The sequence below is a fragment of the Oncorhynchus masou genome, chromosome 21 (genome assembly GCF_036934945.1).
Source record: "Oncorhynchus masou masou isolate Uvic2021 chromosome 21, UVic_Omas_1.1, whole genome shotgun sequence".
NCBI classification, from domain to species: domain Eukaryota; kingdom Metazoa; phylum Chordata; class Actinopteri; order Salmoniformes; family Salmonidae; genus Oncorhynchus; species Oncorhynchus masou.
The window spans coordinates 37,167,925-37,456,282 of record NC_088232.1 but is presented as its reverse complement, the minus strand read 5'-3'; the positions used below and the strand labels follow the sequence as shown (position 1 = coordinate 37,456,282).

The following is a 288,358-nucleotide window of genomic DNA, read 5'->3' as shown; positions in this document are numbered from 1 at the left end:
CCTTGCTTTTTTTTTAAACAGTTACCGGTATTGCGGTCACAGTAGGAGCAGGTGAGACATTTGTCATGCTATTTAAAAATCGACTGACATAATTAAAACGGTAATATATATTATAAGATTACCCTGTGTCAGTTTCATTTCAAACTAAAAACTGATAAGACAATATGAAATTCCATGGAAATACCAATATTGTGGATAGCCTAGTTTAAGTAGGCTAAGCTACCAGCAAAATGCCAATTCAACTCATGGTTAATGTTACACAAGTGCACAATAAAAAGCATAGCTAACTACACATGTTAAATCATTTGCCGTTTTCACAGCTAATTTTGAGAGATTCCATTTTTTGTTAACATTTTACCCAATAACTTCAATTTGCTACTTAACCAACTGTAGTAGTCAACAATTGAAATATTTATTTGAACTTTTAAGGGTTAGCGGTGGCCTTTGCTCCAGCTACCCTAAGCGCTGTAGGGTTTACCGTAACTGGCATCGCCGCAAAATCTTTAGCAGCCGGCATGATGTCATCCGCAGCCACTGCAAGTGGCGGTGGTGTGTTGGCTGGAAGCATCGTTGCCGTTCTGCAGTCGGCAGGTAATTACAGTCACATTTTCACGTGTTTTAAATATCATATTTAAAAATCAGTTTACATAATTGTGTTGTGTCCAATACAGTGGCAACTTTACAGAGAACCATATTGTCAATTAATTGCTATTAGTCACAGAATCAATAGGAATATGATCTTGTGATAATCCCCAACTATAGCTTGATCATCTCTCTTTAAGATGTATTTCTTCCACCCTGGTTTTGCATATTAGAACATTGAAGAGCTGTTATTTTCAGACAAGACAAGGCTATGATAGCCTGATGCCTGAGATACATTATGTTGTGAATGCCACAGTGACCAAAGTATGTTGTGTTGTTTCCCTCTAGGTGCAGCAGGGTTAGCTGGGTCTACAACCGCAGTGGTGGCTGGTGTTGGAGGAGCAGTTGGAGGAGCAGTGGGATGGCTCACCGCTACAGCAGCTGGACTCATCACATGATCCAAATATTGATGATTGATAGCTGTCTTGGGACAGCTCTCGTCTAAGACAATTTTAATCACAAAGATCACCTCTTTAAATATATATTTTTTTTTTATCCTTTATTTAGGGATACATATAAACACTTGTTAAGACGGTGAAGGAAGGCTTAGTGTTTAAAAATATATATTATTGAAGTTCATATCCTCAATATTGTGTGCAATGAAGGAAAATTATGACTGACTTGTTCTGTTAGGACATCTTGGTCAGCTGCACTTTCAAGCCCAGGGCTTTTTTATACCGTACTTTTTACTTTTTCATATTTCAGTTTAATACCTTCTTTATCTCAATCAAAGGTCAAGTGTTGCCAGATATAATGTAAACATTTGTCTGGTGTCTTTGTCTCTACATACAGTATGTGTCAGCTCGGGATGGAAATTAGTTTAGTCTTCGTAACAGGATGTTTTCCAATTGAGTTGATTAGGCGGATTTCTTCAAATCTGTACCTCATTGGTCTGTTGTACAGTGCAGTGGTGTAAATTACTTAAGTAAAAATACTTTAAATAGTACTTAAGAAGTTTTTTGGAGTATCTGTAATTTACTATTTATATTTTTGCCAACTTGTACTTTTACTTCACTGCGTTCCTTGTTACGGATACAGGTATCCTGGGGGTATTAGTAGGCAGCTTTCTTCAAATCTGTACCTCACTGGTATGTTGTGCAGTGGTGTAAAGTACTTAAGTAAAAAATACTTTCAATACTACTTAAGAAGTTTTGGGGGGTATCTGTACTTTACTTTACTATTTGCCAACTTGTACTTTTACTTCACTACATTCCTAAAGAAAATCATTTAAACACAAATGCTTAGTCAGTAAATTATGTCTGAGTGTGGGAGTGTGCCTCTGGCTATCAGTCAATAAAAAAACTAAAAAATAAATTGTGCCGTCTGGTTTGCTTAATATAAGGAATTTGAAATGGTTTGTACTTTTACCTTTGAAACTTCAGTAACATTTTAGCAATTCCATTTACTTTTGATACTTAAGTATGTTTAAAACCAAATACTTTTTAGACTTTTAATCAAGTAGTATTTTACTTGTTGACTTTCACTTGAGTCATTTTCTATTAAGGTATCTTTACTTTTGCTCAAGTATGACAATTTAGGACTTTTTCCTCCACTGGTACAGTGTCTTTTTGCATTGGTTTGTCCTTCTTCTTTAAGTTTTAATGGCAGATCAAACCAATTGCTGTATTGCAGTCACCTACTGTACAATTCATTTTACTTTGTGATACAGTAGTACAAAATTAGGGAAAAGGAAATTTACCCTGCCAACTATTAGCCCTCACTAAAAAAACCAACACCCCTTTCCACCATTTAACCCTATCTAATCCTACTCCAGGCCAACTGTCGGGGGGACAGAACACTTACACTCAACACCCCCTGCTATTCTTCTGCAGTAAAACCTCGCAATCCCAAGTACGTCTCTGCAGCTTCCACCACAACCTATATTTTCTGTGACTTACGTTCCATTTCTGCAGTATAGTTTATGACCATGGCTATGAATACTAAGAAACTCACCTTACTGAAGCAAATATTATTCTCATCACTCTCTATTGGTCTCTGCCTACTCACAGAAATCTTCTCAGGATCCCTCATCCTGTACCCATCTTCCTCTACCACTCTCTTAACTGCTTCAGTATGACACTTTCTGTACTACTCTGACCCTGCTAACCTCCACCTGCCTTTCTCTCACCAGACACCTCAGATCTCCAGCCCCATGGGCACCCCCATAGATAACGCAACTTTCTCCACCGATACTACACATTCCTTCATCTCATGCCCTCCTGCACACTTCTCATATCTAGCAATCTCCCTCCTACACACTGCTGCAACATGACCATAAACTTCACACCGAATACACTGTAGTATATTTGTAACAAAAGCTCTCACGAGATAACTGATACATCTTAACTTGACCTTGTCGGACAAAGACTCTGCATCAAAACTCAGCAGGACAGACAATGTCTTCTCCTTTTCACCGTCCTACCTACCTGGCCGGCTGGACCTACCTACCTGTACATAGGGTAGCAGTCTTTTAAGGTGCAGGGTAGAATACCGGGTGGTAGCCGGCAAGTAACTGACTGAGTTCAGGGCAGGGTACTGGGCGGAAGCCGGCTAGTGGTGACGATTTAAAGCAGTTTATTCATTTTTTAAGCAGTTTTTCAGTCTGTCGGTCCCAGCTTTGATGCACATGTACTGTTGATGCATTTTAGATGGTAGTGGAATGAACCACTATTTCGTCCCTTCACTATATCGGCATTGAACACGTCACCCTGCCTATGAGAGGGGGTGACCTTGACAATTTATTGTTAAAAAACGAGAGGCCGTCTGGATTTTTAATTTAAAGACCCTTTCTCCCTTCGGTCTCAACGTAGACATTGCTCTGAAGCCATTCTTGGGATTATTGTTATTTTGCTATTCATTGTAAATGTTTGTTGGCCTATGTAGCCAAATTGTATCTATGATCGAATGTTATCCATTCATGCTTTTTTATATGTTCTATTTATGTCTGTAAATCAACCAATGAAATCAAGCTTGCTTCAAATCAAGCCACCATGATTACAGACACCTGTGTGTCTCCTTTGAAAGGTTATAAATTAGTGGCCTGCAGTGTTTGTCATTATACCCTGATGAATACAGCTTGTCTGTCAAAACATTGGTTATAAAATTATTGCATCTGACCTCCTAGAGTGTGAGGCTCTCCTTTTCAAGTGTTCTACTCCGCGAGCCATCAACTTGCGTAAACAGGTGTTGTTTATTTTGTCTCCAGTAGGGTGAACAGACCATAGTTTGGGTGGCTGAGGTCCTTGATGATCTTCTTGGCCTTCACAATGATTTGGGCTGACCACACCACCCTCTGGATAACCCTGCACTAGTGGACGGTGTAATTGACGTACCAGGCTGTGATACAGCCCGACATGATGCTCTCAATGGTGTATCTGTAGAAGTTTGTGAGGGTCTTAGTGGCCAAGCCAAATTTCTTCAGCCTCCTGAGGTTGAAGAGGCGCTATTGCGCCTTCTTCACCACATTGTCCAGTAGCTACAGTGCATTTGGGAAGTATTCAGACCCCTTCCCTTTTTCCAAAATGTTTTACTTTACAGCCTTATTCTAAAATCGATTAAATACATGCTTTTCCTCAATCTACACACAATACCCGATAATAACAAAGCGAAAACAGGTTTAGAGAATGTTGCTAATTTATTACAAATTAAATTAAAAATACCTTATTTACATATGTATTCAGACACTTTGCTATGATACTAGAAATTGAGCTCAGGTGCATCCTGTTTCCATTGATCTTCCTTGAGATATGATTGGAGTCCACCTGTGGTAAATTCAATTGATTACAAATTATTTGTCTATATATAAGGTCCCACAGTTGACGGTATATGTCAGAGCAAAAACCAAGCCGAGGTCAAAGGAATTGTCCATCGACCTCAGAGACAGGATTGTGTCGAGGCACACATAAACCCTTTTTGTTTGCTGCCTAACCAATGACTGTGCTGTGTACAACGGCACTTAAGGAGGGGAGTCAATTTGTAAAAAAATAAAACAATGCTATATCTGTGCGCTGACTAGGCTTACTGATGTCTATTCAGTTTGAGAGGGAGAGCGTGAAGATGAGGAGGACCAGAGGTATTTAAATGTTTTATTTTATTCCACATTAGCTGCTGCCAAGGCAGCAGTTAATCCTCCTGGGGTCCAAAGTTTGCTACTGATTTAATTGATTTTAATTCAAATTAAATGGACATGATTATATAAAACCACGCTTTAGTCCGCAATGCTTTATGCTAGAAACAAGCTGATATGACTAAGACGTGACTCCGATGCATTTGCAATACCTTTGGTTTGTCTCTATGACGTTCAGAGGCTGTGCAACAAACTTCTATAGCCGAAGAGCTGCAATTTTTACTGCAATTTTTTAGGTGTCCCAAGTGGGCTTCCGAGTGGCGCAGCGGTCTAAGGCACTGTATCTCAGTGCTAGAGGTGTCACTTCTGGTACGATTCCAGGCTGCATCACAACTGGCTGTGATTGGGTGCACAATTGTCCGGGTTGGGCTGGTGTAGGCCGTCATTGTAAATAAGAATTTGTTCTTATCTGACTTGCCAAGTTAAATGAAGGTACAATTTTTTTTTTTATTAACGAAAGAGTCACTGACAACAACCAAAACTAAACAGGTGGGGTATTAGGAGGGGTTCTGAAAGACACTCATAGGGGTGTCCACTGAAAGTTACATAGCAACAACTGGGACGTAAAAGACACCCACCATGAACAGCCAATACATTTGTCCACTAAGAGGCAAACAAAAGAGAAATCCACACCAAACTTAAAGACAGGAAGCAAACCCCAAAAAATATGCAAAACAAAAACAGGGAAAATTAGACAAAGGAATATTTTTCTAGAAATCAAATAGGGAGAGACAATAAAAGGTGTTCACAATCCACATCTCTCAAAACAACTGGAGCACTGGGCCATCACAGGTGAAACACCTGACTAATGAGATGCCAGCAACGGTGTAACACATACTGACTAACGAGGTGACACCAAGCTGTGCGCCATACATGCTAACGTGCTAAAAGTCCAACCTCAAATCATAAATGGTAAAACCAAAACCTGTAACACAAAGCATAGCCTGCGTTGTTGAGTTTTGGCTGCATGAGGCTAAATATTTGACTATGCAGCTTCAGATAAGAAATGACTGAGAATGTGTTTTTGGTGTAACATATTATAGGCCTACTATATTACAGTAGGCATAGGACTATATGCTATTACATTCGGATCTGCTATGTAAAATACTAATGAATCATTGTGTGATCTTGCAGGACATTGATTCAGACTTTTCTTGCAAGACCTTGATTAAGCTTTTACTTTACTAAACCAGCATCATTGTGAGAAATGATAATATTCTATTTGTAATAATAATAATAATAAGTGATGAATAGGACTATTATATCTAGAATTCATTGAGGATCAGCTATTTCAGTTGTAACTGGTTCTGTTGTGCTACATTTTTTCAGTTGATATACAATTTTAGCACTGTTCCAAACTTAGACAATCAAATCTAATTTGATTAAACAGGTGTAGACCTTACAGTGAAATGCTTACTTACGAGCCCCTAACCAATAGCACAGTTTCAAAAAATATGGATTAGAATAAAAGAGCAGGAGTAAAAAATAAAATAACAATATATACAGGGGGTACCGGTACAGAGTCAATGTTCGGGGGCCCCCGGTTAGTTGAGGGAGTATGCATAGATGACAACAGAGAGTGACAGTGGTGTGGAGAGAGGGAGGGGGGGGGCTTCCTCTGACACCGGCTGGTATAGAGGTCCTGGATGGCAGGAAGATGGGCCCCAGTGATGTACTGGGCCGTAAGTACTACCCTCTTTGGTGCCTTGCGGTCAGAGGCTGAGAAGTTGCCATACCAGGCAGTGATGCAAATAGTCAGGATGCTCTCGATGATGCAGCTGTAGAACCTTTTGAGGATCTCAGGACCCATGCCTATTCCCTGAGGGGGAATAGGTTTTGTTGTGCCTGCTTCACTACGGTCATGTTGTGCTTGGACCATGTTAGTTTGTTGGTGATGTGGACACCAAGGAACTTGATGCTCTCAACCTGCTCCACTGCAGCCCCGTAGATGAGAATGGGGCCGTGCCTGGTCCTCTTTTTCCTGTAGTCCACAATCACCTCCTTTGTCTTGATCACGTTGAGGGAGAGGTTGTTGTCCTGTTACCACAAGGCCAGGTCTCTGACCTCCTCCCTATAGGCTGTCTCGTTGTTGTTGATGATCAGGCCTACCACTATTGTGTCATTGGCAAATTTAATGATGGTGTTGGAGTCGTGCCTGGCCGTGCAGTCATGAGTGAACAGAGAGTACAGGAGGGGGCTGAGCACGCACCCCTGAGGGGCCCCTGTGTTGAGGATCGGCATGGCAGATGTGTTGTTACCTACCCTTACCACCTGGGGGCGGCCCGTCAGGAAGTCTAGGATCCAGTTGCAGAAGGTGTTTAGTCCCAGGGTCCTTAGCTTGTTGATGAGCTTTGAGGGCACTATGGTGTTGAACGCTGAGCTGTAGTCAATGAATAGCATTTTCACATCTGTGTTCCTTTGCCCAGGTGGGAAAGGGCAGTGTGGAATGCAATAGAGACTGCATCATCTGTGGATCTGTTGGGGTGGTAAGCAAATTGGAGTGGGTCTAGGATTTCTGGGATGATGATGTTGATGTGAGCCATGACCAGCTTTTCAAAGCACTTCATGGCTACAGACGTGAGTGCTATGGGTCGGTAGTCATTCAGGCAGGTTACCTTAGTGTTCTTGGGCACAGGCACTATGGTGGTCAGCTTAAAACATGTTGGTATTACAGACTCGGACAGGGAGAGGTTGAAAATGACAGTGAAGACACTTGCTAGTTGGTCAGCTCATGTTCGCAGTACACGTCCTGGTAATCCGTCTGGCCCTGCGGCCTTACGAATGTTGACCGGTCTTCCGGTACAGCTGGTGCTCTCATGCATGTTTCAGTGTTATTTGCCTCGAAATGAGCATCTGGTTGGGGTATGTACGTCATTGATGCACTTATTGATGAATAGATGTGATGTAGATGTGTTATATAGATGTGGTGTACTCCTCAATGCCATTGGAGGAATCCCGGGAACATATTCCAGTCTGTGCTAGCAAAACTGTCCTGTAGCTTAGCATCTGCTTCATTTGACCACTTTTTTTTAATGATCTAGTCACTGGTGCTTCCTGCTTTAATTTGATATCCTCTTTTTTAACAATAGCCTGTATAGGAATCAAAACCTCTCCGGTGCTGCAGCATGCACTCATTCATGCTCTGTTGTGGTTTAAAAAAATATATATTTGTCTCCAGTCATGTAAAATGACATAGAATTGCATGAAATGTGTTTAATAAAAGGCAATTTTTTCTCGGACTGAATATAAGATGATTGATTCAGTCTGTGAATCCACAACCTTCTGGCTACTTTGCCATATAATGCTTACAAAACAAATAACTGTTTCTAAAACTGCACATTTATGGCTCTGGTCTTTCCTAGGAGTGAGGGTAAATGGTAGGCATGTTCTCTGCTATTCACTTTGTTTTTAGTTATTATTTTGGGTATAGGGAAGGGTCACTTCTTTTTTTCAAGTGTTCAGGGTAGGTCGGGTAAAAAACATTATTGAAGGGAGGGCCATCCATTTTCATTTCAGAGAGATCCGATTTTCTACAGGTATCACTCATTGTAAATAATGTACAGTCACTTAGCCAGCTTATCTAGTGGCAATCAAATGTGTTACCTAACTAGTTAGCTATTGCCACACACATCTGATTAATCTGTTCACTCGTCATTCCAATGACAAGGTTAACTCATCTATCAAGTAGAGATCACATGGGGAAATAAAAACAAGAGACTAAAAATGGTCAGATTCTCGGTTAGCCAAACCAAACTAGCTCCCTAGCCATTTAATTTGCCCCCCTCTGACTCCAGAAATATATAATAATACAAATGTCCAATTAATTCATGTCCAACTTAACCTCTGATCGCGTTTGGCTAAGAACCCTCTCCTTAGGAGTGAAGACATGCACTTCTATTCAAGAGCCATGGTGGAGTTTTTTCTTTAACCTTTATTAACTATTCAAGTCAGTTAAGAACAAATTCTTATTTACAATGACGGCCTACACCGGCAATGCTGGGCCAATTGTGCATCGCCCTATGGGACTCCCAATCATGGCCAGTTGTGATACAACCTGGAATTGAACCAGGGTGTGTGTAGTGACACCTCTATCACTGAGATGCAGTGCCTTAGAGCGCTGCACCACTTGTGAGCCCAAAGATTCAGGGTTTGATGGACAACTTTGAGAACCAAAGGACTTTAGAGTTTTGATGACAAGCTCATTTGAATACATTTAGTTGGTCAATTGGTCGTGAAAGGTTCTTGCAGACTTAAAGGAGAATCAATAGTAAAAATATATAAATCACAACATTTAGAGTGACAAGGTTGTCATCTGACAGCGATGATATAATAATATAAATCTAAGTAACTGAATTGATTTTGTAAAATGTAACAGAGTGAAAAGCAAGTTACTTCCTTCAGAAATGACTTGAGTAAGAGCACAAGTAAAGCCCACAGAGAGTAACTAGAAAAGTACTAGTTCCTCCCAAAATGTACTTAAAGCTGCAATATGCAACAATGTCTAAAATTGCACAGACAGAGCCTTGCTTCTAGCTCTTAGGAAACTTTGCAGCATTTTTTTATTTATTTATTATTTATTACATTATTAGCCCAGAAAATGTTTAGTGTTATTAGATACAGCCGGGTAGAACTATTGGATATCAGAGCGGCGGTAACTCACCACCACTACCAGCATTACGACCAGGAATGAGACTTTCCCGAAGCGGATCCTTTGTTCGTACCCACCAGGGCAATTGAACTGATTCCAGAGGCCGACCCAAAACAAAGCCGGCGATGGAGAGGTACTCGGAGTGGACTTGGACTTAGGAGGCACACACACCACCCACCGCTTCCGAGTATATTACTCGCTAATGTCCAGTACCTGGATAATAAAGTTGGTGAGCTCAGGGTGAGGGTTTCTTTCCAGAGCAGCATCAGGGATTGAAACATACTCTGTTTCACGGAAACATGGCTCTCCTGGGATATATTGTCTGAGTCGGTCCAGTCAGTTGGGTTCTCAGTTCATCGAGCAGACAGGAATAAGTATCTCTCCGGGAAGAAGAAGGGCAGGGGTGTATGCTTCATTATTAATGACTCAGGATGTAATTGTGATGACATACAGGAACTCAAGTCCTTTTTGTTCACCTGACCTAGAATACCTCACAATCAAATGCCGACCGTATTATCTCCCAAGAGAATTTTCTTCAGTTATAGTCACGGCCGTGCATATCCTCCTTCAAGTGGATACCATGGCGACCCTCAAAGAACTTCACTGGACTTTATGCAAACTGGAAACTACTGTCAAGATGTGGCCCTTTCTGGGTATAGATCGTGGCTTCCCCCTCTCTCACACTCTCCTACACCCAGGATCTGTTATCTCAGGTTGTAAATTCCTGTCGGAGACTCCCCCTGGCCATGCAGAAAGAGAGACCACAGAGTGAACAAAGGATTTCACGTGGCAGAACTCCTAAATCCCCAAAATGGGAAAATGAAACTATATGTCTACTTATGAGAATGTGGGAAATGTCCGTGGACACTTAATTAAGGGACTGGTATGAAGAGTGTGTTTCATTTGGTGACCTCACGAAGGGCAGGAAACATACATAACTATATATCTGAATGTGTACATCTCAATTATGGTGTTTGCATCTAATTCTTGTATAAAATGAATGAGTAAAGATGAAACTATTTTTGAAATGATGTAATCTGATGTTAAACCTTTAATGTGAGAGAATTGTATTCCCTTTAAAGTTTAACTAAGTCATTGTTCTGCCCCCGTGAGCACAAACATGATCAGGCGTCATAGAGCCTTTTCTACTGTTACGAAAAAAAGCTCCTTCTAAGAAAATCCTCTTTAGACTGAGCAAACCCACAGCGTGAGCTGTGATTGCGAATAGTTTAGACCACGCATACCTTGGTGTAAGCTGAGGTGGCACAGGTTTGAGTACCAAAACTAGAAATGGTTAATGGTTCAACTCTGAGACTATCGATCCCTACAGAATAAGAGCAAATTTTAGATACTAATTACTCGTCTGCAGCTAGAAATTATGTAAACCTGGGACGAGAATAATCGACAACTGCCAAAACATCTAGTCTATGAGAACATTTCTGAATGGTACTCTGAAGAATCCATTCTAACCACAAAATACTTCAGGGAAACAGAAAGAGAGAGACTCGGATGAACTCTTCAGCAGACAGACCTGATTCCAACAAAAAGATCACAACAACACATGGGCGTAAATGTATATTGATTGCAATTATTCCCGAATGAGTGCGCGTTCATGTGCAAAGGATTCAAATTCCAATTTGTCTTTCCCGCTTCATTCTCAGTCCACACCCACTTCCCTTCATCCACCAGGCCGTCATATCAGCTTAGCCCACTAGGGATTCTTCCCTATCCTTTGTTAGTAACCAATATCGACTGTTGGTTTGTTTATGCACATCTGTGATTACTTAGTTAGTTAGTAAATAAATGAGCCAATTGGTGTATGGATGAGTTATATTAAAGGATGGGTTCGTGTGTAGATAACCAACAATTTACGACGTTTGAAATGAGACTGACGTGAGATAAAGAATAATTCATTAATAGAAGACAAATTGATCAGATAATAAAGTATCTGAAGAGTTATATTCGGAAAATTCTAACTTTGTAATCTGAAGATATTCCATGGTGCCCCAACTTCCTAGTTAATCACATTTACATGATTAGGTTAATCAAGAATTTATTTGATAAAATAACAGTCTTCACTCTTAATGATGCCAAAGACACGACACCACATATCCCGAGTCCGCCTTTATTGAAGCTGGGGATTTTAACAAAGCAAATTTGAGAAAAAGGCTGCCGAAGTTCTATTAACACATTGACTGTAGTACTTGCGTTGCTAAAACACTCGAACACTGCCACTTCAACTTCCGGGAAACTTACAGGACCCTCCCCCGCCCTCCTTTTGACTAATCTGACCACAACTACATTTTGCTCCTCCCTTCCTATAGGCAGAAACTCAAACAGGAAGTACTCATGCTAAGGATTATTCAATCCTGGTCTGACCAATAGGAATACACGCTTCAAGATTGTTTTGATCACACGGACTAGGATATGTTCCGATTAGCTTCCAAAAATAACATTGACATATACGCTGATACGGTGACTGAGTTTATCAGGAAGTGTATAGGAGATGTTGTACCCACTGTGAATATTAAAACCTACCCTAACCAGAAACAGTGGATAGATGGCAGCATTCATGCAAAACAGAAAGTTCGAACCACTGCTTTTAACCATGGCAAGTGACTGGGAATATGGCAGAATACATAGTGTAGTTATTCCCTTCGCAAGGCAATAAAACAGGCAAAACATCAATGTAGAGACTAAGTGGAGTCGCAATTCAACGGTTCAGACAGGAGACATACAGTGGGGAGAACAAGTATTTGATACACTGCCGATTTTGCAGGTTTCACTACTTACAAAGCATGTAGAGGTCTGTAATTTTTTATCATAGGTACGCTTCAACTGTGAGAGACAGAATCTAAAACAAAAGGATGGCCCATCCATCCTCCCCTCAATACGGTGCAGTCGTCCTGTCCTCTTTGCAGAAAAGCATCCCCAAAGAATGATGTTTCCACCTCCATGCTTCACGGTTGGGATGGTGTTCTTGGGGTTGTACTCATTCTTCTTCTTCCTCCAAACATGGTGAGTGGAGTTTAGACCAAAAAGCTCTATTTTTGTCTCATCAGACCACATGACCTTCTCCCATTCCTCCTCTGGATCATCCAGATGGTCATTGGCAAACTTCAGATGGGCCTGGACATGCGCTGGCCTGAGCAGGGGGACCTTGCGTGCGCAGCAGGATTTTAATCCATGACGGCGTAGTGTGTTACTAATGGTTTTCTTTGAGACTGTGGTCCCAGCTCTCTTCAGGGCATTGACTAGTTCCTGCCGTGTAGTTCTGGGCTGATCCTTCACCTTCCTCATGATCATTGATGCACCACGAGGTGAGATCTTGCATGGAGCCCCAGACCTAGGGTGATTGACCGTCATCTTGAACTGCTTCCATTTTCTAATAATTGCGCCAACAGTTGTTGCCTTCTCACCAAGCTGCTTGCCTATTGTCCTGTAGCCCATCCCAGCCTTGTGCAGGTCTACAATTTTATCCCTGATGTCCTTACACAGCTCTCTGGTCTTGGCCATTGTGGAGAGGTTGGAGTCTGTTTGATTGAGTGTGTGGACAGGTGTCTTTTATACAGGTAACGAGTTCAAACAGGTGCAGTTAATACAGGTAATGAGTGGAGAACAAGGGGGCTTCTTAAAGAAAAACTAACAGGTCTGTGAGAGCCGGAATTCTTACTTGTTGGTAGGTGATCAATACTTACTGTATGTCATGCAATAAAATGCAAATTAATTACTTAAAAATCATACAATGTGATTTTCTGGATTTTTGTTTTAGATTCCGTCTCTCACAGTTGAGGTGTACCTATGATAAAAATTACAGACCTCTACATGCTTTGTAAGTAGGAAAACCTGCCAAATCAGTAGTGTATCAAATACTTGTTCTCCCCACTGTATTTGGCAGGGTCTACAGACAATCACGGACTACAAAAGGAAAACCAGCTACCTCGCGGACACCAACGTCTTGCTTCAGGACAAGCTAAACACTTTCTTCGCCCACTTTGAGGATAACAGTGCCACCCACACGGCCCACTACCAATGATGGTGAGCTCTCCTTCTCCGTGGCCAACATGAGTAAGAAGTTTAAGCGTGTCAATCCTTGCAAGGCTGTCGGACCAGACGACATCCCTAGCCGCATCCTCAGAGCATGAGCAGGCCAGCTGGCTGGTGTGTTTACAAACATATTCAATCTCTCCCTATCCAAGTCTGCTGTCCCCACATGCTTCAAGATAGCCACCATTGTTCCTGTACCAAAGAAAGCAAAGGTAACTAAACCAAATGACTATCGCCCCGTAGCACTCACTTCTGTCATCATGTAGTGCTTTGAGAGACTAGTCAAGGACCATATCACCTCCACCCTACCTGTCACCCTAGACCCACTTCAATTTGCTTACTGCCCCAATAGATCCACAGACAATGCAATCGCCATCACACTGCCTTATCCCATCTGGACAATAGGAATACCCATGTAAGAATGCTGTTCATTGACTATAGCTCAGCATTCAACACCATTGTACCCTCCAAGCTCATCATTAAGCTGGAGGCCCTGGGTCTGAACCCCACCCTTTGCAATTGGGTCCTGGACTTCCTGACGGGCCGCCCCATGTGGTGAAGGTAAGAAACAACACCTCCACTTCATTGATCCTCAACACTGGGGCCCCACAAGGGTGTGTGCTCAGCGCCCTCCTGTACTCCCTGTTCACCCATGACTGTGTGGCCAAGTACACCTCCAACATCAAGTTTTCAGACGACACAACTGTTGTAGGCTTGATTACCAACAATGACAAGACAGCCTACATGGAGGTGGGGGCTCTGGGAGTGTGGTGCCAGGAAAATAACCTCTCACTCAACATCAACAAAACAAATGAGATGATCATAGACTTCAGAGAACAGCAGAAGGAGCACACCTCTATCCACATTGACGGTACCACAGTGGAGAAGGAAAGCTTCACGTTCCTCGGCGTACATATCACTTACAAACTGAAATGGTCCACCCATATAAACAGTGTTCTGAAGAAGCCACAACAGCACCTCTTCAACCTCAGAAGGCTGAAGAAATGTGGCTTGGCACCTAAAACCCTCAACTTTTACAGACACACAATTGAGAGCATCCTGTCGGACTGTATAATCGGGATGTATCACCGCCTGGTACGGCAACTGCACCGGCCACCACCACAGGGCTCTCCAGAGGGTGGTGTGGTCTGCACAACAAATCACCAGGACACCTACAACATCCGATGTCACAGGGAGGCCAAAAAGATCAAGGACAACAACCACATGAGCCACTGCCTGTTCACCCCACTATCATCCAGAAGGCGAGGTCAGTACAGGTGCATCAAAGATGGGACCAAGAGATTGAAAAATAGCTTCTATCTCAAGACCATCAGACTGTTATATAGCCATCACTAGCACATTAGAGGCTGCTGCTTATATACAAAGACTTGAAATCACTGGCCACTTTAATAAATGGAACACTAGTCACTTTAATAATGTTTACATATCTTGCATTACTCATCTCATATGTATATACTCTATTCTATGATATTCTACTATATCTTATTCTATGCCGCTCTGACATTGCTCATCCATATATTCTTAATTCAACATTCCTTTACTTAGATTTGTGTGTATTGGGTATATGTTGTGAAATTGTTAGACATTACTGCACTGTCGGAGCTAGAAACATTTCGCTACACCCGCAATAACATCTGCTAAACATGTGTATGTGACCAATATAATTTGATTTTGCACATTTAAATACATTTAACATGTTACTTGTAGTGCCTCTGCATTTTAGTAATGTAATAGGCAAACAATAGCTAGGTTTCCTACCAATTCATGACAGATTTTCATGCAAATATTCTAAAATCTGCATAAAGAAAATATGCGCATTCCCCACCACTGGTGTTTCCATCAAACTGGCTTGATGCGGATACAAATAAGTGCCGATAACAATGCACACAAAAGTTACTTTTTTCGCTGACATTTTTATGCACCAAATAAAAATATAAAGTTCAATGTGTTTCCATGTATTTTAACTCTACCGATAGTTTTGTCGCAAAAATCAATCTACACACAATACCCCATAATGACAAAGTAAAAACTAGTTTTGAGAAATGTTTGCAAATGTATATAAAAATAATAATAATTAAATATGACATTTACATAAATATTCAGACTCTTTACCCAGTACTTTGTTAAAGCACCATTAGCATCGATTACAGCCTCGAGTCTTAGGTATGGCGCTACAAGCTTGGCACACCTGTGTTTGGGGAGTTTCTCCCATTCTTCTCTGCAGAACCTCTCAAGCTCTGTCAGGTTGGATGGAAGGCGTCACTGCACAGCTATTTTCAGGTCTCTCCCGTTTGATCGGGTTGAAGTCCGGGCTCTGGCTGGGCTACTCAAGGACTTTCAGAGACTTGTCCTGAAGCAACTCTTGCGTTGTCTTGGCTGTGTGCTTAGAGCTGTTGTCCTGTTGGAAGGTGAACATTCACCCCTGTCTGAGGTCCTGAGCACTCTGGAGCAGGTTTTCATCAAGGATCTCTCTGTACTTTGCTCCATTCATTTTTCCCTCGATCCTGACTAGTCTCCCAGTCCTTGCCGCTGCTACCACCATTCTTCACCGTAGGGATGTTGCCAGGTTTCCTCCAGATGTGAAGCTTGGCATTCAGGCCAAAGAGTTCGATCTTGGTTTCATCAGACCAGAGAATCTTGTTCCTCATGGTCTGAGACAAACTCCAAGCGGGCTATGTGCCATTTACTGAGGAGTGGCTTCCGTCTGGCCACTACCATAAAGATCTGATTGGTGGAGTGCTGCTTAGAGGGTTGTCCTTCTGGAAGGTCCTCCCATTTCCACAGAGGAACTTTAGCGCTCTGTCAGAGTGACCATTGGGTTCTTGGTCACCTCCCTGACCAAGGCCCTTCTCCCCTGTTTGCTCAGTTTGGCTGGGTGGCCAGCTCTAGGAAGAGTCTTGGAAGTTCCAAACTTCTTCTATTTAAGAATGATGGAGGCCACTGTGTTCTTAGGGACCTTCAATGCTGTAGAAATGTTTTGGTACCCTTCCCCAGATCTGTTCCTCAACACAATCCTGTCTCAAAGCTCTACAGACAATTCCTTCGACCTCATGGCTTTGTTTTTTTACTGTCAACTGTGGGACCTTAAACAGACAGGTGTGTGCTTTTTCAATTCATGTCAAATCAATTGAATTTACCACAGGTGGATGATCAATGGGAACAGCAGGCATCCAAGCTCAATTTTGAGTCTCTTAGCAAAGGGTCTGAATAGTTATGTAAATAAGGAATGTTTTTTATATTTTTATATAATTGTACGAAACCTGTTTTCACTTAATCATTATAGGGTATGTTGTGTAGATTGAGGGTTTATTTTTTTATGTAATCAATTTTAGAATAAGGCTGTAAAGTAACAAAATGTGGAAAAAGGGAAGGGGTCTGAATACTTTACGAATGCACTGTACGTTTGCTCCCATTTGTGGCTTGAAGCAATGAGTGACGTATTTAAAGGGTGAATGTGTTCCCCAACCCCTCCCTCGTTCAGTACAAACCATTCCGCAACATAGCAAACATTCAAGCGAACTGAACGCACTTCAGGATCAAATCCATTTTTTTGTACGGTATGACTTTACTCGCATAAAAACTGTTGATGGAAACATGGTTATTATGCCAAATACTTACTAATATTACGCAGAGTTATTGATCAATAAAGCTCACCTATTTTGATGTTGTCCATTGACGTTCTTGAAACTGAAGGATCTCCGGTCAAACACACAAACCCAGCAATGTGATGTCAGACGTTACACCTCCCTGTATATATGGTCTATTGCTGCGTTCATAACCATGGTCTATTGCTGCGTTCATAACCCCACACGACTGGGAAAAATCCACTTGAAAGGCCGCTCCAACAGTTCATTAATAGTGGGAAACTCGTCTATCATCCCGAGCTCTGACTTCTCCCACATGGTGACCTCTGATGTCACCGGTCACCAATTAAGGAAATGACCGCAATAACAGTTTTATTGTTGCAGTTAAATGCAACAAAACATTATTTATAAAAAGAAATCTAAAGTGGTTTTTGAACACAATTTGTTTACAAGCATGATAGCTGTACTTTTCATTTCTCAACGAGTTCATAGCACATGAATGCATCCAACTAGTAATTACAACCTCACAAGTGTTAAATTTACACCTCCCACTTGGTTATGAATGCAGCATATGGCTCTTTCCCAAGCAGCCTGTTTCCTGACGCATCCCAACAGGGCTGGGTTTCCCAAAAGCATCGTAGCACAAAGATCATCTTAATTCCATTCAAACTAAATGGACGTAAGGTGATCTTAGAGCTACGGTACTTTTGGGGAACCTGGAGATCATTTATGATGTTGAAAAATACAACACAATATTAAATTATGTTTGTTTATGATGGATAATTCATGATATTAAAAGATACAACACAACAGATATCAACCACTCTAAAAGTAACCTATAACAGACTGAGAACAGCCTCATTACTTGTTCGGTTTCATTTTTTTTTTCACTTTCGATTTTAGTGAAGTCCTCCCCGAGAGACAAGAGGTTTTACAATCTCTCCCAAAATGTCTCTAGGTGTGTGTTGTTCTTCCCAGTGGGCATACAACGTGGGGGCTGAGGAGTATATCTGTCTGTAATAAATCCCTTTTTGGGGGAAAAACTCATGGGTGAGGGAGCCAGGCCCAGCCAATTGTAATGGTTCTCGTGTCTTATATCCAATGAGTGTATGGAAAACAAACCCTATGCACATATTTATATACACCGAACAAAAATATAAATACAACATGCAACAATTCAAAAGATTTTACTGAGTTACAGTTCATATAAGGAAGTCAGTCAACTGAAATAAATAAATTAGGCCCAAATCTAAGGATTTCACATGAATGGGCAGGGCTTGCTGCATTGTAGACCTACTCCTGGTGTGGTATTCTGAATGATTTAATTTCTTTCTGAACAGACAGAAGTAATTCTAACTTTAGTAAATGTATTTAAATTTACCAGGGGTGTTGTGTCACATCCAACACCCTTCCCTCTGCTATGATTCCATAAGGAAATGAAGAGATGAGAGTTGCAGGCTGATTGTCACGAACCTCGCCGAGGATGGTGCCTCTTCCTGTTCGGGCAGGGCTCGGCGGTCGTCGTCGCCGGCCTATTAGCTGTCATCGATTTCCTTTCCGTTAGTTTTTGGTTATTGGTTAATTGGGTACACCTGTTTTGTATTAGGGTTTGTTTGTAGGTTATTTAAGGGCACTAGGCCCGCTGGGTATTTGTGCGGGTTTGTTTCTTGTTACTCTGTGTTGGATGGTGTCATTTTGTTCTTGTCGTTATTCGCCGGACTATTTCTGTCCTGTTGTTTGGACTGGCAACTTATATACGCCCTGTGTGTTGGCGTGACCGTTTTTGTTGCGCTGGTGAATAAATTTGACAAACGACTGAACCCTGCTCTCTGCGCCTGATTCCACCCACCACTCCTAGTTATCGTAACACTGTCTATCAGAGCAGAGAGAGGGAGAAAGTGAATCTCTTTCTAGTCCTTTTGAGAGATACAGGCACGCTTCTCTCACACCACAGCAATGTCCACATGTTGGTATATATAAAGTAGGCTACAATTTTGCACAAACCATAAACTGGGCCAACACATAATTTCTTAGAAATTAAGAATTTTAGGGGGCAGCCAGGAGAATTAGGAGTCAATTTGAATTAACTCTGCTTTTATTCAAATTTGTACATAGCAAACTGTGAAAAAAAGTGTCATGCTATGAAGTTCCAACAGGATCTGGCTCAAATTAAACACTTGCCATACCAGGTGGTGATGCACCCAGTCTAGATGCTCTCAATAGTGTAGCTATAGAACTTTTTGAGGATCTGAGGGCCCATGACAAATCTTTTTAGCCTCCTGAGGGTTAAGAGTTGTTGTCATGCCCTCTTCATGAATGTGTTGGTGTGTTTGGATCATGATAGGTCCTTAGTGATGTGGACAATGAGGAACTTGAAGCTATCGACCTGCTCCACTACAGAACCATCGATGTGAATGGGGGCGTTTGGCTCTCCGTTTCCTGTAGTTTCAATTTTTCAATTTTTAATTTCACCTTTATTTAACCAGGTAGGCCAGTTGAGAACAAGTTCTCATTTACAACTGCGACCTGGCCAAGATAAAGCAAAGCAGTGCGGCACAAACAACACAGAATTACACATGGAATAAACAAACGTACAGTCAATAACACAATAGAAAAAGTCTATATACAGTGTGTGCAAATGATGTAAGATTAGGGAGGTAAGGCAAGAAATAAACCATGGTGGCAAAATAATTACAATTTAGCAATTAAACACTGGAGTGATAGATGTGCAGAAGATGAACGTACAAGTAGAGATACTGGAGTGCAAAAGAGAAAAAATAATAATAATATGGGGATGAGGTAGTTGGGTGGGCTATTTACAGATGGGCTATGCACAGGTGCAATGATCTGTAGTCTACGATAAACTCCTTTGTCTTGCCCACATTGAGGGGGTGGTTGTTGTCCTGCCACCACACTGTAAGGTCTCTCACTTCCTCCCTATAGGCTGTCTCATCGCTGACAGTGATCAGGCCTACCAGCGTCATGTCTGCAAACTTAATGGTGTTGGAGTTGTGTGCAGCTGAACAGTGAGTACAGGAGGGGACTGAGCATGCAACCCCGACTGGCCCCCATGTTGAGGGTCACCGTGGGTGATGTGTTGTTGCCTACCCTCACCACCTGGGGGTAGCCCTACAGGCAGTCCAGGATCCAGGTGCATAGGGAGGTGTTCAGTCAAAGGCTCCTTAGCTTAGTGATGCTTGGATGGCACTATGGTGTTGAACCCTGAGCTGTAGTCAATGAACAGCATTCTCACGTAGGTGTTCCTTTTGTCCAGTTGGGAAAGGACAGCGATTATGTCATCTGTGGCGGCAGTATGTGAATTGGAGTGGGTCCAGGGTCTTTGGGATGATGGTGTTGATGTGAGCCATGACCACCCTTTCAAAACATTTAATGGCTACAGATGAGTGCTACGGGGCAGTAGTCATTTAAACAGATTACCTTGGCATTCTTGGGCACAGGGACTATGGTGGTTTACTCAAAACATGTAGGTATTAGACTGGGACAGTTAGACTGGGACAGGGAGAGGTTGAAATTGTCAGTGAAGACACTTGCCAGCTGGTCAGTGCATGCTCCGAGTACGCATCCTGGTAATCCGTCTGTGGCCTTTTGAATGTTAACCTGTTTAAAGGTCTTACATTGGCTACGGAGAGCATGATCATAGTCATCTGGAACAGCCGCATTGTAAAGGAATTCACAAATTGGTGAAAGGATCTCAGGGACTTTAAGTCACCCTTGTAATGAAAATTAAACATTTCCAAATGACCAGGTTGGGCATCTCATTTAGAACGTGAGATTACATAATATAGTGGTCAGATTCATGGCCAGCTGGTCACACGGTCAGAAAATTGCAATATTCTGGTCGTTAGAAAGACCAACATTTTAAAGGGAATGTATCAGTTTGTGACCAGAATAAGACATCACAAAAATACATCATATTGACATCTTTTCAACCAGATTTTGCCCACTGGGTTCCTGCTTACTTAAAAGGGTAGTCCACACAATTCACAAAATGCAGGCCTGCCTGCAGACATAGTACATTCCACACTTTGGGTTCCACACTGTCAAAGATCATGCATGTTCTACTAAAAAGACTGGAAGTGAATGATATATTACATGTAAATGCCCAAATCAGTGATCTCAAAGAAACGTCAAATCAAGACAATGAACTGATTTATTTAACGAGGCAAGTCAGTGAAGAACAAATACTTATTTATAATGAAAGCCTACCCCAGCCAACGCTGGGCCAATTGTGCTCCGCCCTATGGGACTCCCAATCATGGCCAGATGTGATACAGCCTGGATTCAAACCAGGGACTGTATAGTGGCACCTTTTGCACTGAGATGCAGTGCCTTAGACCACTGCACCACTTAGGAATGGGCCCCCATCCACAGTTGGCCTACCATTATTTTTTAGTTTATAAATCTGCAATCACAAATGTAACTTCATACAGAAATTGAATTGACCAATAACTACAACCTCCTTGACAAATGTAAAATATATTTACTTCAGCAAGGCATTGCAATACTCACTGATCTTTCACATTCACTAATCAACACATCCTCTTTATCAGTCAGAAATCAATGGAAACATTCAGTAGCTTCAACACTATGCTATAGTCAACTTCTCTATCCTAAAGCTCAGCACATACAGTATGGGAGAAAGACACATTTGAAGTATAATCCATTTTATTATCAATGCAATCATAGCGAGGATGAGACCCCAGCGTCAATACGGCTGAATATTGAGGTCACCCCCTGAACTTAGAGGACACCCATCCCACTGCTCCACCGGCTGCCGCGCCGACACTTCCCACAACAGCTGTGGCCACACCGGTGAGTCCTGCAGCTCCTGAACAACGAGATAAGTCCAATTTAAGTCCAAACCACTAGTTAAAATCATGACCACAAGACAGTCCTGATAAATTCAGTTTCCAACTATTTACATTACATTGAAAAATAAAACTTATTGTCTATACCTGCTGACTGTAGAGCAGCAACAAGACTCCCTGCTGCTACCCCACCTCCATTGGCCACGGCTGCAGAAGACATCATGCCTGCTGCGGTTGATCCAGCTGCAACCCCAGCAGCACCGAATCCCATCGCTCCCAAAGCTACAGGGGCAATGAGCACTGCCGCCGTACCTGTCAGGTCCAAACAAAGCTTTTAAACTTGCAGACAAAAACACAGGAGTTCTGGGTCACATAAGGAGACATGGCACTATTGTCATGTGCAAGTGGGCAAAATTACAGTGCAGAATGCAGACGGGTCTTTCCACAGGGTTGTTTAAATTTTAACAAACATTTGTTTTGACAATGGAGTACTTATATAGTCCACACAACCACTGCGCTTTCATAGTTCACACTACTGTTAGTTAAACCATGGGAAGTTCTAGAACCTGCTAGAAGATTCATAGACAGTCCTCTTAGGAGTAAGACTTGATTCTGCTGCACCAGACAGATCAGGTCTCCACCAGACCAGAGAAAGGGGCCTAAATCTAGCCTGCCAGAGTAAGTTTCTTTCTATCTAGAGAAAATTTCATGTTTGTTGATTTGTATATGCTGCTATGTGAATATCCTTTGTTCCTGAGAGAGAGATGAGATATATATAAACTCAGCAAAAAAAGAAACGTCCTCTCACTGTCACCTGCGTTTATTTTCAGCAAACTTAACATGTGTGAATATTTGTATGAACATGAGTCAACAACTGAGACAAACCGCGGAAGTTTCACAGAAGTGACTAACAGAAACGGAATGTGTCCCTGAACAAAAGGTGGGTCAAAATCAAACAGTCAGTATCTGGTGTGGCCACCAGCTGCATTAAGTGCTGCAGGGCATCTCCTCCTCATGGACTGCACCATACTTGCTGTGAGATGTTACCCCACTCTTCCACCAAAGTACCTGCAACATATCTGAAGGAGAATGGCCCTAGCCCCCCCCTCCGATCCAACAGGTCCCAGACGTCCTCAATGGGATTGAGATTTGGGCTCTTCGATGGCCATGGCAGAAAACTGACATTCCTGTCTTGCAGCAAGCTAGCTAAATAGGACAAATTAGATAGCAAGTGCCAGCTAGCTAAATTGCCATAAAGGTTTCATGTTTTCCAACATGTCCCCAAATTAATGTAATTGGTTCAGAGTTTGTTTTGATATTCTAACCTGCGTGTCGTGATCACGTTTGGTGTGGGGGGACAAAATAAATTTATGGCACACGCGCAGCCGGTTTGGGTTCCGTGTAACGCTCATTCCTTCGACCATTAACGTGAATCCAACCATCCCCCCGGTGAGACAAAACCGTGACGTCAGTGAAGAGCAGTTTTTGCCAGTCCTGTCTGGTCTAGCGACGTTGTTGCCGGTGAGGACCTGCCTTACAATAGGCCTACAAGCCCTCAGTCCAGCATCTCTTAGCCTATTGCGGATAGTTTGAGCACTGATGGAGTGATTGTGCGTTCCTGGTGTAACTCAGGTAGTTGTTGTTGCCATCCTGTACCGATCCTGTGCAGTTGCACGTGGTCTGCCACTGCGAGGATGATCAGATGTCAGTCCTGTCTCCCTGTAGAGCGGTCTTAGGCTTCTCACAGTACAGACATTGCAATTTATTGCCCTGGCCACATCTGCAGTCCTCATGCCTCCTTGCAGCATGCATAAGGCACGTTCACGCAGATAAGAAGGGACCCTGGGCATTTTTCTTTTGGTGTTTTTCAGAGTCAGTAGAAAGACCTCTTTAGTGTCCTAAGTTTTCATAACTGTGACCTTAATTGCCTACCGTCTGTAAGCTGTTAGTGTCTTAACGACCGTTCCACAGGTGCATGTTCATTCATTGTTTATGGTTCTTTGAACAAGCATGGAAAACAGTGTTTAAACCCTTTACAATTAAGATCTGTGAAGTTATTTGGATTTTTACAAATTATCTATGAAAGACAGGGTCCTGAAAAAGGGACGTTTATTTTTTTGCTGAGTTTATATCTACGCACAAATATAAATTAATACTGTCATATCTATACATGTTTCTTTCATTTTAGAACAAGTCTATTCCTAAATAACTGAAGAGTGCGTGTGTGTGTGTGTTACAACTCTGGATATGAACATATCTGCCTGGTTCTTGTCGGACCGCCTAGTGGGGTCAGACCAAAGTAGCATTAAGTCACTAATGGGTGAGGGCATGTACAGCCAATCGCACAGATGGCTCCAGCTAGCCGTTTTTACAGTCGTATCTGCAACTGTTCATTCTTAGAAGAATTGATTGAAGGATACTTTACCAGTTCCAACTGCCATGGCAATCACAGATACTAAATAGAGGAACAAACATACATGGGTCATCATCATTATGGTTAACTAATGCAATATTTTTCTTAGAAAAATCCGTTTCATTGACAAAACTTACATCAAACAATGAAATATACTCACCAGACACCATTTTCTTGGATTCAAATAGCTAAAAGTGTGATAAAGATTCAGTTAATGTTGTTGTTAGTGACAAAATATCTGCCAGCATTCTCACTTTTATCAGAAGGACACTGCTGGTACAACGCTAAAACATGGCATACAGCATTATAACAGAATAAATCAAATATGGACATTTTACCTTCCCGCTTTAGGCGTTGTTCAGTGGTAGGCTATAATAGATGACAAAAAAGCAGACAAATCAAAATAAGACCACTTCTTGTAAGATCACATTCGGTTTCAAAATGTTTATTATGATCAAGTCCAGAGTACAGTCAATAACTCTGTAACTAATCTACTGGACAAATACATTGATGGAAAGCTTTGGAGTTTAATAACAGCATTGGCATCCAATATGTTGCATTACCGCCCCCAACTGGACTACAATATCAACCCATTACACTGATACAAAAAGGGAAAAGGATTACCAAAGATGTACTACAACTAAACCAAGATAAACCACAGCCTGTCATTTAAAAAATGGGAACAAATGAGCCAGTAGGCAGAACAAGAAAGGGGGTGGGCAGAGCCAAGCACGAGCTAGCGAGATCCTATCTGCTTATTTCCGTTAGGGAAAGACTGCTCTGAAACGCACGTGCAATAACTCAATACGCCTTTGCACTCCTAAACAACGCAATTTAACTACTTTTACAAAAGGGTAAATGTTACAAAACGTTGTCCACTCTGTTCATAACATTCTAGTTTTGAGAACAGAAAAATTGTATTGAGATCAAATATTTAATTGATGAGAAATTGTGCAGAATGTCAGCCAAAATCCATCTCGTTCCACCTTCTCTCATATTTGGTAGTGAGTGGAAAAACCAAGCAGACGATCCACATTTATACCTCCGGTGAAATATCTGTCATTGTTCTGTGGGATTACTCCACCTCTATGATATCATAGCGGTCAACAAACCAACATTTAAAGTGCATGCTGCCACCTACTGTGTTGGAATGTACGATCAATGATCATATACCCAATTCTGAACTACCATGAAAATAAAACTCTAAACCAAATAAATCCTCAACTTCTACCACACCATCCCCCCAAAACTCTTCCCAACCCCATTAAACTTGATCTATATCATGCTGAAACACTCCACCCTTGTTCAGCATATCAACAGTAACATCTGTTACCCCAATATCTCTTTTGACATCTCCTCAACAACCTTCAAACTGGCATTTATGATTTGCACAACCAGAGTCGTATTTATAGTCTTACCAATAAAATCATTAAAAAAAAAAATTATTATCAAAGTGGCCTTTGACACCACACATTCATGAGCATAAGATTTCTGAACAGGCCTCAAAACCCTGCCAGGACAATCTGAAGCACCAGCCCTGAAAGTAGGTCCACTTACTACAGGTGCATCCATGTCAGATCCATCAGTCTGAAAGTAGGTCCACTTACTACAGGTGGATCCATTTAAGCGCCAATGGGCCACACTGTAGTTCTAACAATCTGTTCTACGGCCTCTGCAAATGATACATCTTGACTGATCCTTTATCTCTGAGCCTCTCTGTACCTGACATCCACCAAATGTTACAGTGTTCTCTCCCACAATTACTGCACTTAACCTTCACATTGCTTCCACATTCACCGTAATCATGTGCCCCTCCACACTTGGCACATATTTTCTTTCCTTTACATTGAACAGCTACATGTCCCATTCTTTGGCATTTAAAACACAGCAGTGCATGAGACAAACTCTCTAATTTTGAAATTAACAAACCCTATCTGTACTCTTCCCAATAAGACTTTCTCAAACCTCAGCATCTCTGATAACCTTTTACTTCTTTGACCCTCTTTCCTACTGATCAACATTTTGGCTCAATCACTCTGCCTTCCTTCACATTATCTTTAACATCATCTGTGAACATAGATATCGGGACCCCAGTGATGACTCCCCTCAATCTAGCATAGGCACCAGGGACATGGCTTTTAATCTTCTTCCCATGAACCTTTTCCATTTTCAGAAGCTACCCTTGCGGAGCCTGGCTAACACACAATATGAATATCTACCATTTCCAATGAACCAAGTTAACTCCCCTTCACCTACCTCTTTCTCTATGGCATTATTTAGTCAGGGTGTAAATGAGGCCCATTACTCTACCTCAAACAACAACTGAAAATAAAGTGACCTTGGTGGACTCCCAAATGCCGCTTCTAGGATGGCCCAATTCTGATTTTTTTTTTCCCACTTGGTCTTTTGACCAATCAGATCTGAAAAATATCTGATACAAAAAAACCTGATGTAATTGATCAAAATACCAATTAGTAGAAAAAAAATAATTAGGTTGCCTGTGTAAACACAGCCGTCTTGGCTTATTTGGTGTTTGGCAACCAACTTCGCAGGTTCAAATGTTCTCCTTGATTAGTTAAAATCATGTGCACCTGAGGTCAGACTGCTAGAGTGAAACACTACCAAATGACAATAAGCAGTTAGTGTGTGCAATTGGTAATCAGTGTAGGTGTGGTGATACTGGTGGTTTGTTGGGATTGATGTTTAAATTATTTTTTTTTTAAACATAGCAGGTTAGAAGTAACATAGCAGGTTAGGAGAACTAAATCACATTGTATTTGTCACACGCACTGAATACTGTGTAGACCTTACTGTGAAACGCTTACTTACACCTGTTAGTCGAGGTAATATGTACATGTAGGTAGAGGTGACGCGACTATGCATGGATAATAAACAGAGTATCAGCAGTGTAAAAATGTGGGTGAGGGGGACAATGTAAATAGTCCGGGTAGCCATTTCATTAGCTGTTCAGGAGACTTGGCGCTCCAGTACCGCTTGCCGTGCGGTAGCACAGAGAACAGTCTATGACTAGGGTGGCTGGAGTCTTTGACCATTTTTTGGGTCTTCCTTCAACACCGCCTGGTATACAGGTCCTGGATGGCAAGAAGTCTACAAATACAACAGGTTAGGATAATTAATGTGGCAAGTTAAAAGAATGAGGTTTGGGTTAGGAAAAGGGTTACTGTTAGGCTTAGCTAAGATGCTACATTACACTTTAGTCATTTAGCAGATGCCCTTACCTGTGCATAGTTTCATACTTTATTCATACTGGTCCCGTGGGAATCAAATCCACAACTCTTGCATTACTTCATGCTCTCGCGCGGGGGATTCTTTCGCTAAACAGTTTCCCATGCATTGTCAATAAGGTTTCTAAACTAACCCGGATGTAATAGAATTCTGGCCACTGGTTGGTTTTGTGGCGCTACTCTGATTTCCCCATAAAAAAAAACACTATAAACAGGTAGAGGTGCATATTATTCTGGCCACATGTTGCTTGCGGTCCAAACACTTAAAAGACACACCCATCTTATGCCCTTGGGATAATGGTTAGCAGATGTTAATGCGAGTGTAGCGAAATGCTTGTGCTTCTAGTTCTGACCATGCAGTAATATCTAACCTAAAATTTTCACAACTAAAAACTACAATTATGAATGAGCGATGGCCGAACGGCATAGGCAAGATGCAGTAGATGGTAGAGTACAGTATATACATATGAAATTAGTAATGTAGGGTATGTAAACATTATATAAAGTGGCATTGTTTAACTTCTCTAGGATAGGGGGCAGCATTTGGAATTTTTGATGAAAAGCATGCCCAAATTTAACTGCCTGCTACTCATCCCCAGAAGATGAGATATGCATATTATTAGTAGATTTGGATAGAAAACACTGAGGTTTCTAAAACGGTTTGAATCATATCTGCGAGTATAACAGAACTTATGTAGCAGGCGAAACCCAGAGGACAAACCATTCAGATGTATTTTTCTGAGGTCACTCTTTTCAATGGGTTCTCATTGGGAATCCAGATTTCTAAGGGACTTGCTTGCAGTTCCTACCGCTTCCACTGGATGTCACCCGTCTTTAGAAATTGGTTGAGGTTTTCCTTTGTGTAATGAAGAAGTAGCCCTGTTCAAAACAAGGGTCACTTCATGTGTACTGTTTGAAAGAGGCGCATGACCAGAAAGCTAGCGTCAGTTTGCTTTCTTCCTGTATTGAACACAGATCATCCAGTCTTCAATTTTATCGATTATTTACTTTAAAAAAATACCTACAGTTGTATTACAAAAGTAGTTTGAAATGTTTTGGCAAAGTATACAGGTAACTTTTGAGATATTTTGTAGTCGAGTTGCGCAAGTTGGAACCGGTGTTTTTCTGGATCAAACGCTCCAAATAAATGGACATTTTGGATATATATGGACAGAATTAATCGAACAAAAGGACCATTTGTGATGTTTATGGGACATATTGGAGTGCCAACAGAAGAAGCTCGTCAAAGGTAAGGCATGATTTATATTTTTATTTCTGCGTTGTGTGTCGCACCTGCAGGGTTGAAATATGTACTCTCGTTTACGGAGGTGCTATCCTCCGATAATAGCATCGTTTTTTCATTATTAAAGTGGCTAGAGATGAGTCAGTATGTTGGCAGCAGCCACTCAATGTTAGTGACGGCTGTTTAATAGTCTGATGGCCTTGAGATAGAAGCTGGCATTCAGTCTCTCGGTCCCCGCTTTGATGCACCTGTACCGACCTCGCCTTCTGAATTATAGCGGGGTGAACAGACAGTGGCTCAGGTGGTTGTTGTCCTTGATGATCTTTTTGGCCTTCCTGTGACATCGGATGTTGTAGGTGTCCTGGTGATTTGTTGTGCAGACCACACCACCCTTTGGAGAGCCCTGTGGTGGTGGCCGGTGCAGTTGCCGTACCAGGCGGTGATGTGAGTGTTTTTGGTGACAAGCTGAATTTCTTCAGCCTCCTGAGGTTGAAGAGGCGCTGCTGCGTCTACTTCACCATGCTGTCTGTATGGGTGGACCATTTCAGTTTGTCCGTGATGTGTACGCCGAGGAACTTAAAACTTTCCACCTTCTCCACCACTGTCCCGTCGATGTGGATAGGGGGCTGCACCCTCTGCTGTTTCCTGAAGTCCACGATCATCTCCTTTGTTTTAGTGACATTGAGTTAGAGGTTATTTTCCTGACACCACACTCCGAGGGCCCTCACCTCCTCCCTGTAGGCCGTCTCGTCGTTGTTGGTAATCAAGCCTACCACTGAAGTGTTGTCTGCCAACTTGATGATTGAGTTGGAGGCATGCATGGCCATGGGTGAACAGGGAGTACAGGAGAGGGCTGAGAACGCACCCTTGTGGGGCCCCAGTGTTGAGGATCAGCGGAGATGTTGCTACCTACCCTCACCACCTGGGGGGCAGCCTGTCAGGAAGTCCAGGACCCAGTTGCATAGGGCGGGGTCAAGACCCAGGGTCTAAAGCTTAATGACAAGTTTGGAGGGTACTATGGTGTTAAATGCTGAGCCGTAGTCGATGAACAGCATTCTTACATAGGTATTCCTCTTGTCCAGATGGGTTAGGGCAGTGTGATTGAGTCGTCTGTGGACCTATTGGGGCGGTAAGCAAATTGGAGTGGGTCTAGGGTGTCAGGTAGGGTGGAGGTGATTTGGTCCTTGACTAGTCTCTCAAAGCACTACATGATGACAGAAGTGAGTGCTATGGGGCGATAGTCATTTAGCTCAGTTACCTTCGCTTTCTTGGGAACAGGAACGATGGTGGCCCTCGTGAAGCATGCGGGAACAGCAGACTGGGATAAGGATTGATTGAATATGTCCATAAACACACCAGCCAGCTGGTCTGCGCATGCTCTGAGAACGCGGCTGGGGATGCCGTCTAGGCCGGCAGACTTGCGAGGGTTAACACGTTTAAATGTTTTGCTCACGTTGGCTGCAGTGAAGGAGAGCCCGCAGATTTTGGTAGCGGGCCATGTCAGTAGCACTGTGTTGTCCTCAAAGCGAGCAAAGTTAGTTTGTCTGGGAGCAAGACATCGTGGTTCGCGACGGGGCTGGTTTTCCTTTTGTAGTCCGTGATTGACTATAGACCCTGCCACATACCTCTTGTGTCTGAGCCGTTGAATTGAGACTCCACTTTGTCTCTATACTGACGCTTAGGTTGTTTGATTGCCTTGGGGAGGGAATAGCTACACTGTTTGTATTCGGTCATGTTTCCGGTGTTTCCGGTCCCCTTAAAAGCAGTGGTTCGCGATTTCAGTTTTGCGAGAATGCAGCCATCAATCCAGTTTCTGGTTGGGGAACGTTTTAATATACGCTGTGGGTACAACATCACTGATGCACTTACTAATAAACTCGCTCACCGAATCAGAGTATACATCAATGTTATTGTCCGAAGCAATCTTGAAGTGTGGAATCAGATTGGTCGGACCAGCGTTGAACAGACCTGAGCACCGGCGCTTCCTGTTTTAGTTTCTGTCTATAGGCTGGGAGTAACAAAATGGAGTCGTTGTCAGATTTTCTGAAAGGAGGGCGGGGGAGGGCTTTATATGCGTAGCGGAAGTTAGCATATCGAATGCGGGTCACGCATTCGATATGCTGATAAAATTTAGGTAGTCTTGTTTTCAGATTAGCCTTGTTAAAATCCCCAGCTACAATAAATGCAGCCTCAGAATATGTAGTTTCCAGTTTACATAGTCAAATCAAGTTCTTTCAGGGCCGTCTGTGTCTGTTTGGGGGGGGATGGATATACACTACTGTGATTATGATCGAAGAGAATTCTCTTGGTAGATAATAATTTCCTGGGGTAACAATGTAAGAAATAACAGCTTCCTAGGTACGAGAAGCGAGGCGGCCATCTCTGTCGGTGCCGGAATGGTTAGCCAAGCAAAGGAAGTTTGCAACGTAAGCCCCTCAGCTCTCGTTTTTAGTCTGCTTTGCGAGTGTACAATTAAGTTTACTCCGGGCCTGAAACTCTCCATAATTCAATTTGCGACGATAGTACATCAGCTAAAAAAAAAGTAAGCGAAAACTTAACAACATCAATGGAGAATTCAACATACAAGTGTAAGTAAAAACGAATGCAAATAGGTAAAACGTTGCTACTACGTAAAAAGTAAAATGTTTCCGTTTGGTTCTCTTTTGGAAATTGTAGAAATATAACATTTTCCTTCAGAAGTCCCAGCTAGGCAGGCTAATGTTAGTTAGCTAATTCATTTGCTAGCTATCATACAGTAGGCGTATATTAATAATTACATATTTAATATAAGTAGACATGGACTCAATTGACTGTAGCGCATATAAAGCGTGCATATAAAGCACCCACAAGCTACCGGTAGCTGAAAACACCACTCATCTCGTAATGAATTTCTGGCCAAGGGTGGTCCATTTAAAAATCATTATATTGGGGGGGTGATAAGGGACATATAAGCCTAGGCAACCGTACCACCTGACATGATACCAATGCCTTACTGACGTTTGCGTGACGCCTGCATTGCTTGTTAATGAAAATCGTAATGTCCATGGTTTATATTAATTAAATCTTAACCATTATTGTTAGAAGTGTACAATTCTTCCCGATGATGCCCAATCTATAGATAGTCTTTCCCTCAACACCTCATGGGATGGTATGATATTTTCTCGCTCTATACAGATCTAAATGTTGTTCGCCAATCATAGGCTGTTGTTACCAGTTCCACATCAGACAACCAACAAGAGTTGTGTCCACGGCTTTCAGAGGAGTTTATAGATGCTTTTCGAGATGACGCTTCAGTCGAATAGAGCAGGTCATAGACTTTCTCGGAGGGTGAGTGCTATTTGGGATCCTTGGGATGTCCATACGTCTATAAAGTATACATTTAAATTGGTTAAGTTTAGTGTAAGGACGTCTCAAGGAATCTGGATAGCAGTGGCCTTTCAGAGACTGGCATAGTATTTGAGAGATTGGCGGCAACACGGACTTTGTTTTTTTTTCAAGTGTCAGAAGCAATTTGAGTGTCTGCCCCAGATTGTTTCCTTATTAGAGACAATGGAAAATAATTACCACGATGTCTTTGATTCTATTGAAGAGCAAGTAGGATATATTTAAGTTGTAATCATTTGGAAATATTTAGGTCTACTGTGTTAAGGCAAATGTGGTTTATTTGAAAATAATGATTCTTTGTTGATAACATATTGTCAAAAGAACGTAGGCAATATTATTTACTGTGTCGATAGCGGAGTAGGCTAGTGTACAATAACGTAATTTGATGTGCTTGTATTATTTATTTAATGGATTAATTAAACTGTAAATGAAATAACTACTTTTTCACTGAAAAAAAGGGAAACGAGGTACAATATGCAACTTCGATCAAAGACCTAAAATCCTGCCTGACAATATCACAACGGTATCTTATAGTGTGGATACAGTAGTAGCCTAATCTACAACAATGTAACTATGTGCTGATATTATTTATCTAATTGATCAATTGAATTGTTAATGTGGATTGGACGCTATCTTTCAATGATTACGTTATTATACAAGGTAGATACAGGAGTAGTCCATAGTCTACAATAATAATGTAATTGAATGTGTATCATTTATTTCATTGATTAATACAATTGTAAATCGGGAGGGGTAGGCTACTTCATTCAGTGTATACTGAATATATTGCCATCTCTAGGAGTATGTTAATGATGGCTTTTCAGCTGTTGAACTGTGGCAATGTCAAACTAATTTCTAAATATCTTTCTTTAGTCTAGATGTGATGAGCCAGAGAAACCAATCAGCTTCACTGCAGGTGCTCAACCCACCACCCTCAATGTTCTCCCTCCACAAGTAACCACATCCTCTTCTCCAGTTGAACTACTCTGTCACCAAAAAATGACTGTACATTTACGTGCCCATCTCAGTGGAACATGATCCATCCAAGGCCTCAGCTGGATGCCTAAAATGTGAGAAATGTAAGCAAGATGCTATAGTGTGTGTGTGTGTGTGTGTGTATGGATGGAGTTCCAAGTAAAGACTTGAGAAGATGACAAAGGAGATACTGTATGCGCTCACTCTCGTCACTATGAAAATAAAGTGTGGGATGCCTTGTGTCTGTCTCCTTTATGTCCATTTGAGGATATTTATCACCCCTGATAAATATTTTCTTAAACTCTTCTTGAACTGCACTGTTGCTTAAGGGCTTGTAAGTAAGCATTTCACGTTAAGGTCTACACTTGGTTGATTTGATTTGAAATAGCTAATTCACTCTAATTCAATCGCCTGCTATATGGAGGGGAGCCGCAGCAGTTAACTGATGTAAACAATGCAATTGTATACAATAACATTGCATATACTGTAGTATACACTTTGATTTGACTTAGTGGTTTTCCTTTTGCTGTTTCTGTATAACGGACTTTGAGATCACTGACACTCCACCTGATGTGGTGGAAGTTGTTTAACCAGATCACCTTCGAAGACCACCTTCTGGCACAGACTGAGAAGGATGTGGAGGTTTTTGACCAGGTAAAAATGGTTGCCCGCTGTTCATTTATTTTCTGGTCTTCCAATAGATATTACAAATACATTGCTTATATATGAAATAATTGCATTTATTTCTATTATCAATCAAGTTGAGACTGAACATGGACAGGGCGCATGAGAAGGAGAGCCACCGACTCCTGTGGCGGGACGGGCGCTTGCGCGCACAAATCAAAAGAAATCAGCCAAGACCTAAGAATTTTTTTTGTAGACATCCACAATTCTGGTTCATCCTTGGGAGCAATTTCCAAACGCCTACAGGTACCACGTTCATCTGTACAAACAATTGTACGCAAGTATAAACACCGCGACCACACAGCCGTCATACCGCTCAGGAAGGAGGCGCGTTCTGTCTCCTAGAGATGAACGTACTTTGGTGCGAAAAGTGCAAATCAATCCCAGCACAGCAGCAAAGGACCTTGTGAAGATGCTGGAGGAAACAGGTACAAAGGTATCTATATCCACAGTAAAACGGGTCCTATATTGACATAACTTGAAAGGCGGCTCAGCAAGGAGAAAGCAACTGCTCTAAAACCACCATAAAAAAGCCAGACTACAGTTTGCAACTGCACATGGGGACAAAGATCGTACTTTTGGAAAAATGTCCTCTGGTCTGATGAAACAAAAATCGAACTGTTTGGCCATAATGACCATTGTTATGTTTGGAGGAAAAAGTTAGATGCTTGCAAGCCGAAGAACACCATCCCAACCGCGAAGCACGGGGGTGACAGCATCATGTTGTGGGGTTGCTTTGCTGCAGGAGGGACTGGTGCACCTCACAAAATAATGGCATCATGAGGGAGGAAAATTATGTGGATATATTGAAGCAACATCAAGACATCAGTCAGGAAGTTAAAGCTGGGTCGCAATTGGGTCTTCAAAAAGGACAATGACTCCAAGCATACTTCCAAAGTTGGTGCGAAATGGCTTAAGGACAACAAAGTCAAGGTATTGGAGTGGCCATCAAAGCCCTGACCTCAATCCCATAGAAAATGTGTGGGCAGAACTGAAAAAGCGTGTGAAAGCAAGGAGACCTACAAACCTGACTCCGTTACACCAGCTCTGTCAGGAGGAATGGGCCAAAATTCACCCAACTTATTGTGGGAAGCTTGTGGAAGGCCAAAACATTTGACCCAAGTTAAACAATTTAAAGGCAATGCTACAAAATACTAATTGAGTGTATGTAAACTTCTGACCCACTGGGTCATTATTGCATGTCTAATCTAACATTTTAATTAAAAATAATTCAATAACTGTATTTTTACATACCTGATAATCATTTAACCTGTGTTTGCTTGCTTACGTCTGTCTCCTACTCCGTTCCCTTTGCTACCTAACACCAAGACATGGATCTACCTAATTTATTTATTTTACCTTTATTTAACTGGGCAAGTCAGTTAAGAACAAATTCTTATTTTCAATGAAGGCCTAGGAACAGTGGGTTAACTGCCTTGTTCAGGGGCAGAACGACAGATTTTTACCTTGTCAGCTCAGGGATTCGATCGAGTAACCTAACGCTCTAACCAGTAGGATACCTGCCATCCCACTAATGTCATCCATTACCAACCACCCTCCAACTTTTCATTACATCAGCTACTGTTATTGTCAAGTTGTCATTATCTGCTAAGAAAGAGCAAGACAACTATCATACTGGGCACATGGTGTTTTTAGCTAATCTGTATAGCTCACATTAACACTGCAAACACTCAGAACAAAAAGGGCATCAGCACATGGACAGTTTCCCTCTTCGAGTCCACTACCTGTTGAAAAACAAGTCACAAGCAGAACCTCCCATCCACACAACACCCTTCTCTATTCCGCACACCAGAATTCTGTATTTCAATCTGATTGCCATGAGTGTACAACAAATATGAAAGTAAATTGACACACATGTACCAAAGGAATATCAATGGTTATGCATTTAAGTCTAAAATATTTAAGTCTAAAATATTGCTAGATTGGTTTTCACAGCTGTTTCATAAGGTGTTCGTTAATGTAAGTTGTAACGTATCCCTTGATGGTATTTGTTAGTTCAAGAGGGTAGAGCTGCTGCTTTCAAGGAGCGGGACTCTAATCTGGAAGCTTATAAAATATCCCGCTATGCCTTCCGATGAACCATCAAACAGGCAAAGCGCCAATACAGGACTAAGAACAAATTGTACTACACCGGCTCTGACGCTCGTCGGTAGTGGCAGGGCTTGCAAACTATTAGAATACAAAGGGAAGCACAGCTGAGAGCTGGCCAGTGACACGAGCCTACAAGACGAGCTAAGCTACTTCTATGCTCGCGTCGAGGAAAGTAACACTGAAAAAAGCATGAGAGCATCAGTTTTTCCGGACAATTGTGTGATCACGCTCTCCGCAGCCGATGTGAGTAAGACCTGTATTCAGGTCAACATTCACAAGGCCGCAGAGCCAAACGGAACACCAGAAAGTGTACTCCCGAGCATGCGCTGACCAACTGGCAAGTGTCTTCACTGACATTTTCAACCTCTCCCTGTCTGAGTCTGTAATACCAGCATGTTTCAAGCAAACCACCATAGTGTTCTTAGGGACAGGAACTAAGGTAACCTGCCTAAATGACTACCGACCCGTAGCACTCACGTCTGTAGCCATGAAATGCTTTGAAAGGCTGGTCATGGCTCACAACACCATTATCTCAGAAACCCTAGACCCAGCCCAATATGCATACCGCCCCAACAGATCCACAGATAATGCAATCTCTATTGCACTCCACACTGCCCTTTCCCACCTGGACAAAAGGAACACCTATGTGAGAATGCCATTCAATTGACTACAGCTCAGCGTTCAAAACCATAGTGATGAGCTTCGTGGGCACTAAGCTAAGGACCCTGTAACTAAACACCTCCCTCTGCAACTGGATCCTGGACTTCCTGACGGGCCACCCCAAGGTGGTAAGGGTAGTAACAACACAGCCGCTATGCTGATCCTCAATACAGGGGCCCCACCTGTACTCCATGTTCACTCATGACGGCACGGACAGGAACAACTCCAACACCATCATTAAATTTGACGATGACAACAGTGGTAGGCCTGATCACTGACAACAATGAGACAGCCTATAGGGAGGTCAGAGACCTTACCGTGTGGTGCAAGGACAACGACCTCTCCCTCAACTTGATCAAGACAAAGGAGATGATTGTGGACTACAGGAAAAGGAGGGCCGAGCACACCCCATTCTCATCGACGGGGCTGTCGTGGAGCAGGTTGAGAGCTTCAAGTACCTTGGCGTCCACATCACCAACAAACTAACATGGTTTACGCACACCAAGACAGTGGTGAAGAGGGAACAAAACATATTCTCCTTCAGGAGACTGAAAAGATTTGGCATGGGTCCTCAGATCCTCAAAAAGATCTACAGCTGTACCATCTAGAGCATCCTGACAGGTTGCATCATTGCCTGGTATGGCAACTGCTCGGCCTCTGAACGCAAGGCACTACAGAGAGTGGTGCGTATGGCCCAGTACATCACCGGGGCCAAGCTTCCTGCCATCCAGGACCTCCTATACTAGGCAGTGTCAGAGAAAGTCCCTAAAAATTGTCAAGGACTCCAGCCCAGTCATAGACTGTTCTCTCTGCTACCACATGGCAAGCGGTACAGGAGCGCCAAGTCTAGGTCCAAGAGGCTCCTAAATAGCTTCTACCCGCAAGCCATAAAACACCTAATCAAATGCCCCTAACCCCAATCTGGAAAGCTGCTGCTACTCTTATCTATGCATAGTCACTTTAATAACTCTAGCTACATGTACATATTACCTCAATTGCCTCGACACCAGTGCCCCCCACACATTGACTCTGTATTGGTAGCCCATGTATATAGCCCCGCTATTGTCATTTCCTGCTGCTCTTTAATTATTTGTTCTATTTTTTGGGGTATTTTCTTAACTACATTGTTGGTTAAGGGCTTGTAAGTAAGCATTTCATAGCAAGGTCTACACCTGTTGTATTCAGCACATGTGACAAATAAAATTTGATTTGAAGAAACTAAAAACATTAATTGTACTTTGTGTTGAGCATTCAGAAACAGTTTTGCATTTATTTTGGCATTGTCTACATGTAAAAACATTATGGAAAGATATTCATATTTTATACTTGTTAATAGTTGATGACTTTTGTTTATGGGAGAATGTGCTGTTCAGTTTCCATAACTATAAAAAGTATAAAGAAAAACTATTTTACCTCAAATCTAATTGTGCTAATGGAAAAATGTCATTCATAAATGTAAATTCAGTAAACATTATAAAAACTCTGTTTTCTATAAGGAATTTGCGCAGTACATTAAGACCATTCTACATTCTTCTCATATGAAAGCTGTTAAAACAATGTGTGCCTCAAGGTCTTTGTATAATCTGTCATTTGTTATACCCCCTAGCATATGTTATCATTGTCTGTTTGTATACTTCTTGTATGTAATACTGTTTTTTCTGCAATAACTAAAATTATAGAATGGAAGGCGAGTTGGTGCCACGGTGCTCAATTGACCTTTTGCACAACGACGCAAAGCCCACTTCAGCTCAGCTTCCTACCCGATACATAGCTTCCTGTCCCAATCGCGTTGTCAGCCTGATTGTAGCCATACTAACCTCGAAGTCACTCGTTTTATCATTACCTCGGTATAGCAACATAATCATTTCTATAACCTTATTTTAATCACTCGTTAAATTCTGTTTTGTAGTTATTTTTGTAATTTGATTGTGTTCTGTCTTTTTGTCTCTTCAGCTAGCAAATGTTAGCTACCAGTACCTAGTTAACGTCAGTGCTAACGACGTTAACGTTAGTTGGTGCGGCATCTTTATTGAAAGTTAGGAAATTAAGATTTCATTATACCTTCTAGTGGGCTTCAACATCTGAAGGGAGCAGTACCTTTGCTATTCCAGTGGAATAACAACCATGTCCAAGAGATCCGTGTGTCACTGATGGGAAGCATCAACTGAATCTGGGTTGTGGCTTGACTTCTCACAAAACTACCAGTGTGAGACTCTTGTGAAGGCGTGGGCCAAGGAGTTACTACTGCAATGCATCTTTCCTTTTTTTTTTGCTTTGACCGTCCACTTTGTCTAACACCCTGTAGTCTATTTATTGGTAATAAACACCTCTGTTATACTCCAAACAAAATGTTAGAGTTTTTTATTTACAGTGACAAGAGAACAGAAACATTTAACTGAATTATTTTGAATGATTAATTAATTGCACAGACAGATGTTGGTTTGTTTCCCTTTCATTCATTGAAAGATAAAGGAGCCTGTCCCTTGTTATTTAGTCTTTCCTGCCTTAGAACTTTTTCATGTACACAAGTAGTACCAGTCACCCTTCTCTCTAATTAGTGAGAACACCACTGGGTCTCCATGTATTCTCTCACCTGAATAGTCTATGTGAAGATGGTCTTCTTCACTGAACACAAATATGCAGCCTTAAAAGTTGTTCTCCAGTCTGTAGCTATTCGGGGGCAGTGAGGCGAATGGTGGGGTCTCCTTATGGTGAACTATGTGTCACCCTACACAAACGGTGTGGTTTCTCATTTTCCCTCATGGACCTGTCGCAGCAAGCCCTTATGCTGACCTCTCCTGTCACTCTGTCCCTGTTCAAAACTGGAATAAAAATAATGAGCAATCATAATGTTAGCTAGCTACTGTAAAAGGCATGTCTTAAACTACGTCACAGCTTTGAATAAACGTCCTTGTCTGGTCTGATAGGCAACTTATCTTCATAGTTGGAAAGGTAACTGGAGACAAAGTTTGAGTCCTTTTTCCAACTTGAAGTTCAGTGCTTTGCTACTTGTCTTGGCCAGACGATGTACATGCATGCGCCTTGAGTAGAACACTGCCATGGTTGGTAAAGGAGGGCGTTGGCTAATTGCTAGCCACCTTACTAGTTAGGGCGTTAATAGCTAGCTAAGAGACAAGACAGAACACAATCGCATTGCAAAAATCACTAACTGAACGGATAAACTGAATTTTCAACAAGAATTATAAAAAAGCTATAGGAATATGATTAATATACTGAGATAATGATAAAACGAGTGACTTCGAGGCTAGTATGACTAGTCAGGCTGACAGGACGCTATGTATTAGGTAGGAAGTCGACGTTGTATAAAATATCTATGGAACTAATGGGAGCTGGAAGGGTGGGAAATAACCTCAAATAAAGCCTGTTTTTTCATGATTACTTCAAAACTACGGCAAGCTGCTCGGGAATATGGTCATATTACGAAACTGGGCTCCACGTCGGGAGGCAATGAACTAGTTATCAGTTCATTAGTTGTTTCTTTGAAGCTAGCTTAGCTAACATTAACTAAACATCGAACTTTTGTATATCGCTATATTCCGTACACTTTACCTTATTTTAGCGCTTTAATACTTCCAGATCAAATGTAATATGAATACCATTATAAAGCACAATTTCTCCCCTTTCCAAGCAAAAACAATGACGAGACCTTCATGCTGCCCGTCTCGACATGATTGAAGATAGCAATGGAGCTCCGCAATGTCTTTTTTAAGATGTCGGGTGGGGACGCGGAAAGCTACTGCGTGAAAGTGAGAGATGTCATTTGTTATTTTACCTTTAACTAGGCAAGTCAGTTAAGAACAAATTCTTATTTTCAATGACGGCCTAGGGACAGTGGGTTAACATGTGGGGAAAACAGCCTTTTTTCACCCGATTTGTCCATTTTATAACCTCTAAAATGTTTGGTTTTTTAAACACTATAAAGAGTTAATGTCTCATGACATACCTATTTAAAGGTTTATATCGAATTCCAATAGTGTTAAGGTGGCGCAAAATTACTTCACAAGTTAATTGCGGCTGTCACGGCTTTTCAGTCATGATGGTGCGAAAAATCAACTGATTGAATTAACTATTGACGAGTAATTATCTTCACACTCACCATTGATCATTTATTGTTTTTAATCTGCGAAAGAGGCGCTGCTCCTGGTGGAAAAAGGCTGTACGGCACAGAATGAATTGCACCGTGACACATCACACGTTAAAATACAGCGTCAGAGGGGTCAGTTTCTTCAACTTTTCTCTAATACTATTGGTCGATTACCATGTCAATCAACGCTAAACAGAAAGTTTGTTCACACCTCGGATTTTGATGCCAACACAGACGTTAGTCTCATTAGTTTTCATTGCAGCCTCGTTAAAATTAATGTATTTAACCTTTATTTAAGTCAGTTATGAACAAACTCTTATTTACAATGATGGCCTACCCCGGACGACACTGGGACAATTGTGCGCGACCCAATGGAACTCCCAATCACTCCCAATGGGGCCTCTTGCTATCTAGTTAGCATAACAACATAACTTTTGTCACCGACTGTTACAGTATAACTTTAGACTGTAGACCGTCCCCTTTAGACCGTCCCCTAAACTCCCCTCGCTCATACCCGGGCGCGAACCAGGGACCCTCTGCACACATCAACAACAGTCACCCTCGAAGCATCGCTCCACAAAAGCCACGGCCCTTGCAGAGCAAGGGGAACTACTACTGCAAGGTCTCAGAGCAAGTGACGTCACCGATTGAAACGCTATTAAGCGCGAACACCGTTTACTAGCTAGCCATTTCACATCCGTTACATAGACATTTGTACGTTTTCGGGTGTGTTCTTAAATTCAATCTGGAGTGCAGGAGTGCTCGTTGTAAGATTATCCGTTTGTAAATTCAGAGCGCACACTGGATGCTTGGGCACTTCCAGACACAAATGAAACCACTCTGACCATTTTACTCACCATTAGCAAAGCTGGTCAGGCAGTTTTCATGTTATCTAGAGCGTTGGTGACTATAACTGCTGCTGGCAACATTTTTAATTACGTATTTTTGCTGACAAATGCCATATTCAATGGGTGTTAGCGCTCGTAAATTCATTATTCTGCGCTCTTGTACACTCAGAGGAGAGTGCCCTGAAATCGGAGTAGATAGCCAGAGTGAATTTACGAAAGTACCCGAATGTCCATTGAGAACGCACAACGACAATACCATTTAGCTAAGAGTGACGGGAATAATCAAGTCAATAAATGTTGGTTAGCCTATAGTTAATATACTGGCAAGTTTGATGTTTAAGTAGCCAACTAACATACGGGTACATAATGTTACTGCTGTAATGATATGTGGTTCGTAAGGACAGCATAGCAAAAAAATTGTCAGGCTACATAACGTGTAAGGTCATTTATTTGAAAAGTCATTACATTGTTCAACATTTTCTTAACCTTTGTCATAATTAGCAATGCATTTGTATCTGCTCTCGTTGTACACCGGCTGCATATTTTCCGCCATTTTCTTCAAATCTGAAAGCAATGTGAAGCCACGCCCATCTTCTGAAGAATTGCAGTATGGTCCCTAAAGTACGGAAATAGTGTCTTCTGCGTGTATATTTCATATTTTTGCAAATTTAGTACGACATCCGGGAACTTTTGGCATACTAACTATATCCATACTATGACCAATAAGCATACTAAATTGCGGTTAGTATGAGTATTCAAACACAGCTATTATCCTTATCTATACCATAGCTGCTGCTATGGATATGCCTTTTACTTGAGAGCTCTGTCTTTTCCAGGTCTCCCTTGACAAAACGAGGTTATTTTTTGACTTGGTAAAATAATCTAACAGTTGTGTGCACTCTCGCTAGATAGAATTGTGTGGTTTGGTGGCAGATTTTTTAAAGAAAATAGAAATATACAGTATATCATACACAGCTAACCCAAATTGAATTTCATTCATTCATAAATGTGGACACTAATTATTGTTAATATTACAATTCTCTAGGCCCTTCATTCCAAAACCTGATGCCCAGGAAAGACCAGGAAAAAGTGTTGGCTTAAGGTACATTTACATTTACATTACATTTAAGTCATTTAGCAGACGCTCTTATCCAGAGCGACTTACAAATTGGTGAATTCACCTTCTGACATCCAGTGGAACAGCCACTTTACAATAGTGCATCTAAATCATTAAGGGGGGGTGGTGAGAAGGATTACTTATCCTATCCTAGGTATTCCTTGAAGAGGTGGGGTTTCAGGTGTCTCCGGAAGGTGGTGATTGACTCCGCTGTCCTGGCGTCGTGAGGGAGTTTGTTCCACCATTGGGGGGCCAGAGCAGCGAACAGTTTTGACTGGGCTGAGCGGGAACTGTACTTCCTCAATGGTAGGGAGGCGAGCAGGCCAGAGGTGGATGAACGCAGTGCCCTTGCTTGGGTGTAGGGCCTGATCAGAGCCTGGAGGTACTGCGGTGCCGTTCCCCTCACAGCTCCGTAGGCAAGCACCATGGTCTTGTAGCGGATGCGAGCTTCAACTGGAAGCCAGTGGAGAGAGCGGAGGAGCGGGGTGACGTGAGAGAACTTGGGAAGGTTGAACACCAGACGGGCTGCGGCGTTCTGGATGAGTTGTAGGGGTTTAATGGCACAGGCAGGGAGCCCAGCCAACAGCGAGTTGCAGTAATCCAGACGGGAGATGACAAGTGCCTGGATTAGGACCTGCGCCGCTTCCTGTGTGAGGCAGGGTCGTACTCAGCGGATGTTGTAGAGCATGAACCTACAGGAACGGGCCACCGCCATGATGTTGGTTGAGAACGACAGGGTGTTGTCCAGGATCACGCCAAGGTTCTTAGCGCTCTGGGAGGAGGACACAATGGAGTTGTCAACCGTGATGGCGAGATCATGGAACGGGCAGTCCTTCCCCGGGAGGAAGAGCAGATCCGTCTTGCCGAGGTTCAGCTTGAGGTGGTGATCCGTCATCCACACTGATATGTCTGCCAGACATGCAGAGATGCGATTCGCCACCTGGTCATCAGAAGGGGGAAAGGAGAAGATTAATTGTGTGTCGTCTGCATAGCAATGATAGGAGAGACCATGTGAGGTTATGACAGAGCCAAGTGACTTGGTGTATAGCGAGAATAGGAGAGGGCCTAGAACAGAGCCCTGGGGGACACCAGTGGTGAGAGCGCGTGGCGAGGAGACAGATTCTCGCCACGCCACCTGGTAGGAGCGACCTGTCAGGTAGGACGCAATCCAAGCGTGGGCCGCGCCGGAGATGCCCAACTCGGAGAGGGTGGAGAGGAGGATCTGATGGTTCACAGTATCGAAGGCAGCCGATAGGTCTAGAAGGATGAGAGCAGAGGAGAGAGAGTTAGCTTTAGCAGTGCGGAGCGCCTCCGTGATGCAGAGAAGAGCAGTCTCAGTTGAATGACTAGTCTTGAAACCTGACTGATTTGGATCAAGAAGGTCATTCTGAGAGAGATAGCGGGAGAGCTGGCCAAGGACGGCACGTTCAAGAGTTTTGGAGAGAAAAGAAAGAAGGGATACTGGTCTGTAGTTGTTGACATCGGAGGGATCGAGTGTAGGTTTTTTCAGAAGGGGTGCAACTCTCGCTCTCTTGAAGACGGAAGGGACGTAGCCAGCGGTCAGGGATGAGTTGATGAGCGAGGTAAGGGAGAAGGTCCCCGGAAATGGTCTGGAGAAGAGAGGAGGGGATAGGGTCGAGCGGGCAGGTTGTTGGGCGGCCGGCCGTCACAAGAAGCGAGATTTCATCTGGAGAGAGAGGGGAGAAAGAGGTCAGAGCACAGGGTAGGGCAGTGTGAGCAGAACCAGCGGTGTCGTTTGACTTATCAAACGAGGATCGGATGTCGTCGACCTTCTTTTCAAAATGGTTGACGAAGTCATCTGCAGAGAGGGAGGAGGGGGGGGGGGAGGAGGATTCAGGAGGGAGGAGAAGGTGGCAAAGAGCTTCCTAGGGTTAGAGGCAGATGCTTGGAATTTAGAGTGGTAGAAAGTGGCTTTAGCAGCAGAGACAGAGGAGGAAAATGTAGAGAGGAGGGAGTGAAAGGATGCCAGGTCCGCAGGGAGGCGAGTTTTCCTCCATTTCCGCTCGGCTGCCCGGAGCTCTGTTCTGTGAGCTCGCAATGAGTCATCGAGCCACGGAGCGGGAGGGGAGGACCGAGCCGGCCTGGAGGATAGGGGACATAGAGAGTCAAAGGATGCAGAAAGGGAAGAGAGGAGGGTTGAGGAGGCAGAATCAGGAGAAAGGTTGGAGAAGGTATGAGCAGAGGGAAGAGATGATAGGATGGAAGAGGAAAGAGTAGCGGGGAGAGAGAGCGAAGGTTGGGACGGCGCGATACCATCCGAGTAGGGGCAGTGTGGGAAGTGTTGGATGAGAGCGAGAGGGAAAAGGATACAAGGTAGTGGTCGGAGACTTGGAGGGGAGTTGCAGTGAGGTTAGTGGAAGACCAGCATCTAGTAAAGATGAGGTCGAGCGTATTGCCTGCCTTGTGAGTAGGGGGAAGGTGAGAGGGTGAGGTCAAAAGAGGAGAGGAGTGGAAAGAAGGAGGCAGAGAGGAATGAGTCAAAGGTAGACGTGGGGAGGTTAAAGTCGCCCAGGACTGTGAGAGGTGAGCCGTCCTCAGGAAAGGAGCTTATCAAGGCATCAAGCTCATTGATGAACTCTCCGAGGGAACCTGGAGGGCGATAAATGATAAGGATGTTAAGCTTGAAAGGGCTGGTAACTGTGACAGCATGGAATTCAAAGGAGGCGATAGATAGATGGGTAAGGGGAGAGAGAGAGAATGACCACTTGGGAGAGATGAGGATCCCGGTGCCACCACCCCGCTGACCAGAAGCTCTCGGGGTGTGCGAGAACACGTGGGCGGACGAAGAGAGAGCAGTGGGAGTAGCAGTGTTATCTGTGGTGATCCATGTTTCCGTCAGTGCCAAGAAGTCGAGGGACTGGAGGGAGGCATAGGCTGAGATGAACTCTGCCTTGTTGGCCGCAGATCGGCAGTTCCAGAGGCTACCGGAGACCTGGAACTCCACGTGGGTCGTGCGCGCTGGGACCACCAGATTAGGTGGCCGCGGCCACGCGGTGTGGAGCGTTTGTATGGTCTGTGCAGAGAGGAGAGAACAGGGATAGATAGACACATAGTTAACAGGGTACAGAAGAGGCTACGCTAATGCAAAGGAGATTGGAATGACAAGTGGACTACACGTCTCGAATGTTCAGAAAGTTAAGCTTACGTAGCAAGAATCTTATTGACTAAAATGATTGAAATGATACAGTACTGCTGGAGTAGGCTAGCTGGTAGTGGCTGCGATGTTGACACTACACTAATCAAGTCGTTCCGTCGAGTGTAATAGTTTCTACAGTGCTGCTATTCGGGGGCTAGCTGGCTAGCTAGCAGGTTAATTACGTTACTTTACTTTAAAAGAACGACAATAGCTGGCTAGCTAACCTAGAAAATCGCTCTAGGCTACACAATTGTCTTAGATACAAAGACGGCTATGTAGCTAGCTAGCTACGATCAAACAAAACAAACCGTTGTACTGTAATAGTTACTACAGTGCTGCTATTCGGGGGCTAGCTGGCTAGCTACGTTAAAAGAACGACAATAGCTGGCCAGCTAACCTAGAAAATCGCTCTAGGCTACACAATTGTCTTAGATACAAAGACGGCTATGTAGCTAGCTAGCTACGATCAAACAAAACAAACCGTTGCACTGTAGTAACTATTACAGTACTGCTATTCGGGGGCTAGCTGGCTAGCTACGTTAGAAGAACGACAATAGCTGGCCAGCTAACCTAGAAAATCGCTCTAGACTACACAATTGTCTTAGATACAAAGACGGCTATGTAGCTGGCTAGCTACGATCAAACAAATCAAACCGTTGTACTGTAATGAAGTGAAATGAAATTGTGATACTACCTGTGGAGCGACGCGGAATGTTGACCGGGTAGTTGGAGTTCAATTCGGTAGAGGTTGGCTAGCTGTTGGCTAGCTAGCTAGCAGCATTTCCTACGTTAAGGACGACAAATAGCTGGCTAGCTAACCTCGGTAAATTAAGATAATCACTCTAAGTCTACACACTCTAAACTGCACAATTATCTTGGATACGAAGACAGCGAAGACAACTATGTAGCTAGCTGACACTACGCTAATCGAGTCGTTCAGTTGAGTGTAATAGTTTCTACAGTGCTAGTGGACAGTGGATGTTAGCTAGCTGCTTAGCTAGCTGCTGGGCAGATACGTTAGGACGACGAAATACGATAATTATGCAATTGTCGTTGATACAAAGACGGCTATGTAGCTGGCTAAGAAGAAATTGCTAAGATTAGACAAATCAAACCGTTGTACTATAACGAAATGTAATGAAAAGTTATACTACCTGCGGACCGAAGTGTAGATGCGACCGCTCGCTCCAACCGGAACCGGAAGTTGGTACATGTAAGATAACTCAATGTCATATTTAGAGTTACTGACATGAATAGCAGCATATACAAGCAATCTATCAAATGTATTTTATAAAGCCCCTTTTACATCAGCAGTTGCCACAAAGTTCTTATAATGATACCCAGCCTAAAACGCCAAAGCGCAAGCAATACAGACGTAGAAGCACAGTGGCTAGGAAAAACTCCCTCGAAAGGCAGGAACCTATAAAGAAACCTAGAGAGGAACCAGGCTCTGATGGGTGGCCAGACCTCCTCTGGTTGTGCTGGTGGAGATTATAAAAGAGTACAGCCATTTAGACCAGATCGTTCTTCAAGACGTTTAATGTTCATAGATGACCAGCAGTGTCAAATAATAATCACAGTGGTTAAAGAGGGTGCAATAGTTCAGCACCTCAGGAGTAAATGCCAGTTGGCTCTTCATAGCTGAGCATTTAGAGGTTGAGACAGTAGGTCCCGTAGAGAGACAGGATCAAACGGCATGTCTGGGACAAGGTAGTTCCTTCGGTGAGTCCAGAGCAGGTAAAAGGGTTCCATAGCTGCAGACAGAAACAGCAGAGACTGGATCAGCAGCATGACCAGGTGGACTGGAGACAGAGAAAGCCAGAAGTCATCAGGCCAGGTAGTCCTGAGGCATGGTTCTAGAGCTCATGCTTTGCATCCTTTATTTAACTTGAGTGTAGACCTAGCCCTAGAGGTTTGTAGCTTCACATGATTTAGCCTACTTGTCAATCCAGATCTGAATATTTGATATCCTTTTTATTATACACTGTTGATAGTAATTTTTCCCGAAGCTAATCACTGAATGTCCTACTTCAAGGATGTGGTCAGGTTGACACTTTAAGTCATTATAACACCGAGTGGCGCAGCGGTCTAAGGTACCGCATCTCGGTGCTTGAGGCGTCACTACAGACACCCTGGTTCAATTCTAGGCTGTATCACAACTGGCCGGGATTGGGAGTCCCATAGGGCGGCGCGCAATTGACCCAGCGTTGTCCTGGTTTGGCCGGTGTAGGCCGTCATTGTAAATAAGAATTTGTTCTGAACTGACTTGCTTAGTTTAAATAAAGGTACAAAAATTAATAAAAATGAAGTCTGCTGCGTGGTTGCCAGATACACACAAACTTAATACATTTTTTGTATTGTTTTTATTATGGACCCCCATTAGCTTAATCTTCCTCGGGTCCAGCTCAATTAAGGCAGTTATACAATTTGAAAAATATTACAATACATTCACAACACATTGTGTGCCCTCAAGCCTCTACACTACTACCACATATCTACAACACAAAATCCATGTGTACGTGTGTGTACAGTGCATATGTTATTGTGTGTATGCCTGTGTTTCCCTTCACAGTCCCCGCTGTTCCTTAAGGTGTTTTTTTAACTGTTTTTTTAAATCTAATTTTACTGCTTGCATGAGTTACTTGGTGTGGAATAGAGTTCCATGTAGTCAAGGCTTTATGTACTACTGTGTGCCTCCCATAGTCTGTTCGGTTTAGGTTAGTGTGAAGTCAAGGCTTTGTCATTAAAGTAATATTGTGCCTATCTTTCAAATCTGCCAACCAGGCTCGGTGGGTGACCAGTAACAATGATTCAACCAAGCTGTTCCAGGCCTGGAGTGGCACGCTGGAACTTCCAGAGGCTTGTAACCCTGAAGCAGTGTGATGTGATCCAGGTAATTATCACACACACGTATACTCACTCAATCACTCATTCTGTTTTGTTGTATAATTATTTTAACTTAAGAAAATTGTTACTCTCTCTTTTAGATCTGACATCCCTATTAGCTCAACCACAGTCCTCACAGCTGAAGTCGTCTGCCCCTGCACCTGCTACACCAGCCACGACAGGTGATACAGGTAATCATCACATGCATGTATACACCCATGATTGAATCTCGGCCTTACACTCATTCAGTTAGTTGTATGATTATTGTCAGTTAAGAAAATTGTGCCTCTCTCTTTTAGATCTGCCACCCCCAGCAGTTCAGCTGCAGTCACAGCAGTCCTCTGCTGTGGTATTTAATCTACCGGCTGCACCAGTTCCTACTACACTGGCCATGAAGGGAGATACTATTGAGGAGACCCAGATGGATACAGGTAATTCAGAATTATGTTGCATATGCTCACTCACACCAACAGATGTGCACACAAACATGTTGTTGAGCTGTATACTTACTCTCACTTTGTGCATCTCTCTTTCAGATCTGCCATGCACTCCACCAGTGCCTGACAGACTCATTTCTGAGAAAGCAGAGATGGGTGGCTGACAAGGAAAAATAAAACACAACACACACTATCTCTCTGTCATACACACTCACACACATTATCCCCAGTGTAAATTCGTTGTATTTACTTGTTTATTTTATGTTTGCTCAATTTGATTTTAGGATTTGAGATATCTATTCCTACATATCCATTCTCAATATCTACATAATTACTCTAAATATCTATCAAATTAAAGTGTTATTGATATTGGTAAAATACTTGCTTAATTTGTATAGTTTGAGGAAATTCTGTGTGCTTTTAAAAACATGCCTCCCTCTCACACACACACACATTAGACCCAGTGTAAATACATTGTTTATTTTCTGTATCCTCCATTATGTTTGAGGATTGTCAAATCAAAGTTTATTTGTCACTTGCACTGAATACAACAGGTGTAGACCTTACAGTGAAATGCTTATTTACAGGCTCTAAACAATAGTGCAAAAAAGGTATTAGGTGAACAAGGTAGGTAAAGAAATAAAACAACATTAAAAAAAGGCTATATAAATTAGCGAGGCTATAGAAGTAGCGAGGCTATAGAAGTAGCGAGGCTATATACAGTAGCGAGGCTATAGAAGTAGCGAGGCTATATACAGTAGCGTGGCTACATACAGTAGCGAGGCTATATACAGTAGCGAGGCTATAGAAGTAGCGAGGCTACATACAGTAGCGAGGCTATAGAAGTAGCGAGGCTATATACAGTAGCGAGGCTATAGAAGTAGCGTGGCTACATACAGACACCGGTTAGTTAGGCTGATTGAGGTAGTATGTACATTGAGGTAGTATGTAGATATGGTTGAAGTGACTCTGCATATATGATGAACAGAGAGGTGCAGTAGCGTAAAAGAGGGGTTGGTGGGTGGGACACAATGCAGATAGCCTGGTTAGCCACTGTGCGGGAGCACTGGTTGGTCGGCCCAATTGAGGTAGTATGTACATGAATGTATAGTTAAAGTGACTATGCATATATGATAAACAGAGAGTAGCAGCAGCATAAAAAGAGGGTTTGGGGGGGGCACACAATGCAAATAGTCCGAGTAGCCATTTGGTTACCTGTTCAGGAGTCTTATGGCTTGGGGGTAAAAACTGTTGAGAAGCCTTTATGTCCAAGACTTGGCACTCCGGTACCGCTTGCCATGTGGTAGTAGAGAGAACAGTTTATGACTGGGGTGGCTGGTGTCTTCGATCATTTTTAGGGCTTTCCTCTGACACGGCCTGGTGTAGAGGTCCTGGATGACAGGCAGCTTAGCCCCAGTGATGTACTGGGCCGTACGCACTACCCTCTGTAGTGCCTTGCGGTCAGAGGCCGAGCAATTGCCGTACCAGGCAGTGATGCAAGCAGACAGGATGCTCTCGATGTTGCAGCTGTAGAACCTTTTGAGGATCTCAGGACCCATGCCAAATCTTTTTAGTTTCCTGGGGGGGAATAGGTTTTGTCGTGCCCTCTTCACAACTGTCTTGGTGTATTTGGACCATTCTAATTTGTTGTTGATGTGGACACCAAGGAACTTGACGCTCTCAACCTGCTCCACTACAGCCCCGTCGATGAGAATGGGGGCGTGCTCGGTCCTCCTTTTCCTGTAGCCCACAATAATCTCCTTAGTCTTGGTTATGTTGAGGGATAGGTTGTTATTCTGGCACCACCCGGCCAGGTCTCTGACTTCCTCCCTATAGGCTGTCTCGTCGTTGTCGGTGATCAGGCCTACCACTGTTGTGTTGTCTGCAAACTTAATGATGGTGTTGGAGTAATGCCTGGCCATTGTTAGAGTTGCGTAAATTCGAATCTGGTATCAGGATAAATATAACAATGAGTCACCAATTGTATACTATGTATTTTTTATTAGCTAAGTAATAAATGGCAAATGCAACTTTCGTATATATGGGCTCACTGTAATACCACGCAGGGCAGAACAGAGAACTGACAAGATGTATGTAAACAGTGTTCTTATACTGTGAAAGGCCAACAGACGGGTTGGGACAATGTCTATCACAGTATAAGAACACTGTTCACATACATCTTGTCAGTTCTCTGTTCTGCCCTGCGTGGTATTACAGTGAGCCCATATATACGAAAGTTGCATTTGCCATTTATTACTTAGCTAATAAAAAATACATAGTATACAATCGGTGACTCATTGTTATAGAGAGACTGGGCGTGGTTTAAACTTGCTCAGCTTATCGCAGGCGCTCAGGCGGGTCCCCGCCTCTTGGCGCTTCTTGGAGTCCTCCCTCCGTCGATGTATAGATTCCTACTGTTCTGGTATCACCCCCTAGTTATAACAGTTGCTCAGTTCCTGCTATTGTGTTGTTCAGTATTTTTCCATCTCAGTTAAACCTTGTGATGACCACCCCTTCCTATCACAACTTTGTAAGATACAGCAAGTCACACCATGTGCTCAATATTGTTACATACAAACACAAGGACAAAGCATCTGCTGGGCTGTTATCGACAGTTTTGCAACATGCAGGTCACGCCATGTTACTCAGTTCTTGTCACACACAAACAGGCAAGTAGCAAGCAGTTGTTTAATCTCATAATGATGCTCCAATGCACAAATGCAGACACCTCACACAACCAACATCAGATAATATTTAATCATATATATACTAATGGCTATAATGTAAAATACAGGATCCCACACCATGCAGTCGTGGGTGAACAGGGAGTACAGGAGGGGACTGAGCACGCAACCCTGGGGAGCTCCAGAATTGAGAATCAGCGTGGCAGATGTGTTGCTACCTACCCTCACCACCTGGGGGCGGCCCGTCAGGAAGTCCAGGATCCAGTTGCAGAGGGAAGTGTTTAGTCCCAGGATCCTTAGCTTAGTGATGAGCTTTGAGGGCACTATGGTGTTGAACGCTGAGCTGTAGTCAATGATTAGCATTCTCAAATAGGTGTTCCTTTTGTCCAGGTATGAAAGGGCAGTGTGGAGTGCAATAGAGATTGCATCATTTGTGGATCTGTTGGGGAGGTATGCAAATTGGAGTGGGTCTAGGGTTTCTGGGATAATGGTGCTGATGTGAGCCATGACCAGCATTTCAAAGCATTTCATGGCTACAGACGTGAGTGCAATGGGTCTGTAGTAATTTAGGCAGGTTACCTTAGTGTTCTTGGGCACAGGGACTATGGTGGTCTGCTTGAAACATGCTGGTATTACAGACTCAGACAGGGAGAGGTTGAAAATGTCAGTGAAGACACTTGCCAGTTGGTCAGCGCATGTTCGGAGTACACGTCCTAGTAATACGTCTGGCTCTGCGGCCTTGTGAATGTTGACCTGTTTAAAGGTCTTACTCACATCAGCTGCCGAGAGCGTGATCACACAGTCGTCTGGAACAGCTGATGCTCTCATGCATGTTTCAGTGTTACTTGCCTCGAAGCGAGCACAGAAGTTATTTAGCTTGTCTAGTAGGCTCGTGTCACTGGGAAGCTTGTCTGGTAGGCTCGTTTCACTGGGCAGCTCTCGTCTGTGCTTCCCTTTGTAGTCTGTAATAGTTTGCAAGCCCTGCCACATCTGACGAGCTTCGGAGCCGGTGTAGTACTATTCGATCTTGGTCCTTTATTGACGCTTTTCCTGTTTCATGGTTCGTCAGAGGGCATACTGGGATTTCTTATAAACTACTGTGTTAGAGTCCCGCTCCTTGAAAGCGGCCGCTCTACCCTTTAGCTCAGTGCGAATATTGCCTGTAATTCATGGCTTCTGGTTGGGGTATGTACATAGCACTGTGGGGACAATGTCCTCGATGCACTTATTGATAAAGCCAGTTACTCATGTGGTGTACTCCTCAATGCCATCAGAAGAGGCCCGGAACATATAGAGTGACCAATAGTTACTGTATTATGATTGTTTAGTGTTTTATTTACTCAACAAGTAGTGCCCGAAAGAGGGATCAAACCATGTCTCAAAAGCAGCAGAAAAGGTCAAATAAGGTCACCAAAATGTCCTTTATGGCTATACATGACTGGCCCTACCAGTAGTAGTTCATGGCTACAGACTATAGTTTTTCTTGGTGTGACTAAATGAAGCTGTACTGATAGCCACAACCGTACAAATCACCAGGATCATAACATAGGATATGGGATGATTGAATGGAATAAATGTTATTAAACAAATATAAAAGCCATATAATTTACACATTATGCTATCATCTCCTCACAGAAGCCATGTTTTTACAGAATGGCTCAGTGTCCATGTTTATAAAGTGAGAGGAGGTTGTCCATTTTTGCACTATAGGTTAACATTGCATAGGCTGCGTTTAGACAGGGTATCCAGGATTCTTACGACGTCCCTACACCATTTAAATTGACATTTAGAATGGTTAAGGTTAGGGTTTAGGCTAGGGACGTCCAAAGGAGCTAGGATTGCACTAAATGTTTATACAGGCTGCCCAGTTCTGATCTTTTTTATCACTAATTGGTCTTCAGCTCTGAAAAATATCTAATATCTTGGTCAATTATTGGAAATAGATCAGAATTGGGTTGTCTTTGTAAACGCAGCCATACAGCACATATAGTAACTTGCATGCGGAGCAAACAAAAGTACACCAAAGGTACTAAATAAAAGTTTCCTAGATTAAAAACAAAATAATAGAATAAACAATGACGTCAATAACATGCAATACATATTCCGTAAACATGTTTTCAACCTAAGATAAATGTGATATGCTGAAATGATACAGGTACAGTCTACTGTAGGTATATAAACACCCCTCCCCCTCAATGTTACAAATACTGTATTGCCAAATATCTGTATAGACTGAGATAATGCATTTATACATTTTGGGGTTCTGGAATTTAATCATGATGTTGCTACAATTCACAGATTTGTAAGCTCCGCAACTATTGTATAGTCTATATTTGGGTGGATTTTTGGATGTAAATGATGGTTTTCGGAACGTTAATGCTATGGTAAAGTTCCAATGGAGCTGTTTCCATCTAAATATTAAATCATTTCTGGGTAACAATTAAGTACCTTACGGTGATTGTATTCAATTAAAATGAAACAAAAATAGCTTATTAGCAAAGAGACATTTATTTTTAAACATTTCTAACACTAAAATGTTATTAAAATTTTCACAATTTCACAGCATTATTACATCATTGCAGGACTGGCGATAGACCTTGCAATTGTGTGCAGATTCTATTTGAGGAATTGCTGTAAAATTATATTTTTCCTGGTCTGACAGAGTTAATTAGATACAATTCCAGTTCTTTTACCTTGGTAGGTCAAGATCTGGATATGTATGTACAGCACTTTTTGGGCATACGATATTTGACGTTTTGTTTTACATCTACTGGCACTGTCTCTTGTGATGACACATGACACGGGTGAAAATGGCATGCCCTCCCTCTATGCTTCTCCCATTGTCATGTGATTCTCTCCCCAGATAACTGAGGGCACTGAAAAGGACTGTCTCATTCAAATACACAATGCTGTTTTATTGTCCCTTGGGTTAGGGAAGAGAGTGAAATCCAGACTACTTGGTGGCAGTGCAAAAGTCTTTAGTGTTCTCCTTAGCAGGCTTCTGCTGGGGCAGTTTCTGAGCCACACCATATGGCACATGAGCTGCCACAGTCCCCAGCTGCGAAGCTCCCTCCACATGGAACATCTGATCGTCAAAGAAGATGTGAGGCCGGATCTTCTCCAGCATTGGCCCCTTAGGGGCCCCAGCAAGGAAGAGGGCCTCGTCTGTCTCCAGGCCCCAGGATCGCAGTGTCTTCAGGGCCCGGGTACCTGAGCTGGCTGCGCTGCGTGCTGTCACCAGGTAGGTACGGATGGGGCAGTCCAGACGCTGATCCTTGGCATAGAACTTCTTTTGCAGCTTCCCCAGAGACTCCAGGAACCCTTTCAGTGGTCCCTGAGAGGAAGAGAGAAGGAGAGAGAGGGAGTTGCTGCACGATGAGTCCTGTGTGGCTCAGTCGGTAGAGCATGGCGCTTGCAACGCCAAGCGTCGTGGGTTCGATTCCCGCTGGGGCCACCCATATGTAAAAGTAGTGGCCCCAGCCGACTTGTATGTCGCTTTGGACAAAAGCGTCTGCTAAATGGGATATATTATTATATTATGAGCCCAAACACTGAACATGTGTCACTTAAAATCAACAGAGACACCAAACCTCTTCTGCCCGCACTAGATTCCTTAATCCATATGAAGTACAGAGGGATATTGCTTTGTCAATTTACAAACTATTGTGTTATAGAATGATACGTGGACATACATGATCAAGAAGCGTGTTTTCGTGTGTCTTCTCATGCTCAAAGAACTTGTCCAGTCCGTGGGCCTTAAAGATGCGCTCTGACTCGTCAGAGAAGAGCACTGCGTCCCCATCGAAGGCGACCCGCAGCTGAGTCTCTGACACTTCTGTTCTCTTCTCTGGTGGATTAAACATGGTGGCTGCAGCGATCCCTGAGAGGGAGAGATAGAGAGGCAGAGATAAAGGGAGAGAGACAGAGATAAAGGGAGAGAGTGAGAGAGACAGACAGTGGGAGATTACTCAGTATCACTTGATCAAGGTAAGCTTCTTTTGCTGTATTAAACAACTAGATAACTGTCTTACGTGTCCATCGATAAGACTGACAGTACATTCTTAGAGAAAAAGGTTATTCGGCTGTCCCCATAGGAGAACCCTATTTGGTTCCAGATATAACCCTTTTGGGTTTCATGTAGAACTCTCTGAGGTTCTACATGGAACCCAAAATGGTTCTATCTGGAACCAAAAAGGGTTCTTCAAAAGGTTATCCTATGGGAACAGCTGAAGAACCCTTTTAGGTTCTAGATAGTACTTTTTGTCTAAGAGTGTAACTAACAAGAATATGCTCTCTGTCCACTTACCCTCCTCCAGGGCCTCTCGGACCTTCATGGGGTCAGCAGACAGGTACAGGTTAGTGTGGTAAGCCTTCAGGTACCCAATGGGACTGTTCCCACCCGTCATACAGAAACGCTCAATGAAGAGCTCTGCAGAGGAAAGAGAGAAGGGCATAGAGTCAATGTTATGGTTTCTCGCTGTAATTCAGAAATTCGTCATGCTGTGGCCAGATGGATTATACTCCCAGAAAAAGGGAGTGTGGCGATTGTATTGTTCGTTCATAAAAGATTCAGTGTTGCACTGAATCAATGAGCTGCAGCCCAATACCAACAGTGCCAGCAGAGTCTGAGGAGAGCCAATGGTGCTGTATTTGAGCAGCTGTATATCTGATTACACCCCGGAGATGAGATAACAGTTGCCAAAGGCTAGGGAGATACAAAGAGAGAAAAATCCCTAGAGAGGAGTAGGGAGAGAAAAAAGTGGATTGAGGTTTGAGATGGAAGGAAAGAGCCTGAGATAGGGGCTCAGGCAGAGCAGATGTTTCCACTTGGCCAGGGTATTTTAGTGAGGGTACGGGGTGAGAGGACTGAGCCCACCATTACCCACACCCCTCCACCCCCAGGGCCCAGAACCTCGGGTGAATACACCTCAGGGTGTATTCATTACGGAAACAAACAGAGAAAAACAAGAGGTTATTTTCGACAAATTCAGGTAGATCCCTCCCCATTGTTCCGCTTGCTTCCGTTTAAGAAACATTTTGCAACAGAATTGGAGTAATGAATACGCCACGCGCCAGTGGACAGCAAGTGAAAAATGTGTTTTAGTTTCTCCCTTCTTAAACTCTGCTGTGATATTGTGCTCCATCTGGTCCAAATCTAGTATAATCTATGAAGACCATGAATGGGGCTTTTATTTTCTTAGTAGAAAATTACCATCTAGTTTTTCACATGCAAGTACCAATTTTTGGTAGTGAGTCCATCAGTCCATCATGACAAAAAAACAACAACAACGGATTAGGATAATTAGACTTTGTTTTACCTGAGCATAACCCAAAAACTAATCTGGCTAAACTATATTTTCATATTTCCAAGTCCTACTATTGAAGATCAGGGAGTATTAAATTAATTGGAAAGACTGGAAATCTGACAGACTCCTCTTTTTAATATAAAGATATAGCCTAATCATATTATTATCTGTAGTGGAAAGCAATGGGTTAGAAGAAGCCTACTTAGCGCAGCATCCATTTATGGCCAACTATGTCAACTCTAACATAGATTTATCCTGCAATAGATGTCATTCAATTGGTAATATTCATTATTGTCTTATTCTAATGCCTTTTAAAACTTCTTAGTAATCCCTTTGCGCAATTTGACAACACCCAGTGAAATAACAGCGCGCCAATTTCAAAAACAGAAATACTCATAATAATAATTCATGAATCATACAAGTGTTATACATTGGTTTAAAGATGAACTTCTTGTTAATCGAGCCACAGTGTCAGATTTCAAAAAGGCTTTACGGCGAAAGCAAACCATGCTATTATCTGAGGACAGCACCCCATCAAACAAACACATGAAAATCACATTTCAACCCACCAGGCGCGACACAAAAGTCAGAAATAACGATAGAATTCGTGCCTTACCTTTGAAGATCTTCTTCTGTTGGCACTCCAATATGTTCATTAAACATCACAAATGGTCATTTTGTTTGATAAATTCTGTCGTTATATCTCCAAAATGTCCATTTATTTGGCGCGATAGATCCAGATAAACACCGGTTCCAACTCGCGCAACATGACTACAAAGTAAACTTGATCCAAACCTTTCAAACAACTTTCCTAATCCAACTTTAGATATGTTTAAACGTAAATAATCAATCAAATTTAAGACGGGATGAACTGTGTTCAATACCGGACGAAAACAAAGTGGAGCGAGCTTTCAGGTTGCACGCCCCCAACCACAACAGTACACTAGACTCAACCCTCGTTCTGAACAGCCCTACTTCTTCATTTCTCAAAGGAAAAACATCAACCAATTTCTAAAGACTGTTGACATCTAGTGGAAGCGATAGGAACTGCAAGCAAGTGCCTTAGCAATCTAGATCCACATAGAAAACCCATTGAAAAAGAGAGTGACCTCAAAAAGAAATTCTGGATGGTTTGTCCTCAGGATTTCGCCTGCCAAATAAGTTCTGTTATACTCACAGACATAATTTTAACCGTTTTAGAAACTTTAGAGTGTTTCTACCAATTATATGCATATCCTAGCTTCTGGGCCTGAGTAGCAGGCAGTTTAGTTTGTGCACACTTTTCATCCGGATGTGAAAATAGTACCCCCTAGCCTTAAGAAGTTTTAAGCTGGTTGATGTTTATTGGGATTGAGTCTCATCCTTGAGGCAGAACTGTGCAATTTCTGATAGATGGGCCAGCTGCAAAGTCAAAATTTGCTATATTGTAAAAATGTATGAAAACATAAATTCGCTTTTTATTCTTAATTCAAGGATAGGGTTAGGCATTAGGGTTAGCAGTGTGGTTAAGGTTAGGTTTAAAATCAGATTTTATGACCGTGTAGATGTGCCAGATACTAATCTGCGCCTCCTAAAGGGAAAGTAATCTAAAAGTCACTGAAAGTAATCAGATTTGGGTAATCCAATCCATATACATTCTGGTAATCCAAAAGTTACATTACAGGTAGCTAGTAACTGTAACAGATTACATTTAGAAAGTAACCTTGAAGTGTCACCAGCCACATCATCATGATGATGCATTTGGACAAAAGGACCCAAACAGCTAAAGTTATTTTGTGAAGTTTTAAGCAGACGTGTGTTCTGAGGGACACTGGCTCTTACAGTCTGTGTGGAAATGGGAATGATCAGCTGTGTGGAGCACCCAGAGCACCATCATCTGTTCAAGAGTAACATATGTTTGAAATGTTTGTATTTTATAGTTGTGTTTTTGGTGCAATGCATACTTTTCCTGCTCTTTTAACAGATTAAGCATGGCTCTGATAACATTGGATTGGCCAAATGTTTTGGAATCTAACTGAATTATGTGATGTCACAAATACGTCCAGAAATACCCCAGAGACTCTGAATGTGCTTGTTTCTAATTCAAGATCATTGATAAGCAAAGTGGATGCATTTGAACTGCTACTTCAATCAGTAAATGCAGACAAGGGATGTGTCACTGAAACATGAGTCCACGAAAATATCCCAGATGATTCTCTTTTTCATAGAAGAAATGACAGGTCCAGAGAAGGGAGGGGGCGTAGCTATGTATGTGAATCACAGATTGCAGGAAAAGATAAGAACTGATCTAGAGAAAGAGGAGTTTGAGTGTGTGTGGCTTCAGCTTCGTCCAAAACGACTCCCCAGCTCAGTTTCAACTCTGGTAGTGGGAATACTCTAACATCCACCATGGGCAAATGAGAAAACACTTCAGCAGAACACATGTCCTATCCTGAAATGGGTGAGTATTTCGCACTGAAGAAAACCGTACTGCAAGAACGTGCCGGTTCTCATAACGCTGCTGCCATTTCAATGGCATTTGAGAACATGTTTGAAACTTGAACACTCGAACAACTGACTCGAGAAATAAGATCATCAACTGCGTCTGCAGCAGACGTAATACCCTCTGTCATGGCATTGAAACGCCTGCTCAACAAAACTGCCCACACAGACCGTGGGGTTAAAACTTACAAAAGTACTCTACTAGAGGCTGTGAACAAGTGATTCGGTGGCATTCACTCTGAGCCTCTTTACTGTGTCACCACCATGCTCGATGCTAGGTACAAGGACCGTTACTTCAATGCAGACAAGAAACAGGGTTTAGGTGAAATCTTACAGACACAGCTGGACAAGATGGAAACGGACACAGTGACAGTGCGGACTGAGGAAGAGAGGCCACCGACAGACAGAGCTGAAACTTCACTGCTTGACATGTATGATGAAATCCTGGTTGAGACTGGACAAATTAACAACAAAACAGCACAGCAAGTGAAATAAATAGGTTTTTATTATGTTTTACTGGTAATGGGGACATACGCAAATGCCAACAAAATAACTTTTTGGTCAGCATGTGTGTGTGTTTGATTAAACTCTTTAACTGTACTAGAATGCTTAAAAAAAGAAAAGGCCAAAAATGTCATACCGGTGCATCCCTAATTATTAGTCATGAAAATTCTGCACTTCTTCAGTTTTATCTGTGAGCAGGAATAAATCAACTGAAACTTCAGCATCAGTGCACCAGAACAGCCCTCATCTCCTGGTACCCTTAAGCCCAACTACTATCGGGGCATAACAATAAATTTGAATGAAAGATGTACTCATTCACAGCACAATGGCCAGGTTGTGTACATGTGTGCACGTATTTATGGGTGTGTGTGTCTCTGTGTGTGATGAGGCACTCACGATGGTGGTTGATGGTGTTTATGAGTCGGAGACCGGCATGTGCGTGGCTGTTGGTCATGAGCACAACGTCAAAGAGCTCCTCACTCTCAGGGTACAGCTCCCTCAGCCGAGTATTCACTGCCTCCAGAGCCTGAGGTCATGTCAAACAGAAGCTCTCACCATACATCATTCACATTGACGAACATGGTCGGCAATGTCAAAGCTCTGGGTGTATTTCTGTCTGTCTGTGTGTCTTTATTTCCCTGACCTTAACGAAAGGAAAAGCAGGGCCGGGGGCGAAGGGCTCCATCTCATGCTCTATCTGGTACTTGAGGTAGTCCTCCATGCCTTTCTGTTCGTAGATTTGCTGCTCCTTATCCATGTTGAAGAGGACACGCGATGACACCGCAATGGTGATGGCATTCTGAGGCTTTGGCTGTTGGATGAGGGGACACAATGCTTAATACCTGAACACACAATACAACACACACATTAGCACACAGAAATACAGTGCCTTGCGAAAGTATTCGGCCCCCTTGAACTTTGCGACCTTTTGCCACATTTCAGGCTTCAAACATAAAGATATAAAACTGTATTTTTTTGTGAAGAATCAACAACAAGTGGGACACAATCATGAAGTGGAACGACATTTATTGGATATTTCAAACTTTTTTAACAAATCAAAAACTGAAAAATTGGGCGTGCAAAATTAAGCTGTTTTGCAAGGAGGAATGGGGAAAAATGTCAGTCTCTCGATGTGCAAAACTGATAGAGACATATCCCAAGTGACTTACAGCTGTAATCGCAGCAAAAGGTGGCGCTACAAAGTATTAACTTAAGGGGGCTGAATAATTTTGCACACCCAATTTTTTAGTTTTTGATTTGTTAAAAAAGTTTGAAATATCCAATAAATGTCGTTCCACTTCATGATTGTGTCCCACTTGTTGTTGATTCTTCACAAAAAAATACAGTTTTATATCTTTATGTTTGAAGCCTGAAATGTGGAAAAAGGTCGCAAAGTTCAAGGGGGCCGGATACTTTCGCAAGGCACTGTACATAAATACAAGTAGGAAGGGCGATTCAACGCCAGGAAAGCGCAAAAATATTTTGGGTATCTCAGATTGTTCTGGCAATTCTCACATATAAACTTCATTGGGAGGAAGTATGTTTTGTATGCTTTTTTTGTATATATGTCATACCCTTGTTAGAACCAAAGTATTGAGTTTATTCTTGTTAGAACCAAGTACTGAGTTTTTGTTATATTTAATTGGCATTATATTTAAAAGGGGATTGAATTGCTCCCGAATTGTAATGTGGTTAATGCATTTATTTTGAAGAAATATTTCTTTAATGTATAAGTGAATAGGTTGGTTTACTTTTAAGTTTGACCAATAAGGTTGGTTGTTAAGCTGTGGCCAATGGGAAAATTGACCTGGTTATTGGGATGCCTGGGAAGAAAAGAGAGGCAGAGAGACATTGAGAAAAGGATGGACATTACATTATGACCGTTGGTGAAGAAAAATGAAACAGAAGATGATAAAAATAGAACAAAACCCATACCTAGTTTTGATGGGAAATACCGATTTTATTTTATAAGAGAGTTGTTATAATTTTGTTAAGAAAGACTTAATAAAGACTGAAGCTACCGTCTCATCGTGGAGGTATTTGACAGCCTTGAGCTTAGCCTAGCATCGTGTGAAACCGAGAGAGAATTGCTTGGGAAAGATTAACGAGTTCATGTTCCCATGGGATATCGGTTACTGCTAAAGAGTACTGTCTGCATTGATAGCGGTGCTTGCTGTGGATCTTGTGAGGGAATCTGCCAGGAACTGCCATACCACACTGAGGGAATATCTATGAGTCATGAGTAACCACAACGGGGGGTGCTTCGGGACTTTGTGTGTCGTCATTTTTTTTATAGCTCCAACGCGCGCCAACGGGGTTAAGCAAGCTTGAAATAATTTGAACATGGGTTGTGCATGACTCATTGAGGTTTATTGTTATTTAATTTGTTGATGTGGTGCTTTGAAAATGTAATAATACAGATTTTGAACCTTATGTATGTTTCCTTGGTGGAGTCATTTCCTGTTTCAATTTAATTTAATGCATGGGAGAGTATATCCGTATACAATAACAAAAACCTTAATCATTCCATCTGAAGTTAATACCCTATTTGTCATCACCCTAGATAGTTTACAATAGGGATTCTTATTGGAGATATCCTTCTCACCTAACATCCCATGCTGTTGAGATACTCTACGTAAGTTAATATCATGAGAGTCAAGTTTGAGCCTGGCGAGAAGGTTACATATCTAATCATGATGAAAGTGGCAATTTTAGGGAACATTTTTAGACCAACACGTGCCTCCTGTAAGACCATATGATCCGTGAACCGTACATGATACAGACAACATATTGGCGTCATTATACTCCTTTATAGTGTGCTCTAACATATGTCTAGATTCTGAAATACAATTTTTCTCAAATGTATAAATATCTCAAAAGTAACCTAGATTTTGTAAATTTTTGGGACATTGTTTTAAACCAGGTATTCCCAAACTGGGGTACGTACACCCTCAGGGGTACACACAATGCCGCCGGGGGTATACCAAAACAAAAATGTGATTCACATTTAGAAATGAAACATGACCATTTGAAAAATAAACCACGGGAGTTTTTTGAGCGAGAATAAAGATGACTTTCATGTAGTAAGACATGTATAAAAGCAACAGATACCATTAATAAGAAGGGGCTAGAAGCGTCTTACATGTATATGGTGAACTACCGAGTGGCTCGGACAGGCAAGCCCAATACTATTGTGGAGGAATTAATACAGAAAATATCCGAGCTCTGAAGCAAGCTTCCAGAAAGATGGAACGGAAATGGCACCACACCAAACTGGAAGTCTTCCAACCAGCTTGGAAAGCTTGCTCGATCATCCTATTTTTCCAACTTAATTGAGGAAAATAAGAACAATCCAAAATGTCTTTTTGATACTGTCGCAAAGCTAACTAGAAAGCATTCCCCAAGAGAGGATGGCTTTCACTTCAGCAGTGATAAATTCATGAACTTCTTTGAGGAAAAGATCATGATCATGAGATAGCAAGTTACGGACTCCTCTTTAAATCTGTGTATTCCTCCAAAGCTCAGTTGTCCTGAGTCTGCACAACTCTGCCAGGACCTAGGATCAGTACTATATCTCTTGACACAATGATGAAAACAATCATGGCCTCTAAACCTTCAAGCTGTGTACTGGACCCTACACCAACTAAACTACTGAAAGAGCTGCTTTCTGTGCTTGGCCCTCCTATGTTGAACATAATAAACGTTTCTCTATCCACTGGATATGTACCAAACACACTAAAAGTGGCAGTAATAAAGCCTCTTGAAAAAGCCAAACCTTGACCCAGAAAATATAAAAAACTATCGGCCTACAACTCACTGCCTTCCTGAAGACAAACAATGTATACGAAATGTTTCAGTCTGGTTTTAGACCCCATCATAGCACTGAAACTGCATTTGTGAAGGTGGTAAATTACCTTTCAATGGCATCAGACCGAGGCTCTGCATCTGTCCACGTGCTCCTAGACATTAGTGCTGCTTTTGATACCATCGATCACCAAATTCTTTTGGAGAGATTGGAAACCCAAATTGGTCTACATGTTCAAGTTCTGGCCTGGTTTAGATCTGGCTTGTCCTCTGACAAATCAATTGTAAATTTCTGTGTTCCTCAAGGTTCTGTTTTAGGACCACTATTGTTTTCACCATATATTTTACCTCTTGGTGGTGTCATTCGGAAACATAATGTTAACTTTCACTGCTATGCGGATGACACACAGCTGTGTATTTTAATGATACATGGTGAAGCCCCAAAATTGCCCTCGCTGGAAGCCTGTGTTTCAGACATAAGGAAGTGGATGGCTGCAAGTTTTCTACTTTTAAACTCGGACAAGAGATGCTTGTTCTAGGTCCCAAGAAACAAAGAGATCTTCTGTTGAATCTGACAATTAATCTTGATGGTTGCACAGTCATCTCAAATAAAATTGTGAAGGACCTCGGCGTTACTCTGGACCCTGATCTCTGTTTTGACAAACATATCAAGACTGTTTCAATGACAGCTTTTTTCCATCTACGTAACATTACAAAAATCAGAAACCTTCTGTCCAAAAATGATGCAGAAAAATTAATTCATGCTTTTGTCACTTCTAGGTTAGACTACTGCAATACTCTACTTTCCGGCTACCCGGATAAAGCACTAAATAAACTTCAGTTAGTGCTAAACACGGCTGCTAGAATCTTGACTAGAACCAAAACAAATTATCATACACTGCTCAAAAAAATAAAGGGAACACTTACCAACACAATGTAACTCCAAGTCAATCACACTTCTGTGAAATCAAACTGTCCACTTAGGAAGCAACACTGATTGTTAATACATTTCACATGCTGTTGTGTAAATGGAATAGACAACAGGTGGAAAGTATAGGCAATTAGCAAGACACCCCCAATAAAGGAGTGGTTCTGCAGGTGATAACCACAGAGAACTTCTCAGTTCCTATGCTTCCATTCTGATGTTTTGGTCGCTTTTGAATGCTGACAGTGCTTTCACTCTAGTGGTAGCATGAGACGGAGTCTACAACCTACACAAGTGGCTCAGGTAGTGCAGCTCATCCAGGATGGAACATCAATGCGAGCTGTGGCAAGAAGGTTTGCTGTGTCTGTCAGCGTAGTGTCCAGAGCATGGAGGCGCTACCAGGAGACAGGACAGTACATCAGGAGACGTGGAGGAGGCCATAGGAGGGCAACAACCCAGCAGCAGGACCGCTACCTCCGCCTTTGTGCAAGGAGGAGCAGGAGGAGCACTGCCAGAGCCCTGCAAAATGACCTCCAGCAGGCCACAAATGTGCATGTGTCTGCTCATTTGAAAGAAACAGACTCCATGAGGGTGGTATGAGGGCCCGACGTCCACAGGTGGGGACTTACAGCCCAACACCGTGCAGGACGTTTGGCATTTGCCAAAGAACACCAAGATTGGCAAATTCGCCACTGGCGCCCTGTGCTCTTCACAGATGAAAGCAGGTTCACTCTGAGCACATGTGACAGACGTGACAGTCTGGAGACGCCGTGTAGAACGTTCTGCTGCCTGCAACATCCTCCAGCATGACCGGTTTGCCGGTGGGTCAGTCATGGTGTGGGGTGGCATTTCTTTGGGGGACCGCACAGCCCTCCATGTGCTCGCCAGAGGTAGCCTGACTGCCATTAGGTACCGAGATGAGATCCTCAGACCCCTTGTGAGACCATATGCTGGTGCGGTTGGCCCTGGGTTCCTCCTAATGCAAGACCATGCTAGACCTCATGTGGCTGGAGTGTCAGCAGTTCCTGCAAGAGGAAGGCATTGATGCTATGGACTGGCCCACCCGTTCCTCAGACCTGAATCCAATTGAGCACATCTGGGACATCATGTCTCGCTCCATCCACCAACGCCACGTTGCACCACAGACTGTCCAGGAGTTGGCGGATGCATTAGTCCAGGTCAGGGAGGAGATCCCTCAGGAGACCATCCGCCACCTCATCAGGAGCATGCCCAGGTGTTGTAGGGAGGTCATACAGGCACGTGGAGGCCACACACACTACTGAGCCTCATTTTGACTTGTTTTAAGGACATTACATCAAAGTTGGAACAGCCTGTAGTGTGGTTTTCCACTTTAATTTTGAGTGTGACTCCAAATCCAGACCTCCATGGGATTTCCGTTGATAATTTTTGTGTGATTTTGTTGTCAGCACATTCAACTATGTAAAAAAAAGTGTTTAATAAGAATATTTCATTCATTCAGATCTAGGATGTGTTATTTTAGTGTTCCCTTTATTTTTTGAGCAGTGTATTACTCCAGTGCTAGCCTCTCTACAGTGGCTTCCTGTTAAGGCAAGGGCTGATTTCAATGTTTTACTGCTAACCTACAAAGCATTACATGGGCTTACTCCTACTTATCTTTCCGATTTGGTCCTGCCATACATACCGACACGTACGCTACGGTCACAAGAGGCAGGCCTCCTAACTGTCCCTAGAATTTCTAAGCAAACGGTTGGAGGCAGGCCTTTCTTCTATAGAGCTCAATTTCTATGGAATGGTCTGCCTACCAATGTGAGAGACTCAGACTCGGTCTCAACCTCAGACTCGGTCTCAAGTCTTTATTGAAGACTCATCTCTTCAGTAGGTCATATGATTGAGTGTAGTCTGGTCCAGGAGTGTGAAGGTGAACGGAAAGGCACTGGAAAGGCACTGGAGCAACGAACCACCCTTGCTGTTGCTGCCTGGACGGTTCCCCTCTCTCCACTGGGATTCTCTGCCTCTAACCCTATTACAGGACCTGAGTCACTGGCTTACTGGTGCTCTTCCATGTTGTCCCTAGGAGGGGTGCGTCACTTGAGTGGGTTGAGTCACTGACGTGATCTTCCTCTCTGGGTTGGCACCCTCCCTTGGGTTGTGCCGTGGCGGAGATCTTTGTGGGCTATACTCAGCCTTGTCTCAAGATGGTAAGTTGGTGGTTGAAGATATCCCTCTAGTGGTGTGGGGGCTGTGCTTTGGCAAAGTGGGTGGGGTTACATCCTGCCTGTTTGGCCCTGTCCAGATGTGTCGTCGGATGGGGCCACAGTGTCTCCCGACCCCTCCTGTCTCAGCCTCCAGTATTTATGCTGCAGTAGTTCATGTGTCGGGGGGCTCGGGTCAGTCTGTTATCTCTGGAGTATTTCTCCTGTCTTATCCAGTGTCCTGTGTGAATTTAAGTACGCTCTCTCTAATTCTCTCTCTCTTTGTTTCTTTGTTTCTCTCTCCCTGAGGACCTGAGCCCTTGGACCATGCCTCAGGACAACCTGGCCTGATGACTCCTTGCTGTCCCCAGTCCACCTGGCCGTACTGCTGCTCCAGTTTCAACTGTTCTGCCTGTGGCTATGAAACACTTACCTGTTCACCGGACATGCTACCTATCTCAGACCTGCTGTTTTCAACTCTCTAGAGACAGCAGGAGCAGTAGAGATACTCTCAATGATCGGCTATGAAAAGCCAACTGACATTTACTCCTGAGGTGTTGACCTGTTGCACTCTCGACAACTACTGTGATTATAATTATTTGACCCTACTGGTCATCTATGAACATTTGAACATCTTGGCCATGTTCTGTTGGCAGGGTAGCCTAGTGGTTAGAGCATTGGACTAGTAACCGGAAGGTTGCGAGTTCAAACCCCCAAGCTGACAAGGTACAAATCTGTCGTTCTGCCCCTGAACAGGCAGTTAACCCACTGTTCCCAGGCCGTCATTGAAAATAAGAATTTGTTCTGAAATGACTTGCCTGGTTAAATAAAGGTTAAAAAAATATATATATAAAAAATCTCCACCCGGCACAGCCAGAAGAGGACTGGCCACCCCTCATAGCCTGGTTCCTCTCTAGGTTTCTTCCTAGGTTCTGGCCTTTCTAGGGAGTTTTTCCTAGCCACCGTGCTTCTACACCTGCATTGCTTGCTGTTTGGGGTTTTAGGCTGGGTTTCTGTACAGCACTTTGCGATATCAGCTGATGTAAGAAGCTTTATAAATAATTTTGATTTGATTTGTTTTGTTCCTGCTGCCGTGAAAATGGCTGGGACAATGCTGAGGGTAAAGGCCTTAAAAACTATACAGACAATGCCTCCATCAAACAACACTGTTTCACAATGCATCAGTGACATGTCAGGAGATGTTTTGAAACAATTACTGCTTCGCATACAAGCCAGTGAATTATATGTGTTACAGCTGGATGAGTCAACAGACGTGGCGGGCCTGGCACAGCTCCTGGTATATGTCCGTTACGTTTATGGGGGGGGGGTAATTAAGGAAGACATCCTCTTCTGCAAACCACTGGAAACCAGGACAACATGAGAGGATATTTTTTAGAACTGGACAGCTTTGTGACATGTGTAGGTATCTGTGTTGGTATCTGTACTGATGGCTCAAAAGCCATGACAGGGAGACATAGTGGAGTGGTAACACGCGTGCAAGCAGTTGCTCCCGGCGCCACTTGGGTCACTGCAACATTCACTGAGAGGCACTTGCTGCAAAGGGAATGCCTGACAGCTTGAAAGACGTTTTGGACACTACAGTGAAAATGGTTAACTTTGTTATAAAGCATGGCCCCTGAACTCTCGTGCGTTTTCTGCATTATGCAATGATATGGGCAGCGACCATGTAACGCTTTTACAAGGGGCAAGGTATTGACACATTTTTTAAATTACTGACCATATTTTTCACTTGTCTGACCAATTGCATGATGACGAGTTTCTCACACGACTGACCTATCTGGGTGATGTTTTTTTCTCACCTGAATCTAGGATTACAGGGACTCTCCGCAACTATATTCAATGTGCGGGATAAAATTGTGGCTATGCTTAAGAAGTTGGAACTCTTTTCTGTCTGCATTAACAAGGACAACACACAGGTCTTTCCATCATTATGATTTTTTGTGTGCAAATTAACTCAAGCTTACGGACAATGTCATTATGTGATACAGCGAAGCACCTGAGTGAGCTGGGTGCGCAATTCATCAGGTACTTTCCCGAAACGGACAACACAAACAACTGGATTCGTTATCCCTTTCATGCCCTGCCTCCAGTCCACTTACCGATATCTGAACAAGAGAGCCTCATTGAAATTGCAACAAGCAGTTCTGTGAAAATTGAATTTAGTCAGAAGCCAATGCTAGATTTCTGGATAGGGCTGCGCTCAGTTTCTTGCCTTGGCAAATCGCGCTGTTAAGACACTGATGCCCTTTGCAACCACATACCTATGTGAGAGTGGATTCTCGGCCCTCACTAGCATGAAAACTAAATACAGGCACAGACTGTGTCTGTAAAATTATTTAAGACAGACTCTCTCCAATACAACCCAACATTGCAGAATTATGTGCATCCATCCTTTCAAGCACATCATTAACCTGGGGTGAGTTATTCACCATTTTTTATGAACAAATAAAGTTTTATATGTAAGATGGCTAAATAAAGAGCAAAATGATTGATTATTATTATTATTATTTGTGCCCTGGTCCTATAAGAGCTCTTTGTCACTTTCCACAAGCCGGGTTGTGACAAAAACTTTTTGTTAAGTTTGGGAACCCCTCTTTTAAATAATATACTCTACAAGTACATCACATTTCCAGAGTGGGTGCTCTGCTACTTTGGAATTTATGATACATTTTAGGAGCACCAGTGAATGGGAAAATGGATTCAAAGGGAACTGCTGGTGATTTGATGAATGTAATTGGTTAATGACTTATAATGTCAATTTCTATGAATAAAATGGTTCACATCTTCAAAAGTAAGTAGCAGAGCGCCCACTCTGGAAAAGTATATGGTTCCAAAAAATGTCCAAATCAAAAAGGGTACTTTCAGGAATACTCTATATTTAGAGCACACTATAAGGAGTATAGTGACCAAATGTTGTCTGTATCATGTACGGTTCACGGAACATAAGGTCTTACCGGATACATGTATAGGTCTAAAAGGGGCCTAAAATGGCCACGTTCATTATGATTTTCTCAGAAATGGTTTGTGATTCAAATGTAAAAAGCATATCAAACATCCTTCCTCCCAATCAAGTTTCTATGCCAGAACAATTGGAGATGCCAAAAATAGTTTTGGGCCTTCCTGGTGTGGAATCGCCCAGAAGCTCTGTGGATCAGTCCACTACAGTATCAAAGTGAAATACTGTACACCAGCTGATTAAAAGGCATCTCCTATGAGCAATATGGAACCTGTGAGGATAAACTAAGGGACATCCTTGGAATTAGGGGGAGGAAAAGTACTTGGCAGTCTAATCAAATTTGTTCGCTTTGTCAATTGGCTTGCTCAGTTTCAATTGGATCATATTTTACAGCAAAGGAGATGCTCTTCCTCAGTGATTGAACCAACTATTTTTACAAAGATAGAACCTATTTTATTTGCATATCATGTAAGCGTATCTTATTCACTGGCTAAGGCTAGGGTGGTGGGCTGGAGAGAGCAATTTTATTTTAAACATAATTGCAGAAATCTAGCCTGGGTTCCAGTCTGTTATGGAATTGACATTCAAAACAGTTGGGCCTTTCTGTGAATCTCAACAATTCAATATGCATCTGAATATTGTGCAAGGTCACTGATCAGCTGCTGAATATAAAATTGAATAATTCCATGACAACATCTGAAACTTCAATTTAGAATAACATTTTTAACAACAACATGAAATATTGAGATGTTAGCTAGGCAAGCACTTGTATTTTGATGTTTAAATCAAAGCGTATACGTGTTGTGGTTGAAATTGCAGTTTGTATTAAGTGACTTGACCAAGCAACTTTTGACAGATTGATTTGGCTTGACAATGGAGTAGGCAAAAGTCCAAACAGATCTGGGACCAGGCTAGCAGAAAACTGCCTTGAAGAGCACATTAACAAACTCATTACATGAGTAGGTTCCACTTTAAAATGCTGGTCGGTTGCGCCCCACGGGTTTCAGACTAGTCACAGTGAGAGAGCTGTGTGATACGAGCTGAGGTGACCGTTTGACATGACTACCTTCCCACAGCCAGATTAATAACACATGAAGCAGAGCTGCCACTTGTTAACCCCTTGAGTACCTGTGTAGGGTTCAAACCAGAGTATAATACCACGTTTAAAGCTGCAATATGTAACTTTTTGTGCGACCAGACCAAATGCACATAGAAATGTGTGTTAGATATGTAATTCTCAATGAAAACAAGACTAAGAAGCTGTGGATATGTTCTAGGCAAGCTACTTCTATGCTTCCCAGTTCTTAAGTTTTTTTTTGTGTCTTTTACTTTCGGATTTTTACACCAGCTTCAAACAGCAGAATTATTTTTGGTTATGGAAAAGACATTTCCCAGCGGTTTAGATGATATAGTGATTATCTACGCAATACTTGTTTATTTTTTCAGATACTGTACATGTAAACTGAAAATGGAAGAACTATTAGATTTTTAGCAACCAGGAAATGGCAGAGCGATTTTTGCATAGTGCATCTTTAAATGGTTCTTGACTTTCTCTCTCCATTTAGTTGATTTGAATCAATTGTATGGATGTTTTGGAATGGCATCAGTTTAACATTCATGTGCTTTGTTTTATATATTAACTCAGCAAAAAAAGAAACGTCCCTTTTTCGGGACCCTGTCTTTCAAAGATAATTAGTAAAAATCCAAATAATTTCACAGATCTTCATTGTAAAGGGTTTAAACACTGTTTCCCATGCTGTTCAATGAAACGTAAACAATTAAGGAACATGCACCTGTGGAATGGTCATTAAGACACTAACAGCCTACAGACGGTAGGCAATTAAGGTCACAGTTATGAAAACTTAGGACACTAAAGACACCTTTCTACTGACTCTGAAAAACACCAAAAGAAAGAAGCCCAGGGTCCCTGCTCATCTGTGTGAACTTGCCTTAGGCATGCTGCAAGGGGGCATGAGAACTGCAGATGTGGCCAGGGCAATACATTTCAATGTCCGTTCTGTGAGACACTTAAGACAGTGCTACAGGGCGACAGGACGGACAGCTGATCATCCTCGCAGTGGCAGACCATGTGTAACAACACCTGCACAGGATCGGTACACCCGAACATCACACCTGTGGGACAGGTACAGGATGGCAACAGCAACTGCTCGAGTTACACCAGGAACGCACAATCCCTCCATCAGTGCTCAGACTGTCCGCAATAGGCTGAGAGAGGCTGGACTGAGGGCTTGTAGGCCTGCTGTAAGGCAGGTCCTCACCAGACATCACCGGCAAAATGTTGCCTATGAGCACAAACCCACCATTGCTGGACCAGACAGGACTGGCAAAAAGTGCTCTTCACTGACGAGTCGCGGTTTTGTCTCACCAGGGGTGATGGTCGGATTCACGTTTATCGCCGAAGGAATGAGCGTTACACCGAGGCCTGCACCCTGGAGCGAGATCGGTTTGGAGGTGGAGGGTTCTTCATTGTCTGGGGCGTTGTGTCATGTATGCTACCTTTTTTTCCAAATTTCAATAGCTCTTTAACCATTACTCCTAAAACTTTCAAAACTGGTTGTAGCTAACCCGATGGCATAGACACACATTGCACCCACTTTTTTTGTTGTCAATTTACATTTTGGAATTTCAATAGCTCTTTGGTCATTATGACCTACTGACTTCAAACAAGGTTCAGAATGTACACTCAGTGGGTCTACACATTGCACACCATTTAGTTTGTCAATTTTCCTCTCACTCAATTTTACATTAATTTTTCAAACATTCAAATTTCAATAGCTCTTTGGTCATGTGTCCTATTGACTTCAAACAAGGTTCAGAATGTCCACGGACTATGTATTGCACACACTTTAGTTTGTCCATTTTCATCTCACACATTTTTACATGAATTTTTCAAACTTTGAATTTTACATGAATTTTTCAAAGCATTTTACATGCATTCATAATTGTAATACATACTGTGAAACACTCTCTTTGCTGCTGGCTCTGTCACTTTCAGACATGCGCAGAGCAGACTGAAAGGGGAAGGGTAGCTCTTGACTTGAACCACATGGGTTCTTCTCTGTAAAGAGAGAGTAATCCAAAAGGCACAGACACACCCCTTGACTTTCAATTGGCACCCTTGACCTGTGTATTCTCTCCTGATTGGCTCTGTGGTGCTTAGTCAATGGGAACTCCGTTGCCGGCCCCATTATAAAGTTTTTACACAGTCTGGCAGTCTGACTAAAGTGCCGGAAGTATGAGGAGAGACATCCTCCTTTGTATTTATGGGAACAAATATTTCCCAACACTTTGGATCCTATTCTTGGACAGTTAGAAGACGCAATGCGTCAATGCAATTTTTTTAACTAAATACTGTCCATGACTAACCCCAACCTTGTGGGTCTGTGGGCGTTTGGGCCAATAAAGTGCCAACTCAATTCTACCACTGACTAGTCTCTCATGCCCCTATGAATGGGGACACAGGGCAATAGTGTTTAATCTAAACCAGACTTTTTTTACTGGAGTACACTAACCCCTAAATGGGGGTCTTTTCTATACACACAGTAGCAGTTTACCAGATAAGAAGTCAAGAAGAACAAAAGTAGATTGTTGTAAGGGCCATCCTGTGCTGGCCTCATTGTCAAATCCATTCTGGATTCTGAGTGGTAAAATCATAGCTGAAAAATGCCTTCATCAACTGCATATATCATAAATTGCTATTGCAAATATAAGTATTATGTTCAACAACTGACATTTTCCGATATTATTTTGACAAACACACTTTAACACACATTGGTGCTTACAATTCATTCTCTATTGTCATAGACGTAATTGTCCCTGTCATCTTTGTGATATGACTTTCTTTAAGCACGTACTGGTGAAACTGTCACTTAATATTTTTTTCTTAAAGTCTACAAACGCTCTACATTTATTCACTTTTTGATAGGGTTGGATCCTATCAGCTACTTTTATTATTCTCCTGTAAATGGTTCAGTGCCTATAATTTAGGCTGTGTGTAGAATGGGACATGCAGGAAATTACCTCTATTAGATTATAGTGATAAGAAAATCAGCATACAGTTTTAGCCTATGTATTCATTTGCCTATAACTAAATCAGAATTCCATTATGTTTACATAAAAAAGAGAATACTTCAAAATGAGAAGATCCTGCCATGGAAAAGAGGACTGTGTGGACATAAAGTGGAAAAGAGGGGAAATAACTCCCACCATGCAGCAGGACACTTTCAGCTGCACTGTCTTTGTAATGTAGGTTTGATAGTTGTATTTTCAATAATGAATGGTTAGCAGTTATGTGACAATCAGGTCAAAAACTCTATTTTATTTTTTGGTGTAGATGGCCAAGGAAGTTGCACAGAACTTCCCCAACATCCCCTCCCAAATTGATATAGAACCATCACAAAAACACATGGAGCAACTGTGAAAAGAAATGGCTGAGGATATCCTAAAAATGTCTGGTATGTAATGACTTTTAATTCAAAGTAAATGTAAATTCTTTATGTTTATGTAGTTGTGTGGGACAGACATATGTTCAGTTCATGGTTATGATTTCAGAGTTCAACAAAGCCAACAACTGCTTCATGTGTGACACTGATAAAGAACCTGGATGTGGCCCAAAGACTGACTGGGTTAGTAACTTCATTTAACATGTTTAGAATCTTTTGACAACACTGACGGCATGTAAGACAATTTATGATATAACACAATGGATGGCTAATTCATCATACAGCATTGATATTTGATATTATTTACAACGTGTTATGCTTTGTTTTGATTTAGATGTAATGTTTTGCATGCCAATGGTGGTTCCATGTGCTGTGCCTAGGAATGAAGACAAAAGAGTGATGAACACAAACTGGAAATGCTGTCTGTTGTTGAAAATGTATGCTATACCCCATCCACAATATACCCTATCCACACTAAAGAGGCTCTGAAATGTACATAAACCAGGGATAAAGAGAGAAAATGAACACAAATGTTTTGTACTTATTTGAAGTAAAGTGTCTGTTGACATGTTGGAAAAGATTAAAGGTCTACAATTTCTGTTTAATTTGTCAAAATTACATTTTTATTCATTGATTTAGTGGCCACCATTACTGTGGTTACATGTTCAGTATATGTATTGACAAGCAAACCCACTGCAGCCCACCTCACTAGCTCACTCTCCATCCCTGTTCAGTATATGTATTGACCAGCAAACCCACCTCACTATCTCACTCTCCATCCCTGTTCAGTATATGTATTGACCAGCAAACCCACTGCAGCCTACCTCACTAGCTCACTCTCCATCCCTGTTCAGTATATGTATTGACCAGCAAACCCACTGCAGCCCACCTCACTAGCTCACTCTCCATCCCTGTTCAGTATATGTATTGACCAGCAAACCCACTGCAGCCCACCTCACTAGCTCACTCTCCATCCCTGTTCAGTATATGTATTGACCAGCAAACCCACTGCAGCCTACCTCACTAGCTCACTCTCCATCCCTGTTCAGTATATGTATTGACCAGCAAACCCACTGCAGCCTACCTCACTAGCTCACTCTCCATCCCTGTTCAGTATATGTATTGACCAGTAAACCCACTGCAGCCCACCTCACTAGCTCACTCTTCATCCCTGTTCAGTATATGTATTGACCAGCAAACCCACCTCACTATCTCACTCTCCATCCCTGTTCAGTATATGTATTGACCAGCAAACCCACCTCACTATCTCACTCTCCATCCCTGTTCAGTATATGTATTGACCAGCAAACCCACTGCAGCCTACCTCACTAGCTCACTCTCCATCCCTGTTCAGTATATGTATTGACCAGCAAACCCACTGCAGCCCACCTCACTAGCTCACTCTCCATCCCTGTTCAGTATATGTATTGACCAGCAAACCCACTGCAGCCCACCTCACTAGCTCACTCTCCATCCCTGTTCAGTATATGTATTGACCAGCAAACCCACTGCAGCCCACCTCACTAGCTCACTCTCCATCCCTGTTCAGTATATGTATTGACCAGTAAACCCACCTCACTAGCCCACTCTCCATCCCTGTTCAGTATATGTATTGACCAGCAACCCACTGCAGCCCACCTCACTAGCTCACTCTCCATCCCTGTTCAGTATATGTATTGACCAGCAAACCCACTGCAGCCTACCTCACTAGCTCACTCTCCATCCCTGTTCAGTATATGTATTGACCAGCAAACCCACTGCAGACTACCTCACTAGCTCACTCTCTATCCCTGTTCAGTATATGTATTGACCAGCAAACCCACTGCAGCCCACCTCACTATCTCACTCTCCATCCCTGTTCAGTATATGTATTGACCAGCAAACCCACCTCACTAGCCCACTCTCCATCCCTGTTCAGTATATGTATTGACCAGCAAACCCACTGCAGACTACCTCACTAGCTCACTCTCTATCCCTGTTCAGTATATGTATTGACCAGCAAACCCACTGCAGACTACCTCACTAGCTCACTCTCTATCCCTGTTCAGTATATGTATTGACCAGCAAACCCACTGCAGACTACCTCACTAGCTCACTCTCTATCCCTGTTCAGTATATGTATTGACCAGCAAACCCACTGCAGCCCACCTCACTATCTCACTCTCCATCCCTGTTCAGTATATGTATTGACCAGCAAACCCACCTCACTAGCCCACTCTCCATCCCTGTTCAGTATATGTATTGACCAGCAAACCCACTGCAGACTACCTCACTAGCTCACTCTCTATCCCTGTTCAGTATATGTATTGACCAGCAAACCCACTGCAGCCTACCTCACTAGCTCACTCTCTATCCCTGTTCAGTATATGTATTGACCAGCAAACCCACTGCAGCCTATCTCACTAGCTCACTCTCCATCCCTGTTCAGTATATGTATTGACCAGCAAACCCACTGCAGCCTACCTCACTAGCTCACTCTCCATCCCTGTTCAGTATATGTATTGACCAGCAAACCCACTGCAGCCCACCTCACTAGCTCACTCTCCATCCCTGTTCAGTATATGTATTGACCAGTAAACCCACTGCAGCCCACCTCACTATCTCACTCTCCATCCCTGTTCAGTATATGTATTGACCAGCAAACCCACTGCAGCCTACCTCACTAGCTCACTCTCCATCCCTGTTCAGTATATGTATTGACCAGTAAACCCACTGCAGCCTACCTCACTAGCTCACTCTTCATCCCTGTTCAGTATATGTATTGACCAGCAATCCCACTGCAGCCCACCTCACTAGCTCACTCTCCATCCCTGTTCAGTATATGTATTGACCAGCAAACCCACTGCAGCCCACCTCACTAGCTCACTCTCCATCCCTGTTCAGTATATGTATTGACCAGTAAACCCACTGCAGCCCACCTCACTAGCTCACTCTCCATCCCTGTTCAGTATATGTATTGACCAGTAAACCCACTGCAGCCTACCTCACTAGCTCACTCTTCATCCCTGTTCAGTATATGTATTGACCAGCAAACCCACTGCAGCCCACCTCACTAGCTCACTCTCTATCCCTGTTCAGTATATGTATTGACCAGCAAACCCACTGCAGCCCACCTCACTATCTCACTCTTCATCCCTGTTCAGTATATGTATTGACCAGTAAACCCACTGCAGCCTACCTCACTAGCTCACTCTCCATCCCTGCTTTGGACAATTAATAACATGACTCTCGTACTTTGACTTTTCCTTTATGGTTGATATTAACAATGAAAGGAGATATTACCTGTCTATCTCCTATTGTGTACCACTGTTAAATACTGTGGAAAAATAGAAAACAGGGGAAATAAGTACTTAGAACTACCAATTATTATAGATAAATATTAAAGAAAAGGGTAAACACAACACTGGACTGAACCCCCTAATTGTCAAACTAATAATAATGTACAACAATATAGAAGATACATGACTAGAGGTTTTGCAATATGGGTGTATATCCACTGCATGCTTCTTACTGTATGTGTGTAATTGACATGAACAAGGAGCTATTGAAATTTAAAACTATGAAAAATGTACATTACATTTTTACAGCACACAAACAAGAGTGTGCAATATAGTAGTCCGTAGACATTCTGTAGTTTGTTTGAGTCCAGTAGGTCACATGAACAAGGAGCTATTGATGTTCTAAATTCTGAAAAATGAATGTAAAATCAAGTGAAATGAAAATGGACAAACTAAAGGATGCAAGTCTCAATATGTAGGCCCACTGAGTGGACATTAGGTAGGTCACATGAACAAGGAGCTATTGAAATTAAATGTAAAAAAAAGTTAGTACTTTGTTTTATGCTCCATAACTAATTCAACTAGGAATGCAAAATGCTATGACACTTCCACGTTTATTAGCTTTGGGAAACGAATTCATCTCCAAATCGTGAAAATAAGACCTGTGCAATGTTGTGCGCAATTTTTCCAACATCATGACACTAATTTTGAGTCTATGGCTCAAGTGGTTTGAAAGCGCGAATATACAACTTGAAACCGTCTTTACCTCGGTTGACTTTACTCACATAAAAACTGTGGATGGGAACCTGGTTAGGCTACTACAATCACCTAAAGTGTTGGATGACTTTCGAGATAAAACTAATAATAATTCACTTACTAAGAAGATCCCTCCCTGCACCTTGCGTGTAGTGGGAGCGGTATCGTTTCGACGCATTGTCCTCTCCGAAATTAGGAAGGTGAGATGTATCTGTGGGGTTGCTGGTCCCTGTCTGCGATATTTCAACAGTTGGACTAAATATTATTCAGATCATTTTCGACCAGTTTGAGGTTGTCACAATGCGTTTGTCTCAGACCATTCAGGACGGCATTTTGTCAGGCTACACTTTTATGACGTAATGTTATATTCTACTAGCAATTAAAAATATTGGACATGGATAAATATTTGGTCATTTTAGTCGTTGATTTGACCGGTTAGGCTGCTTAAAACAACTCCCCGCATCACCCCCAGGCATGCGCATATTAAGTCATGAGTCTGTCTTCGATAATTAAGCGCAATGGGTGACTGACTGTAGGCTGCTAGTGTCATTACAGACATGATAACTAACAGATGGACCCTCTTCTAAATGCATTATGAAAGCCTTATCTAGTAGCCCTTGTATTTTATAACAAACGTTTTAAAAACGAAGGAACTGGTTTCTTATTTGGTGTAAATGGCAATGATATTGCCACATGACAGGAGATACAGTACATTCAGTTAACGAATTGATAGATAGGCTAACAGATACATATAAAACATTGAACATGGATGAACCTTTGGCAAACTCCCCCACAATACAGACTGAGATGTGCATGACGCCTCTGAACATGTTACTTCCGGCCTATTGCCATTGCGTTCCAATGTATGCGTTTATCAGTACCCAACTCTGCCATTTTCAAGTCTTATACGGGTACGAGTGTAAATGGCTACAACCCTCAGAGATCACCAAAGCGGAGGCTTGTTCTCCACTTTAAATGTGGCTAATAGTGATTGTTAGGTTCGATACAGGCAGTTTATTTACCCATGGTTGCCCAGCCCTCACACAGGGGCTACTCCCCTTGGGTGCTTAGTTGTATTGTCCTTTTCACTGTTTAATGGGCGGGGAAATGGTGCCACTGGATCATTGGTCCACTCTGGGTTTTATGACGATTTCTTATTGTCTTTCTTCCGAACCCCTGCAGCTCTCTCATCTGATAGAATTACAGTACAGCAGGAATTGCTTAGCAACCATGGGACCCCTCATGTTGGAGGCTGATTGGCTGCCGTGTTCCATGCTCCGTTTTTTGCCTGATAAACGACGTTACAGAGGCAGACGCCCCAGGAAAATAAAGATATCGGTGTCGCTTTTACTTTGAAGATCACGCATGGAAAACCATATCCTCCTTGGTTATATGGTTTTACCCCAACAGAAGCAGTTACTGTAAAATCTGTTACTTGTGACTGTAATAGATATTACACAGACATCCTGTAAAAGGCTTAATCAAGACACAAATTGATAAATGGGTTACCAGATGCACTTACATCTTATTCATGTGTTTCTGTTAAATGAGATGTATCAGAGATGGTTACCTAACATACTCTGGTACATAAATCCTTGAAATGGGTTGCCAAAAACACACATTTCCCCATGGCAAATTACAAATCTAATCTATACAATATGCAAAGTTTGTTACATTTTCTATCCTTTCTGTGTGAGCAGTAGCAGGATAATATGACCTGCTGTGAGCTGTGACCATCACCTCCAGGCTGTCTGGGGAATAGATACAGAGGGCACTTTGTTGATCAACTCAGACATTTACGGGCTGGGGTGGAGTTTACAATCCTGTTGGAAAGCATTTGTGGCATTGAAAAGGATAGGACCACTATAGAAGAATTAGAGCTTTTGATCTAATTTGTGTTGAACAAACGAGAAACTTGACATAATTCCTTCATTGCAAAAAGTATCTGCTTACCATTTAATAAAAATGTTATGCTCTTTGAATTCTAAATATTATAGTTTTTGGTCTTGTCATTTAATAAATTGCTATAAGGACAATGGACATAATACAGATCCTAGCCATTATGTTCAGGAATATTACCATAACATTAAACCAAATGTAATTATGACTAATAGACAGGTTGGGTGTGTAGGAACAAAACCGACATGTGCGCAACTATGGGGCAAAACAGATGGGGCTGGCTTAGATTGTTGACAACATGTAAACAATATGTATCTCCAATGTTTATTGAAACATGAATACATTTGCACAATGAGCACTTGTTGTCTCTCAAATACATCTTTACTGTTATTGGTTAGCTAGCTAGCTAGTGAAATTGAGCCATATTTGCATAAGGTGACAGTCAAAACACCTCAAAACAGACGTGGTATCAAGAACAAGATACTGAAACGAGCCACTTACTATTCCCCACATGGCAGCGTCTTGTCATTGTTGCTAGCTATCTGGCCATCCAGAATAACAACAACACAAGGTGTTCCCGAGCCACATTAGGGATTCTTCAATAAAATCTTTGTTGTCATTCAACGAGAGATGACTCGTTTTCATTAAGAAATACTGCACCAAACATCTAGTCAGATGTAAGACTAAGATCTCCTTGGCAAAAAAAACAACATAAAAATGAATTATAGACTTCTTGAGTTATCGTATACTGAACAAAAATGTAAACGCAACAATTTGAAAGATTTTACTGAGTTACGGTTCATATAAGGAAATCGGTCAATTTAAATAAATTCATTAGGCCCTACTCTACGGATCTCACATGACTGATCAGGGGTGCAGCCATGGGTGGGCCTTGGAGGGTATAGGCCCACCCACCTTGTAGCTTTCAAAAAATTCAATCGAGTATTTCATTTCAGAGAGGGGGAACTTTATTAGCAAAGCTTATTTTTTACAGCCTGTTTGACATAGTTCATGGTGTTTGTGTGCCCTTGTATCAACTTTAATTATTTAAAACAAGACTTAATACAGGACTCTTTTTTGGGGAGACATTCACGTTTTATTAGTATTATCCCCGCTAGAGGGCAGCATTGTACAAGTCAAATTCCTTTCCCCAGTTTGGGATAATTTGTTACGAAATGTCCAGAAACTCAGGATGTGAAAGAACATTAGGGGAATTTTGAAGAAGTACATGTAAAATGACTTTAACCTGCGAATTTATGGTTTAGAATTACATATGATTACATCACATGCAATGCTTTCTGGTGTCTTCTGCAAACGACGGTGCCATATAAATTATTTACAGCCTTTTAGTGTATCATGTAGCAGTAAGAACTGAAAAATACAGAATTTTGGCTCTGTTGTCCTAAATTTGAATCATGACACATTCATTTTGAGACCCTGAAAACATTATAACATTTTTAATAATGTGGCTCCAAGACAAATTCCTTATGATTCATTATGCCCATATAAAATTAGGATTTTCAGAGGGATGATGATCTGTCATAGTTTTTTACTGGTTTTCTGAAGCTAGAGAGTGAGAAACCCTATCCACTGTGTCCGATAGGCTACAGGAGAGTATCTATTTTAGAGTCAAGCCAAGTCTTTGTGATCTCTAAACAAGCTCACAGCCCTCTGGTGGTGTAGGGGTTAACGGGATGAGGAGGCAGTTGAAAGCAAGTCTTCTTAATACCTACAGCAGGAAGCTCCTCCCCCTGTTGTGGCGGGAAATGCTGGTGTGAGAGAGAGAGCGAGAGAGACAGAGACATGTAAACATATGTTTCCCATGCCAATAAAGCCCTTTAAATTGAATTGAAGAGAGATAGAGAGAACTGCAGTGGCTGAACCTAAAAAGGAGCTTATCTACTACTACTCTACCTGCTTCCACCGGGTTGCCCTGGCAACATGCCAGAAGCAAGCACCTAGGAGGAAGGGGAAGAGAAAGAGATAGCTTTTACAGCCCCGGCCCCACACCCTCCCTGTTTTGGCGCGAGACGGATAGAGAGATAATGCTATGTCATAGCAGTAAATGGGCGGGGACTAAGCAGGCATGAGTGTAGGGGAAGAACAAAGAGGGTAGAATAGAGACACACACACATCTCTGAGGGTAGGAGCCAAATTACTATCTTAACGGTAATCAAATCCAAAATAACTGCCCAGGTCTGTCTATTCATCCATTGACCCCGCCCCCTCCATACACACATAAACACACACCTTTTCCATGTTTATATAGCCATGTATTAACAGTGGACTCAGACTCAAAAAGTGTTGAAAATCCACTTTCAGAGAGGCCATTCTATGGAACACAGACTAGTCCAGAGACTCCACCACAGTCAGGAGAGAGAAGGACCTCAAAGCAGAGACCACAGTCCAGCCATTCCCTACACGTTCTGCGTCGAAAGGGGCCCTATACAAAATCAGGAAGCGTGAGCTGCCTCTTTGTTCCCACTTCCCAGAGCTAGAACCACAACCTATGCAGTCTGCAACTCTCTGACAGACAGAAAGGTGAAAGGAGGGCATTGATTATTACATAACCAGGCGATGTGCTGTAATGTTACTGCTGTAGTGGTCAGGCTGATTCTACAGCACCAAACACATTCAGCTGCTGTTAGAAGAAAAGACTGGTGACTGTTGTCCATGGAGGCAGGACAGACAGAGACTGGTGACTATTGTCCATGGAGGCAGGACAGACAGAGACTGGTGACTGTTGTCCATGGAGGCAGGACAGACAGAAACTGATGACTGTTGTCCATGGAGGCAGGACAGACAGAAACTGGTGACTGTTGTCCATGGAGGCAGGACAGACAGAGACTGGTGACTGTTGTCCATGGAGGCAGGACAGACAGAAACTGGTGACTGTTGTCCATGGAGGCAGGACAGACAGAAACTGGTGACTGTTGTCCATGGAGGCAGGACAGACAGAAACTGGTGACTGTTGTCCATGGAGGCAGGACAGACAGAGACTGGTGACTGTTGTCCATGGAGGCAGGACAGACAGAAACTGGTGACTGTTGTCCATGGATGCAGGACAGACAGAAACTAGGAGCACAATGATCTAAATGCTTTATGTTCAAAATCTGGTATTCCACATGGGCTCGCCCACTTGTTCTCTCAATTAAATTGCAATTCAAAGGGTAGTATTGGCATGGGAAACATATGTTTATATTGTTGTCTCTCCAGTCTGTCTATCTACTGTAGCCCCCCCCCCCCCCCTCTTTCTCTATTTCCATCCGTGTGGTAATTAGCCATTGTTTGCATGGTGGTGATGGGGTGGAGAGAGAAACTGATTCGTGAGGGTTTGGCTGTCGCTTCACAAAGAACAGGGAGAGAACCAAACAGAGCCTCTGTGACAACTATGGGGTCTGCAGGGGATTAAACGGGGCGGGGGAGGGGTTAATACCCCTCTGAGTAGCTTGAGGGTATGCAGGGGGAGGGAGATCTTCAATGGGGCGAGATTCAAAAGATGCAGCAAGTGTCCCGACTACAACTGATGCAACTTTATACTGTGAAGCGCTGCGGAGCCGAACAAAGGAACATCTGCTTACTGACAAAGCATTCAGACACAGAAATGGCTCTCAGCTGGGACGCAATGGCTTCAGATTGGTTTCAAAACTAGCAACAGGTTAAGAATTGAGAAAATATGAGAGAAAAGAACATGAGTTAGGTCAGATTTATGGCAAACATTGAGTTAAAATATAAACTATATTTAACTGTTGTCAAAAACGTCATATGCACATCATATTACACATATTTACTTGTTGAAGAGGTTTACACTATTTTGCACATTGTAGTTCCAATTAGTGGTATGGGAGAGTACAGTGTGCAATCATTTCTGTTTCAAAATACAAACCACAGCCCTAGAGATCAGTCTTTCACAGTTCACTTGCACATGCACAAGAACACACTACTCACACTCTTACATTCTGTATGCAACATTGCCAGGGTGAGGGTAATAGACCAGCTGTAAGAGCTGAGGCCCGTTCATCCTCTCCTGTAGCCCTGATCAACCATTCACCAGCTCCATGGTTACATCACATGCTAAACCTACTGCTACATCACTGATAGGACAACCTACAGTAGGCCTACTCCTCCGTCTTCCAACAATGCTACTGTGCTTACATTCATTTACATTTATCCCACCGCCATACCTTGCCCTTTGAATATGGAACTAGGTGGGAAATTTGATCTTTGACCCCGTATTGTCAGACTGGTCTCAGGCTACAGCTCCCTGGTTCACAGTGGTTCTAGGTTCTACTAGGCCTGGGCTAGGTAGTGCTGCGCTCGTTGTCCAGGTCAGGGGACCTTATGACGAGTTCATTATTCTCAGCGATGGGGTCTGTCTGGGGCCAGATGGCCGTGGTGTTTAGACTAACGGGATTAGGATTATCTCCATATTAGACAGGCGAGCTGAGAGGCCAGCTCCCCACGATCACAGGACTGCTGCTTCAAAAATAACAGCCCCAGTCACTACCAAGTCACTACTCTACAATGGGCATCTACACTATTTCCTCTATTAAGATTTGCCAAGAACAGTCAGAGCTTGATATTGTAATTTCACAGCATAAAGGGTGAAATTCCTATTCTTCTGTGAACCCATTACTGTTTATTTTGTATTTAAATAGAACAAGATGATAGAGTTGCAAAGCTCAAATGCAGAACATGCATGTATGTCACAAATTAGCAAGGGCCAGATGTAGAGAGACAGCGTGTTCCGACTGAATCATTCCTGTTATGTAACTTTGGCCTTGGGATGAGACAGAGTGAGAGAGAAACAGAAAGGGGCTGATGATTCTGGCCTATATCACAGAGGACTAGAAACACAGAAATATGGACCTGAGGGAAAGGCTGGAGTCTAGGAAGAATCTGTTGGTGAGAGAAAGATAGAGGGACTGGGAGACATGGAGATGGGAATAGAGATGGAGAAACAAACAGACGGTGAGACGAAGTGATAAATAAAGCTAGAGAGAGTGACAGTGTGTGTGTGTGTGTGTGTGTGTGTGTGTGTGTGTGTGTGTGTGTGTGTGTGTGTGTGTGTGTGTGTGTGTGTGTGTGTGTGTGTGTGTGTGTGTGTGTGTGTGTGTGTGTGTGTGTGTGTGTGTGTGTGTGTGTGTGTGCATGTGAGTGTGTCCATATCCATTTTATACCCTGATGAAGACATCTTGTCTGTCGAAACATTGGTTATTGTGTTATTAAATGATTGCATCTGAGCTCCTAGTGTGCGGCTCTCCTTTTTATTTTCAAGTGTGTCCATGTAAAACAGGCAAAATCTCCTCTTCTCTCTCCCTTGACTGCCATCGCAGTCACTTAAAAATAAAATGAGGGAAAAGGTGTGTTCTAAAAAGTGTTGATGTTAAGTAATACCTAGGCAGTCATTCAAAATAAGAATTTGTTCTCAACTGACTTGCCTAGTTAAATAAAGTTTTTTTTTAAATTACAAAAAAGAAATTAAAATTAAAAACTACAGAAATGGAAGTAGGTCCACCCAGCAATATTCTCTCCATTCTCCAGCTGAACTTCTATTATTTTATCGCTATTTTACTGGAAAGGAACTGCAAAACACAATGTCCCAGAAGACCTCCAATCTTACATTCAAAGTAGACATAAGTTAAAGCACAAGGGAGAGGCAGTCAAATGTGTGATTGCAGCACTGTAAAGAAAATATAATCAAAAGACCAAAGAAAGCCGCATGTTTAACAACATCTGGGTCAGATGGGCTCCGACCTGATAAGGAACCGTTTCAACAAGATCTATTGTGCTTTTAGTCGACTTCCTCTCTGAATCACTATGTAAAGACACTATGTAAACTCCGCATAACCAAGCCAGTGAGAAGAATACAGGGGAATATAATGACTTAACATGGCAGAAAAACATTGCCCAATATCTCTCTGTGTTAAAGTGCAAAGGTATGGAATGTCTCTCGACAGCTGTGGGAGGGTATGTTACGAAACTTTCATCGACAAGAACAGAGATGCAGTTGTTCAGATATTGCTCAATGTTTACTGCTCAATGTTTACTAAGGTGTGTTGCAATCGTCACACAACCTTTTCTGGCTCCGGAAGTACTTTATATTATTTGCATTTATGCTGGTGGATAACCTGGCAGCATTCCTCATAGAGCTGTTCTCTGTGCTGTTCTGTGAGGAGGTTGGGCTAACGTTTATGCACTGGGTTAGCCAGACTGTTTATTGTTCAGCTCAGTGATGAGGGAATCTATCTATTTGAGTAATCAATTGTGTGAAAATGAACCGTAACACACACACACGTGTGCATGCACATATACACACAGAGTAGCACATCATAGAGGACTGTTTGCTACCCTAGAACACTATCCTGCAGCCTAGTGCACACCCACACACTTATCTGTTCTCCTCTGAGCTGGGATACTATTGGCCCATTGACAAAAGAGCAGATACACAGACGCTCTGCTCTCCCATTGTCTCCTCTCTGATATCAGGCCACTGACCCTTGCCCTGGTCATCCTGTTAACCACAATTATCAAATTATCCACACAGTAAATTATCCCCAGCCATTCAATCAACCACTAAGATCGTCAAGTCAGCCCTCCTAGTCATTACCTATTGTATGTGAGCTGATTTGCTGGAAAGACCTCTATTCTTGATTTAAATAGGCATCGATGGCACAAGGTCAAAGTGTTTATGTCGACTAAAGTGGATGTGTTGGTGGTGCTGATTAGCAGTGTAGTGGAAGGAGAGGTGAAGGAGAACCAGCGTGTAGCGACTTACGTGGATTACATATTTGTGGAGATGGAGAGAAAAAAGTCCAGGAGAGGAGTATGACGGTATAATGAGGATACTTGCTTGTGTAGGGAGATTTCAACAGGGGAGATGAATAACAAAGTGTTCTGAGGAGAGGATCTATAAATCAGGAAGATCAGAGTTCCCTGTACCACCAACTGACCGAATCATCACCCTGATCAGACATACACTGTGGTCTGACCACCACTAGAGCTCACTTAGGCTGCGTTTAAACAGGCAGCACAATTCAGATCTGAACTACTTGGCCTTTTGTCCAATCAGATCAGAGGAAGAAGATCTGTGATTGCTCAAAATATCAAGTATTGGGGAATACACACAGATTCAGGATACACAGGCCTCCATGACACATACAGTACATGATATGCCCACAGACACAATGACTTCACACCACCAGACACATGCAAGACAACCGACACGCATGCAGTTAAGAGTCGGGTTGTAATAGGGATAACTGTAGAACACGTGTGAGAATGAAATATTTGATCTTTAACACACACCAGGCCACCTCAAAAACATGTGTGGAAGTTATCACACATGCAGTATTTGAGGTTGCTGTGTGGGGGCGTGGCTTCAGACCAGAAAAGCCAGTTGGACAAGCCAGTAGAGTTTAACCGTCAGGGGCCCCAACACAACAGAGCAGCTCACGGGACAAACAGATCGTCTTACATCACCACTTACTACATGGGAAAGATCCTGACGCTATGGAGGGAGACACTCTAGAGACGTATACTTGACTTTTAACAGTGTTTGCACATGCATTTTCACTCATCATTATTACTATCATTAGGTACTGCAGTAACAGTTGGAAACCGCCCCCAGTGACTCAGTAAAGACTGTGGGATGAGTACTTTGCATATTAGTTGCTTTATGCCTAATCGCAATTGCATAACCACTAAATAAACACAACTGTAAACAGAAAAGTGGGTTCTCCAGAAAAATATATTGCTTTCCCATGAAGTGTAGGGCGGCAGATAAGAGCGTTGGGCCAGTAACCAACGCACTAGGTGTGGTCTGGTAGGATGGCAACAACAAGAAACAATGACAGACAGCCAACACACAGAAGCACAGCTTAAACCAGGCATATTTATTTCAAATAAAAGGTTAACAAAGATTGTTCTCAAACTGTAACTGAAAACAAAACACTGTCCATAACTGAACCTAAAGTTACACTAATGAAACTAGCTGGGCTGCTACCAAGTTTACCAGCTTCACTTGTAGTCCAGTTACTCCTTCCTGTAGAGAACTCAATGTCCAGGAGCTTCAAACAAATGTCTGTAAAGCTCTCTGTGCTGAACTACTGCAGCACCTTAAATGTCCCAGGTGCGTTGCAGCCTAACGAGGCTGAGTGGTCTCAGGTGTGGGTGTAGCACTGCAGCCGACAATGTTGGTTGGACGTGGCTGAAGCTCCAAACAGTGGCTTTCCTCGGTCACATCGCTGGGGGAGCCACAGTGCTTTATTCTTTATGTGTTGTAACAATTATAATCAGGTGAGTTGGCTTAGGATCTTGGACCGGGCTAACTCACAACCGTATGAAATAGAGAATTACAGCAGCTCTACTCAACACATGAAATGTTCTGGAACGTTCTACTTCTTTGAGAAAGTCCATATACACAGTGTACAAAACATTAGGAACACCTTCCTAATATTTAGTTGCACCGCGCTTTGCCCTCAGAACACCCTGAATTAGTTGGGGTATGTACTCGACATGGTGTCGAAAGCATTCCACAGGAATGCCTCACACAGTTTTATCAAGTTGGCTGGATGTCCTTTGGGTGGTGGACCATTATTGATACACACAGGAAACTCTTGAGCATGAAACCTAGCAGTGTTACGGTTCTGGACAGACTCGGTCCGGTGCGCCTGTTCAAAGGCACTTAAATATTCTGAATGGCACATATACACAATCCATGTCTCACGGCTTAAGAATCCTTTAACTCATCTCCTACCCTTCATCTACACTGATTTTAAGTGGATTTAATAAGTGACATCAATAAGGAATCATAGTTTTCACCTGGTCAGTCTATGTCATCGAAAGAGCTTGTGTTGCTAATATTTTGTACACTGTGTAGAACACATTCACAACAGAATGGGGACAGAAAAAGGATGCCCCTAGGGCTCAATGAATGCAGGTTAACTACCAACCGTCAACAGTGGGACAAAGGGCTGTGTGGTGTGAGACGGTTGAGGGTGTGGCTGACTGGTCTATCAGGCTACAGTGCAATAAAAATCCTAATCCTCAAATTTCCAACATTCACTGTGCTCCTGTTCAGACAGGTTACTGACATCATCAATGGCAACTTGGGTTACTTCACTGAGGAAGAAGCTCACATAGGGTAAAATATTGCTTCAGAATTCTTTGTGGGCCATAGTTAAATCAAGAATCAGCACAACACGCTGTTCCAGCTTGCTATGTTAAGGACAGCTAAGTGCTAATTGGCCTTAGACGCTTAGCTAAGTGTTGCCTCATTCTGTTTCTCAAGCATAGTACAACAGAACCAGCTGGGAATTATGGCAGGATGGCACACGACACCTAGCTACACTTTATGGGTGGAAGAACAAAGGACCAGGTGCCAACAGACTCATCACGAAACATACACACACTGGGGGGGGGGGGGGTTGCTGCCTTGCTATGGGTTGCTGCCTTGCTAGTCTCGCTTTATATAGTGGTGTTTGTCCTATATATTATTTTGAATCCCCCATCCCCGCAGGAGGCCTTTTGGTAGGCCATCATTGTAAATCAGAATTTGTTCTCGACTTGCCTAGTTAAATAAAAATGTAACCTGCAGATCAACTGCACTCTGATTCCCTGCCTAGAAGTGTAGAATATTTATGACCAATTGGAAACTAAAGCAGAGACCGAGCTCCTTTCTTACATCTGCTTCTCCACTTGACCATTCACAGCACCTTTTCCTTTTCCAGTCAAGGTTCAAACCGCTCTCTACCATGCATGCATAGGTAGACTAAGAGCAAGGCTTCTCAGTCACTACATGTTTGTAATAGGATGACTGAACCCATCTCAGGATAGATCACACAGAGACCCTCACCACACACCAGGGACTGTTCTAAAGATTGTGCGTAACCTAGTTGAGAGCACATCAAGTGCACTGCATGCAGCAGCCACTGCAGAGGGGAGGATACCCCAAGGTATCACACATTTCAAGGACACACTCCCTCGAAATCCAGATTCTGCATGCTGCAATCTGGAAGTTAAAACAAATACTACCTTCAAAGTCAATACATGCACTTTTTCTATAGGGCATGTCTCTACGGTTTAGGGTCCCATAGTATCATCCTATGGGAAACTTTTGACACGGACTGAGAAAATGTTGTTTGATAGGTTATGAAAACTGAGAATTTAAAAACGGGAATACTCTAGCTGCCAAATCAGAATGTTCTGAGACACTTGATCTGTATTGCAGAAGTGAATGCATGTTTATGCATTGATGAGTCATTACACAGTTAATACATTGGATTATTCTTTCAATAAGAATACACTGCTTCAATTCCATAAAACCATCAAAAAGGACAAATATCACAATTATACACAAATGTTATCAAAATTTTATGAATACAGAAATCAAATCTCAAACAGAGGAACAAGCAGTCAAAATAGTGTCAAAGTGACATGTAATTATAAAGTACAGCAGTGCTACTTTGACATTTATACAAAAAAAAAGCTCCCTGAAGGCTGTTTTAGAGAAGAACAACATTAATGTCTCCTTAACAGAGCAATATGCTATTATTTACAGAACAAGTTGTGCATCAAATAAACCAGCCACGAAGAAAACAAACGATGAGTGACTCACTTTCTGTGTACACAAGGTGTCGCTACTAAACTTCAATCCAAGTGTGCATTGATCATTCATCAAAGAGACTTTTACAACCTAGATACACAAGACAAGGCTATAAAATGAACTGACAAGCTACGAGACACTTATGACATTTGGAATTAAGTTTCATTCTGGTTTAATCACAGCATCCTCTCACCTGTTCCTGTGAAATCCACAAATATCACCATCAATGCACACCAGGAATCACCACCACCACATGTGAACTACTGCCTTGTCATCACTCAATGTGCAAAATGAGAAAACATGGCTAACACAGAAATGTCCTTAACGCCAGCCTCCCCACCATTGGTTCACAGGCTGAGATCCACCTAATCCAAAGCATAATGAGTGAGGCATTTCGTACGCATCTTTTTTTTTGCATGAGGCATTGAGTTTGAAGAAATGTCCTAGCCTTTTGAAAGTGGCAGTTTGCTTAAAGAGAAAAGTCCATGGCTTTTTAGAATGAGGCTATTGATTTATTAAGAGTCCACTGCATAGTTTTTCTAGCCTAAGGACCGTTTGAGGGTGGCTAGCCTCTGGAGGAGCTGCTGCTGGCGCGCTTTGAGGCGTTTCCTCTCCTGGGCCTGGTGCTTCTCTCTGCTGTGCAGCTGGAGAAGGTACTCTGTCGCCTGGGTCAGGATGGCCACCTTGGGAGTCTTGGCCGACTCTACCAGGCCCGGGATCTCATCCCGCAGTGCCAAGAAGCGGGAGCGAAGGTCGTTCCGCCTCTTCCGCTCCAGGAAGTTGTGGTTCCTCCGGCGGTCAGTGTCCTCAGCGTCAGAGCTCTGGGGGCTGTCTGCAGAGGACCCTTGGGGGGAGATGGAGGCTGGGGAGTCTGGCTGCTGGTGGTGGCTGGAGTCTGGACAGAACCGTTTACACTGTGGTTCCTCATCCTCCTCCTCTGGGTCGCTTTCAGGGGAAGGGGCTGCATAGTTGTGCTGCTGCTGGTGGACCGACATGTGGAAACGCTGTGGGCAGGGGTCAGCGCGGACAGTGACGGTCACAGCCTTACGGCTTCCCAACAGTCGGGCTCGGCTCTGCTTGCTTTCCACAGTCACCACATCAATCTCATCATCATCATCTGTTACATCAAAAGAAACAACCACACATCATTACACATGCACAGAGGAGTTCCCTCACTTCCATAAAGAGGAGTCTTAAAGCCTCAGACCTCTGACAGGCTGTTAGTGGAGAGAACACTGGAAAATTATCTATTGAAGGATGTGACAGTACGTGTCCTAAATTGTTTGGGCGAGGTGTTCTGGGGTTAAACTATTAAAGGACAATCTATATTCTCATGAGCAAAGGAGAAGACCTGCTTTGGTTTTGTGTTAATCAAGCTTTGGTCATTCATGTCAAGCCAAAATGCTGTATTTTTTTAAGTTAATGCACCAACGCCGATTTCAGCAGGCAGAAAGTTTATCGTCACGCGGCCTGGCGCCACATAATAAATCTCCAAGAACCCCACCTCCCACACTTTGTCATACAATTCTAAGAGGGAAGCTTGGTGCACAAAGCTTGTATGGAGGTGGGGTTTTTTTTTTACTGGGCCTCCTGCATCTGTGACCTAAGCATTTGCAGCAACCGTTTACAAATCTTGGAAAAGAGACATTCTCTGAAAGTGAGAGAGTTTATAGTTTGTGCTGGAGATAAGGGCTTAAGTAAAGCTGAATACTTTGACTCAGCAAATGTCAACGTCCAGCCTAGTGCGGCCGTTCCCCTTGTGGCCTCAGCTTGACGCATTGAGTAGGCAACATCTAGCAGAGGTGAATCTATTTACTACATGGTCAGTTTCTTACCAGAGGAATCGGAGCGAGACTCAGAGCCCAATGATGCCGGTTTCCTACAGCTGATGGCTGGGATGGTGAGCACAGACGCTGGGTCAACGCATTCTGCCACGGTGCTGGGCAGTGTCGCATCAGGTGGGGTCAGCAGGGTGCACTGCACTTTGTTCACAGTCGCAAAGTTCTGGGGTGCTGGTGGGGAGAGACGAGCCTGGGCTGCAGCTGACAGGCGCTCGTTGACTTTCTCCAAGTGCTGACTGGCTGAGAAACTACTCCACATGCAGTCCTGGATAATAATGGAACTCATGTTCCCAAAAAGCTCCTCGGTGTCAGGTCCCTCGTACTCCTCATCCTGACCCAAGACCTTGGACAGCCAGCCGAACTTGTCTCCCGGGGGAACGTGCATGTTACCACCTAATGTCCTGGTGGGAGACATGGGAGGGGTGGGCAGTAGCTCAAACTTCTTCCATATGTCCTCACTTGGTGCGGTTGACTTGTAGAAGTCCTCCTCTTTGTCAAGGTCATCTAAGAAATAGTGCTGATAGCGGTCGTACTCCATCTCCCAACTGTCACAACGTGATACTCTGGAGTTTATTCCAAGCATAGATGATCACACTCGACTCCGATATTGGAGAAAATCTGCACACAACCTAAAAAAAAGCAAAGTAGTGCATCAATCCTATTCTTTGAAGATTTCTGCTACATTAACACTAATCTTCACATTGTCTTTAAGATACACAATAAATAATCTTGGCGCAACCAATGCTGCACCTTTAAACACGGTTATACAGTCATCAGTACCATCCAGGTCCTTTAAACATTGTAACAGTGCATTCTAATCTTAGCCTGGTGCCTCCTACAAATTAGACTAAATTAATAATTGATTTCTTCCTGTGGGCGGTGATAATCTGGCTTTGTCTGAACACATGCAGTCTATTACGTAATCTAGTTTTTTGCCCCGGTTGAACCTTCTAAAACAATCGAGAAAAACAGACTCCTTACAGGTAATTGCGTAAATTGGCCAATGCCCACTACCGGTAGCCTAGGTTAGCCAATGGGTAGAAACCTCAATGTTTTGTAGGTGTGCTGCTTCGTGCCATAATAATTTCCGAAAGCGCATTGACACAAAACAAAATAGGCTAGTCTACTTCACTGAACTCGGCTATATTCGCTTTGTCTGGATGTTAAAACGGAACGAAGTAGCAGCCACTAAATTACAGATATAAAGTTCCATCTTCTGAGATGTTTGTAGGCCATCGCTTCATGAGGCCAGCTAGATTAGTTGTCTAAAACACTCACCGCAATCACACTGCAATTCCTGACACTGGAGTCTCTCCGTATCAGCTGGTATAAAAAAAATGGGTAAAAACCGTAAGAGATCACGCCGAACGAAATGTACTTAAAGTATAAATTCGGTAGCTATTTCTTTAAGCAGGGTGTGTGGAAAAAGTGGTTCAATTGATTCCGCCCACAGTTTGATAAATAGTAGCCACAATGCGTTTTTTCGCGCCAGTGTGAAGACGATAAAGTAGGGAGTAGATATCTGCACTGGCGCTAGATCCGGGTGAACCCCTAGGCTCATTAGCATAAACGGGTACGCCCAGTTAAAGCTACACGCAAAGCCACCACAATTCATAGGATTTGGAGATGCAAATTCCTATGGATGAGATGATGCCTTCTTGTCGATCAAGGAAAATGTATTTAGGCTATTCAGTACTGTAATAGTCATTAACTTGCTTTTGAAAAACCTACAACTTTTTTTTGCATCCATAATTAAATTTTTTGAGCCATTTATGTGTTCTAAATCATATCGTGGAACAGCTTGAGTCAGTGCCAGATGGGGAGTTCTGAGTGAAGGGCGGCGTGTGTCTTTACACAGCTCCCGGTGTCCTTCTTTTTTTATCATCCCCACGATCAATAACCAATATTGGTTATCCTGGGCTGAGGACGGGTGTGGGCTAACCCTGATACCAAATTTGAGTTGGTCCTGCACTCTACCCCACCCACCCAATTTGCCATGCCAGTACGACTCCCACCGATCTCCACACTGCAGAGCTTTCTGGTATAATATAGACGTTTTTAAAAAACGACACTCACTGGAAGTCCTGACATTTTACATGTTTTATCTGATGATGGTTGAATTAAAAAAAAAACTATTTAAAAAATATCATAATCTATCAAGATACAGTACTTTGTGTCCATACCAGATGAAGGATTTATTCAGTTGATTGCCCAAAAGTGTGAAAAGTGATAAGAAAGGTTTGAATGTGGTGTTGATCACCTTTTTTGCATTCTGCAAGACAAGCAATGGGAGGACATTGTCTTTAGTCAAGTGATGGATCTGCCCAATGTAAATACTTGTGCAGTATATGCAAGGAACATCCATCTATTTGCAAACCATTCACGCAGTGGATATTGGAGAATTCAGATGTGGGGGAGTTGCAAATTTGTGCAGCTGACATCTGTTTGTGATTTGAGACTGTTAAAAAGTGGGTCCTTGAGACTGGAGGATGAACAGGAGCTTAGGAACACAAAAGAACCAACCAGAACACAATCAAAAGCAACAGAAAGAATGTTTAAGTCACTTTTCCCATTTTCACTTTATAGGACTCCTCTGTTTGGATTTCAGATTGAAATGCTCGTTACCACTGTGAAGAGATGAGGGAAAGACACAGGAGGATGTTTCAAGCTTCCCATGAATTGAATTCTAAAAGTGAATGTAACCACTTCTGAAACATTAAGGGTTTTGTTATTTATAAGTTAATGTTTAAACCCTCCTGAAGCATAATCCTCTTTTTAAACCAATTATGAAGTCTTTTAAATATTTTGGTAAAATAGATGCTGCTCTGTGAGCTGCTATGGCTGTGGTAGCAACAGACTAGCCTGGGATCATCTGGCTTCATTGCCACAATTAAAACACAACATTCTGTAGAAAGGACAAACGTTTGAACACCGGGTAAAGCCACTACCAGGGAATTATGAAGTAGACAGACAAGCCCATTTTATTCCAAAACTGTGCTGATGCTGGTCTGATCTGGGGTGCAGTCAGTGAAGGGGAGATAAATGTTGAGTCGGATTCTGGCTTTTCACAGGGTTGGGGTCAAAGGTCACCAACGTCTGCCAAGGAGACAAGACAAGGTCACCATCACAAAACACTGTCCTCTTCCCTCCTCCACCCCTCTCTACCCATCATATTGATCAGAGCAGACCTTGGCGTACCTCATCTTCTCCTTAATGATATATCCCCATGGGTCCTGTCCGTCCAGGACAAGTTAATGACATTGTTTAGTGATGGACATCTGTTGTGAGAGATGAGCCTGAGGTCAAACACATCTACCCTGTGGTGTCACTACGCCAAGCCAGAGGGAACAACGTTCCCAGTGCGATCCTCAGGTCGCTGTCACAGTGTGGCTCCTGTCCACTCCTGCTGTCCAAATTAAGATCCACGGAGACCCAAGCTTCTCCTGTCAGGTCATGTGGTTCACTATGAGTCCGCTTGTATCCCTGAATGTATCACATGTAACACCCTTGCCTTTATGCACTAATAGGCACCCTTGACTTTTCTTACTAGCACTGAGTTTGTTGATAGCTGCTTTAGAGGAAAAGTTGTACTTACTTATGCCTGTGATATGTGGTTCTCCCACCTAGCTATCTTAATATGAATGCACTAACTGTCAGTTGCTTTGGATAAGAGTGTCTGCTAAATCACTAAAATGTAAGATTTAAATGTAGTTATGAAGTCTGCATGTTGAACTGATTGTGTGGACAAGCTAATCTCTTCTGCAGTGGAGCCAGGACCACAGTCTAACACAAACCCTACTCAGGCTCATCACGCTATTCAAAGAGGACCACCCTCCAATCTGTTACTTCTGGAGAAATGCATCCCCACTACTAAGAACAAAAGCCTTACGGACCCATACAATTCCAATAAGGGCCTTTACTCCTCCTCTTCCTTCATAAGGAATGTAAATGTGGAATTTTTCCTCAGCAGGGGTATTGTTGGCGTAACAATGCTTAACACTAACAATAGCCTCAAGGGGGTAGCTCCCCAAGTCAATTCCAGCTTCACTCCAAGTGTCTCCCATTGTCCCGTATGGTCAGAGTAGCATATGTGTGTAAAGAGGAGGAAGACATGGGGAGGGGGTGCTGAACGGGGTGGGGGAGGAAACTCACCTTTGGAGAGAAGTCAAGCAGTGCACATTTAACACCCACACTCAATCACCCATAAAGAGATGGAGGGCACAGTTGCAGAGACATCAGAATGCACTGCTGGAATTCAGTGTCCCTCTGTTCTGTACCCTCCCATTCCCCATGACCCATTTGACACCCTGACCTTCTCCTCCCACTCCAATAGATACCATCGAACACAGATTGAAAGGTACCCTTTCACCAAGTACATAGAGAAAACCCGATAAAAAAACGAGTATTGCTCCCAAGGGAGGTATTGCACCATTTTCTGCCACACCCTTTAAGTAGGGTGTGACCTTGATCAGTATGAGAAAGGAAAAGGGGGATACCTGGTCAGTTGTACAACTGAATGCCTTCAACTGAAATGTGTCTTCTGCATTTAACCCTCTGAATCAGAGAGGTGCGGAGGGCTGCCTTAAATCGGCATCCACGCCTTATGGTGCAACAATTTCTAGCGCAGTATAATAATGGTATGAATACAAAAATCTTGAAGATTTGATTGGAATCATACATTTGGATAGATAAATAAGTTAGTTTTTTTTTTATCTTTCTATCCAAACTGAAAACTACTGCCTGATCCTTCTGTTGTGTTAATAGAACACTAGGTTGATCATTCATAGAGTACTGCACAAGAACACAAACATCAGTTTACATTTCCACCAGAAGAAAATAAGAGCTGAATATAGTGGTCATTCCAAAGGGTCTATAAAACATTTTTTACAAAGTTAGAAAGGCACCTTTGGAAAATGTTGCACATTAGAGAGAGAGATTTGTAATGGAAGTCTCAGTCAGTCAGAAGTCATTGTTTGCAGCTTATACCATGTTATAGACAATTATCGTAACACAAATAACAGAAAAGGTTCATGTAAAGGTAGATGTCTTCAACTTGATGTCTGCATTGGCTGAGTTTGACTGCCATCTGGTGTTGATTATTGGTTAACACAATTTTTTAAATCGCTTTGGTACTCACAAGTCAGCACAACACTCAAAATAGAACATCTAAAAGGCTGTTTTTCAAAAATTAAAGCACATTTTCCATTGACTAAGTAGCACACTAAATCACACAGTAACTTTTTCACCAAACCGAATCAGTGTTTCATCTAGAAATACCTTTCATATAAAGCCTTTCACAATGCAATGTTCACAGTACTTTTCATATGAGTCTCTTATGTTTAAAAACATTTGACCATCACTTAACCGTTTGGTTAACCTATAGATTTTAACTGGTTTATCTACTAAATCAAATATTATTTGTAACATACACATGGCTAGAAGATGTTAATGCGAGTGTAGCGAAATTCTTGTGCTTCTAGTTCCGACAGTGCAGGAATATCTAACAAGTAATTAACAAATTCACAACTACCACCTTATATACACACAAATGTAAAAGGGATGAATAAGAATATGTACATATAAATACAGTTGAAGTCAGAAGTTTACATACACATCAGCCAAATAGATTCAAACTCAGTTTTACAATTCCTGACATTTAATCCTAGTAAAAATCCCCTGTCTAAAAGGTCAGTTAGGATCACCACTTTATTTTAGGAATGTGAAATGTCAGAATAATAGTAGAGAGAATTATTTCTTTCAGCTTTTATTTCTTTCAATCATATTCCCAGTCGGTCAGAAGTTGACATACACTCAATTAGTATTTGGTAGCATTGCTTTGAAATTGTTTATCTTTGGTCAAATGTTTCAGGTAGCCTTCCACAAGCTTCCCACAATAAGTTGGGTGAATTTTGGCCCATTCCTCCTGACAGAGCTGGTGTAACTGAGTCAGGTTTGTAGGCCTCCTTGTTCGCACACACTTTTTCAGTTCTGCCCACACATTTTCTATAGGATTGAGGTCAGGGCTTTGTGATGGCCACTCCAATACCTTGACTTTGTTGTCCTTAAGCCATTTTGTCACAACTTTGGAAGTATGCTTGGGTTCGTTGTCCATTTGGAAGACCCATTTGCAACCAAGCTTTAACTTCCTGACTGATGTCTTGAGATGTTGCTTCAATATATCCATATAATTTTCCTCCTCATGATTCCATCTATTTTGTGAAGTGCACCAGTCCCTTCTGCAGCAAAGCAACCCCACAACCTGATGTTGCTTCATTGTTGGGATGGTGTTCTTCAGCTTGCAAGCCTCCCGCTTTTTCCTCCAACCATAATGATGGTCATTATGGCCAAACAGTTCTATTTTTGTTTCATCAGACCAGAGGATATTTCTCCAAAAAGTACAATCTTTGTCCCCATGTGCAGTTGCAAACCGTAGGCTGTCTTTTTTACTTTTGTACCTGTTTCCTCCAGCATCTTCACAAGGTCCTTTGCTGTTGTTCTGGGATTGATTTGCACTTTTTGAACCAAAGTACGTTCATCTCTAAGAGACAGAACGCATCACCTTCCTGAGCGGAATGACTCTGCGAGGTCCCATGGTGTTTATACTTGCGTACTATTGTTTGTACAGATGAACGTGGTACCTTCAGGCGTTTGGAAATTGCTCCCAAGGTTGAACCAGACTTGTGAAGGTCTAAGAAAAATTCCTGAGGTCTTGGCTGATTTCTTTAGATTTTCCCTTGATGTTAAGCAAAGAGGCATGGAGTTTGAAGGTAGGCCTTGAAATACATCCACAGGTACACCTCCAATTGACTCAAATGATGTCAGTTAGCCTATCAGAAGCTTCTAAAGGCATGACATCATTTTCTGGAATTTTCCAAACAGTTCAAAAGCACAGTCAGCTTAGTGTATGTAAACTTCTGACCCAATGGAATTGTGCTACAGTGTATTATAAGTGAAATAATGTTGTCTGTAAACAATTGTTGGGAAAATGACTTGTGTCATGCACAAAGTAGATGTCCTAACCGACTTGCCAAAACTATAGTTTGATAACAAGAAATTTGTGGAGTGGTTGAAAAACGAGTTTTAATGTCTCCAATCTTAAGTGTATGTAAACCTCCGACTTCAACTGTATATGGATGAGCGATGGCCATGCGGCACAGGCAACATGCAGTAGATCGTATAGAATACAGTATATACATATGAGATGAGTAATGTAGGATATGTAGACATTATTAAAGTGGTGTTATTTAAAGTGACTGGTGATATTAAATCCATTTATTACATTTATTAAAGTGGCAAGAGATTTGAGTGTGTATGTTGGCAGCAGCCACTCTATGTTAGTGATGGCTGTTTAACAGTCTGATGGCCTTGAGATGGAAGCTGGTTTTCAGTCTCTCGGTCCCAGCTTTGATGCACCTGTACTGACCTCGCCTTCTGGATGATAGCAGGGTGAACAGGCAGGGGCTCGGGTGGTTGTTGTCCTTGATCTTTTTGGCCTTCCTATGACATCGGGTACTGTTGGTGTCCTGGAGGGCAGGTAGATTGCCCCCTATATATGGATTTTGAGAACTATAGAAATAAAGTGTGTTTGTAAAGTATAAACATCAAAATGACATGTATGATACATGATAGCCATACATAATGACTACCGGTTATTGCTAATAGATTAACAGGATAGGCAGCAAGGGAAAGGAAGACATCAAAGAGCTTGTGGACAAGGGGCCCGTCCGATAGGTGGGCATGGGCCCCATCAAACAGGTCAAAGAGGTGGACATGGGCCCTGTCAAAGACATCAGAGAGAGGGAGGCAGACAGCAGGGAACTGTTGTGTCTAATGAAGTCCAGGCCATTGTCGTTGGCCATGTGGTAAACAGAGGTCTTACCATGGCAGAGGCTGCCAGATTAGTTCACCCCAATCTGAAACAATCAACTGTCAATTCGATCACGAGAACATTTAGCCAAGAAAACCAGTCAGTCTGCAGGATAAGCGCTATGCTTTACCATTACATTTACAGTAAATTTCATATTGTAAGGCATGTAAATTCACAAAACATGTTACAGTATTCTTACAGTATGATCTAGTGACAGTATACTCTGTTCTACCCTCAGAATTGACAGAAGACCAAGGTGTTTGCCGTGCCGACCGACCAGCAGGAGTGGGCAGTGGTGGTGAGGGCCAGGAATGACATACGGCTGTCCGAAATAAAGCAGGCCATTGAGAATAAGGTGATTAGCTCACTAAAGAACTCTAAAGCCAAAGATGTGTTTGGGATGGACTCTACCTTTCTTAAAAGCTACAAAGAGTCACTCATTGGCCCCATTACTAAGGTCACCAACACATCTATTGGTCTTGGTGTGTTTCCAAGGGTATGGAAGTCGGCCATAATAACGGCCATCTTTAAATCAGGCGACCCTGCTGACGTGAGTAACTACAGGCCCATCAGTATACTACCTGTGGTGTCAAAGGTTGTTGAAAAGTGTGTAGCAGAACAACTGATTGCCCACCTCAACAACAGCCCCTTCACATTACACTCCATGCAGTTTGGCTTCAGAGCGAAACACTCCGCAGAAACGGCCAACTGCTTTCTTCTGGAAAATGTGAAGTCCAAGATGGACAAAGGGGGTGCTGTTGGGATGGTGTTTCTGGACCTAAGGAAGGCTTTTGATACTGTTAACCATGAGATTCTCATCACAAAATTGTCCAAGTTCAACTTTTCCCCTGATGCCTTGAGATGGATGAAATCATACCTTGAAGGCAGAACTCAGTGTGTCAGAGTGAGCAATGAGCTGTCGCCCACTCGTAGCTATGATGTGGGCGTGCCCCAAGGGTCAATACTGGGGCCCCTCCTGTTCAGCCTGTACATTAATGATCTGCCTTCTGTCTGTACTGGGTCTGAAGTTCAAATGTATGCAGATGATACAGTGATATATGTGCATGCAAAGAGCAAACAACAAGCTGCACAAGAACTCACTACTGTAATGGTCCAGGTTACAAAGTGGCTCAGTGACTCGTGTTTGCGTCTCAATGTGAAAAAAACTGTTTGCATGTTCTTCACAAAGAGGGCAACAGATGCTACTGAGCCAGATGTCTATGTGTCAGGGGAGAAGCTCCAGGTGGTATCCGATTTTAAGTACCTTGACATCATACTTGATTCTAACCTCTCTTTTAAAAAGCATGTGAAAAAGGTAATTCAAATAACTAAATTCAACCTAGCTAATTTCCGATTTATACAAAATTGTTTGACTACAGAGGTAGCAAAACTGTACTTCAACTCTATGATACTCCCCCACTTAACATACTGCTTGACTAGTTGGGCCCAAGCTTGCTGTACAACATTAAAACCTATTCAGTCTGTCTACAAACAGGCTCTCAAAGTGCTTGATAGGAAGCCCAATAGCCATCATCATTGTCACATCCTTAGAAAGCATGAGCTCTTGAATTGGGAAAATCTTGTGCAATACACCGACGCATGTCTTGTATTCAAGATCCTTAATGGCCTGGCTCCCCCTCCACTCAATATTTTTGTTAAACAGAAAACCCAGACATATGGCAGCAGATCCACAAGGTCTGCCATGAGAGGTGACTGCATAGTTCCCCTAAGGAAAAGCACCTTTAGTAAATCTGCATTCTCTGTGAGAGCTTCCCATGTCTGGAATACACTGCCATCAGACACACATAACTGCACCACATATCACACTTTCACAAAATGCTTGAAGACATGGCTAAAGGTCAATCAGATTTGTGAACATGGTCCCTAGCTGTGTGTTGCCGCTTTCCATGTTGCCTGTTGTCTGTAGCTTGTGAGGTGTGGAAACACTTTGTTGCTTTTATGAATTTTGTCTTGCTGCTTTTTGTTCTATGTTGCTCTGTCTGTATGCTACGTCTTGCTTGTCCTATGTTGCTCTGTCTGTATGCTATGTCTTGCTTGTCCTATGTTGCTATGTCTTGCTTGTTCTATGTTGCTATTGTCTATATTGTAATTGTTTTTAATAACCTGCCCAGGGACTGCGGTTGAAAATTAGCCGGCTGGCTAAAACCGGCACTTTTACTGAAACGTTGATTAATGTGCACTGTCCCTGTAAAAATAAAAAATAAACTCAAACTCAAACTCAAACTCAAAGATTACACCTTTGCTAATGTGGCATCCATCAGCCTAACAACAATCAACCGCCTTTTGAAGAGACACCAGGTATCTATGAAACACATTTACCTGGTGCCTTTTGAGAGAAACAACGACTGGGTGAAACAACTGCGGGCCGAGTATGTTCAGGTACAGCACTATATACCGTATTACTGTTACTATTTGATGCACATGCTACTTCACAATATCATATTGGAACTATACTGTAAAAAATAAATAACTAACCAAATTATATTTTTTAGAGGGAGATGGTTCTTGATGCTGCTGTGAACCAACACAAGTATATCTTTGTTGAAAAAGCGGGCTTCAACCTGGCCAATACTCGATGCCGTGGGAGGAATCTCATCGGCCAAGGGGCAATCGTCCAAGTGCCTGGACAACGTGGGGAAACATATCCATGTGTGCAGCGATCTCTGAAAAAGGTGTTGTAGGACATAGGCCATTACTTGGATCCTACAACGGTGCACACCTCATTGTGTTTCTCAATGAAATTTTGCAGGCCTGTCAAGGTGAAGGGGTCACCTATGTGATTGTGTGGGCAATGTCAGGTTCCACCATTCAGAGGTGGTTCAGGCATGGTTTCGGGCTCATCCCCAATTCGTGACCCTATACTCTTCTTTCCTCAACCCGAGTGAGTAATTTTTTTTCAGCATGGAGGTGGAAGGTGTACGAACACCATCCCCATGAGTGTGCCACCCTCCTCCTGGCCATGGATTTTTATTTTTTATTGAAACTTTATTTTACTAGGCAAGTAAGAACAAATTGTTATTTACAATGACTGCCTACCCTGGACAAACCCGGACAACGCTGGGCCAATTGTGCACCGCCCTATGGGACTCCCAATCATGGCCAGACATGATACAGCCTGGATTCGAACCAGGGACTGTAGTGACACCTCTTGCATTGAGATGCAGTGTCTTGAACCGCTGCGTCACACAGGATGAGGCATGCGACAACATCATTGCAGACCAATGTAAAACTTCGATTCACCGCGCCAAAAGGTTTTTCCTGTTGTGCATATGAACAATGGGGACATTCACTGTGATGTGGGAAAGAATTTATGTACAAATGCTCAAGACAGGCTTTATTGCGTGCTGAATGTTATGTTTTATTCTCATTCATTTAATTTGTTTCATATAAATGTTTTACATTTGATTACAGACAGTACACCTATGTGGCAATTATATCTGAAAAATATTTTTTTGCATGAATGATTGTAGAGGATGTCTTTATTGATCACACCTTTGGTTATACATTAGATAGATATTATGGAAATTATAGATTGTGTGTTCATTTTGTTGGGTAGTGTAAGTGTATTTCCTAATGTGTAAACTGTAATCTACTGTTATTTACAGTACTGTAGCATATACAGTAGCTTTCAGCACTTCTAAGGGCGATTTGAAACATATCTCGCATTGTTTGCAATTGGATTAACTGGTAGTTAAAACGACTAAATTGAAAAGATATGTTGTGTTTTGGTGATTAAACCAATGTTCTCATTACATTTCACAATAAACATATGTTGAATCAATGGTTATGTGGTGAGAGATTTTTACAATCCAAATGAATGCACAATGACAGGTTTTGAATGAAAAACTGGCTGCGTGTGATAAGTTTGAGTTTTGTACTAAAAGTTGTGAAAATGTACCACATACTTGTGAAAATAGTCCAAAAACGATTTTAAAAATATGAATGTAGGAAGATAAAATGACATGCATGGCATTTCATTCCCTTTGCGTAGACAAGTACACCTATTAAGATGAATTAGATGTTTTCCCCATTATTTTCTGAGACATCGGCATATTGGATTGTGTAAAGTAAAACTGCAATCACTGTAAAACTGCCCACTCTCTCAGCCAGAATGTATTTTAGAAATGCCATCAATGTCCAACAGACATTAAGATATTTCCTTCACTGAAACTGTGGGCGTTAACTGTCTGACACACTAAAACACACACACGGAGGCACACATGCAAGCTCACGCACAAACACACACACACAGACTGCATTAAAGTCTTGTGTGATAACAGCCCCTCCTCTATAACCAAATTTCAGTCCCACTGTCCACTCCCCCTCCGTCCATGTGTGGTGACCTCCGATGCTTCTCTCTCTCTCCCTTCTGTCCTCTCGATCAGCTGATGTCTGAAATGGAAGTGTTGCGTCGGTGGTGTGAGGGGAGACGGGGCCAGACCTCACAATAACAGCATGCCTCCCCTCTCCATACGGAAAGACTTATCACGTGGCACATAGATCATACAGCATGCCTATCACTCACTCACATATTTTCCATACAGCTTGAGTTTCCTAATAAAACATGATCACAGGAGGAGGAAGTAGCATATGTGCATGTGTATAGTTGACATTGGTGCTCGGACTAGGCCAATGTAAAAACTATAATCGGTTTTGAATAGGAGTCTGAGTCTGAGCCAGTCCAAGAAATAAAAACAAGGAGCCTTCTGCAAATAATGTTACCACAAAAACCACAGGAGCTATAGGAACACAAGATGTTCCCCTACAAGGAGCCATCCTTTTCATGAAATCATGATGCACTGGACCGTATGAGGCTTTTCAACCTCCATGGTTACACCATTATATAAATATTACGGTAACATGAGTCCCGGTTTTGCGGCGTAGGGTTCTTAGGGAAAGAGGGTGTATGATTTCAGGTCCCCACACTCACCATGTGCTCCTCAGTCTCCTTGCAGAGAAGAGTTGAACAGGACGGGCACTAAATGTCAGACTCAGGAATAGAAAGCAAACAGATCTACTGACCAGATCCCCTCACTGAGATCATCTATCCTGATGGTGTGTTTAGTATTGACCAATGAGGACTACACTACTTATTACACCTTTGAGGATCCATTTTCTGTGTCACAGGGAATGGCCAACGGACCAATAAAAATAGTGATGCTCAACTTGATGATAAGCCGTGACCACATGTGGTGTTCTTCTTGACCTCATATAATGGTGTTTAGGATTGATTTCAGTGTAAATTCACTATGTACCAGGCCTACTTTTATCACAGGTGTGAACAGCTATTCTCTAGATCCTTCATCAGTGGGTCCTGGGAACACTAAAGTGGAACTAGCTGAATGGTGCTGCCAGTCACTCAGTTCTATTTACAGACACAGTCATGTGGGACAATGGTATTACATCTTTCTGCTGACACATTGACTACTGTGGATACTTGTAATATATGTAAGATATACTAACACGGAAGAGGAACATGTATTGGTGTGAAATCCTCTCAGCGTGTCAATATGTATCAACATAGGCTATAAAACTCATTCCATTAGCCAAGCTCAAACCCTTACTCGGCCTGTGTGTAGAGGCTTTAGCCTAACAGTGATTTTTGACCAGAACTGGTGCCTCCACTTGACAATGCTTTGCTCCAAAATATTGTCTGTTTCATGGTCATTGGCGTAGGCGTGAACCTATTCAAGTGACATACATTTTCAAAATGTAAAAAAAGTATGACTTTCGACCTGTGACTCTCACTCTCCTTCTGGCCAAATACATGGAAAGGGTTGTCAGTAAGCACCTTACCTTGTCCATAGCAGATGAACTGGACACATTACAGTTTACCTATTAGGCACAGAAGGGGACTGAGGATGCTACCCTGACCAGGGGAGCCCCAGGGGTGTGTCCTTTCACCGTTGTTGTTCTCTATCTACACTAATCAGATGATGATCCAAGGAAACAATGTGAGCCTTTTCAAGTATGCGGATGACATGGCTCTGGTGGGACTTTTTTTTAAAGAAGCAACGTCAGATGGGGACAGCTATTTTAAACAGGCCAACAACCTTCAAGCATGGTGCTGATCAAGTGCCTTCCACATCAATGTGGAAAAGACAAAAGGAGCTGATTACCAATGGCAACAACTTGCCAATGTCCCAACCACTCTCTCTGAACAACCAACCAGTGGAGGTGGTTGAGTGTTTCAAATAACTACAAATTGATGACAAGCTGAGTTTTACAGAGAATGTTGGACTTATTTTCAAAAAAGCAAGCCAGCCTGTTTTTAGTCAGGAAAATGAAGATCACAATTTCTCAATAAAAAGGGGTGAAGGGGATCTGTTTCTAATTTGTCTTTGCTTCTGAGTTGCTTTCTCAAATGAACATGACCTTTTTGTCCAGTTGTGAGCTCTCCAATCTGTTTTGTTTGTCACCGTCTCATTATATCAGGCATGTGAACCTATTTTTCAGTTTATCATAATGGCATGCATCACCAATGCAGTCATAGGCCTACAGTATGGCATTCGTGGCCTTATGGGCATGTGCAATGTGCCCTTGTCACACATTGTTCTCATATTGTTGAGCCAGCTATATGTTCTCAATTTAAAAGGATACCAGTAGATAATGTATATGAAGCAAACCATTAGCCTGATTTTCTACATTACTTTTTCTGACAATTGTTTAGTGCATATCCAAACCTTGTATTCCTGAAAATAAGGAGCTGACAATTTGTATGGTAATTGAAATGTCAACAAGTTCAATAATGGGCATAAACACAACATGAAACAATTTCTAAGATTTTACTGAGTTACAGTTCATACAAGGAAATCAGTCAATTTAAATAAATTAGGTCCTATCCTATGGATTTCACATGACTGGGAATAAAGATATGCGTCTATTGGTCACAGATATAGTATCTTTTTTTTTTTAAGTAGGTGCGTGGATCAGAAAACCAGTCAGTATCTGGTGTGACCACCATTTTCCTCATGCAGCGCGACAAATCTTGTTCGCATAGTGTTGATAAGGCTATTGATTGTGACCTGTGGAATGTTGTCCCACTCCGCTTCAATGGCTGTGCAAAGTCGATTGATATTGCCAGGGACATGGTGTCAAACATGTCAATCTACAGCATCCCAAACGTGCTCAATGGATGACATGTCTGGTGAGTATTCAGCCCATGGAAGATTTGGGCATTTTCAGCTTCCAGGAATAGTGTACAGATTAATGGTCGACCGATTATGATTTTTTTCAACGCAGTTACCGATACCGATTATTGGAGGACCAAAAAAGCCGATACCGATTATTTTAACTTAATATAAGACATCAATAAAATCAATTTAGCCTCAAGTAAATAATGAAACACGTTCAATTTGGTTTAAATAATGCAAAAACGAAGTGTTGGAGAAGAAAGTAAAAGTGCAATATGTGCTATGTAAGAAAGCTAATGTTTCAGTTCCTTGCTCAGAACATGAAAGCTGGTGGTTCCTTTTACCATGAGTCTTCAATATTCCCAGGTAAGAAGTTTTAGGTTGTAGTTATTATAGGACTATTTCCCTCTATACCATTTGTATTTCATTAACCTTTGACTATTGGATGTTCTTATAGGCACTTTAGTATTGCCAGTGTAACAGTACAGCTTCCGCCCCCCTCCTCGCTCCTCCAGCAATACAACGACAACAACCACCATCGAAGCAGCATTACCCGTGCAGAGCAAGGGGATCAACTACGAGAAGGATCAGAGCGAGTGACGTTTGAAATGCTATTAGTGTGCGCTAACTAGCTAGCCATTTCACTTCGGTTACACCAACCTCATCTCGGGAGTTGATGGAATTGAAGTCATAAATAGCGCAATGCTTGACGCACAACAAAAGCTGCTGGCAAAACGCACGAAAGTGCTGTTTGAATGAATGTTTACGCGCCTGCTTCTGCCTACCACCGCTCAGTCAGATACTTGTATGCTCAGTCAGATTATATGCAACGCAGGACACACTAGATAATAACTAGTAATATCATCAACCATGTGTAGTTAACTAGTGATTATGATTGATTGTCTTTTATAAGATAAGTTTAATGCTAGCTAGGAACTTACCTTGGCTTACTGCATTCGCATAACAGGCAGTCTCCTTGTGGAGTGCAACGAGAGAGAGGTAGGTCATTATTGCGTTGTAGTAGTTAACTGTAACGTTGCAAGATCATATCCCCCGAGCTGACAAGGTAAAAATCTGTCGTTCTGCCCCTAAACAAACAAGGCAGTTAACCCACCGTTCCTAGGCCGTCATTGAAAATAAGAACGTGTTCTTAACTGACTTGCCTAGTTAAATTAAGGTATAATTTTTTAAATATGTATATATATATATAGGCGCCCAAAGACACCGATTGTTATGAAAACTTCAAATCGGCCCTAATTAAATCGGCCATTCCGATTAATCGATCGACCTCTAGTACAGATCCTTGCATTATCACGAGGTGATGGCAGCAGATGAATGGCACGACAATGGGCCTCAGGATCTCATCGCAGGAATTGTGTCCGTAATTTATGCCTGCCCATAACATAATCCCACGGGACACTCTGTTCACAACGTTGACGTCAGCAAACCACTGATTTTAGTAGACGCTCTTATCCAGCATGACTTACAGTAGTGAGTGCATACATTTTCATACTTTTTTGTAACTTATCCCACATGGGAATCAATCCCACAACCCTGGAGTTGCAAGCAACTAAGATACAGTGTCTGCCATCTGCCCCATACAGATGAAACCGGGATTTATCTGTGAAGAGCACAATTCTCCAGCGTGCCAGTGGCCATCGAAGGTGAGCATTTGTCCACAGAGGGCGGTTACGATGCCAAACTGCAGTCAGGTCAAGGCCCTGTTGAGGATGATGAGCACGCAGATGAATTTCCCTGAGACGGGTTCGGAAAGTTTGTGCAGTAATTTGGTCGTGCTAAACCACAGCTTCATCAGCTGTCAGGATGGCTGAACTCAGACTATCCCACAGGTGAAGAAGCCAGATGTGGAGGTCATGGGCTGGAGTGGTTACACGTGGTCTGTGGTTGTGAGGCCGGTTGGACCTACTGTCAAATTCTCTAAAATGACGTTGGAGGAGTCCTATGGTAGAGAAATAAACAGTAAATTATCTGGCAACAACTCTGATGGACATTCCTGCAGTCAGCATCCCAATTGTATGCTCCCTCAAAACTTGAGACATCTGCGGCATTGTGTTGTGTGATAAAACTGCACATTTTTAGAGTGGCCTTGTATTGTCCCCAGCACAAGGTGTATTTGTGTAATGATCATGCTGTTTAATCATCTTCTTGATATGACACCTGTCAGATGGATGGATTATAATGGCAAAGGGGAAATGCTCACTAAAATGGATGTACATTGTGTGTATGGAACATTTCTGGGATCTTTGACTTCATGAATCATGGGACCAACACTTTACATGTTTCGTTTATATTTGTCTTCAGTATGGATATCATTCAAGGATTCTTTATTTTTACTATTTTCTACATTGTAGAATAATAGTTAAGACATCAAAACTATGAAATAACAGATATGGAATCATGTAGTAACCAAAAAAAGTGTTAAACAAATATATGTTTTATATTTGAGATTCTTCAAAAGCCACCTTTTGCCTTGATGACAGCTTTGCACACTCCTGGCATTTGTTGATGTCTTCACTATTATTCTTCAATGTAGAAAATAGTAAAAATAAAAAATATACCTTGAATGAGTAGGTGTTCTAGAACTTTTGACCAGTAGTGTACATGTAGGCCTATGTATTTTACAGGACGTGAGCTATAATCATCAATGTCATGACACAGGTATAATGAAAGAGCCATGAGCTATAATATATGACAATCATAATGGATAATATAGCAGCACACTACATGGGAATTTCATCCTTAGGTGTTTCATTTACAATGTTATAATGTGTGTTACTTGTGAATTCTATCCTATGGTGTTCAAATTTCACAATTTAATTTAGTGAACACATTCACAAATGGTGGCTTTGATAACAGTTTTGAAGTTTAGGTTGATTGAGGTTCATAGCTAGGTGGCAGCACAAGAAAACATTGGGAAATATCTCTTCACCCACCATCTTCACCAACAATCTCTGCAATTCTTCTCCATGCCATTGACCTTCTGATTTTGTCCCTGTATTCTAGCAAAGAAACATCAAATAGAATTGGAAAACCAGACACAGCGATGATTGGCTTTGCGACATGTTTTTTGGTTTTGCTTGTCTGGAACAAATTACAGGCAGAACTATTATCCCTTTCATACAGACCAAAAACACTCATTTTATATGAATGCTGTACGTACTGAAATGGTTTGCTCAGTTGGGAATTATTATCCAACTAGTCATTGCCAACTGTGTGGAGTTTTGAGTTTGTGACAGCAACTATGTGAGCTTAGAGCATTATAGACAGTATCTTCTAATGACTCGTGTAGTTTGTTACATGTGCTTGTTCATGGGAGTCTCAGCTTTTCATAGATAGCTTTTAATAGTATTTGTAGCTCTAACCATTCAGACTCTACAGGCGTTTTTGTAAAAAGATCCAGCTTAGGACCACGTCGGGATTCACCCTTGTCTCACAAACACTACTCTGGCTCAGCCCCCATTATTCACACAGACTACTGGTTGGTATCTACAGATGCAGAGTACATAGATAAAATGTTGCAACCCAGAAATAGCTCAAACACAAAGTTTAAAATGGGTTAGAAGTCCCAAATGTGCCAGCGCAACTCACTGAGTTAATAACTCTTCAATGTAAGGGACCTGTGTGGTTCTAGTTCTGGTACCAGTTCTGACCAACATTTTCATTTATAAATCAATCTGTAGATACCATAGATCAAAATGGCATGCAATAGCCCCTGTTCCCACAGACACGGTAGTATATGTTTTGCACCTGTGCGATGTAAGATGTGAAATCTGAAACCACTTGAAGCTGGGATGGATCTCTTACCAGTTAATTTGCTCTTCCTCCAACTGTCCATCAACGGGTTTGAACTTGCAACCTTCTGGTTACTAGTCCACCACTCTAACCACTAGGCTACCCTGCCGCCCCAGGGTTGCCTAGCCTAGTGGTTACTGTTTAGTTGTTGTTGCTCTTTAATTTTTTCCCCCATTTTTTTTATATAGATTTTTTACTTCAGTTTATTTTAGTAAATACTTTCTTAACCCTTTTTTCTTCTTAAAACTGCATTGTTGGTTAAGAGCTTGTAAGTAAGCATTTCACAGTAAGGTTTGTATTCGGCACATGTGACAAATAAAATTTGATTTGATTTGATCACAGTTAACACATATTTTAGAGTAGGCTAAGAATATAATGAAATATAACAGAATAAAATACAAATAAGATGTTTCCCACACAACTTGCATCAGGGCAACGTGTGGAACTGTCATACAAAAAAGTTATTTTGAAAACGTGTTTTTTCTATGCTTCCCGTTAACTTTTTGCAAATTTTACTTTCGGTTTTGTACACCAGATTCAAACAACTGAAAATACAATATTTTGGGTTATGGAAAATATATTTCGCAGCGGTTTAGATGTTACAATGATTCTCTACAGTACACCATACTTGTTTTGTCACAAACTGAATTTAGGCGAACTATTAGAATTTTAGCCACCAGGAATCGCACAGTGATTTCTACATAATGCATCTTTAAGCTAGATAACATGCTGGCAAAATGTTCTGATCAATGCTAATAAATGAGCCAAATCGACAAGATGATCATGGGAAGCACTCACCTCAACTTAGCTAACATTTCCACAGCCTAGTATTAGGCTATAACGATTGGATGACTTAAGGGGTTTCTGTAAACAACAATTTCATTATTTAACTTGGCAAATCAGTTAAGAACAAATTCTAACGTACAATGACAGCCTACCCAGGCGGGTCAATTGTGTACCGCCCTATGGGATTCCCAATCACAGTTAGATGTATGAGGCCTGGATTCGAAACAGATATCGCAGTAACTGCGATTACACTGACATGCACTGTCTTAGACCACTGCGGCACTCATTAGCCTACTTTATTACAATCATTTCATCAAAGGAGTGATATTTATTCCTACGGTAATTCTTTATGGATCCATCCAGTTGTGCTTAAGAAAACACTGCATGTGGTGAGCTATGCGAAGAGATGGGTGAAGTGACATGCCTCCAAAGTTTAGAACTGCCAGGAGAACAGTAGTAACAGGTGCTGCGAGCAATCACCAAGAGCTTATGAGCGTAGTGATTGCCAATGCCGCCTCAGCATTACAGCTACATTTCATATTTGGCAGAACTTTACCGCAATCATGACTAGGTCGGTTGGCGGAAATAAAAGTAGAGGCTTTGTCGCTGGCAATACCTTTCATAGCTAAAGAAAAGTCAGCAAAAAGTTGGCGGGATGCCACAGTTGCCTGGAAAAAAGTATTGGGTTAGAAGGTGTAGCCTACTAAATATCTAGTCATGATTTCTGCATTTTCGCAGGCCCTGTAACCAAAATCTAGGTATTGGGTCTGTGTGAATGGCTTTTTTTGCAGGTAAATTCATTAACACTTCCATTGTTTAACACCTCCCTAATTTGAACTGCAAACAGCCCCCATGTTTTAACAACACCTCCCCTATAGAACCCCGCAGTGGTGTCATAATACCCATACACCATTGCAGTCAAACATGAAACGGTTCCAACCGTTTTTTCAACATTAATTTTTCCCATAGAGGATTTTAGGAACACTTCAAATAAGGGCTGTGGGTGGGTCGTGCAGGCTTACCCTGGCGTGAAGTTTGACAACCATGTAAATCTTTCTTGGACAACGTGACTTTTATCAATATATTCGGCTCTATTTACGCTCAGATTTGAAAATGCTAATTAGCATCAAAGTAGACATGATGCAAAACTGCAAATGTCCGCAAGCTCCTGCATGCCATCTCTGGCTGACACATTTGCTTACAGGTATTGAGTCAATTTAAAACTTGCACAAGACAGTTTACAGAATTGTCAATTTAAAGACATTTTGCCGATTTATTTATTACTACATTTAGCTAACATTAGATAGTTAATCCAGAGATTTTTGACCTTTGCCTTGATTCTGCAGTCTCGTCCGGAGCATCATGGCATTTGTTCTCTATGAATGCCACATTAGCAGCTAATTAGCATTTCATTTTTGCGGGTAAAACAGGCGAATATATTAATACAAGTCAGCTTGTCCTAGAATGATTTACAGGGTTATCAAATAGTCACACCAGGGTAATCCTACACAAAACACAGCCTTTATTTTAAGTGTTCCTAAAATACCCTACGCTATAGAGGAATGTAAATAGTGGGAAAATTAGTGGAACCATTTCCCTGTTTGACCGCTAGGTTTTATTTAAAAGGTAGCCTATACCTGCAAATAAGTGGTCAATTAAGTCTATTTGAAAGGGGGGTCAGCTAAATATTTCCTTACATTTTTTTTACAGGTAACATATCACATCTTCTGTTTTGAATGGGGTATGTTTCATGAAGATTATCAAGCAAACATCTACTCCTCGTCTGATTGGTTATAGTCAGCAGTGGCCGCATTACATTTTCATAAAATTGTCAAGAGCTGAACTTTTAGAACCCGCTCTGCTAGCAGCGGTCTTGTCGCCCATGTTCCCACAATCCTCCGCACATTTCACGCGTGCAATCGTTGAAAATAAATGTATCCAACGTCAAGCCAAGGACACCAGCGTACCAAATTGAGTGTGGAACTCAGAGCTCAAACGGCTACTTAAGGTCCTCGCGCGGTTTCAAGATTCAGTGAGGAGAATAGAAACATCAAAGGCTTTTCAAATTGTATCGATTTAAAACGATATGGCAAAAGGAGAGGGCGCGGAGCAATATGCGGCGGCAAGTCTTTTACCAACAAAACCAATAAGTCCAGATGGAATCAAAATTGCCAAGGTAAATACGATAATTTTAGGGCTATTCATTTGTGGCATAATAAATTATCTTCATTTAAATTATTATTTGACGAGCAATCTATTAATTTGCATCACATGGAGGGATATGGGTAGTCTATTGTAGCCGTAGGCATTATTATAATGGAGTTTTCAACGCACACAAATTCGCTAAAATATTTTAACAATGAAACAGTATACAATTGAGGCGGGTTTAATATAGTTACGCTATTAACAGCGAAACTAACGGTTTTCCCAATCGGACAGTTTTCCTAATTGGCAGAAAGGCATGCGATGCCATTATAGGCTATTGAAATTACTTATATGTCAATCCCGTTTCAAGCCCCAAATAGCCTTCATGGGATTGACATTAACAATGAGTGGTTTATAATGGTCTAACTGTGGCTAAACCATATATTACATGATTGGACATCATCACACCAAATATTCTCTAGCTTCATCGATGGGGCTTGATTTTTCACCACGCAAGACCATCTGTCTTGGTGCAGCTGTTCAGATAAATTTTTTTACCGGTTTTAAAGGGACATGCCTTCATTTAACCCGTATTTTAGCTATGAATGGGATTTTGTCTGAAGAATAATGTTTCCAATGTCGGCTGATGTAGACCAATTGTTATATCCCTCCATGTGGTTCAGTTGGTAGAGCATACCGCTTTCAACGCCAGGGTTGTGGATTCGATTCCCACGGAGACCTGTACGATAATGTAAGCACTCACTACTGTAAGTCTCTATGGGTAAAGCGGCTGCTAAATGACCTAAAAGAAGAAACAGATGTATATAATAAGTCTGTTTTACTGATGTTCACTGACATGAAGTCAATACTGGATGTCTCTATGGGGCTCACCGATGTGCTGTCATACAGACAAAATGTCTGGATTTCTTTGTACCAGGTTTATTCCCAGTGTGTAGTGTTTCATTTTGGCCATAGTGCAGGACTTGCTTCTTCAGGTTTAACCTTCTGGTCAGCCAGGTCTGCCTGAGGAGCTCAAAGGCTATTCACCCTTCATTCTGCATGTCAGGGAGGTGCCATGTGTGTCATCTCAAAACCATTTTAGAGGTGTCACTGTTATATGGGATTTTCCATACAATTTGTCCTACACGTGATATCTTTAGGCCACATTCCTGAAGGCAATATGGGACATAATTCCTGTTCTATGGGGGTATATTTCACCAGGAAAATTACCATGAAGAGGTCAGAGGAGCATGTAAAACCAGGTGTCTGCTCTCAATACTGACAGAACACATGGTGTCAGACTGGCTAGATGCTCTTTACAATGATTGGCTGTTGGACTGGGTGTATTTACTCATTGACCAGCAGGATGTGTTTGTGATGGGAAGGATGGGGGTGTGTGCACTCCTGACTGTTTGCTGACTGTTGGTGGCCTCCGTTCAGGCCACTGAAGGAATCTCGGAATGCCTGATCATCCCATAGCCAGAGCCAATCGCTGCCTCCGGCACCAGGCAGAGTTGTACAATGACTGAACTACAGTGACCTCGCAGTCTCACACCACTTTCTAAACTCGTAGTGGCCCAGACTGCATAGTCAGAGGGATTTAGTACTAATCTGACATTCAATGGTGGGGTGAGGAGCGTTGGCCAATCTTGGGCTCACAATGAGACGTTGTTTTACTAGCCGCTGTTGGGCAGGAAGTCTCTGAAATAAACCGGACACTCAAAGGGTCAAGTGGGTGAGTTTACCTCGACTGAGCAATCAATACCCAGTTCAATGATCAAATCCACTTCCTGTACAGTTAGATCCTGCACAGAGAAATTCTACATGATCAAAGAAGTGATGCTCAAATACCCAAGTGATGCCTCCAACATTTTGTCAGTTTTTAATACAAATGCAGAGTTGGATATAGACCTACAAAGATCCTGTATCACAACAGCTGAACTGTGCATCTTTAGGAACCCCTAAAAATCCAATGCTTTCACAATATTCTGATTTTCTTTTTAAGTCTGTGTTTAGTCTATCACAAAACATTGTGTACTATTGTCATGCAATGTGCTTCTTCTCTCCCCATTTTCCAGCGGAGGGACAACAATGGCCGTCTGTCAATGTGCAGTAAGTTGTGTTATGCCATCGGAGGGGCTCCCTACCAGATCACAGGCAGCGCGCTGGGCTTCTTTCTCCAGATCTATCTGCTGGATGTGGCCCAGGTGAGTGAGATGGGATTCAAACGGAACCAATGACATCACAAAGTCACCATCAAGCCAACTCCTTGAAATTTGCAGTTGTCTAAACATGCTCAAAACATATTTTGTTTTACCCTTTAGTGTGTGTACTTTACTGTATTTATACTTGAAAAGCTTCTCAAGATGACTTTAAGGGCAAGGCCAAAGATCTGGTATCATTTTAACAGACTTTGGCATGACTCATCTAGTGAAGCAAATTAATTCTGACTCACACTGCTTTGCTTTGTCACTCAATTAGCAAGTGATAGACTGTACACTGTGCTCACTGTAGTGCTCTCACTGAATACAACTCTTTCAACCAGTGAGCTAATGAGCTCATTGGAATGGACTTAAACACCACATTGTTCAGATGGTAATGTTGCCAATGTGGCCTGGAAATGTATCATTTCTTAACATGACCTTGGCAACTTTTCAAATATTGTCTTAGTCATCTTGTTGCTAAGATGCAATCCAACTGCCTCTGTTTTATTTCTGTTTCAATAGCCACTCTTTGATCTGTGAGGAGAGGTGATGGCTGAGAGGTGATGGCTGAGAGGTGATGCCCCCCCCCACACACACACACCTTATTTATCTCCCTTTATCTTTGTCTCTCCATAGCTGGACCCATTATATGCCTCTATCATCTTGTTTGTGGGCCGGGCCTGGGATGCAGTGACGGACCCAACGGTGGGCTTCCTGGTTAGTCGGAGCAGATGGACCAGGTGTGGCCGGATGATGCCCTGGTAGGTGCCTCTGCCTCGGTCACCTAGCGGACATATTACAGTAGGCAGGAATGAAAGAGGAGAGGAAATTAGATTTTTTTAAATGCAAAACCTCTCGTCACGACTAGAGGGAAAACAGTAGTTGTAATTGAAATATGGGCGGTAATCGTGACAACGACGCTGAGGTGGAACAGTTTGAATAGAGAGATCAGGCTGTCACTGAATCGCAGTGATATGCCTAATTTGCTCTCTATTTTACATCAGTCGCTACCTACTCAATCTTTATCTGCTGTTGGCCACTGTCCGTCTTAGGTTGTTGTAGCTTTTACCTTCTCATCTGGGTGCAAACCAGGACAGACTGGAACAAGGCTGTCTTATTTAGCTCCAGAGGACCTCATTTAGTTCTGGAATGCCCAGGTGCTTTTTGCTTTGTTGTTCTGTGCTGGCACTGGATGTGTCCACCAAAGGCTCTGAGTACTTTGAAGCCTGTGCCCATAGAAATAGATTTTGAATTCTTTGCATGTGCCCCAGATGCCTTAAGCGAGACTAAGCCTAGTGGTGGGTGACATACAGGACCAGTCGAAAGTTTGGACACACCTACTCATTCAAGAGTTTTTCTTTATTTTTACTATTTTCTACATTGTAGAATAATAGTGAAGACATCAAAATTATGAAATAACACATATGGAATCATGTGGTAACCAAAAAGGTGTTCAACAAATCAAAATATATTTGATCTTTTAGATTTTTCACTTGTTGGCTGCTTTTCTTTCACTCTGCGGTCCAACTCATCCCAAACCATCTCAATTGGGTTGAGGTCGGGTGATTGTGGAGGCCAGGTCATCTAATGCAGCACTCTATTACTCTCCTTCTTGGTCAAATAGCCCTTACACAGGCTGGAGGTGTGTTGGGTCATTGTCCTTTTGTAAAACAAATTATAGTCCCACTAAGCTCAAACCAGATGGGATAGCGTATCACTACAGAATGTTGTGGTAGCCATGCTGGTTAAGTGTGCCTTGAATTCTAAATATATCACAGACGTGTCACCAGCAAAGCACCCCCACACCATCACACCTCCTCCTCCATGCTTCACGGTGGGAACCACACATGCAGAGATCATCCATTCACCTACTCTGCTTCTCACAAAGACACGGCGGTTAGAACCAAAAATCTCAAATTTGGACTCATCAGACCAAGGTACAGATTTCCACCAGTCTAATGTCCATTGCTCATGTTTTTTGACCCAAGCAAGTCTCTTATTATTATTGGTGTCCTTTAGTAGTGGTTTCTTTGCAGCAATTTGACCATGAAGGCCTGATCCCCGCAGTCTCCTCTGAAGAGTTGATGTTGAGATGTGTCCGTTACTTGAACTCTGTGAAGCATTTATTTGGGCTGCAATTTCTGAGGCTGGTAACTCTAATGAACTTATTGTCTGCAGCAGAGGTCATTCTGGGTCTTCCTTTCCTGTGGCGGTCCTCATGAGAGCCAGTTTTGTCATAGCACTTGATGGGTTTAGCAATTGCACTTGAAGAAACTTCCAAAGTTCTTGAAATATTCCACATTGACTGACTTTCATCTATTAATGGACTGTCATTTCTCTTTGCTTATTTGAGCTGTTCTTGCCATAATATGGACTTGGTCTTATAGCAAATAGGGCTATCTTCTGTATACCCCCCTACCTTTTCACAACACAACTGATTGGCTCAAACGCGTTGAGATGGAAAGCAATTCCACAAATGAACTTTTAAGAAGGCACACCTGTTAATTTCACATACTCTGATACAAGGGAATATTGACCTTTTGTGGTTGCAATTCATATTTGGCATAATACTGTGACTTGTTAGTAATGGCATCGATAAAGGAGGTTTATTCATGGTGGTAACAACTGGATTTACTTGATATCTTAAGACCCTGGGCATGTGACGTACAATAGTCTGCCTGGTGTGCCTGAGCTGCAAGTGTAGAGGGAGAAAACCGGCATCACCCTCTCTGATTGGTCCAGCCCTCAACACACCACTAGATATAGGCCAATGGGTGTGTGTCTGTGTGTGTGTGTGTGAGATGGCAGTTGGGGAGTGGGCTGGCTGATTCAGAGAGAGTAGAGGGGAGATTATTGGCTGAATGTCAATGAGGTCATTGTTAGGTTTCTGGTCTGTATAAACCACTACAAATCCCCCAGCGAATTCTTATCAGAGCCTGAACACAGACAAGGAGATGCATCACTTAACTAAACCTTGACTAAAGCTATTTCCCCTTCTGAATGCCTCTGCCTTTTTAATTAGCGCTATTAGTGGAATAGGTTTTTCCCAGAATTGAATTACTGAGTCATAAACAGCCTGTGGAATTCTAGACCTCTCTAGAATGTGAATATTGTTGTCATACACAGTGAAAATAGACAGCCTTCCTTTTACTTCCATGTAGCTGCCTGCCAGACAGACGGATAGCTGAGTAAATAAGTTATCAGATTGGATGTCACAAAAATAACATACAATTGTTGTAATAGAGAAAACACAGTTCTCTTAATGGACTCTGATAAGTACTTTAATAGTCTCTCTCCCTGAAGTATTAGGAGCTTGATAAGTCAATGTTGACCTAACTTGAAGAAGCACAGTAATGTTTCTCACAGACAGGTGGTGATCAAGTCTGTTTGCAGAATAAAACCTTGAGCCTTTTCCTCTTGTCTTGCCTACGTAGTTGTGTAGCTAGGGCGTCACCTCAAGGTCATTGGTGTGGGGCTGAGGTAGTGCTCTTGCTGTGAGCTTTGTGTATTCAACCATAGTGACAGTGTACAAAACACAGACAATCTAGGAGATATCTGACCTCTATTTCCAGTCAGATCAGTCTATTGACTCTTATTAACCCCATTCAGTCAGCCCATGTACGCTAAGGAAGCAGACAGAGGGTGCTTATATGGAGCTTCCCCAGTTCAGTGGATGTTGGCTACAGGGGATTGCCACTCACCATTGACTGGCCATGCGTGAGTGGGGTCGACATGTGTCGTGTAACATAAACAAACACGCATTTTCAGTTCAATGAGATGATAGTCCCCCTGGGGACTGTAGGCTCAAACACAGAGGACAGATGGAAAGAAACATGACCTATTACAAAGATATTGTTGTACAGTATTAAATGTTGTAGTAATTAATACACTTGGCAGATGAGCATGTAATGTTACAGTGACTGCTGTTCTCAACTGTGTATTTTGCTGAGACCAGTGAGGGGCTAAGACGAACACCCACTGCCCTGCTGGCATAGAAATGTCTTAGTCAGTAGATACTTGTCTCCAAAATACCATTCCAGCAATGCCCCCAAAGTCCATTTTTTGAGCAGACTTGTCTTCTGGAAACCCAGTAGTGGATCCATAGTTCTCTATGGTTGTTCTGCTACTCTAGCTGGAATGGATTGGTGTGCTTTTCAGGTGTATTGTGTGATTGTGGCTGTAGAGTGGGGTGAGGCAGGGTCAGTATGGTGCCACCATAAGTACAGCCCACCACAGTCTCCCAGGTGGCACAGTGAACAGAGAAACTCCCCACTGAGCCCATTCTTAGCCCATTCTCCACACACAGCCCCAAACAACAGATAATTAAGGGATTATTCACAAATACCTGCTTTCAATGCAAAGAAAGAAAGAAAGAAAGAAAGAAAGAAAGAAAGAAAGAAAGAAAGAAAGGGAGTGTGGATGTAAGAAAATGAGAAAGAGAGGGGGTTCAAGTTAGTTAGTTTACAGAGTTTAAAATCTCAACCCTGTGCAGATGATGTAAGTTAGTGGCCCAAACTCTGCTACCACTACTGCCATCACTACCAAGTGTCACACAGGTGTCACTAATTTACGTCATCTGGCAGGGACTCATGGAAATCATAATTGTGATAAGAAATATTAACTTCTTCAATACTGTAGTAAATTGTGTTTGTATAATATTTCATTAATTTTCCGGTCACAGAGATGAAATAGGACCTACTCAAACACCCACACATTTTAAATGCTCATCCATCATTCCATTGTATTGACACACTCCTGTTTTTCCCTCAGGATCCTCATCTCCACTCCGTTTGCAGTGCTCACCTACTTCCTGATCTGGTATGTCCCTCCGGTGGAGCAGGGGAAGGTCCTGTGGTACCTGGTCTTCTACTGCCTCTTCCAGTCTCTGCAGACGGTTAGTCTCGCCTCTACAGAGTCTCTTGTTTTATTGATGAGAAGGGGCACATGTTACAATACATTGTTACTCAATCCCTATTGATTGTTACTGTAATGTGGTTTCATGGTTATTGTGCCAGCAATGCTGATGTTTTGTTTTCTGTGCGCAGTGCTTCCATGTGCCGTACTCAGCGCTCACCATGTTCATCAGCATGGACCAGAAAGAGAGGGACTCTGCCACTGCCTACCGTATGTCAACCTAGACATCTTTACGGTTATGTAGCATCTCATGTAGTTGTAATGTAAGGCCTTCATTCTTCTCTTTCTCACTCTCCCCATCCCACTCTTGTTCAGGTATGACAGTGGAGGTGCTGGGAACAGTGGTTGGCACAGCAATCCAGGGGCAGATTGTGGGCGGGGCGATCGCCCCCTGTCTCCCAGGTGACCTGGATGTCCTTGACAACGGTAACTCCACACTGCTGGGGTCAGACTTCAACATCACCCACATCTCCCTAGATGAAACAGTGAGTGGGGGACCCTAGGGATGTCATGTTGTATAACATGGCATAACACTGTTATAGAAACGTTAGAAGTGGAATGTGCCCCTACCCCTGCTCCTCCTGTCCCCCTAACAGAAACAAGCCTACCTCATCGCCTCAGCAGTCATCTGTACCATGTACGTTCTCTGTGCTGCAGTCCTGTTCCTGGGAGTCAGAGAGCAGGAAGGTGGGAATTGATTCATTGATTTTATTTAAATGTTTTGTCTCTTATCAGTATCTTGGCAGCCTGTAAATGCCATGGATGAGGGATAAGAAATTATATCAGATAAGTCTTCTTCAGCTGATCTTTGGTACAGTGCACCTAATCGGATTTAATCGGCAGCTTTGTTTTGGTCCTAGAGTGTGGGCGTCTGAAGACAGAACCCATGTCGTTCTTTGAGGGCGTGAGGATGGTGATGGGATATGGGCCATATGTCAAACTGGTCATGGGATTCCTCTTCACCTCGCTGGCTTTCATGGTGAGTCACACTCATAGATGGGCTACAGTTAAGCACACACATAAACAACCAAACAAACAATTCTTTATGACTAGCTATAGGGTGTGTAACCTTGGTGTTTAGTTCTCTTTATGTATATTAGACCTACTTCCTGTTCATTCAGTTTGAGGTGTATTGTATTGCTCTCTTCCTGGCAGCTCCTGGAGGGGAACTTTGCCCTGTTCATCACCTACACCCTGGGCTTTAGAAATGACTTCCAGAACATTCTGCTGGTCATTATGGTGAGTGTAGTCTATTATTCTCTGAGAAAATCACCCCAAAATCAATTTTTCTTCATGCAAGGAGACGTGTTGTCATGGCGATGAGGGCACATTTTTGGGGTTAGAGGTGTTGTTGTTGTGGCCACTGGGAACCTGTCCCCCTCTCACACACTCCATCGGTGAGAGAAAGGAGCACAGAGGGGTCTTTGTTGCCCAGGCGATCTGTCAGCACCACCATGGGAACCCTCGCTTTTCTATTCTGCACCGTCGCCTCTATCTGCCTGAGTAGGATCTAGAGCTGCCCTGCCCTGCCCTGGCTTGACTACTGGAGCAGGAGATGTCACCAGATCTGTTTGTGTTTTAGCCAAATCCTCAAAGGTCCTTAGATGCTGCTGGTTTTGGTCAGCACTGATGAATTGTTTGATATTTCCCATAGTGCTAGTTGCTCAGCCACTCGCTAATCCTTGTGTGATCATTTGACACACCGGTTGACTACACCTCTATAAGAGTTCAGGGGTCATGTACCCCCAGCAGGGTTAAATAAAGGGCCCTTTTACATTGTCCTTCTCCCATGACCTTTTAGCCCATCGGTCAGTCTGACCTATTCTGTTCCCACATTGCGCAGAGAAGTATTTCTATTCATTTTTATGGAAATTGTTTAAAAGTTAAATATCTTAATGCTCTTCTTTGGTGTTTTATTTCTAGCTCTCTGGGACTTTGTCCATTCCATTCTGGCAGTGGTTCCTGATCCGATTTGGGAAGAAGACTGCCGTCTACATTGGCATCACGGTGAGTAGTGTGTGTTGGTGTGGAGTTTCATGCTGTGTTATGGAACTCTCTCATGCCTAATTTCATGTCTATCCTATGCGTCTCTCTCTGCAGTGGGCAGTGCCCTTCATGATCCTGATCGTCTGCATAGAAAGCAGTCTCATTGTGGCCTATGTGGTCTCTGTGGCTGCAGGAGTCAGTGTGGCTGCAGCTTTCCTCCTACCTTGGTAAACAGACTACTGAATGTACCCCAGCACACCCACCTATAGGTTATCTATCTCCAGTGTCTCTTTACTTTTATCCAGTCTGTGGTGCGGCTTGTCTTTTGGTATCCATTCACATATTTCCTTGTTTCTCAGGTCAATGCTTCCAGATGTGGTGGATGATTTCAAAGTGAAGAATCCAGACTCTAGTGGCCACGAGGCCATTTTCTACTCCTTCTATGTCTTCTTCACCAAGTTTGCCTCAGGAATATCCCTCGGCATCTCTACTCTCAGTCTAGAGTGAGTTTGTTTTTCTCTCTTGCAGGTATTGTACAGATAAACTGACGTTGTAAAAACTTAGCATGTTGACAATTTAACGAGCTTAGTTTGAAATTAAACTGTATTTTGCAGTTCCTAAAAGTTTGAAACACTACATCACCAAAAGTATGTGGACAACTTCTCGAACATCTCATTCCAAAATTATGGGCATTTAAAAAAAAAATCTTACATACATACATACATACATACATACATATACAGTTGAAGTCGGATGTTGACATACACCTTAGCCAAATACATTTAAACTCCGTTTTTCACAATTCTTGACGTTTAATCCAAGTAAACATTCCCTGTTTTAGGTCAGTTAGGATTACCACTTTGTTTTAAGAATGTGAAATGTCAGAATAATAGTAGAGAATGATTTATTTCAGCTTTTATTTCTTTCATCACATTCCCAATGTGTCAGAAGGTGACATACTAATTGAGTGTATTTGGTAGCATTTTCTTTAAATTGTTTACCTTGTGTCAAACATTTTAGGTAGCCTTCCACAAGCTTCCAACAATAAGTTGTGTGAATGTTGGCCCATTCCTCCTGACAGAGCTGGTGTAACTGAGGCAGGTTTGTAGGCCTCCTTGCTCGCACACTTTCAGTTGTGCCCACAAATTTTCTATAGGCTTGAGGTCAGAGCTTTGTGATGGCCACTCCAATACCTTGACTTTGTTGTCCTTGAGCCATTTTGCCACAACTTTGGAAGTATGCTTGGGGTCATTGTCCATTTGGAAGACCCATTTGCGACCAAGCTTGAACTTCCTAACTGATGTCTTGAAATGTTGCTTCAATATATCCACCCCTTTTTCCTCCACACATAGCAATGGTCATTATGTCCAAACAGTTCTATTTTTGTTTCATCAGACCAGAGGACATTTCTTCAAAAAGTTTGATCTTTGTCCCCATGTGCAGTTGCAAACTGTAGTCTGGCTTTTTTATGGCGGTTTTGGAGCAGTGGCTTCTTCCTTGCTGAGTGGCCTTTCATGTTATGTCGATACAGGACTAATTTTACTGTGGATACAGATACATTTGTACCTGTTTCTTCCAGCATCTTCACAAGGTCCTTTGCTGTTGTTCTGGGATTGATTTGCACTTTTCGCACCAAAGTATGTTCATCTCTAGGAGACAGAACGCATCCCCTTCCTGAGCGGTATGACGCTGCATAGTCCCATGGTGTTTATACTTGCATACTATTGTTTGTAAGATGAATGTGGTACCTTCAGGCATTTGGAAATTGCTACCAAGGATGAACCAGCCTTTTTTCTGAGGTCTTAGATGACTTCTATTGATTTGTCCCATGATGTTAACCAAAGAGGCACTGAGTTTGAAGGTAGGCCTTGAAATACATCCACAGGAACATCTCCAATTGACTCAAATGATGTCAATTAGCAGAAGGCATTATCAGAAGCTTCTAATGCCATGACATCATTTTCTGGAATTTTCCAAGCTGTTTAAAGGCACAGTCAACTTAGTGTATGTAAACTTCTGACCCACCGGAATTGTGATACAGTGAATTATAAGTGAAATAATTTGTTTGTAAACAATTGTTGAAAAATTACTTGTGTCATGCACAAAGTAGATGTTCTAACTGACTTGCCAAAACTATAGTTTGTTAACAAGAAATTTGTGGAGTGGTTTAAAAATGAGTTTTAATGACTCCAACCTAAGTGTATGTAAACTTCCGCTTTCAACTGTATCTTTCAACTATCCAGTGACGTTTAACATACAATTTGAATCTATCTAATCAAATAGAATCCACAGATTGCGAGTTGAAGATAAATACTTTTACTAAGAGTATTAGAATATTAATAATTGACTGACCTTTAGTCTCTCCAGATCTCCTAACAGTACTATTTCTAGGGTCAATTTTAGATCACTCTTATGCATTTTCAACCATTCCTAAACCTGAGACCAGAAACAAGCTACCTGAGTGCAATACCAAAATATATGGTCTATTGAATCTGTATCCTCACAACAAAATCTGCTGAGTTTCGATGATTTCATGCCCCAAATACTCAACATGTCGGTGACGAGAATTCTATATAATAATTTTAGCTGAAAAGGTATACTTTCCTATTTATGCTATTTTTATTCCTCTGCAAGTTTTGATCCGTTACATTGGGCAGACAGACCTGTCCCCTACCTCCTCCCGCTGCCACCTGCCGACTTCATTTTTGGGGTAATGCTGTAATCATTTGGTTGTACTCTTGGATTGAGCAGACCTTCCCATACAATTCTGATAACTCCATGAAATGCGTAACTCTACCATTGCAATTTAATTTAAGAACAAAATACCCTTTTCAAAAATCTTTCCCATAAATACAGCTATTTTTATCAACCAGCGCTTTTGAGTTCAGCCATAATATTTGTTCTATCTTTTCAGGGGGATGTAATTGAAATTGTAGCCAGCACTGCAATGTTTGTTTGGGGCGGCAGGGTAGCCTAGTGGTTAGAGCATTGGACTAGTAACTGGAAGGTTGCAAGTTCAAACCCCCGAGCTGACAAGGTACAAGTCTGTCGTTCTGCCCCTGAACAGGCAGTTAACCCACTAGGCCATCATTGAAAATAAGAATTTGTTCTTAACTGACTTGCCTAGTTAAATAAAGGTAAAATTCTTTGAAAAAGTATAATTTTCAATTAATAGAAAATGGCAATCTGCACAAAGGCAAAAAGGCCATTTTTAAGCAATGTATGTGCTTTTCTTAGTCGTCTACTTGAGAACCATTTAGGGTTCAAGTAACTTTTGAACAAGTTAAACTTTTAGAGCAGTTTAGTGCTTTTATATTTAATAATCTCAATCCACCCAATTAATTATAGAGATAGGCACACTTTATTTTGTCTGGTTTAGCGTCCCAGATAAAGCAAAATATTTCTTGCTCATATAATTTGAAAAAGGAATCATCAGGAGTAGGCAGCGCCATAAGTGAGAACTGAGATATGACTACGGAGTTAATCAGGGCAATTTTTTAAATAGACCGGTATTTACTTCCCTATGGTTGCAGGATCTTGTCTATTTTTGTCTAGTTTTCTATTGAAATTCATTGTGGATAGCATATATATTTTGTGATATGAATACCAAGTATGTCTACTTCACCGTCAGTCCATTTTATAGGTAAACTGCAGGGTAATAAAACGTTGTATTTTAAAAGATCCAATATGTAATATTGTCTCAATGGAGAGGATTTCTAATCCTCTAATGTTGTTATTGGATTTGATTTTAATAGCTAGCATTTCTTGATAGTACCCATCCGGGATCGTGAATACAGCCTCAAGCTCATTACCATAACGCAACGTTAACTATTTATGAAAATCGCAAATGAAATGAAATAAATATGCTAGCTCTCAAGCTTAGCCTTTTCTTAACAACACTGTCATCTCAGATTTTCAAAATATGCTTTTCAAGCATAGCAAAACAAGCATTTGTGCAAGAGTATTGATAGCTAGCGTAGCATTTAGCGTAGCATTTAGCGGGCAACATTTTCACAAAAACCAGAAAAGCATTCAAATAAAATCATTTACCTTTGAAGAACTTCAGATGTTTTCAATGAGGAGACTCTCAGTTAGATAGCAAATGTTCAGTTTTTCCTGAAAGATTCTTTGTGTAGGAGAAATCGCTCCGTTTTGTACATCACGTTTGGCTACCAAAACAAAACGAAAATTCAGTCACCAAAACGCCAAACTTTTTTCCAAATTAATTCCATAATATCGACTGAAACATGGCAACGTTGTTTAGAATCAATCCTCAAGGTGTTTTTCACATATCTCTTCATTGATATATCGTTCGTGGAAGTCTGCTTTCTCCTCTGAATCACATGGAAAAATACTTGCAGCTGAAGTTTATGCACCAATTTCGACGCAGGACACCGGGCGGACACCTGGTAAATGTGGTCTCTTATGGTCAATCTTCCAATGATATGCCTACAAATACGTCACAATGCTGCAGACACCTTGGGGAAATGGCAGAAATTGTAGTCTCATTCCTGGCGCATTCACAGCCATAAAAGGAGACATTGGAAAACAGAGCTTCAAAAATTTTGCTCATTTCCTGTTTGAAGTTTCATCTTGGTTTCACCTGTAGCATCAGTTCTGTGGCACTCACAGATAATATCTTTGCAGTTTTGGAAACGTCAGTGTTTTCTTTCCAAAGCTGTCAATTATATGCATAGTCGAGCATCTTTTCGTGACAAAACATCTTGTTTAAAACGGGAACGTTTTTTTAATCCAAAAAAGAAATACTGCCCCTTGAGTGCCAAGAGGTTAAATGTTTCATGATGTTCTATTATTGTCCTGTCAGGATAAACAATACCTGGTAAAACCCTTTTAATTCTGAGTGCTATTCATTTCGCTAGCATTTTTGCATCACAACATTGAAGTGTAAGAGGCCTCCAGTTTATTTTACATGGAATCTTTATATTTGCCATCTGGGTCTTGTTTTAATAATAGAGAAATCAGACCTACTTGACAGACTACCATTTCTATCGGAGTAGTTAAAACAATCTAACAATGGAGCTTTTAGTGTATCAAATAATACTTGATTTTCCTCTACCGGTATGCCATCAAGCCCTCTGTTTTTTTTTTCAGACTGAACGGATTTAATAGCCTCAAATTCTGCCTCGGTAATTTGACCTTCGCACTGATCTTTCTGTACATTTGTTAATTTTCCATTTTTTGTTTTATTTGGAAAGAATTCCTTACCATAATCTTCGTTCAGTGGGAGAGGAACAGACGGAAAAGAGAACATCTGCTTAAAATATTTAGCTTCCTCTTTTAAAATATAATTCGGAGAATCAGTAACGAGTTTCTGCAAATAATTTCTGTTAGCGTTCCTGTGTTGATGAATTTTGTGCATTTTTCTCCATATTCCATCCAGTTTGCTTTATTTTGTAATAGATTACATTAGATCGTTCTTTAACTAGTTCCACAAATTCTTTTTGTTTTTCCTCTAACTTATTTTATCTCTGTAGTATTGTTTTATTGCTATCTACCTGTACTATTAGTTAATGTTAGTTTTGTGTCTTCAGCCAGAAACTGCTTTTTTATTATTGATGAATATTGAATTGAATGACCCCTGAAGGTACATTTAAAGGTATCCCAACAATAAGTGGATTTGCTGTTCCTATATTATACTGGAAAAATCAAGTAATATATTATTTTGTCTTAGTTAAAAATAAGATGTCCTCCAGTAAACTTTGATTACATTTCCAATATCCCTGTCAATGTAGAAATTTATAAGAGTTATGTGAAGGCCAATTAGATGATGATCTGATCGCATTCGGTCTTTTTTAACCTTTGATGCAAGAGAGAAAGAGACAAGAAAGTAGTCAAGATGACCAGCTTGATTAAGTCTCCTCCATGTGTATCTCACTAGGTCTGTTTTTTTTAGTCTCCAAATATACACTATTCTAATGTGCCATAATATTTGTGATTTCCTTAAGGGCACGGTGATAGTTTGTAGAGTGATTTCCTTTTACGGTGTGTTAGTCTCCAACCATAATGATTTGATAATTTGTTGTCTGTAAGTTCTTTTGTCTATGACAGAAGATTATTTCACCACCCCATTCCTTTTTCCACGCAACTTCATCTAAAGGATGTAGAATGAGTATCCTGTAAACAGTATATGTTATTGCTTTTCTTTTAGCCACGTAAAGACTGATCTTTTTTTATAATCTGCTAAACTGTTACACTTATAATTGGCTCTACTTATTTGAGCCCTTACCATAACTAGAAACTATTCTCAGTCTAAATTGATCATAATCAGTGCTTCAGAGGTATTATGACAGTCAAAATTAGAGCTTTCAAATGTTTGATATTTAGAATTTCAAAAATAGGATCGCAATATGTTTTATTCCCTTGCCTGTGAGCCAATGCCACAGATGTTAGAAAATTGAGCCAAGATATTATGTGTGTAGTAAATCTGAGTAAGTTGATGGATGTGATTTAGTGAGAGTGTGTACGATGTCTGTATAAGACTAATGTGTGATGTCCAAATAAATAACCCCGCCAATTTGCATGGTTGAATGTCTGTGTGTTACATGTAGTGCATATAGCCTTAATATTCATGATGATAATTGTAATCCATATTGTATCACCATCATAGTTGAATTATAATGACCTTTAACATCATTGAAAAACACCTCCCAGCATTTCCATTGCAATTGACATTTCACACGATCATGAGAGAGACCTTGCATTACTATAGAGACGGCTTCACTACAGTACAAATGTATCCCGTACAATATGTTATTATTACCCAATGTCCCTATTGTGATATCTTCCCCTTGCTTGTTGTAAATATATATATGTGTGTGTGTGTGTGTGTGTGTGTGTGTGTGTGTGTGTGTGTGTGTGTGTGTGTGTGTGTGTGTGTGTGTGTGTGTGTGTGTGTGTGTGTGTGTGTATATATGTGTGTGTGTATGTATGTGTGTGTGTGTGTGTGTGTGTGTGTGTGTATATATATGTATATTAAATTATACAACAGTTCTCGACAAGGGAGAGTAGAGAGCGGGATCAAGTGTGTAAGTGAACATGTAATTGAGTATGTGTGTGTTCATATCCACTTCATAGTGTTTTTATATTTTTTACAGTTCCCATACTTTCTTTTTTTCGTAACCTGAAATCCCTGTAGAATTTAGTACAGCCATGGTGTTATGGAGCTGTCTCGGAATAGCTGTCCATCTATAAAGAGTTTGTCCACAATGAGAAAGGCACGTGTACCCCTCTCCTTCTGTTGCCTCTGTACAGGATACAGTGTCTTGCGACGTTTGTTTCTCCCGGGGAAATTGGTCATTGAGACGGAATTTGGTCCCTTTGAGCTCCCTTCCCCTGCTTTTGTTGGTAGTGTTCAAATTTTGTGATGATCGGTCAGGGACCCTTGGTCTTGTCGCTCCAAGTCTGTTTACACAGTGGAACACCACCTTGTTTAGTCTCAGAGGAAGTTTCAAGGCGGATTGCATGAATTCTCTGATCAGGCCCTCTGGATTATTGGATGCGTCCTCAGGAATCCCAGAACATAATAGATTTTCACGCATGCTACGACTTTGTATGTCTGGTGTTGCATGGATTCCAGCCAGAGCACTAGCCTCTACTTCAACGATAAGTAAATTGTTCGAGTCCTTTTGTGAGTAAGTCGGCTCTTTCCATGATGGAGTATGTTGTTCCTCCATAGCGTAAAGCTGTTGGTACTTCTCGATTTCCCTCAGGATCTCCTTAGTATCCAGGTTGGCTCTTTACTGCAAGCAGTTGTTTTTCAAATGTTTTAACAATGCGTCTTTCACACGACGATGACGACTGGTGTCTGTAGTACAGACATCTAGCACTGTTGTTTGGTTAGCGGTGTTTCCTAGCTGTTAAAAGCTAAACATGTTTGGTATTCTTAATTCATTAATAGTGGTTTTGTTTTAATAAAAAATGACAAACTGGGTGTTTTCCAGCATATGGTGTTCAGCTGCCCCTCTCTCTAGTATGGAGTTGGTCCCCCCTTTGCTGCCATAAGTCTCCAGTCTTCTGGGAAGGTTTTCCACTAGATGTTTTTGCTGAGGGGACTTGCTGCCATTCAGCCACAAGAGCATTAGTGAGGTCAGGCACTGATGTTGGGTGATTAAGCCTGGCTTGCAGTCGGCTTTATAATTAATCTCAAAGGTATTTCATGGGTCAGGGCTCTGTGCAGGCAAGTCAAGTTGTTCCACACCGATCTTGACAAACCATTTCTGTATGGACCTCGCTTTGCACATGGGGGCATTGTCATGCTGAAACATGACAGAGCCTTCCCCAAACTGTTGCCACAGTTGGAAGCACAGAATTGTCTAGAATGTCATTGTATGCGGTAGCGTTAAGATTTCCCTTCACTGGAACTAAGGGGCCTAGCCCCGAACCAGCTCCAGACCATTATTCCTCATCCACCAAACTTTACAGTTAGCACAGCATTCGGGCAGGTAGCGTTCTCCTGGCATCTGCCAAACCCAGATTCGGCTGCGGACTGCCGGATGGTGAAGATGGCACCAACGGATTGGGCTGCTGTGCTTCTAGCTCTTAGGAAACTTTGCAGTATTTTGTTTTTTTCTGTGTTATTTCTTATATTATTAGCCCAGGAAATGTTTTGTGTTATTACAGCCGGGAAGAACTTTTGGATATCAGAGCGGCAGTAACTCACCAGCATTACAACCAGGAATAGAACTTTTCAGAAATCGGATCCTTTTCCGAAATCGGTTCCAAAACACCGCTGGCGCGAAAAAGGTACTCGGAGTGGACTTATCGTACGACTCAGGAGGCACGCACACCACCCACCGCTTCAGAGTATATTACTCGCTAATGTTCAGTCTCTGGATAATAAAGCTAACAAGCTCAGGGCAAAGATTTTCTTCAAAGAGACATCAAGGATGTAACATACTCTGTTATACGGAAACATGGCACTCTCGGGATATACTGTCTGAGTCCGGTCAGCCAGCTGGGTTCTCAGTTCATCATGCAGACAAGAATAAATATCTATCCGGGAAGGATTAGGGCAGGGGTGTATGTTTCACGGTGTAATTGTAACAACATACAGGAACTCAAGTCCATTTGTTCACCCGACGTAGAACACCTCACAATCAAATGCCGACCGTATTATCTCACGAGAGAATTATCTTTGGTTATAGTCACAGCCGTGTATATTCCCCCTCAAGCCAATACCACAACGGCCCTCAAAGAACTTCACTGGACTTTATGCAAACTGGAAAATGCATATCCTGAGGCCGCATTTATTGTACCTGGGGATTTTAACAAAGCAAATTTGAGAAAAACATTACTGAAGTTCTATCAACACATTGACTGTAGTACTCGCGCTGCTAAAACACTTGACCACTGCTACTCCAACTCCTGGGATGCCTACAAGGCCCTCCCCTGCACTCCCTTCGGGAAATCTGATCGCAACCTCCATTTTGCTTCTAAGGACGATTCAACGCTGGTCTGACCAATCGGAATCCACGCTTCAAGATTGTTTTGATCACGTGGACTATGTTCTGGGTAGCCTTCGAGATCAACAGAGGAAAACACTGATACGGTGACTGAGTTTATCAGGAAGTGTATAGGAGATGTTGTTGTGTCCACTGTGACTATTAAAACCTACCCTAACCAGAAACTGTGGATAGATGGCAGCATTTGCACAAAACTGAAAGCAGCAAGGTGACTGGGAATATGGCTGAATACAAACAGTGTAGTTATTCCTCTGTAAGGCAATCAAACAGGCAAAAGATCAGTATAGAGACGAAATTGAGACGCAATTCAACGGCTCAGACACGAGACGTATATGGCAAGGTCTGCAGACGATCACGGACCACAAAGGGGAAACCAGCCACTTCGCGGACACTGACGTGCTTCCCAACAAGCTGAACACCTTCACCCGCTTTGAGGATAACACAGTGCAACTGACGTGGCCCGCCACCAAGGACTGCTCTCCTTCGCCGTTGCCAGCGTGAATAAGACGTTTAAGCATGTTAACCCTTGCAAGGCTGCTGGCCCAAAGGGTGGTGCAGTCTGCCCAACGCAGCACCCGATGTCACAAAGGCCAAAAATATAATCAAGGACAACAACCACCTGAGCCACTGCCTGTTCACCCTGCAGAAGGCGAGGTCAGTACAGGTGCATCAAAGCTGGGACAGAGACTAGAAAAACAGCTTCTATCTCAAGCCATCAGATTGTTAAATCACCATCACTTGCCCCACATAGACTGCTGCCCCACATAGACTGCTGCCCCATATACATAGACTTGAAATCACTGGCCACTTTAATAATGTTTACATATTTTGCATTAATCATCTCATGTGTATATACTGTATTCTATCCTATTCTACTGTATCTTAGTCTATGCCGCTCTGACATTGCTCGTCCAAACATTTATGTATTCTTAATTCCATTCCTTTACTTTAGATTGTGTGTATTGTTAGGTATTACTGCACTGTTGGAGCTACACCCGCAATAACATCTGCTAAACATGTGTATGTGACAAATAAAATTTGATTTGAAGCGTGATTCATCACTCCAGAGAACCTGTTTCCACTGCTCAAGAGTAATGGCGGCGAGCTTTAAACCACTCCAGACAATGCTTGACATTGTGTAAAGTGATCTTAGGCTTGTGTTCGGCCATGGAAACCCATTCATGAAGCTCCCGACGAACAGTTCTTGTGCTGACGTTGCTTCCAGAGGCTGTTTGGAACTCTGTAGTGAGTGTTGCAACTGAGGACAGACCATTTGTACGCCTACCACTTCGCGCCAGAGCCGTTGTTGATCCTAGATGTTTCCACTTCACAATAACAGCACTTACAGTTGATCGGGGCAGGTCTAGCAGGGCAGAAATTTGACGAACTGACTTGTTGGAAAGGTGGCGTGACCTTGCCATGTTGAGTCACTGAGCTCTTCACTGAGGACATTCTACTGCCAATGTTTATCTATGGAGATTGTATGGCTGTGTCCTTGATTTTACACACCAGTCAGTGACGAGTGTGACTGAAATAGCCGAATCCAAAAATTTGAAGGGGTGTACACATACTTTTGTGTGTATTTTTTTTATGAAAGGGCCTATGGTAACTGCGTTTTTTAAAGGTTACCTAGCTTAATTTTCTCAATTCACCGCAGTCCTGTGGTGAACAATAACACAATCCACATTCATAATCAAACCAAACTGCACCTTTTTTATTTTTATTTTCTTCTCTTCCTGGAAATGTTTTTGCAGCTTTGCCGGCTATGTGACCAGAGGCTGCTCGCAACCCGACGCAGTGAATTTAACGCTGAAGGTGCTGGTTTCTCCTGCTCCTGTTGTTCTGATATTCCTGGGGCTGTTTATATTCAAGACCTATCCCATCGACGAGGAGAGGAGGCAAGGCAACCGGAAACTACTGCAGGAGATGCGGTGAGTTAGACCAAACACGCACACGATTAGGGCTATCTAAGCCAGACACTCATTGTAGTAGAATAGGGTTCATGCAGGACCCAAGCTCTTTCCTCCTAAATTAAGGTACCGAGTGCACTGGGGAGCTAAGCGATCCAGTGACCAATCTCTTCACAGGGGGACACTAAACTTAGTTCCATTCTGGCATCTTTCTCTATACTTCAGCTAAATGCAAAGGACACACTTTAATCCTTAGCCACTCTGCGATGAATAAGGACCCTCTAGAACAAGCTAAGTCCTTTGTTTCTAACGCTTGGCTGTGTTCCCATTCTGAAACAGGGAGAGCGATCAGGATTCCGAGACAGAGTCCACAGAGCTTGGGAGCGTTGTATAGGAGCCCCGGGAGAGAAGGGTGACCAACCAAAAGGCCACCGCTGTCCCGCGTGTTTGCATTGGCAGGTTGGAGTGATGAGGCCACTGGGGAGCCTGGACAGAGTTTGTGAGTTTTGGGTTAAGCTGGACTAACGGAGGAGAAACCACAGACCACACTACTGCTACATGAACACAATGGCCCTCGTCGCCACAGGATTCCACAGGTTACAGAGACCCCTAGTGGACATTTTGAGTCATTGCTCTCTGTAGAGTACCTACTGTACTGTACTATGTATGTGATTCGTGGTACTGGTTTATCGGTTTTGTTTGTTTACATGACAAACATTAGTTTGGGATTGTTAATCATGCATTTACCCATCAAATTCAAGATTTTTTTAATGAGATGTTTGTCTACCTGAACCAAGGATATTAGGTCAAAGGATGGGAAAGCTTTCTCTGCACTAAAACAATACTTTCCAATCAGCAGGATGGTCCTCATAGAGGGAAGATTCCAGCATTCATTTTTTGGGGCATATCAGTAACTGCACTGGATTTATATGGTTATTTACAACAACAAAAAATAAATAAACTAATTTCAAGAGGATAGTACTCCTCTTTAGGGATGTGGAGAGCGCATAACTGTTACAATCTTATCCACTGGAATTATATTTGTGTCTCATGGGGAAAAGAAACAAGGAACCTTGTAAAAGAAACTCTAACCTTAATGAACTCATTAACATTGCCAATAATGTGTCTAGATTTCAGACTTACTACAGCTAGACTAGCTGATTTCCACCTTATAATTACTGTCTTAACAGCGCGGCTTGTAGAGTTGTACTTTGTAAACCTTGTTGTCGCAATAAGATTTTCTGTACAAGTTTGAACTAAATTCTATTTGGTCAAAGTTGTTTCTCCCCCACGATACCAAGACTTTCCTTAAAAAGCTGTCTTTCTTGGTGAGTCCAAAGGCTAGTGGGGAGACTAACAACTTATCTCATGCCTAACTTAATGTTTGATGCCTTCAACTGTATGTACATCTTAGAGGCCATCTTGGCCCAAAGCACAGAATCTTCACTAACTATTTAAAACTAGTTATGTTTCGATGAAAGCACACAGTACTAATTTGGTAATAGTCATTGCAGATAATCAAATTCTATATACACTCGTCTGAATATGGATGTTTACATTTTGTGTGTGCACACAGTATATGACTAAACACCCACACACATGTTGTATGATCATTAGAATGATTAGTTGACTGTCAACACATGATAGGCTTAATTAGTTTCTCATATTATTTAAAGTCTTTTCTAAAGATAATGTGTCAGTTGAGACTGTGGCATGATCTTATGCTGTGTGCAATATGACCAACCAAACAGTTTTTTAATGTCTGTACTCTTGTTATGAATATTTTTGATCAGACCAAAGCCAAGTTTTCTATTTATCAGATAAATCAAAATTCAGAACTCAAATGTTTTTTTACTCTTGAATGTCTCAAGTACTGTAATATTGAACAACCTTGACAAATCCTAAGCCGTATCTAGATATCTAAAAACAGTATTTTCTTTGGGTAGTAGTCTACAATGGGTACATAACCTCTTAGATGTAAAATCCCCTATTTAGGTGACCTGCGTGGTTCTGGGACATTTAGTGTCCAACTCTTGCCTGAACCCTACATCACAGCCACTGACAAAGCACATACCTGCCATCCTTACATCGTAGCGCAGCAGGAGACAGTGGTTTCATCACTATTGCACATTCAGAGATCGATTTATAGCCATTCATCTAAAATAATTAATAGATTTTAAACCAGTACACTGTCATAGATGGACAAGATTAAAATGAGATGAAAGGCACTTTCCTAATGAGTTCAGGAAGCCAAGCTAGAGCTCTGTGTGATCACAGCTGTGGGGCAGAGAAAATATGCACAGTTTCTCACACTAAACATACAATATGTATTTTACAGTTAAAAGGAAGGTAAAATCTTAGTTCTTGGTTTTATGCTTTATACAGTATAATTAAATGATATGTCATTTCAAGCTTTATTCATACGGTTTTGTTGAATAGTAAATGTCAGAAAATTACATATTTTCAGCAAAAATGTACTTGAGCTTGTGTCCTCAAAAGGGACTACACCTCAGCATTTTTTTATTTATTTTTTAAATTTCCAGAAAGTTGAGATTTTAACACTTTCTTGGGGTGTGCAGCATTACTAGTTATTGTTTATGGTCCTTGCATGATGAATAATTAATTTTGGGGGTTATGCAGATTACATTTTAGATTACATTTAGAGGTTTTTAAGAGCTTTCTCCAATGTGCTCCTCACTCCAGTATGGTGCTGTTTTGGTGTACATGTTTTGTGTATATATTGTTTGTAAATTGTAAATATGTTTGAAACTGGAGAAACTTTACAGCACTGACAGCTGCTAAAAAATATGTACAATAATAAAATGACATTGGTGTAACTCAGGAATCATTTCTGACAGAGTTTGAAATGTAAAGACTCAGTAATATTTTCAGACATACTGTCACTTGTCCTGACAGAACAATGTTTTTCTTTCTGCAAAAGTTTAAAAGCATCCTCTTGTAGGATGAGGACAAGACATGCCAATATTTCAGACATTCCTTTCTTCTCAGCTAATTGCACTCAATTAACTCTGAAAGGGCTGACCCCGCATCCAATACCTAAAAGATGCATCCTTCCTTCCATCATTCGTTCCAATAATCACTGACCTCACATGACTGGATTGGTTTAATGGAACTCATACTTTCAGGTACAATCATGTTAGATCAGTGATTGGGCATTTATCAAGGAAGGAAGGAAGGACTCGAGCAAGGGTGTATTTCTTACATATTGGAACATCGTCCCAGTTCAGCCTACCTAATGACAAATCACCTCAAGCTGTGTTCGGTATAGAGGACACCCGTGTCTACAGAAAGGTGGAAAACGAAACATCACATTTCTTGCGATGAAAATAAAGTGGTGGCTCTGTATTTTATGGAGAGTATTTTCACTTAGTATTGCAATATCTACATCGGGTATTTATGGCTCTCCATCTGTTTCACGTCCAGTTGGCAGGAGAAAAATCATCAAACTGGGCACATCACAAGGCGTTGGTGACTTGCTTACAGCCCACCTATCATCCACAGCAAACAGAAAATCAAGCCCGAGGATACTCTCTCACAGTATCTCATTCAGAACACCCCAACTCACACCAGCGCCTGTAAGGATCTATTCCTCTCCACCACCCCAGATCCAGCGCCCTACGCTTCTCGATAGGCCTGTACCGAAGTCTCAACGTGATTTTGCTTCGCTCCCGGACGTCTCGGTTACGTGTTCCAGTGGTGACTTCGTGGTCCGGGTCAAACGGGATTTTTATGGTTTTGAGGCCGACACAGATGAGTTGACGCTGGGAAGCACCTGCAAGAGTAACGGTATTCTCAGGCCTTATGGTGACTTGCTCTTCTCTTATCCATTGATGGAGTGTGATGGCAAACGGCAGGTAAGATTGTTGAAGGTGATTAAACTGATAGTCTTGTTGGAGTTAACGTTCTTTGCTTGTATGAAATTATAACATTTGAATCTCATCATTGACAGATGCCACCGGGTTATCTCATCTATACATTTGTGCTCCATTACACGCCTCTGACCCGGTTCCCACGCAGATCGCATCGCTTTAACGTACAAGTCGAGTGTCGGTTTCAAAGGTTCGTCGCCTCATAATTTAATGATGCGTCTATATCCACAATATCACTATAAACCGATAAACCATCTCCTTCTTCACAGGTATCATCATGTTTATCAGCTGGTGGTGCGCCCTACGTGGGAAACACACACCGTGCTTAAAAAGCTAAAGGGGCGCGTTAACTTCCGAATCCAGCTGATGGACGGTGAGGATAATGTTGTGGTTGGTTATGAGTGGTTCAAGATTGAATTGATTTTTATCATCACTTTTAATGCAAACCAGTTGTGACATGTTTTTACATATTCAGCAATATGTCTTTTGTTTCGTGTCTTTTAGATGCATGGGCCATGCCAGCCAAGTCCCATGTGTACATGCTGGGACAGACCCTTAATTTCCAGGTTTCTGCACTTAATCTATCCCATGGAGGAAAGCTTTTCATCAACCACTGCTATGCCACAACATCTAAAGACTCCAAGACATCCCTCAAGTTCACTGTCATTGACAACTTTGGGTATGTACGCATGGAGAACAGAGATTCCTTTGGGTTGTACCTGATAAGGACTTGGTTAGGAGGAATATAAACCTACTCATTAGGCTGACCTGAGTGTAAACTCCTTGTTCTCTGATCCACAGCTGCATGCTGGAGAGCCAGAAGAACCCTGGTGGCTCTCAGTTTGTCTCCCCCAGGACTGATGACACCCTCCGGTTCTTCCTCAGTGCCTTCCAGTTCACCTCTGACCCAGACACACCGGTGAGTATGGGAGACTTGTACCCTATCACTGAATCTCAATCACTCTGGACCTTTCTGTTGCATGTATGCATATTAACAGGCCTGTTTATTGTAAATAAGCAAACTAATTGCGGCCTTTGAGCAATAAAATAATTGACATGAATTTTTCAATTTCCTTTATCAGAGTTCATCTTTTCATCTCCTCTAGGTCTTCCTTCGCTGTAAACTGCATGTGACATCAGAGGAAACCGGCCCCATACACAAGTCTTGCACCTACCAAGAGAACAGGTATGATTAAGATGTTGCACTGTGGGAAATGTAGTCTGCTCTTGAACTTACTTCCTCCTTGCACTCAAGACCTTTACACCCCTAACGCTTGCCTTTTTGTACTGACTTTGCTGATGGCTGCTATGAGAAGTTTGACTTACCATGTCTGCTTGGTACGACGACAACCACATCTCAATCTTAAGATGAATACATTAACTGCAAATCACTCGATCAGAGCGTTTGCTAAATTACAAATATAAGTAGTCTCTTTGATTCCCCTTCTGTAGGTGGAAAGCTGTCATGGGAGAGGATTCCATCTGTGACTGCTGTGACTCCAAATGTGTGACACCGAAACCCAGAAGATCCATGGTGAAGGGTAAGTGACTCAACCTAACCCATAATCACTGGTTTGGGTATACAGCACTGACATCTCCCTTGTGCTCAAATAGGCCATGGTGAGGAGGCCTCCAGTAGTGATGACACTTCTAACCCTGTTGATTTCCATATCCTGTAGGGTTTGCCAGCAGCGGGCCTCTACTGCTCTTAGATCAGCCATCTGCACCAAAGGGTGGTTTCCCACCAGTCAGTCCCTCACTAGTTGAAGACACTGTCTGGTTTGAGACCAAAATGGATGAGTTTGACAACCCAGATCTACTGGAAACCATTGATGTGGCGAAGTATCGTGATAAGGAAGAGGGTTATACTCGTTCTAAGGAGAAGCAACATATAGAGGAGGATGAATCGGTGCCGTTGGAGGATGAGGAGTCAGTGGTTCAGACTGTGTTTAGAAAGGGGGAGATATTTGAGGGCACACATGGGTCAGTTGTGAGGGATTCAGAGTTGATAAGGGGAGAGGGGTCAGGGTTTAGAGCTGAGGGGACAGGATTGCGACTAGAGTTTCCATGGGAGAGGGCAGAGTTGAGAGAGTGGAATCCATGGGAAAGTAAGGGATCAGTGTTGACCGAGGAGGGCTCCATTGAATGGCAATGGATGCATCCACAGGAGGAGTCCTCCCTGGGATCAGAGATGGGGGGAATGTCTGTATCACAGGAAGAGGTGGTTTCACAGTCCATGAAGGAATGGGGATTTGGGATGGGTGAGGCGCAGCCACTTGTGATTCCTGAGGATGAGGGGAAGGAAGGAAGAGTGGAGTCTGGGGAAACTGATGAGGATGACAAGACGTTTCCACTCTTCTCTGAGACTGGTGAGGAGATCATTAGTGATTTTGACGGGCTGGTAGAGTCCGGGATTGACGGTGGGAACGACTTTCCCAGGGTTTGGCATTTCAAATGGTGATGGGGTCAGTGACTGAGACCATACAGTGGTTCATTCTAATCTTAACCATAGACTTCTACTACGGTACACCATTGACAGTTTAAATAAATAGTCAATGCAAACTCTTCATTTCTTAATCACCAGATGGAATGGGAAGTCTTTCTACAAGATTTGTTTTACTTTGACTTAAACATTTGAGGAAGTAAACTTTTCAGCCAAAATTACAAATCCTTTCCTTGTCTTTATCTCAAAGCAGGAAATGCACATAACGGTAGGTGAAGAATACTGATAAGGTAATGACATCAATAGACCCACTGTTTTCCCAGTCAGCCATTACATTAATACATTTGCCCCACAATGTTTGTACATACTACATGATTTTTGTGAGCATGCTAACTAGGGTCATTGTAAAATGTGAACATGGGATAACAAACCAACCACTGCTATCCAAGCAGTATCCACAATATCTCCGCTAAGTATGTCATAAGTGCTATAAAGGAAGTTAATGTTTGTTTCCCTGTCACACTGACTGAGAAGCTTTGGTTGAAAATGTTCCAGATCACACCCACTGCATTGCCTCACCTTGATTGAGCTAATAAACTGACTGGTACAGAAAGCTATGGGTGATCTTTTTTTACATTCCATTAACATGACATTGAGACTGTATTACTCACTTTCAGACTATTACTGTATTCTCAGTATATCATGACTTATCTAGTGTAAATCTATTCATCCACTAAGGCAGATAATTTATGAGTTTAACATGATTTTGATACTTTATATTTGATAACTTTTTTGTGACTTAGCATGATCTCAATGCCACTGTTACTGCTCTACCAGCAGTTCCAGTACAACCACCATTACAATGCTCATAGTCAGTGAAACTTGGCATTTTTCATTGTTTCAACAGCATCCGATGTCTCTGATAAATAAACAAAACAACAAATATTGGCACATGTCGGCATCTCAGAACTTAAGTACCACCCAAATGTACATGGTAAACTATAAAGTAATATGGCAGTAACTTATTGGGAAAGTACTCTGGGCAGCATTGCCAACAGTCTCAAATCAGACTCCATTCATCTATATATATATTCTTACATTTATATCTTCCACTGGCCCACATGTTTTTCTCAGTGCTGATATTAATAGTACAAACAACAGCAGTACAAATGTCACTATAGGAACAAGAATTGTCCATCTTTTGCTGTTGTCTTCAGAAATTCTGCTTTCTTCCACTGACCTCTCGTTTCCCGGGAAGAAAATGTTTGAACATTGCGATTATACTCTACGTATAAACAACTGAACTCTATATTTCGCTCTCTCAACATTTGTGCAGTAGAGAGGCAATGTCAAGGGTTTTTCAAATCCAGGATATTGTCTATTTACCTCTGAAGTGTGATCGCTCTTCTGATCTCCTGTCTCAGGTCCTTGTTCTTCAGAATGAAAGTGAAGGTCTTGTTGACAGGTCCCTGTAGGGTCAGTGTACTGAAGACAGAGTATAGTCCATGTGTGTCCTCTAAAAGATGTATGACTATTTTATTAGTGACATCGCCGCTGTCATCCAGCCACTGCACCAAGGGTCGGGGGTACCCCCGACTAGCTCCGCATTGCTTGGAGATGCTGTGAAATCCAGGTGTGGCTCTGGGTAGTATGCTGAAATAGAGGTCATGGAGACACTTTATATTCTTTCATGCAATTAAACTATCTCAGTAAGCATTTTACATCACAAGAAACCCAAATTGATGTGATAAAGAAGTGCTTTTCTAGGACAAAAGTCATTTTCAGTCCACAAAGCGAAAAATGTTTAATGCGCTATCACACCTGCTAATTTCAGGGGAAAGGTCTTCTTCTGACTGCCAGCACTGTGCTCACAGAGCAGGTATAGTCCCCTTTGTCCCCCAGGTTGGTATGGTCCAGTATGAGAGAGGCATTACCTCTCTTCATCTCTGAGTGGTACAGGCTTGTTCTGTTGGCATAATGTTTGCTCTGTCTGTCCAGTTGGTCCTGACTGTAGTAGAAGCTGTGGATCACCTCCAGCCCTCTCTGCCACGTGATCACACTGCTGGCCAGATCCCAGACCTTTCCCACAGGAAAACTGCAGTCTCGTACCACATGCTGCCCCACGATGGAAAGCTGGGGTTCACTGGGAACCTTGATCTCAAATTCAACTATAGACAGACAGGTACACAGACAGTCTCACTACCCCATCTAAGATATGATTACAGTGACACTTTTGATCAGATACACATTACTCCTTACATTTAAGTAGTTACCATTGACAGTAAAATAAGAGTACCATAGAAATGTGTATACCAGAAGAAGATCCCTTGAAGAACAGGATTGAAACAAAACATAATTGAGTGACCCAGGATTTCCAACTCATGACAGAGTTTACTGTATTCAATCAGTATTTGTCAAATTCAATGAATTAGGTGCATTAGGTGCAGTCCAGGCACTGGTGTCATGCAATGTATTCTGAAAATGAAAGAACCACTGATCTTTCATTCTGACACTGGCTCCATGACTCGGGTACATAGCAGGCAGTAGTTTATTGTATGACTTGTCTATTAAGTTATCATTGTAAATCCAGATCCAGACCCATTCTGATTTGATCGTATAAAGGAATTTAGTTTTTAGCCCCCAACAGAGATCCACATGAATCCATTCCAATCCCTTATTTCTCAAGGAAGACCTTCTGCAGATGCTCATGTCTGAGCATGTTTCCTTTTTATGGCCTCTGATGGGAGAGTTTCGTAACAATAAACCTCTGGACTTGTTGCTCAACAGAGCGCTTTGGCCCACTAAATCAGGGATGGTCAATTGTTTGGCCACACCCCTTTCGTAGGCCCACGGACCAATAAAGAATACATCATAGTATATACACTACCATGAAAATGTTTGGGGTCACTTAGAAATGTCCTTGTTTTTTAAATATATATATTTTTTTAAATGTGTCCATTTAAAATTAACATCATTCATCAGAAATACAGTGTAGACATTTTTTATGTTATAAATGACTATTGTAGCTGGAAACAGCAGATTTTTAATGGAATATCTACATTGGTGTACAGAGGCTCATTATCAGCAACCATCACTCCTGTGTTTCAATGGCATGTTGTGTTAGCTAATCCAAGTTTATAATTTTAAAAGGCTAATTGATCATTAGAAAACCCTTTTGCAATTATGTTAGCACAGCTGAAAACTGTTCTGATTAAAGAAGCGATAAAACGGGCCTTCTTTAGACTAGTTGAGTGTCTGGAGCTTCAGCATTTGTGGGTTCGATTACAGGTTCAAAATGGCCAGAAACAAAGAACTTTCTTCTGAAAGTCGTCAGTCTATTCAATTAAACTCAGCAAAAAAAAAGAAATGTCCCTTTTTCAGGACCCTGTCAAAGACAATTCATAAAAATCCAAATAACTTCACAGATCTTCATTGTAAAGGGTTTAAACTCGGTTTTGCATGCTTGTTCAATGACCCATAAACAATTAATGAACATGCACCTGTGGAACGGTTGTTAAGACACTAACAGCTTGCAGACAGTTGGCAATTAAGGTCACAGTTACGAAATCTTAGGACAGAGGCCTTTTTACTGACTGAAAGACACAAAAAGAAAGATGCCCAGGGTCCCTGCTCATCTGTGTGAACGTGCCTTAGGCATACTGCAAGGAGGCATGAGGACTGCAGATGTGGCCTGGGCAATAAATTACTATGTCTGTATTGTGAGACGCCTAAGACAGCGCTACAGGGAGACAGGACGGACAGCTGATCATCCTCGCAGTGGCAGACCACGTGTAACAACACCTGCACAGGATCGGTACACCCGAACATCACACCTGCGGGACAGGTACAGGATGGCAACAACAACTACCCGAGCTACACCAGGAATGTACAATCCCTCCATCAGTGCTCAGACCGTCATCAATAGGCTGAGAGAGGACTGAGGGCTTGTAGGCCTGTTGTTAGGCAGGTCCTCACCAGACATCACCGGCAACAACGTCGCTCTTCACTGTGCTCTTCAAAAGTGCTCTTCACTGACGAGTCGCGGTTTTGTTTCACCAGGGGTGATGGTCGGATTCACGTTTATTGTCGAAGGAAGGAGCGTTGCACCAAGGCTTGTACTCTGGAGCGAGATCGATTTGGAGGTGGAGGGTCCGTCATGGTCTGGGGCGGTGTGTCACAGCATCATCGTACTGAGCTTGTCATTGCAGGTAATCTCAATGCTGTGCGTTACAGGGAACATCCTCCTCCCTCATGTGGTACCCTTCCTGCAGGCTCATCCTGACATGACCCTCCAGCATGACAATGCCACCAGTCATACTGCTCGTTCTGTGCGTGATTTCCTGCAAGACATGAATGTCAGTGTTCTCCCATGGCCAGCGAGGAGCCCGGATCTCAATCACATTTAGCATGTCTGGGACCTGTTGGATCGGAGGGTGAGGGCTAGGGCCATTCCCCCCAGAAATGCCCGGGAACTTGCTTTGATGGAAGAGTGGGGTAACATCTCACAGGAAGAACTGGGAAATCTGGTGCAGTCCATGAGGAAGAGGTGCACTGCAGTACTTAATGCAGCTGGTGGCCACACCAGATACTGACTGTTACGTCTCAGTTGTTGAATCTTGTTATGTTCATACAAATATTTACACATTTTAGGTTTGCTGAAAATAAACGCAAGTTGACAGTGAGAGGACGTTTTTCTTTCTTCCTGAGTTTAGTACCCATAAAACACCAGACTCAACAGTGAAGAGGTGACCCCGGGATGCTGGCCTTCTAGGCAAAGTTCCTCTATCCAGTGTCTGTGTTCTTTTGCCCATCTTAATATTTTATTTTTATTGGCCAGTCTGAGATATGGCTTTTTCTTTGCAACTCTGCCTAAAAGGCCAGCATCCCGGAGTCGCCTCTTCACTGTTGATGTTGAGACTGGTGTTTGCTAAAGTTAAGATATCGTTGTCACCGGCAAACTTCAGTCAGTCAAGGAAGCTGCAGTCTAGGAGTACATCTCCACCATGGATGGCAAGCTTGGACAGACTGGGAACAGAGATCTGAAACCAGTGGAGCCTGCTGAGGGGAGGACGGCTCATAATGGCTAGAAACCATGTGTTTGATACCATTCCACTAATTCCGCTCCAGGCATGACCACAAGCTTGTCCTCCCCAATTAAGATATCACCAACCTCCTGCAGTAAACATATCTACAGACACAGGAACACAAACAGTTTTACTAACCACTCTGGATAGTGGTAAATTCAGCACACACTTAATGTTTGAGAAAGACTTGGGTTTTAACTGGTTGGTGTGGGTTTTACCTGGTAAACAACGTATTATTTATTACCTAAACAGTAATATGGTAAATCATTGGCACTACTGATGTGTTAACTCATAACAAAATAACATAATACTGTATATCTCAAATTCAACTACAGCGACAGGGACACAGTCTTACTCTTACATCGATGTAGTTATTCACTATTGATAGTAAAACCAGGAGTACCATAGAAGTGAGTCTTACCATAGAAGTGAGTCTTACCATAGAAGTGAGTCTTACCAGAGAAGTGAGTCTTACCATAGAAGTGAGTCTTACCATAGAAGTGAGTCTTACCAGAGAAGTGAGTCTTACCATAGAAGTGAGTCTTACCAGAGAAGTGAGTCTTACCAGAGAAGTGAGTCTTACCAGAGAAGTGAGTCTTACCAGAGAAGTGAGTCTTACCAGAGAAGTGAGTCTTACCATAGAAGTGAGTCTTACCAGAGAAGTGAGTCTTACCAGAGAAGTGAGTCTTACCATAGAAGTGAGTCTTACCATAGAAGTGAGTCTTACCAGAGAAGTGAGTCTTACATCAGTGGTTCCCAAACTGGTTTGCAGGATGATATTTTTTTGTGCATTTTTACAATGTCATTATTATATAGTATTATTTATTTTTTTGTCTCTAGAACCCATACTCAAATCTACATTCAGTAATGTTTTGAGGGTTTTATTAATACCTTTTCTATACTTATTCTATGGTCTGGGTATGTTTTTTCACCACTCAACCATTTATGCTGGGTCACGACTCAACAGACACTTAAATTGGTGGGTCACGAAGCAAAACATTTGTGAACCACTGTCTTAAATAACTGGAGAGAAACAAAACATTCTTCGAGTGATTCATGATGTCCAGGTCATGACAGAGTTGACTTTATTCAACCAACAATGCTACACAATAAAATAAGACCTTCAGTGAATCAGAAGCAGTCCAGGCACTGGTGTTTTACAGTTTATGCTGAGGAATGAATGACCTACTGATACTCCATGCACTTACTGTAACTCTTTGTCACTGACTCCGCCTAGCCCGGGCTTCCCTCTCGATGAGATGAAAGCCTGTGACAGAAGCTAGAGTCCGCCAAATGACACACAACGTCAGTGACACAAGGACGTTGCCAAATAATCTTTGAAGTTATTCTAGTATCTTCTATGACCTGCTTATTCATTTGTCATTGTAAATCAAGATCCACCCCAATTCATATCAAGGCATTTAGTTTTAAGCCCCAACAGAGATCCATCCACTCACATAAATTCAATACCTTATTCCCCATGGATTCTCTCAGACATGCCCTCTAATAAGAGTTTATATAGCAGCTCAGCAACAATAATACAATAAACATCTGGTTTAAAAATAAACCTCGACAAAAGGTAACAGATTATTTATGTCAAGGTTTGACACATTACCCAGGAGACAGACAAAACAAACATTCAAACATAAACAATATATTATGTCAAATCTAAATAATAACAATATTAAAATATGCATTACATATACAGTCAATCTATTCAATAATTAGTCTAAATTATAACTGTCAACAGACTGTCAAAAGATGCGTCTAACATGGACACTGGAAAACCAGACGTGTGTGAATGTGAAGTTTCAACATCCTGACAAGACGGAAAAGGTACAAACCTGGGTACAAACCTGGGTACAAACCTGGGTACAAACCTGGGTACAAACCTGGGCACAAACCTGGGCACAAACAAACAAACCTGGGTACAAACCTGGGTACAAACCTGGGCACAAACCTGGGTACAAACCTGGGTACAAACCTGGGTACAAACCTGGGCACAAACCTGGGTACAAACCTGGGTACAAACCTGGGTACAAACCTGGGTACAAACCTGGGTACAAACCTGGGTACAAACCTGGGTACAAACCTGGGTACAAACCTGGGTACAAACCTGGGTACAAACCTGGGTACAAACCTGGGCACAAACCTGGGCACAAACCTGGGCACAAACCTGGGCACAAACCTGGGTACAAACCTGGGTACAAACCTGGGCACAAACCTGGGTACAAACCTGGGTACAAACCTGGGCAAACAAACCTGGGTACAAACAAACCTGGGTACAAACCTGGGTACAAACCTGGGTACAAACCTGGGTACAAACCTGGGCACAAACCTGGGTACAAACCTGGGTACAAACCTGGGTACAAACCTGGCACAAACCTGGGCACAAACCTGGGCACAAACCTACAAACCTGGGTACAAACCTGGGCACAAACCTGGGTACAAACCTGGGCACAAACCTGGGTACAAACCTGGGTACAAACCTGGGCACAAACCTGGGTACAAACCTGGGTACAAACCTGGGTACAAACCTGGGCACAAACCTGGGCACAAACCTGGGCACAAACCTGGGTACAAACCTGGGTACAAACCTGGGGGAAACCCGAGAGCAGGAAGTGTGTGTGTGTGTGTGTCTCACATAAATGGATCTAACTGACTGATTAAATATTGACAGAACTTTTCTGAAAATGTTTCAGAAACAGGGTAGAAATAATGATATGGCTGAATTCATTCATTGTGAATAAATCAATTTATTCGGTTATATTGAAATAAGTGAAACTATACTTAATAATTTTTCATAATCTTTTATCATTGAAATCACTTTGAATAATATTTAGTACTTCCAAAGCAGATTTCATTCAGTTGAGGAATATCCCTATTTCTGGACAATTTAGCAACATAAATGCAATGTATAATATAGCTCCTATCTGGTTGAAAGGAAGTGTATTTAAATCTGAGGGACAAGTAATTAAAAACAAGACAAAATACCTATTTGTCCAAATACTCCTAGTGAAAGACTGAGATTTGATTTACACAAAGGGTGAGCTTCCAGTACAAATCTATGAACATAACAACAGAGAAACAAAACATGAACATGTAAATTGGGATTCTCAGCATGAATATGATTCTCATTCTCAGAACAAATGACATCATCCTGTTCTGATGACATCATTTTAGTTGCTAGGGAGATAAGAAAATATGATGACATCAGATGTCTTCATAAAATATTGACATATATTGAAACGTAGAACAAAAGAAAAAAACATACATTTTTTTTTCTACCAAAATGCAATGGAAGATGTTTATAGGAAAAAGATATTAGGTAAATAATGTTTAATGCGAAAGCATGAAGGATGAAATGGGAACTTAACACAATTTAATAGTGCATGATCTTATAATGATATGAATATATAAAAATACAACATTCTGGTATATAATCCAGACAAGTGGATTATAAAATTTCTCATTGTTTTGTGTACCAAACGGCAGTAGCTGTAACATTCCATAGTTGACACTAGAGGGCAACATAGACTTGTATCTAGACCAGAATGCTGTCCATGGCTGTCTATTGTTAATCAGACCAGTAAGAAGTCCTTCTGGCAAAGAAAAATACTCTAAAATAGAAAAAATAGTATGAGAGAAATTAAAGACCAACACCATTTTCATATAAACTCAAATGATTGTTTTTGTTGTTGTTGACAGGGCAACATTTAGCTATGTCCTGTTGCCTTGCCTTCAGAAGGCTCTGTAGTTCTCATCCACTCACCCCTTGATCCATCTCTCTCCCACTTGCATATTGTGATTGACATATGGTGTTTGACACATTGGGTCAATTTACAGGTAAAAGTCAGTCTGTCTTTGTGAATGATTAGTCCTTGGCAAGTGGCAGTGTTGCTCATGTGGATGATGATGATGGTGACACTTCAACATTAACTGCTGTCCCGTTTGGAGCCTCTGGAGCACCTTTGACAGGAGAGAAAGATAAGTCAGATCAGATCAACACGAATGGATAATAGCTGTAACAAAGGAGGCAAGTATGGTTGTGTCAGAATCACAGATCCCTTACCCTCAGTGTTGTCTGCTGGCTGTGCTTCCTGTCCCGCAGTTTGCACATGCTCAGTCTCCACACTGGGCTCGGCATCTGTGACCTTAAGCCTGGGTTTCCTTGCCACAGGTGGTGGAACCTTGACTGCCACCACCTCCTGTGTTTCTATGGACTTGGATGGATTGGACATAGATGAAAGCTCTGCCACCAGCTTCTTTGTGAGATTGGCCTGGGCCTCAGGGGTTGAGAGGGTTTCTATGACAACCTTCTTTGTGCTCTTGGCGAAGATGAAACTGGCAGTAGATGAGGGGAACTTGAGACCTGTTGGGGAAGTTGGGGAGTGCAGGCTGAGATGAGAGGGAGGCCCCTCTTTACTTCTGGCCTCTGTCCTCAAGCGAATGGCCTCCTGCATTCTCATGGTGACTGAGGCAGAAGGAGACTTACTTGTAGGAGAGGTGACAGTAGAGGACTTTGAGGGTAAATTAACTATGCTGGGCTGGAACTTGGCTGTGGGTGTGGTTGGGACTGAGGTTAGGGCTGCCTCCGGGACAGTGGCTGAGGTTAGGGCTGCCTCTGGGACAGTGGCTGAGGTTAGGGCTGCCTCCGGGACAGTGGCTGAGGTTAGGGCTGCCTCCGGGACAGTGGCTGTGGGAAGTTGTGAGACAACAGTAGTAGGTGGGGGTGTGACAGTGGGAGGGGGAGCTGTCATGATCAGAGACCTTCGAATAGGCTTCTGTGGAGCCTCCCCGTTGCTGGGTTGTTTGGCCCTCAAAGTGACCTCTGTATGGTTCTGTCCCTGACTCTGGTCCTTTTTCAGACCCTGGTCACCATTATTGACAGACCTCAGCTTGACCATCTGCAGAAGGGAGGGGGTGACCACAGGAGTGGGGGCCTCCTCTGGAGGAGTGGGGGCCTCCTCTGGGGGAGTGGGAGAGCTCTTGCTGAGGGACATCTTCTCTTGGTTCTGGCACTCTGTGATCCCTGGACTGGGCTGAGGTATTCCCTGGGGTACAGATGAAACTTCCTGAGGTGCAGGTCGGGCAGGGTTTGGAGCACCCACTGTCCCCTCTGAAACAGGGGGCACAGGTTCTGTCATAATAACCCCATCCTCACAACCACTGGGTGGTGGGGGAAGGGGGAGGTCAAGCTCATCTCCAAGGGTGGCCAAGTCCATGGGAGGTGGGGGAGGAGGCCAGAAGGATTCCCCAGTGGGGTAGACTAGTGGGGGCTCTGGAGCGGGTGAAGAATCTGAGGGGACCCCAAGTATGGTCACTGGCGGGGTCTGTTTGGAAGGGGGAAGGGGAGGATAGTGTGCTGGGGGAGGAGAAGGAGATGGCGAGACGCGTGCTAGAGCTGGGCTAAGCATAGACAACGTGTCCATTTTAAGTTGAGATTCAGTCCTTTTCTCTGTAGCAGGAGTCTGTATTTCTGTATTTACTTTTCCTAGGCCCCTTCCTGGAGCTGCTGAGGCGTTCACTGACTTTTCATTTACCAACCAACTTGCCTGGACCTTCTCTAGTTTACCTATCATCTGACTTACCTTGACCTTCTCTGGTTCAACCACCAACTGACTTCCTTGTACCCTCTCTTGTTCAAATTTATGTGCCACTTCACTATTCCTTTTCATACCTTCAGAAGGCTCTATTTGAGTTGGTCCTTTATCTCCCACTTCTATAACCACTGGACTCAACCCATCTTTTTCCTGGACCTTTGGACTCTCCTGACCGTTTCCTGACACATATGTTAGTGCTGCTGGATTACTGGTCTGCTCTTTAGACAGAGGCTCAGTGACCCTATCTAGCACACCTCCTGCCTCCTGCTCTGGTGCAGACTCAGAAGCCTCTCTTGATGTGGAACGAGACTGCCTCTGCTGTCGTCGATCCTTTGGGTTCTTTCGCACCACCGTATCCATGTTGTTGGGGGCCGGGGGACCTAGCAGCAGTTCAAAAGTGCGCTTGTTGTGTGCCCATACCTCCGGGGGAGGAGGAGAGGGGGCACATACTTTGGGTGGGGGAGGGATGTTGAACAGCTCTCTGAGTGCCATGACTGAAGGTGAGGAAGTTACAGTGTCGACTGGAGGGGATGGACGAGGCGTCTTGCTGCTGTCAGACCCCTGTGGCTGAATAACAGGTGATGAGGATGGTGCCTTGGGGAAAATGCTTGCTAGTTTGGCCAGGATGCCCCTCTTGTTTCCTGGGGATGAGTTATGGGTCTGTTTGGAGGGGAGGGTGGGCATGCCACCCGGGCTGGGATAGCAGCTGGAGGGGGAAACAGTCTTCTTCAGGATGTTTTCCTGGGGGGTCTGTTTCTGGGGAGAGAAGCCTGTGGAGCCTGGCTGCTCATTCCTCTCCTCTTCCCTGGCTGCTTGCTGTCGGGTGTTAAAGGAGTTGGTGGTCACAGAGCCCGAGGACTCATCCAGAGAGCTGGTGTCTGCTGTGTATCCAGGGCTACTTTTGTTGCTGGAGGGCATGGGAGAAGAGCCGGTCTCCCTAGCACTGACAGCCTTAGCCTCCCCACCAAGGACTGGGCTGCTTTGGGCAGGGGCAGCCACCCTGATGTCAGTCAGGTCTCGTGAGCGCCGCTTCATCTTGTCCTTGTGTAAGGAGTAGGAGCGGCTGGGTGGGGCCGGTGCCCTCTTGGACTTCATCACAGATAGGCTTCGGATGAAGGGCCCCTCCTGTTTGCCATCATCCCCTCTGGCTTTCCCCTTGCCTTTGATGGTTGAGGTCCTGGAGGCCTTACTGACAGAGGAGTGGATACTCTCTCTGTCCAGGGCCATCTCCCTGGATGAGCCCTCCCCATCTCCCCCCTGTCTGGTGGTGCTGTTGGAGGAAACAGTGGAGGAGTCAGACACCAGGGTCTCAGAGGACTCAGAGTGGCTCCATCCAGAGCTGTCAGAGAAGTGTGGTGGGTTGTATCGGGAGGCGGAGGACATGGCAGAGGCGCGGGAGGAGGCTCTGGAGGAGGCAGGGCTGGCCAGCAGCAGTCTGCTCTTACTGACGGTACGGACACTGCTCTGGCTGCGGTTATGGCTAATCTCCACCACGTCGATGGAGGGTGGCAGCACGGCATTGGGGATGATCTTAGACATGTAGGTGGCCTGGGGGGACATGGACATGACGGGGCTGGGGGGATGGTGCGGCAGGCCGGACACCGTGGTCATCCAGGGGACGGCCAGGGAATTGGGCCTCTTCAGGCCACACAGCTGGGGGCCCATGCGCTGGAGGAGAGCCAGGTCATCTGTGTGACCGGCCCGGGAGGGGAACTTCTGAACCTGGTCCTCACTAACGGGCTGCAGGCCTTCTACAGACTGGAGATATATCCTCACACCCTCCTGGGAATCAGCTAGGTGAGGCCCATCAATGGTGTGGATGTCCAGGCTCTCACCGTTATGGAGCCCGTCCTCGTCTATAACCCGACGAGCTGCCCATGATGCTCTATCCAGCCCTTTAGTGAGGAACAACAGGACAAATCAGAATAAACAGCTACACAAGCAAATACAAGCACAGAAGCTTTTATTGAAGGTGAAATTATCCACAGGTATCTTTACAATGGTCTATATTAACATTTCAATGAATTTAGGGCATAAATAATGAGTAGCGTACCCAGTTCCCTCTGGATGTGTTGTGGTATCCCCATAACTGTGGTTCTCCTGTGTCTCCTCCTGGCCTTGGTCTTCTCTGGCTTCTTCTCTGACTTCAGGGGCCTGAAGGTTGATGCTGGTGGAACGAGACAAAAAGCAGGAGAAATATTAGGTCAAAATCAACAGAAACCAACAACAGCCGCTTTCACTCCAGTGTTTACTCTAAAACACATTGAAGATAAAGAAAATAAAACTAGTTGAAAAATGTTTTATAGTGGTTCCAGTATGAATTGTTTTCTGGTTATGGTCATGTCATGTTACCTTGGCGGGTCAGTCCTGACCGTGAGGACCGTGTGGAGACAGCGGAGCGCGTTGAGACCTGGGACATGGTGTCTAGTATAGTGCTGTCTGACAAAGAGCCTCTCCTCTCTCTGTAACTGTCACTCTCAGTCTCGTCAGGCTGCCGGGGCACTGACTGTAGAAGAAAATTCCAAAGTAAATTATTAGTATACACTTAATTAAAGCAGCTGTGAATTGTGTGAATTTCTGATGGGACAATGTTTAGTGATTTGATGTAGCACCGTGGATGAAATGTAGAATGGGAAACTTACAGCGATGCTTTGGTCATCCTGGTAATCCACCCCATTATTTGTTTCTGAAATAAAGGTCAAAATATTTCAAATACAGTACCACACAGTACTTCACTTAAAGAATGAATCTTATCAGGGGTAGGTGTTGGATTAAGTGTGAGTATTTGGAGGGATTTGGAGGGGGCTTTAGTACCTTCTTGCTGCTGAAGTTTGAGTCCCTCCTGGGCCTCAGTGTGCAGGTCCTCCAGGTACTTGGGCCGGCTGCCCTCGATGAACACATTCTCCTGGACGTGTGAAGGGACGTGAGTCCCCTCATCCTCCTGCTTTGGGACTGCTGGGAGGAGAAAGAGATAGAATGTGAGTGGATATATAATACAAAATAAATAAATGTGTCAACAAATGAACAATATATTTGACAAAACTACATTGCACCAAGATAAATGAACCACAAATCCCAGCAGGCTTCATTGACATAACCAGCCAGTATATTCCCCAAACAGTCCTACTCTCATATAATCCAGAGTATCAGTGTCATAGGGTTATCATGAGGACAGTAGCAGGATAGTGCCCCTTGAGGACAGCAGTCCTGAACAGATCTAGGATCAGTGAGGTGATAACCAGTTAAGTAATGCTGAGAGTGCGGTGCAGCCGTGGCCATGTGGTAAGCCTGCAATCTTTAGTTAATCAAAGCTGCTTTATATTTAGCCCTGTTCTGTACATGTTCTGTGGGGCTCGGAAGACCATGCTGGAATTAGTCCTGTGGACCATGTGCTCTGAGCGATCCCTGCTATAAAGCACCATCTCTGGCTGTTCACCCTGGAAATACACCCTCTTCGGCCACTTTTCATTTTATCCTCCTAACAATAGCAAGTTCACACACACTGTAAATTCAGTCAGAACGATTGATGAATTACATGTTTTTCAGACAGTTACAGTATCCCAGTTAAGTAAATACAACCTCTCAGTGACAGAGTCACCAAAATACATTTAGACAACATTTTAACATCATAAGGCGAGATAGTTTAGAATGGCTCTTCGGGGCTTACCAAGCCTCTGTATCACACCAATAGCAAATAGTTTGACACATTTTATGACAACAGGTATTCACTAATGAATTCACTCTAACTCATATCAATTGAATCAGTTAACCCTGCCCGTATCTCCTAGAGAAGGAACATTCACTTGACCATAAAACTTCAACTTCAATAATTCAAGGTATGTATCATAAATGAAAACCCTGTCTGAGAATGTCCAGGACTCAACCCATGCACTTAGCCTATACACTGTAACTCACCTTTCCTCTTGAAAAGCAAAGGCACTGGCAGACAAACATTCTGAGTCAAAAGCACCACCATGGCTACTGAGACACCATGGTAATATAATCCCCCTTAAATTTAGAAAAACAGATCTTATCCTTAGAAAAATGACAGGAATTCAAAACTATCCCAGTGAGTAGAACTAAAAATGCAGGGTAGATCAACATCCAATACAGTCAAAATAATTCAGTGAACCGGGTAGAAAAGATCTTGCTTGATGTTGTTGTTATTATTCCCCAATTCTAGTGGTTACACTTCCATCACTAGACAATGAGAGCTCAGACACTAATCCCAGCAGCCTAATTCTGCCCATCCCTCACGCAAACACCCCCCCTCCTCATACCCCAGGCAACTGATCCCATTGCTCCTTGTTTGTGGACATGCTGACCCTGGATTGGTCAGAACGTGATTATGACACCGACCATGCTGGGATCAGACACACACAAAGGGAAAGAGGAAAAGTGGTTAGACAGTTGAAGCTCTTATCTGCTTGAAGCAGCCACTTATCATATTGACTAGCTACTGTGCCGTTTCTGAAAACTACTCTGGTCTAACTGACAGAGGAGATGAGGAGATCTAGTAATCCTTGAAGAACGAGTTCCTTTTGAAGTCTGAACCACAAGGTGGAGTAAAGGAGCTAGAAACTATGAAGGTTTTAGTTATCAAACAAGATCAATCCTGTTAAGAGAGAATACACAATAGAATAAATGTTACACAATGAAATCATGTACCTAACTACTTCTATCTATCAACATGGTCAATGGGATCTAACTGGACTGAAGTAATAAACTGAATACATCATTCCCTGCGATTTACTGCTGGCAAGAATTATGTGGAGAGGCTAATATCTCTTACTACTTTACATCCCTTTAGCAAATCTGCAACTGACGCTCCTTACTTCCCATGGGGCATATCTGAATATGTGTACTACTGTAATGTACAAACTTCATCTCAACCTGGGAAAATTGTCTATTTACCTCCTTGTGCAGTGAGCAAACATGACAAAGAATGTATAACATCTGAGCAAACAGAAAACATTTCCATGTTATCATCATGCTGTATGACTCAGACCTTCACACAGTGCTCCAGGTATTTCACCAGGATGAATGGAACTTAGGCAACATGAATCATGTGGACCATCAGTGGCCTGTCTGTGCTCTACCAGCATATTTTGCATAGATTGGTTGTTTGGTTATGATTATAGCAACATGACATTGTCATTCATGGATAAGCGAGAAATGAGCCCTTTGTAGACCGGGACAAAACAGGAACAGGAGGAGGAAATTGAAAAATGTAAGTACAGCCACAATCACTAATAGATGTACAATATAAATACACCAGTGAAACACAGATAGGAAATAGTAATACCATAAACACGCAGACAGACACAGCATTTGGAGGGGGTCTGATGATGTCCCACAGCCTTTTGTTCGTTCCTATTGTAATTCAGTTCATATTAAATCATAGTAGTAACCCATCTGTCACTGGAGTCTAATAGAACACCAGTAGGATTTAAGAGAGAGGCTGATCCTGTGAGCCCCCAAACTGATGTTTACTCAGGGATTTCAGTGCCAATACCCAATCTAATATGTATGATACCCAACAGCTTAATGCTCTGACATCAAAGATCAGCTTACAGACTCAATGAAATACAAATAACATGTGAGATTGTGTGATATTATGAATGTACACTACATTTGACACATAATTGAATGTAGAGAACAATGCTGAGCATTTAACTATGTCCCTTTGCATTACAGTTACAGCTCTAGTCGATAATGCAAACTAATGGTAAAGTGCCTTCAAAAATAATTCACACCCCTTGACTTTTTCCACATTTTGTTGTGTTACAGCCTGAATTTAAAATGGATTAAATGTAGATTTTGTGTCACTGGCCTACACATAATCACCCATAATGTAAAAGTAAAATTATGTTTTTAGAAAGATTTTGAAATGAATTACAAATTGAAAGCTGAAATGTCTTGAGTCAATAAGTATTCAACCCCTTTGTTATTACAAGCCTAAATAAGTTCAGGAGTAAAAATGAGCTGAAGTCACATAATAAGTTGCTTGGACTCACTCACTTTGCAATAAGTGTTGCACATGATTTGTGAATGACTACCTCATCTCTGTACCCCACACATACAAATAAATATCTGTAAGGTCCCTCAGTGGAGCAGTGAATTTCAAAGACAAATTCAACCAAATACCAGCTAGGTATTTCAATGCCTCGCAAAGAAGGGCCACTATTGGTAAATGGTTCTACAAAGTATTGACTCAGTGGTGTGTATATTTATATAAATGAGATATTTCTGTATTTCATTATCAATACATTTGCTAACATTTCTAAAAACACGTTTTCACTCAGTATGGGGTACGGTAAGTAGGTGGGTAAGAAAAAAATCATATTTAATCCATTTTGAATTCAGGCAGAAACACAACAAAATGTGGAATAAGTCAAGGGGTATGAATACTTTCTGAAGGGTAGGTATTAGTCTTTCAGGAACTAAGTCAATGACATGATTATTCAACCAGTAACAGAGTCTATTTAATGAGTCAGATTAGGCGAGAGGGAAATCATATGAATGAGTTCTCGCCTGTTACCCAGCATCTAGCAGTCATCAGGTTGGCGCTGATACATTCTGACACAGGTAGACTTCATATGGTGCACACAAACACAGCTGACTCTGTCCTAACAGGCCTCTCTGTGTTTTGAGAAAGCAATGGACAGACAGACAGACATTCTTTGCTGCTGTGAATGTTCGATCTGCTGCTGTCTGCCAGATCCTACAGACTTTTAACCTCCTAAATGTAATGTCCCCATATTTGGGGACCTTATTAGATAGTTTTATTCAATTCAGTCTGCTATGAGAACGGTAGCCCCTATCTGCAAAAGCAGGGTGTCTGCGGAAAGCTGAGTATCTTGGCTATTGATGTATGCCTTAAAACCTTTGGTGTGACTTACTACCATATTTGGCCATACGAATATATAAGAGCAGGCCGAGTCGAGGACCTCATTTCAAGATGGCTACAACCTAAATTCCGTTTATAGAGTTCTGGAGAGTAAAGAAAATAACGATGGAACACGTCGATTCACACCGAAAGCCAGGACTCCACAGATCATGATGATGCCTTATTTGTCTGCCTGTGACCTACTGTTATTGATCACCAGCCACAAGAGTCAAAATGTTTATTTTACACGTTTTCACCAAACAGCAAAAAAAAAAAATATTCCACCTTTATTTAAACCAGGTAGGCCAGTTGAGAACAAGTTCTCATTCACAACTGCGACCTGGCCAAGAAAAAGCAAAGCAGTGCGACACAGACAACAACACAGAGTTACACATGGAATAAACAAACGTACAGTCAATAACACAATAGAAAAAGTCTATATACAGTGTGTGCAAATGGCGTGTGGTGGTAAGGCAAAAAATAGGCCATAGTGGCGAAGTAATTACAATTTAGCAAATTAACACTGGAGTGATAGATGTGCAGATGATGATGTGGAAGTGGAAATGCTAGTGGCAAAAGAGCAAAAAAGTAAATAAAAACAATATGAGGATGAGGTAAGTCGATAGGATGGGCTGTGCACAGCTGCAGCGATCGGTAAGCTGCTCAGATAGCTGATGTTTAAAGTTAGTGAGAAAGATATAAGTCTCCAACTTCAGCGATTTTTGAAATTCATTCCAGTCATTGGCAGCAGAGAACTGGAAGGAAAGGTGGCCAAAGGAGGTGTTGGCTTTGGGGATGACCAGTGACCAATACCTGCTGGAGCGTGTGCTACAGGTGGGTGTTGTTATGGTGACCAGTGAGCTGAGATAAGGCAGAGCTTTAACTAGCAAAGACTTATAAATGACCAGGAGCCAGTGGGTCTGGCGACGAATATGTAGCGAGGACCAGCCGACGAGAGCATACATGTCGCAGTGGTGGGTGGTATATGGGGCTTTGGTGACAAAGCGGATGGCACTGTGATAGACTGCATCCAGTTTTCTGAGTAGAGTGTTGGAGGCTATTTTGTAAATGACATCGCAGAAGTCAAGGATCGGTAGGATAGTCAGTTTTAGGAGGGTATGTTTGGCAGCGTGAGTGAAGGAGGCTTTGTTGCAAAATAGGAAGCCGACTCTAGATTTAATTTGGGTTGGAGATGTTTAATATGAGTCTAGAAGGAGAGTTCACAGTCTAACCAGACACCTAGGTATTTGTAGCTGTCCACATATTCTAAGTCAGAACCGTCCAGAGTAGTGATGCTAGTCAGGCGGGCGGGTGCGGGCAGCGATCAGTTGAAAAGCATGCATTTAGTTTTACTAGTGTTTAAGAGCAGTTTGAGATCTTACAAGGTAAGCTTCAATTTGGTCTGTGTTTGAGCTATAGCTACATGGAGATTATAAAATGAATCCTTAGGTTGGTATGAACAAATCTAGCCTATTACCAATGTTATCTGATGATGCATGACTTAATGGCAACATCGAACGTCCCCCAAGTGACTATATCTTTGCGCATCAAAAATATGACGTTGCCCACGCCGTAAGCATCCATTACATAGGGGATTGGCTACTATGGCACATTGACAGTCTTGTAGCCAATGAGATAAGCTTTCCAGGGATATGCAGTTGACTTGGGTGGGACAAAGCAAGGCCTAGAACCTTTAATGCGAACTATTGCTACCTGACTCGCTACATTGTACGCTACATTGTAAACATATCTCATTGCTTTAGCATAAAAGATTGCTTCTCAAGGGGGGGAAATAATCGTAAAACTAAGAATATTGAACAGGAAGCTAAAAAAAAGGCAGCTATGATTAAGTATACTGACATAGAAGCTTTGAATACAATACTGGTTCGGAACAGGGGAGCGATTTGGGAGAACTAGTATTTTGACACGGCCGATGAAGATTGCTTTCTAGAAGGTTTGGATCCACTTTTAGATCTGTAAGTAAATTATTTTCATGACTTTATATTAGCTAATTTACGATATTAAGTTGTCTGCTTTTTGGGCTTTGGATTTAGTTTACATAGAATTTACTTGTTACGTTGGCCTACGTTATATAATTCCAAAGTAGTTTTACATTTTTAATGTTTTTTTATTTCACCTTTATTTAACCAGGTAAGCTAGTTGAGAACAAGTTCTCATTTACAACTACGACCTGGCCAGTTATTGTCAATGTTTCATATTAGTTCATTGTTTGCTGTTCTAAGTTTCACCCGTGTAACTTTGGAGAGGCCACTAAACTCTCATAGCCATTGTTTATTTGTGGTTCTCACCTCTGCCTTTGTCTCCAAGGTGTTACTGTTTGCATTGTGTGTGTGTGCTTCACACCTATGTGAGTCACTGTACAGATAAAGTTTAGGCTTGGTGTTTTTACATTACAGTAATGTTGTTTTGTAAATTTAGTCAACTGTAATTCTGTGTGTCTTACAACAATATGTCCCTTTATTTTATTCACCACAGAGCGGAGGATGTAGAGGATTTGGATGATGACATTTGGGAGCCACCCGTCTCCAGTAAGCGCCCCCGCCGACCAAGGTCTTCATCCCCCCGCTGCTATGTCAATCACCCCGTCTGATGGTTCTAAAATCCACTTTCATAGACCTCTTGAAAAAGACAATAGGGTCTGTGGCACCATTCGTCCTAACAGAATCAGCTTTTTGTGAAATGGAAGGACACTAGGGAAGTAACCATGCTCACCACACAGCATAAGGCATTCAATAACACCAATGTCTGTCAAGGACAGTGAAAAAGGAAGAATGTCCCCATTCCTGTTTCTGTGAAGGCCTACAATGCCAGCATGGGGGGTGTCAACCTATATGATAGGCTACTACCAGCTCCCCTCCACTTTGTGGACAGTAAAATGCAGTAAAATGCTTTCTTTCTCCACAACACACATGCCAAAAGACAAAGGGAAGCAGTGCAAGCATTGCACAAAACACAGGGGTTGGGGTGAAATGAAACGGTGAAAGTTAAATCTAACCTTCTACACCTGGGATGTAAAACTAACACCATTTGTAAATAGTTTCGCTTATTTCTATTTTTGCACCTTTTATAGTGAAGGACACGTGTGTCACCAAGTTTGTGTACAATACATTTTATTTTTTATGCACAGCACCAGTCAAAAGTTTGGACACACCTACTCATTCAAGGGTTTTTCTTTATTTTCTACATTGTAGAATAAAAGTGAAGACATCAAAACTATAAAATAACATGTAGTAACCAAAAAAAGTGTTAAATCCAAATATATTGTATATTTGAGAATCTTCAAAGTAGCCACCCTTTGCCTTGATAATAGCTTTGCACACTCTTAGCATTCTCCCAACCAGCGTCTTGAAGGAGTTCCCACATACAGTGGGGCAAAAAAGTATTTAGTCAGCCACCAATTGTGCAAGTTATCCCACTTAAAAAGATGAGAGAGGCCTGTAATTTTCATCATAGGTACACTTCAACTATGACAGACAAAATTAGGAGAAAAAAAATCCAGAAAATCACATTGTAGGATTTTTAATGAATTAATTTGCAAATTATGGTGGCCGAAACAGAAACATAACATAGAAACACAAAACATAGACTGCCCACCCCAACTCACGCCCTGACCATACTAAATAAAGACAAAACAAAGGAAATAAAGGTCAGAACGTGACACATTCAGTATTGTTGCAATTGTCATTATTACAAATATATATATACAAATTGGTCGATTAATCGGTATCTGTTTTTTTTGGTCCTCAAATAATCGGTCGACCTCTACTGTGTGAGAGAATTTATGAGTCCAGGTCTAAGCTTGTGGCCCACTGAGTTTTACACAACACTTGGCCTCTGGTGAAACTAGGAACAAACATTCAACAGTGCCCTCTTACGATGAAGAAGACTTCTCTTACGAGGTAGGCAGGTAGATATGAGCCTGTGTAATAGATATACCTGCAGATGTCTGGTCTGCCTCGTTCCAGTCCATTTCATCTTCAGACACTACAGGCCATGACAATCCCTCAGGTTTTAACATGTCAGCACACATGCATTCCATGAATAAACACATTCAACTACACACACACCCCTAATGACTTGAGCTCACACAAATTTCAGAATTAGTAGCCAGACACAGTAAATGTGATAATCACAGTAATTACATCAATTAAAGCCAGAGATCCTGTGTAACAGACCAGAGTACTTCCCTGTCGCTCTCTAATTAAAAACACTTAAAGGTCAGGAGTGTTCCCCACATCCCTGCCAGGCAGCACCACAGCAAAGGGCTTAGCTAGTGATAAGCACCAGATAAAAGCCCATTAAAAAGAATGCAGGAGAACGAAGGAGAATGTGAAAAATTCAGTCAGACTTGCTAGGGCACGCACATTTCAGCAAGGCGCAGCTATACAGGTCACACAATCACTCAGGAGCTCAACATTTACATTACTAGACCAGCAGGGAGAACTTTCCAGACTGTCAGGAGACACTATGCCCTCAAGGACAAGTGTTAAGCTTCCATGCTTTACAGATGTCCTATGGCAAGCTGTTTTAGAAAAACATTCAGGAAAAGAAATACTTCATTATTAGTAATACTAAAACAAACACTGCTTGATCATAATTTAATGTATTACGTTTATTGTAGGTCTATGTGTAGTACAACACAGATACGTAATACACCGTGGTAGATACCCTAGACCTCCGTTTAAGTGTATCTAAGACAAGCAGAATAAACTGATCTGGGACCATTACTCCTCCATGCACAATGCCTGCAGAGGTCAGTATTCTCAGTAACATGCAACGGGTGTAGAAACAGCAGCACAGTGGGAATGCTGGGTGGCGAGGTTCCACTGGGCAGGTCTCTCTCTGTGTGCACATGTACATGCTGCTTATCCCTACCTCATGCCTTGAGGGCATGAAAAGAACTGTGTGTTCTGGGAAGGAAAAACAATTACCCCAGTAACCACCTCGACTTTAAGTGACCATTTTGTCAGAGTGGGATTGACATAAACTAAAGCTGCATTGCTCTATTTCTCTAGCATGCCATGCATGAAGTCGTGCATAAAAAATATGTATATCTTTTTAGATTAAAGTACCACCACAATGTCCACTGAAGACTCACAACTTCCTATAATGCAATCATCATGAAACTAGTTTGTGGACTGGAGTTTTAAATACATTTCCTGCCGTGACAGTAGTGTGTGAGAAGAAAGTGTAACGTATCTGTGTAACATTACAATAAATGCTGTATGATTTCATAAATAATAACAGTTGTTGAACGCCACGAGGCTTGGCCAGGTAATGATTAAACTAAGCATTAGACTCAATGATTGATGAAATCCAACCCCAACACACCATACAGATAGGACTAGAGGGCATGCATGCTGGCACTATATAGACACAATCTGATCTCTTCAAAATCAGGGTGTGCTGACTAATATTCCCAAATATTCAAATGTAAATGTTATTACATGCTTCGCCATACTATATTATTAGGATTTTTATTAGCCACTGCTAACTCAGAAACTATTCTTCTTGGGGTCCACAGTCCATACAAAACATAAAACACAACACAATACAGAACATTAAAAGACAAGAACAGCTCAAGGACAGAACTACATACATTTAAAATAAGAATAAAAGCTTTCATACACTTATGCCTTAACATTCCGTGCATCATGTACTCAATCATCATCAACATTAACGGCTACACTGCAGCCATTCTTTTTTCCCCCACACATTTTTCCTGTACATTCTCTACTGATACAATTGCTTTCTCTAAACCGGCCTGGAAATGATTATATCACAATTCCAGTGTTCAGTAAGTCACACGGTACAATAACAGCAACAATCCTGGTTCTTGGTCCTTGTACCTTCAACAGTCTGAAACCAATTCTATCAACAGACATGAACGTTGAGTCTAATACCGAGTTCAAAACAACTGGGAAGTTGGAAATCTCCTGCTTCGGGCTTCAGTGCTTTCAAGAAAACTGGGAACCTTGAAAAAATAAAAATAAAAAAGAGCTCCGACTGGGGAAATTAATTTTGAGTATTCATCCAACTCAGAATTCTAGATTGAGAACTCAAGCCTCTTTCTAGAGCTCCGACTTTCCGACCTGAAGATCACCGACTGTCACGGCCATTGTTGAAGGAAGTGGACCAAAGCGCAGCGTGGTGAGCGTACATTACTTTTTATTTTGTAAATGTTGTCAACAAAAACAATACAAAACAACCGCGAAGCTTAAGGGCTATGTGCCGCAACCAAAGTTAACTACCCACCAAGACAGGTGGGAAAAGGGCTGCCTAAGTATGGTTCCCAATCAGAGACAACGATAGACAGCTGTCCCTGATTGAGAGCCATACCCGGCCAAAACAAAGAAATACAAAACATAGAAAAATGAACATAGAATGCCCACCCAAATCACACCCTGACCAAACCAAAAGAGACATAAAAAGCTGTCTAAGGTCAGGGCGTGACACCGACGTCATGATTCAATCTCATTTTTTACCTGAGTTCCCAGTTGTCTTGCCAGCACCATAACATACAAGTCTAAGATCCTCAACTTCGCACAAACAGACACTGCCAGAATAATTTATTTACCATCCGTGTCCTTGGTCCTTCCATCTTATGTCAATACTATGCATAATCATGTGATGCATAGATGCTATTGAATGTAAACAACACATGAAAACAAAAACAAAACAATATGTTCTGAATTTTGCAAAACAAATATGTTGCAAATTTCAATATGTTGTGGCTAATGTTAGCTAAGTGGCTAATACTAACGTTAGCTTGAGGTTAGGGGTTAAAATTAGGGTTAAGGAATAAGGGTTAAGGTTAGAAGGTTATAGTTAGCTAATGTGCTAAGCAGTTGCAAAGTAGCTAAAAGTAGTAAGTAGTTGCAAAGTTGCTAACTAGATAAAATGCTAAAGTTGTCCGTGTTGAGATTCAAACACGCACCCTTTGGGATACGCCCGACCAACCACCTTACTTTGTTTTCTTGGCTAAGTAACCTTCTATCTTATGCAACCATACCAAACATAACATCATACAAATTTGAGTGTCCCGGATTTAAATGTACTAGTCTATGAGACCAGGCTGTACAAGCGACAGACTGTGCTTGACCTGTTGCAGAGAAAATAATTGATACCTCCAGCTACAGTAGTAGGCCTGATCACAGACAACGATGAGACAGCCTATAAGGAGGAGGTCAGGGACCTGGCAGTGTGGTGCCAGCACAACAACTGCTCCCTCAACATGAGCAAGACAAAGGAGATGATCGTAGACTACAGAAAAAGGGAGAGCTGAACACTCTCTGGTTCACATCGATGATGCTATAGTGGAGCGGGTCGAGAGTTGAGTTCCTTGGTGTCCACATCACCAAACTATCATGGTCCAAACACACCAAGACAATTGTAAAGAGGGCACAACAATGTCTTTTCCCCCTTGGGAGACTGAAAAGATTTAGCATGGGTCCCCAGAGCCTCAAAAAGTTCTACAGCTGCACCATCGAGAGCATCCTGGTGGTATCACCGCCTGGTATGGCAACTGCTCAGCATCCGACTGTAAGGCACTACAAAGTGTAGTGCGTACATCCCAGTACATCACTGTGGCCAAGCTTCCTGCTATCCAGGATCTATATACTAGGCAGTGTCAGAGGAAGGTCCTAAACATTGTCAAAGACTCCAGTCACCCAAGTCATAGACTGTTCTTTCTGCTACCACACAGCAATCTGTACCAGAGCACCAAGCATAGGTCCAAAAGGCTCAACAGCTTCTATCCCCAAGCCATAAGACTGCTGAACAATTAATAAATTAGCCACCCAGATGATTTACATTGACCCCCCTCACTTTACCCCTACCTACATTTACAAATTACCTCGACTAACCTGTACCCCCGCACATTGACTCGGTACATAGCCTCGTTATTGTTATTTTATTGTTACATTTTACTATAGTTAATTTATGTCAATATTTTCTTATCTCTTAACTATTTCTTTAACTGCATTGTTGGTTAAGGGCTTGTAAGTAAGCATTTCACAGTAAGGTCTACTACACATGTTGTATTTGGCGCATGTGACAAATTTAAATTAGATTTACTTAACCAGGGTAAAAATCTATTTGTCATTAAGAGGCAAAGCTGCACTGACACGCACGCATACGAAAGCACGCGCCCACCACAGGAAGTTCAGTTGAACTCCTGCAGCAGTCTGGGGGCAACATAACAATGTAGAGGAGGGCAGTGTGTTTGATTCTCGCCATAAACTGTGGAAAGAGAAACAGTATCCAGGCTCAAAAAACTGTTCTCCTGCTCTCCCCAGCCTTTATGGGATAACCAAGCTAATGCTTAAGAGGTTTATACACCCACACATTATGAAACTTCATGTCATGGCAAACAGTGTATTAGCGCAGCTATTCAACTTTATTTAACACAAAATGTGGTATTTATTAGGATCCCCATTATCTGGTTCAAAAGCATCAGCTACTCTTCCTGGGGTCCACATGAAACATGACATAATACAGAACATTATTAGTCAGGGACTGAAATACATGAATGCATAACGTCACACGTCGCCTACATACCAGTACATAAACAAATATCGAGGTCTAATACATAGTACAGTGCAAATTACAATGCAAGAAAAATAAAATGACTGTGGCTCTTTTACAGTCCCTTTCGTGCAGTAAGGTGTTATTTTCTCTGTTTTTTAAACTGTTTTTATTTCTAGCTTGAGTTACCTGGGGTGGCATCGTCATGGCTCCATTTAATACTGTGCGTTTCCCAGCCTCTGTGTTGGACCTGGGGACTGTGAATATACCACTGGTTGCATGTCTTTTGAGTGTCCGAACTGTGTGCCAACTGCTTGAACAGACAGTTCGGTATCTTCAACACATCAACACCTCACAGAAAGATCAACAGTGACGCATGCAGTCAATTTCTCCTCAACTTTGTGCCAGGAAAGACTGACTTGCATGTTACTGACACTTTCCCTCCGTGCACATCTAAGTGTCCTTCTATGCCGCACATGACCACACAGCTGGGCAGTAGCCCAGGTGTAACAAAACTAGAGCCTGTAGGACCTGTCTAGTCGACTGAGATGTCATGAAAGCAGAGCAACGCCCTATCATGGACAGACCTCTTTCCAATTTTAGTAACCATTGAGTCTATATGTTTTGACCATGACAGCTTGTTATCTACGGTTATACCCAGCAGTTTAGTCTCCTTAACTTGCTCAATAGCCACATTATTCAATAATAGATCTAAACTAGGTTAAGCATTGAGCGAGTCATTTATTCCAAAATGATTATTTTAGTGGAGATATTTAGCACCAGCCTATTGCTAGTTACCCATTCTAAACATAGAGCTCCAGTCAGTTTAAGGGTCTCAGTTATTTATTTTACTGTTACAGCCAACATGCACACTGTTGAGTCATCAGCATAGACACAGGCTTTATTCAAGTTCAATACAAGGTCATTCGTAAAAACACAAAACAATTATAGCCCAAGCCAGCTGCCCTGCGGTACACCACATGCAACTGTATTTGCATGGGAGAGGCTTCCATGAACAAAAAGCCTGTTCTATTAGATAGTTACCTCTCAATCCATAATAGGCAGAGAATGCAAATCCATAACACCTATATTTTTTCAGAAATAGGTTATGATCAATGACATCAAAAGCTACACTGAAGCCTAACAGCGCCCACAATCTTCTTACTATCAATTTCTTTCCGCCAATCATCTGTCATTTGTGTCAGTGCCGAGCATGTTGAGTATCCTTCCCTATATGCATGCTGAAAGTGTGCTGTTAATTTGTTTTCTGTGAAATAACTTTGTATTTGATCAAATCACCATTTTTTCCAAGAGTTTGCTTTGCATTTGTAACAGCCCGATTGGTCAGCTGTTTGAACCTTTAAAGGGTGCTCTGCTATTCTGTGGTAGTGGAATGACATTTTCCTCTGAGGGCACACACACCATCCTCTAGGCTTAAATTGAAGATGTGGCAAACAGGAGTCACAATTTATTCCGCTACCAACCTCAGTAATTTACCATCCCGGTTGTCAGTACCAGGTGGCTTTTCCCCTATTCCACACCCACTTTGTGTAACTCAAAACTACAATGCTTGTCTTTCATTATTTGGTCCATTATGCATGAATATGAAGGCTCAGCATTTGTTGTTTGCATGTCATACCTACGTCTGCTAATCTAGTCAACAAAAACGTTAGTAAAGACGTTGGCAATATCAAAAGGTTATGTTATGAACAATCCATCTGCCTCGAAGGATGGAGTTTTCATTTTTGCCTAGAATTTTATTTATAGTACTTCAAATCTTTTTTACTATCAATCTTTATATAATGTATCTTTGTTCCATAGTAGAATATAGTTTCTTCTTCTTGTTTAGTTACGTGATTTCTCAATTTACTGTATGTTTCCCAGTCCGCAGTGTTGTCAGACTTATTTGCTATTCCCTTTGCCTCATCCCTCTCAGCCATAGTTTTTCAATTAATAATTTATCCATTGGGATTTGGCAGTTCTAACAGTCAGTTTCTTGATGGGCGCATGCCTATCAGTAACCGGAAGAAGCAACGTCAGACTAACAAATATTTTTCACATCTTCGACATAGGAATCATTGCAAAACCTCTTGTATTATTATTTATACATCATTTTAGGGGCAGTCTTTGGAACTTTGTTCTTTCTGGATATGGCTATTATATTATGATCACTCCATCCGATGGGTTTGAATAGTGTTTTAGAGCTGATTTTGGCAACATTAGTAAAGATGTGATCAATAAACATGGATGATTTAGTTCCTGTTCTGTTTTTAAATACCCTGGTAAGTTGACTGATGATTTGAACCAGATTGTAGGAATTGGTTACAGCTTGAAGCATATTTTTTTAGTGGGCAGCTTGATGACAACCAGTTAATATTTACAGTAGATCACCCAGAAAATATACCTCTCTGTTGAGATCACATACATTATCCAACTTTTCACACATTGTCCAAATATGGACTTTTAGCACTTGGTGGTATATAGCAATTTCCTACGACAATAGGCTCTAGGTGAGGCAGAAGAACCTGTAGCCATATTACCTCCACATTATCTGACATGAGATCCTCTTTCAGGCTAAAAGGAATACGACTCTGGACATACATGGCAACACCTCCTCCATTTGCATTTCTACCTGTCCAATATATTCTCGAATCATGTATACAGTGCCTTGCGAAAGTATTCGGCCCCCTTGAACTTTGCAACCTTTTCCACATTTCAGGCTTCAAACATAAAGATATAAAACTGTATTTTTTTGTGAAGAATCAACAAGTGGGACACAATCATGAAGTGGAACGACATTTATTGGATATTTCAAACTTTTTTAACAAATCAAAAACTGAAAAATTGGGCGTGCAAAATTATTCAGCCCCTTTACTTTCAGTGCAGCAAACTCTCTCCAGAAGTTCAGTGAGGATCTCTGAATGATCCAATGTTGACCTAAATGACTAATGATGATAAATACAATCCACCTGTGTGTAATCAAGTCTCCGTATAAATGTACCTGCACCTGCACTGTGAAGCCTGAAATGTGGCAAAAGGTCGCAAAGTTCAAGGGGGCGAATACTTTCGCAAGGCACTGTAGCTACTATTGCATCAAAGGAATTATCTAAGTGTGTTTCAGAGATGGCTAGAACATTAATATTTTTTTATGTTAATAAATTGTCAATTTCATTAACCTTATTTCTCAGGCTACATTTGGGCTTTTTTTTAAGTGTTGGTTTCTCCTACAGCAAGTTAAAATTGTCACAAAATGAGACATTCCTGTGTTTGCCGTTTCTCTTCGGGAACTAATTTAGGGCAGCGAGGCGGCTGTAACGTTATGAACCCCTTCTATAGTACAGCAGGGGGCCAGAGATGACAGTTCACTTCCCTGTGCAAACAAGGGTGTTCAAGAGAATGTTGTAGTCCTTCAGTTCCTCAGATTTTTGAAAGCGAATGTCTTTAAATCCAACATGAGTGACAATAGTGCCAATATTAGAGTAGTTGGCTAGAACTGTGGGCAGGAGAGAGTTGATGTCTTGGACACGGGCGCCTGGGTGACAGTGGACCTTGGTCGGACCACAGACCGCAGCCAGGCCAAAGTCTCTCACTATCGAGCTGTCCACGACAGTGGTTATGATGGAATCCAATGGGGAAGAAAGAGGGGGAACAAAATGGTTTGCTTTGGGCAGGAGGAGTTGTGCTTTGATGCCAGCCTGACTCACCGCACATGTACCAGTAGCAGCAGATGGCGTCGGAAACTTTGGGGAGATGGAGGAGGGCCCAAGACCTTGATTCCTTTGGTCAGCAACCGGCTGAGCTGTGGATCGTGCCACTGGACGGCTGATGGTGTACTCCCAGGATCAGAGCTGCCTCCCGGGCCAGTACGTCCGCTTCCAGTGGGGCAAAGCTGTTTAATAGCTGGATCTGATCTTCTAGGATATATGGAGGCCGACCAGACTACCTCCCACCCGACTTCCTTTGCCTTGCCAGTGTCCAGTCTCCCTCTGGCCACGGAGTTGAGCTTACCATCTGTCCAGTGGATTGGAACAGGTCAGTACCGCCTGACTCATTGACCCCTTGGCTGAAGGAGGCATTCAAAACTGACATTCTGTGTGCCTGGGCTGCATCAAAGTACTTGCATCAAAGTACGTCTTGTTTTCCCCGCAGCTGAGCTAGCAGCCGGAGAATCTCCTCCCTAAGCTGCTTGATGATGATACATTTGGAACAGACAAAGAATTTAAGTTAATTTATCAGTTTTACCTTATTTTCCTCCTCTTGCGCAGATATCATCTCGCACCTAGCCTATTTGAGCCCAGACGTAGACACATAACACTGGTGTTTTGACTCTAGCACTGCTAGAGTTATCTTGCTCTGGTAGCATGATGGTTAACTGCTAACTATTGTGTTTTTTTTGCAGGAATCCGGGATACAAACAAGCTAACTGCATTGCGGAATCCTTAGCTATCAGAATGTCTAATGGTTAACCTCTCTAGGGTATGTGGGATGCTAGCATCCCACCTGGCCAACATCCGGTAAAATTGCAGAGCGCCAAATTCAAAAAACAGGAATACACATAATAAGCATTCATAAAATATACACATGCTATACATCGGCTTAAAAATGTACTTCTTGTTAATCCAGCCGCTGTGTCAGATTTCAAAAAGGCTTTACGGCGAAAGCATACCATGCGATTATCTGAGGACAGCGCCCCATGTAAAAAAGCATACAAACATTTACCAGCCAAGTAGATGAGTCACTAAAGTCAGAAATAGCAATAAAATGAGTCACTTACCTTTGATGATCTTCATATGGTTTCACTCACAAGACTCCCAGTAACACAGTAAATGTTTGTTTTGTTTGATAAAGTCCCTCTTTATGTCTGTATCTCTGTATTGTTGGCACGTTTTGTTCAGTAATCCAATGGCTCCAATGCGGTCACAGCAGGCAGACGAATACATACTAAAAGTACCAGTAAAGTTCATAAAAACATGTCAAACGATACTTATAATTAACCCTCAGGTTGTTTATTGTCTTTATAATCAATGATATTTCAACCGCACAATACCATTTTCAATACAATGGAAAAATAACAATCAGGTCTGCAAAGTTCCTCTGTCTTCTGACCAAAATGGCTGTTTACTCATCATTTTTCAAAATAAATCCTGAAACCATGTCTAAAGTCTGTTGACATCTAGTGGAAGCCATAGGAACTGCAATCTGATTCCTAACCCATTGGATTTTCTATCGGCATTGAGTTGAAAAACAGCCTCATGAAAACAATTCCACTTCCTGGATGGATTTTTCTCAGGTTCTGCCTGCAATATCAGTTCTGTTATACTCACAGACATTATTTTAACAGTTTGGAAACAGTTTGGAGTGTTTTCTATCCAAAATTATAAGCATATCCTAGCTTCTGGGTCCGAGTAACAGGCAGTTTACTTTGGGCACGCTTTTCATCCGGAGGTGAAAATACTGCCCCCTACCCAAGAGAGGTTAAAGATGTTGTTGGTGTTGTTATGATTAAAAACAATTTAATGAAAACTATTTCATAAAAACAACAGAGTGAGTGTAGACATTGAAAGTCATAAATGAAATACTGTACAGCATTCCTCTGTAAAATTATAATACTGCAGGACATGGCCGTGGTGTGGTGAAATCTGTGCAATCTTTAGAAGGACAAATCGCTGAGAACATTTGACCTTCCCTCTTTTTCTTAAACAAACACACACACTGCACTCACACACACGTACAAAAGAACACCATTGCCTGGGCTCTAAGGAAAAGTGTGTATAGTGCTGAGGAATGCATGGAATCTCTATAAAGTCTACAGATCAAAAGTCTACAGATCAAGAATCCAAGTGACCTTCTACAGGTGCCAGATTTACAGCAGCACCATATAACTCTGGCATCTCCTCAGTCTCCTTATGCCCCTCTCACTCAGCTTAGTGTGAGCCTGCGGAAGTCCCACTGTAGAGAACACCGGATATGAGAGACTACAGCAGCATTAGGCTGGCTAACAGCTTGGCTTGACTAGGTTACTTACAGGATCAACTGGGCCAAAAGCACTGCAGGCAAATAACACACTGTAAGAGTGCTGAGACACACGCAGGTGAAGCATACAGGGCACACAGGTAAATCACACAGCCAGTAACCACCCAATGGGTCAGTAGCCTATGTAATTCTGTGTCCTAGGCCCATGTGAGTCATTGTCCTGGTTATCGCAGGTCATTACGGGAGGATGTGTCAACACAGTTACGGGTCCAGGAGCATACCGTTATCTCTGCTAGCTACTGTGCACTCAAACATGATGTCTGGGTCAAACTCCATGGTCCATTTTTACCAATACATTCCCACCAAGAGCAAAGGTGGGGTAAACACTCTTCTGAGGGGGTTGCACTGGACGAAGGATTTGTTTAACAAAAGACATCCTCAATTTCTTACCGAAAGTTTTGAACAAGAGGCCATATGCCCGTGACAACCTAAAAAAACATCTAAACCAACCATCGTAGATCCCCTCTCATTCCCCATCCATTGAGGATATTGTTTCAAGACACACATCAACTATCTGTCAGACTCAGGTTTATAATATTAGCATTGTTTGGATACACCAACATGCACAATCCCCAGCCAGACACTGATCTCTGATAGAAACCTATTTCATCTCATTCATAGTAGGGTGAGGAGGGAGGGATCTATGTGAAGGGAGGTTGGGTCATAAGAAACAGAACCCCTTGTTCCTACTTACTGTAACTGTTCGGGCTGGGGCTTTAATTAACTGGGTGCATACCAACAGCAGCCCTCTGCCCAGGCCAGGCTGAGGTGGGGTGGGTGATGGGCCCCATCCTCTCTGGTATCACTGTGAATCATCATCAGAATGAGCTGGCATTCATTTTAATATGGTTAACCTGCAGGAATTTATTGTGAGCTTTTCCAGGAGCATTTCAGTATCTGATGCCTGGTACTATGCCTCTGGATGTTTTCTCATAGAATCGTCAGTTGCTTTCTTATTTGAGCCAGTCACGCTGTTGGTAAAAGCAAACTGCCTTTTGGAGTGACTTGCCAGCGCAAACACAGAACACACCACATGTTCATGGCTGAGGGCTCAATGCCTTGGCTTGCAAAATAACATCTGGAATATAATGAATATAGAATAATGAATACTTCCTAGTTTATGATGATATATATAACCTGAAGGGAAGCTTTGTGGCCTACCTCTCATTACGGCTGCATCAGTGGGTAATCCACTCACACAACAGCAATACCCAACCATACTGAATCAATTAAGTGTTTCAAAAGGTGAGTAAAATGTATCAAATTCACTTCTAATTCTCCTTCAGCAGACAGGTAAACATTATATCACATTTCCAGGTGTTACAGTTGTACACCATTGGAGAGCAGTCCATTCAGTTAGTAGCCCCACCTACTGGTAAACCCAAATGGGAACACTACGCGCACTCTGAACTGGATTCAAAGAGATCTTAGGGAAAACTGAGGAAAATCTTCCAGGGGAGGCCTGTGCCCTGCTATGCACAATGTGGTAGGTAGCCTGTGCTGACCTTGGCAGGGGAGAAATACCTTATCTCCCCCGCTCACAGTTTACATTCTCTCACAGAACTCTTAGCAGATATAATAGTAATATTGTTAAAACTCTGCTTTTAACAACCAGCAGAATTGGTTAAAAAAAATAAGGTTATGTATGTCAACATATTAGGCGATAATTAAGAGAAGGCAAAGTGATCATGTCTGGCGAAAATTATATCAAACGTTTTACCATTGCAACATTTGATGTACAGTCACATTCACTGTGGTTGTCTGAACCGTGTCATAGAGTTCACACCTGCCGATGCATCATTGCGATTGGTTATTCCCCATCATTTGCAACGTTAATGAGCATCACCACTATCTTTCCTTTGTGGTACCTCAAACTGTCGTGATTACAAGCTCAGATAAACTTTTATGAGTTGATTTTACTCCTGGCTCAGAGTTTGTCTGGGCAGTGTCTTAACATCCTAATATAACCTACTCTGAGCTGGGAGGTTTTTTTGTCTTAAAACAGGTTTTAACAGAATTCCTATGACCTTTTTTGAGATGCTTTATGGATACGGGCCAAGGTCTATGGAGTAGTGTTGAGTGATTAACCAAAATGTCGGGGGGGGGGGGGGCTTTCGGTTAATTAAACAACTAATTAACTGAAGTCGGGTCAATTATTTGAAAACCATTTAGTTTTTTGTGAGCTTAACGTGACGTTTCTCTAGAGAGAAATCAAATTATTCACAATACATTTTTTTGTCAAGTACTATGTGGGACGCTGGGCTGATTGGAAGTTGTAGTTGTAGGCCAGGGTGGGTACACACAGACCATTTGAGTTATTTTCGCCCCTAAAATATATGAGACCTTATGAGAGAGGAAATTTACACAACAACGAGAGGGATAGAGACAGCTCGTGAGGTAGCTCTACCCAATTGATAGTTGTGGTAGTTGGCAATAAGCAGTCTTGAAAGTATGCCTCATCTACTTTGAAGAACTAGTAAAATAATTGTCAGCCAGCTAGCTACTAGATTAGCTATATAGGATGACTTGTTCAATGGGGAGCACAGAAATAACATTACAGCCAGTCTGGCTGGCTGCTACTGCATGAGCAGGAGATGATGACTAAGGAATGGACAAATAATAAAGACATCTAATAAAAACTAAGTAATATACACAATTGAAATATTTTCTTAAAGTAAACTAAGAAATGTGAATCAATTATGGTTGATATGTGATAAGCACAGTGGTAGAAAAAGTACTCAATTGTCATACTTGAGTTAAAGTAAAGATACCTTAATTGAAAGTTACTCAAGTAAAAGTTACCTAGTAAAATACTACTTGAGTAAAAGTCTAAAAGTATTTGGTTCTAAATATACGTAAGTATCAAAAGTAAATGTAATTGCTAAGATATACTTAAGTATCAAAAGTAAAAGTAGAAGTATAAATCATTTATCAGCTCTTATTAATTGTTTCATTCTGTGTTACACTATTCAACACACTGTCAGTGTCAGGAAAAAGACTGATGATGGCTGAGGAAAGCTCTAAAATAATTTAAGTCATTTTTTCATAATGGATTTCATAAAAATAAAAAACATTTAAATAAACACGATTATTTTTTTCATGATCTAACCGAAGCGACCTCAAAAAGCACTAATCCCTAGGCACTATTTTGGAGCAATTAGCCAAGACTACACTAGAACCGACAGATAAACAAACATAAAACAGCTCTTACTAAACCGAGCAGTGCTATTGTGCTCTTGCAAGAGCGGAAATAAATGACAATTAACAAATGGGCTCCCAAAGAAAACAAAAGTGTTGGACTGTGTGTGTTTGTGCTTCTGTGTTGTGCTGCTTGCATCATTTAGATTGTTGGTGTGATTTTCCAAACATTACATTTAGCAGGAATGAAAGTCAAGCTGGTACTTACAGTGACTCTTAATCATTGAAAACATCTTAACCAAAAACGTGGCAATACCACACGATACAGTACACTGACTAAACAATGAATTACTGATATTGTTCAACATTCTCTCATATATAGTACATATAGCTATGCAAATTTCAATCTCATTGCGGTGCCTCTGATTGAAGAGCATTCTATGTGAATAAGCTATTAATTTCTCTATGTCTAAATGTGTGTATATTTCTTTGTCTTAACTTGTGTAAGTTTCTCTATGTCTAAACGTACATTTCTGTATGTCTTAACATATGTATATTTCTGTATGACCAAACGTAAGTAAGTGAGCCATATTTCATCCCTTCTATGAGTCTACGTCAATGTTTGACAGTTTGGAATCTGGACCTGTCTGCAACCTGAACACTGCTGGAGATTGGTTGGGTATCACAGAACAGGACTGACAAGAGTTCTTCAAGGCAAACAATGTCTGGGGAGGTCAAAGGGTAGCTGGCGAGTCAGAAATTGTCCTCCAGAGAGCAAACATGCTTTGGTGTGCAAGACCAATATATTGAACTGTTTCTGAACACCCAACACCACAATCCAGAGACTAGACTATAGCTACCTAGCCCCACTTGAAATGATATCAATAAACAAACAACCTGGTTCACAAACAGCAAGCTACAGTCTGTGCCATATTCTCTGAGCCACATACAGTCTAGAAAGAGAGATATCAGTAAACATATTTTGATTGCTAAACAATGTTAAAACATAGTCAATCACATAGTGGAGAGTGAGGATCCACATAGGTGGGTTAATGTTTTTCATCATGAATATTGTTCTGGAGGCAGCTCTGCAGTGGTTACTAGCTGGCACAGCCACAACGTCATAAACCCAACCCTAATGCCTAACCCTAAATTAAGACCAAAAATCGAATTTTTGCTTTCATACATTTTTACAATATAGCCAACTTTGGACTTTGCAGCTGGCCCATTTCGCGGAAATCGCTCAGTTCTTCCTCAAGAACAAAACTCATCCCAATAAACGCCAACCTGCTCCACATAGTGGATAACATGTTAGGTTGTTCTTACCATGGCTGTGGCCCTGTGAGGAGATCTTGCCAGTCTTTGGACCAACTGAATGAAAGTCCTGGATCTGTCCGTTAGCATTGACCTCCTTCTTCTTCTTTCCCTTGAACCAGCTGAAGGCCCGGCCCAGGGAGCCCCCACGCTTCTTCCTACGGCCCCCTTTGGTTTGCCTCTCATGGGCAAACACCTCCGCAACGTCCTGGGGGATCAGGTCTCCCACAGACTCACGGCCAGACATCCCACCTCACACTGGACCTACTCCCTAAGAGAGAGAGAAGGAGAAAAGAGAGGGAGTCAATTATAGAAACATACTTATGTAACCAAATCCTAGCAATTCCACTAATTTAAGGAAAACATTTGCATAAATACTTTCCCATTGTCCATTCCAATTGCTACATCAATAGTACACAAGCATTGCACCATTGGTTTAAATCGACTTCAACTCTTTTGATCATGCCCCTCTCTGTGTTAGGGTGTGGGGGAGCAGAGCCCAGACCACACAACCAGCCTACTCAGACCCATCTTGCCTGCTTCTCAACCAAACTTCACTGCCTCTGCAAAGAATTGGCACTGCTCCCTTCATTCCTGAACATGTAGTCATAATGCACAGTGCCCCACCCGAAGCCACACACACACACACAGACACACACACACATCCAGAAACACACACACACATTACTAGAGAACTAACCGCATCGATCTCCAACACTAGCTCACCTTCTTTCCCGCTGTCACTTATTGTCTTTATTTGGCTCCATCTCAACACCCTGACACAATGAGCTCATCACCCTCCCTCTCTTCCATCCCTCTTCCGCCCTGCCAAACTTATTTCCTCTAAGGCAGGTATCTCAATAGAGCAAGATATGACTCCATCTAAGTTACAGTACATGCAAAGCATATCAGCCAAGTGTCAGTTCTTCAGGGATAATCTGTGTGTTTGAGGCATGCAACCAACACATAAAAATCCCCAAATCACTGAGTCTTGGCAAGATGCCCCTCTACTGCCATCCAGCCCTAATGCCAAAATGTCCAGGAGGAGCCTTTGGCCTCTGCAATCCCTCTCTAAGATGGGTCTCAAAATTATCATAAATGGGCTCTTCTCTAACAGAGCTCCATTATCAAAATATCATTTTAAAGTATTGAAAGATTTTGGATGAGATGTAGTGTACTGTAACTAAGGCCCTGGTTTGGCTCTAAAACACTAGCTAAATGATTGCAGCAGATGCAGGCTGCCAGACACCCCTCACACTGGTCATAAATTAACCGTTAATCACTCCAATCACCTAGAGGAATGTCAGCACTCAACCACTGGAATCTCCGAATGCTCTTAAATGGAGGAATATGGGGAACATCATCCCCACCCACCCAGACAGACAGTGACCATCACTGAACTAACACCACAGTACTGCTTGGCTCTGCTATCCCAAGCAGAGCAATTCACAAGGAATGTTAAGAGAGACAAGCTCATATCACATGAATGTCTTAATAGGAAATGGTGTACTTTCCCATGGATGTTCAGTGAAATAATCAAAAGGATGGCTGGAGAAGAGCTCAGAAGTGTAAATTTGTCTAATTTGATTGATCCATGTTTGGTTCAGTCTGGTCGCAAGGAACTGACACATCACACCATGGTTACCTGATAACAAACCAATGACTTCCTGCTTCTCAAAACGAAGTACACACATTTTCACTGGGGTTGGGGCTAGAGGTCGAACGATTATGATTTTTCAACGCCGATACCGATACCGATTATTGGAGGACCAAAAAGGCCGATACTGGTTAATCGGCCGAATTTTTAAAAATGTATTTGTAATAATGACAATTACAACAATACTGAATGAACACTTATTTTAACTTAATATAATACATCAATAAAATCTATTTAGCTTCAAATAAATAATGAAACGTTCAATTTGGTTTAAATAATGCAAAAACAAAGTGTTGGAGAAGAAAGTAAAAGTGCAAAATATGCCATGTAAGAAAGCTAACGATTAAGTTCCTTGCTCAAAACATGAGAACATTTCCATTACATTTCATTATAGTACAACGGTTTTGATTTGTCTAATCTTAGCAATTTCTTCTTAGCTAGCTACATAGCCGTCTTTGTATCAAAGATAATTGCGTAATTATCGTATTTCGTCGTCCTAACGTAGTCTACACTGCTATCTGCCCAGCAGCTAGCTAACGTCTACCGTCTACTAGCACTGTAGAAACTATTACACTCAACTGAGCGACTCGATTAGTGTAGTGTTAGCTAGCTACATAGTTGTCTTTGCTGTCTTTGTATCCAAGATAATTGTGTAGTTTAGAGTGTGTAGACTTAGAGTGATTATCTTAATTTACCGAGGTTAGCTAGCCAGCTATTTGTCGTCCTTAACGTAAGAGTTACTGCTAGCTAGCTAGCCAACAGCTAGCCAACGTCTACCGAATTAACTTCAACAACCCGGTCAACATTCCGCTTCGCTCCACAGGTAGTATCACATTTTCATTTCACTTCATTACAGTACAACGGTTTGATTTGTTTGATCGTAGCTAGCTAGCTACATAGCCGTCTTTGTTCTAAGACAATTGTGTAGTCTAGAGCGATTTTCTAGGTTAGCTAGCCAGCTATTGTCGTTCTTTTAACGTAACGTAACGTAATCAACACTGCTAGCTAGCCAGCTAGCCCCGAATAGCAGCACTGTAGAAACTATTACACTCGACGGAACGACTTGATTAGTGTAGTGTCAACAACGCAGCCACTGCCAGCTAGCCTACTCCAGCAGTACTGTATCATTTCAATCATTTTAGTCAATAAGATTCTTGCTACGTAAGCTTAACTTTCTGAACATTCGAGACGTGTAGTCCACTTGTCATTCCAATCTCCTTTGCATTAGCGTAGCCTCTTCTGTACCCTGTTAACTATGTGTCTATCTATCCCTGTTCTCTCCTCTCTGCACAGACCATACAAACGCTCCACACCGCGTGGCCGCGCCACCTAATCTGGTGGTCCCAGCGCGCACGACCCACGTGGAGTTCCTGGTCTCCGGTAGCCTCTGGAACTGCCGATCTGCGGCCAACAAGGCAGAGTTCATCTCAGCCTATGCCTCCCTCCAGTCCCTCGACTTCTTGGCACTGACGGAAACATGGATCACCACAGATAACACTGCTACTCCTACTGCTCTCTCTTCGTCCGCCCACGTGTTCTCGCACACCCGAGAGCTTCTGGTCAGCGGGGTGGTGGCACCGGGATCCTCATCTCTCCCAAGTGGTCACTCTCTCTCTCTCCCCTTACCCATCTATCTATCGCCTCCTTTGAATTCCATGCTGTCACAGTTACCAGCCCTTTCAAGCTTAACATCCTTATCATTTATCGCCCTCCAGGTTCCCTCGGAGAGTTCATCAATGAGCTTGATGCCTTGATAAGCTCCTTTCCTGAGGACGGCTCACCTCTCACAGTCCTGGGCGACTTTAACCTCCCCACGTCTACCTTTGACTCATTCCTCTCTGCCTCCTTCTTTCCACTCCTCTCCTCTTTTGACCTCACCCTCTCACCTTCCCTCCCTACTCACAAGGCAGGCAATACGCTCGACCTCATCTTTACTAGATGCTGTTTTTCCACTAACCTCATTGCAACTCCCTCCAAGTCTCCGACCACTACCTTGTATCCTTTTCCCTCTCGCTCTCATCCAACACTTCCCACACTGCCCCTACTCGGATGGTATCGCGCCGTACCTTCGCTCTCTCTCCCCCACTACTCTCTCCTCTTCCATCCTATCATCTCTTCCCTCTGCTCATACCTTCTCCAACCTATCTCCTGATTCTGCCTCCTCAACCCTCCTCTCTTCCCTTTCTGCATCCTTTGACTCTCTATGTCCCCTATCCTCCAGGCCGGCTCGGTCCTCCCCTCCCGCTTCGTGGCTCGACGACTCATTGCGAGCTCACAGAACAGTGCTCCGGGCAGCCGAGCGGAAATGGAGGAAAACTCGCCTCCCTGCGGACCTGGCATCCTTTCACTCCCTCCTCTCTACATTTTCCTCCTCTGTCTCTGCTGCTAAAGCCACTTTCTACCACTCTAAATTCCAAGCATCTGCCTCTAACCCTAGGAAGCTCTTTGCCACCTTCTCCTCCCTCCTGAATCCTCCTCCCCCTCCCCCCCTCCCTCTCTGCAGATGACTTCGTCAACCATTTTGAAAAGAAGGTCGACGACATCCGATCCTCGTTTGCTAAGTCAAACGACACCGCTGGTTCTGCTCACACTGCCCTACCCTGTGCTCTGACCTCTTTCTCCCTCTTTCTCCCCTCTCTCTCCCCAGGGCTCTGTTCTAGGCCCTCTCCTATTCTCGCTATACACCAAGTCACTTGGCTCTGTCATAACCTCACATGGTCTCTCCTATCATTGCTATGCAGATGACACACAATTAATCTTCTCCTTTCCCCCTTCTGATGACCAGGTGGCGAATCGCATCTCTGCATGTCTGGCAGACATATCAGTGTGGATGACGGATCACCACCTCAAGCTGAACCTCGGCAAGACGGAGCTGCTCTTCCTCCCGGGGAAGGACTGCCCGTTCCATGATCTCGCCATCACGGTTGACAACTCCATTGTGTCCTCCTCCCAGAGCGCTAAGAACCTTGGCGTGATACTGGACAACACCCTGTCGTTCTCAACTAACATCATGGCGGTGGCCCGTTCCTGTAGGTTCATGCTCTACAACATCCGCAGAGTACGACCCTGCCTCACACAGGAAGCGGCGCAGGTCCTAATCCAGGCACTTGTCATCTCCCGTCTGGATTACTGCAACTCGCTGTTGGCTGGGCTCCCTGCCTGTGCCATTAAACCCCTACAACTCATCCAGAACGCCGCAGCCCGTCTAGTGTTCAACCTTCCCAAGTTCTCTCACGTCACCCCGCTCCTCCGCTCTCTCCACTGGCTTCCAGTTGAAGCTCGCATCCGCTACAAGACCATGGTGCTTGCCTACGGAGCTGTGAGGGGAACGGCACCGCAGTACCTCCAGGCTCTGATCAGGCCCTACACCCAAACAAGGGCACTGCGTTCATCCACCTCTGGCCTGCTCGCCTCCCTACCACTGAGGAAGTACAGTTCCCGCTCAGCCCAGTCAAAACTGTTCGCTGCTCTGGCCCCCCAATGGTGGAACAAACTCCCTCACGACGCCAGGACAGCGGAGTCAATCACCACCTTCCGGAGACACCTGAAACCCCACCTCTTCAAGGAATACCTAGGATAGGATAAAGTAATCCTTCTCACCCCCCCTTAAATGATTTAGATGCACTATTGTAAAGTGGCTGTTCCACTGGATGTCAGAAGGTGAATTCACCAATTTGTAAGTCGCTCTGGATAAGAGCGTCTGCTAAATGACTTAAATGTAAATGTAAATATGAAAGCTGGTGTTTCCTTTTAACATGAGTCTTCAATATTCCCAGGTAAGAAGTTTTAAATTGTAGTTATTATATGAATTATAGAACTTTTCTCTATATACCATTTGTATTTCATTAACCTTTGACTATTGGATGTTCTTATAGGCACTTTAGTATTGCCAGTGTAACAGTACAGCTTCCGTCCCTCTCCTCGCTCCTACCTGGGCTCGAACCAGGAACATAACGACAACAGCCACCCTCGAAGCAGCGTTACCCATGCAGAGCAAGGGGAACAACGTTTGAAACGCTATTAGTGCGCACCCCGCTAACTGGCTAGCCATTTCACATCGGTTACACCAGCCTAATCTCGGGAGTTGATAGGCTTGAAGTCATAAACAGCTGCTGGCAAATGCACAAAAGTGCTGTTTGAATGAATTCTTACGAGCCTGCTGGTGCCTACCATCGCTCAGTCAGACTGCTCTATCAAATCATAGACTTAGTTATAACATGATAACACACAGAAATACGAGCCTTAGGTCATTAATATGGCCGAATTCGGAAACTTTCATCTCGAAAACGAGACGTTTATTCTTTCAGTGAAATACGGAACCGTTACATATTTTATCTAACGGGTGACATCCATAAGTCTAAATATTCCTGTTACATTGCACAACCTTCAATGTTATGTCATAATTACGTAAAATTCTGGCAAATTAGGCGGCCCAAGCTGTTGCATACACTGGGGCAAAAAAAGTATTTAGTCAGCCACCAATTGTGCAAGTTTTCCTACTTAAAAAGATGAGAGAGGCCTGTAATTGTTATCATAGGTACACTTCAACTATGACAGACAAAATGAGGAGAAAAAAATCCAGAAAATGACATTGTAGGATTTTTAATGAATTTACAGTGCCTTGCGAAAGTATTCTTCCCCCTTGAACTTTGCGACCTTTTGCCACATTTCAGGCTACAAACATAAAGATATAAAACTGTATTTTTTTGTGAAGAATCAACAACAAGTGGGACACAATCATGAAGTGGAACGACATTTATTGGATATTTCAAACTTTTTTAACAAATCAAAAACTGAAAAATTGGGCGTGCAAAATTATTCAGCCCCTTTACTTTCAGTGCAGCAAACTCTCTCCAGAAGTTCAGTGAGGATCTCTGAATGATCCAATGTTGACCTAAATGACTAATGATGATAAATACAATCCACCTGTGTGTAATCAAGTCTCCGTATAAATGCACCTGCACTGTGATAGTCTCAGAGGTCCGTTAAAAGCGCAGAGAGCATCATGAAGAACAAGGAACACACCAGGCAGGTCCGAGATACTGTTGTGATACTGTTGTTTAAAGCCGGATTTGGATACAAAAAGATTTCCCAAGCTTTAAACATCCCAAGGAGCACTGTGCAAGCGATAATATTGAAATGGAAGGAGTATCAGACCACTGCAAATCTACCAAGACCTGGCCGTCCCTCTAAACTTTCAGCTCATACAAGGAGAAGACTGATCAGAGATGCAGCCAAGAGGCCCATGATCACTCTGGATGAACTGCAGAGATCTACAGCTGAGGTGGGAGACTCTGTCCATAGGACAACAATCAGTCGTATATTGCACAAATCTGGCCTTTATGGAAGAGTGGCAAGAAGAAAGCCATATCTTAAAGATATCCATAAAAAGTGTTGTTTAAAGTTTGCCACAAGCCACCTGGGAGACACACCAAACATGTGGAAGAAGGTGCTCTGGTCAGATGAAACCAAAATTGAACTTTTTGGCAACAATGCAAAACGTTATGTTTGGCGTAAAAGCAACACAGCTCATCACCCTGAACACACCATACCCACTGTCAAACATGGTGGTGGCAGCATCATGGTTTGGGCCTGCTTTTCTTCAGCAGGGACAGGGAAGATGGTTAAAATTGATGGGCAGATGGATGGAGCCAAATACAGGACCATTCTGGAAGAAAACCTGATGGAGTCTGCAAAAGACCTGAGACTGGGATGGAGATTTGTCTTCCAACAAGACAATGATCCAAAACATAAAGCAAAAACTACAATGGAATGGTTCAAAAATAAACATATCCAGGTGTTAGAATGGCCAAGTCAAAGTCCAGACCTGAATCCAATTGAGAATCTGTGGAAAGAACTGAAAACTGCTGTTCACACATGCTCTCCATCCAACCTCACTGAGCTCAAGCTGTTTTGCAAGGAGGAATGGGGAAAAATGTCAGTCTCTCAATGTGCAAAACTGATAGAGACATACCCCAAGCGACTTACAGCTGTAATCGCAGCAAAAGGTGGCGCTACAAAGTATTAACTTAAGGGGGCTGAATAATTTTGCACGCCCAATTTTTCAGTTTTTGATTTGTTAAAAAAGTTTGAAATATCCAATAAATGTCGTTCCACTTCATGATTGTGTCCCACTTGTTGTTGATTCTTCACAAAAAAATACAGTTTTATATCTTTATGTTTGAAGCCTGAAATGTGGCAAAAGGTCGCAAAGTTCAAGGGGGCCGAATACTTTCGCAAGGCACTGTATTTGCAAATTACATTTTAAATATACTGAACAAAAATATAAACGCAACATGTAAAGTGTTGGTCCCATGTTTCATGAGCTGAAATAAAACAGAAATTTCCCATATGCACAAAAAGCTTATTTCTCTCAAGTTTCGGGCACAACTTTGATTACATCCCTGTTAGTGAGCATTTCTCCTTTGACAAGGCAATCCATCCACCTGATTGGTGTGGCATATCAAGAAGTTGTTTTAACAGCATGATCTTTACACAGGTGCACCTTCCACAGGTGCTGGGGACAATAAATGGCCACTCTAAAATGTGCAGTTTAGTCACACAACGCAATGCCACAGATGTCTCAAGTTGAGGGAGCGTGCATTTGGCATGCTAACTGCAGGAATATCCACCTGAGCAGTTGTCAGAGAACTGAATGTACATTTCTCTACAATAAGCTGCCTCCAATGCAATTTTAGAGAACTTGGCAGTAAATCCAACTGCCCTCGCAACTGCAAACCACGTGTATGGCGTCGTGTGGGCGAGCGATTTGCTGATGTCAACATTGTGAACATTGCCCCATGGTGGCGGTATGGGAGGGCATAAGCTACGGGCAACGAACACAATTGCATTTTATCGATGGCAATTTGATTGCACAGAGATAGCGTGACGCGATCCTGAGGCCCATTGTCGTGCCATTCATCCGCCACGATCACCTCATCTTTCAGCATGATAATGTACAGCCAGATGTCGCAAGGATCTGTGCCAGTCCCCGCCAATATCCAGCAACTTCACACAGCCATTAAAGATCAGTGGGACAACAGTCCACAGGCCACAATCAACAGCCTAATAAACTCTATGCAAAAGAGATGTGTCGCACTGCATGAGGCAAATGGTGGTCACACCAGATACCGACTGATTTTCTGATCCACGCCCCTGCTTAAAAATGTAAAATAAACAGTATCTGTGACAAACAGCAGCATATCTGTATTCCCAGTCATGTGAAATCCATAGATTAGGGCCTAATGAATTTATTTAAATTGACTGATTTCCTTATTCGCTGTAACTCAGTAAAGTACTTGAAATTGTTGCATGTTGCGTTTTTTGTTGCATGTTGCGTCTACTGGCACAAACAGCCAGTCACATGTGTTTGTTTACAAAGAAGCACAATGAGCAAAACGGAAGCTTCGTGAGGTGAGTCACTCCTGCAGTGCAACTTAAGTGAGGTGATCAAGTTACACTTGTATGACATTCACTACTGTTTGCCAGCAATATCTCTTATAACTATTAAATTCACTAAGATTGGGTTTTGCTAACTTGTTCGCGTTGGTAAGAGCAGCAGAGATAATCCCCTCCTGGATTAAGATCCCTGCTGTGCTGTCTATAGTGAACAAAATTATAAAACGCAACATGCAACGATTTCAAAGATTTTACTGAGTTACAGTTCATATATTGAAATCAGTCAATTTAAATAAACTCATTAGGCTGTCATCTATGGATTTCACATGACTGGGCAGGGGTGCAGCCATGGGTGCACCCACTGGGGAGCCAGGCCCTGCCAATCAGAATGATTTTTTCCCCACAGAATAGCTTTTTTACAGACAGAAATACTCCGCCACAAAATACTGCCCCTTTTGTACACTGTCGGTAATACCTTATATTACGGGACGGCACAGGCATGGTATGAAGATATGGAAATCTGGATACCACCCAACCCTAATTTGCACACATTACACAAGATTAAGTTAGGTCCAACAATGGATCATGCATTTCAAAATGAGAAGGTGCTACAAATCAGAGCAACAATCACAACATTCATGACAACATTGTATATAATTCCAGTGCATCTAGCACAATGCTGTAGCTGTGTTTGATTTGCTCGTATTTGATGCATGGCCTTCCATAGATAAATAAATATTTGCCTAAGCATACAACAGAGCACTTTGGTAACTTCCCAACTAAATTGTTCAGAATATGCCTAAGAAACCCTCTTTCTCACACACACACAAATTAAGGATCAGGAAAATAAAATTCTCACAAAGTTTCCCCTACCAAAATTACACAGTTGCTTCATTGGCACGGTAATTGTAGGACTCCAAACCACACATCTCAATGGTGGCTGGGTGTTGAAACACAAACAATACACACATAATAATACCAACAAAAAGAGGTTTAAGGACAAAAGTTCCTTGAGAATTCCTTGAAGGTATAAACATTGGGACTATTTATTTAACTGCAGCCACACACACCATTGGCTTCCGCTGTAGTTTTCCAGCCCAATGCTACTGAAGCAGGCCTGTGCTTTGACATGCCGTTTACATTTCCCTCACAATAGATGTGGTGCCTTTACGTCAACCAAGAGAATCATCTCCTGAACAGTACTAAACAGCAGCAAAATAACTAAAGTGCCTTGCAAAAGTATTCACCCCCCTTGGCGTGTTTCCTATTTTGTTGCATTACAACCTGTAATTTAAATTGATTTTTATTTGGATTTCATGTAATAGACATACACAAAAATAGTCCATATTAGTGAAGTGAAAAAAATAACTTGTTTTAAAAAAATTCTAAAAAATAAAAAAATGAAAAGTGGTGCATGCATATGTATTCACTCCCTTTGCTATGAAGCCCCTAAATAAGATCTGGTGCAACCAATTACCTTCAGAAGTCACATAATTAGATAAATAAAGTCCACCTGTGTGCAATCTAAGAGTCACATGATCTCCGTATATATACCTGTTCTGAAAGGCCCCAGAGTCTGCAATATCACCAAGTAAGGGGTACCGCACCACCAAGCAAGCGGCACTATGAAGACCAAGGAGCTCTCCAAAAAGGTCAGGGACAAAGTTGTGGAGAAGTACAGATCAGGGTTGGGTTAAAAAAATATATCAGAAACTTTGAACATCCCACGGAGCACCATTAAATCCATTATTAAAAAATGGAAAGAATATTTCACCACAACAAACCTGCCAAGAAAGGACTGCCCACCAAAACTCACAGACCAGGGAAGGAGGGCATTAATCAGAGAGGCAACAAAGAGACCAAAGATAACCCTGAAGAGGCTGCAAAGCTCCAGAGCGGAGATTGGAGTATCTTGTCCATAGGACCACTTTAAGCCGTACACTCCACAGAGCTGGGCTTTACGGAAGAGTGTCCAGAAAAAAATAATCAAACATGATTGGCATTCGCCAAAAGGCATGTAGGAGACTCCCCAAACATATGGAAGAAGGTACTCTGGTAAGATGAAACTAAAATGTAGCTTTTTGGCCATCAAGGAAAAAGCTATGTCTGGTGCAAACCCAACACCTCGCGTCACCCCAAGAACACCATCCCCAAAGTGATGCATGATGGTGGCAGCATCATGCTGTGGGTTTTTTTTTCCATAGGCAGGGACTGGGAAACTGGTCAGAATTGAGGGAATGATGGATGGCGCTAAATACAGGGAAATTCTTGAGGGAAACCTGTTTCAGTCTTCCAGAGATTTGAGACTGGTTCACCTTCCAGCAGGACAATGGCCCTAAGCATACTGCAAAAGCAACACTCGAGTGGTTTAAGGGGAAACGTTTAAATGTCTTGGAATGGCCTAGTCAAAGCCCAGACCTCAATCCAATTGAGTATATGTGGTATGACTTAAAGATTGCTGTACACAAGCAGAACCCATCCAACTTGAAGGAGCTGGAGCAGTTTTGCCTTGAAGAATGGTATAAAACCCCAGTGGCTAGATGTGCCAAGCTTATAGAGACATACCCCAAGAGACTTGCAGCTGTAATTGCTGCAAAAGGTGGCTCTACAAAGTATTGACCTTGGGGGGGTGAATAGTTATATACGCTCAAGTTTTCAGTTTGTCTTATTTCTTGTTTGTTTCACAACAAAAAAATATTTTGCATCTTCAAAGTGGCAGGCATGTTGTGTAAATCAAATGATACAACCCCCCCAAAAAAATATATATTTTAATTCCAGGTTGTAAGGTAACAAAATAGGAAAAATGCCAAGGGGGTGAATACTTTCACAAGCCACTATACATACACTACCATTCAAAAGTTTGGGGTCACTTAGAAATGTCCTTATTTTTGAAAGAAAAGCATATTCTGTCCATTAAAATAACATCATATTGATCAGAAATACAGTGTAGATATTGCTAATGTTGTAAATGACTATTGTAGCTGGAAACAGCTGATTCTTTAGACTAGTTGAGTATCTGGAGCATCAGCATTTGTGCGTTCGATTACAGGCTCAAAATGGCCAGAAACAAAGAACTTTCTTCTGAAAGTCGTCAGTCTATTCTTGTTCTAAGAAAGGATGGCTATTCCATGCAAGAAATTGCTAAGAAACTGAAGATCTCAACGCTGTATACTACTCCCTTCACAGAACAGAACAAACTGGCCCTAACCAGAATAGAAAGAGGAGTGGGAAGCCCCAGTGCACAACTGAGCAAGAGGACAAGTACATTAGAGTGTCTAGTTTGAGAAACAGACGCCTCACAAGTCCGCAACAGGCAGCTTCATTAAATAGTACCCGCAAAACACCAGTCTCAACATCAACAGGGGCGGCAGGGTAGCCTAGTGGTTAGAGCGTTGGACGAGTAAACGAAAGGTTGCAAGTTTGAATCCCTGAGCTGGCAAGGTAGAAATCTGTCGTTCTGCCTCTGAACAGGCAGTTAACCCACTGTTTCTAGGCCGTCATTGACAATAAGAATTTGTTCTTAACTGACATGCCTAGTAAAATAAAATAAAAATAAAAAAAACAGTGGAAAGGTGACTCTGGGATGCTGGCCTTCTAGGAAGAGTTGCAAATAAAAAGCCATATCTCAGACTGGCCAATAAAAGATTAATATGACAGAGGAACTCTGCCTAGAAGGCCAGCATCCCGGAGTCGCCTCTTCACTGTTGACATTAAGATGGGTGTTTTGCGGGTATTATTTAATGAAGCTGCCAGAGCATAAATTCCATGGGATATGTAGGTCTCCAGTTTTATATGAGTAAGCCTGGGGAGTTAAGACACTGGCACCTGCTTTGCCTGAAGAAAACATCAGACCCACACAGTACTTTGTACACTCCCCTATGTATTTATTTGGACAGTGACGCTAAAACTTTGAATTTGGTTCTATACTCCAGCATTGGATTTAAGATCAAATACTTTATGAGGAGGCAGTACAGTGCCTCCTTTTGTATAAGGGTTTTTCATGTCTCTTTTACAGTTTAGAAATTCATGCACTTGATCTAGTCCCTTGTTGTGCCCAATATAAATGAATGGTAAATAATGTACTGTGTCATTTTAGAGTTCATTTTACTTTAAATAAGAATAGAATATGTTTCTGAAAACTTCATTAATGTGGATGCTACCATGATTAGTGAGAATGATAGAGGCATAAATATCATACACCCTCCCTGCTGTGGCAGACACATCCAGACCATTGTAATGCAACAGCACAATCTGTATATTAATGTATTGTGCAAGTGAAGATTGGAATAAGTTTACACTACAGGAGTTGTTGCAAAAGTGACTCAGGGTGAGGAAGCAAACCTGGCTGGTACATGCGCCCGTGGGGACAAGTCAAAGACAGGAGGGTGTGGCAGTGAACCAGACACCTTTGTTTAAAGAGTGAGTATAGCTTAGTTTAAACAAGAGCAAATTCACATTTACCTCCACGTCTGGACACTGGGATTTAAAGTGGCAGAGCAGTGTTCAAGGTTCTAGTGAACATTTAGTCCACCTTCAGAGATCAGTGTAGGACATAGATCCCCCTCAAACCCAATGTCCTCTTAGGGTAGTATAATGTGGGCAATTCCATGGAATTACAGGGAATTACACTTTTACTCAGATTTTTTCACTTGAAAATGTATGCCACACTAAAACCATTGATTTCAAAGTTTAACAAACCAAACTCTATGCATAAGGACTACTTTTAATTATTGTTTTACATTTTTTAATTAATTTAGTGGAAGAACTGTGCAGATGCAAACTTTGGTGACAGAATTACTGTAAAATCTCCCTCAGTGTTTTATGCGTCCACATTCTCCAAAAATTCTTAAAATATCTGCTCAGAATTCAAATAAAAAAGATAGGTTTTCAGCTATGACATGGTATCTTGAGTTTACAAATATATATATTTTGGTTATGAGAAGGCACCTACCTTAAGTTTAGTGGATTTACACACGGAATTACTGTAATGGAATTACATCATGGGTCCTGATCTCTACGACACAGAAATGCATAATTATTCACCTCATGTTTCACAACTTTGGACATCACAGCACAGCACAGCTCAGTAGTTCAGTACAGTAGATATACTGTACTAGTGTATTGGACTACTGTGCTCAACTCACTGTACAGTACTGATTCTACTCGATGTACTGTACTTGTGCTATGCAAACTTATGAAACATGTCTATGATAGGTCCAGTCCGGTCTGTCTGTGGACATTAACATCAAGGCCAGGGTGAACTGACCAAATTTTTACACATTTTCAACATCAATGGAGGTCTGGTGTTAGTTGGTGCTCAGTGGGTGAGGATGGTAATTATAGTAAATGGAAAGAGGGGGCTCATGGGTAGGTGTCAGTAAGAGCTGATGTGAGGTGATATTAACTGGAGAGAGAGAGGGAGGAGTTGTCAAGACTTAGGCTGTTTTAACACTCTTGGTTTGACCACCAGACAACAGAAAGACAAAGAAAATAGTTGTGAGCTGAACATAACAGTATGCCATGGAAGGGAGGACAGGAGCAAGTGACCCAACTGTGTTTGTGACCATTGTAGCTAACTCAGTTGCAGTAATTCCGTTACACTTTTGGGGTAATTCTGTTACCAATTTGGTAACGGATTCACACGTTTTTTTACTTCTGTGAACTTGTCAAAGCATTAGGTTATGCCATATTCCTTAGATGGAAATGTTTGAAAAATGTATCTATGCCTTCATTTCCTAAAAATATAGACTCAGCTTTAATTTGACACCCAATATGATATGCTGCTATGAGCTTCACATGTTGGTGCTCATGGGCCGCTTTTGATGGAACTGCCCATGTACGGTTTTGAATAGAGTGAACATTATGTGAAATAATGACGCGTGCTGCTGTAATAACTGATTAAGTGTCAACATTTTACTCATGTGAAAGGTGGCTTTACGGTACTGATTGATCAGAGGTCAACCGATTAATCGGAATGGCCGATTAATTAGGGCCGATTTCAAGTTTTCATAACAATCGGAAATCGGTATTTTTGGGCACTGATTTTGCCGATAAAAAAACTACCTTTATTTAACTAGGCAAGTCAGTTAAGAACACATTCTTATTTTCAATGACAGCCTAGGAACAGTGAGTTAACTGCCTGTTCAGGGGCAGAACAACAGATTTGTACCTTGTCAGCTCGGGGGTTTGAACTTGCAACCTTCCGGTTACTAGCCCAACGCTCTAACCACTTGTCTGCTCGGGGGAGGCAATCTTACAGCCTTACAGTTAACTAGTCCAATGCTAGTCCTAACCACCTGATTACAACATTGCACTCCATGAGGAGACTGCCTGTTATGCGAATGCAGTAGAAGCCAAGGTAAGTTGCTAGCTAGCATTAAACTTATCAAAAACTAATCAGTCAATCAATCACTAGTAAACTACACATGGTTGATGATATTACTAGTTTATCTAGCGTGTCCCGCATTGCATATAATCGATGGAACGCTGGGGGATGATTTAACAAAAGCGTATTTGCAAAAAAAGCACAATCGTTGGATGACTATACCAAACCATAAACACCAATGCCTTTCTTAAAATCAATACACAGAAGTATATATTTTTAAACCTGCTTATTTAGCTAAATGAAATCCAGGTGAGCAAGCAATATTAACCAGGTGAAATTGTGTCACTTCTCTTGCGTTCATTGCACGCAGAGTCAGGGTATATGCAACAGTTTGGGCAGCCTGGCTCATTGCGAACTAATTTGACAGAATTTTACGTAATTATGACTTAACATTGAAGGTTGTGCAATGTAACAAGAATATTTAGACTTAGGGATGCCACCCGTTAGATAAAATACCGAACGTTTCCGTATTTCACTAAAATAATTAACGTTATGTTTTCGAAATGACAGTTTCCGGATTCGACCATATTATTGACCAAAGGCTCGTATTTCTGTGTGTTATGTTATAATTAAGTCTATGATTTGATAGAGCAGTCTGACTGAGCGATGGTAGGCAGCAGCAGGCTCGTAAGCATTCATTCAAACAGCACTTTCGTGTGTTTTGCCAGCAGCTCTTCGCAAGCACAGCGCTGTTTATGACTTCATGCCTATCAGCCCAATGGCAGGTGTAACCGATGTGAAATGGCTAGCTAGTTAGCGGGGTGCGCGCTAATAGCGTTTCAAACATCACTCGCTCTGAGACTTGGAGTAGTTATTCCCCTTGCTCTGCACGGGACACAGCTTTTGTGGAGCGATGGGTAACGCTGCTTCGAGTGTGGCTGTTGTCGATGTGTTCCTGATTCGAGCCCAGGTAGGGGCGATGAGAGGGATGGAAGCTATACTGTTACACTGGCAATACTATAGTGCCTATAAGAACATCCAATAGTCAAAGGTATATGAAATGCAAATGGTATAGAGAGAAATAGTCCTATAAATACTATATTAACTACAACCTAAAACCTCTTACCTTGGAATATTGAAGTCTCATGTTAAAAGGAACCACCAACTTTCATATGTTCTCATGTTCTGAGCAAGGAACTTAAACATTAGCTTTTTTACATGGCACATATTGCAATTTTACTTCTCCAACACTTTGTTTTTGCATTATTTAAACCAAATTGAACATTTCATTATTTATTTGAGGCTAAATTGATTTTAATTTATGTATTATATTAAGTTAAAATAAGTGTTCATTCAGTATTAATAAGCAGTAATAATTAGCAGTAATATTCAGTATTAATTAGCAGTAATAATAATTGTCATTATTATAAATGTAAAAAAAAATAAAAAATTAACCGGTATCAGCTTTTTTTTAGTCCTCCAATAATCGGTATCGGCGTTGAAAAATCATAATCGGTCGACCTCTAGTACTGATATTTCATAAATCAGGGTATGCCTCTATTCTGTGGGCATTATCAAATAAAGAAGAGCATAACCACTCAAGTGAAGGGCATTCTACAGTGAGGCAGGTGATTAGAACACATGCACGTTCTGAACCAGAGGAGCGGTGTACAGTTGAAGTCGGAAGTTTACATACACCTTAGCCAAATACATTTAAACTCAGTTTTTCACAATTCCTGACATTTAAAAAGTCTCTGTCTTAGGTCAGCTAGGATCACCACTTTATTTTAAGAATGTGAAATGTCCGAATAATAGTTGAGAGAATGATTTATTTCAGCTTTAATCTCTTTCATCACATTCCCAATGAGTCAGAAGTTGACATATACTCAATTAGTATTTGGTAACATTGCCTTTAAATTGTTTAACTTGGGTTAAACGTTTCAGTTAGCCTTCCACAAGATTCCCACAATAAGTTGGGCCCATTCCTCCTGACAGATCTGGTGTAACGGAGTCAGGTTTGTAGGCCTCCTTGCTTGCACACGCTTTTTCAGTTCTGCCCACAAATTTTCTATAGGATTGACGTCAGGGCTTTGTGATGGCCACTCCAATACCTTGACTTTGTTGTCCTTAAGCCATTTTGCCACAACTTTGGAAGTATGCTTGGGGTCATTGTCCATTTGGAAGACCCATTTGCAACCCAGCTTTAACTTCCTGACTGATGTCTTGAGATGTTGCTTCAATATATTCACATCATTTTCCATCCTCATGAAGCCATCTATTTTGTGAAGTGCACCAGTCCCTCCTACAGCAAAGCACCCCCACAACATGATGCTGCCACCCCATTGCTCCACGGTTTCATCAGACCAGAGGACATTTCTCCAAAAAGTTCCATGTTTGTCCCCATGTGCAGTTGCAAACCGTTTTTTTATGGCGGTTTTGGAGCAGTGGATTCCTCCTTACTGAGCGGCCTTTTAGGTTATGTCGATATAGGACTCGTTTTACTGTGGATATAGATACTTTTGTACCGGTTTCCTCCAGCATCTTCACAAGGTCCTTTGCTGTTGTTCTGGGATTGATTTGCACTTTTCGCACCAAAGTATGTTCATCTCTAGAAGACAAAACGCGTCTCCTTACTGAGCGTTATGATGGCTGCATGGTCCCATGGTGTTTATTCTTGCGTACTATGATGTCAAGCAAAGAGGCACTGAGTTTGAAGGTAGGCCTTGAAATACATCCACAGGTACACCTCCAATTGACTCAAATGATGTCACTTAGCCTATCAGAAGCTTCTAAAGCCATGACATAATTTTCTGGAATTTTCCAAGCCGGTTAAAAGGCACAGTCAACTCTGGACAATTCCTGGTCTTCCCATGGACTTTTGTAAAATTAGTGGAAAAGAGGAAACATTAAAAAACATCCGACAAGACACAAATGGCCTTCTAACGAGACAGTGAGTTTGAACGCTAGTATTTCAAGAATATATAGATATGCATTTTTCTTGAGGCAAAACCTTACCTAAGTTTCTGTTTGCTATAATAAAGGATATGTGGATCAGGATATTGATAGAAATAAATTCAACACAACAATACATGCCAATACTAAATATACATAAAGAATTGGATAAGACCCAACTGAAATGAGGTCAGCCGACAGTGAATCAGGGTCATTGTTGCTGTAAGGGTGAATATGTGGAGCTGTGGACAGATCTGTTCAAGTCTGAGTGCTGTTGGGCCACTGTAGCCATGCAGCAGCTTGTCTAAGAGTAGAGCCTGCATTCCTGAGAGATTGATAATTACTGAGGAACTCCTCTTTCCAAATATCCTTCACCCCCTCTCTCCCTGTTGTTCTCTCCCCCCCCCCCACCCACCCACCTACCTCCCTCTTTCTGCCTGACAGAGAACTTATACAGTAGCCTAGGAACCAGAGTCATAAAAACACAATGGCAAGGGCCATAAGAGAATACCATTGTAAGATAAAGTTTTACAACTAATTATGCACAGGCTAAAGTTACTGGTACCCCTCATTACTTTCTCATATTGTTCACATGTTTCAATAGTGAGAGACTCTTGAGTTTCTCAGACTGGACTGTTGAATCTGCCCATTTCTTGACCTCATATAAGTGTTGCCGTGGGCCTAACCCTGGACCTCTGTATCTATGGGGATGAAGACCCTGGTCTGAGGGAACAGAACCAGGGGAGGTGAAGTCTTTTGACAGTAGTGACTTAGTGACTGCTGGGATAAACACAGCTGTGGCTTAAAAAACATCCTCTCCTGCCACTGGCATCTCTGAAGTCTCTGTTCTCTCCAGTCAAAACAAGCCCTCTGTGCCCCAACCACAATAACACACACTCACTCACTCAGTCACAGACTGCCATACACTAAGCACTATGTAGGGTGAGAGGACTGGGAAATCTTATAGTAAGGACTAGATGGTATAGGGTTATCAGACATGCAGACAGAGCAGAGCAGACTAATCCAGCAGTGGACAAATGCGCTGTGGTCTCTATGTAAACTGTTTTGGAATTTCAGAGTGCCTAAATAGGCTACTAAAAGAAGGCCTGTCCCGTTTGGCTACTACTACTGAAACGCAGTCCGCCGACCTAGGAATGTTGGCCTGAGAACATGAGACACACGCTCACACACACATTAGCGTGGCTAACGTTTTGACTGATTGGATTTCCCATTAGTGCTGATCAATGGTTCAATGATTACAGATGAGTAAGTAAACCAATCCCACTGATTAAACATAGGGTCTACCACCCTGTCTACACAAAGGAGGCTTCTCACTACACTACAGACCTGAGTCACTGCTGATTTCACCACACTCACGGGACTGTCGCCCATTCCAGACTGAGGCTAGAATGTCTACAGCCCATCATAATACTGAGACGTTATCTGTCCACACTGCTGTGAACTAAGTTCTACTGACTAGCCCTCCTCCCCACTGGTCACTGTGGTCATTTTCCCCTGAGTTCTCCCAAACACTAACCACTGTCTAGACTGAGCTATCCTTCCTCTCTTAAGATCCTCTTGATCTGTCATGCCCTCATCCCTCTATTCCTAGGACCCTGAGTTTTTCTAGGTCAAGTCCCATGCTGGAAGAAAGGTCAGGGCCCTAGTTGTGCAGAGGAATCTCCCCCTGGATCTGTGGTTACATAAGGCACCTGTTATCTCCATGGGTACAAGCACTGGCTTGGCAGGCAGCCGAGTGAGAAGGAAGAAACACCAGTGCAGGACACACCCTTCCTAAACAAAAGTATATTGTCTCCACTCCAGAAGTCATGGTGAAGTCATCAGGGGCAGAGGTTAGAGAGGGGTGTCCTGAAATGATCAGGACAATTTTGTCAAAATAAACTATAGGCCAATGTTTATTAGCAGACTGCACTGGTAATTACTGGTAATTATCAGGTTTTAGTTGTCCACGATCAAATTAACGAGACAAAACAAGCAACTGACATATCATGTGACAACGTCTAAAACGACTGAAATCTGGCCAATTTGTCTCCAAAGGGACTTTATCCATAGAAAGATGTGAATACATTGGAGTACTGTTTCATTTCACAATTGATCTGCAGTCAAAACAACTTTGTTTGCAGCTTTCAGTTCTAAGTCCATGGCCAGGCAATGTACAGTATGTCTACAAACAGAAGAAGCCCCCTCTCGAGAACTGAGACTGTCAGGTTATCTCCAGTCAGGTTAATAAATAATCTTCACTCAAGATAAAGGAAATAGGAAATACATGTATCAGACTGCCATGAGGCCATTGACTGGGAGAGATAGTGTTATGGTAAGGTAGGTTGGCGCTATGTCAGTGTCCATGAGTCCTGCTCAGATAAAGAAAACTAAATGTCTTTCATTGTAAATATCTCTTTCGTAAAACATGTTTAAGATTATATGTATTTTTACCTGTCTGTTTGAAAGTTCCAATGCAATTCAACATTGGGTCTCCAGGCTATCCACCACCCTGACCCTGCATGCCAAGTTGGCTGTACCTGTACCACCGATTGCCAATCATGTAGCCTATGTCAAATTAGGCCTACCTCACATAGTTCTAAAAGCATGATCTTGATTTTCCTGGAAACCCTATGTTGAATTGCATTGCATTCTACAAAGGGGAGAAATAAGCATTTGAATCAGGAACGTTCCCTCTCAAGACCTCTACAAGCCAGAAAGTGTAATAAAATGATATTTTAATGTACTTTACCGTTTGGTCCTTTTGGCGGTAGGAATGTGAGACAATATATCCACAGGAAAGTATAATTACATCAACTTTTCGAAGCGCTTGTAGTGCATTCCGATTTCTATCAACTGAAGCATGCCCACAACATAAAAATACATGCAGGATTTGCTGAGCTCGTGCACGTGTTTCCATGGTTCAGCACATGCTTCAGGTGATAGAAATATGACTGCACTACCAGCCCTTTGAAAAGTTTATGTAATTATACTTCCCTGTTGATATAGCCGATTGTGCGACATTCCTACCATCAAAAGGACTAACCACAAGGCCAAACTGTAAAGTATGTTAAAATAGAATTGTATTCAACATTCTGGCTTTTGTAGAGGTCGTGAGAGGAAACTTTCCTGATTCAAACGATCATTTCTGCCCGATGTAGAATTCAATGCAATTCAACGTTGGTTGTCCAGGCAAGATATTGATACGTCATTGAGATCTTATTTTCCTCATTGTTTAGTAGGAAAGTTCAACTTTAGGATGAAAGTTATGAAATATATGACACTTATCATTATTGCCACGTTCATATGCTGGTCGGAACTAAGAAATATCCGACTTGCTGATTTGTTGAACGCGGCACGCGTATAACTAGGCTACAACCATTAGAACATTTCAGAGTTTCCTAGTTCCAACAAGTATTTGACCGCGGCATATGTCAGAGCTCATAAAAAAGTTATGACTTTATGATGACACGTGAGTTCACGTTCCCCTCATCACACAACTGCCAAATTCAGCATGCTACACTACACATAACACACTGACTATAAAGTATTAGAAACTTGCCATACAGAAAGCCTGCAGACGACGGCAAAAAATAATTAATTCGGAATATGTTTACCTTTGGATTAAATACTTTTAAATCCCGATTTGATAGGTCAAATTCTGCCTCATCTGCTTTACATTTGAAGCGCTTCCACTGCGTTCCTCTCCAAAGTGGTTCACAGTCCGAACTGAAACACCAGGTAAAGCATTTCCGCTAAATGTGCCACAGGAGGAGACTACAGTGGTATTTTCTGCTGACCGAAACACTCCATGAATTGTTTTCCACAAACTGGCTCAATCGGTTTTTCGCACGAACGCTCCAATGGTTTCCCCCAAATTACACAATACGTGCGTCTTGTGCTGTCCTATCTGTGGCTGCAGTGCGCGCACAGGTGAAAAAATGATAGGGATGATCTATGATGTTGATGTCCGCGCGCTGTGACGGCCATCTGGTGGTGGGCAAAATATCCTTCGTAGCTGAACATTACAAATGATTAATGTGCACTTCTTCTTCCTTGATATCATGGCGGTCCGCAAACAAACGTTAAGGGGCATGCCGCCACCTACTGTGCTGGAGTGTGCGAGAAATCATGGTCAGTCTAATTATGTACTACTAAATATATATATATATTATAATAAATTCAACCTGCCATTTCTGCTTTCCACAATACAAGTCGTGTAGATAACCTTACTAATGAAAGCTATGAAGTTAACTTTATTCACAGTCAAAGTATCCTTTGACATAGCACATTCATGAGGTCAAGATTTCTGAACAGGTCTCAAAACCATACCAGGGCTAGCAGCAATACCAGTCCTGACATTAGGTCCACTTAGTACAGGAGCAGCCATGGAAGCTCCATCATTATGTAAAGTCCATGGAGAATAAGAGCACCTCCTCCCAGCTGCCCACTGTCACCACCAATAAATCAATTTTTCCATTTGCTTTCCATCTGGCTGCCCCTACCCCAGTCAACAGCCCTGCACCCCCCACAGCAACATGCCCAAGCCTCCCCATTTCTCTTTCACGTTAATTACGTTATCTCACATCATTATATATGTACAATGACCAGATAATTCAGAACCAATACTCTTCATCTAATGTATGGGAATGATCAAACAGCAGAACATCCTTTTGTCCCATTGGTGCCTGATTCTTTAAGACTGCTCTGCATGGAGTCCACCATGAGATCAAGACTCTATCTTAGTTGTTTATAAATAACAGGCCATAAAAAAACCTAAATATAATCTAGCTCTGCACAGGCTGGCCCAGATATGTGTCAGCAATGGCATCAATAACGTCTTGGCCTCTCTCACTGACACAGTGAGTGACCTCAGTTTACCATGTGGGAGATGAGAAAGTCTACCTCGGGGGAAGGATAGTGTTTCTCCGCTCCCTCATATCTTATTTATGAACACAAACAGAATATATGTTTATGTTTAGACAAGCAGCTCCACAGAAAAGGTGGTCTAAAGAGGAAACTGTTTGTCTGTGTTGTTATCTACACTTCTCTGCATCGTTGTCTAGAAAGTGAGTTGAAATGCTAATCGTTTCAGATGGGTGATTTTGCAACACTGTAATTCTAAAAACGGAACATTTTATTATTATATCCTTGGTCTGAGTTTGGTGGTCTGTGTCTTAACTGGGCAATGTCTGAATACCTTTTACATTTTTTTATTTTCTTTTTACGTTGGAAGTTTAAGGTGAGTGACACTTTTACAACCCTTGTTCAGAATATTTTTCTTATCTCAAATGTACTTACTAAATCAGTGGTTTTCTAACCTCTCATTGGGGACCCCCAGACGTTTCACCATTTTGTTGTAGCCCTGAACTCGTTCACTTGATTCACATATTGAAGGGCTTGATGATTAGTTGAGAAGTTGGATCAGGTGTGCTGTGGAACAGTTCAAATACATGGAATGGCTGTGGGTCCATGAAAAGAGGTTTGAAAACCCTTGTACTAAACGGATTAAACGTGATTGTAGGGGATTATGTTTTCTTTGAAAATACATATGGGTAAAATTGTGACATGCCTGTACAATTCATGAATATAACAATGTCTGAGAATGTCACTGTCATCATATCAAGAACAGATAGTGGTAAGAATAGACAGATGGCACAATCAGGAATATACAGTGATAAGGGATGATTAGATATATCTAGATAGAGGCTCCGAATCAAAACACAAACAAAGAAAATCTCTAACATTGACTGGGTCATCTTACTCTTCAGTCTATTTTTGTGCAATCTTATAAATGAAGGTCAGCCTTGATAATGTTCCTATTCCCATTAATATGTCCTGCGATTTCACAAAATTATCTGTCTTATCCATAGACTGTATCCATTGACTGTAAAAATAATGGACAAAGCCATCGATGATGTCAGCCCAATGTTTCCTATGACTCATTTGAAGATCAGGAAGTGTTGTTTTAGCGTGTTGCCATCTTGTTTCATGGGCAATTTTACTTGCTATTCAGAATCATTGGGATGTCCCTACCCCATTGAAGCTGACATTTAAAATGATTACAGTAAGGGTTAAGGTTAGGTAAGGGTTAAGGTGAGGGTAGGGACATCCCAAGGATCCCGGATAGCATAATATGTTTGAGCTACTCTAGGAAGTGACATTGCAGGTTAGCTTAGTGCTGCCCCATCTCATTGAGTATCTCAACTTGAAGACCGACTGGGGTGCTAGTCAATGAGTATGGCCATCTTCATGGTCAATATTTATGGGTATACAAATAGATTTTCTGTTTTCATTGTTAACAAAACGTTCTTACAAAATACTCCACATACAGGTCATCATCAAACCTGAAATAGTTATATGTCAAATCATATTCAGCCAGCTCTAGAATAAAGTTTGTTGGTAGGTATTCGTTAGTATCTCTGTCTCTCAAATAGTGAACTAGGGCTGCCAGCCCCCGTATGGGGAATGCTAGTATATAGACTCTCGACATCTAATGTGACCAAATTGCATTATTCTGTTAATCGTGTTTTAGGTGAGATCTTGTTTATGAAGTTTATAGAATCTTTCACATATGATGGTAATTCTTGCCCATGAGATTTAATAAAGGAGTCTACGAAGGAAGGACAATGGCTATAGTACTGAGCCTATTCCTGCAACCTCTGGTCTGTCTGGATAATTGCCTTGTTGTGTTTTAGGTTTGTGTAATTTTGGCAAAATGTACAGGCATGGATTTATGGGACATTTGCAGCAAAGGTATTCATATTCATGTTTTGAGATAAGGTTATTTAATAGGGTTTGCTCCAGATTAGAGCATATATCCCTTTGGAACACCTGTGTGGGATCAACACTCAACAATCAAGATGTATGTCCTTGAACTGATTATATTAAAATTGTACACAGAAGTTAAGGGTAATTTTCTGCCTGCAGTGTAATGGGGGATCCTGCTTTTTGAAAACATTACCTCCAGTACCCCAGTCGGCCTTGAACTTTACATCCCCAATCAAATCAAACTTTATTGATGACCTACACAGATTTGCAGAAGTTATCGCAGATGCAGTGAAATTATTGTGTTTCTAGCTATAACAGTATACCTACCAATAACATTTTAAAAATACACACATAATTCAGAAAAATAGAAAATAAGAAATATCAGAATGAGCAATGACAGAGACCGGAATATAAATATATATATATATATATACATATAAATATACAGTGCCTTCAGAAAGTATTCATACCCCTTGATCCCTCCACATTTTGTTGTGTTAAAGCCTGAATTCAAAATGTATTAGATACATTTTATTTTCTCACACATCTACACACAATAACCCCTAATGACAAATTGAAAACATGTTTAGATAAATGTTTGCTAATTTATTGAAAATTAAATACAGAAATATCTAATTTACATAACTATTCACGCCCCTGAGTCAATACATTCTAGAATCACCTTTGGCAGTGATTACAGCTGTGAGTGTTTCTGGGTAATTCTCTAAGAGCTTTGCACATTCCATTTTTTTTCATTCTTCAAGCCCTGTCAAGTTGGTTGTTCATCATTGCTAGACAGACATTATCAAGTCGACTTAAGTCAACACTGTAAATAGGCCACTCAGGAACATTAAATGTAATCTTGGCAAGGTGAACTTGTCTCCCAGTGTCTGTTGGAAAGCAAACTGAACCAAGCTTTAATGTTTTTTATCTGAAAAAACTCCCTAGTTCTTGCTGATGACAAGTATACAAGCATGACAAGCATATTTGTTTACCCATCTACCAATAGGTGCCCTTATTTACGAGACACCGGAAAACATCCTTGGTCTTTGTGGTTGGATCTGTGTTTGAAATTCAAGCCTCGACTGAGGGACCTTACAGATAATTGTATGTGTGAGGTAGTCATAAAAGTAATATTGAACACTATTATTGCCCACAGAGTGAGTCCATGCAACGTATTATGTGACGTGACTTCTTAAGCAAATGTTTACTCCTGACCTTATTTAGGCTTGCCATAACAAAGGGGTTGAATGCTTATTGACTCAAAACATTTCAGATTTTCATTTTTTATTAATTTGTAAAAATATCTAAAAACATAATTCCACTTTGGCATTATGGAGTAATGTGTGTAGGCCAGTGATAAAAAAAAACATCTCAAATGTGGAAAAAATCTAGGGGTGTGAATATATTCTGAAGGCACTGTACATTCAGAAAGTATTCAGACCCCTTTACTTTTTCCAAATTTTGTTACGTTACGCCAATATTCTAAAATTGATTAAATAAATAATTTTCCTCATCAATCTTTTTTATTTTTTATTTAAACTTTATTATAACCAGGTAGGCCAGTTGAGAACAAGTTCTTATTTACAACTGCAACATGGCCAAGAGAAAGCAAAGCAGTGCGACACAAACAACAACACAGAGTTACACATGGAATAAACAACCGTACAGTCAATAATACAATAGAAAAGTCTATCTACAGTACAGTGTGTGCAAATGAAGTAAGATTAGGGAGGTAAGGCAATAAATAGGCCATAGTGGCAAAATAATTAAAATGTAACAATTAAACACTGGAATGATAGATGAACAGAATATGAATGTGTAAGTAGAGATACTGGGGTTCCAAAAGAGCAAAAATAAATAAATAAATAACAATATGGGGATGAGGTAGTTGGGTGGGCTATGTACAGATGAGCTATGGACACGTGCAATGATCTGTAAGCTGCTCTGACAGCTGATGCTTAAAATTAATGAGGGAGATATGAGTCTCGAGCTTCAGTGATTTTTGCAGATTGTTCCAGTCATTGGCAGCAGAGAACTGTAAGGAAAGGTGGCCAAAGCAGGAACTGGCTTTGGGGGTGACCAGTGAAATATACCTGCTGTAGCACGTGCTACGGGTATTGGTGTGCTATTGGTGACGAGTGAGCTGAGAAAAGGCGGAGCTTTACTTAGCAAAGACTTATAGATGACCTGGAGCCAGTGGGTTTGGCGATTAATATGAAGCGAGGGCCAGCCAACAAGAGCATACAGGTCGCAGTAGTGGGTATTATATGGGGCTTTGGTGACAAAACGGATGTCACTGTGATAGACTGCATCCAATTTGCTGAGTAGAGTGTTGGAGGCTATTTTGTGAATGACATCGCCGAAGTCAAGGATCGGTAGGATAGTCAGTTTTACGAGGGTATGTTTGGCAGCATGAGTGAAGGATGCTTTGTTGCGACATAGGAAGCCGATTCTAGATTTAATTTTGGAATCGAGATGCATAATGTGAGTCTGGAAGGAGAGTTTACGGTCTAACCAGACACCTAGGTATTTGTAGTTGTCCACATATTCTAAGTCAGAACCGTCCATTAATTAGGGCCAATTAATTAGGACCGATTTCAAATTTTCATAATCGGTAATCGGCATTTCTGGATGCCGATTATGACCGATTTATATTGCGATTATGGCCGATATATATTGGAATATTGCAATCCACGAGGAGCCTGCGTGGCTGAACACCTGTTACATGAGTGTAGGCAGCAAGGAGCCATGGTAAGTTGCTAGCTAGCATTAAACTTATGTTATAAAAAACAATCAATCTTAACATAATCACTAGTTAACTACACATGGTTAATGATATTACTAGTTTAACAAGCTTGTCAATGCGGTGCCTGAAATTGTGTCACTTCTCTTGTTACTTTTGCATGCCGGTAGTTATGTACATTAAACGGCTCTGGCTATTTACCAAGTTCTGCTCTCCTGCGCTTGACTTCCATGCCACCAGTTACGCACCCCTTGACAGACAGCAGGTATTCTGAATGCATGAAGCACAGCGCTGTTTATGACTTCAAGCCTATCAACCCCCGAGATTAGGCTGGCAATACTATAGTGCCTATAAGAACATCCAATAGTCAAAGGTCTATGAAATACAAATGGTATAGAGAGAAATAGTCCTATAATAACTACAACCTTAAACTTCTTAACTGGGAATATTGAAGACCCACGTTAAAAGGAACCAACAGCTTTCATATGTTCTCATGTTCTGAAGAAGGAACTTAAACATTAGCTTTTTTAAATGGCACATATTACACTTTTACTTTCTTCTCCAACACTGTTTTTGCATTATTTCAACCAAATTGAACATATTTCATTATTTATTTTAGACTAAATATATTTTATTTAGTATTATATTAACTTAAAATAAGTGTTCAGTCAGTATTGTTGTAATTGTCATTATTACAAATATATATATATAAATTGGCAGATTAATCGGTATCGGCTTTTTTTGGTCCTCCAATAATTGGTATTGGCGTTGAAAAATCATAATCGGTCGACCTCTCGTCCAGAGTAGAGATGCTAGACGAGTAGGCAGGCGCGGGCAGAGGAGTTGAAGAGCATGCATTTAGTTTTACTTGCATTTAAGAGCAGTTGGAGGCCACGGAAGGAGTGTTGTATGGCATTGAGGCTCGTCTGAAAGTTTGTTAACACAGTGTCCAAAGAAGGGCCAGTATACAAAATGGTGTAGTCTGCGTAGAGGTGGATCAGAGAATCACCAACAGCAAGAGCGACATCATTGATGTATACAGAGAAAAGAGTTGGCCCGAGAATTGAACCCTGTGGCACCCCCATAGAGACTGCCAGAGGTCTGGACAACAGGCCCTCTGATTTGACACACTGAACTCTGTCTAAGAAGTAGTTGGTGAACCAGGCGAGGCAGTCATTTGAGAAACCAAGGCTGTTGAGTCTGCCGATAAGAATGCAGTGATTGACAGAGTCGAAAGCCTTGGCCAGGTCGATGAATATGGCTGCACAGTATTGTCTTTTATCGATGGTGGTTATGATATCGTTTATTACCTTGAGCGTGTCTGAGGTGCATCCATGACCAGCTCGGAAACCAGATTACATAGCGGAGAAGGTATGTTGAGATTCGAAATGGTCAGTGATCTGTTTGTTAACTTGGCTTTCGAAGACCTTAGAAAGGCAGGGTAGGATAGATATAGGTCTGTAACAGTTTGAGTCTAGGGTGTCTCCCCCTTTGAAGAAGGGATGACCGCTGCAGCTTTCCAATCTTTGGGGATCTCAGACGATACGAAAGACAGGTTATTGCTACACACAATACCCCATAATGACAAAGCGAAAACAGGTTTTAGAATTTTTTACAAATACATTTTTAAAAACAATACTGAAATACCTTATTTACATAAGTATTCAGAGCCTTTGCTATGAGACTCGAAATTGAGCTCAGGCGCATGTTGTTTCCATTGATCATCCTTGAGATGTTTCTGCAACTTGATTGGAGTCTACCTGTGGTAAATTCAATTGATTGGACATGATTTGGAAAGGCACACACGTTTCTACAGTTGAAGTCGGAAGTTTACATACACCTTAGCCAAATACATTTAAACTCAGTTTTTCACAATTCCTGACATTTAATCCTAGTAAAAATGTCTTAGGTCAGTTAGGATCATCACTTTATTTTAAGAATGTGAAATGTCAGAATAATAGTAGAGAGAATTATTTATTTCAGCTTTTATTTCTTTCATCACATTCCAAGTGGGTCAGAAGTTTACATATACTCAATTAGTATTTGGTAGCATTGCCTTTAAATTGTTTAACTTGGGTCAAACATTTTAGTTTGCCTTCCGCAAGCTTCCCACAATAAGTGGGGTGCATTTTGGCCCATTCCTCCTGACAGAGCTGGTGTAACTGAGGCAGGTTTGTAGGCCTCCTTGCTCGCACACAGTTTTTCAGTTCTGCCCACACATTTTCTATAGGATTGAGGTCAGGGCTTTGTGATGGCCACTCCAATACCTTGACTTTGTTGTCAATGGCCAAAGCCATTTTGCCACAACTTTGGAAGTATGCTTGGGGTCATTGTCCATTTGGAAGACCCATCTGCGACCAAGCATTCACTTCCTAATGTCTTGAGATGTTGCTTCAATATATCTACATAATTTTCCTCCTCATGATGCCATCTATTTTGTGAGGTGCATCAGTCCTTCCTGCAGCAAAGCACCCCCACAACATGATGCTGCCACCCCCGTGCTTCACGTTTGGGATGGTGTTCTTCGGCTTGCAAGCCTCCCCCTTTCTCCTCCAAACATAATGATGGTCATTATGTCCAAACAGTTCTATTTTTGTTTTGTCAGACCAGAGGACATTTCTCCAAAAAGTATGATCTTTGTCTCCATGTGCAGTTGCAAACCATAGTCTGGCTTTTTATGGCGGTTTTGGAGCGGTGGCTTCTTCCTTGCTGAGCGGCCTTTCAATTTATGTCGATATAGGACTTGTTGTTCTGGGATTGATTTGCACTTTTCGCACCAAATTACGTTCATCTCTAGGAGACAGAACGCGTCTCCTTCCTGAGCGGTATGACGGCTACATGGTCCCATGGTGTTTATACTTGCATACTATTGTTTGTACAGATGAATGTGGTACCTTCAGGTGTTTGGAAATTGCTCCCAAGGATGAACCAGACTTGTGAAGGTCTACAATGTTTTACAATGAGTTCTTGGCTGATTTCTTTTGATTTTTCCATGATGTCAAGCAAAGAGGCACTGGGTTTGAAGGTAGGCCTTGAAATACATCCACAGGTAGACCTCCAGTTGACTCAAATGATGTCAATTCGTTTCTCAGAAGCTTCTAAAGCCATGACATAATTTTCTGGAATTTTCCAAGCTGTTTAAAGGCACGGTCAACTTAGTTTATGTAAACTTCTGGCCCACTGGATTTGTGATACAGTGAATTATAAGTGAAATAATCTGTTTGTAAACAATTGTTGGAAAAATTACTTGTGTCATGCACAAAGTAGATGTCCTAACCGACTTGCCAAAACTATAGTTTGTTAACAAAAAATTTGTGGAGTGGTTGAAAAATGAGTTTTAATGACTCCAACCTAAGTGTATGTAAACTTCCGACTTCAACTGTATATAGGATGAGCCATGACTAGAATACAGTATAGACATATAAAGTGGGTGAAACAGTATGTAAACATTATTAAGGTGACGAGTGTTCAATGACTCAATTACAATGCGTTCGGAACATATTCAGACCCCTTGAATTTTTTACATTGTGTTATGTTACAGCCTTAATCTAAAATAGATTTTTTGTTATCCTCATCCTGAATACTTTCTGAATGCACTGTAGAGGTCAGCAGTCTCTAAGGTGCAGGGTAGACTACTGGGTGGTAGCCGGCTAGAACAATCACTAAGGTTCAGGGCCGGGTACTGGGCCGAGGCCGGCGAGTGGTGATTGTCCAATGGTTTGGAGATAGAAGCTGTTTCTCAGTTTCTCGGTCACAGCTTTGATGCAACAGATGAACAGGCCGTGGTTGAGGTCCTTGAGAGGGGGAAATCATTGGGAGCAGTCGTTCCCCCCTGAACTTATAAAACTTTCCCATCCTTTCTTCTCCTACTTCAACTTTTCAGACAGGTGATGGAGACACCAATGGCTGTTGAGGATCTACAGAGAAGGAGGGAAGTTGAGTCTAGAGAGAACTTGCACTCTGGAGAGGACTCCATGGAGGAGGCACATTCTGTGGAGAGCAGCCTAATGGCAGCACTAACCCACCATGAGAGAAGCATGTACGGTGCCGGATTTGCGGCTCAAGCACACATCACTGAGGTAGTAAGCCCCGTGGAGAGGTGTGTGGAATATACATTTGTCCAGGTGCAGGGGAACATGGACAGTGTGGGGCTGCTCTTTGAGGAGTGCATCAAGAAGGTGGGCCATCTAGAAAGTCAAAGGGATGAATTGATACTGGAGCTGTTGCAGCTAGAGCAGCCCATGCTGCAAGCTACTGTGGCCTTGAGGGGACAGTTGTTAGAGGCACGTAGAGTTCTCACCAGTGTCCAATTGGAGTTTATTCATCTGCAAATAGAGGTGGGACAAGTGAAGAGTAAGCTGTTTGTCACAGCCAGGGACTGTATCCAGAGCCAGCTAGCGCTGGCTGCACAGCAGTATGAGGTGGCCCAGGCTGCAATCACACAAGTAAGGTAGAGTGGAAACCCCACAGCATTGCATATAAGCTTTTGTGAGAATGCAGTTAATGTACCATTAACATACTGAGTGAGGGGTAACAGTATGAGGGGTGTTGACATTTTCCTGTGATTTGTGCTATTTTTTGTGTGTTCTTTGTCATCCCTTTGTTGTAATGTTTCAGTGTTGACATGTTATATTGTTGATGGGTGCTACCACAGAATTGTTATTGCTGTATTCATGGCTGTCTGTCATCCAGATTAATCACACATTATTGTGTTAGTATGAGGGCCAACTACGCTGTCATTGCTTTTTCTGCCCCTAGGAGGAGCTCCGGGCCCACGTCCAGAATCTTACAGAGGAGGTAGCCCAGCTTCAGGAAGCCCAGCACAGCCAGCTGAACACCCTAAAGGACCGGGCCAGACAACCATCCCGTCCCCGGGCTATGAGCGATGTCACTCACTGCCGACGAGCATCCCTGGACCTGCAGAAGCGCCTCAGTGGCAGCATGAGGAATCTAGAAGGCTGGTATGAGCCACGCCTGCTAGCCCTCCTCCGGAGGAGGCAGGCTGGGAAGGAGACCCTGAGAAGGAGCAGGGATGTGGCCCGAGACCTTAAGGCCAGACTGGGGCCCCTGAAGGAGCAGACCCAGAGGCTGGAGCTGCAGAGAGCTTGTCTAGAGGAGAGGATTGCTCTGATGGAGAGGGAAAGGGTGGAGAGAGTGGCACAGTATAAGGTACAGGGGGATTAGGAATATGTGCTGTTTTGTAGCCCGTAAAGGTGTGGTGTAATTGTTCTTATTTCTTCTCATCAGGAGACTGTGGACTCGCTTGAGGAGACCATGAGGAAGCTGAAGTTAGAGCTTTGCATTCAGAAAAAGGCAAACAGACAATTGGAAGAATTGAAGAAGGGACTTTTGAGTGAGCTGAACTATGACAGGTAGGGTGTGGTATGCTACTTACAGTGCATTCGGAAAGAATTCAGACCCCATCCCCTTTTCCACATTTTGTTACATTACAGCCTAATTCTAAAATTGATACGGTCCCACAGTTGACAGTGCACATCAGAGCAAAAACCAAGCCATTAGGTCAAAGGAGTTATCCGTAGAGCTCCAAGACAGTATTGTGTCAAGGCACAGATCTGGGGAAGGGTACCAAAACATTTCTGCTGCATTGAAGGTCCCCAAGAACACAGTGGCCTTCATCATTCTTAGATGGAAGAAGTTTGGAACCACCAAGACTCTTCCTAGAGCTGGCCGCCAGGCCAACCTGAGCAATCGGTGGAGAAGGGCCTTGGTCAGGGCGGTGACCAAGAACCCGGTGGTCACTCTGACAGAGCTCCAGAGTTCCTCTGTGAAGATGTGAGAACCTTCCAGAAGGACAACCATCACTGTAGTACTCCACCAATCAGGCCTTTATGGTAGTGTGGCCAGATAGAAGCACTCCTCAGTAAAAGGTACATGACAGCCCGCTTGGATTTTGCCAAAAGGCACCGAAAGGACTCTCAGACCATGAGAAACAAGATTCTCTGGTCTGATGAAACCAAGATTTATCCCTTTGGCCTGAATGCAAAGCATCACGTCTAGAGGAAACCTGGCACCATCCCTACGGTGAAGCAAGGTGGTGGCAGCATCATGCTGTGGTGGTTTTTCACCCACAGGATCAAGGAAAAGATGAACGGAGCAAAGTACAGAGAGATCCTTGATTAAAAACTGCTCCAGAGTGCTAGGAACCTCAGACTGGGATGAAGGTTCACCTTCCAACACAACAAATACTCTTAAGCTCACAGCCAATACAACGCAGGAGTGGCTTTTGGACAAGTCTCTGAATGTCCTTGAGTGGCTCAACCGAAGCCTGGACTTCAACCCGATCGAACATCTCTGGAGAGACCGTGAAAATAGCTGTGCAGTGACGCTCCCCATCCAACCTGACAGAGCTTGAGGGGATCTGCAGAGAAGAATGGGAAAAACTCCCCAAATACAGGTGTGCCAAGCATGTAGCGTCATACCCAATAAAACTCAAGGCTGTAATGGCTGCCAAAGGTGCTTCATCAAATGTACAGAGTAAAGGGTCTGAATACTTAAGATAAATTGTGGTCTTTCACCTTTTTTTCATACATTTCTAAAAACCTGTTTTTGTTTTGTCATAATGGGGTATTGTGTGTAGATTGGTGAGTGGACAATTCAATACATTTTAGATTAAGGCTGTAAAGTAACAAAATGTGGGGAAAAATCAAGGGGTCTGAATACTTTCCCGAATGCACTGTATCTGGCCATGAGAAGTAGAGATCATCCATTTTGACCCTAAGGAATCTAACAGTTTTCATTGAATACATTAAATTAATATTTGATGTCTGGACTATGTACAATTGACATTAAACACTGAACAAAAATATATACGCAACATGTAGTGTTGATCCCATGTTTCATAAACTGAAATAAAAAATCCCAGAAATGTTCCATATGCACAAAAAGTGTATTTCTCTAAAATGTTGTGCCCAAATTTGTTTACATCCGTTAGTGAGCCTTTCTCTTCGCCAAGACGTTCCAACCACCTGACAGGTGTGACATATCAAGAACCCGATTAAACAGCATGATCATTACACAGGTGCCCCTTGTGCCGGGACAATAAAAGGTCACTTTAATATTTGCAGTTTTGTCACACAACACAATGCCACAGAAGTTGAGGGAGCGTGCAATTGGTATGCTGACCTCAGGAATGCCCACCAGAGGTGTTGCCAGAGATATGTTAATTTCTCTACCACAAGCTGCCTCCAATGTCATTTTAGAGAATTTGGCAGTACATCCAACCAACCTCACAACTGCAGACCACGTGTAACCACGCCAGCCCAAGACCTCCACATCCAGCTTCTCCACCTGTAGGATTGTCTGAAGGGAGGGTCAGTGGGTGGGCCCATCCATGGCTGCATGCCTGCCTAGTCATGTGAAATCCATAGATTAAGGCTGAATTGGTTTAAATTGACTAATTTCCTATTATTAACTAACGCAGTAAAATCTGAAATTGTTGCATATTGCATTTATATTTTTGTTCAGTATATATAGGTTGCAAGTTCAAATACCCGAGCTGACAAGGTACAAAATCTGTCGTTCTGCCCCTGAACAGGCAGTTAACCCACTGTTCCTAGGCCGTCATTGAAAATAAGAATTTGTTCTTAACTGACTTGCCTAGTAAAATAAAGGTAAAATAAAAATAAAAAAAATAGGCAAACATGTAGAATAAATATTCGAGGGAGTCTCAACATGCTGTTTTTTTTTTTTACAGGGGCTGTATTGAAGTGAGCGAAACAACTGCTGAAAGGGAGTCCTAACTTTTCCATACTTATCAATGGAAGTAGAACAATTGACAAAATATCCAGGAACCCTCAGACCAAACATGTTTTACTGTGTTTGCGAGTATCCTTGATGGTGCATTTAGCCAATGTCACCTATTGGTATACTTAATCTGCTCTTAGTGCATCAACAATGGTGTTATGACAGTTAACCTCAACTATGAGAGCAGCCTGTCTTAACTGTACATTTAAGGTCTACCGTAAATACATTTTTATTATGAATACACTTACAAAACATGGGAATCCGATGCAGCATTCAAACAGACACATAGGGATGATATACATACAGCTTGAAAGCTGACTGTGGAAATCTACAATTCAGATATCATGGGAATAAAATCTATGTACAATTTCTTATAAAATGAAACTGGAAATTAATTTAAATGACTCATGTTTCTAAGAATATGAGCATAATTTAACATGAAAAACAATAATTGGGTGCCTACACAACTGTGGTGCTTGTCCCCCTGGTAAAAATTTGACCAAAGAATGGCATAGCTACCATTATCACCATATCAAACAGTAGGATCCTTTCTTATATAAATATATGCAAAACATTGATGCCATGATAGTGAAACAAGCAATGTTTCCCTCTACAAAACTGCAGAAGAACAACTGACTCTTATGCATTAAAAAAAAATACATTTGAATGTTGTTTTGAGGATGTGATCAAGGGAGGGGTGTTGTGTGATTGACAGATGTCACTCATGCCTGGACCTCAGTGTCTGCTGCTCCCTCTGGGTCCTCGTCATTGTAGATGTTCTCAGCCTTAAAAAATGGAAAGACATTCTTAGTACTCCTCCTTAGAAATAATTGTGATTCTACATATTGCAGTAGAACACTTCTGCCAAGCTTTCAAAACTTACTTATGCCTCATGAAATGAATAAATAGGAACAGAATACATTTAACTATTCTCTATAGCCTCCCACTGTATGACAGAGCCCAGTCTGTCCTGGGGTCTCACCATCTGCCAAACTTGCATGATGTTGTCCTCGGACACAGAGCAGATGACCCAGGGTTCGTTGGGGTTCCATGAGAAGTCAGAGATCTTAGCCGTGTGACCACCATGAATGAACAGCAGTTCAGGTGGACCATCCTCAGCATCCTCTGGCGACTGCTCCTCTCCGATTTTACTAAGGTCCCACACGTTGAGTCGCCTGTCTGTGCCACTGGAGGCCAGAATGGTTTCATTATGAGGAGACCACTGGACCTAAAGGGAGGAAAGGAGGTGAGATGGGTTTGACGAGGCCTAGTAATAGATACAAAATCTGGTTCAAAACATACAGCTTTTGCAAAACAAACTTCATATGGAATAATTGACAGCTTATTGACTTAACATACCTGGAAGATCTCGTCTTTGTGAGACTCAAACGAATGCAGCTTCAGTTTCAGGTTCCTCAGGTCCCAAAGGGCTACAGTCTGAATTGGGAGAACCAATCAATTACAACCACCACCACAACAACAACCAGTTAGATCAACACTACATTATGAAAGATAATCTTGGAAAAATTAAGAGCAGTAAGAGATCTAGACTACCTTGTCTGCTGAGCCCGAGGCCAGGATGAACTCGCTGTAGGGGTTGAAGGACAGACAGTTGACCTCGGCAGTGTGGGCGTCCACAGCATGGCTAGGTTTGGATGTGTTGTTGGATCGCGTGTCCCAACTGCACAGTAAACAATGTTATTTTTCAATAAGCAACACCAAACAATGCGGATGGTGCAACTAATTTTAGTCACACGAGCTTAGTAAATTGTTTTTCTATTCAAATCCATTATCCACTGCGGGAGTTGCGCATCTCAGGGAGCCTTACATCATGAGTTTCTGGTCATCAGCTACAGATCCAAAGAGTGACTCATGCAGTAGATGCCAGGAGACGTCCTCCACTACAGCTGTGTGTCCAGTAAAGATAGTCTTTGCATCTACAACCTTTCCCTCCTTAGGAACGGCACTGATGTCCCACATACAGATAGTCTGCAGACAGATGGGAAACAAGGGAAGGTGAGAGGAAAGACATGGAGGGAAGAAGACTATTCAAGCACATGCTTTGGGTCAAGTGACAAGTCACTGACATGGTCATCAGAAGCACTGAGGAGGCAGCCACTCAGGTTGGGGTTCCAGGAGAGACCGTAGCCCTCTTTCTGGTGTCCCCTCAAACGCAGATCTGGGGTACACTCTCCAGATGGATCTGTAATACAGAGGTAAAAGCATGTTATTTAAAAATAAATTAGAAAGGAAGACTGGGACTTCCTGACCAACCTCTAAATACCCACCTGGTTTGGAGGGATGTTTGGTGTAGTCAAAGACGAGCACGTCGCTGGTTGGGGTTTTGGTGGCAATGATGCAGGGGTTCTGGGGCATGTGGCGCGCTCTGTTCACCTCTCCCTCATGGTTGATCTTGATTTCAATCTCTATCTTACCACTGACTGAGCCAAAGCCTCCAAACTCTGAAGGGAGAGAGGCAGAGAAATTAGCTACAGGGATAAGGACCAACATATATCACCAGTTAAAATATTTTGAATGATCCAAAGACTGAAAACATGCAGAAAGGTTGTAATTGATGCAAAAACATTGTCCCTCACCACCTTTCTCACTGTCATAGTGAGAGGCATCAAACTGGGCATCGTCATTAGGCAGTTGCACGCTGGCGATGACCAGGTGATTCTGTTCATCTGAGGTGTGTGTACCAAGAACCAACCTGTGTACGCTGAAATCCTTCCCTTCAGGTCTAAAAGGATAGAAAGAAATATGTTACAAGACAAATAGGTCCATTTAAATAAACACTTTTGTCATATGTAGATGGTATTAGCTAGAAACTCAATGTGGTACATACAAGGATTATTCTTTGCAACAACACATATGGAGACTGAAAACAATCTTCCTGAAGAAACCTTCCCACTCCCAGTAATGTTGCAAAGGCAGGCTAATCTTTGATCGGCACAAGTATCTGGTATTCTTGGGAATTATAGCTAGATATGCTGGGATACCATAAATAAAATTGGACATGGGGTGTAAAAAATAAAATGCATATAATAGTGTAATGATATATATATACATGTGTGTGTGTGTAATGACATTCAGCATTCGTCATTAGGCACACTTGCAGCCTGAATTGATTGATGCATCCACTGTGATCTGCGAGCGTCACGGTCCAGTCAACTCTGCCATGGCAAAATGTTAGTGCTCAGGTTAGATGAGTATATCAGTAAAACATTTAGTGTTCATGTCGAACCACACCACATTTTGGAGCATATACCACCCATTTTTAAGTAAATCTGTTAATGTTTTACATGTGGTTGACAGGCAGTAATGACACATTGTGGTGTAATAGCCTAGTTTTCTTGCCATCTTTGTTTTAATTGTGATGGGCTCATGTTTTACCCCCACCATTTATTTTGCCAGCACTCTGAACCAGCTTACTTTCACCCCTAATTTAGATATTTTTCTGCTTATAATTTCCGACATTTGTAAGACTATTAGTTTGTCAACTTGTTAATAAGTAGATACATTCAGCTTCTCTTCTGTAATTACTTGTTGACCTTGAAGACTAAATAAAGCAGAAAGCCATTAATCGATAGAATGAATGCATCAACAATAATCTAGTAGTTGACATCAGTAAAGTTCTTTCATTTCTGCTCGCAGAGCGAGGATGTGTAGAGACAATGAGAAAATGCAATAGCCTAAAACAGCAGACATATTTCCCTGGCAAAATGTCCAATTAACATCCGTTTCAAAGGTTAAGGAAATAAAAGCTGTGAAAACAATCCAACATGATTTCAGTTTGTCTTGGATACATATTTTTTGTGGTTAAAACAACCTACTGCGCATTCCATTCTCTCAAGAGTCTGCAATAAATAATTACTCCATTCCTGTTCCCAAGACAGGTAGCCTAGTGGTTAGAGCGTTGGGCCAGTAAACGGCCCCTGAAAAAGGCAGTTAACCCACTGTACCCTGGTAGGCCGTAATTGTAAATAAGAATGTTCTTGACTGACTTGCCGAGTCAAATTTAAAACGTTTAAAATATAATTCCATTGGGTGTATACTTTTACAGCAATAAATAATTCTGGAGGAATTGATATTATATAAGACTACATGTGAGAGTTACAGTCAGTCTCCAGACTTCAGTTACTATTCAATGAAACTAATTTGAACAGCAAAAGGTGCGCAAACCAAGGGCTGCAGCCGCACCTGCCCCACGCCTACTTCCACTGCTCCTGTAGCTTTGTATTCCTATAAAGGTGCCCAGACAGTGAACCCCACCTGTTGACATCGGGCAGCCACTGTGCAGTGAGGCTGGGCCACTCCAGGGCGTGGGTCATCACCAGGTCATAGAGGAAGGGTGTGTTCTTCTTCCATATCTTGTACTCCTCATTTATCACCCTCTCCTCCACAGCATCATCAAATGCTGCTATAAAATAGTATGAAAGTCATGTGAGACAGGAGGTTTAAATGTAAAGTATATTAGAAGCAACCCATTGTAAGGAAATATAGGTGTGATTGAGAAGGGGAACCCTATTGACATTGAGCAAGTGTTCGGTAAAGTTAGCTAGGTAGCTACGTTCCGTTAACACTGACAGGGTTTCGCAGTTGTGTTAGCATTGATCAACCGAACTAGCTAGCTCATTACTCCCGCAAAAAAGGGTTGTGTCTCTGACATAGAACAAAGCTAAAGTTAGTATCTAACTAGCTAACGTTAGTGGGCTACTAGTACTAGCGAGCTCATTTGTATAAAATAATGAATTAAGTATCTTCACAATTGATAAGCCGGGAGAACCTGTCCTTCCACCCTGGCCTACCTTGGTAGCTAGCTAGTTTTCCCAAGTGGTCTGGGCGCTATTCTTGTTGAAGTAAATTGTGACGTAACGTTTCACCGAATTACCTTCTTTATCAGCCATGGCGTTGATAATATTACGAAAGTATGTTTTCAGGATTAGGGTTCTGTTGAGAGCAAACAAGGCAGCTGGACTACCTTGGCGGGAACTCCGTAGTGATCCAATAGCCAATCAGCGTCAACTAAGCCGGAAAACGTCGTATTTGGGTTTTTCTAAGAAAAACTGGATTCTGAAGCTTTTGTCAATTTTTTTTTTTTATGTTGCATTTTAGCTAACCTTAACCCTTTTCAACACCTTAACATAATTATCCTAACCTGCTACGAAAGGCAAATCCGACGTGAATATGACAAATCCCCTCTAGTCATCCAAAATATTGCTATCTGGGATCCTTGGGACGTCACTAACCAACACTACGTTTTAAAATAATTAAGGTACGGTTTATGGTAAGGTTAGGGGTATGTAGGTCCCAAGGATCCCGGGTTGCGCTGACCACAGCATAAATTCAAAATTGGCTATATCGTAAAAATAACAAAAAATGCCTTTTGGTCTTAATTGAAGGTTAATGTTAGGAATAAGGTTAGCAGTGTGGTTAAGATTAGGGTTGAAGTTAGGGGTTGGTTGAAAATAATAAATGGTAGAAATGCGTGGGGTTTATGACTGTTGCTGTGGTAACTAGTGACGACCGCAAAACTGTTTTATTTATTTATTATTATTATTGTATTACTTGTATTATTATGAACAATAAAACAGAAATATACAAACAATAGTACTTATCCTAATATACAGTGGTATTAAATGTCGAGAAATTGCTTCTTCTTTTTTTACACTTACTGAGAATTTCAAAATAATTTTTCAATTCTATCTTAAACAATGTGAAGAAGGGTTTGTTCTCCGCCCACTTCATTATATGGTTAAATAATCTTCCACGAAAAATAAACAAATTAACAATACAAGTTAATTTGGGATCATTTGGATAAAAAATAAAGACTTGTTTTTGTATTTTATGTCTTTATTATTCCAGATTGTATGTATATCTATATATCTATCCGACGATCTCAAAACAAAAGATATATTTGTTACTTCCTGAAACGGTCAATGTTGTTTCAACAGCAAGTACAGTGGTGATTTCAAGACAACTGGAATCTCGGGGAAAAACTAGGTCAAATGATTTTCAGGTCGGAAAGTTGGAGCTCTATAAAGATGCCCCAATTTCCGACTTGAAGTTTAGAGTTGGATGAATGTTCAAAACGATTTATCACAGTCGGAGCTGTTTTTTTCAAAGTTCTGTGGTCTTGAATGCCTTGAAATCTGAGTTTTCTGAGTTCCCAGTTATTTTGAATGCGGCATACCTTTCAGTAGCCTGGCTGACGCGCGACCCACGTGACTACACAGCGATGTGATGTTGCTGCATTCAAGTGCTAGTCTGAACTAGTAAACTCGGAATGTCCGACCTGCTAGTTAGTTGTAGTTATACACATGCGTGTTAAAATATCAAAACAAACTCTGAACCAATTACATTAATTTGGGGACAGGTTGAGAAGCATTAAACATTTATGGCAATTTAGCTAGTTAGCTTGCACTTGCTAGCTAATTTGTCCTATTTAGCTAGCTTGCTGTTGCTAGGTAATTTGTCCTGGGATATAAACATTGAGTTGTTATTTTACCTGAGATGCACAAGGTCCTCTACTTCGCCAATTAATCCACACATAAAACGGTCAACCAAATCGTTTCTAGTCATCTCTCTTCCTTCCAGGCTTTTTCTTCTATTGACTTTATATAGCGATTGGCAACTCATATATTAGGTGCATTAGCCCCACTGACCTCGTTTGTCTTTCAGTCACCCACGTGGGTATAACCAATGAGGAGATGGTTAGTTAGTGAGGAGATGCTAGTTAGTTGTATATTGCCAACAATCGTCCCGCTTTGTGAATGCTACTTCAGTAAACCAGCGAGCACTGTTAGCATCATATAAGGTGGCGTACCAAATTGCTCAGTGCAAAAAAAAAACACTCTATAGCAGAGGAGCTGATACTGCCTGCAGCATTAGACATGGTCTCTGTCATGCTGGATGACGCAAGTGCTGCAAAAATAAACACTATCCCTCTGTCCAATGACACTGTCGCCAGACGTATAAATGACATTGCTAACGATCTTAAAGAACAGCTGGTAGATAAACTCAAAGACAAACGTTTTGCCTTACAGTTCGATGAAGCAACTGACAGCAACAAAGACTGTTTGATTATCGCTTATGTACATTTGACATGACAAACTCCCTGTGTGAGGATCTACTGTTTTGTAAATATGTCACAGACAGAGCCACAGCTGAAGAGCTATTCAAAATGCTGGACTGCTTCCTGACTGAGAATGGGCTAAAGTGGGAGAACTGCATTGGTGTTTGCAGTGATGGTGCACAGACCATGACAGGGATGGGAAAAGGACTTTGGGCACTCATCAAGAAGGCCTCACCTAATGCTGAGTGGGCACACTGTGTTATACACAGAGAAGCACTGGCATCAAGGCACCTTTCCTCTGAATTAAGTGAGGTTATGACTGATATTGTAGGTGTAGTCAATTTTATAAAGACCAGACCACTAAAAACAAGAGTCTTTTCTGCTATCTGTGAGGAGTTGGGAGCTGAACATCAAGCTGTGCTGTTTCACAGTGAAACAAGGTGGCTGTCACGAGGAAAAGTATTGTCCCGAGTTTTTGAGCTCAGAGACCAGATAAGAATGTTTTCGGAGCAGGAGCACAAGTATGACTTTGCAGAAAAATTTAGTGATGAGAACTTCCTGGCAAAACTGGTCTACCTGAGTGACATATTTGGAAAGCTAAATGAACTAAATCTACAGCTTCAAGGGAAAGATAAACACCTCCCTCAGGTCAAAGACAAGATCAGCTCTTTCACTCAAAAGCTTGCAATGTGGGGCAGGCGACTTGATGAAGGAAATACTGATTCATTCGAGAACCTGCATGAATTTGTTGACACTACTGACTATGATGCCACCTCAGTGATTCCATATATTAAGGAGCATATTTCATCACTGATGGGATTCTTTAAAAAGTACTTCCCTGAAAACAGTTCCCAATATGACTGGGTGAGAGATCCTTTCAATGCACCAGCTCCAACTGGTTTCAGCTCTGCAGAGGAGGACCAGTTCATTGATATGACGTCTGACTCCACATTGAGACTAAGGTTCACATCACAGACACTGAGTGAATTCTGGCTGAGTGTAGAGAGGCAGTATCCACTCTTAGGGCAGAGGGCCATGGGCATTCTTCTTCCTTTTGCAACATCTTATCTTTGTGAGACTGGCTTCTCTGCTGTTGCTGCACTGAAGACCAAGTACACGTCCCAGCTAAACATTGAGCAGGAGCTGAGAGTTGCAGTATCATGCTTCAAACTCCGCTTCGAAAAGCTGTGCTCTGCAAAACGTGCTCATTGTAGCCATTAATCCTGACTTCCTAATTTTGATTTTTTTAAATCAGCACAAATCGTTTTATTAATTTTTGTTTTATAGGTCAAAGTGTTTCATATATTGTGCTCCTGAGTTAATGTTGCTGATCAATTTGAATTTATTATTATATTTTATTTTTCAGTATCAAATGGTCAAAAAAATGTTTACAGTTTAAATAAAGTTTGGTTGATTTTTATTTTTTTTCAAGGAAAATTGATGCACTTTAAGTCTTTTCTGTTACAGACTAAAAAACAATGTTAATAAAGTTAGGGGCGGCAGGGTAGCCAAGTGGGTAACCGGAAGGTAGCAAGTTCAAATCCCTGAGCTTACAAGGTACAAATCTGTCGTTCTGCCCCTGAACAGGCAGTTAACCCACTGTTCCTAGGCCATCATTGAAAATAAGAATTTGTTCTTAACTGCCTTGCCTAGTTAAATAAAGCTTGAATTAAATTCTTTGTTGTAGGTTGATCTATATTTCGTTCTTTTTTCTTTGCTTTAATGTTAATAAGGATACAATGTTATGCAGAGGTGAACTTATAACAATTTTATAGTAAAATTATACTATTTATAGTCACGGCGGAGAGTTGGGGGGCGCGAAATGTTTACTTAGGAGTGGCATAACAGAAAATAATTGAGAAGCACTGGTGTAGGGGGACAAAATAAATGTATGCACGATCGCGCAGACGCGCAGCCGGTTTGTGTTCCGTGTCGACATCCACGACATCGGCGCCAAAACATGAGTTATTTATGTACTCATTTGGTTTCTCTCTAGATTTGGACCACACTGATGATGTACAGTAAGTTGATTACATTACCTGAACTACAGCAACTGCTGCTACTGCCCTTAAACAGTGTAAGGTGGCAACTGGCAACACCTTTATTGTGAAATTCACAAAGCCTACCTGATAATGCAGAGCACCTTTCGATCAGTGATCTGTAACTTCACCCTATTCAGCAGCTTTGTCTTGCATGTGTGTCATCACTCTTATGTATGTTCCTCGGCTCCACTCTTGGGGAGACTTGCTGGAGGAGGCCTTTGAGCAGTGTGCCATGGCAACGTTTGGGTACATGACAGAGACTGTTGAGCCCATTGACACAGTAGAAGTGGAGTCAGAAAGTGTGATGGATTTACAGATGGATTAAAAACAGGCATAATACTCATAGGGGGAGTTCACGAAGCAGATTGACCCATAAATTAAACAATGTATTAAATACCATTGCATTCAATACATTCTTATAATTTATCTCTATTTCTTGACCAGGTGATGACATGGAATCTCTTCCACTTCCTTGATGACTGGTTATTCAAATTAAGTGCAGATATATTCTTCATTTCCAGAGTAAGGGCCTTCAACATAATAATGATTAGTCATGTTAGCCAGTGGGACTTCATGGAGCTCACTCTCTCTCCTACCCCCATCAATAGATGTTTAGTTTTCTTGGTGCCTGTCTGTATAATTGCATTGCAAAAACATTTTTCAGGTTCGAAACATAATTACAACTGGAAGGTAACATGTTATTACATTTACCACAAGTGTGCATTTATCTTGTATCCCTCCTCACAGATAATTTAATTACCAATGAGCGATTGTTTGTTTCAAATATCTCCTGCTTCAAATGTAATACGCTTTAAAAAAGACATCATGGCAACTATCAATTTAATTTAGAAGTTACAATAATAAGGTATAACCTAACATAAATTCTGTCTTCTAGGAAGTAAAAGTTTTGCACATTTTAAAATCCGCTCTATTGGGTAAATTGATCTAAAGTTACACACGTCAGGTCAGGATTTAGTTTTCACCGTTCTTTCTCACTGGGTGGTACTAATTTACACTCACTTGTGATAGGTCCTCTTTTGAGCCACTTACATTACTCCTAGGTTAAACTGTGTGAGGGTATATTGTGGGTTGGTTTTAGGTTATTTGACTTTCTTCTACCCCTGAGAAAGACATGGGTTGCATATTATCATTAATCCCTCCCTTAGTTTCTATGCCTGGAGTTCTGTTTCATTCTCAGCTTCCCTCCATGCCTATCATTCAGTTTTCCTCTGCTGTTGTAGGTGGGGAGAAGAGTTCAGCTTGGTCAAGCATCCACAGGTAAGCAAATGGGAGATAATCCTGATATATTTCAACTTCTCTAGCCTGAACTGACCACACAGAGGTCTGCTGTCTGACTATCCTGAACATAAGACATAATTACTGTTATGCCCTGATGAAAATGTGTATCCAAAACAGTTTGTTTTGAGATTTGTGTTCTATTACTAAAACAAGATACATGATGACAAGTCATTTCTGAATACAAATGTTTTTTGTATTTTAGTGTTTTTGAAAGTGTCACTTAACCATCTGTTTGTCTCTCCAGGGGACAGAGGTGAAGGCCATCACTTACTCAGCCATGCAGGTCCATGACATCGACAAGCCTGAGATCTTTGCCATCATCGATATCTGAGATGTTTCTACAGAGGAGCTGTCTGACGGGAACAGGACTATCAGAGCATGCCTGTGTGAATGGACATTGGATTAAGGGCAACAGCATGGGTTTTGATAATGAGCTTGTGAAGTGTGATGTTTTCCCCGTCAGAAAGCAAACCCGGTCCTAATACATGCTGATTATAGCTGCTCATAGTAATCTAGCTGTCTGACTAGAGTTTACTGAGGAATGCCAATAATTAAGATTTTTGTTAGAATTTTTATGTATCCCAAATTAATCTCAGAATTTTCAAGACGAGATAGAATCATCACAATAAATCCAGTTTGCCTACTACTATGGAACTTAAACATGAAAGTATACCCCTTCTTGTTGACTAATACATATTTTTGGTATTATGTACTGTGTTTTTTACATGTTGATATTTATTTACGTATTTCAATTGCCACCTCTCAGTGGTACAGATACTTAAAGGATTCATGCTGGGCACTACTCATTGTAAATAGTCAAATCACAAGGTATCTTTGGATACTTTAGTTAAATAAGTGTATCTGTTTGCAATTAGGCAATTAGTTTTATAATAAAATGATTTTCCACACTACAAGGTGCATGTTTTCAGTCATTTCAGTCTGCTGGTGCTTGGGATCACCACAGTGTGAGGTAAACGACATCCTAAAATACCCTCGAGAGGTTAGTAAAACATGGGTGTTGCCTATTTTGACATTTAACAGGCTTCTTTCTATATGAGTGTGTTATCCAATCAATGGTATTCTGTTGCTAGATATTTAAAGAACTTAACATGTTTATTTATCTGTATCTAAGCATCAGACATACAGTATATTGTGAATGTTTTCAATGCATGCTTGACTTTGAATGTTAACCATACAGACCATTGGAAGACGAGTACTTTACGGACATGACATGTCCCATTGGACCATCATTGAATGCTATTTTATGTCACACAGGTTTTCTGAATTCTGTTGAATCTATGACACAATGTTTCAATGGGGTTTAACATAAATGAAACACAATGCAATGAATCCAATAGAAAGAGTCCACACACAGTAAGTGCAATAACAGCTTCCGTATTTGAACCTTTGTCCATTTTTCCGAGTGGATGAACTGTCAAACGCAAATCTAACGACAGAAAAATAATCGTTTGATTTGGCTGCTCCATTTCAAAATGGTGAAAAACTTGAAACATCTGATGCCACCTGCTAGACTGAAGTTTCTTTCCCTAAGTCCTCCCCTAGGAGAAGAACAAAGGTAGACACTTCCCCATGCAGCTCCATCCCCAGTGATGAACTCTTATCTATGGAGGGAGTGATATTTACATAGTGTTATGGGAGTGTATCAGAACATTTTAGTGAATCAAACACTGGATTGGAAGACTGTCTTTCTACCTGGGGAACAATTCTAAGAATATGTACAGGAAATATTACTTTTGGCAAATAAGATCTGAAATTACTATTCCAAAACCATTGCTATTTATTCTCCTACCAATGTCCTCATTGAGGAGATAGCTGAATTGAGGTGGAGGAACTGGAATAACTAGTTGATGGAGATGTACTGTGAATTATGTGCAAATCTCACACATAAATTGACAAGTATGAATGTATGTTTTGGTATTATGTTCTTTATCTTCCTTTTTTTTGCTGTATTAGAGACATTTATTATTCTTTACCTTCACAATCTTAATTTGCGGTATACATTTCTGTCCACTACAGGGCAGAAGAGTACTATTTCAGAGAGCTTTATGGTAGCACAACACTACATGGTGATTGATTGGCCCCATCAAAATAAAGGTCATGTATCATTGTGAGGCTTTGCTTAAGAATATTCCACTCTTTCAACTCTTAAACAGAGGAAGAGGTGGTGTACTGTGCTGCCCAATTATTTTCTTGTCTCTCCCAGAGCCCAACAGTCTTTCATTCATTCATATTCTGGGAATTAGCCTCTCTGACCATTAGAGATAAGGAGAATGCTGCTAATCAAAGTCCTGCTCTGCTTCACAATAACACATAGACAGTACACTAGGTGCATGGAGAATCAATTAGGCCTACACATAGGTCTAGCCAGTTACATGTGGAGGAAGTAGATTGAAACGATCACACCAAAATGGCATTGCCCTTGCACATCACTGTACTGATGATGTGCTGCTATTTGACTGTACCATTTACATACTGTAGGATCCTCTGACATCCTACTCTGTGGAGAGGAATGGATATACAAAAACAAAGATAAACGAGTCCAAGATAAACTGACTGAATTTTTACAGCGCCCATTCTAATGAAACTCAAAATAGCACAAAGAACTTCTCTTCCCTGTAAATATTTTCCATGACATGTTCTGTCTTGATTGCACTGTTATTACTGTAGTCAGGCTGATATCAATGATGAATCAAAGAACAAAATGAGTGTTTGTTCTTCTTCCCCTTTTTTACATAAGTCAGTCTCGGAATGCTCTGTTCTCTGAGATGAACAATATGACTGTTTAGTGAGCATCGTGACATTTTGTTTTGTTTAGTCCTTAAAGCTTAGAGCTGGTGCGCTGTGATATTGATTGAGCTTCTATTCCCCATTTCAATGTGAATGCTCCCTCTGCCTGAGATTCAAGATCTTTCCATAATCTGGAAGATGTAGATGCCTTTCCCAGTGTGTGTCTCTGTGTGTATGTGTGCATGTGCATGTGAAAGAGAGAGAAACGTAGATACTTTGCTGAATCAAGGGTGCAGTCACTTTACTGTCAAAGAAAAAATAGTTACCTTGTACATTGCTGCATTATACAGTAATGCGAAACATTGATTATAGCATTGATTATACCGACTATTCCATTAGCCTCTTGTGCCATTAATTATGTATAGCTCAATTATTTATATGCCAATGATATCCCAAGCATTGATGTCAATTCCTCAACAGATAATGCACTGCAATCAATATTTACATTGCATTACCTCAAAACGTAACTTATGTGTGCATCTTTTTTTCCCAGGGCCTCATATTTAAACCCTTTAAAATTCCCTAACATAGGCATGCACTCTAAAAGGGCATTAGTCAAATCAATATGGAGACCAGAGGAGCTTGTTCCTGCCTGTAGTAGTGGAAGAGGGAGCAGAGCACAGTGTGGCAGGAAGCTTTTAATCGCCCTCTGGGTCCCGTGTGGGCCGGTGGGTTTTTGTTCATTCAAATCAAGTGACAAGATCTTTTCATAATAATGGATTTTTTTTCTTTTTTTCACCCAGCTTTTAACCAAAATCTAATGACATGGTTAACATTTCTTGATTTCATGTTGAATTCATGTTAGTTGACAACTCAATCCAATCTAAATCGTTGCACTGACGTCTGCGCCCTGTGAGATGTGTAATATAATATTTATATACATATTGTGTCACGTCTACTCCCGCTCCTCCACTCCGGCGCTCAACGTTGCCAGTCTACTAACTACCTATCCTGGCAACCCATCATTATGCACACCTGGCAACCATCATTATGCACACCTGCGCCCCATTATTAGACACACCTGGACTTCATCACTACCCTGATTACTCCCCCTTTATTTAGCCTTCCGTTGTGATCAGTTCTTGGGTGTTATTGGTTTTCTTGCACGTTCAGTACGCGGTCCATGTTTGTATATCTGTTCCATATTAAACACACCTTCTGCACCTGCTTTCTGACTCCCTGCGTATACATTACATGTTGGATACTGGTTCTGTGTATCTTTTAGTGTCGTCTCAATACACTCCACCTTTGTGCTTCCAGCTCCCACACAGCCTATTTAATTAAGTGTATTTAGGCATTTGTCTTGTCTGCTGTTCACTTTAGATGAACATGCCAGAGCCTGGGAATAAAGTTATAATCTCAAACTGGTATCAGACTCTATGAATAGTTAATTCAACATCTACTGTAACAACTGGCAGAGATCATTGCTGTATATAATACTGAAACAGTGGAAACATTCTAGAGTACATTTTCTCACCATTTGGCTTTTCCTTTCAGATCAACAGCACAAATCCCTCTGATCCTCTAGTGCCCAAATCTGTTTGCGTGACATCAATAGTGTCATTTGTTGGTTCTCTGTGACACTATTCAAACAATCTGTCCTCAGGGCTGATCTTAAGGGCTAAAACTGTAACCCTAATGGGAAGGTCCATCCATCTATAGACACCATTATGTCTCACAGGGCTGAGCTGTGGTGAAATATCACTGTTTAGCCAACCTTAGGGAGACCAGACACTGTTCCCTTGGCATTGTTTGGTGAGAGCCACAAAAGCTCACCACCACTGGCACAGTCTGTCCAATTTGAGGTCAAGTTACGGCCTCTTTGTTGATACTCCGAGCAGGCATCCATCAATGTGCCATTTTCGAGAACGAAAATTATACTGCTCAGTGTAAAAGATGTGTAAAGTAAAGGAGATTATATTTCTCCACATCTAGTCTAAAGACTGCTTACTCGTCTGTTTCCATCTCTATTTTACTCTGACCATTGTTGGCCTTTATGTGCTGTTTTGGTTGAGTTTGGCTTTTGAGAAATCCATCCAGCTAAACAGGCATGCCAGGTTATTACCAGAACTACTGTTGAGAACACTACTATTTTCCCATTCACTTAGCAAAGTCAGAAACAAATCATTGGTTTCAGGTTCCTTTGTACGAATTGATTAGTCATCTCCAACATGATCCATCATGTGTAATTCTTCCAGGGACAGACTATATTAGTACTGCCGGGAGGATAATGTGAGAATGCATCCTAATAACTTACCGGAGCTGCTTCAGTGATCTGAATTATCATGGGATACTTTTAGCACTCTTGCTCGCTACAGTAAGTTTGCTATTTACTGGATAAGGACTTTCTTTTGGGGATTCAACCAGGACTATTAAAACCAGTATTTTTATTTAGCCTTTATTTAACTAGGCAAGTCAGTTAAGAACAAATTCTTATGTACAATGACGGCCTACCAAAGGGCCTCCTGCGGGGACGGGGCCTGGGATTAAAACATAAATAATAATAAATACAATATAAATATAGGACAAAACACATCACAAGAGAGGCACAACACTACATAAAGAGAGATCTAAGACAACATAACAAGGCAGTAAAGCATGACAACGCAGCATGGTAGCAACACAACATGACAACAACATGGTAGCAGCACAAAAACATGGTACAAACATTATTGGACAAAGGTCAAGAAGGTAGAGACAACAATACATCATACAAGGCAGCAACAACTGTAAGTTGATTGAGTCTGAATGAAAAGATTGAGATAAAACTGTCCAGTTTGAGAGTTTTTTGCAGCACGTTCCAGTCGCTAGCTGCAGCAAACTGAAAAGAGGAGCGACCCAGGGATGTGTGTGCTTTGGGGACCTTTAACAGAATGTGACTGGCAGAACGGGTGTTGTATGCAGTAGATATCTCAGATAGCGGGAGTGAGGCCTAAGAGGGTTTTATAAATAAGCATCAACCAGTGGGTCTTGCGATGAGAATACAGAAATGACAAGTTTACAGAGGTGTATAGAGTGCAGTGATATGTCCTATAAGGAGCATTGGTGGCAAATCTGATGGCCGTATGGTAAAGCACATTTAGCCTCTCGAGAGCACCCTTACCTGCCGATCTATAAATTATGTCTCCGTAATCTAGCATGGGTAGGATGGTCATCTTAATCAGGGTTAGTTTGGCAGCTGGGGTGAAAGAGGAGCGATTACGATAGAGGAAACTAAATCTAGATTTAACTTTAGCCTGCAGCTTTGATATGTGCTGAGAGCAGTGTGCCAACTAATTTTCAGGGGATGTTGCTAGAGGCAGGTCGATTTGTTGCTAAAAAGTAGCTAAATTACTCTGTAATGTTATTGCGTGAAGACGTCATTACGTTATAACGTAAAACTGTGTCATTACGTAGAATACACAATAACGTTACTCAAATTGACTGGCCATCTCGGGGGAAAAATATGATTTGACATTTGTTAGTTTAGATTTGTTTGTTTATTATCAGCATTTGTATTTGTAAAAGTAATATAAACACAACACGTTTTATATGATCATATATTTACATTTTTAAACACAACACATTGAATTATTGAACATTTACACATTACACATTATTGAACAATTCCATTTTATTTATTTGCTTTTTAACTAATAAACCTACACATTCTGAACAATTATAGTTTGAAGCAGTGTATTGGTAGTTAGTTAACATGCTACCTAACTGATCAACAATTATAGGTACAAGCTAATAACAACATATGCTATCTTATTGAACAAGCAACTTAACTCAAAAAATGAGGCATCTCTCTCCAGCTTTCTCAAGGTTGTTGTGCTGCTTTCCTGGCTAGCTGCTCAATGGTATCCTTGAGATATTGCCACTGTTCTCACTGACACTGCAGTGCACACTGCCACCATCAGCTGTGTGTCTCCGCAAGTTCCAGAAAGTCCACTCCTTGCATACTTACTGTAAATATCATGAATCATAGATTGGCAAGGAAATCCTCTTCATCTTCACTGTCCAACTGAAATGTCACGGAGCTGGAACCAGCAGAAGAGGATGGAGTGGCCTTAAAGCTGCTGTGGTGCCAAACTGCTGCAGAACATCATTTGGTAGATTAGGCTGGTGACAGGCATCATCGGCGAGCTTCAGTCCATACCGCACCAGGAGTATGGAGTTGAGAATGTGCAGTGACATTCTATTTCTTAACTTGACCACACTCATTTGGCTGAACAGCCGTTCAACCTCCGCATTTGAGAGTGGCAAGGAGAGGGCAGCGAGTGCAGCTTTGCACAGTTTGCACAGTTCTTCAAATGGATTTGACCCGGAAGAAACCATGTAGTCATTCACTTCACTCCAAAACCCGACTGTATTTTCAGTTGAGTCCCACCTAAACAGATGGATGTTTCTCCATTGGGAAACAATTTTATCAATTGTTGGGGTCTGGTATCTCAGTAGCTCAGCTACTTTAAACATTTCAGTGGTGCCTTTATTGTACTTTAGCGTTTCCTTAACACCTGAACAAGGCCATGTTTCAAAAGGCTTCTAGGTTGTCTGCAGCTCCTTGCTTAAAGCAACAATGTAGTTGATACACTGTCTATGAATGACCTTTTAGTCCTCTGGCGCAAGACTGAGTTGGTACACCGTGCTCTCTAAAAGATACCCAAGGTATGGTGATGGACTGAGATGTCCATTAATGGTATCCTTCAGGACATCAATTTTTGCCATAGGGTTGACTACTCTGCTGCAAATCGATGTTAAGAGGTGTACCAGATTGTCCAAAGCTTGACACGATCTGTTTGCTCTCCCTCAAATGACTTCACTGCAACTTGTACGTCGGACAGGGTTGATTTCAAGAATGTCAGGTAGACATAGTTGGTCTTATCCATGTACATGGCGTGGAGCACTTCCGCCATGTAGCAATGCTCACTGTCTTTTGTCAACTCAAAGTGGAGCTTCAGTTCTTCCCACTGGCTCAATATACAAGTTACTGGAGGCTCAATCGATAGCCAACATGTGGCACACACTTTGGTGATCTGCAGGAGTTTCTGGCCACAATTAATGGTGGAATACACTGCTTTGTACGCCTCGTGCCATTTTGGGGAAATCGAAAACCAGTTGTAGGTTTCCCTGATTAAATACTCAACACTCATAGGGATGGTTTCTTTGGATGCTGCACTGTCAGCCAATTGTAAAGAATGGCACACACAGCAAATGAGTACCAAATTGGGCAATGCACATTCTTGCTTTAAAATCTTGTGCACCCATTGTGCACCCCATGCATTATCAGTGCCAATACCCTGAAGATTCTCTTGTTAAGGTTACACTTCTGAAGACACTCAACTACCGCCTTTGCTATTGATCTGACATTGCCCCCCTCCAATTCAACCAGCCAGAGAAATGTGGACACAACGGTAATTGTTTTAGCACTGAAATACCGAATCAACACACCCAGGTATTTCGAGACACTGACATCAATGGACTCATCCAAAAGGAGACTGAACTTCTCATCCCCCACATCTAATGCTACCCTTTTGAGAAAAAAAGGAGCCATTATTCCCCTAATAATTTCTGTGCACTTTGTGTGGTGCATTTGGAAGTTTGTTGCCACAGAATCTGAAAAGGCAGCTTTGCAAGCCTTTAAATGGTTGCATGCTAGCAGCGAACAATGGTCCGCAATGGCCATTGCCATAGTAGCTTCGGGGCTTTTGCAGTTATCCACTTTCTTAACCAACTGTGGTAATGTAGACTGTGTTACAGGGTTGTACGGTTTTGATGTATTTATTTTCTTTGCTGTAGCACGTTTTTTGATGTCATACATTTTTGCAAGCATTCGACAATCATCCCCAATTGCTGGCTTCAGCCACAATTTAAATTCAAGTACAGACTCCCACTCTTTTCTGTACTTCTGACTGTACAATTTTGATTGAGACATGTTAATTGATGTTGTAAGTTCTGTTCAAGATCAAACATTCGGGACCAACTATATTCATTGGGTTTGTCACATCAAACGCATTCTACTGTTGCTGCAGTCAGCCAACAATGATTTGCAATTTGCTGAAATTGCTTCTGGCCTGCTGATGCCTGCAGTGTTGCTAACTCCTCAGTAAGGAAAGTAGCTATTGGCTGTCCTAAAACACGCTACATGACGTCATTGCCTAATTTGCATAATTGACAATGTGCATGTAATTGTGATGGACGCTGTAGGAGAGAGGAATAATGTCGAGAGAGGAATAATGTCGTGGGAGAGACAAAAAGTGAGTAAAAAACACTAAATATGTTTAGAACTACAAATGAGCAAGCTGCAGAGAGTGGCACACACAGCGAATAAGAACCAAATATTTTAGGCCATACTCCTCCTTCAGCACTTTATTGACCCCATTGTTAATCCCCGTCATAACAGAGGCATTGTCAATCCCCATCCCCAGGAAATTCTCTTTTTTAAGACAACACTTCTCGAGGAAAGCCACAACAGCACGGGCTATAGATTTGGCATCTCCTCCCTCCAACTCAACAAGCCCCAGAAATGCTGATACAATTGTCTGCTTGATGTCACCAAAGTACCTTATCACAACCCTCAGATACTTAGAAACACTTACACCCGTGGACTCATCGGGGAGGAGGCTAAAATGCTGGTCAACCACATCTGCGACCAACTTTTTCAGAAAGTATGGTGCTAGAACAGCATTAATCATTTCTGTGCACTCTGTTCTGTGCATTATGAAGTGGGTAGCAGCAGTGGAGTCTGAGAAAGCAGCTCTGCATGCTTCTCCAATGTGATCACATGGCAGCATAGAACAGTGTTCAGCAATAGCTAATGCCATGGTGGCCTCAGCCTTTTTTGCAGAGTAAATTTTTTTTACCATAAATGGCAGCTTGTTTTGGGTGGAACTGTTATGAGGCTTTGCCTTTTGAGTATGTTTTTGAGTTGTCATGTGTTTTTTTACATCCCTAAGTTTGGCGTAGAAATCAGCCTTACAATACAGGCAGTATGTCCGTGTATCATCTCCAATAAACGGCTTCAACCAGCCTTTGAATTCAGGGTTCGATTCCCACTCCTTTCTGTATTTTTAAGTGTACAGTTTAGACTGAGACATGATGAGCTAGCCAGCTAGATTTCAGCTTATGTCACAGAGAGGCACACACACAGTGGACTAGGTGTCTGAGGCTATTTTTTATTTTTTTCAATTGAAAGTTTTATTAAGTTTTCTTGTTTTTCAATCAACCAACAAAACACATTCCACATTCACAGACGTGATAGGCTTAAAAAAAAGGGGAAAAAAGTTACAATATATAATAATAATGAATAAAATAAAAAAATACAATTAAAATAAAAGATTAAGAAAAATTAAAAATACATTTTTTTTTGGTATATATATATGTACACATATATATATATATATACACACACACACATACATACATACATACATACATATATATATACATATGTACACACACACACACATATATATATATATACACACACACATACATACATACATACATACATACATACATACATACATACATACATACATACATACATACATACATACATACATACATACATACACATACCTATACATATATACACATACTGTACATACATACATTCACACCCATACACAACCACATATCCTACATACCTACACATACTCACAAAGATCTTTTTAAAGCACACAAAAACATATATAAAACTTGCAGCAGCACTATCAAGGTTCTTATCAGCTATTTCTAGCCTTCGCTGAGACGACGAGCCAATAATTTGTTTTTAGATTTTACAGCACCTTACACAACATGTATCTGCACATTTCCCTAGTCACCCCGTTCACTCTGTCCAGTTTGAAATATAGTTGAATAGTGGAGACCAGAGTCTATCAAACTTGGGCTGTCTCATGTGGAGGTCATAAGTGAGCTTTTCAAGAGGGAGAAAGTCAACAATCTGGTCAATCCACATTTTAAATGTAGGAGGAGTATTAGAGGCCCACAATAGAAGAATACATTTCTTAGCAAAGTATGTAATAGTCATAAGCAAATTTTCTCTGTCAGGATCAAGAACAAAGTCCTGCTGTGCATTAAGAAGATAGATACACGGGGTCATATCAAACTGTAAATCTAGTATTTTCTGTGCAGCAGTATGTATAGTATGTATATATGCCAGAATCTGGCAATCTCTCTACAGCTCCAAAATACATGCATATTGGTTCCACTTTGAGGGACATCTTTTACAGTTAGGAGACATATCGGTTTTCATTCTATGGAGTCTCAAAGGAGTGTAATAAAATTTGTAATTAGATTCTTTCATTTTTACATTAGTAGAGGTGTAGTATACCCTGTTACCAACCTCCGCCCATAACTCATCACTGATAGTCAGACCAAGGTCCTTTTCCCAGATTATTTTCAGAGGAGTAAAGGAGGAGCCTCCTTTCTCAGAAAGGAGTCTATAGATGTAAGATATTTTGCATTTAATGGATTGTGCTGTGACAAGAAGGGTTTCAACTTCATTCAACTGAGTTCTAAACCTCCTCTTGGAGGTAAATGAGGAAATTACATGTCTAATTTGAAGATATTTTAAACAAAAAATGGGATCTTGGCACATTGAATTCACTGCAGAGCTCTTGAAAGGATTTCAGTGTAGTGGTTTTCTGATGAAATAGGTCTGAAAAGGTCCTGATTCCTAGAGTATGCCAAATATTAAAGTTGGCATCACTCAGGGCTTTTGGCAAGTCTGGGTTGCCTACTATAGGCGAGTGAGAACATATTTAGGAGGAAATGCCCAGTTATTTCTTACTGTCCCTCCACACTAGTGTAACGGATGTGAAACGGCTAGCTTAGTTAGCAGTGGTGCGTGCTAAATAGCATTTCAATCGGTTGTGTCACTTGCTCTGAGACCTTGAAGTAGTAGTTCCCCTTGCTCTGCAAGGGCCGTGGCTTTTGTGGAGCGATGGGTAACGATGCTTCGAGGGTGACTGTTGTTGATGTGTGCAGAGGGTCCCTGGGTATGGGCGAGGGGACGGTCTAAAGTTATACTGTTACACTAGTAGGGTGCTGTAAATCACAAAGGTTTTGGCTATGTTGCCCACTTCACTAAATTTATTAATGAATATAATTGAGCTTAAGGGCAATGAACCACAGGATTGGGCTTCTATCTGAATCCACGTTGACTCTTGTCTGTTTGTGATCCATGTTAGCATGTTGCGGATTTGGGCAGTCCAGTAGTACAATTGAAGGGAGGGAAGGGCAAGACCACCCTTAGATTCAGGTTTCGATAGAGTGGAAAACTTGATCCTAGGTTTTTTATTGCCCCATATAAATTTGGTGATGCTTTGGTTAGTTGTTTTGAAAAAGGAGACTGGGACATAGCATGGGAGAATCTGAAATAAGTAGTTCAGTCTAGGGAGGACGTTCATACAGATTACATTAATTCTTCCTACAAAGCTAATTGGGAGGGAGATCCAGGTTTGGAGATCATTCTTGATTCGATCCAGGACTGGAAGATAATTTTCCTTGAAAAGGCTATTCAGATCTGGTGTTATGAAGATCCCGAGGTATTGAAACCCCTGTGTTTTCCATTGGAAAGGACATAGTGTCTTCATAGAGCTGGTGAGTGTAATATTGAGAGGGCAGACAGTGGATTTGTTAAAATTGATCTTATAACCTGAAAACTTGCCATACTGAGCAATTGTGTGTAAAATGAGAGGGAGGGATTTCTCAGGGTTGGATATGTAGAGCAAGACATCATCCGCATAAAGCGAAATCTTGTGCTGCAGGCCGCCTACAGAAACACCCATAATACTTGGATTGCTCCTTATCAACTCTGCCAGAGGCTCCGCCCCCAACAAGTAGAGCAGGGGGGACAGCGAGCACCCTTGTCTTGTGCCCCGTTCTAGAGGGAATCTGTCAGAGTTCAGTCCATTAGTAGTCACCATGGCATTTGGGTGAGAGTACAGTGATTTAATCCATTTAATAAAATTTGGGCCCATATTGAACTTTTCTAAGACTGAAAACAGAAAGCTCCACTCCATCCTGTCAAACGCCTTCTCAGCATCCAGTGAAGCCAGCAGGACAGGGGTCTTCTGTGCGTTTACTTGATCAATAATGTCAAAAAGACGGTGAATGTTATCAGAAGACTATCTGTCTCTAATAAATCCAGTTTGGTCCGCTGTTATTATTTTTGGGAAGAAGAGTGTTTAGTCTTTTGGCGAGCAATTTGGTAATTATTTTATAGTCAAAATCCAACAAGCTTATGGGCCGGAAGGACGAGCAGGATAGGGGGTCCTTGTCCTTTTTGAGCAACACTGCAATGCGAGCTGTGTGCATTGAGTCTGGGAGAACTCCGTTTTTGCAAAAATCCTCCAGCATTGGCATGAAGATAGGGCTGAGCTGGGGCCAAAAAGCTTTGTAGAACTCTCTGGGGAATCCATCTGGGCCTGGGGACTTATTAGGTGGCATGGAGGTAGTAATTACCTCCAGGATCTCCTCAGGAGTAAAGGGGGAGTTGAGATCTTCTTAGTCGGTCTCTGATAGTTTAGGTAGCGAGATTCCCTCTAGGAAAGAGTGGAGTTCTGCCTCCGTGTGTTTTTCCTCAGAGGTATATAGTGCTGACGTCACTCACAATGCACTTTTGCTGTCAGGCACGTGTGTTGTGACTGAGTGTGTGACAGAGAAAATATATTTTTTTGTGTCATTTAGAGGGAAAATGCGTGCATTTTAGCATTTGAGTCACCTTTCAAAAGTTCCTAAAAGCTCCAAATAAATGTTTAAAAGTAGCTAAATTTGTTGCTAGGTGCTGTTTGAAAATGAAGTTGCCAGGGTAGTCTAAAAAGTTGCTAAATCTAGCAACTGGCTGAGAGAAGGACAGTGCACAGTCTAGCCATACCCCCAAGTACTTGTAAGAGGTGACTACCTCAAGCTCTAAGTCCTCAGAGTCTTGCACTGTTTCGCTGTGGTTTTAGTCATCAATCTAGCAAGAGGGCAATATTTTAATGTGGTAGTGTGTGTGTGTGTGTGTGTGTGTGTGTGTGTGTGTGTGTGAGTGAGTGAGTGAGTGAGTGAGTGAGTGAGTGAGTGAGTGAGTGAGTGTCCCGCCCCTAGAAAAATGTGAATGAATAAGCCTATTCATATTTCATAGTATGTCCATATATAGTTATAATCTGTTTTAGGCCATTTAAACAGCTTGCATATCCTACCCATGTACAAGGGGAGAAGGGCTATGTAAAGGGTTTTGATTTTGACATTCTGACCATAAGCAATGTGTCTGCCTCCGACATAAAACGAATGTTTGACTTCCACTCAAAATTACTTATTTAATTACTTTAGATTGAAAGAAGAGAGCTCTCTCTCTTTATCTTAGAGCTATGAAAGTAGTGTATCTATTTCCGCCTGCTCAATATCTATTCAGCAAGTTGCTTTGACATGTCTTGTGCAGTGAAGAATTCGAGCTGGATAAATAAAATAAAAAATAAAAAAATCCCGGAGACGTAACGTTGCAGTGAAGCGATATAAAGGGACTTAATGATTCAGCCGACCACCAGAGGGAGGCAAATACCCGTTCATTCGACAGAGGACGCTGACAGAGTCATAGGAAAGTCTGGATGGTTATAAAACGGTGGGAAATCTATAAAACAAGTAATGTATACATATATGTTTAAGTAATTCTAGTGTCTGATTTCGGGGACTGTCAGTTTGAGGTTAACTAACTAATATTCTACCTAAGAAGATCTGTGATATTTTTTTTAACTAACAAGGATGCACTTAGCATTCTGCAAAGAGTTGTTCAGTTAGGTATCAGCTAATAAACCGTTTTTTCCCTGTACAGGCCAACCACAAATTAGGGCACAAACAACAAAATAAGTAGCTTCTATTCTTGCTTTCTTGACATAAATCTTCGGCAAAATTTGAACTTTGCCGACTCACTGGCCATCAACTCAAAAACACTGCTTCTTTAAATCCACTAGGCAGCCTCGTTTCCGATTTATAAAACATGTGACGTATTTTTTTTTTTTTGCACAAGAAGAACATTCGTCTGTTCTACCAACCTCTTTTGTTCACAGCCCGCTCTCGGTTACCGCTAAAATACGGACAACGTGTATCTAGCTAGTTACCGGGGAATAACATAAAGCTAGTAAACGTCATACAGTGTGTTGTTTTGGGGTACTGCCGACTGCTTTGAAACTAAGTGAATGAAAGCTTTGCAGAACGTGAGCGACATGAGTTCCGACGCTAAGCCCGAGCCTAAAAAAGGCAAAATGGAGAATGAAAGCAAATATCTCCCCGAGCTTCTGGCAGAAAAAGACAGCCTGGATTCGTCATTTACTCACGCAATGAAACTGATATCTGCAGGTAATATATCACAAATATTTTTGTTGAAATGCACATTCGCAGTGACTCCTGAATTTGTTTGTTAGTTATAGTAGGCTATCTCTGGGGTAACGTTAGTTGAAAGAATGACGATGGCTAGCTAACGTATTGTAGCTACGTTAGCTAGTAGTCAAACCGTTCTGGTTTGTAACGTTAACCCATTGATTACTGCACAAATTATTTGTTAAACGTTGACATCTCGTTCATATTTGTCATAAATGAAACGGCTTTTGTTAAACATACACCGCTCTGTACTGTATATATATTTTTTAAGTATTCCCTTGGACAATGGTTGATATGGAAAGGGACATGTTGGCACGAGGTTTTAAGGTAGAGGCATGGCACCAAGTGGGGGGTGTAGTGATGTAACTAACGTTAACGGGATAATCCACCCCAAACCACTGATTCCTGTGATTTACTGTGTAAAGTAACAATTGAACGATGTATTTTGTTTATATAAGCTTGGTAGCAGCATGTGAACATCTCTATGACAGGGCTGGGCCATAATTTTGTATAGAGGACCACATGGGGATTAACAAATATCCAGAGGGCTGCAACAATGTTCTCATTCTTCCAGAACAATGTGCACTTTTTTATTTTTTTTACTCAAACCTGCCGGCCAGATTGAATGTTGCTGAGGCAACATTCATTGGCGTTAGATCTGCACATCTAGGATTGTGCATTCCCGGTAATACGCGTGTAGACCGGCTAAGACATAAAGCATCCATTCAGACTGCAAGCCATACTTTCCATCAGCCATCTAATGGCGAACCACGGGATCGCCTTCATTAAACACAATTGCCCCCACCTTCAGCCAAGGGTGGGCAATATCCTAAATTGTCTGAAAATAATGGGGAAACTGCTCGCAAATTGGGCTTCCGAGGCACTGCATCTCAAAGCTAGAGGCGGCACTACAGACACTCTGGTTTGAGCCCTGGCTGTATCAACCGGCCGTGGCTTGCAGTTTTTGTTTGGAACAGTAGCTAGTTGGCTGACATTATATGAAATGTGGCTGCTTATGTGTTAGTGCTGTAAAAATGTGTAGTTAACGAAACTTGGTAGCTATCACTTCTTTTCTCGACTTAGTTAACCATGACTGGTTGTCTCACCTAGAATGAATGCACTTAACTGTAAGCTGCTTTGAATAAGCGAGTCTACTAAATGACTTATGTAAATCCAGCATTTACAGTTCGATTCCTGAATTTCTGGCAGATATTTTAATTTATAGTAGACACCAGCTGGTGTGCACATCTGAAATTTGATATCTGCGGCAAATTAACTGTACAATTCTTTAGGCAGGAAATTGTTACGTATGTTGGGACCTCTGCCAGCAATGTCATGGCTAAGTGTCAGACCAGGTTATAAACTGCTTCATCCTGCTGCAGTGCTAGTTAACTGCGTTATCGCAGCTTGCCTCACTCCTAGCACCAATTTATACCAGACAGTTCCCGTTACCTGTCTGTCTCAAACTAAACAGGAGTGTGCATTACAAGTTTGGATTCTACAGTCTGATCAGCCATTTTTTGTTAATTATGTCAAATTAATGGTGTCTCTGATTCTTGAGACTCACCTTAACAGCCCCACTGCACCCCATTGTAACAATTACAGCATCCGGGTTGAAGACTAAAGGCCAACTTGTCATTTTCAGTAGGATTTTGAGGCCTGTTTGCCAGTTCTGATGCTTTCATAATTATACGGGTGTTTATCTAGTGAGCGGAGCTCAGTTTCCCCATAATGTTTTGGGATCTTGGCGGTTGTGCAATGTCTAATGCCTGCAGCATTTCACTGTTGGGGCATCTGTGTTGTAGAGGATTAGAGACCAATTGTCACACAACTGTCTGTTCTATGCCAGTTGTTTTTGAGGAAATGCAGGTGCTAAAATGTCTAGATCCGTTGGCTTTTGTCTTGACTCCAGGATGTTCTCTAGTAGGGCAATGCTCAGATGTCGCTACTTTAGTTATTTATACTTGGCTTGGACCAAGCTCTGCTAATTGCTTGTGAATTATGAACATTTCATGAAGCACTTGCAATACGTTCAATCATTATCAATGGTACAGTAATGATTTACTCAAACTAAAAACCCATGTTTTCCTGTCTGTAGAGATTGAAAGGATTCAGAAAGGAGAGTCAAAGAAAGAGGCAGAAAGAGAAACATACTTGGACCTGTGTACCACAAAGAACATCAAGGTCAAAGAACGTGTGCTAATTCCCGTCAAGCAGTACCCAAGGGTGAGTAAAGTTTTTTTTTTTTTTTTTTTTTTTTTTTGGTCTCCATCGAAAGTCGGTAATTTTATTTTTTTACTCAATCTTTAGCCTAACATCTGAAAGATTTATGATAGAATCATGCAGTTTGGGCCATTGTGTTTAAAATGTGATTACTTTTGTGGGGGGACGTAATTACACATTTGTAGACTGCAGGAAGCCCAAACGGATATAATATTGTACTAGAACATAATCTCAAACCTTGTTTGTATATGGTTACATACACTCAGTGACCAGTTCACTAGGTACACCCATCTAGTACCGGGTCGGGTCGCACTTTGCCTCCTGAACAGCTGGAATTCTTCAGGGCATGGATACTTTGCTCAGTTGTCAAGGGACCTAATGTGTGCCAGGAAAACATTTCTTACACCATTGCCACCAGCCTGTACTGTTGACACCAGGCAGGATGGGGCCATAGACTCATGCTCGATTGTCCACAGTTGGTGATTGCATGCCCAGTGGAGCCGCTTCTTGTTTTTAGCTGATAGGAGTGGAACCCAGTGTGGTTATCTGCTGCCATAGCCCATCTGAGACAAGGACCGATGAGTTGTGCGTTTTGAGATGCCATTCTGTGCACCCCTTTTTACTGAACTCTTTGTGGCCCTCCTGTTAGCTTGCGGATTCTTGCCATTCTCCTTCAACCTCCCATCAACAGGCTGTCAGCTGTCTTTGCCCACAGGACTGCCGCTGACTGGATGTTTTCCAGTCAGCGGCATGGTGAGAGAGCGTGCTTTCTCACCATTCTCTGTAAACCCTGGACACGGTTGTATGTGAAAATAGCAGGAGGCTGGACTTTTCTGTGATGCTGGAACCAGCGCAGATGGCACTGACTATTATACGACACGAAGTTGCTTAGGTCACTCGCTTTGCCCATTCTAATGTTCAATAGAACAGTAACTGGATGCCTGTCTGCCTGCTTTATATAGCAGGCCATGTGACTACCTGTCCTGTCCGTAGGTGTGAACTGTTTTCACGAATTGGGTGGTGTACCTTAACTGGTTTATATCTCTATGCGTAGGAATAATTTAGAACAGATTTCCAAAATTGAAATCACTTGGCGCTGGTTTTATGTGTGTGTGTGTGTCCCAATTATTTTTTTTGGGGGGGGGGGGGGGTTGCTCAGAACAGAAGCCAAATAAAATTATTCGCCAGTGGGGCAACCCTGCTCTACTTCGTCTGGCTTTCCTTTACTGTCAAGGGACTCGTCACTGACATGGAATGAAAACAACTTCCACCCCTCAGGGTTTTCAGTGACCAACTTTAATGGATATGACTGCATGTAGTGGAATGATGCTTTTTAATTTCAGGGGAGTGAAGTTGAAATGGTATGTCACAGTGCTCATTCAGACATGCAGAATAAAGACATCCGCATCATTCCATTCTGGAACTTCATGCATATATTATGACATGTCTCTTTGTTGGTGATTGGTCAACAATGGGGATTGTTCAATGAAGTGTTGTCATTTGTGCAAATTTTCAATTGAGAAATACCAAACATCTTTGTTGGATGTAAAATTTGAAGATCTCTTCTAAGATCTCTTCTGCAAAAATTTCAAATTTCAATAAATGACAGATTTTGAGTTATGGTGAATTAATCTATTTCAAGGATTTGTTTACTGGCTATTGCGTTTCAAGATGGACAAGTGGTACTATTGTCGTTTTACAAGCTTGCTCGTTCACCTCGCAGAATTTGGCTGACATGTGCAAGGCTTAAGGCTTCTAGATATGAATTAATACAAAATGGCCCACATAAATGGGCAATTGCAGAAAGAGCGGCGTTGGTTTGACCATCTGATACTTGAAATTCATTCATCTTAATTTCGATGTGCCGAAACCGCTCTCGTATCTACCGCCATTAAACATGGACCGATCTCAGTCTCCTGGGCAGGCTCTCGTCCTCTTTCATTTGAGTAAGGAAAAGGGGAAACTAAATGGCCCTCGCTATCATGTTAGAGTGCCTGAGTGACAAATTAATCTATTAATGTTAATTACTGTCTCGGGCAGCAGACTGACTGTCCCTGATCTCCCTTAGCCGGGGTGGGAAAGGCATGCATCACACTAGGTTGAATAGGCTGTGCTACGATATCTTCCTCAGTCTAGCAACATGATATATGACTCTGTTTAATTCAATCTGCATCAAGAGGCTATTTGTGTAATCTCTTTTCAAATAAAAATTTTTCAGTTCAACTTTGTTGGTAAGATCCTGGGACCCCAGGGGAACACGATCAAGCGACTCCAGGAGGAAACAGGAGCAAAGATCTCTGTGTTGGGCAAAGGTTCCATGAGAGACAAGGCGAAGGTAAGAATGTCGGGAGGAGCTGACCAGGTACATGCGTGGAGTCCCTTTGAAACAAACATTTAGCAATCAAATTAGTATTTGGGAAATTTACTGAGTAGCATTGGACTTAATTTAAGCAATAAGGCCCGAGGGGTTGTGAAATATGACCAATATGCTAAGGGAAGTTCTTAGGCACAACGCAACGCGGTGCGCTTTGACAAAGTCCTTAGCTGTGGTATGTTGGCCATACATCACAAACCCCTGAGGTATCTTATTGCTATTACAAACTGATTACCAATGTGATTAAAGCATTAAAAAGGTTTTGTCATACCCGTGGTATATGGCTTTTAGGGCTCGAACCACCTAGTTTATGTAATTTTGTACGTTCATTTCAGGAGGAAGAGCTGAGAAAGGGTGGTGAGCCCAAATATGCTCATCTGGGCATGGAATTGCATGTCTTCATAGAGGTGTTTGCCCCCATACCTGAGGCATACCTGCGCATGGCTCATGCAATGGACGAGGTCAAGAAGTTCCTCATCCCTGTAAGTATCCCAGAGAGTATCCTGCTTCAGCCACAGACATTTTAAAGTTGTGATCTATGGGTTGATTTATGATGGCTTAGCAAATGGCCCAAGATTTTCCATGCTGCTGCCATGTTCTAATCACAGACCTGCCATGTTAATGTAGCTACTACTTTCTTTACTTATAAGCAGGACACCATGGATGGTATCTGCCAGGATCAGTTCATGGAGATTGGCTACCTAAATGGAGGTCAGGACTCACAATCCAGGGGAAGAGGGGGCCCCCCAGGCAGGGGCAGGGGAGCACCCCCACCCAACTCTGCAGGAGCCAGGTAGGATTCAGTGCCTTTGGCAACCCCTTATTTTACAAGACCACAATCTTTCCAACTTTAAATTTACAAGTATATTTTGTTTTTCTTCAGGGGGCGAGGAATGCCACCTCGTGGAGGAGCCCCTCGTGGTGGAGCTTCCCGAGGAGGGCCACCCAGGGGTGGGTCCACCAGAGGGGCTCCAGCTGGTCGGGGTGGACCCCCCTCCACACCCGCTAGAGGAGGCACAGCTCAACGTTCCAGACCCCCCGCACAAGGGACGCAAAGGATGCTCCCGTCCCCAGCCCACTCCCACCAGCAGCACCATCAGCAGCACCAACATGCGCAACCACCCAAGGCTGAGGCCTATGATGAATATGTACGTCAAACCACTCAATTGTTAAGTCATTGTGTTGTGTACCTAGTCTCTTTCAGAACTAAAGAGGAGCTGTCAGTTTAAGGTCGTATTTATTATAGGTCTATTTATCACGGCTGACAAGTCACCTCTTCATTCACGGTTATCTACCATTGATTTTTTTCTACACTAGATCACTGATAGGGGGTGCTGTGTTGAATCAACTGTGCCTCCATCTTGGCATTCCTAACATTGTAAAATATTTTGGGAGCATTAAATTATTGATGTCTACATTTGTTTTTGCCACACTTGTTCTTTTGTACACACTTGTTCTTTTGTACACCTTGGTGTATATGTGAGTTTAACAAACTATTTTTCCTTACATTTTAATTTTCGATTAGTAATATTACAGACCCCACAAACTTAAATACAACTGCTTGTGTCCTTGAAAAATTATTGAACTACTGTAAAATCCCATTAATTAAGGAGGATTGCTCCTACTGGGGAGTGCCGCTGACCGTTTGCTTCAGTCTCTATGCCCAATGTATAGCATCAGCAATCCAGGGTTTATAGAAATCATTAGTATCAGTCCAATGGAACCTTTCTAGTACACTTGAGGTGTTTGTTCTGACATTACTCTAGCGTTGTACATGTACCATGTCATTCTGTGGTTAATTGCTTATGTTGTCTTTTCCCCAGCCTGCCTATGAAGAAAGCTATGCTGAGCCTGCATATGAAGGTTATGACAGTTATTACAGTCAACAACCTCCACAAGCGTAAGTTTCTACCTCGTAGTATAATGGTTCATTGTGAGTTTTTAAACAGCGAAGTGGCCAATCCTCAGGACAGTGTAGGGGCGCAGACATTTCCTCTCACAATATTCAATGTAGTGTCAAAATGGTGGAAGACTGTTTGACCTTCTCTTCTCAGGGATACAGAGTACTATGACTACGGACATGGAGAGGCTCAGGAGGCCTTTGAACCCTATGGTAAGATGATAGTAAATTAATGTTGGTGAAAGTTGGTATAACCAATGTTCTTATTTTCACATACATTCTCAGATATTGAAATGACATAATTGGTCCAAACCGGTCATCTGTCAATGAAACATTGACCTTTGTTTGGGACTTTTGTGTGCATTTTCTCTCGTAGCCCAGGACGATTGGGAGGGTTCGTGGCCCACCACTGGAGGCAAAGCCCCTCCTGCAAGGCAGGATAAGCGGGGGTCCTACAGAGAGCATCCATACGGAAGATACTGAACGGCTCTGGTAGAGGGTTGCCCTGGCAACTGTCTCCCATTGTAAATCACTTTTAACTCTCTGAAGTAATTTCCCTCTTTTTCTTTAATTTTTTAAAAATGGTTTGAGAGCAGGGTAATTGGATGTATTGCATCGAATGGGCGTAGCAAGCAAATGCAAGGATTTTGATAAAAAGTTTCATTCAATGTTTGTTTCCACTGCATCTTTGAGTTAAGATCTAATTTAATGGTTGCTTGAAGATTTAAAAAAAATGAAGAAAAAAAAAACTTGATACCTTGTGTAGTTTAATGTTCAAAAATGTTATTTCAGTTTGTCTGTCATGAGAGGATTCAGTGGCAGTTGCAGACTCATTTAGGCTGCATTTCAAAAGTATTTTTAGCTAATAAACTTGATCAATGACATCAATGTAACATCGGCAACTTAGAATGAATGGGGAAGAACCTAAATACATTTCTGGACAATTTTGTTTGTATAATCTAAAATTCCATAGGTTCAATTTTTTTTTTTTTTCTTGAGTTTTGAAATCTATCCTTATTAGACACTTGAGACGGTCTGTCCTAAAATATCTCGAGTCATTTCAATTTGACTTGATTGTGTAGTACATTCTACTATAGATATATTTTGTGATTGGCTTACTTTAGTCTACATCTTATTGGGCTGACTGATGGAAATTCTGGTGAATTACTCTATTTTGTGTCCTACCAAGATTTGGACATGGTCTTTATGTAAGAACTGCAGCCAACTCAATATTATGTACATAAACTAAGGACAATTGTATTGCTATCTAAAGTTGTGCAGTCTCCAAAATGCATAGTGCTATATGTGTACTCTTGCCTAAATAGGATACTAAATATATCCACAAATGTTTTGCTGCAGTGCGTTGTATCAATAAAGCCTAATTTGTTTTTGTTTTTTATCCAACTAAACCTGGTATTTTGCTTTTGTTGTATAGTAATGCCTTCCACTAATAAAACTGATCCTCATTTTGAGGCTCTTCACAAAACTCGAAAACAATCACCAGATTATTGCATGTACATAGACAAAAGCAACCAAAAAGAACATTGCTCTATTTTGATAAAGAGCACATCCTCTTCGTCTCTCTCTTTAATAGAGGATCTAGAAGAGACCCATTATGTCACGTAAAATAACGATGGTTCCTTAAGGTAATGTATTTCCAAATACTTCGCCTGACAATGATAGTGCCTGGACTTGTATTATTTGAAGTCAATTGTTACGACAGCCCACTTCCTCAAGCTTCCCAATGATCCATGTATTTTTAGTCATTTGAAATAACTGATTTTCAACAGTATTTCAAGTCAAGCTTGCAGGATTCTTACTTGACTTTAATAAAACCAGCCAGCATGACTTTGCATCAAAGAAAAATATCGCAGGGGAGAGGATGCTAAAAGCCTAAAGATCACGTCAAGAAGGTAAAACGAACCCCAACTGTCATTTGTTAGATATTTTTTGTCTTATGCACAAAATGCTAGAACCTGCTAGTCATCCAAAACCAGTTGTCCAAAAATGCATACCTGCATAATATGCTATGACCTGTTTCAAACAAAATAGTTGTGCAAAATTATTAGAATTGATTGTAATGCAACTCTTGCTAAAATTGAAGTTAATGGTCCAATCATTTCAACTGCCCTCCCTGGCTTTTTTTTGTTTGGTATTTTTAGAATAATGTTAAAATAACAAGTCAATAAGTCATGGTTATAAAGACTTACAACCTCCGCTTGAGTTGCATGACATTTGCAGTGAAATATTAGTCTTGCATGAATGATCGTTTTCAAGTACATGTTAGTTGTCAACAGCACTTGCACAGGGGTCTCATTGTATTTCTGTCCCCAGGTATTCCGAGTAAGTCCCTCTCTGGGTTTGAGAAAGGCATCGGACTTGAGCTGAATAAAGTCCTCTGGGTAAGTCGTCCATTACTCTTCAGCAATGTCATGGAATTTGACTGGCTAAAGCTGCTATAGTATTTTAGGTTTTACTATTACTTAAATTGAGGAAAACTGATGAAATGATGAGTGAACAACGTCTGCTATCCACCTGAGTATTCCTCATTTTGCGTGTGCTTGTTGAAGTTGGCCAGAAAGCTCCTAGTCCTCTTCACAACTAACTGCAATGTTTTTGTAATGGACCCTCAAGCTGAATTTTGTCAGGGTCTTTACCAGCTGTAGTAGAAGATCAAACCAGTGTTGTGACAAAGTACTTACTGCTAGACTGGAGGAAGGCAGGTGGAAATGTTGGTGATCTCCAATTTTGTTCTCAATCGGGTTTTGGGAAGTGCTCCGTTTTTAGTTGCTCAACAGGGTGACTTGTGAATTTATCGTTTCAACAGGTATAATCCAGTGAAAGGCCTTGAAGACTGCACAGGTAACTTAAGCCTGGCAGCCCCATGTTTTGTTTGGGGCTTAACTGTCAGGATTGCCACAAGGCTTTTCTTACACAAGATATGCCCATCAGTTTGCTATAAATGAGGATGTGTGTTCGCTCCAGCACTTATGGATAATGGCACTCCCTGGAATATGTCTGCAAGTCTCCAGAGAAAGAACATGAGGCTTACAGTGCATTCAACTTGAGAGGATGAAGTAAATGCGCTGGTTCCTGACAAAGCAGCTTGGAGTAAGAGGAACTGAGTTGTATTCTGGGAAATTATGCAGACAATTACATTGATAGAAGGTACAATCTGCAATATCAACTTATCTACGCCCTAAGATTATCATTGCTACATTTCCTTGACTTTATTTTTTACCTCGTTTTACTTGTTTTTTTTTTGTGTTTGTAAAATTGTAGTTGCCTCAGGAAGGTCTTGAATCATTTCTGTGCAGAATAACCTTCCTTTCTTAAATAAATCTCAATATTCTGATTAAGCTATCTTTTTGTCAAATTATGTTTTACATTTTAGTCATTTAGCAGATACTTATCCAGAGCAATTTACATGAGCAATTGGGGTTCAGTGCTCTGTTCAATGGCACATTGACAGATTTTTCAGTCGGCTCAGATTCAAACTAGGTCACTGGCATAATGGGCTCAACCTGCTGCTTTGAGGCTCGTGTATATAAGGTCAACCCTTCAGCTGCCTCCCTTATTTATACTGAGAAAATATAAACGTAACCCTTTTACTGAATTACAGGAAATCAGTCATTTGAAATATTCATTAGGCGCTAATCGATGGATTTCACATGACGGGGTAGAGGCGCAGCCATGGGAGTGCATTGTCCCACCCACTTGGGAGCCGGGGCTGCCGTGGTTACATGTGTTCTGGTGTTGAGGCCGGTTGGACATACTGCCAAAATCTTTAAAAATAATTTGAGGTTTATGGTAGAGAAATTAACAGCTGGCAACAGCTCTGTTGGACATTCCTGCATTCATCATGCCAATTGCACACTCCCTCAACTTGAGACACGTGGCATTGTGTTGTGACAACTGCACATTTGAGGCCTGATGCATTTTATTGTCCCCAGTGCAAGGTGTAACGGTGTAATGATCATGCTGTTAATCAGCTTCTTGATATTCCGCACCTGTCAAGTGACTGGATTATTCTGTGATCTTGTATTTCAGCTCATGAAACCAACACTTTACACGTTTTTGTTCAGTATAAATAAACTTGTGTTGTCAATGTTGAGTAACCATCTCTTGTATCATGCTCCCTTGTCCCATCTATTTTCTCACTCTAAATAAATTAACAGCATCTTTCTGTGGACCAGGTATCTAATGGCAGTATTGTGAGAGCAGCTGGTCTGGTTTCTCTTTCAAGCTCTCACTTCCATCCACTGTCTTATGCTGGGAGATGTCTGGCCCCATTCTGTCAGGAGGATGGGAAGGCTGAATATTGACAAAGGCAAAGCAGTGGGAAGTAGGGGTGCTCAAACACAAAAGTTTTCACAATTCGTGCACTGGGAATTTATTAGTATTATCAGAACGATATAAACGTCTAGAGCAGGCAATGTTTTTCCAACACCTCCACTTTGGCAAAAAAGGTCGTTGTATAATTAAGAACAGTATCTTGCAGGATCCAATACTTTGAATTGTAAGTTGTTGCCCTCTGCGGTTGTCATTCAAATAGTCAAGAACGAGCACAGTCCTGTGCCAAGTTATGGGCAAAGACGCAACTTCCATATAAAATGTTATATTTTTCTTGACGAGAACATGGAAAACAACCGCTAATATGTACAGTATTAATGTATCCTTACCAACCAGGCTGGTCATTAGGTTTGTACCTGTGTAATTTATCACCAAGAAGAGGAAACAATGTACAATAAAGTAATTGAGTACATTGAACAAGTGGTTTGTGATATCTGGTTCAGTTGGTAGCGCATGGCTCTTACATTGTTAGGGTAATGATTTCGATTCCCACGGCAGACCAGTATGAAAATGTATACACTCCCTTTAGTATGCGCAACACGAAAAAAAAAAATGAGCGTATTCCTTTATCGTTGGCTTTTCTAAATAAATGTTTGGTATTCGACTAGGAATGCATTGAAGATCGACCGGTTGGTGACCACTGAGGATATACGCTGTAGTTTGCCGTAGGATTCAAAAATCCAGCGGGCACGAAATGGCGCTTGAGTCGAGAGAAGAAATGTGGTCGAGCGAGCAGAGGACGGGTGCCGCGAGCGCTGGCCAGCGTGGTGCGCAAAAATTAAACTTGAGTTTGTGATCGAGCAGAACTGCATTTTTGCACGCAGTAGCCTTACAGTAATTCGAGAGTAGAAGTGTGTTTGCCTGAAGAAGTTCTTACTACATGTTAAGACTCATTATTGCACTCACAAATAAGGAGCGTTCCCACACGAATGCATTTTCTTCACCTCACCAATTGTTTAGTTTGCTCTCAAATCTAGTTTGCGCTCGCAACTACTTACTATGGCTAGCATTTCCTCCGATATAAAATTACAATGAACGTAGCAGTCTACTGAAACGCGATTGGTCAGTTTTTTTTTGGACCAATCACGACTTGAGTGTTCTCATCGGATTTTGGACAGTGAAAGATGGCTGAGTTATTCCTACAAAGTGGTGCCTTTTATGTCCCCAGGAAATATCACTTATTTAGTGTCAAGTGTGGATTCCAAAAGGCCTAATTACATGTTTAAAATCTTTCATTGTTTTATAGTCCTAGTTAAATTCTCTGCAAATATTTTATTTATTTAATTTAAGATGTTCAGTGTGTCCCTATTCACTTTCCACACTGTTAGTTTGCAGAGTCTGTGGATGAATAGTGCAGAATGCAAAGTCCATGGAGGAGAGGATGGTTGGTGAGGGCCACAGCACAAGAAACTGTTCAGGTGATGGTAGGTTTTGGTCGTGGTTGACCTGAACCGTTTGCCAAGGAAGGGGAGGTGAATGGGGTCGGCGGTGATCTTTCCTGCATGCTTCCTTGCCCTGCAGTCGTGCAGAACCTTGGAGGGCAGATGGCAGGCAATGACCCTCAGCAGACCGGACAATCCGTTGCAGTGATGGAAGAGATAAGGATGGACTTGATGGTCATTTAGAACTGAATCAGTCCACCGCATTCAAAAGAGGGCTGAGGACAAAACAACACCAAACATTGCACTGAGGAACAGATTTTGAATAGTAATTGTCTGACTGGGAACTACCATTGTCTATAAATTACAGAATCCAGAATTATTTGTTTGGCATTGGATGTTTTGATTTAATACAGTCAGTAATCACATAGGGATTAAGTGTTGACTTGGGCTGTATATTCTTTAAATTAGGTTTTTGTGTTCACTCCAGTGTATTGGTAAGGGCACAGATGACAGACGGGTAAGATTCCAGTTGAGGTGGTTTGATAACATTGAAAATGCACAGGCACTGTGTATGTAGTCTGGATGGGCTAAGGCACTTAGTGGTCTGGCATCTTCTTTCAACCAAAATAAGTGTATGTGGTCTGCAAGTAAAGAGAGAGATAAAGATACAATAGTGAATGACAGAATACAATCTCCAATTCCCATCTCTTATAAACAATGTGCATGGCTTTAACATGAATATGATGACAATGCTATACTGGACCATACAGCGCAATAAAACATGACTGCACTAATTTGAGATCAGCACGTGTACTACAAAGAATAGTACCATCTTCAGTAAAGGGCTACAATTGCACAATTAACTTAAACCTCTAAACAGTGAAATACGATGTAAAACAGTGGTGATTTTAGCATGCAAATCGTGGAGGGGTAAAAAATATAAAACAATAAGTGGGATGCATGCCAGCAGAGCCACTACACAACACTAAACAATACATTAATTGCACTATAACAGTGACAAACAGTGCCCACAAACTGTTAGGGCCTACATAAAGCTGTCCCAACATCTTACCACTGTTGCACCTCGTTATCAGCTGAGCCTTGTCTTGCAGTGGAACAGTTCATTCAGCCTCATTTACTGCCTTTAAAAAAACATAGCTGATATGGCTGACTTGCTTAAACAAATGTGGTTTCTAATGACAATTGAGATGTACAAACTATAGCATGAGGGGACAACAAGCGAATAAGAGGCCATCTGTAATTTCGATTAAGACTAATGAGTGAGCTAGGACGGACATAGTCAATATAATTATTTGTTTAGCACTTTTGAAATGTACATCAACAGAATTCAGAACATGGGCTGTTCTTAAAGTGCTCTCCCTGTACACCAAGTCATAACCGTATGTTAAATAAAGGGGGCATATAAGCAGACAATGAAAGCTCTTACAATATTCAATGATTACATTTCTCTAAAACAGGTTATAGGCTACATGTGCACCATTAAATCAGAACAGTAGACAAAATTAAGAGGGATAAATAGACCAAATTGTTAAGGTGAGGCACATGGGGTACTAACGGCTTACTACACAACATACACTTAGTAATACTTTCTTAGCTACAGTATACATATCTCCCTGGCATATTACATAATTTATGCAGCAGCATATAATACATTTTTGCACTCGCCTTGTGCTGTGCTCACTTGAACAGGAAGGTGGCACGGCAGTCCTTCGATGTCAAATTTTGTCATCAAAGTCTGGCATTCTCTGGATTTATGGTGCTTTCAAGACAACTGGTAACTCGGAAAAAACAAGGTTGAATAACGATTACGTCATTGATCTTCAGGTCGTAGCTCCAGAAAGAAGCCCGAGTTCCCGATTTTTACAATTTCGAGTTGAATGACCATTCACAATGTATTTCTTAGTTGGATTTTTTTTTTTTTTCAGAATTCCCAGTTTTTTTATTTCACCTTTATTTAACCAGGTAGGCAAGTTGAGAACAAGTTCTCATTTACAAAGTTAACTTGACTTCAGTGAGTTCAAGACTGCAGTTCTGGGTTAAAAGTTGTTTTGAGCTTCATTGTATCCCTGATAATTTGGTCAGATAACCGTGTGTGTCTGTGTGTACAGTAGGTGACATGTCCATGATTGCTATCTAGTAACTATAGTTATGCTAGGTAATGGTTTGGCTTATCATGTTCATGTCTATGTAGAAGAAGACTGTAGGAGGAAGTGGAGAGGACTCAGGGACAGGTATCAGAGCGAGAGAAGGGCAGAGAAAGAGAAGAGGTCTGGGTCAGCAGCTTCAGGTCAGCAGCCTTGGCGCTTCTGCCACATTCTTTCTTTTCTGGATCCATTTATTGTGCCTTGGGCAACGAGTGGCAATTTTACAGCCAGACCATTTACTACGTCATCCACAAGTGTTGTCACCACCGCTGCATCCATGACGTCCAGGGGCCATTTGTTTGTTTAGCTGTGTTATGGCTATTATTTTCTTTTTTTCAGAAACATACACACACACACCACCTTCAATAGTTTTAATTAATTTTTAAGACATTTTTACAACACACATTCCTGTCATGTTCTTTCCTGTACTTAATATCTCATTTAGACTTAATCTGCTTATTTCTTCCCTACACCTTTGCAGATCTAAGACAAGATGAAAGTAAAAACACATTCTCTTTTTTTTCCACCTGTATTTTGTCAGGCCAGTGAACATGGTGGTAAACTGTACTATTTGTATGGACCCTAGGTTAGCCTTTCCCTTTTATCATACTAACTATGTCGTATAACCTTAATTAGTGCTCCCGCTCATCTGATGTACCATGCCAGGTGTGTATAATACTGACATTAATGGGAGAGGGAAGGGGTTAAGATGTGGTCTTTACTCCCAAATGTCACTTAAATATAACTTCCAAATGAAGAGAGCCAATGATACATAAAGTAATCTGGGGGAAAATGCAATTTTATGGACAATGGTGGATGGTTCTTAAAAGAGCTGTTTCACTCCACGGCATACTGCCATAGGACTTTACCTGCTGGCGATAAGAAGCAGGTGGTCAGCTTCTCCCTCACCTGGAGTACCTGTCTGGGGGCGTTGTTGGCACCTGCCCTGGTGACATCAGGTAGGTGACCATTTGGTGTGCCCATCTCCATCCGGAGTGGCTCCTGGAATGACCTCCTCCGCAGGTAGTTGTGGAGAACACATATGGCCTTCACGCAGGAATTGACATTTGAGGGGCTGAGACCAAGCACTCTCCGATACATTCTCCACCGGGCTGCCAGAATCCCAAAGGCACATTCAATAATTAACTTTGTCCTGGAGAGTCATTTGTTAAAGATCCTTACAGGCTTTGGCAATGGCAGCTGGTATCCAGCGTAGAGCCTTATGAGGTTGGGTCTCAAAGGGAAGGCCTGGTCGCCGACGAAGACGTGGGGAACGGGTCCCAGGTCTTCAACCCCAGGGAGTGATGCAGGTGGTGGAATCTCCAGGGTGCCATCCTGAAGTGCCCGGCCGAATGCAGAGTCCCGGAGGGTCCCGCCATCACTTCCCTTGCCGTAAGCACCAACATCGACAACACGGAAACAGTAGATGGCATCTACTACAACCAGGAGAACAACTGAATATGTACCCTTGTAGATGTAGAATTGCAAACTCGAGCATGGTGGAGCCTGGATTACTACATGTTTCCCGTCAATGAATCAAAGAAAGTTGGAAGTTCTACCTCTCCAGGAACTCGGCAGCAATGGCCCTCCAGTCTTCCTCCTTGGGGACAGGCATGTATTCACCAACCAGACAGTCCCAAATGGCTTGTGCCACAGAGGGGACAGTGTGTCACGACTTCCGCTGAAGTCGGTCCCTCTCCTTGTTCGGACGGCGTTCGGCGGTTGACGTCACCGGTCTTCTAGCCATCGCCGATCCACCTTTCATTTTCCATTTGTTTTGTCTTGTTTTCCCACACACCTGGTATTCATTCCCTCATTACATGTTGTGTATTTAACCCTCTGTTCCCCCCATGTCTGTGTGTGTAATTGTTTGTCAGGTTGGCACTCTTCCGGCTGGTTTGCGCGGGTTCTATTTTACACCCATGCTTTTTGACAGCCTGTACTTTATACCTTGTTATTTTGTACTTCGTGCTGCCTCACCTGTTCCTCACCTGGGCATTTGTTTTAGTGACGCGGTTGCGTTCTATTCATATATTGCCTCAGTAAAGTGCCTTGTCCACTCATCTCTGCTCTTCTGCGCCTGACTTCCAATGCACCAGCTACACCCACACCTTGACACAATGCCTGCCACCGTGGACCGACCAACTCGGAAGCTGAATCTGATGGTCCTGTAAGAGTCCCCTGTCGCCAAGAATCTGAAATATAATTATCAATATTGTGTGTAATTTGAATTCCACCCACATATTAAATCTACTCATATAGCTACCTCATTACTGTTTATTATGCTCTACTAATTATATTGTAACCATCATTAACAATACCTTGAAACAGTCCAATTCAGTCTATGACTATATCATTAAACTGTAGCACAGGTCAACTCTACTCTTAGAAAGAATGGTACTATCTACTTAAAAAAGTTCTCCGGCTGTCCCAGGTAGTACCCTTTTTGGTTTCAGGTAGAACCCTTTTGGTTCCAAGTAGAACCCTATTGGGTTTCATGTATAACCTTTTCCCCAAAAGGTTATACCTGGAACCAGAAAGTGTTATCCTATGGGGAAAGCAGAAGGACACTTCTGGAACCTTTCTCTCTAAGAGTGTATGTGAGTCCAATAAGAATGTAATGAATGACTGTAACTGTCTTGAACAACGGGTCCTGGAGAAGACTAGCCTAGCTTCATCAGGGCAGAAGGCACCTTTCTTTTCATTTGGTAACATTGCATAATTAAAAAATGATTATAAACCAACAGTGGGGAAAGTTATAGGCCTAATGAACATTCTGTAAAAGTTAATCTGATCAAATAGAGACAATTAACTAGAGAACTAGGTTGCACATAAAAACAATTTCAAATATAAATCAATTATGGTATCAAAGGCTTTAAAAATGTACTAGAACGTAGCTTACCGGAGACAAATCGCCAGGCGTTCAACTGGACTGATGGACTCCCGGTAGTTGGTATCCATCCGGGTGATCCTGGCTCCAACCATCTGGAGCAGGTGATCGAACTGGCTTCGGTCCAGACGAAAGTAACTTCGGAATTCCTCTCCAAACATTCAAACTTCTTGAATGAGACGGTGGAACTCCCCTGTCTGCTTTCGGGACTTTAACCATCTCTGGAACCACACAGACCTGCGCTTTCGGTGGGGCTGGTCCCGGCCAAACAGCGCGATCAAGACCCCCTTTCTCAACGTTGGTCTCATTGTTGAAAGTGCCTACTCTGCTATCTTGACTATGTATTGCATTTCGCACCAAAACTGCCTTTTGGAGGGAAATTATATTATAGGATCTCACAATGAATATGTGGATGTCATCGAATAAATAATATACTTGGCAAATAAATGGATAAAACATGTAAAGAAATTCTACAGTCAAACTTTTTTTATTATGTTATCCTACATTTTTTTACTGGATATGTGTGCAACACAAATTCAACATTCACATTTAGCTACTTTCTGTCAAGTCTACCACACAATTTGATGCATACATTCGATAAATTCACCATATGCACCACACAGAACGTCCATCAACTGCCTTTGCAACCCAATGCTGGGAGGCAAACGCAGCGTTCCATTGGAAAGCAATGTACTCCTGGTGTAACAAAACGCAAAGACACAATCGGTGTGTACTAAGCGTAAGACTTTGATAGCTACAATAGGACTCGGTAATGAAACTTTAAAAAAAAGAGATCACTGACGCCCAAACCATTTGATATGAAAGTAGATCTGTTTAAATTCTTTCACAGGATTAAACTAAAGCACATGTTTTCTGAAAACACTGTTTCAGGCCTAGAAAACCAACAAAGAACTGGTACCCATTTTAAGCCCAAAAGCAAATTCTGCCCTATAGTTAAAAACTCTTCGATTAGGTTTGTCGAACAAGAAGCCATGTAGGAGAAAAACAAACCACATTCAGAAGAACCTCACTAGGACAGAAGAACAGCCACTTAATGAACTAATGAAAGAGTCAGCGTTGGTTATCAAACCTGCAGATAAGGGGGGTGCTGTGGTCGTTTTAGACTATGAAAAATACAAAGAAGAGATTGAGACAACTCAGTAATGAACGTTTCTATAGAAAATTGAGTGTTGATCCCACACAGGTGTTCCAAAGGGATATATGCTCTAATCTGGAGCAAACCCTATTAAATAACCTTATCTCAAAACATGAATATGAATACATTTGCTGCAAATGTCCCATAAATCCATGCCTGTACATTCTTCCGAAATTACACAAATCTAAAACACAAGGAAATTATTCAGACAGACCAGTGGTTGCAGGAATAGGCCCAGTGCTAGAGCCATTGTCGACCTTCGTAGACTCCTTTATTAAATCTCATGGGCAAGAATTACCATCATATGTGAGAGATTCTATAGACTTCATAAACAAGATCTGAAATATGACGGGATTAACAGGAGACATTAGATGTCGAGAGTCTATATACCAGCATTCCCCATACGGGGGTTGGCAGCCCTAGTTCACTATTTGAGAGACAGAGATACCAACGAATACCCACCAACAAATGTTATACGAGAGCTGGCTGAATATGATTTGACGTATAACTATTTCAGGTGTGATGATGATTCGCTCCGAGCTATGTTGAACTTTATGTGGATATTTTTTAATAACGTTTTGTTAACAATGAAAACGAAAATCTATTTTTGAATAAAATCCTGAAGTGGTATCGATACATTGAGGACTTTGAAGGAGCCAGTTTTCAGTGAGTCGTATATGCCACTCCACAGGGGACTATCTAGAAAAGCAGCGGAGATACGCAATAGAGACTATTCTCCACAATGTGTGGATGAAGCTCTTAATTTGGCATTGGGGAAAACACGAGATGAACTGCTACAAAAAGACCCATTAGAGCTAAATAACACTGTAATGTTCACCACCACATATTCTTCGAACTCGCGAAAAGTGGGAGATGCTGTCAAGAAACACGGGTATGTCTTAACATCGGACCCAGCTTTGCCAGCAGAATTTAAGAATCCACCACGTGTATATAGGAGAGGTCGCAATTTACGCGATAAATTGGTCGAAGCGAACTGCCAGGCACAAAAGAAAATCAACCAGGCTCTTTTACGCCCTCTTCCGAATGGTAGATATAAATGCAGAGGTTGCGCACAGTGCAATGTGATGAAGTGTGAATATTTCTGCCACGCACATACAGAAAAACGGTTCCAAATAAATTGCATTATTACGTGCTCCACCGCCCATGTTATCTACATGATTAAATGTCCACGTGGGCTGTGTTATGTAGATAAAACATCTCGTTCTCTCAAACAGAGAATGTGTTAACATAAAAGTTCAATCAGGAGAAACAACAGGGATTATCGTCGCCCAATTTTTCAGTTTTTGATTTGTTAAAAAAGTTTGAAATATCCAATAAATGTCGTTCCACTTCATGATTGTGTCCCACTTGTTGTTGATTCTTCACAAAAAAATACAGTTTTATATCTTTATGTTTGAAGCCTGAAATGTGGCAAAAGGTCGCAAAGTTCAAGGGGGGCGAATACTTTCGCAAGGCACTGTAAATAACAGTATGTGGGATGAGGTAGTTGGTTGGGCTATTTACAGATGGGCTATGTACAGGAGCAGTGATCTATGAGCTGTTCTGACAACTGGTGCTTAAAGTTAGTGAGGGAGATATGAGTCTCCAGCTTCAGTGATTTTTGCAGATCGTTTCAATGATAAATGCCAACGTATTAATGCCAAAATAACATGTGAAACAGGTAAACCCTTTTGTTGTTTTTTACCTAAAAATGTGGGTCTCAAAACAGGTGTCGCTTGGTCCCACCTGCCCTGACGGACAGGTTGCCACTGATGTAATACTCATATAATGATGTACCATATACAGTGGGGCAAAAAAGTATTTAGTCAGCCACCAATTGTGCAAGTTCTTCCACTTAAAAAGATGAGAAAGACCTGTAATTTTCATCATAGGTACACTTCAACTATGACAGACAAAATTATAAAAAGAAATCCAGAAAATCACATTGTAGGATTTTTAATGAATTTATTTGCTAATTATGGTGGAAAATAAGTATTTGGTCACCTACAAACAAGCAAGATTTCTGGCTCTCACAGACCTGTAACTTCTTCTTTAAGAGACTCCTCTGTCCTCCACTCGTTACCTGTATTAATGGCACCAATTTGAACTTGTTATCAATATAAAAGACACCTGTCCACAACCTCAAACAGTCACACTCCAAACTCCACTATGGCCAAGACCAAAGAGCTGTCAAAGGACACCAGAAACAAAATTGTAGAGCTGCACCAGACTGGGAAGATTGAATCTGCAATAGGTAAGCAGCTTAGTTTGAAGAAATCAACTGTGGGAGCAATTATTAGGAAATGGAAGACATAAAAGACCACTGATAATCTCCCTCGATCTGGGGCTCCACACAAGATCTCACCCCGTGGGGTCAAAATGATCACAAAAATCCCAGAACCACACGGGGGGACCTAGTGAATGACCTGTAGAGAGCTGGGACCAAAGTAACAAAGCCTACCATCAGCAAGGGCATTGAAGATGAAACGTGGCTGGGTCTTTCAGCATGACAATGATCCCAAACACAACGCCCGGGCAACGAAGGAGTGGCTTCGTAAGAAGCATTTCTAGGTCCTGGAGTGGCCGAGCCAGTCTCCAGATTTCAACCCCATAGAAAATCTTTGGAGGGAGTTGAAAGTCCGTGTTGCCCAGCAACAGCCTCAAAACATCACTGCTCAAGAGGAGATCTGCATGGAGGAATGGGCCAAAATACCAGCAACAGTGTGTGAAAACCTTGTGAAGACTTACAGAAAACGTTTGACCTCTGTCATTGCCAACAAAGGGTATATAACAAAGTATTGAGATAAACTTTTGTTATTGACCAAATACTTATTTTCCACCATAATTGGCAAATAAATGAATAAAAAATCCTACAATGTGATTTTCTGGATTTTTTTCTCAATTTGTCTGAGAACTTGCACAATTGGTGGCTGACTAAATACTTTTTTTGCCCCACTTTACTTATACAATTACAGGGCATATAAGCAAAGCACTAGGGGACATTATCCTATAAAAATATAGGGTTAAATGTACGAAATGATATGACAACCAAAACAGAGCTGGCCAAGTTACAATAGCTAGCTCGCAGTAGAAACTACTAAGTAGTATTATCATAAATATGTAATTATTGTCGCAGAGTGCATCTTCAGACATAAACACCTGAAATATATGAAATATGTATTTACATATCAACAAGGACGCACACTGGCCTTGGCTAACACAATGAACACTAACTGATATAAAACAAGGTTGGCTGGAACTTTCTCTCACTTGACTCCTCTTGATCTTCTTCTCTTGAGTTTGAGATTGCCCAGCATGTTCTGCTCCACTTGACCGGTGGGTGGAGCTACAGCTCTGATATGATAAGCTAACATTACTGATATGATTAACTACAAATACTTCACAGCCTTTTGTACATAGTAGAAGTCGCATGTAAGTGAGACTCCCTATCAGAATACAAAGATCACGTTGTGGTCTGATTGTGTTCAGATCTGGCTGACCACTTCAGGAGGTGGTCTGGGATGTATAATTTGTGTGCAGATTTCTCCTCAGTCTGAACAGAGTCACTCTACCGAAAGCGCATGCAGTGAGCGACCTCATCAGTACTCCTCCCACAAGTCTCCAGAAAACATGTGTTTTGGAACCGAGAGGCACCTTTTCATTATAATGTTGGAGGAAATATGTTAGTTACCTCATACAAGTACTTGGGAGTATGGCTATATGGTACACTGTCCTTCTCTCAGCACGTATCAAAGCTGTAGCCTAAGGTTAAATCTAGGCTTGGTTTCCTCTATAGTAATCGCTCCTCTTTCCCCCCAGCTGCCAAACTAACCCTGATTCAGATCACCATCCTAGCCATGCTAGATTACGGAGACGTAATTTATAGATCGGCAAGTAACAGTACTCTCGAGCGGCTAAATGTTCATTACCATTCAGCCATCAGATTTGTCACCAATACTTCATATAGGACATATCACTGCACTCTATACTCCTCTGTAAACTGGTCATCTCTATATACTCGTCGCAAGAACCACTGGTTGATGCTTATTTATAAAACCCTCTTAGGCCTCACTCCACCTTATCTGAGATACCTACTGCAGCCCTCATCCTCCACATACAACACCCGTTCTGCCAGTCACATAGGTCCCCAAAGCACACACATCCCTGGGTCGCTCCTCTTTTCAGTTTGCTGCAGCAGACTGGAACGAGCTGCAAAAAACACTCAAACTAGACAGTTTTATCTCCATCGTTTCATTCAAAGATTCAATCATGGACACTCTTACTGACAGTTGTGGCTGCTTCATGTGATGTATTGTTCTCTCTATCTTTTGTGCTGTTGTCTGTGCCCAATAATGTTTGTACCATGTTTTGTGTTTCTACCATGTTTTACTGCTGCTATGTTGTGTTGTTACCATGTTGTTGTCATGTTGTGTTGCTACCATGCTGTGTCGTCAAGTGTTGCTGCCATTGCCATGTTATATTGTTGTCTTAGGTCTCTCTTTATGTAGTGTTGTGGTGTCTCTCTTGTCATGATGTGTATTTTTAATCCCAGCTCCCGTCCCGCAGGAGGCCTTTTGCCTTTCGGTAGGCCATCATTGTAAATAAGACTTTTTTTAACTGACTTTCCTCGTTAAATAAAGGTTTAATAAAAAACTTTTTATAAAGCTCCTGTTGTCTGGGGCTAAGCAGTTCCTCAGATGCCTGAACAGTCATCACTAGTTACCACAGCCACGAAGTCATAAACCCGTCTATTTCTACAATGCATCTTCTTAAAATGTGATTTTGAACCTAACCTTAACCACACGGCTAACCCTCACCTTAAATTCAGACCAAAAAGCAAATTTTTCTTGTCATCAATGTTTTCGATTTGCCATTTTGACTTTGTGGCTGTGGTAACTAATGGAAACCTTCCTCAACTGGAGGGCACTTCAGCTGGATGGAAATAAATCAGAGAGGAAGTGAGAGGATTTACTCTGGCCAAATTCTGTCCCCGTGAGATAAGCCTTTTTTTGTATGGTTTGTGAAAGTCCCGAATTACGTGATGTTTATTTTATCTAATACAAGTTTTGTAATGTGTAGTCTGTTACAAATGTACTGACATAAGTGGATGCATGTGGTATTCTGGAAACTTTCAGAAAAACGACTCACGCGACTATCTTGTAAATACAATAGATCATTTTTTAATAAATATAGTGGGGAATCATCTGTGACCTTTGAAAGGAATGAAAATATGTACATATATTTTCCTCTGAGCCCAACCTGCCTCCAAATGCATATCAACAATAATGCTATATCTCTCAAAGGTTCTTATCATTTCTCACACCTTGTACCCTTTCCCCCTGTGACATAATCAGCCATCAAAAAAACTGCAAGCATGCACGATATCTGTCTCAGAATGGATTAAGGCATTATCAGCCATTTGATCTTCTGAGGCTCATTGTCAGAAACAATATGCTGATGACACACATCTTTTCTTCTCACCAATATGTGCCCTATTAGAAAACTGCAGGCAGTTAACTCATTACCATACTTATTACCTGCAAAGAATTGCACATGCATGGTGAAATGCTGATTATTTAAGTTCATCAATTTGACAACCTAAAATGTGTGGTAGAAGTGGAAGGGTTCAATAAAAGTACAAATGGCTCTAGGGACATGCTGCTGATTGGGTTAGATCTTTCAAGATTACATTTGAGGATTAGTTTATTATGCTTCGGATCAAAAGCATATGTATCTGGAGATTCATAAAATACATAATTCAATTTTTTTAAATGATGCCTTTCCCATTACCAAAGAAATTCCTGTTTTTCAGACATGTTCCTATATACAGTATAACTTTTTCCTAGAACACAACTAACTAAATGCTTACACCTAGTGGTAAGAAAATAATTACAATAACATAGCTTTTCACATAGTGGGTTCTTGTCCAATCATATTGATAGATGTCAAAGAGTTTGACAGGCGAAAATAAATTTCAAGGAGCCATCCACCCTATTGCATTCACCTGTCCTGTCCTACCAGAAATAAATGAAAGGGGATGCAGAAACGCAATGAAGCATCTTTAGGTTGATGAGAATGGGATTTACAGTAAGGTCTTTGCAAAAGTACCAATTCATGCATTGAACAATATAGACTACATATTATGTTGATCTAATCATGAAAGCAAAGCAGTGTTCATACTGCACTGTAAAATGTATGGATTAAATTAATTTACTCTGGTACCATTTGCAAAAACACAGTAAGTTCTATAGTTATATAAAACACATTTTGATTAAAATATAAAAGCTTTTATATCATAGCATTGTGGTAAAATTGTTAACTCCTGCATCTCCAGATGTAAATTATCAGGATGTATTACGTAAATGCAGTATTATCACCGATAGAACAATGAGCTATACAAATCTTTGGTATTACATGATGTCTTTAAAGTAAAGAAACACTCCCCTCCCTCGTGATGTCCTCAATCACGTCCGCGTCCCATCTCTATCACACAGCGGTAGTATCACGTCAACACAATGATCAACCTCGTTTATTATAATGGAAAACGCGCATTTTTTTCAACAAAGGCTCAGAAAATCTGTGTTGTGTAACTTGCTACTTCATATACTGCAACCGCATCTAAGATAATATCGCTGTCCAAACTCCGGTAAGCCTAAATGTTGTATGATTTGGGTTGCTAGCTAGCTACCAGCTAGCCTGTTTATGTGGTTACGTTAGGCCGCAGTCTTTTGTATTTCGTCGAGCATGCATTTGCCGTCTTGGCGGAGAATACACGTTTCATCGGGTACACGCTACGATAAGATGCATTACATTTTTAAATATATTTATGACCTGTCACTTCATAATGATGCAACTATCTGTTTTGTATGTCAGCTTCCGCAAAAGGTGTTGGTCTTTCCTCAGTAAATGTGTTTAGTTAGTTGATGCCAATACAATTCAGCAAACTTGTTTAACTAGTTAGTTAGCTGCATTGGGAAGGAGCACATGGAATCAACTAGCTGTTTACATACAAAACCCAAAACATGCATCGCAATAGCTACCAACTACAAAAATATTTGTTTAACTAGCTGTAGTTTAGCTTGTCTTATAGGAGATGCATGGGTTAGCAGATATTTCAAGATTTGTGTAGTATTTTGGTCACATTGTACTCAGGCCACGTTATTATCAGGTCAGGTTAAAATGAATAAAATGCTCATCTACATTTCAAATGGAGATATTGTTTCTGTCACTGACATTCATTCATGATCTGTCACTGTACATGTTTTGCTTAATAGTGTCATATATAAACATGATCTGTTATTTGAGCATTATAAATGCATAATAACCTTTTATGATTGAAATGTAAAGCCCCAATCTGGATTGACTACTGTTCATGTCATCACCAGTTTGCAGTATATAATACATTTAGCTGACTTAGCATAACTTTTGAGCAGTGGTGCCTATAGAACTAAGAAAATTAACCGACTTTTCAAATCACCAGCGTGGTTTCCTTCACTGTGATCAGAGAAAGAGGAGCGCTCAGGCAAACTTAAACTCACAAGACAAAGAAACGTTGGGAGTCTCTGCGATGGCAGGCGGACGAAGAGGGGCGAACCGCACTGCTTACTGCAGGTCTCCACTGAGCAGTGAGCCAGGCTCGGTCGGCAATGGCAACCACTCTACCAGCTCCCCAGTCACAGGGGTGCGGTCTCGGACAAGGTGAGAGGACAAGGGCATAGTATGGGGTGTCTGGGTTCTGTGTAGAGCACTGTGATATGTGGTTCTAATGATATGTTGTTGTGAGAGTGATTTGTTTGTGTTGCATAGGGAAAGGATAAGGGGGATACCTAGTTGTACAACTGTTCCGCGTTTAACCCAACCCCACTGAATCAGATTGATGCGGAGGGCTGCCTTAATCGGCATCCACGTCTTCGGCACCCGGGGAACAGTGGGTTAACTGCCTTGCTCTGTGGCAGAACGACAGATTTTTACCTTGTCAGCTCAGGAATTCGATCCAGCAACCTTTCGGTTACTGGCCCAATGCTCTTACCCGCCAGGCTACCAACTGCCCCAATGTGTAGGCCTATACCACAGTCATGTTGTTATGGAGGGTGATAATAGCTAAAGGCTATTAAGTCTTTAGATATGAACATGTAGTAACAAAAAGTATTTCTGTAAGCCCCTGATCATGTGTGTGTTCTAGGAACGGCTCAGGAACGGGCATCTCTAGCCCCCTTTGGCAGCCCATACGGTGGTTCCTCTGAAGCACTGTAAGATCCCAGAGTTATCCATGGACAGGAATGTGCTGTTTGAGCTGCACTTGTTCTTCTGCCACCTCATCGCCCTTTTTGTCCACTATGTCAACATCTACAAGACTGTCTGGTGGTACCCCCCCTCACACCCCCCCTCACACACCTCGCTGGTGAGTCCCCCCACTCTGACTGTCACTGACTGATGATGTTATCTGACTGTGTTGCTGTTTGCTGTCTGTCTGTTAGGGTTTGTTTGTGGCTCATTTCGGGAGGTGATTGGATTTTGTGTGAGTTTGTTTGTTGGGTTGTGTGGTGACTTCATTGCCATTGTGTGAGGGTTTGATTGTATTTGACCACATTGGTCTCCCGAGTGGCGCAGCGGTCTAAGGCACTACATCTCAGTGCTAGAGGCGTCACTACAGACCCTGGTTCGATTCCAGACTGTATCACAACCGGCCGTGATTGGGAGTCCTATAGGGTGGCGGTTTGGCCGAGTAAGACAGTCATTGTAAATAAGACTTTGTTCTTAACTGATGTGCCTAGTTAAATAAAAAACATAATGGAGATAGTATCAGGTTTTATAATGTTCCTGCAGATTTTATAAATGTCCCGTTTTGGAGAAGGTGCATATTTGCCATCTCCATCCTTTCTCCATTCTTTGATCTTACAAATTACATCTGAAAAGGGATTCCTTTCCAAACGTTGTCACTATACTGTTATAAATGATTTCACTTCTCATGGCATGCTAACTTCATTTCCAGTAAGTAATACAACATCATTATAAAATATTTTGTTTTGTCTAATGCAGAACTTCCACCTCATCGATTATAACATGCTGGTGTTCACAGTCATCATACTGGCTCGTAGGCTGATTGCAGCGATTGTAAAAGAGGTAGGAATTCACACCGCTTGGCAAGTTTGATATTATAGATTTGTTGTAAACAATTCCACCAATGTGCATTTCTTTAATAATGTAAGTGTTATTGTGTGATATTTGTCAATGTAGGATTTTTTTCCGGCACCTCTATCTCTTTCTGTTTTTTTCAAACCGCTCAGGTCTGTTTCTGTGTCTCAGGTGAATTTTACCTTATTGGCATAACAAACATCATGTCTGTCTGACTCTGCCTCTCTCTCTCTCTGCCACTCCAGGCATCCCAGAGTGGGAAGCTCTCGTTCCCTCACTCCATCTTCCTAGTGATGGCACGGTTCGCTGTGCTCACACTGACGGGCTGGAGTCTGTGTCGCTCCCTCATATACCTATTCAGGACCTACTCTGTCCTCAGCCTGCTTTTCCTCTGTTACCCGTGAGTATGGTCAGCTTCAGACCTCAGTATCACAACCATTCAAGCCAGACTTCACAATGACACAGAGAGAGTCATACATAGCGTACTACTTGCCAAACAACCACATTACTAGTATCAACCTTCACTAGAGCTCAGAGCATTTGTCAAGCTCCACAATGTTTCAGAGCCACAGTATGTGATGTTCCCTATACAGTTCATCACAGTACCGACTAATTCCAGATTAGATTCCTTTGATCTGAATTGACTATTATATACCCCTGTCAGTTTGGAATAGATTGGGACCTGAAATTTCTGAAATCCCCTGTTTCCATAGGTTCGGTATGTACATTCCCTTTTTCCGGTTGAACTGCGACTTCCGCCGGGTGGGGCCGCTCTCACCCATCACCAGCATCGGGTCGAAGGAGGTGGGCAGCGTGGGGCGCGGGCGGGACTACCTGACGGTGCTGAAGGAGACGTGGAAGCAGCACACCAGCCAGCTGTACGGGGTCCAGGCCATGCCCACACACGCCTGCTGCCTCTCCCCAGACCTCATCCGCAAGGAGGTGGAGTACCTGAAGATGGACTTCAACTGGAGGATGAAGGAGGTGCTGGTGAGCTCCATGCTCAGTGCCTACTACGTGGCCTTCGTACCTGTATGGTTTGTTAAGGTGAGTACCTATAACTGACTTCCACTGTTAGAACTGAGAAGCCTCATGTTATGTATGTTGCAGGATGCGCTAGTCCAATTCCCTATGAAGTTGTGTGCTGCGCTGACTGAGATTTGAGAAATGATGGTCTGTCGTCAGCTGTTTGTTTTGCACCATAGGGCAGCGTTGTTATATATTGCCAAAGAGTTATGTCAACATCATTAGATGGAATACTTGCATTTCTTAATGCCTGCAGTTGTAATGGGCGGCGCACAATTGGCTCAGCGTCGTCCAGGTTAGGGGAGGGTTTGGCCGGGATGGGTCGTCATTGTAAATAAGAATTTGTTCTTAACTGACTTTCCTAGTTTAATAAAGGTTAAACAAATAATAATGTGATGTATGTCTGAGGTGCTGTGTTTTTCTGTCTTTGGATTCTGGTTGTGTGCTGGTCCTCTGAAGAGCACACAGTACGTGGACAAGCGCTGGTCCTGTGAGCTCTTCATCCTGGTGTCTGTCAGTACCTCAGTCATCCTCATGAGACACCTGCTGCCCCCGCGCTACTGTGACCTGCTCCACAAGGCTGCAGCACACCTGGGCTGCTGGCACAAAGTGGACCCTTCTCTCTGCTCCAACGTCCTGCAGCACATGTAAGTACCACTAGTGAGGTGGCATCACGGCACGAGGAGCACTAATGATAGGTGTTCCTCAGTGTTTTGGGAGGGATTATAACACTAATTACTCTATTAATAACATGTTAGTAATTGTTGTATATTACTACAGTTATTACAGTGCTATGACACCGGTATAACAACTGAATATAAATCATTAATCTGGTATTTGAACCCTTTCTCTCTTACAGATGGACGGAAGAGTACATGTGGCCCCAGGGTGTCCTGGTCAAACACAATAAGAATGTTTACAAGGCCATGGGGCACTACAATGTGGCTGTCCCCTCAGATGTCTCCCACTATCGCTTCTATGTAAGTAACACCAACTGCAAGACGGTTCTTGTTTGAGCCTCAGGCAGCCACAGCTAAAGGACTGGTTGCACTTCCAGACATTGTTTGTTCAATAACAACATGCCTCCTTTTTTTTCTTCTTCTATTTTTATCCTTTAGTTTTTCTTCAACAAGCCCTTACGAATATTGAACATCCTCATCATCTTGGAAGGTGCTATGATATTCTACCAGCTTTACTCGTTGATATGCTCAGAAAAGTGGCATCAGACGATATCCTTGGCTTTAATTCTCTTCAGCAACTACTACGCCTTCTTCAAGCTTCTCAGAGACAGAATAGTCTTAGGCAAGGCATACTCATACTCAAACAGCTCATCTGACCAGAAGATAAGTTAAAGATAAGCTATTGTTGGTCATTTATTATGGAACAAGAAAAACACGCATGAAAGCTTTGTATTTTTTCTACAACTGCATTTTGTGTCACTGTTGTTTTTGTTCTGATCTGCCATAATAAAAATAAACATATTTTTGTATTCCTTTCAAGGTTGTGCCTGTGATTATTTTATAGTTGTTTTCTTGAGTTAACTGTGCTCTCTGTTGTCTCCATGATCTGTTTTCCACTAGAGGGCTCTTTACAGTACCACTCCCTACAACTCTATACTTCTTTTCACCAACAGATGTCAATATAATTATTTTCTCAATATAGATATTAGATATGCAGCATTTCAATATATTCAAAGAGTGAACAATTGACAAAGAAAATGTGGCCCCAGGGCCCCTATATATAGTATATATAGCTAGGCTGTGTTTCTTTTTTTTCTTTAAAAAAAATGTGCCTATTCGCAGAAGACAGGGCTCCCTGAAGCTGCTAAAAACTTAAGCGAACAATTCAAACGTTTTACAATTTCTTCAGGGGCCTCAACTCTCTACTACAGGCTGGTGACATTTTTCTCAAAAGAGTTTTGGTATTTTCCCAAGGGTATCTTGCAAAATAATCTTCAATTCACCCCTTTTTCTTGGCAAGCAGGTCTACCTGACTAAGCCACATTGAATGCACTTGAGCATCCTCCAACAACCATCCCATGGGACCTCAATTACCTGGCTTGCACTCCATCCAGGGCTTGACCACTCAGACTTGTGAGAGCCTTAGAATAATATGACAATGGGTAGATTTGATTATGCTGAGCCGCAGGGCACCAGTCTATGGCCCACGACATGAACGGGCAAAAGTGGTGAGGGAGAAGCACCCTTCTCAAACTGAACAGTAATATTCGTTGCCGGCCATGTCAACAAGGCATTATGTTACATTGTCCAGAAACATTCAATATCTCTTTTCCATAAAATTAATGTTTTTCCAAATTAGTTTTAATTAGGAAGCCAGATAAAGCGTTTTTATCAAAAGCAATCAGTTTTGCATGTGAAAACAGAATCCTACTCATTAGTCCATGTGCTTAATTACGTCACTTGTGTTTTGAGACAACTTCACCATGGGCTTTGAAAGGGGCATCTGGCTCATGCCGGGAGGCAGTCTGGTTCCAAATGCAATCAACTTTCAACCGTTGCAAAACACACCTACCTGGGCATCTGGATCAAAACAATCAGAATCCCCTCAATTATAGTGTATGTTCCCGCTCATTGGATCCCATTCCAATTGGGGAAAATGTAGTATCTGGCCCTTTAAAAGCTGCAATATGTACCTTTTTGGGTGACCCCACCATATTCACATAAAAACGTGTATTATAGATATATTATCATTGAAAACAAGTCTAAGAAGTGGTAGATCTATTCTATGTGTACTATTTCTATGCTTCCCGTCTGTTACTTTCAGTTTTGTATGCCAGCTTCAAACAACTGAAAAAATAAAATTTTGGGTTATTGAACATATATTTCACAATGGTTTAAATGGTACAATGATTCTCTACACTTGTTGCTTGTTTTGTCACATAACCTGATATTAGGCGAACTATTAGAATTTTAGCAACCAGGAAATGGTTGAGTGTATTTCTGTATATTTCGCCTTTTAAAGGTACCATCTAGACAGCTGTGAAATATTTTTTTTAATAACCAAAAATATTGTATTATCAGCTGTTTGAAGCTGGTGTACAAAACTGAAAGTAAACTAAACTTATGAATGGGAAGCATAGAAATAGCACAAATAGAACAGTTCTACCGCTTCTTAGTCTTGCATTCAATGAGAATGGCAGATCTATAAATTAACTTTCTATGTGAATTGTTCGGGTCACCCAAAAATTTACATATTGCAACTTTAAATGCAAGATAAAGATGTCTCAGTGCGCTCCAAGTACCCCGCTTGGGATTCTATGCTGAACAAAAATATAATCGCAACATGTAACGTGTTGGTCCGATGTTTCATGAGCTGAAATAAAAGATCCCAGAAATGTTCAACCAGGTAAGGTTGGGCAGGCTCGGTGCTCAAGAGCTCCAGTGCGCCTGCACGGTCTGGTCTACCCAGCACCACCTCCACACCCCAGCCCTCCGGTGGCAGCTCCCCGCACCGGGCATCCTTTGCGTGTCCTCGGCCCAGTACCACCAGTGCCAGCACCACGCATCAGGCCTACAGTGCGCCTCGCCTCTCCTGCGCTGCCGGAGTCTCCCGCCTGTTTAGCGCTGCCAGAGCCTTCCGCCTCTACAGCGTTGCCGGAGTCTCCTGCCCGTTTAGCGCAGCCAGAGCTGCCAGTCTGCATGGAGCAGCCAGAGCTGCCAGTCTGCATGGAGCAGCCAGAGCTGTCAGTCTGCATGGAGCAGCCGGAGCTGCCAGTCTGCATGGAGCTGCCAGTCTGCAAGGAGCTGCCAGTCTGTAAGGAGCTGCCAGTCTGCAAGGAGCTGCCAGAGCTGCTAGTCTGCATGGAGCAGTCAGAGCTGCCAGTCTGCATGGAGCAGCCAGAGCTGTCAGTCTGCATGGAGCAGCCGGAGCTGCCAGTCTGCATGGAGCTGCCAGTCTGCATGGAGCTGCCAGTCTGCAAGGAGCTGCCAGTCTGCAAGGAGCTGCCAGTCTGCAAGGAGCTGCTAGTCTGCAAGGAGCTGCCAGTCTGCAAGGAGCTGTCAGTCTGCAAGGAGCTGCCAGTCTGCAAGGAGCTGTCAGTCTGCAAGGAGCTGCCAGTCTGCAAGGAGCTGTCAGTCTGCAAGGAGCTGCCAGTCTGCAAGGAGCTGCCAGAGCTGCTAGTCTGCATGGAGCAGCCAGAGCTGCCAGTCTGCAAGAAGCCGCCAGAGCTGCCAGTCTGCATGGAGCAGCCAGAGCCGCCAGTCAGCATGAAGCAGCCAGAGCTGTCAGTCAGCATGGAGCAGCCAGAGCCGTCTACCAGGATCCACCAGTCAGCCAGACTCTTCCAGATCTGTCAGTCAGCCAGACTCTTCCAGATCTGCCAGTCAGCCAGACTCTTCCAGATCTGCCAGTCAGCCAGACTCTTCCAGATCTGCCAGTCAGCCAGACTCTTCCAGATCTGCCAGTCAGCCAGACTCTTCCAGATCTGCTAGTCAACCAGACTCTTCCAGATCTGCTAGTCAACCAGACTCTTCCAGATCCGCCAGCCAGCCAGGATCTGCCGGATTCAACTACCTGGCTGGGCTTCCTCTCAGTGCTGGGCTTCCTCTCAGTGCTGGGCTTCCTCTGTCCCGAGCTGCCCCTCTGTCCCGAGCTGCCCCTCTGTGCCGAGCTGCCCCTCTGTCCCGAGCTGCCCCTCTGTCCCGAGCTGCCCCTCTGTCCCGAGCTGCCCCTCAGTCCAGTGGGGTTCTGGGTGAGGACTATTAGGCCATGGTCGGCGGCGAGGGTGGACAATCCTAGGACGCGAGGAGGGGGGACTAAGACATTCATAGAGTGGGTTCCACGTCCCGAGCCGGAGCCGCCACCATGGACAGACGCCCACCCGGACCCTCCCTATTGTTTTGTTGTGCGTCCGGGAGTCCGCACCTTAGGGGGGGGGGTTCTGTCACGCCCTGGTCTATATTTATTATGTTATCTTCATTTATTGGGTCAGGCCAGGGTGTGACATGGGTTTATTTGTAGTGTGTTTCGTCTTGGGGTTGTGTGGGGTGTATAGATTAGTCTATGGCTGCCTGAGGCAGTTCTCAATCAGAGTCAGGTGATTATCGTTGTCTCTGATTGGGAACCATATTTAGGTAGCCTGGGTTTCACTGTGTGTTTGTGGGTGATTGTTCCTGTCTCTGTGTTTGTTGCACCAGTCAGGGCTGTTTCGGTTTTCGACGTTTGTTGTTTCGTATTGTTCGTGTTTTCTTCATAATTAAAGATGTATCTAACGAACCACGCTGCATTTTGGTCCGATCCTTGTTCCACCTCTTCGTCAGAGGAGGAGTTAGAAGAACCGCGTTACAATTGGTGTCTGATCCAATCCACTGTCATTATCTCTGACTCCGCTTACCCACGCAGCCATCTGTCAGAAAGTGTTAGCCCTTTTAATAAATGTAAAGCAGTGTGTTCGTGGGATCGTTCTATATCTATTTGATTTCTTGAAATTATGAAGAACCTTGGTACCAGTGAAATGTAGGCCTACAAGCTGTCACACATCACTTACAGGTAATATAAACTATTCAGACCCCTTGATTTTTCCCACATTATGTTGTTACAGCCATATTCTAAAATGTATTACATTCAATCAACACACAATACCCCATAATGACAAAGTGAAAACAGATTTTAAGAAATGTTAGCAAATGTATTAAAAAAACAAAATAGAAATAGCTTTTTTACATAAGTATTGAAGGTCCCCAAGAACACAGTGGCCTCATTCATTTTAAAATGTAAGAAGGTTGGAACCACCAAGATTCTTCCTAGAGTTGGCTGCCCGGCCAAACTGAGCAATCGGGATAGAAGGGAATTGGTCAGGGAGGTCACCAAGAATCTGATGGTCACTCTGACGATCTCTCCAGCACTCCACCAATCAGGTCTCTATGGTAGAGTGGCCAGACGGAAGCCACTTCTCAGTGAAAGGCACAAGACAGCCCGCTTGGAGTTTGCAAAAGGCACCTAAAGGATAAACAAGATTATCTGGTCTGATGAAACCAAGATTGAACTCTTTGGCCTGAATGCCAAGCATCACGTCTGGCTGAAATCTGACACAATCCATACAGTGAAGCATGGTGATGGCAGCATCATGCTGTGGAGACTTTTCAGTGGCAGGGACTGGGAGACAAGTCAGGATCGAGCGAAAGATGAACGGAGCAAAGTACAGAGATATCCTTGATGAAAATCTGCTCCAGAGCGCTCAGGACTTTAGACTGGGGTGAAGGTTCACTTTCCAACAGGACAACGACCCTAAGCACACAGCCAAGATAATCAAATCAAATCAAATGTATTTATATATCCCTTCGTACATCAGCTGATATCTCAAAGTGCTGTACAGAAACCCAGGCTAAAACCCCAAACAGCAAGCAATGCAGGTGTAGAAGCACGGTGGCTAGGAAAAACTCCTAATACAGGAGCGACTTCGGGTCAAGTCTCTAAATATCTTTGAGTGGCCCAGTCAGAGCCCGGCCTTGAAAAAAATCTCTGGAGAGACCTGAAAATAGCTGTGCAGCGACGCTCCCCATCCAACCTGACAGAGCTTGAGAGGATCTATAAAGAAGAATGGGATAAACTCCCCAAATACAGGTGTGCCAAGCTTGTAGTGTCATACCCAAGAATATTGTAATCACTGCTTCAACAGACTGAGTAAAGAAGCTGAATACTTATTTAAATGTGATATTTAATTTTTTTTTTTTTTTTTATATATGTGCAAAAATGTACAAAAACCTGTTTTTGCATTGTCATAATGGGGTATTGTGTGTAGATTGATGAGGGGAAAAAACGGTTTAATCAAATTTAGAATAAGGCTGTAAAGTGGAAAAAGTCAAGGGGTCTGAATACTTTCTGAATGCACTGTATGTAAAATCATTACACCTGCATGATTGTCCACAGGTTTTCACCTACAGAAGTTGAAAGACTTGTTTGCAATGTGTTGTCAGACCAATTACAAGGAAATTATGCATTCTAAAAATACCTCTCAGTGGAACTGTTTGCACAAGCCTGTTGTACAGGGACAGGCATTCTAAATCCTCCCCATTGGACGTTTTCCACACAAGCATATATTATTACCTGGATGCGTGAGCTTGTTCACCTTGAAAATGTACAAAGCTAGTCAAAATGCTGAATATTTGAGAATATAGCTAAAGCTCAGGTGTGGGTATTAGGTCATATACTTTCACCCTGGCAGCCATCCAGCCATGAACCTCCTGCAGTTAATCCCTGTGTTGTTTTCCAGAGGATTGTGTGTCAGTGATACAAGAGGCTACTTTAATGTAGCAGCCTACATTGACTGGCAGAATTCAAGATACAGCAAGTATTACCTTTTTAAAATGAGATAATTACATCGAGTTGACATTCAGCAGGTCTACCAAGTCAAATGTCTGTTGGCTGGTGGTTCACTCAATACTTTTGGCCACTTAGGTCTGATTTTCCGTTTTCCCAGCATAAAATCCATAGAGAAACTGTTATGATTGTACTTTACATGCATTTCCTTAGCTCACACCATGTTCATCCTCCAATCCCTCTCCAGTCTTGTCAGGGATGGGAAGCGCTAGATCCTGTCTTCCTACCTTTGTTGTTGTTACAGGACGTCCTGAAGCTTAGGCAGGGGCCACTCATCTTACCCAGAGGGCTTCACACTGACAAGCCATGGAGGACAATCGCAATAAGTGGAGCCCCAAAGTGTTTCTCCTCCAGCGCCCCTCCTCCCCTGGTAAACCCCCTAAGCTCTGTCCTCCCCTCCAGCCACATTTTCCCTTAGCCTCCCCCAACCCCCTCTCCCCAAAAAACAGAGGCAAGCTCAAGAAGTCCATCGGAGTGGCAGGACTGTCAAATATGTGGTCATAGCAGCTACATAGCAGCTACATAGCAGCTACATAGCAGCTACATAGCAGCTATACTAAACAAGTTTTGGAACAGTCACAATGTCTAATTTTACAGGTCAGTCAAATGGAGGTTGTATAAATATGGTATTAGGGTACAGGTTTGACCAGCTTAATGTTTGCTATACTCCTGTTTTCTGTTGATTCCAGTTGTCTGGCTTCTTTTCACCAGGCCCAATAAGGAGAAGGCCATGACTCCCCAGCCAGCAGGGCCCACCAGTAAGTTGGCCCAGTACTCTACACTGCAGCACTCCTTCCTTACGGACGTCTCTGATGTGAGAGAGATGGAGGGAGGCCTCCTCAACCTGCTCAATGACTTCCACTCCATAAAATTGCAGGCTTTTGGTAAGATGACCATGCACATCCTTGTGAATACTGAGACCCAGTTATTCAGTGGAAATGTGGCCATTTGTTTTACATTATACCATAGTGCAATGGTTACATAGGAAGGTCTGTATTTTATACAGGTATGTAAAGGTGTGAATAACCTTTGCTGTGTCGTCTCAGGGAAGGTGTGCTCCTTTGAGCAACTGGGGCACATGCGTGAGATACAAGAGAAGCTTGCATGGCTACATTTCAGTCTGGACAGTCATGTGGAGGAGATGTTAGAGGACCAGCGGAATTGTACCTCCGACCACAACCTGGAGCACCTGCTCTACAACATAAGCACCACTGCAGTACACAGCTCACCACATTTCTGTCCTTACCCAGATCATACTCATGTTGAACCACACTGTAGGGGACTGCTAAAAGAGAGAGAGAGAGTGAATAGACACAGAGAGCATGGACTCCTGAGTTCTTCTTCCAAAATATAGAATTAGAGTTGAACAAATGTAGATAAACTTGATTTTTTTTGCAAGGACATACAGAAAACTAACCTCAATATCAAAACCTTCATTCCAATTCACATTTCCATATCTAAAACCTTGATTTTGGAAAAAATACTTGAATAGATTATTACCATCAAGAACTATCAAGAAAAAACACTTATAACAAGCCAAAATTTGCAGAAACACAGCAGAACCTGGAAATACCATCCAACACAAAATTGAGTGAGTAATGTTCAGTCTGAACCTACTTACAGAAGCCAAAAAGAAAAAGACAATAATCTCTATAATTTTGTTATATAAAGCTTAATAAATAATACTACTAAACTACCAAGCTGCTAGGAAAGAATATGACTGAAATTAGCACTGAAGTGTGAAGTGAGAGGTGTGAAAAATCTTAACAATGGCAGGAGAGTTTCACAGCCTCCTCCATCTGTGCAGAGAATATATCCTCCACAGAATCGCCAAAATACAACAGCCACAGGACAACTTTGTTTGGATACTGAAAATATATAGCTAGCTAATGACCTCCCTTTCCATGTGGAAAAGACAGACAGAAACTTGCTAGCTACGTTAGCTAGCTAACTGGGATTTTCTGCAAGGAATCGGCCTCCTGAAAAAAGCTTCTCCCAAGTGGGTGTGACACCTACACCCGTTGCCTGCTGCACTGCTGCTTGGATGCCAACTGGCTATCTGTTCACCATCTACCCTGGCCTGTCTCCCCTGTCTGGTATAGGTACCCCCGTCACTCTCCCCCATCTCTTCTGAGATTTTGCTCGCCTCCAGCACACACGCACTGTTGAAGTGAGTGACTGAACTTACAATGGCTAGCCCCAAGTTCTTATATTTTTGGCTTGTGCTTTATGCTATTTCCCTCATGACTCCTGTGTGCTTTGTTGACTAACTTGCTTGTTTACCCAACTGTGGGACAGTCTATGTTTTGTTCCCACACTCGAGACTCTGACTCTCTATTGGTTACACAGACTCTTGGCCTCCCATCCATTTCTAACCACCTATCGCCGGCTTTGTATTCATATTACCTGATGAAATTGCTGTACAATATGATCTTGTTCCCATCTAATGCACATTCAAATGTTATAAATCAACACTGCAGAGCTCTCCCTGTCCTCTGTCGTGCCCTAATTGTATTACTGCTGATTAATTATATCTGGAAATGTGCATATACACCCTGGCCCATCTACTGTTGCTCACCCCAATTCTGATTTGTGCTCTGATATCTGCTTCACTGACTTCTGCTCTCGTAAAAGCCTGGGTTTTCTGCACGTTGACACGAGAAGCTTATTACCTAAAATGGATCAATGGACAGTGTGGGTTCACAGCTCCAATCCGGATGTGTTGGTCATTACTGAGATGTGGTTAAGAAAGAGTGTTTTGAACACTGATGTTAACCTTTCTGGTTATAACCTTTTTCGGCAAGACAGATCTTCCAAAGGCGGTGGAGTGGCAATCTTTACCAAGGAACACCTTCAGTGCTCGGTTATCTCCACCAAGTCTGTCCCCAAACAATTTGATTTTCTGGTTTTACGCATTAAACTTTCAAATAACTCTTCGTTGACTGTTGCTGGGTGTTATCGGCCACCATCAGCACCGGCCTGTACCCTAAGCTCTCTCCTGGCCCCTTACACTAAGTCTGAATGTGTCCTGCTAGGTGACCTAAACTGGGACATGCTTAAACCACCTGACCAAGTCCTAAAGCAATGGGACTCCCTAAATATTTCTCAGATTATTACCAATCCCGAAAGGTATGACTCCAAACACCCAGAAAAGGCTATTCTCCTTGATGTTATCCTCACAAATAATCCTGATAGGTATCAGTCTGGTGTTTTCTGTGATGACCTTCGTGATCACTGTTTTACAGCCTGTGTTCGTAATGGCTGCTCAGTGAAACGACCTGTCCTGACTTGTCATAGACTCTTGCTAAAAAACTTTAACGAGTCAGCCTTCCTTCATGATCTGGCTGCTGTAAATTGGTATAGAATCAGCTTGATCCCCTCTGTTGCTTGGACCTTTTTATAGTTTCAGTAGTATTGTTAACAAATACGCGGACATAAAGAATATCAGAATTAAAAACAGGTTCAGCCCCTGGTTCGACCGTGATCATTACTCCACCTCGAAAATTCCATTTGGCAAATCGCTCGACACACGCATACTCAGGCTGAATGGCTCTCGTTCAGGCAAATTAGAAATAAGTGCACTCAGGTTATCCGGAAGGCCAAAGTTACTTTCAGGAGCAGTTCTCGCTCTGTGGGTCTAACCCCAAGAAGTTCTAGAAAACGGTTAAAAACCTGGAGAATAAACCCTCCTCCTCACAGCTGCCTATGTCCCTTAATGTTGATGATGTGGTTGTTACTGACAAGGAGCACATGGCTGAGCTCATTAACCACCACTTCATTAAGTCAGGATTCCTATTTGACTCTGACATGCCTCCTTGTCCGTCCAATATTTCCTCATCTCCCACCCCTTCTAATGCGACTATCCCCGATGCTCCTCCCTCTTTTCCCCCTGCCCGCTACAAAGTTTGTCCCTGCAGGCAGTTACTGAGTCCAAGGTGCTAAAGGAGCTCCTTAAACTTGACCCTCAAATATTATTTGGTTCAGAAGGTTTAGACCCTTTCTTCTTTAAGATTGCGGCCCCTAGCATCGACAATGTCACGTTCTGACCTTAGTTCCTTTGTTTAGTCTTTGTTTATATGGTCAGGGCGTGAGTTGGGGTGGGCAGTCTATGTTTGTTTTTCTATGTTTGGTTTCTTTGTTCGGCCTAGTATGGTTCTCAATCAGAGGCAGTTGCTACTTAGATAGCCTTTTTCCACCTGTGTTTTCGTGGGTGTTTGTCTTCCGTGTCAGTGTTTGTCACCACACGGAACTGTTTCGTTGATGCACGTTATTTTGTTTTGTTCCAGTGTTCTGTTGTTTTTTTGTATTAAACATAATGGACACTTACCACGCTGCGTTTTGGTCCGATCCTTACTCCTCCTCCTCCTCAGAAGAGGACGATATCCATTACAGCCAAGCCTATCTCTAACCCTTTTAACCTGTCTCTCCTCTTTGGGGATGTTCCTATTGCTTGGAAGGCAGCCACGGTGTGTCCTTTATTTAAATGGAGAGATCAATCTGATCCTAACTGTTTATGGCCAATTTCTATTTTGCCCTGTTTATCAAAAGTGTTGAAAAAAACTTGTCAATAATCAACTGACACGCTTTCTTGATGTCTATAGTATTCTCTCGGGTATGCAATCTGGTTTCCGCTCAGGTTATGGATGTGTCACTGCAACCGTAAAGGTCCTAAATTATGTCACCATTGCCCTTGATTCTAAGCAATATTGTGCTGCTATTTTTATTGACTTAGCCAAAGCTTTTGATACGGTAGACCATTCCATTCCTGTGGGCCAGCTTAGGAGTATTGGTGTCTTGGAGGGGTCTTTGGCCTGGTTTGCTAACTACCTCTCTCAGTGTATAAAGTCAGAACATCTGCTGTCTTAGCCACTGCTTGTCACCAAGAGAGTACCCCAAGGTTCGATCTCGATCCTAGGCCCCACTCCCTTGTCAATTTACATCAACATCATAGCTGAAAGCAGTAGGAAGCTCTCTCATCCATTTGTATGCAGATGATACAGTCTTATACTCAACTGGCCACTCTCCAGAATTTGTGCTAAATGCTCTACAACAAAGATTTCTTAGTGTCCAACAAGCTCTCTCTGCCCTTAACCTTGTTCTGTACAGCTTCAAAACATAGGTCATGTGGTTTGGTAAGAAGAATGCCCCTCTCCCCACCGGTGTGATTACTACCTCTGAGGGTTTAGAGATTGAGGTATTCACCTCATACAAGTACTTGGGAGTATGGCTAGATGGTACACTGTCCTTTCAGCACATCAAATCAAATCAAATGTATTTATATAGCCCTTCGTACATCAGCTGATATCTCAAAGTGCTGTACAGAAACCCAGCCTAAAACCCCAAACAGCAAGCAATGCAGGTGTAGAAGCACAGTGGCAAAAACTCCCTAGAAAGGCCAAAACCTAGGAGGAAACCTAGAGAGGAACCAGGCTATGTGGGGTGGCCAGTCTTCTTCTGGCTGTGCCGGGTGGAGATTATAACAGAACATGGCCAAGATGTTCAAATGTTCATAAATGACCAGCATGTTCAAATAATAATAATCACAGGCAGAACAGTTGAAACTGGAGCAGCAGCACTGAAACTGGGGACAGCAAGGAGTCATCATGTCAGGTAGTACCGAGGCATGGTCTTAGGGCTCAGGTCCTCCGAGAGAGAGAAAGAGAGAAAGAGAGAATTAGAGAGAGCATACTTAAATTCACACAGGACACCGGATAGGACAGGAGAAATACTCCAGATATAAGAAACTGACCCTAGCCCCCCGACACATAAACTACTGCAGCATAAATACTGGAGGCTGAGACAGGAGGGGTCAGGAGACACTGTGGCCTCATCCGATGACACTCCCGGACATGGCCGAACAGGAAGGATATAACCCCACCCACTTTGCCAAAGCACAGCCCCCACACCACTAGAGGGATATCTTCAACCACCAACTTACCATCCTGAGACAAGGCCGAGTATAGCCCACAAAGATCTCCGCCACGGCACACCCAAGGGGGTGGTTCCCAAACTTTTTATAATCCTGTTTATAATCCCTCTAGTACCAGGGTCAGCGTACTCTCAAATGTTGTTTTTTGTAAGCTTGCCATACACATACTATACGATACATCTATTAAACATAAGAATGAGTGGGAGTTTTTGTCACAACCCAGGTCGTGGGAAGTGAAAAAGAGCTCTGATAGGACCAGGGCACAAATAATAATATTATAATAATCAATAATTTAAGTTAATCTTTATTTAACCATCTTACATATAAAAACCTTATTTGTTAATCGAAAAATAATTGTGAATAACTCAATAATGAGAAGGGTGTGCTTGAAGGGAGGCACATAACTCTGCAATGGTGTGTTGTATTGGAGAGAGTCTCAGTCTTAAATCATTTTCCACACATAGTCTGTGCCTGTATTTAATTTTCATGCTAGTGAAGGCCGAGAATCCACTCTCACATAGGTACCTGTTTGCAAAGGGCATCAGTGTCCTAACAGCACGATTTGCCAAGGCAGGATACTCCATAAATCTGGCAGTGGCTTCTGATTAAATTACATTTTCACAGAACCGCTTGTTGCAATTTGATGAGGCTCTCTAGTTAACATATTGGTAAGTGGACTGGAGGCAGGGCATGAAAGGGATAATGAATCCAGTTGTTTGTGTCGTCCATTTCGGGAAAGTACCTGCTTAATTGCGCACCCAACTCACTCAGGTGCTTCCTTATATCACATTTGACATTGTCCGTACGCTTGAGTTCATTTGCACACAAAAAAAGAGACCTGTGTGTTGTCCCTGGCACTGCAGGATTTCAGTCCTTCACGGCATGGTATGTTACCAATTGTTTTCTTGGTGACTATGGTCCCAGCTGCCTTGAGATCATTGACAAGATCCTCCCGTGTAGTTCTGGGCTGATTCCTCACCGTTCTCATGATCATTGCAACTCCACGAGGAGAGATCTTGCATGGAACCTCCTTGCCGAGGGAGTTTGACAGTTCTTTTGTGTTTCTTCCATTTGCGAATAATCGCACCAACTGTTATCACCTTCTCACCAAGCTGCTTGGCAATGGTCTTGTAGCCCATTCCAGCCTTGTGTAGGTCTCCAATCTTGTCCCTGACATCCTTGGAGAGCTCTTTGGTCTTGACCATGGTGGAGAGTTTGGAATCTGATTGATTGATTGCTTCTGTGGACAGGTGTCTTTTATACAGGTAACAAGCTGTGATTAGGAGCACTCCCTTTAAGAGTGTGCTCCTAATCTCAGCTCCTTACCTTATAAAAGACACCTGAGAGCCATAAATCTTTCTGATTGAGAGGGTGTCAAATACTTATTTCCCTCATTAAAATGCAAATCAATTTATAACATTTTTGACATGCGTTTTTCTGGATTTTTTTGTTGTTATTCTGTCTCTCACTGTTCAAATAAACCTACCATTAAAATTATAGACTGATCATTTATTTGTCAGTGGGCAAACATACAAAATCAGCAGGGGATGAAATACTTTTTTCCCTCACTGTATATAAAAAAAAAAGAAATGTGAATCACATTTTTATTTGTCGTACCCCAGTTTGGGAATACCTGCTCTATTGTAATCACTCCTCTTTCACCCCAGCTGCCAACCGAACCCTGATTCAGTTGACCATCTTACCCATGCTAGATTTCAGAGAAGTAATTTATAGATCGGCAGGTAAGGGTGCTCTCGAGCGGCCAGATGTTCTTTACCATACGGCCATCAGATTTGCCACCAATGCTCCTTATAGGACACATCACTGTACGCTATACTCCTCTGTAAACTGGTCATCTCTGTATACATGTAATCCCACTGGTTTATGCTTATTTATAAAACCCTCTTAGGCCTCACTCAGCTCTCATCTTCCACATACAACACCTGTTCCGCCAGTCACATTCTGTTAAAGGTTCCCAAAGCACACATCCCTGTGTTGCTCCTCTTTTCAGTTCGCTGCAGCTAGTGACTGGAATGAGCTTCAAAAACACTCAAACTAGACCGTTTTATCTACATCTTTTCATTCAAAGATTTAATCATGGACACTCTTACTGACAGTTGTGGCTGCGTCGTGCCTTTTGCCTTCTGGTAGGTCATCATTGTAATTAAGAATTTGTTCTTAACTGACATGCCTAGTTAAATAAAGGTTAAATAAAAAAAACATTTTAAAAAAGGGCTATGGTTATTTACATGCTGTCTGTAAATAGGCAGAGTGTGGTTGTTCCCACACATTCATGTTTACATCCTTAGCAGATGCTCTTGAATAAAAAAAATATCTATCACACTGACGTCTTTTGGACAACATCCAGTCCACAAATGTGATAATGCATGCTTTTCACACCCTATCCAGGCACGCAGTAGTTGGCTGTGGAGAGGCAGCATACACTGACAGACCAATTTGACCTCAGGCCCGAAATGTGAAATGTGTCCATTGTTAGTTTGATTTCTAGCATCCTCTGCTGTGGTGTGGTATGTGTGAGTGTGGTGCGAAAGCCCTTCAGCTCATTAGAGATATGGGTGCCAAGAATACTCTGTAGCCATAGCAGCAAGCAATAATGTAGCAGCAAAACAGATGGGCTGTGAAATTAATTTTCTACTGTGTATGTTAGCTAGTAGAATTTACTAATTTGGGCTGATCTAGGGTTTACGAAACAGTGATACAGTGATTGATATGGTGAGATGTCATGTATTGAGCTAGCATTCTGTAGGCTATTGTTCTGTTAGCCTATACTTCCATCTAATTATGTTTTACTCTGATTACCCCAACATGGCACTATAAAAATGAAAATGTTGCAACAAGTTCCTAATAACACTTTATAAAGTTTAAAAAAAGCACTGCAACGTTATTTGCCTGTTTGTGGTCCGTCTGTTATTTTGCACGATTCTTGCCATTCTCCTTTGACCTCTCTCATCAACTAGCTGTTTTCGCCCACAGGACTGCTGCTGATTGGATGTTTTTTGTTTGTCGCACCATTGACGGTAAACCCTAGACCAGTGGTTACCAACCTTTTCTGAGTCAAGATCACCTTCTGAGTCCAAAAGCAAGCGGAGATCTACCGCACAGATTTGTTTTCAAATTACTTAAAAAACCTATGCAAAATAAGCCAATGCAGAATTAACCTATTAAAAACAGTTCTGTAGCAATGTTTGTGCAGTAGGCTATAGGCCCAATACATTACCATTGCATATCGGCAACACCTGAATTGCCCTGACAATGTTGTTCTTCTCAGACCATTACACTGGTAATATATATTTTGTTGTATTACCTGTGAGGCACAGCTGAGTGAGCATAATCATTACCTTTTCTTTTTTTACTGAACTGATGGCCTGCATCTGATGGTCAGATAGGGGATGGCAGGAGGGTGATTGCACTGGTGAGGCTGCCTCTCACCTGACTCACCTTCCCTCCTCTCTCCCTCCCTCCGCTGAGAAAAGAGGACACAGTCTTCCAGCTGATGGCGATTCATGTTATCACTCCGATGACCGATCAGAGACAGTGAAATATTCCTCGATATTAAAAAGGACAAGCCGCTAATAATAACAACGCAAGCTTTGGAAATTCTTTGCTGTACTCATTCATTACAGCTGCAGTGCTGGTTGTAGTGTGAGTGGAAGTAGTGGGAACGCTAGCTTTGGGACACAAAATCAGGAACACGCTTATAGGCCTAAAAGTGTTGAACAAAATGTTGACCGTGCTGAATAGCAATTTAACATGAACGTACTTAGAAGCTCCTTGCTGTATTAGAAGCTCTTTGCTGTATTCATTGAGTCTCAAGTCATCAACTTTGCTGTGCGCTCAAGCCTTCTTTTTCCAGCCCATGGTTTGAGGAAACTGTGCAGACACAGTGATCTAAGCAATAAGCAGACACATTAAATAGTTCAAAATGCTGACACTTTGCCTTCCCGCTGCTATGGCTGCTGAATCAAGTGCACCTAACACCAACAGCACAAAACACAAGACTTTATCGTAGTTTTTACAGAAATGTTTGGTGATCATCTACAAATGCCTTGGTGATCACCCTAGACACTGTCGTGCGTGAAAAGCCCAGGAGGCTGGCTATTACTGGCGCATAATGGAACCAGCGCACCTGACTCACTGTCTGTAGGAGCTAACCATTTTTGTAAATTGGGTAGTGTACCTAAAACTGGCCACTGGGTGTATACAGTACCAGTCAAAAGTTCGGACACACCTACTCATTCAAGGGTTTTTCTTTTGTGAAGACATGAAAACTATAAAATAACACATATGGAATCATGTAGTAAACAAAAATGTGTTAAACAAATCAAAATACACTACCGGTCAAAGGTTTTAGAACACCTCATTCAAGGGTTTTTCTTTATTTGACTATTTTCTACATTGTAGAATAAAAGTGAAGACATCAAACCTATGAAAAAAACCCACATATGGAATCATATCGTAACCAAAAAAGTGTTAAACAAATTGGGTTGATGTCAGGTAATTGTGGAGGCCAGGTCATCTGATGCAGCACTCCATCACTCTACTTCCTGGTCAAATAGCCCTTACACAGCCTGGAGGTGTGTTGGGTCATTGTCCTGTTGAAAAACAAATGATAGTCCCAATAAGCGCAAACCAGATGGGTGGCATATCGCTGCAGAATGCTGTGGTAGCCATGCTGGTTAAGTGTGCCTTGAATTCGAAATAAATCACAGTGTCACCAGCAAAGCACACCCACACCTCCTCCTCCATACTTCATGGTGGGAACTACACATGCAGAGATCATCCGTTCACCTACTCTGCGTCTCACAAAGACACGGAGGTTGGAACCAAAAATCTTACATTTGGACTCATCAGACCAAAGGGTAGATGTCCACTGGTCAAATGTCCATTGCTAGAGTTTCTTGGCACAAGCAAGTCTCTTCTTGTTGTTGTTGTACTTTAGCACTGGTTTCTTTGCAGCAATTCGACCACGAAGGCCTGATTCACGCAGTCTCCTCTGAACAGTTGGTTGAGATGTGACTGTTACTTTAACTCTGTGAAACAATTATTTGGGCTGCAATTTCTGAGGCTGGGAACTCTAATGAACTTCTCCTCTGCAGCAGAGTAACACTGGGTCTTCCTTTCTCGTGGCGGTCCTCATGAGAACCAGTTACATCAAAGCGCTTGATTGTTTTTGCGATTGCACTTGAAGAAACTTTCAAAGTTCTTGAAATTTTCCTCATTGACTGACATTCATGTCTTAAAGTAATGATGATGGGCTGTTGTTTCTCTTTGCTTATTTTAGCTGTTCTTGTCATAATATGGACTTTTACTAAATAGGGCTATCTTCTATATACCAGCTGGTTGAGAGAATGCAAGTGTGCAGCGCTGTCATCAAGGCAACGGGTGGCTACTTTGAAGAATCTCAAATATAACATTTATTTTGATTTGTTTAACACTTTTTTGGTTTCCAAATGATTCCATGTGTTATTTCAGTTTTGACGTCTTCACAAAATAGTAACATTTATGATAAACCCTGGAATGAGTAGGTGTCCAAACATTTGACTGGTACTATATGTCAATGAGAACTAGCTTCTCAAGGAACTTAACATTTGCTTTGCTATTATTTGTCATGTAACTAAACTCATTTTTGTATTTATTTACATGTAAATAAAAGCAAATCGTGTAAATCAGTGATCGCTGTCTTGTTTTAATAACCGACTCAGATGCTCAATCTTGCATGTCTAATCCAACTAATTGGAAATAGATCCTTACCTTACAGCCCCCTCTTCCTCAAGACATTAAAGACCAGGAGCACACATCTTTTCCCCCTTTAGGCGACACAAGGCAGCAAGGCCAACCACACTGAGCTGAGGAATTACAATGATAGCATAGGAAAGGTCTCTTTACAACAAAGATGTGAAGCAATAAAGTACATAAATAAAAAAACAAAGCATATAGTTTATAGAAATAAACACTTTAAATATCAGTCGGTCTTTCATCTCGTTAACAAACAATTTCAATATAATTTAAACATAGAATAGTGAAAGGCTACGTTAAGACTGGCACTATACTGAAACAGATTCACAGACCTGGGCTTCACAGTCTCTGTATCAGTTGTTAGTTTAAAGATAAATGGTTTCAATGTTACACTCAGCCAGGCCAGTATAATTGGTTTACACCCAAAGTTGAGCTAGGCATCGGTGTACACACATACATATATATACAGTGGGGCAAAAAAGTATTTAGTCAGCCACCAATTGTGCAAGTTCTCCCACTTAAAAAGATGAGAGGCCTGTAATTTTCATCATAGGTACACTTCAACTATGACAGGCAAAATGAGATTCCCCCCCCCCCCAGAAAATCACATTGTAGGATTTTTAATTAATTAATTTGCAAATTATGGTGGAAAATAAGTATTTGGTCACCTACAAACAAGCAAGATTTCTGGCTCTCACAGACCTGTAACTTCTTCTTTAAGAGGCTCATCTGTCCTCCACTCGTTACCTGTATTAATGGCACCTGTTTGAACTTATCAGTATAAAAGACACCTGTCCACAACCTCAAACAGTTACACTCCAAACTCCACTATGGCCAAGACCAAAGAGCTGTCAAAGTACACCAGAAACAAAATTGTAGACCTGCACCAGGCTGGGAAGACTGAATCTGAAATAGGTAAGCAGCTTGGTTTGAAGAAATCAACTGTAGGAGCAATTATTAGGAAATGGAAGACATACAAGACCACTGATAATCTCCCTCGGTCTGGGGCTCCACGCAAGATCTCACCCCGTGGGGTCAAAATGATCACAAGAACGGTGAGCAAAAATCCCAGTACCACACGGGGGGACCTAGTGAATGATCTGCAGAGAGCTGAGACCAAAGTAACAAAGCCTACCATCAGTAACACACTACGCCGCCAGGGACTCAAATCCTGCAGTGCTAGACGTGTCCCCCTTCTTAAGCCAGTACATGTCCAGGCCCGTCTGAAGTTTGCTAGAGAGCATTTGGATGATCCAGAAGAAGATTGTGAGAATGTCATATGGTCAGATGAAACCAAAATATTATGAATATAATATGAATTACCAAAACATTTTGGTAAAAACTCAACTCGTTGTGTTTGGAGGACAAAGAATGCTGAGTTGCATCCAAAGAACACCATACCCACTGTGAAGCATGGGGGTGGAAACATCATGATTTGGGGCTGTTTTTCTGCAAAGGGACCAGGACGACTGATCCGTG

The 288,358-nt window shown here is 42.0% G+C and overlaps 12 protein-coding genes, 2 long non-coding RNA genes and 2 pseudogenes across 25 annotated transcripts in view; 9 read left to right on the top strand and 7 right to left on the bottom strand.

Moving 5' to 3' along the window:
• The window catches only part of LOC135508292 (interferon alpha-inducible protein 27-like protein 2A), a 6,439-nt gene extending 4,483 nt beyond the window's left edge, over positions 1 to 1,956 (top strand). The window contains exons 2-4 of one of the 2 annotated variants that reach the window (XR_010450777.1): positions 22 to 51; positions 430 to 591; positions 931 to 1,956. Coding sequence is in view for 1 of the 2 variants with exons in the window: in XM_064928377.1 (XP_064784449.1) it covers positions 430 to 591; positions 931 to 1,040 (272 nt within the window). In the remaining variant the exon portion in view is untranslated. The remainder of the gene's footprint in view (positions 1 to 21; positions 52 to 429; positions 592 to 930) is intronic. The other variant, XM_064928377.1, reaches the window with a different exon arrangement.
• A 19,265-nt stretch (positions 1,957 to 21,221) lies between these two features.
• LOC135508290 (interferon alpha-inducible protein 27-like protein 2A) lies at positions 21,222 to 47,055 on the bottom strand. Of its 4 annotated transcripts, XM_064928375.1 has the most exons (7): positions 40,731 to 40,832; positions 39,207 to 39,435; positions 24,649 to 24,679; positions 24,471 to 24,498; positions 24,323 to 24,352; positions 22,045 to 22,209; positions 21,222 to 21,917 (listed from the first exon to the last, which is right to left on the bottom strand). In XM_064928375.1, the coding sequence occupies exons 4-7, from the start codon at positions 24,478 to 24,480 to the stop codon at positions 21,817 to 21,819; spliced, it is 306 nt and encodes a 101-aa protein (XP_064784447.1). In that variant the 5' UTR covers positions 24,481 to 24,498; positions 24,649 to 24,679; positions 39,207 to 39,435; positions 40,731 to 40,832; the 3' UTR covers positions 21,222 to 21,816. The 4 variants fall into 4 exon arrangements, with proteins under 4 accessions (XP_064784447.1, XP_064784446.1, XP_064784445.1 ...); XM_064928374.1 differs by lacking the exons at positions 39,207 to 39,435; positions 40,731 to 40,832 and adding an exon at positions 46,995 to 47,055; XM_064928373.1 differs by lacking the exon at positions 39,207 to 39,435 and having other exon boundaries at positions 40,731 to 40,830.
• On the top strand, positions 40,293 to 49,523 carry LOC135508291 (uncharacterized). The gene is made up of 6 exons (XR_010450776.1): positions 40,293 to 40,380; positions 42,612 to 42,668; positions 48,625 to 48,733; positions 48,828 to 48,917; positions 49,026 to 49,157; positions 49,263 to 49,523. It is a non-coding gene; the product is annotated as an uncharacterized LOC135508291 (long non-coding RNA).
• A 4,908-nt stretch (positions 49,524 to 54,431) lies between these two features.
• On the bottom strand, positions 54,432 to 81,258 carry LOC135507402 (cytosolic 5'-nucleotidase 1A-like). Its single transcript, XM_064926949.1, has 6 exons — positions 80,916 to 81,258; positions 60,782 to 60,949; positions 60,535 to 60,664; positions 56,154 to 56,276; positions 55,540 to 55,727; positions 54,432 to 55,181 (listed from the first exon to the last, which is right to left on the bottom strand). Exons 1-6 carry the CDS (start codon positions 80,925 to 80,927, stop codon positions 54,801 to 54,803), a joined length of 1,002 nt encoding a protein of 333 aa, XP_064783021.1. The 5' UTR covers positions 80,928 to 81,258; the 3' UTR covers positions 54,432 to 54,800.
• A 9,517-nt stretch (positions 81,259 to 90,775) lies between these two features.
• On the bottom strand, positions 90,776 to 94,374 carry LOC135508289 (protein L-Myc-1b-like). The gene is made up of 3 exons (XM_064928372.1): positions 94,140 to 94,374; positions 92,856 to 93,490; positions 90,776 to 92,137 (listed from the first exon to the last, which is right to left on the bottom strand). The coding sequence occupies exons 2-3, from the start codon at positions 93,442 to 93,444 to the stop codon at positions 91,560 to 91,562; spliced, it is 1,167 nt and encodes a 388-aa protein (XP_064784444.1). The 5' UTR covers positions 93,445 to 93,490; positions 94,140 to 94,374; the 3' UTR covers positions 90,776 to 91,559.
• Positions 94,375 to 107,549: 13,175 nt separating this feature from the next.
• LOC135507401 (uncharacterized) lies at positions 107,550 to 112,606 on the bottom strand. The gene is made up of 3 exons (XR_010450660.1): positions 112,494 to 112,606; positions 110,837 to 110,902; positions 107,550 to 109,842 (listed from the first exon to the last, which is right to left on the bottom strand). It is a non-coding gene; the product is annotated as an uncharacterized LOC135507401 (long non-coding RNA).
• A 1,746-nt stretch (positions 112,607 to 114,352) lies between these two features.
• LOC135508287 (sodium-dependent lysophosphatidylcholine symporter 1-B-like) lies at positions 114,353 to 137,959 on the top strand. Its single transcript, XM_064928370.1, has 14 exons — positions 114,353 to 114,657; positions 116,705 to 116,833; positions 117,467 to 117,591; positions 121,601 to 121,724; positions 121,876 to 121,954; positions 122,060 to 122,229; positions 122,341 to 122,431; positions 122,605 to 122,723; positions 122,900 to 122,983; positions 123,668 to 123,751; positions 123,845 to 123,957; positions 124,090 to 124,233; positions 134,967 to 135,143; positions 135,462 to 137,959. Exons 1-14 carry the CDS (start codon positions 114,568 to 114,570, stop codon positions 135,514 to 135,516), a joined length of 1,584 nt encoding a protein of 527 aa, XP_064784442.1. The 5' UTR covers positions 114,353 to 114,567; the 3' UTR covers positions 135,517 to 137,959.
• A 290-nt stretch (positions 137,960 to 138,249) lies between these two features.
• Positions 138,250 to 142,118, top strand: LOC135507503 (zona pellucida sperm-binding protein 3-like). The gene is made up of 9 exons (XM_064927016.1): positions 138,250 to 138,268; positions 138,714 to 138,997; positions 139,093 to 139,206; positions 139,301 to 139,385; positions 139,517 to 139,691; positions 139,814 to 139,931; positions 140,119 to 140,198; positions 140,465 to 140,553; positions 140,692 to 142,118. Exons 1-9 carry the CDS (start codon positions 138,250 to 138,252, stop codon positions 141,471 to 141,473), a joined length of 1,746 nt encoding a protein of 581 aa, XP_064783088.1. The 3' UTR covers positions 141,474 to 142,118.
• Positions 142,119 to 142,128: 10 nt separating this feature from the next.
• On the bottom strand, positions 142,129 to 143,838 carry LOC135508288 (CD276 antigen-like; annotated as a pseudogene).
• Positions 143,839 to 149,279: 5,441 nt separating this feature from the next.
• LOC135508285 (NHS-like protein 3) lies at positions 149,280 to 200,355 on the bottom strand. Of its 4 annotated transcripts, XM_064928367.1 has the most exons (9): positions 200,013 to 200,354; positions 198,108 to 198,264; positions 178,076 to 178,334; positions 154,957 to 155,097; positions 154,785 to 154,828; positions 154,495 to 154,648; positions 154,196 to 154,309; positions 150,612 to 154,037; positions 149,280 to 150,508 (listed from the first exon to the last, which is right to left on the bottom strand). In XM_064928367.1, exons 3-9 carry the CDS (start codon positions 178,308 to 178,310, stop codon positions 150,441 to 150,443), a joined length of 4,182 nt encoding a protein of 1,393 aa, XP_064784439.1. In that variant the 5' UTR covers positions 178,311 to 178,334; positions 198,108 to 198,264; positions 200,013 to 200,354; the 3' UTR covers positions 149,280 to 150,440. The 4 variants fall into 4 exon arrangements, with proteins under 4 accessions (XP_064784439.1, XP_064784441.1, XP_064784438.1 ...); XM_064928369.1 differs by lacking the exon at positions 198,108 to 198,264 and having other exon boundaries at positions 154,957 to 155,094; positions 200,013 to 200,355; XM_064928366.1 differs by lacking the exon at positions 198,108 to 198,264.
• Positions 200,356 to 201,388: 1,033 nt separating this feature from the next.
• Positions 201,389 to 213,790, top strand: sync (syncoilin, intermediate filament protein). Its single transcript, XM_064928365.1, has 5 exons — positions 201,389 to 201,464; positions 209,796 to 210,357; positions 210,671 to 211,081; positions 211,160 to 211,284; positions 213,627 to 213,790. The coding sequence occupies exons 2-5, from the start codon at positions 209,803 to 209,805 to the stop codon at positions 213,670 to 213,672; spliced, it is 1,137 nt and encodes a 378-aa protein (XP_064784437.1). The 5' UTR covers positions 201,389 to 201,464; positions 209,796 to 209,802; the 3' UTR covers positions 213,673 to 213,790.
• A 99-nt stretch (positions 213,791 to 213,889) lies between these two features.
• On the bottom strand, positions 213,890 to 218,689 carry LOC135508283 (histone-binding protein RBBP4-like). 2 transcript variants are annotated; one of them, XM_064928363.1, is made up of 10 exons: positions 218,571 to 218,689; positions 217,952 to 218,099; positions 216,274 to 216,419; positions 215,965 to 216,138; positions 215,764 to 215,879; positions 215,505 to 215,665; positions 215,231 to 215,357; positions 215,036 to 215,113; positions 214,659 to 214,904; positions 213,890 to 214,461 (listed from the first exon to the last, which is right to left on the bottom strand). In XM_064928363.1, the coding sequence occupies exons 1-10, from the start codon at positions 218,584 to 218,586 to the stop codon at positions 214,399 to 214,401; spliced, it is 1,275 nt and encodes a 424-aa protein (XP_064784435.1). In that variant the 5' UTR covers positions 218,587 to 218,689; the 3' UTR covers positions 213,890 to 214,398. The 2 variants fall into 2 exon arrangements, with proteins under 2 accessions (XP_064784435.1, XP_064784436.1); XM_064928364.1 differs by having other exon boundaries at positions 217,952 to 218,096.
• Positions 218,690 to 223,013: 4,324 nt separating this feature from the next.
• On the top strand, positions 223,014 to 224,517 carry LOC135507400 (protein archease-like; annotated as a pseudogene).
• Positions 224,518 to 238,886: 14,369 nt separating this feature from the next.
• On the top strand, positions 238,887 to 249,107 carry LOC135508282 (KH domain-containing, RNA-binding, signal transduction-associated protein 1-like). Of its 4 annotated transcripts, XM_064928360.1 has the most exons (12): positions 238,887 to 239,230; positions 241,350 to 241,477; positions 243,693 to 243,809; positions 244,184 to 244,330; positions 244,499 to 244,641; positions 244,732 to 244,996; positions 245,672 to 245,748; positions 245,903 to 245,961; positions 246,125 to 247,661; positions 248,083 to 248,150; positions 248,576 to 248,610; positions 248,734 to 249,107. In XM_064928360.1, exons 1-9 carry the CDS (start codon positions 239,071 to 239,073, stop codon positions 246,229 to 246,231), a joined length of 1,203 nt encoding a protein of 400 aa, XP_064784432.1. In that variant the 5' UTR covers positions 238,887 to 239,070; the 3' UTR covers positions 246,232 to 247,661; positions 248,083 to 248,150; positions 248,576 to 248,610; positions 248,734 to 249,107. The 4 variants fall into 4 exon arrangements, with proteins under 4 accessions (XP_064784432.1, XP_064784434.1, XP_064784433.1 ...); XM_064928362.1 differs by having other exon boundaries at positions 244,502 to 244,641; positions 248,576 to 249,107; XM_064928361.1 differs by having other exon boundaries at positions 246,125 to 246,296; positions 248,576 to 249,107.
• A 15,049-nt stretch (positions 249,108 to 264,156) lies between these two features.
• LOC135508281 (transmembrane protein 39B-like) lies at positions 264,157 to 269,354 on the top strand. The gene is given in 10 exon segments (XM_064928357.1): positions 264,157 to 264,340; positions 265,175 to 265,392; positions 265,877 to 265,899; positions 265,902 to 266,095; positions 266,734 to 266,817; positions 267,075 to 267,229; positions 267,543 to 267,876; positions 268,315 to 268,502; positions 268,715 to 268,835; positions 268,974 to 269,354. Coding segments are annotated over 9 exon segments (1,464 nt in total). The 5' UTR covers positions 264,157 to 264,340; positions 265,175 to 265,261; the 3' UTR covers positions 269,208 to 269,354.
• A 6,145-nt stretch (positions 269,355 to 275,499) lies between these two features.
• LOC135507502 (coiled-coil domain-containing protein 28B-like) lies at positions 275,500 to 279,239 on the top strand. Its single transcript, XM_064927015.1, has 4 exons — positions 275,500 to 275,563; positions 275,883 to 276,077; positions 276,240 to 276,409; positions 279,111 to 279,239. The coding sequence occupies exons 1-4, from the start codon at positions 275,500 to 275,502 to the stop codon at positions 279,237 to 279,239; spliced, it is 558 nt and encodes a 185-aa protein (XP_064783087.1).
• Positions 279,240 to 288,358: the final 9,119 nt, after the last annotated feature.

Bases quoted from the DNA above. Each gene is read 5' to 3' on its own strand.
- LOC135508282 (XM_064928361.1), top strand. From the start codon at position 239,071: ATGAAAGCTTTGCAGAACGTGAGCGACATGAGTTCCGACGCTAAGCCC. The intron at 239,231-241,349 runs GTAATATATCAC...TCCTGTCTGTAG, and splicing joins AATGAAACTGATATCTGCAG to AGATTGAAAGGATTCAGAAA. The intron at 245,962-246,124 runs GTAAGATGATAG...TTTCTCTCGTAG, and splicing joins GGAGGCCTTTGAACCCTATG to CCCAGGACGATTGGGAGGGT.
- LOC135508285 (XM_064928367.1), bottom strand. From the start codon at position 178,310: ATGTCTGGCCGTGAGTCTGTGGGAGACCTGATCCCCCAGGACGTTGCG. The intron at 155,098-178,075 runs GTAAGAACAACC...TTCTCCTCCCAG, and splicing joins CTCACAGGGCCACAGCCATG to CAGTCCCAAAGCAGGAGGAT. The intron at 154,310-154,494 runs GTAACATGACAT...TCGTTCCACCAG, and splicing joins GTCAGGACTGACCCGCCAAG to CATCAACCTTCAGGCCCCTG.
- LOC135507503 (XM_064927016.1), top strand. The intron at 139,932-140,118 runs GTGAGTATGGGA...CATCTCCTCTAG, and splicing joins CCTCTGACCCAGACACACCG to GTCTTCCTTCGCTGTAAACT. The intron at 140,199-140,464 runs GTATGATTAAGA...CCCCTTCTGTAG, and splicing joins TGCACCTACCAAGAGAACAG to GTGGAAAGCTGTCATGGGAG.
- LOC135508290 (XM_064928374.1), bottom strand. The intron at 22,210-24,322 runs GTAAAGTATCCT...TGGACCTGACAG, and splicing joins TGCCATGGCAGTTGGAACTG to GTACGGCGGCAGTGCTCATT. The intron at 21,918-22,044 runs GTATAGACAATA...CTCGTTGTTCAG, and splicing joins TGCTGCTCTACAGTCAGCAG to GAGCTGCAGGACTCACCGGT.
- LOC135508283 (XM_064928363.1), bottom strand. The intron at 215,880-215,964 runs GTGGGTATTTAG...TCTGTATTACAG, and splicing joins CAAACATCCCTCCAAACCAG to ATCCATCTGGAGAGTGTACC. The intron at 214,462-214,658 runs GTGAGACCCCAG...CCATTTTTTAAG, and splicing joins TCATGCAAGTTTGGCAGATG to GCTGAGAACATCTACAATGA.
- LOC135508289 (XM_064928372.1), bottom strand. From the start codon at position 93,444: ATGCTTGGAATAAACTCCAGAGTATCACGTTGTGACAGTTGGGAGATG. The intron at 92,138-92,855 runs GTAAGAAACTGA...TTGATGTAACAG, and splicing joins GTCTCGCTCCGATTCCTCTG to ATGATGATGATGAGATTGAT.
- LOC135507502 (XM_064927015.1), top strand. From the start codon at position 275,500: ATGGAGGACAATCGCAATAAGTGGAGCCCCAAAGTGTTTCTCCTCCAG. The intron at 276,078-276,239 runs GTAAGATGACCA...GTGTCGTCTCAG, and splicing joins CATAAAATTGCAGGCTTTTG to GGAAGGTGTGCTCCTTTGAG. The intron at 276,410-279,110 runs GTACACAGCTCA...TTGTCCCTGCAG, and splicing joins ACAACATAAGCACCACTGCA to GCAGTTACTGAGTCCAAGGT.
- LOC135507402 (XM_064926949.1), bottom strand. The intron at 60,665-60,781 runs GTCAGGGAAATA...ACATGACCTCAG, and splicing joins CTGCTTTTCCTTTCGTTAAG to GCTCTGGAGGCAGTGAATAC. The intron at 55,182-55,539 runs GTATGTCCACGT...TCTTCCTCTCAG, and splicing joins AAAACACGCTTCTTGATCAT to GGACCACTGAAAGGGTTCCT.
- LOC135508287 (XM_064928370.1), top strand. From the start codon at position 114,568: ATGGCAAAAGGAGAGGGCGCGGAGCAATATGCGGCGGCAAGTCTTTTA. The intron at 114,658-116,704 runs GTAAATACGATA...CCCATTTTCCAG, and splicing joins ATGGAATCAAAATTGCCAAG to CGGAGGGACAACAATGGCCG. The intron at 124,234-134,966 runs GTGAGTTTGTTT...ATGTTTTTGCAG, and splicing joins ATCTCTACTCTCAGTCTAGA to CTTTGCCGGCTATGTGACCA.
- sync (XM_064928365.1), top strand. From the start codon at position 209,803: ATGGAGACACCAATGGCTGTTGAGGATCTACAGAGAAGGAGGGAAGTT. The intron at 211,082-211,159 runs GTACAGGGGGAT...TCTTCTCATCAG, and splicing joins AGAGAGTGGCACAGTATAAG to GAGACTGTGGACTCGCTTGA. The intron at 211,285-213,626 runs GTAGGGTGTGGT...TTTTTTTTACAG, and splicing joins AGTGAGCTGAACTATGACAG to GGGCTGTATTGAAGTGAGCG.